Consider the following 288,358-nt stretch of genomic DNA (forward strand, 5'->3'; position numbering starts at 1 on the left):
CTGTTCTTCTCTTTCTTTCATCTCCATCTCTTTTTGTTTTATTTCCAGTTGTCGCCTGTGTTCAGCTTCTCTGAATTGTTCTTCGGCCTCAATTTTTGCCTTAGAAGTCATGGTTCCTGTTTTCTTGGGTTGGGGTGCCCTCCGGTGTTTATCTTCAGAACTGCAGGTTCTCTGTTGCCTCCTGAAGTCTGCCTAGCAACAGTGCCTTTAGCTAATTTTCAATGTTAAGTAAACCTGAAAAACCACTTTATTTGCATTCATATAGTGCTGGTAATGACTCTCAATGGGAGTGCTATTGCATGACAAAAGACCCTTAACAGTCTGGTAATGGCTTCTCGCTTAACATGCGAGCCACAAACTGCCAGAGAGAGCAGAAAAAAAAAAATTCTCTTTGGTTCCCTTTTAAAACCAAACTGTTTCTCTCTGCTAAAAAGCCCTTAGCAGAGAAAAGAAAAATATAATATTCCTACTGGCTTCTGGATTCTGTCTATATCCCACCGCTGCCAACATATCATAACCTTAGTCCCAGATTTGGACCTTAGCGTCCAAAATATGGGGGTTAGCATGAAAACCTCCAAGCTTAGTTACCAGCTTGGACCTGGTACCTGCTGCCACCACCCAAAAAATTAGAGTGTTTTGGGGCACTCTGGTCCCCCTGAAAAACCTTCCCTGCGGACCCCAAGACCCAAATCCCTTGAGTCTCACAACAAAGGGAAATAATCCTTTTTCCCTTCCCCCCTCCAGGTGCTCCTGGAGAGATACACAGACACAAGCTCTGTGAAACTACACAGAGTGACTCCCCCTCTCTGTTTCCAGTCCTGGAAACAAAAAGTACTTTCCTATTCCCCCAGAGGGAATGCAAAATCAGGCTAGCAAATCCAACACACAGATCTCCCCGATTTCTTCCTCCCACCAATTCCCTGGTGAGTACAGACTCAATTTCCCTGAAGTAAAGAAAAACTCCAACAGGTCTTAAAAGAAAGCTTTATATAAAAAGAAAGAAAAATACATACAAATGTTCTTTCTGTATTAAGATGATACAATACAGGGTCAATTGCTTAAAAGAATATTGAATAAACAGCCTTATTCAAAAAGAATACAAATCAAAGCACTCCAGCACTTATATTTATGCAAATACCAAAGAAAAGAAACCATAGAACTTACTATCTGATCTCTTTGTCCTTACACTTAGAAACAGAAGACTAGAAAGTAGAAACTGCGTCTCCAAAGCTCAGAGAAAGCAGGCAGACAGACAAAAGACTCAGACACTAACTTCCCTCCACCCAAAGTTGAAAAAATCCGGTTTCCTGATTGGTCCTCTGGTCAGGTGCTTTAGGTGAACGAGACATTAACCCTTAGCTATCTGTTTATGACAACCTTCCAGAGGCTGGTAGATGGTCTACTAGCTGGACTGGGAGAATTTGCAGTTGCCTACCTCAATAATGTGGCCATTTTTTCAGACTCCTGGCCCGAACACCTACTACACCTGGAAAAGGTCTTTGAGCGCATCAGGCAGGCAGGACTAACTGTTAAGGCCAAAAAGTGTCAAATAGGCCAAAACAGAGTGACTTACCTGGGGCACCAGGTGGGTCGAGGAACCATAAACCCCCTACAGGCCAAGGTGGATGCTATCCAAAAGTGGCCTGTCCTAAGGTCAAAGAAACAGGTCCAATCCTTCTTAGGCTTGGCCGAATACTACAGGCGATTTGTACCACACTACAGCCAAATCGCTGCCCCATTGACCGACCTGACCAAAAAGACCCAGCCAAATGCCGTTAAGTGGACTGATAAGTGTCAAAAGGCCTTTACCCAACTTAAGGCGATGCTCATGTCTGACCCTGTGCTCAGGGCCCCAGATTTTGACAAGCCATTCCTAGTAACCACAGATGCATCTGAGCGTGGTATAGGAGCAGTGCTCATGCAGGAAGCAACAGATCACAACTTCCATCCTGTCGTGTTTCTCAGCAAGAAACTGTCTGAGAGGGAAAGTCACTGGTCAGTTGCACAGCTTGGCGCTCTTCCCCTTCTTCCCTCCTGCCTGTCAAAACTGTCCCATCCAACACCAGCCTGACTACCTAGCTGGGACTATTTGATTCCTTGTCCCTCAGCCTCAGCTGCCCTCTAGCCCCACGATTCCCCCATTGCCCACTAGTGACCAATCTCAGAATTTCTCCCTTCTCTTCTCCCCAATCTTCAGCCCCAGCAATCCCTGTCCTCAGCTGCCCCTCCAGCACCACCCATCCCCCATCCATTGGCCTGGGGAGATCCCTCCCATCCCATGTCTCTCTCCTCCCTCCAGCTGCCCGGCGCTGTGTCTCGCTCACCACAATCCTCTCCACCACAGCTGCCTTGCAGCAGTGTGGTTCCAGCGTGTCCTGCCTTCTCTGCTGTGCAGCGAGACACGCGGGGTGGATGGCGTGCAGGAACATGAGCTGCTGGGCCTCATCCACCAGGAGTGGGGGAGAGAGCCAGTTAGCCAAGGACCTCCCTGCCCCACCCACACCAGCTGCAGGACTCAGGCCTGAATTGGGGAGAGTGGGGACCCAACCATTGTCCAAATCACCCACAACTCCTAAACAAGCAGGGTCAGGAACTGGGACAGTGCCTGTGGGGGGAGGAGACCCTAGCTGGTGTGTGACAAACACCCTCATCTTGGGGGGGGGGTCCCAGATCACGGAGGAGAAATGTCCCCATTAGGAGTGGTGGATCATTGGGGACAAGACTCTCTGCCGGGGGTTGGGATGCTGGGAAGGACCAGGACAATCTCGGTTCCAGCACAGCTGGAGAACGTTTGTACCTTTTCTCGGCCCTGGAGCTGCTCTCGGATGTTTTTGAGAGCAACTGCCTCTGTGGCCACATCCATCCTTTCCTCCTCCTCGTCCTCTGAGTCCCTGGGGGTCCCTGCACCAGGAAGAGAAGGGGACAGGGCGACTCCTGATGCCACTCGGGAGAAGGACAGGGGCATGGTGGGGAGAGCAGGGTTAATATTCCCCCCTTCCACCTCAGGGACCTAGGGCAGATCGGGCCCCACACTTCCCCCTCTCATGGATGCACCTTCAGCCCCCAACAGCTTCAGAAGCCCCTAGCAGAGAGCCCCCCGACACTGTCCTGGACTCCCTGGGAAGTATCTGCCTCCCAGAGCAACAGGGACCAAAGTGGCAGCAGTTCCCCTACCCCCATTCCCCAGTCCCCCTTGCTGCAGGGGCAGCTCTGTGACTGCTGCTGGTGTCAGTGGGCTTCCCGTGGCTCAGAGCAGACACCTAGGCTAGGGACCAGACACCTGGGCTAGGGACCTGCCCCTTTAGCACTGGTTGAGTGCCTGGGCCCAGGGTGTTCACAGTCCCCTCCTCAGCCTTCCCTGAGCCCAGCCTGGCCCCTCATCTGGAACAAAACAGCAGCGCCCATCGGCCTCGCTGCTGCCTGAGTCCCAGGCGCTGCTGCTGTCCCATGGGGAGCGGGCTGAGCTGCTGGCGCTAGGACAGGGATCCTCCACCTCCTGCTCTGGGGAGCCTGGAAGATCCTCAGTGACCAGGCAGGGCAATGCCTCCTGCTGGGAATCGGGGCTGGGCTCCTGGGGCTGGTGCTGTCCACACAACAAGCCCCAGAGACATCCTGCCCGGCTCCCCTCCTGGGATGGGTCCTGCCTGCCCAGCCGTATCCTGGGCCAGCTCTATTGGGGCCTGGCAGCTGCCTCAGCACCTGTGCCGGGAGCGGGTTTCCTCCACCAGAAGGCTGGGCACTTCCTCCTCCTGGCCTGCACGGGAGCTCCTTTTCCGCCAGTAGGGACAGAGGGGCTGCTCTGCTCCTGGGAAAGATGGCAGGTGCTTCCCTCAGGGTCTGGGGCCACCTACAGAGCCTTCTTCCTGAACATCCTCAGGAGCTTGGACATCCTGGAACCGAGCGGGGAGCAGGCATGAGTCTGGGGTCAAGGCAGCCGCTCACTAATGGGCCTTTTTGGTCCCTCCCCATCCCTGCTGCAGACACAGCAGCTCCTCTTACCCCCACAGGGGTGCAGGGAGTGCAAGCTACACACACAGGCAGGAGTTCACTGTATGATCTGCATCTCATCATCCCTTGTGCTGCAATACCCAGGGAGTCTCCTCTTTTTAGAGCAGTGAGGTCAATCACAAAGACTATTGGTTACTTTGGACAAGGAGCCCCCTTGTGCTGTCCCAGGCCACACTCCCACCCAGGCTAGAGAAGGAATAGAACCTGACTTCTGGGAAACCATTCACCACATCAAAGTCACAAAGCCCCTTGGCACAGGAAGCCAGGGCCCCCTCGTTTCTCACTGATTTCCATGCTCAGCAGCTCACAGGACTCTCAGCCTGGGGAACAGTTTCCCACAAGGGAAGAAGTGGGAGCCCCACTGTTGGGACATTTACAAACACACTGGACATGGCTCTGGAGAAGCCCCTGCTCAGTCTGAGAGTGAGGGGCTTTTTGCAAATCCAATCTCCTTTGGGAGAGATTCTCTCCCCCACTTTCTGCCTCTCCCCAGAGAGACAGGGGAAGCCGAGGAACCCTAATGCTACTCACTTGCTGTAGGTGATGGAGCGATGGATGGTGGATGTTCAGGGTTGCCAGCTGTCCCTCACCCTCCTCCTCCTCCCTCTCCAAGCCCAAGGTAGGCTGGAGAGGGTGGTGACCTGAGGAGTTACCCTGCCCAGCCAGCAGGCAGAGTGATGACACTGGGCGATCGACTGGCTATGAAAACAAAGAGTCTGTCTTATTGCCAAGGGATGGAGAAACTTGGCCAGCAGCAAGGGTTGCAGAACACTGCCCTAGTGTGGGGCTGACAGCGCCTCTCAGCTCCTGACATCTTGGCACTTTACACACCTTCCTGGAGCCTCCCAACCCCCCTGGGTTGTAGGGACAGGACCCCAACCCTGATGGGAAATGGGCCTGGGGAGGGGAAGCTACTGGCTCAGGGTCACACCAAGTGTCAGAGCCATGGACGGGACCCAGCAGTCATTATTATTCCTTCACCCTCCTACTTCTCTGGTCCTTCTCGCATGAACAGAGAGCAACAATACCCAAAGTCCAAAGGCACAAACAATTAGGATGTTTATTGGGGTGAACTTCCAGCAAGCATGATTCCAGTTTCCTTCCTTAGTGTCCCCCTTCCCAGCTCTGACACCACAGAGCCTTGTCTGTCCCTGTTTCTGTTCCTATCCCCTGTTCCCATTTCCCCCTTTAGCAAAACATGATCCCAATTCCCCCATCCCCAGTCCCTGTTCCCATTCCCCCCACCCTTACTTCCTGATTGACTGCAGACTATATAGTAAAACTTGAATTCTGTTTAGCTATACCTTAACCAATCATTTTACTGAAATTTAACAGGCGCGGCTCTAGACATTTCGCCACCCCAAGCATGGCGTCATGCCACAGGGGACGCTCTGCTGCTTGATGGTCCTGCGGCTCTAGTGGACCTCCCACAGGCGTGCCTGAGGAGGGTCTGCTGGTCCCGCGGCTTCGGTGGAGCAGCGTGACCAGCGGACCCTAAGCAGGCACACCTGCGGGAGGTCCACCAGAGCCGCGGGACCAGCGGACCCTCCGCAGGCATGCCACCGAAGGCACCCTGCCTGCCGCCCTCCCAGCAACCAGCAGAGCACCCCCCGTGACATGCAGCCCCAAGCACGCGCTTGGCGTGCTGGGGCCTGGAGCCACCCCTGAATTTAACTGACCAATCCCAACATATTGTAACATGGTTATTTAACCAATTATAGTCTACCACATTCATTGGTTTACAGCCAAAAATATTAATTATACAGCAGACAGAAACAATTACAGAACCAGACAGAAACCATGCATATAAACATACAAAACTATACAGAAGTGAGGATTTCACAACTACATGTAAGCGAGACTCGCCGGGGCTCGACCTTCCCGGACGAGGAGGGGAGCCACACCGGCCTCGACTTGTCGTCTGTGGGTCTCGGTCTCGGGACTGTCGCCCACCGCGCGGGTAGTCGGTCCCTATGGATAGGACCGGGCAGTGGTACAGTCAACGGGGGCCTGGCCCTGGATTCGGGCGGGCACCAACACACAGTTAATTAGGAGCTCAGGCCACCTGCTGCAAGGCTGAGCAACAATATAGTCAGTTCGGGGCTCAGACCCTCTGCTGCAGGGCTGAGTAACAATACACAGTTATCCCAGCTCCGGCCCTTTGGTTCAGGGCGGGCTGGCAGGAGTGCGGGTCGCTCGGGCCCTTTGGGACGGGGCCGAGCAGTGGCACGGGCAAAGGGGGCCCAGCCCTTGGTTCGGGTGGGGCACCAAACACAGTTAGAGGCTCAGATCCTCTTGCGTCAGGGTTAGGCAAACACACAGTAGGCCTAATGGCCTCCTCAGGCCAGGGGGAGGGGGATTCTGCCACATGGCTATGGATGGCAGGGGGAACGCAGGCCCACCCACTCCACTGCGTTCCAGCCCGGGGCCCTAGTAGCAGTGATCACCACTGCAGGTGGTCAGTGGGGATCCTGACCGCAACACACTGCCATGGGTATCGGGAGGTCTGCAGCCTGACTCGGGTCGGCTGCTCCCGGGCTACTTCCAGTATCCCCCTCTGAGCCTACCTGGTTCGTGGGATCAGCTTCAGGGACGTCCCACCACATCGGCTCCTCCCGGCCAGGGCTGGGCGGCAGGTCCGGCAGCTCTTCTGGGAAGTTTGGCCAGGCCTGTTCCCGGGGGTCCTCGGGGCCGCAACAAGGGCAGGGCGGCTCTGGCCACTCCTCGTCGTAGCGGGCGTGGGACAGCTCTGGCAGCTCCTCTTCGTAGCGGGTGCAGGGCAGCTCCGGCAGCTCCTCGTCGTAGCGGGTGCGGGGCAGCTCCGGCAGCTCCTCGTCGTAGCGGGTGCGGGGCAGCTCCGGCAGCTCCTCGTCGTAGCGGGTGCGGGGCAGCTCCGGCAGCTCCTCGTCGTAGCGGGTGCGGGGCAGCTCCGGCAGCTCCTCGTCGTAGCGGGTGCGGGGCAGCTCCGGCAGCTCCTCGTCGTAGCGGGTGCGGGGCAGCTCCGGCAGCTCCTCGTCGTAGCGGGTGCGGGGCAGCTCCTCGTCGTAGCGGGGAGGTTCTGGCCAGTCTGGACACTGGCCTACGGCCTCAGCAGCTTCCCAATCAGGAGCTCCCGCGGACAGGTCTGCTCCTGACGGTGGCTGGGCTCCAACTGAGGGCTGAGGGCCGGCTTTTATTCTTCCAGGTCGTCGCTTGACCCTCTGGGGGGCGGGACTTCCACTTAGAGGCCCCGCCCCTATGGATGATTGACGGGGCTCGACCCTCCCGGATGAGGAGGGGAGTCACACCGCCTCGTTACACCCCCCCCCCCAAATCCAGCCCCCACTCATTGGGGCTGGACGATTCCATCTCCTCGAGGCGGGATAGGAAGTCCGCGTTGGCATGGTCCTTGCCAGCCCGATGCTGGATGGTGAATGCATAGGCCTGCAAGGCCAAATACCAGCGCATAATGCGGGCGTTATTGTCCTTCATACGCATGAGCCATTGAAGCAGGGCGTGGTCTGTGATGAGAGTGAAAGGGGCCCCCAGGAGGAAGAACCAAAGGGCCTCGCAGGCCCACTTTACTGCAAGGGCCTCCTTTTCCACCACGGCGTAGTTCCGCTCTCGTGGGAACAGTTTTTGGCTCAGGTACAGTACAAGGTGGTCTCCTCCGTCCCCTTCCTGAGACAAGACCACTCCTAGGCCGACATCAGATGCATCTGTCTGGAGGATAAATGGTTTGTCAAAATCCGAACTATACAAGACGGGTTCCTGGCACAAGCAGCTTCGGAGCGTTTTAAAGGCTGCCTCACACTCGGGGGTCCATTGTACCTGTCGCGGGCTATTCTTAGTCAGCAGCCCGGTCAAGGGGGCGGCAATGGACACAAATGGCAGGATAAACCGCCGGTAATACCCCACGAGTCCCAGGAAGCGTCGTACCTGTCGTTTGGTTGTCGGGGGAGGCACTCTGCTAGGGCTTGGACTTTCCCCACGAGGGGTTTGACTTGCCCCTGCCCGAGGGTATAGCCGAGGTAGATGGTCTCCTGCCAGGCTATCCGGCCTTTCTTGGGGTTCGCCGTCAACCCCGCCTCCCGCAGGGTTCTGAGGACCGCCGCGACCTGGTTTAGATGGTCCTCCCCCGGCGGCTGTAGATCACAACATCATCTAGTACACGGCCGTGTACTCTTGATGCGGCTGCAAGAGGTGGTCCATGAGCCGCTGAAAGGTTGCGGGGGCCCCTTGGAGGCCGAAGGGCATCCGTGTGAACTGATAGAGCCCCCACGGGGTGGCAAAGGCAGTCTTCTCCTTGGAGGTCTCCTCGAGCGGGATTTGCCAGTAGCCCTTGCTAAGGTCCAGCGTGGTGATGAATCGGGCCTCCTCGAGGTGGCCCAGCAGCTCGTCGACCCGGGGCATAGGGTAGGCATCGAAGCATGATATGGCGTTGACCTTCCAGAAGTCTATGCAGAACCGACGGGAGCCATCTGGCTTGGGCACCAAGACCACCGGACTGCGCCACTCGCTCCGAGACGGCTCGACTACCCCTGGGCCAACATGGCCTGGACCTCCTCCTCGACTCCCTGCCGCATTCAATACGGCACCGGCCGGGCGGTTTCTCGGACAACCTTCCCGGGCTCGGTTTGGATCGTGTGGCAAGTTAACGTTGTATAGCCTGGTAGCGCCGTGAAGGTTTTCCGGAACACTCACAGGAGGCACTGCGCCTGTTTATGTTGCTCATCCGTCAGGGAACACCCCCAATGGGGGCTCCGTCAGGTCCCTCGTTTGGACCACCTCCGGGCCTAGCTCCAAGTCCGGTGGGCATGGGTCGATCAAGAGGCCCTCCCGGTCACGCCATGGCTTCAGCAGGTTGACGTGGTATATCTGTTTCTTCTTCCGGCGGCCCGGTTGGTAAATCTCATAATTAACGGGGCCCACCTTCCGAGTTACCTCGTAGGGGCCCTGCCAACGGGCCAATAATTTTGACTCCTTGGAGGGTAGGAGCAGCAGAACCCGGTCTCCAGGGGCAAACTCTCGTACCTGCGCTTCTTGATTGTAACTCCGCTACTGCCTCTCTTGGGCTACCTTTAGGTTTTCCCGCGCCAGGGTCCCCGCCTGAGTAAGCTGTTCCCATAGCCGGAGGACGTACTGGAGGAGGCCCTGGGTTGGGGAGGCCGACTGCTCCCACGTCTCCTTCATTAAATCCAGGAGGCCCCATGGCCTCTGCCCGTACAAGAGTTCGAAGGGGGAAAACTTGGTCGACGCCTGGGCAACTTCCCGGATGGCTAGTAGCAGGGGTGATAGAAGTTGGTCCCAGTGGCGTAGCTCGTCCGGTGGGAACTGTTTTAGCATGGTCTTAAGAGTCCGATTGAACCGTTCCACCAACCCATCCGTCTGGGGGTGATAGACGGAGGTGTGTAGTTGTTTCACCCCCAGGAGTTGGCAGACCTGTTCCAGTAACTGGGAGGTGAAGTTAGTGCCCTGGTCGGTCAGGATTTCTTTAGGCAATCCTACGCGGGAAAACACCTTCACCAGCTCGCCAGCAATGGTCCAGGCCATGATGCTCCTCAGGGGAATAGCCTCCGGGAACTGGGAGGCATAGTCGACCAGGACCAGGATATACTGGAAACCAGCCGCACTCCGGGGCAGTGGGCCTACCAGGTCCATGGCAAAGCGTTCGAACGGCGTTTCGACCAATGGCATGGGGACCAAGGGGGCCTTGGGCACTCGAGGCGGGGTGGCCAACTGACACCCCGGACAGGAATTACAGTACTGCTTTACGTCCCTATTGAGCCCTGGCCAGTAGAACCGCATCCGGATTCGGGCCAGGGTCTTCTCGTGCCCCAGGTGTCCCGCGGCCAGCACGTCGTGGGCCAGGCTCATCACGGTGCGTCGATGGCAGCAGGGCACGAGAAGTTGCATCTGGGGCTCCCGTGTGCGGGGGTCCTGCTCGACCTGATAAAGTCTGTCCCGCCGGAGCTCAAAGTGTGGCCACTGCGTGGCATGGTGAGGGTCGACAACGGATCCATCGACTGCCGCCAGTTGCTCGTAGGCCCGGCTGAGTGTGGGGTCGGCCCATTGGTCCTGACAGAAGTCCGTGTCAAAGCGAGGTCTGGTGTATGTGGGGGGGGGGTTCTTCCCCCTGGCCTTTGGCCTCCGTGTTTCCTGCCCCAACCTCCTCGGCGTCCCCTTCTGTCTCCACCGGGGGCTCCTGGGGCTCGGCCTCAAAGGCCGGTATGGACCGGAGGAGCACCTCAAAGGCGGGCCAGTCACGTCCCAGGATCACGGGGTAGGCTAGTCGGGGGGCCAAGCTGACTACCAACGACCGCATGAGGCCACTGACCGTCAAACGGGCCCGGGCACTCAGGTAGGGTCGGACATCCCCGTGGATGCACTGCAAACGGATGGGCCCCAAACCGAGGTCGACCAGTGGTCCCAGAGCCCGGTGGATCAGCGTTTGCCCACAGCCCGAGTCCACTAGGGCCGTTCTGGCACGGTCCCCTACGACCACCAGGACCGTGAGTTTAGGGGGTTGGGGCCGCCGGGCTCAGCCTTCCCCGGCACAGACCTGCCCAAAATAACACTCCATCTTGGGACAGTCCCGTTGTAAGTGACTGGCCTTCCCACATCCGAAGCAGGGTCCAATTCCTGGGCATCCGCTCCGGGGGCCGGCGGCTTGAGGGCTTCGGGGAGGGCTTCGGCAGGGCCCCGACAGACCCGTGGGAGAAGCCCGCGGGGCTGAGTGCAGGGCAGGATCCGGGCGTGGGGCCGGGAAGCTGTCGCGGGGTCCGGCCTGCAGTTCGGGCGCTCCCGCGGACAGGTCTGCTCCCGACGGTGGCTGGGCTCCAACTGAGGGCTGAGGGCCGGCTTTTATTCTTCCGGGTAGCCGCTTGACCCTCTGGGGGACGGGACTTCCACTTAGAGGCCTCACCCCAATGGATGATTGACAGGGCTCGACCCTCCCAGATGAGGAGGGGAGCCACACGGCCTCGTTACACACATCTATACAGACATAAGGGTTTTCCAGCTGTGTCTATTGATAAGTGAGTTCTTGCCAGACAGGATGCTATTTTCTAGTCTTTTCCCTTTCTCTGGAGTTGATAGAAATATCAGGGCAGGACTGTATTCCTAATAGCCCAATAGCACCTTATTTCAATGTGACTAGTTTGGAATGTGAGGATGTGACCATACACTTCCCAGCTTATGGCTGCCTAACTACATCTTAGCTGAAGGCCTTAGCCTGTCACAGTAAGAGAAGGCCATTACACAGACAGTGATCTTTGATTTTTTCTTTTATACCTCTATAACAAGCTAAGTGATAAGAATACACCTAAATTCTTAAAGTATAGGCCTTTGCAAACAGGCTTGAATATCTATATCCTAACACTTATTTCCAGGACCCTTCACTAACCACTGCTGCACACTCCCTCCCACAGCTGCAATTACAACCAGGCCCTCATGTCTGGTCCCCCAGCCTTTGAGAGGGAGTGTGCTCTGCAGCAGTGACTGCACCAGGGCATTGTGAGGCAGGACTCCTAGGTTCCATTGCTGGTTTTCCTACTGACCTGTGAGACTTTGGACAAGTTGCTCCCCCTCTCTATGGCTCTGTCCCCAGCAGTCAAATGAGGTTTTAATTTTTTTTTCCCACTATTGGAAAATGCTGGGAGAATCCCCCAGGAAAAGCTGCTCTGTCAGTGCTAAGCAGCATCTGCCCATTAAAGGTCAGAGCATATTGCCCAGGAGGAGAAGTGTTTGGCTCTGGGGTTTCACTTCAGCCCAATCTATAGAGAGGGGCCCAGCCTGGAGTTTAGCTCAAGAGACCAATTCTCCAATTTGTTAAGGGCGTTTTGAATTCTAATCCTGTGCTCCAAAGTGCTTGGTATCATCTGCAAATTTTATAAGCATATGCTCCACTCCAATTGCTGTCTGGCGGCCTCCTTTGGTAGTCATGATGATGAACAGATCTGACTACCAAAAGGAGGCCGCCAGACAACTCTCCAACACCAAATTCTAAGGGCCACTTCCCTCAGATCCCACTGAGGAATACACTAAGAAACTGCAACATCTACTCAGGACACTCCCTACACTAACACCGGAACAAATCAACATACCCTTAGAGCCCCGACCAGGGTTATTCTATCTACTACCCAAGATCCACAAACCGGAAATCCTGGACGCCCCATCATCTCGGGCATTGGTACTCTCATTGAAGGACTGTCTGGATATGTGGACTCTCTACTCAGACCATATGCCATCAGCACTCCCAGCTATCTCCGTGACACCACTGATTTCCTGAGGAAACTACAATGCATTGGTGACCTTCTAGAAAACACCATTCTAGCCACCACGGACGTAGAGGCTCTCTACACGAACATCTCACACACAGATGGAATACAAGCTGTCAGGAACAGTATCCCTGATCATGCCACAGCACAACTGGCTGCTGAGCTCTGTGCCTTTATCCTCACACACAACTATTTCAAATTTGATGACAATATATATCTCCAGATCAGTGGCACCGCTATGGGCACCCGCATGGCCCCACAATATGCCAATATTTTTATGGCCAACCTGGAACAACGCTTCCTCAGCTCTCGTCCACTCATGCCCCTTCTCTACCTACGCTATATTGATGACATCTTCATCATCTGGACCCAAGGGAAGGAGACTCTGGAAAAATTCCACAACGATTTCAACAGCTTTCACCCCACCATCAACCTCAGCCTGGACCAATCTACACGGGAGGTCCACTTCCTAGACACCATGGTGCAAATAAGTGATGGTCACATTAACACCACCCTATACCGAAAACCTACCGACCACTATGCCTACCTTCATGCCTCCAGCTTCCATCCCGGGCACATCACACGATCCATTGTCTACAGCCAAGCACTGAGGTACAATCGCATCTGCTCTAACCCCTCAGACAGAGACCAACACCTGCAAAATCTCCACCAAGCATTCTCAAAACTACAATACCCACACGAGGAAATAAGGAAACAGATCAACAGAGTCAGACGTGTACCCAGAAGCCTCCTACTGCAAGACAAACCCAAGAAAAAAACCAACAAGACTCCACTGGCCATCACATACAGTCCCCAGCTAAAACCCCTCCAACGCATCATCAGGGATCTACAACCCATCCTGGACAACGATCCCACACTTTCACAGGCCTTGGGTGGCAGGCCAGTCCTCGCCCACAGGCAACTTGCCAACCTGAAACATATTCTCACCAGTAACTGCACACCGCCCCATAGTAACTCTAGCTCAGGAACCAATCCATGCAACAAACCTTGATGCCAACTCTGCCCACATATCTACACCAGCGACACCATCACAGGACCTAACCAGATCAGCCATACCATCACCGGTTCATTCACCTGCACGTCCACCCATGTAATATATGCCATCACATGCCAGCAACGCCCTTCTGCTATGTACATCGGCCAAACTGGACAGTCGCTACGGAAAAGGATAAACAGACACAAATCAGATATTAGGAATGGCAATATACAAAAACCTGTAGGAGAACACTTCAACCTCCCTGGCCACACTATAGCAGACCTTAAGGTGGCCATCCTGCAGCAAAAAAACTTCAGGACCAGACTTCAAAGAGAAACTGCTGAGCTTCAGTTCATCTGCAAATTTGACACCATCAGCTCAGGATTAAACAAAGACTGAATGGCTTGCCAACTACAAAACCAGTTTCTCCTCCCTTGGTTTTCACACCTCAACTGCTAGAACAGGGCCTCATCCTCCCTGATTGAACTTACTCATTATCTCTAGCTTGCCTGCATATATATACCTGCCCCTGGACATTTCCACTACACGCATCTGACGAAGTGGGTATTCACCAATGAAAGCTCATGCTCCAAAACGTCTGTTAGACTATAAGGTGCCACAGGATTCTTCGCTGCTTCTGCTCACCCAGACTCTACACATGGGGATCAAATGACCACTTCAGTGAGGTAGATCAATACTCCTTCCTTCCTCCAAGAAAAGCTGAGGTAAGGTCACTGGAGTACCTGGGACCTCTTGGGAGGTGGGATAAAGGAATTTTGGCTGTAGGAGAGGCCTGAAAAACCTGCCTCGCCCAATCCCACTGTTATTAGAAGCAGTGCAAGATCAAATGTCATTTCATAGGGAGGAAGCTATTCCTTACTCCCTTTGGGCCAAAGAATTGCTACTTCTGGGACAGTAGGGCAGCTGACCTCTTGAGGGACAAAGGGACACCACACACACTCCCTAAAAGCTGCATGGGATATGGGAATCTGAGGATCAGGTCTCAAATTCACACCCAAAGATTTTGGGGGAACAAGGTTAAGAAGGGGGCATGTAAGACCTCAGAGATTCTAAGGAAAGAAATCATGCAGGATGTTTGTCAAACATCAAATGACTCTATAGATTTTTTTGAAGGATATATCCTGTCTTGCCAGCAGAATGTTTATCTGAATAGATGAAATGTGAAATTATAAAGGTCATGTCAGAAACACCATCCCAGGAAATAAATCTGTCCAGGAAATAAGTCAAGGTTTCCCCAGGATGCTGCTCAAGCACACTAGTTACACTCAAGTCTTTAAGGGGGGAAATGTGACAGATACGGCAATTTCCTGCAATATAAACGCAAATATTGTGTATTATTGTGCACTTGGATGATCAACAGACCGTATTAGATGTGGCAGACAAGAATGATAATTTGGGCATTACATGTGGAGTTCCTGAGAAGTAGCTATGGGAAGGTTAATACAAATACCTTTTGCCAGTTACGCACAAACCTGACTTTTGAAGCTACGCTCTGAGGAAGGGACCACTGTCTAATTACCTGTTCCCAGACTCTTAAGATCAAAAGCCCAAAAGCTTAATAAAGATGCAGGTTGAGCCCTGTCAGCATGCTTATTCTGAGCTGAGGCTGTTATGAACTTGTAAGCACAGAAAAACTCCAAGGTGGTTTGAAGGACTAACTCCTTCACCACAGCCTTTATTGGAAATGGGCAGATGATCTCTGCTAAGCTTATGAGCATGATGGTAGATTTGTGCTGTTTTCTCTGTAAGGCTTTCACTTCAAGAAAAATGTGCTTTCTTAGCAAAAATGTGTGGTAACTTCTAACGGCTAATAATTACGTTAATAGCTTTTGAAGAGAAAGCAAAGCACAGATTCTGACTTGTTCAGGCAGTCTGGCATGCCGGTGATATCATAGTGTAGGCAGGGCATTGTGCAGCCTGGGGAAAAAAATGTAGTCAAGTGGGAGAGAGATGACGGCTCTCTGCCCAGGTGAGGAGATGGTTGAGGGTCCAGGAGCCTAGACTGGGTGCCCTTGAAAGATCAGAGAGAATACAGGTGCAGGTGCCCTGAACTGTTACATTATTTATAAGCCATTTCTCAAAAACACTCACCCTATACACTCAAATATCTCCTCCCACCATCCCAAAAATATTAAAAGGAACCTTTCCTCAGCACAGACAACTTAAGAAAACACAATGAATGTGACTAGGTCAACCTGCGTTAGTTATAATCAGCTAACAATCAATATAAACTCTAGAAAATAAATTACAAACACGTTTTAAAAACAACATGACTAGGGCTCAGAGGGGAGAGGGAACTCTTCCAAGGCCACTTGAGATGCCCCACAGAGGCTATGCAGACATCACAATACTGAAGTCAGGCTTTGCTGGGTTGTCAGAGTTGGTTCTGCCTCAGGGAGGTGTGGATCTAAACTGGTGAAAGCACAACTTCAGCTTGAATTGAACTAGGGTGACCAGACAGCAAGTGTGTAAAATCAGGAAGGGGTTGGGGGGCCTAATAGGAGCCTATATATGAAAAAGCCCCAAATAGCGGGACAGTCCCTGTAAAATCAGGACATCTGGTTACCCAAAACTGAACACAGTCCAACCCTCGGGTTACAAAGGCAAATGTGGAACCGGTACTTGAGCGACACCGCAGCCCGCCTCCAGCGCAGGGACCAGCCCACCAGCAGAGCGGAGCTGCACCCCGGGGCTCTGGGGACGGCCAGGCCTGGACTGCGGTGCTGCCGAGGCGAGGCGAGGCGAGGCTTCCCCCCTCCGGTCTTTTGGCTGCTGGGAAGGTGAGATCAGCAGGCGCCGGCTACTCCCACGCACCGGCCGCGCCCACGGCACCGCGAGTCGCCCCGCGCCTTATAACGCCCCTGCCTCAGCGCCTCGCCTCCTCCCGCGCCCTGAGCAGCAGCCAGACACCCGCCAAAGGGTCCCCGCGCCCGGAGCCCCCCGCCCAGGCAAGTTTCTCCTCCGCGCCCGCCCGGACTCTGGGGCCAGGGGCCCCGCCGGAGCGCGGCACGTGACCGGGCAGCCCTTCAGGCCCAGCCCAGCCGGGGCCGTGCCGCCTTCCGCGGGGGTCTCCCGGGCAGTAACCGCCGCCCAGGGGGGGTCTCCGGCCCTGCCCCAGTCCATGGCTGCCGAGGCCGACGCGCAAACAGCCGAACCCCGCGCCATGGAACGGCCCGGACGCGGCGCGCGGCCACCCGGGGCAACCAGACAGGCCGGCGCGTGGCCTGGCCTGTGTTCGCCGCCAGGGGACGGGGCTCGCGGCTCCTGTGCCCATTGGCTCGGAGTCAACCTGTGACATTCCACTAGCTCCTGATTGGCTGCCCGGCCGGCCGGGTCTGGCCTCCGCCGGTCTCACTCCCGCTGGGACTGTGAGCGAAGCCGGAAGAGGAAGGGCGGCGGGGCCGCGCTGAGGAGCTGGGCCGCTGCCGGTCGAGGTGAATTGGCCCCGCCGGAGCGGTGTGAGGGGAGGCGGGGCCGGGCCGGGCCTGCGTGGCCGTGACTCCCCGGGGAGGCCACGAGGGCTGATGGGGCTGGCGCGCGCCTGTGCTGGGCTTTGGCTCCCGCGAGCCCCAGCCGCTCCCCGCAGGCGGGCAAGGGGCGATGGCTGAGCGGGGCGCATGGGCGCGGCGGAGCCCCCGGAGGCCGCTGCCTGCCTGAGGAAGTGCCCCAGCCCCCAGCCCGCCCGGCTGCCCGCGTGTGGGTCTCGACCCCGCACACTCCGCTGTTCGGAGAGCTGCACTGTTCTCCGAGCCGCCCCCGAGCTACTCGCCGGGGCCGGGTCACTCCGTGATAGGCCCCAAGCCCCGGCGCGCTGTTCTTTGTCATGCGTGCAATTAACGTGTCTTTCTCAAGCATCTTTCTAGGGCTGCCTTCATCTCTTTGCAATTTGTTTAATATTAGAAATGGCCCCAATGCAGTAGGGGATCGGTCCGGGGCATTGGAGATAATTGGAGGGAAGTTGCATTAGATTGATAAGAAGTGGATACTAATTTTGAAGTACAAATCTTAAGTGTTTGGAGGTACTGTTGCCCATATTCAGTGGGATACTTAACTGAGTAGTGTTCAGTATCCATGGAGCATATGGGGCAACTTCTCCACAATATGAAGTAAACACTTTGTCTACTTTTAAGCTAAGATTCTGATACTGCAAGTGCTCCTGCACAGGCTTCAAATAAAGCATCTGAGTAGTCCCATGATCTGTAAAATTAAGCACGAGCTTAAGTGTTTGCAGAATCAGAGTTCAAGGGCCTGAATCTGTAGTTCCTACCTTATGGCATTTCATTAGAGTTAGTGGGAATCAGCACAGGAGTAACTGTACATTTAGGTGTAGTTATTTGTAATAGCAGGCTTCAAAAATGTGTATAGTCTTTGCTGCAACATAATACTGATTTAAAATGTTAGGCATATATATATATATATATATATATATATATATATATATACACACACACACTTCATTTGACAATTAAAGGTTCCCTTTTGCATAAAACATTACAAATGTTATAGCAACTTCTTGGTCAAAGGACCAAAGAAAGGCACTTTCAAACTTACATTTGTATATAGTTTCTCTGTCATTTATCTCTGTCTGCACCTTTGGAATGAAATGTGGTAATGTTTAATAGCTCACAGCAATACTACAGAACTGTTTACAAAAAACAGAAATTATTGTATCAAAATGAAACTACAGGAATAAGTTAGGCCAAATGTGGGAATAAGTCTTAATTTATGTAGAAAATGAATTCACACTCTACTCTTACTAGGTATGTCATGACGTCTTAATGATGAGGAGTTCAGGATCTTGCTTTTTTACATTGCTCTAATGCAGTGGTTTTCAAACCGTGGGTTGTGACCCAGAACTAGGTTGTGAAATGGAAGGGACTGGGACATGGCAGCTCTGGTCAGCAGCGCCGACTGGGCTGTTAAAAGTCCTGTTGGTGGTGCTGCTTGCTAAGGCAGGCTAGTCCCTACCTATTCCGACACTACACTGTGCCCCAGAAGCAGCCAGCAGCAGGTCTGGCTCCTAGGCAGGGGGGGCCCCCGTGCACTGACTCAGCACCGGCTCTGTGCGAGCATTGCCCAGTTCCTGAGCCCAGGAGCTGGGTCTGCTGCTAGCTGCTTTTGGGGCACAGCGTGGTCTGTGGTGCCAGAACAGGCAGGAAGCATGCCTCTGCACCCCTGCTGTGCTGCTGACTGGGAGCCACCTGAGGTAAACCTGCACCCCAATCTCCAGCCCCTCCCACACCCTTCATTTCTGGCCCCATTCCACAGCCCTCACCCCCATCCCATAGCCCCTCCCATACCACAAATCCCTCATCCCCAGCTCCATTGGGCCACAGGCATCAACAATTTTCTTCAACTGAGTCGCCAGAAAAAACAGTTGCAAACCACTGATCTGAATTCTTCAGCAGCACAGTTCCTGCCTACTGCAATGCTGAGTTTGGTCAAACGCTATCTTGCAGGACTGTTCTAAACAAAAATTGCACCAATTTAACTTTAAACCAATGTTGTTAAACTAGTTGAACTTTTGTGTGATGATTCTCTCACTGGTTTATGTTGGTTTAGCTTGCCTCTTGTAAATTTACCAACAAGCTAAACCAATATAAGCCAGGTTTCAACTGATGGATCTGTGCAAGTACTAACTTAAAAATACTCCCCTGGCTATTGCACCTTTTCAGGTAATAATTCAGGTCAGCTAAATTAGCCAATGAGTTGCACTACAGCATATATGTGTTGTCTCAACTTTCTCTTGTCGTTTCTTTTTTACAGGAAGCTGCGATGGAGAATGAGCTGCTGATGGCCTTTCTTTTGTCATTTTCCATATTGTTCTGCAAAAGTCACCTTCATGAAGTAGAGCTGGCTACTATTGCACAGACCTCTGAGAAATTCATTCTAGATAAGGCAGCTGGTATCAACACTGAATTGGCAACACTTATGCAGAAGCATCACCTTCAGGAACTTTTCCATCGTTATGGGGAGAACAATACTTTGACTGTTGAAGGATTTAGAAAGTTGCTGCAAAACATAGGAATAGATAGAGTGAAAAGGATCACTACTGGCCACGATCGTAATCACCATCTTCATCATAACCATGTTATGCTAAGCAAAAACTTTGAGAGAACAGATTGCCCAAATCATGAAACTGGTGGTGTAAATAAAGATCCTAGTAATGGTCAGGCAAAGGAATTACAAAGAGTAGAAAATGCTGAGCACAAGCAGAACTTGATAAGCAACAAAAACACTCTTATGGGAATAACTGCATCTACCAACACTACTGCTACAGATGGTAATCCTCTATTACAGAATTCAGAAACCAGAGAAGTGAAGCCTGTTGTTCATACAAGTCTAACCAGCCCCAGTGACATGAATGTTACAGAAAGCAGCAGTGTGAGTTTACTTATTAATGGAAAAGCTAATGAATCACTTCTTTCCCTAAGGGAATCTGAAAGAGGAAGTTACATGTATTCTAAATTTAAAAACCACAATACACAAGAGGTGAGACTAGTGTTCTATACTCTTCTTGGGGGCATATTCCCATTAGAAGTGTGTTAGCATGGTTTGCTTCCATAGACATTCATCTAACTTCTAGGAATCTTGATGCAAACTTTTGGAGGAGGGGTGTGTAAAATCTGAAATATACACAGACATAATTTGCTATGTAATAATTATACACTCCAGTAGGAATGTTACATCCATGTTGTGCCCAGGTACAAGAGGATAGTTGGGCATTCTGGTTTGTACACTGGGTTGTAATATTTGATATTTTTATTTTTTTCCTCTTCTGGTTTCTCTCTTTAGGAGAACATTTTAAGACTAGTTAACTTCTGACACAAGTATGTGAAAGTTTTTGATGCTTGTTACAGGAAAACAAGTTTTCTTATGGTGTAGAAAAGAGTAGATAAGTTAATAAATAAATACTTTTTGAAAGTTTCATTTCTGTAACCATACATGTTGCTGAAGTTATTCCAAGTAGGCGTACATTTTTCTGCTGGAAGTAAAAGGCTAGGACAGAAAGTAATTCATCCTACATAGAAATCAATGAGAGGCCTTGGAACTTAAGTATGGATTTTATGCAAGTTTCATTATATATATTTACTAATCATCTTCGGGTAAATATAATTTAGTATTAACTTGTATTCTAGAAGTTGGGAGCCCTACTGCAAGTGGCTTACTGCTCTATGATCAGGCAAATAAGTCTTGCTGTGCCTAACTTTTCCCTTTTAAAATGGGGAAAATAATCACCTTTGTAAAATATCCTCATTCTCTGGTGAAAGCTGTCTAAGCATTCTTTATTTCTGTTATTAGAGCTGTCATAGATACTTGCATCTCTGTCCCTGAAAAATGATCCTCCTCCAAGTGATACAAGTTGTGCGTTGTCCACACTGGCACTATGTCTCCCACTGACGTAGCTTCTGCTTCTCGCTAAAGTGGAGTAATTATGCTGATGGGAGAGTGCTCTCCCATTGGCGTAGCGCGTCTTCACAAGACGCACTACAGTGGCACAGCTGCGCCAATGTAGCACTGTAGTGTAAACTTGCCCTTAGTAAGGACATGGTAGTTGTCATTCATTGTCCTCTTATTTAAAATGGAAGGCTTTTTTCACAAAAAGAAGACTTTTGTTTTTGATTATATGTCCAATTAATTTTGAAGTATCTGGCTTTTATTAAAGTAATATGTAAATATTCATCCCACTACTACCTTCCGCTGGAACTGTTGCACAGATTATTAAAACCCAATCACAAACATACTTCTTAATTTTTTTAGTGAGTGTTTGATCCTACCTCTTTTTTTAAGAGGTTGGGGAGGTTTTGTAGACACAAACTGAAATTAAAATAAAATGTCTGTCTTTTCTCTTGCTTTTTTAAAAGGGGAAAGGAATGCTTATGGACCTGCTGGCTGGTGTCACTAAATAAAACCACCGTAATGAGAGCTTTTCTTACAGCCAAATCCTTCACCTTTAAGGGCCTTAAAAATCAGCAGGACCTCTTTAAAGGCTATTTATCCTTCTCGAGGTAGCTAAGCTAAATAATTCAGGGTGTGTATGTGTGCTCATAATCACAGGTTCTGAATCTTGTATTCACGCATACAGGTGAGTCTCATCTTATGTGCATTTAACATGTACAAATTCTGCTTTGCGCAGTCGGCAAAAACAAAAAAAGAAAAATAATTTAAATACTATACCTGTAATGCGGTCGATTCCACCTGCCATTACACTCAATGTAATTTTGACTATACATGATTTCGCTTTATGCGCTGAGAGTGGAACGTAACCCCAGCATAAGATGAGACTTGCCTGATATTGCATTCTTCACCAGCAGAGGAGAAACAAGGCTGGCAGCCCTACTAAACAGGAATTACTAGACTTTTAAAGACAGCAAGTAGTGCAGTACAAAGATGGTTGCAGGAAGAAATGTGTTCAGAACATGGCTTTTGATAGAAATGGTGTGATTGAAAAGATTTATTGCGAGCCTCTCATACAAATGACTTCTTCCCCCAGCATGAATTCTGTCTTCCTTCAGTTAAGAATCAGACAGCTCATGCATCCAGCTGGCAGCGTTGTCCAATTACCCCTCCAGTCCAGAGGCTGGAGCTAGCCCATAGAACAAGAAACGTACTGCTGTGCATTGTCCACCTCCCTCAGGCTGTGTGCAACATGTATTGTAGACAGAAGAAAGGATAGAACCTTGAGGAAGATTGGATTTCAAAGTCTTCAGTGATGGCTGTCGTCTTGCTTAGAGTGTAGTGAATAGAGGCTGATTCCATCTATACACAAATTTGAATACAAACAACAAAAGGTGTGAACTGATAGGTTTAATTATTTTGGTGCATGTGCATTGACACTTATTTCAGAATGAAACTTGCAAAAGTTTATTTAGCTGAAGTCAGCTTTGTTACCAACCTTGGCTAAAATTGATTTCACTGTTTTTGGGAGGTGCTACTGTATTTTGAACTGGTATTGGACTGCTCTTGCAGTTTTTCTAGGATGTGATAGTACTTCTGTTCTTCTTAATCTTAAACATGTTTTTTTTTTCTGCAGTGCTTGAATGTATCAAAACTGATGACATCTCATGGAATAAGCACACAAGTATTGTTGACTGCTACAGAATTCAGCTATCTTTGTCCAGCAATTGTTAACCAGATTGATGGCGAATTCTGCATAATGCATGCAGCTAGTGAAAAGGCTGAAAGCCCTCCAAAAAGCAATTCTTTGCAAATAGGTAGGTTTTAATTTCTTTTTATATTTAGAATAAATCTTACTAACAATCATTGAAATTTGCTTTTTTTTATAGCTAATATAAATATTTAGATTCTAAACTATTGTTTTTTTTCTTAGATACGTAACTTTTCTATGTGCTGTACAAAGAGTTCTTTCTAGACACCCTTATCCTGGGGATTTTCTTAGTTATTAACATCTAAATCAGTGTTTTGAAGAAAGCAAGCATCATCTGACATATTTTGTATTTCTCTTACCAGCTTGGATTGGTGGCTTTATATCAATCTCCATCATCAGTTTTCTTTCTTTATTGGGTGTTATATTGATACCTCTGATGAATCGTGTATTTTTCAAGTTTCTTCTAAGTTTCCTTGTGTCACTGGCTGTTGGGACTCTGAGCGGAGATGCTTTTTTACATCTTCTTCCACATGTAAGTATTGTTACTCATATTAAATCATTCATCCTAACTTTGAAAAATGTTAGTGAAATATGGCTTTATTACTTTATTATTGATGTTAAGTGCTTGAGGAAGCCTACTAACACTAGCTTTGACTGTCTACCAAACCTAGTGGTTTATTGACATTGATGAAAACTTGTATTACTGTAATAAGAAAAGATTATCTACCTCAGGGGTCGGCAGCCTTTCAGAAGTGGTGTGCCAAATCTTCATTTATTCAATGTACTTTAAGGTTTCGTGTGCCAGTAATACATTTCAATGTTTTTAGAAGGTCTCTTTCTCTGTCTATATTATATAACTAAACTGTTATATGTAAAGTAAATAAGGATTTTAAAATGTTTAAGAAGCTTAATTTAAAATTAAATTAAAATGCAGATTTTATCAGTTTAGTGTGATTCTTGCCCTTGCTTTTCCTTGTTAAGTTTTCCAATGTCTGGCCCATATTTGGATACTTTAAGCTGCACACAGGCTTCTGAGTGATCAGTTGTTAACCGGCTCTGAGAGGGACAGAGGACAGATTTCATGTGTGAAAATACCTGTTTTCACAGGTATGTGGATCCAAATGCTGAAAGTATTGCAAACACAATTTTTTTTTTTCCAGACAGTTAAATTTCATTGGCAAGGACGTCCAGCAGGTCAGAATAGAGACCTCATGGTCTCTCTTGGTAGCTTCAGCTGCACTCCACAGATCTACGAACTTTGATGCCCACAGTTTTGAGCTTTTTAACTGAATGACCTGCATTTAGAAATCTTCAACACCCATCCACTGAAATACAGACAAATCCAAGTCGCTTTCATTGAACTTTTCAGGTTTAATTAGAAAAGAAAGCATTGGGCCAAATTGCTGGAAATCTTGAAATCTGTCAGAAAATTCTGATCCCAGTTCTTGCACGTACATTCCAATCTCATTGACACTGACAGTGCAACGTGTCGATAGCTCTTTTATGAGTTGGAAGTAGCAGAAAGTCGAAGTTTGAATATCCCGAGAAACTGTCAGTTTTACAACAAATACCTTCCAGACTTCAAAAAGATCCAGAACCATTTGCCCTGCACCCTGGAGACAGAGATTGAGTTTGTTTAGGTGAGCAGTGATGTCAGTTAGAAACATGAGCTTATGCGGCCATTTGTCATCATCCAGTTCGGGGTAGTTTTGTCCTTTTTCCAACAAAAAGACCTTGATTACAAAGCTCCAAACAGTTTACAAAGCTCACCGAAACCTTGCCAGGACTTAACCACCGAATGTTGCTGTGAAGTGGAATGTCGTTATAAGCATTGTCCATCTCTTCTAGCAGTGCTTGAAACTGTCTGTGAGTCAAAGCTGATCGAGCAGCAAGGAAGCTCACAATTCCCACCACTGTATTCATCACGTTATTAAGCTCTGAATGAAAAATTTTAGCGCACAGGTTTTCTTGATGGATGATATGGTGAAATTTGACTGGGCGGTCAATTTGATCTTCAAATAACTTAACAAATTCTTTCTGTTTTCTGACCATGGCAGGAGCATCATCAGTTGTCACACACAATATTTTTCTGATGTCAACTCTTGTTCTTCAAAATGGTTTACAAAACTTTCCACTATATCTTCCCCCTTTGTTGTGCCGTGCAGGGGTTTTAGGCAACAAAATTCCTCTTGGATTTCATCGGAAGCACAATATCTTGCAACAGCTGCCAAATGTGGAACGTTGTTTATATCCACGCTCTCATCAGCTGCAACGCTAAACACTGCTGTGTCTTTTAATGCAGTCGTCTGCTTTTCCTTAATATTTTCTGCCATTTTGCTTATGCATCTCTCAACTGTTCTGGCAGAGATAAGCAGTTCTTTTATTCTAGATATGATCGTATCTTTATTTGACAAATTATTGACCAAAATCTCTTAACTACGGAGAAAAACCTTTTTATATATTCCCCATCTGTAAACGGCCTTCCCGTTTTTTGCAATGCACTGTGCAGTCTTGTAACTTCTTTCTGTAGCTTGATTTTTACTCACACTTAAGCTTTTAAAAACACTTCTTTGCGTCTCATATCCTGCTACTGCCTTTTTGATTGACTCAGTCTTGTCTGCTTCATCGAGAGGCTTTTCTCATGCTTCGTTTCAAAATGTCGTCGAACCTTTGATGTGCGACCAAACAACATTTTCACAACAGAAAGCATAAACAGCACAGTCCTTTTGAATAAATCCAAATGTCTGTCCAAGAAGGCTGAAATGAACGGACATCTAACTTTGCTTTCTTAGGAGCTGCCATTTTGTCAAATGTTTCCCTCAACTCTCACTGGGGGGGAAAAAATGGCAACGGAGGGCACACACAAGGTCAGACACAGATGTGGTCTCATATAAGCAGCAAACCGGGACTTAAAAATATCCAAGCCTGGAACAATTTTTAAGATGGTGCTGAACTGCACCCCCTCTTGTCCCTGTCTGTACCCCTCACTGCTCCAGGCTTGCAGCAGGCTGAGCAGGGCTGGAGGCCTGGACCCCGGCTGGCAGGGGGCTGATGACTGGAACCCCAGACAGGCAGCAAGGTGAGCAGCATGGAGGGCTGGTAGCCCAGGCCGACAGCTGAGCAGGGCTGGTGGCAGGGACCCTGCTGGCAAGAGGCCAGCGGCCGGAGCCCCAGACCATCAGCGGGCTGAGCGGCTCAGCTTGCTGCCAGTCTTGGGTTCCCTCCACCAGCTCATGCCAACCGGGGCCTGGTCCCGTTCAGCCTGCTGCTGGTCTGGGGTTCCGTTCACCTAGGCAGGCAATGGGCTGAGCAGGGTCGGCAGCCAGGACCCTGGCAGGCAGCAGAGTGACACTAAAAATCAGCTTGCATGCCACCTTTGGCACGCATGCCACAGGTTGCCGACCCCGATCTGCCTTCAAATAATCTTTGTAAAACTGTAGCTGCTGTTTCTGGTCTAACCCAGGGTTCCCCACAATGCATGCAATTGCACCATCATGTGTTGGTTTGCAACATTCTGGTACATTACTCAGTCCCTCACACACAAGTTGCCTTTGTAGATCAGTAATTTAGAATCCTTTCTGATTTTTTTTTCTTTTCACTCTCTTCCCTCACCTCCTGATTTTCTTTGAGAAATAGAAATAGTTCCATTATCTCTTTCCAATGTCAGGAGGAGAGATAATTGCAAAGTCAAATGCTGACACTGCTTATCCTCTGAATGGAGCATCTGAGAAATACTGGGAACACAGCACTTGAAGAGGACTAGTACTAGGCCACTTACTCCATGTGATGGGGTTGAAGAGACTCAGCTTAGGTCAAGAATAAAACTGGACTAAGATCACTATAAAATTCTGCCTCTAGGGAAGTCTGAGCTGGACTTACAGTACAGGAACAAAGTGTTATGGAGTGAATTGAAAGCCTTACTTTCTGTGTGTGTAGGTTTTTCCTTCAGTTAATTATATTGTTGAACTGTTTCTCAAATTCTGGAGGCATTTGTCTCTTGGCCTCTGCACTGGGGGGAAGGTATCCTAAAAATCCAGCGTGCTTTATTGTATGTACTTTACTTACAAACCTTAGGGAAGGCTGGCTTTGTGAAAGCAGTATTCTCAATGCTTCAACCATACTTTTGCTAATATATCTTAACTTGAAAATTTCCAAAAGAAGCAACAAAAACAGCACTGCTGCTAATTCCTATACACTTCTTCATAAGAATCTCCAATAGCACTCTTCTCGTTTACAAAAGTGCTACTAAGTACTAGCCTTCGGGCCTAAATTCAGCAATGTCGTAACTGGGACAGGAACTTGGGTGCATATATTAAGGTAGTAAAACTTGCTCGAATTTGGCATTCAGTGGATGGGTGGGTGGATGGGTAAATTAAGGGTAATTCTCACACCAGGGATTGGAGCAGGAAAAGCAGCTCGCAATTAAAAACAGCTCTGACCCTTTTATCAGGCTGCTTTGCTTTATCTTGAATCTTCCTGAAAGTTGCTTTTTGTGCTCCTGTGTCCCTTGATGTTCAAGACATGTTTATTTTTCACACTTAATGTTAGTTTAGTACAAGCTATGCTACTTTAATGTTTACATTGGGGTTGTCAGTTGCGATTAACTCAGGTGATTAACTCAAAGTAATAAGGATTAAAAAAATCACAATCAGTTTTAATCACACCGATAAACAATAGAATACCAGTTGAAACTTATTTTTGGATGTTTTCCTACATTTTAAAATATATTGATTTCAGTTACAACACAGAATGAACAGTTGACAATGCTCGCTTTATATTACTTTTATTTCAGATATTTGCACTGTAAATATGGCAAACGAAAGTGTTTTTCAGTTCACTTCAGATAAGTACAGTAGAGCAATCTGTCATGAAAGTGCAACTTACGTAAAAAAAATCTACATTTGTAACTGCACTCAAAAACAAAACAATGTAAAACTTTAGAGCCTACAGGTCCACTCAGTCATGCTTCTTGTTCAGCCAATCATTAAGACAGACAAGTTTGTTTACATTTACGCTAGATAATGCTATCTGCTTCTTATTTACAATGTCACCTGAAAGTGAGAACAGATGTTCACGTGGCACTTTTGTAATCAGCCTTGCGAGGTATTTATGTGCCAGATATGCTAAACATTATTATGCCCCTTTGTGCTTCGGCCATCATTCCAGAAGACTTGCTTCCATGTTGTTGATGCTCGTTTAAAAATAATGCATTAATTAAATCTGTGAGTGAACTTCTTGGGGGAGAACTGTAAGTCTTTGGCTCTGTTTTGCCCGCATTCTGCCGTATGTTTCACGTTACAGCAGTCATGGATGATGACTCCGCACATGTTCTTCACTTTAAGAACACTTTTTTGCTGCAGATTTGATGAAACGCAAATAAGATACCAATGTGAGTGTCTAAAGATTGCTAAAGCAGTCGACCCAAGGTTTAAGAATGTGAAATGCCCTCCAAAATCTGAGAGGGACAAGATATAGAGCATACTTTCAGAAGCAACACTCCGATGCAGAAACCTAGAGAACCTGAACCACGAAAAAAGAAAATCAACCTTCTGCTTGTGGCATCTGACTCAGATGTTGAAAATGAACATGCGTCAGTCATCACTGCTTTGGATGGTTAATGAGCAGAACCAGTTATCAGCATGAACATATGATCTCTGGAATGGTGGTTGAAGCATGAAGGGACATACGAATCTTTAGTGCATCTGGCACATAAATATCTTGCAACGCTGGCTACAGCAGTGCTATGCCAATGACTGTTCTCACTTTCAGGTGATACTGTAAACAAGAAGTGGGCAGCATTATCTCCTGCAAATGCAAACAAACTTGTTTGGCTGAGTGATTGGCTGAGCGATTGGCTGAACAAGAAGTAGGACTGAATGGACTTGTAGGCTCTGAAGTTTTGCATTGTTTTATTCTTTTAATGCAGTTTTTTTTTTTACATAATTCTACATTTGTAAGTTCAGCTTTCATAATAAGGAGATTACACTACAGTACTTGTATTAGGTGAATTGAAATACTATTGTTTTTTACAGTGCAAATATTTCTAATAAAAAAAGAGTACTGTACATTTTCTATGCTGTGCTGTAATTGAAATCAATATATTTGAAAATGTAGAAAATATCCAAAACTATTTAATGAAATGGTATTCTATTATTTAACAGTTCAATTAATCCTGCTATTTTTTAAATTGCTTGACAGCCCTAGTTTACACCCATTTTCCAACCCACTTAAACTGTTTGTCACTATTTGATCCAGAGAGTTTTATGGGAGTTGTTCCATGCTTATATCAGGTATGAATCTGGTCCTCAGAGGATTTCTTCTTTCATACTGCACAAAACCTCTACTTTAGGAATGCATTGGTGCTTTTTAGGGGAATGCACCTCTGTCTCAAAATTTGACCTAAGGAATTAAATCTGGTCAGACACATAATCTAGAATTTTTATCTCCATCTTAAAAATGTACTACTATACTAATTTTCACTCTCAGTTGTAAACTTATCATTATCCATTTTTTCCCTAATGATTTTGTCCTGTTCAATAGGTGTAATTTTATTCTCTCTGGATGCCTGCCCACCCACCTCTGACCCCCCCCCCCCCCAAACCCAAACAAAATAATGCAAAATAACTTCCACACTCTATTCCCAAAGTAGTCTTGATATGAGTTGACTTGTTTAACTGCTGCCCTAGATCCAGCGTGCCTGCAACACAGTGGGAAAGGGAATATAGGCGAGTCTCATCTTATGCGGATTTAACATGCGCGAATTCAGCTTTGCGCGGTTGGCAAAAACAAAAAAGAGAAAAATAACAATTTAAATACTGTACCTGTAGTGCGGGCGATTCTGCCCGCCATTACACTCAATGTAATTTTGACTACACGCAATTTTCGCTTTACACGCTGACAGTGGAACGTAACTCCAGTGTAAGATGAGACTCGCCTGTAGTTCTGATTTTTTTTTTTTTTTTTTTTTTTTTTTAGTGCTAATCAGTAGTCTTTTTAGAGCACTTTTAATGTAATACCTAGTTTTTTGTTTCCCCGGTATTAAAATTCAATCTCCATAATGGTGCTTCTGTCCACTGGTTTATTCATTTTTCACCTTAACACTAATCTGCCTCAGTTGCAGGATCTCTTTTAGCTAGCAGATGGTTGTTTTGATCCTCCCTACTCTATTTAACCAGCCATTTATGTATTGTCATAGAAAATTAACATGGTTTTCTGTTTCAAAACATACATTTAATCAACATGTACATTAAACAAAATTACTTCCGCTGCCACCTCAAAAATATATTGGCAACAGAATTTTCAGAAATAAGACAAACTCCTGCAAAAGTTAAGCAGAAGTCTTTCTTTCCTGCTCTGAAAGCTTTCCAGCTCTGTTTTTAGTAGCCTTCCAATGAGGGAGAGTGCCAGAGATGGGGTCCTCTGTGGAGAGCAGGCAAAGGCTTGTCATTATTGCGTGGTCCATATTAGAAAGGAATTTTCCTAGCTTCTTTGTCAGCAAAAGATGAGGCAGTAAAAATGGTGGTTTGGGCCACCACTACTAGCTGAAGTTTTAGCAAGAGTATTCTAATATTGTAAACCATTGTAATGAAAGGTGCATATTCATACTTGGTAGAGGGTGAAGGCTGGGTCTGCATGTACTCTTTAAATATTTCCCTTTGTCCACAAACATTACAGCCATTTAATCCATTTTGAGTTGTTTTCATTTATATTTCTCACATTAAGAAAGTAATAAGATTCATCTCTGGAGTCACTAAAAATGAGCCGCAGAGCACATCTTTCATTTTTTTTCTTCTGTTGTATTGAAATTTATTCTGAATTAGTAGAACTTGAATGTTTTGTCTTTTGAATCCTTCTTAGTCTCATGGCAATCATCACCATCACCACGAGAAACCTTTACTTGAACAAAATAAAGATGCCCTGTTCAAGCATCTTGTCTTTCAAAGTGTAGAAGAAACTGCTTATTTGGATTCCACATGGAAGGGACTGACAGCCCTTGGAGGCCTGTATTTCATGTTTCTAGCTGAGCATTTGATTACTTTAATTAAGCAGTTTAAAGACAAGAAGAAAAAGGTAAGGAAATTACATTTTGAAGCCTCACTGTACTATGTAATATTAGTGTCTGTGGATATTAAAATTCTTTTGTAGAGAGTGGCTTGTTGATTAGATTTGGTAGCTAATGAGGAATGTGCTCAAACTCAATTTTTGCTTATGAGTATATAATAGTATACTTTGAGTGATCCTAACCATCTTTACTCCTTCAGAGTAGACGTGTATTTATATTCCTACAAAGAAGAATTCTGTTGTTCTTACATAAGCAGATAATTCAGTCTGCATCTTCTTTTAATTGTTTATCTTGAAGTTACAGTGAAAGACCTGATCTACAGTGAGTGCTATCTTAAAACAACACCCCCACCATTCTCCTCCTCCCTCCAAAAATCCCAAGCGGTTACTACTGGGATTGTTGTGGTAGTCCTTACACTTACATCATTGGTGTTATTCCTATTCTAACTACTGTGAGTGTAAATTGTTGATATTGAAATGGTGTCCACTATAGCAAGCTGCCTAGTGTAAAAATAGGTGAGAAATACTCATGAGGGTGGCAGGCTCAGTCTCCATAACTACAGCTAAACTTCTTTGCTCACTGTAAGGTAACTCTGGGCAAATAGTTCCCAGGCAGAGCAGATGCTTGGTTTTCATCATGTTTTAATGAGACATTTCTTCGAAATTTGAGTAGGAGTTAAACACTACAACAGGGGAAAAGAAATGGCATTTTGTTAGGCTTTAGAGGTGTTTCAAGTATAAAGTAGAACTATAGTTGCTGTGTAATTCTGTATAAATAATACTTATGTCTGCTCATTGTGACTTTTTTTTTTCCCTCTGTACCCTAGCTAATTCTTTGCCTTTTTACTCTGCTTCTGCTGACATTCTAGTACTCTTCCTGGTTATGCATTCTTTGGGTATCTCCATGCTGTCCTCTTGATTTTTCATACTGCATAATTTTATAAATATACCGTGTTGCTCATGTATATCATGAAAAATAAGTAAATATTTATAACTTTGATTTTTCTTTTGGAGTCAGAAAAAAAATGAAGATGCAGAAAGTAAGAAGTTTTCAACAAATGAAGAAAAATTAGATGCAGATTATCGTAAGTCTCAGTAACACTATTGCACAACTGTATCAATCAAAAGGGTAAAGAATCTTTTCTATGCTATTGAAGGCTCATTGATCCTTTCACTTACTGTTGGCTGGATTGCTATATAGCTAGGTTAATTACATCTTTCCTGAAACAAACTTGATACATATTAGTATGCAGAGGATTGACTTTAAGTTGATTTTTAACTTTTTTTTTGTTTTGTTTTTTGTTTTTTAATGGTGATAGGAGTTTGAAGTAGTCCATGTACTTTTTGAATTTTTAAGTGTCTACCCTTGTGATCCAGGATTGAGCACTGGAAATCAAAACTGTTCCGTTTAAGCCCTTCTGTCTACAGAAGTTTAGGATGCTTATGTATCTACCAGTTTCTAGACTAATAGCACCTGTAACTCTATGGAGAAAAGATTTTTTAAGAGTCTGTGTCTCAAGCTTACATATTTCAAATGCCTGACAACCTGATTTTAAGAATGGCTGAGCACCCACAATTCTAAATGAGGTTAATTGGGGAGAGGGAAGTTGCAGGTATTCAGCATTTCTCAAAATCAGACCGTTAATGAAAACACCTTAAAAATGTCATGGAACAAGAGTGCCACCAAACGTCCAGATCTTCTGGTACAAGTTTGCAATAAAACATTGAGCTTTTTGATTTTCATAGGCTGCTTTTCAGTACTATGTGCTCGGCTACTGAAATATCCACTATGATAAGCACTTGGATTGTAAGGTAGGAGTAAACAGGGCATGTGTGTGTTTAACATTAAGTAATCTTATTCTGGGTTTTAAATTATAGTGTGATCAAAATACCTCATCTCAGCAAGAGTGAGATTAAAGCAATTCTGAGGTGAAAATATCGTTACAAAATGTCTTGCATATTAGTGTGGTATTTGCTGGAGGAGAGTTGATGTCAAAAATTTGTCAAAGTACAGCAGTGTTCTGTCTGAGAACAAATATACGCATCCTTGTGAACGCCACTGAAGTTGATGGATTGAAATCATAGATGAAGTGGACTTATGCACCTGTGCCTTGCTCCTTTAAACCCTGGACTTCATGTTCTCAGTTACCCCATTAGAGATTTTAAGATGTGCCCTTGTATGCCTCTGTTACTTCCCCTGTGGACCTCCACTCTCTCCTCTACATCCTGTTGCAAGGCTGAGTCATATACCCAACTGCAGAAAACTGAAAAAAATAAATGGAGATTTGGGTTGATTTTATGTTTCTGTGTTTAGGGTTAAAAAGAGTTACTTTCACTTTTATTGCTTTACCTCATTTTTCAGATTCTTGAGCAAAACACCATCTCAGAAGCATTTCTTGGAGTCAAAATGCATGAACTGCTTCACAGAGTAGAACAGTACCAAAATAGTCATAGTTTAAAAAAGGAACTTTGTTCAGTTTGCAGAGACCCCAAGTCATATGGGTTTATCTCCTGCAATCATTATCTGTAACTAACAGGAGATAGTGTTTCTGGCATGATAAATTTATCTCTGGCTTCTTTTAGTTGCATTTTTTTCTCCGATTTTCTGTCTTTGTTTTTTAAGCACCTCAAGCATCTAACACTGACCATAACTACCAGAAAACTAATATTATCTGTTTGATTAGACAGTACCCCACACTTTCTCCTGAGAATACATAAAAGCTCATATGTTGGCTCAGTGTTGCATGTCCTGCATGATCATGTAGCCTCAACCAGAACTCTTCTGTATCTGAGATTATCTGCATATAGGTATCGCAGTGGAATTCATTCAGTTTTACTGATTCCCCATTTGTAGTTTTCATGTGGCTATATGGATCATACCTTCTTTTGCAGAGACCAGTTCCCATTGATGTTGAGGTCAATGGGCTTTTTGTTTCAGGATTATATGGCAATTACATTCCCCCCTCTCATCTCCCCTCCCCTCCCCCCGAAAAAAACAAAAATATAGAAAAGAATTGTGCACTTCTTTCAATGTCACTCACTGCAGGTAAAGAATTTAACTGAAGTGCCAGTTAGAGCCAATTCTTAATTTAACTGACCTAACTTGACAGCAAGTTGTATTAAACATTTAATATGTCCTTCTGTACTACATACTTTTCTTCTCTGCATATGTCTGACTATTTTTTGGAAGTTCAGACTTATGGATTTGCATGTAGTGGTTAATTAATTACATCTATATCATCACAAAAAAGTCAGAATTGATCCTTATAATATAACTTCTCTGATTTTGGTGGCTTATAATTCAGCCTAAATTCATGAAAAGTACACGCAATGTGATTTTCAGACTTCTTTTAATTTTCAAAACAATTGGTCTACAAGTCAAATTGTGCAAGCTGAAAAAGTAAGCTGTACACATTTGTGCTTAAGAAACCTAGTTAAACTAGCAAATGATTTAATATGTAATATGGTATAATCTGTTGTTAATATATATTATTTTTATAGCATCAGCTGAAAAAAGTTAGATTACCCGAGTAGAACTTGTGGGAATTTTGTCTTTTTGGAAATGAGTCTTTAGAGACGAGGTAGGAGTTAAGACTTTGTTTTTATAGTTTTGTAACATTTCTGTTGAATTTCATGGTGAGTTTAGGGAAATTTGAGATGATATTTAAAAGGAAAGTATTGTGGAAAGTCATTCAAAATATTGCCATACTTAGCCTCCATTCTGAATTTCCTTGCTTTTCTCTTATTGTAACATAAATTGTATGTGATTATTTTTATGTACAGTTTTGCAGTCTTATTTTCTTATTTACAAGGGCCTGAAGGTTACCTAGGGACAGAGTCACAAGATCCATCACACTTCATTTCTCAGCAACCTGTGGTACAAGAAGAAGAAGAAGTCATGATAGCTCATTCCCATCAAGAGGAAGCTGACAATGAATATGTATCCAGGGGGTGTAGAAATAAATGTCATTCACATTTACATGACACTCTTGGACAGTCAGATCATCTGAGTCACCATCATCATGACTATCATCATATTCTGCATCACCATCATACCCAGAACCATCATCCACACAGCCACAGTCAGCGCTACTCACGCGAAGAGCTGAAGGATGCTGGGATAGCTACTCTAGCCTGGATGGTGATTATGGGTGATGGACTACATAACTTCAGTGATGGCTTAGCCATTGGTAAGTGTTAATACAATTCTTTTGCCTTCTCATGTAATAACAGCAAGGTAAAATTGTTTCTCTGCTGCCAGTTAACTTCTAGTGAGAGGATATCAGATAAGAGTCTTGCCGTAATAAATTAGCCAATGATCTGCTAGTGGGTTTTGAATTGATCAGTCAAGGTTACAGATTGGAAACCTGGATAGCTAGTGCCAAACAGTAAACCATGACTTTGCTGCAGCTGAGAAAGGAATAAGGATAATGACCAGATAACTTCCCATCGTCTGTTTCTTTAAGAAATGGTATAAATATTGCTTTAATTATTTTACACTCAGAAGATCAGACCAAGATTTTCAAAATTAGAAGCCTAAAGATAGGCACCTAAATTCATGATTTAAGTACTTAAGTAGTTGGCCTCACATTTCAAAAGTGCTGAGCACCCAGCAGCACTCACTGATTTTAGGCTTGATGTTAATTCTCCCTATGCTTTGTTCATAAAGATAGGTGATCCCATGTCCTCAGTCCTATAGCCTGTCTATAGTAGTCTCCAGTTCTCATTTTAATCAGGTCATCGGCTTTCATATTTTTCCTCAAGCTTCATTGACATTCACCAAGATAAGAGTTCATACTTTAAATGTCCAGAGTCCCTAAGGCAGGGGTTCCTAAACTTTTTGACTCAATGTTTTAAAGTATATCCTGTGACTTTTTAAACCATAGCTTGTCTAAACGTATAACAATATCTCCTCTTCCTGCATAGTTTGTTCGTGTACCTATTCCTTCTCTCATGCATGTTCTATTGCTTCAGTTCTGTCATACTGGAATGCTGTAGTTTCCTTGGAAAGATTTAATGAGCTATTCACAAAAATCATATATGCAACACTGCATTTTGGACGTTAGACAAGTGAGGTCAGGTTGGCTGTCCCCTACCTCTCTCTAGCAAGATGGATAATGAGAATTTTTGACCTAAAGTAAGGTAGTGATGGGAGGGGGGGGGAATTTTTTAAATGAGTAATCAACACCAACAAGTCAAGATCATGGAAGATTAACAGTTTTCTAGATGCGCTCATTGCTCTACAGATGTTGGATTCATTTTTAATGTTGGGTTATTTGCAGCAATGCACTGTAGTCAGTTCAAGGGCAGTAGCTTTACTGTAAATCACATTGCAGAGCTGAATTCCTTTTTCTTGTTTGCATGAGGAAGGGTGACTAAGTGATAGTGTGTAAGTTATTTCTTTGGACTTCAGAGTAATTTTTCAATGATGTGGACAAACACACATTCTGTATCCAATTCATAATGTAATATTACAGGAGAGCTTCAGATCTAAAAATTTTTAGATAAAAATTTGACCACTGAATCTAAATTTTCCAGCTTATCAGTAGTGAAAACGTGGTTGGAAAAATAAGATTATTTGCATGTAATAAAAGCCAAGAAGTATCAATTATCCTAAGTATATTTGTGAGACATTTGGGAAAGGATGGTTTTGATGGATGTGAAGTAAAATACAAAGGTAGGCTAATGCAGTCTAACGAATGAGACCAGCCAATTTAGTAAGGCCTCATTAACGGATTCATGTCTAGACTACTAGAAAGATGGATTTTTTCATTTGATCTGTCTAAAATGTCATATGGGACAGCCCAACCTGCCAATCTTATGGGGAGGGAAAATCCAGGAATCTTTTTCCTAATGGTTCCAAGTATTTGAATGAAAAAAATATTAGTTTATTTTTGGTTGCAGGAAAATATTAGGCTGAAATAAACCTTCTCATTTGCAGTAAATGAGTTCTCAGATTCATAATGATTCCTTACTATATTCCAGCATGTATGTATTTGGTTTTATTGGACCTGTTTTTATTGGAATGGGATAGAACTCAAAGGTACTAAGGTATACTAGAATTCTGGTGGTATTATTGCTACAACATTAGACATAATAAAGGGACAAGTTCCTGCCACCATAAACAGAAGAGGTTTTTTTAATGGTGATGTGCTCTTAATAAATGGTTAAAATGTAGAACATTTTAACATTATAGGTAAACCTTTATTGTAACAAGCACCCTTATTTTTATTTAATTTTAGTCTTTTTTTTAAAGGAAAATCCCTTTTAGTCTATACTAAATGTTCTTGTTTTAGGGAGACTATTTTAGGTAGCAGCTCCTTGAGTTGAAGTCTAATCTTTTTTTGTTCAAGAAGCAAAAAGGCAAACATACATGAAGACAAAGGAGAAAACAGTGAAAAATAGGAAAATGCTGCTTCTGTCTCACTAAAGTTTGTAGTTTTAGTTGCTGGCTAATCACAGGCACATCATAGTATACAGTCTAATTAGCCAATTGGGAACCTGGCAAAGTCATTCTGGCTAGAGAAGGCAAAAAGAAAGAAGCCTACAATTGGAGGAATGAGATGATGAGAAGGGAGGGAAACTTTACCCTGTGGAGGCTGTAATAGTAGGACTCCTAAGCTTACGTTCCAGGAGTTGCTGAGGACACAACCATGGCAACAGTGATATCTTCTACCTCTCTCTTCTCATCTCCTAATCAGGACATCTTTCAGGATTAGGAATAGAGGCGTAATTTATCATCACTCTTTCCCATTGGGTGGTGATAACCATGATGGTGAAGCTTGTTAGCTCTCCTTGTTGCATGGACACTCAGTATCCAACATTCTCTCTGACTGCAAGTTTAAGCTAATTACAGAGTGATAACTTTAGCATGTCATAATCAACCAGTCAAGCAGGGTGGCTACTTATTAGGGCAGTGTTTCCCAAACTGTGTTCCACGGAATGTGAATAGGTGTTCTGTGAAAGAATCATAATTAGAGAAAAAAAAAAAAAAAAAGGTCTTTCTTTAAATTTTTTTAAATTTGGCATATTTGAAGCATAATTTACAACTCTTTTTGAATGACTATAATTTAACATAAAACTCTTTTTGGGTTATTGATGGATCTCATATTGAATATCATGGCGTAAAGAAAACGTGGCATGCAAGTATGTTGACGTCTATCCCTTTTGGGCATGTTTCAGCTAGTGACATCTCATAGACTCTAAGGTCAGAAGAGACCATTATGATCATCTAGTCTGACCTCCTGCACAATGCAGGCCACACAATCTCACCCATCCACTTTTATAACAAACCTCTAACCTATGTCTGAGTTTTTGAAGCCTTCAGATTGTGGTCTGAAGACCTCAAGCTGCAGAGAATCCTCCAGCAAGTGACTCGTGCCCCATGCTGCAGTGGAAGGCGAAAAACCTCCAGGGCCTCTGCCAGTCTGCCCTGGAGGAAAATTCCTTCCTGACCCCAAATATGGTGATCAGTTAAATCCTGAGCATGCAGGCAAGACTTACCAGGCAGACACCCAGGAAAGAATTCTCTGTAGTAACTCATACCCCTTCCGCTCGAGGCTGCGCGAACTGCAGTGGTATGCACACAACATTCTCTTTATGCCATGTTGAATATAACATATTCACTCAACACGTTCAAACCTGTGGGTCTTTACCATGTGTGCGATAAGCAGAACTAAACTAGCTTCACTCGAAATGATATAAATATTTGACAAAAATCATCAGTATTTCTAAATATTGTTACTAAACCTCATCACCATGGATTTGTGGCTAAAAGAAGGAACTTTGAAACGAAAAGCAAGTTCTTCTGGTACTCCAACTGTGGCTGAAATAAACGAGCAAAATAATGTAACACTTCAAAGTGAGGATGAACAATCGCAGTTTTGTGTTGCCAAAAAATCTGTTAGTACTAGTGAGTTATCCAAGGTGAAAGAATTTCCACATAAGTATATCGAAAAAGAAGCAGGTGTTAGAAGACCAAAACGAAAGTATGATGAAAATTTATTTTTCGGTTTTACGTGTGTTGGAAACAAAGATGTTCCTGATGCGCAGTGCGACGTGTGCAGTGAAATACTAGCAAACAGTTCATTGGCTCCTGCTAAACCTCGTAGGCATTTGGAAACCAAGCATTCTGAATACAAAGACAAAGGTACGTTTTTCAAGAGGAAGCATGACTCACTTGGAAATTGTAAGCTTTCGATGATTAAAAATGCTAAAACAGACAACAAAAGTGCAACAGAGGCATCTTTATCGAGTAAGTTACTGTATAGCGCTTGCTGGAGAAGCTCACACTATTGGAGAAACACTTATCAAGCCTTTTACGAAAGATATTGTAATGTGCATGTTGAGCGAGCAGTCTGGTTTAAAAAAAAATAAAATTGATCCTGTACGGTTGTCAAATAATACTGTTGTATGCCATATTAAAGATCTCGCTGATGACATAGAAAAAGAGCTAGTTTGCCAACTGAAAATTTGCCATGAGTATTCATTGCAGCTAGATGAGTCCACTGACGTTTCAGGACTTGCTGTGCTACTAGTATTTGTCAGATATAGATTTAATAATAATATTAAAGAGGGCTTGCTCTGTGAATCTCTGCAATGCAACACAACTGGAGAAGAAATATTCAACTACATCAACAATTTTATCAGAAAGCATGACATTAGTTGGGGAAAATGTATTGAGGGTGCTCGGACAATGATTGGGAGGATGAAGGAAGCTGTAACGCGAATCATAAGTGTAGCACCAGAAAGCACTAAGAGCCATTGTGTTCTACACAGACAAGCACTTGCAGTTTAAAAAAAAAATAAATAAAAAATACCAGCATATCTGAAAACTGTGCTCGATGAAGCAGTAAAGATTATCAATTTTGTCAAATCTTGACCACTTCAATTCAGGTTATTTAAAATTTTGTGTGAGGAAATGGGTAGTCAGCACAGAGCGCTTCTTTTACATATGGAAGTGAGGTGGCTATCCGAAGGAAAAGTGCTTTTGAGGCTTTTTGAGCTTCGTAGTGAACTACTGGTATTCTTCACTTCAGATAACTCAAGATGAAAATGTAATGACTGACAAATTCCTCATGGCTAATGAGACTTGCGTATCTTGCAGATATTTCTGCAAAATTAATCTGTCACTGCAGGGAAAGAATGTGACCATTTTTACTACAATGGATAAAATTTTGTCATTAAAGTAACTGGAATTCTGGGCATCTTCTGTAGAACAGAATAACTTTGACTGCATCCCTACAGTACCTTAGTTTCTTACTGGAATAATTTCTACAGTCCATGAAGAAGTTTACAGCACTTATGTGACTTGCAGGTCTCTCTATTAGAATATTTTCCTACAACTACTGATGATAGTGCTTGGGTTCGAAATCCGTTTAATTACAGCCAAACCAGTTGGCTTTACTGCGCATGATTATGAAAGCCTAATTGACTTAATTTCTGACTCAGATTTGAAACAAAAGTTTAAGGATCTTCCGCTGAATAATTTTTGGAGCAGCCTAATAGAAGAGTACCCTGATGTATGTAAACGTGCAGTTTGTGTGCTCCTTCCTTTTGCTACAACTTATTTGTGAGATGAGATTTTAGTATTATACTGCAACAAAAACCAAATATAGGAATAGACTTGATGCTGCGCCTGATATGAGGATTCAGCTTTCCAGTATTATTCCTAATATTCTGCATTTTTCTATCACAAATTTGCATAAACACCGATCCCATTAAATCCAAATTTGTATTTCTGTTTATAAAAATAGATTTTCCTAGTAAAAATCTAATTTGTTTCGTGTTTGTGTGTGTATATATAAAGTTTTTTTTAAATAGAACACTTTTTTTAATTTTGACTCTTGCACCTGATTTTTGTATGACTTTATACGCACTTTCCAGTTGGAAATTGTTAGTTCAAGTTATTTTAAATTTGTATTTTTACTTTATTTTATAAAACAAAACATATTTGAGCATAAATAACGCAATTTTTTATTTGAAAACCAAACGACAACAGTGTTCCATAATAGGCTAAAAAGTGTTCCATGGCCAAAAAAGTTTGGGAAAGGCTGCATTAGGAGTTTTTGTAGCTACGCCCCAGCAATAATGCCAGAGTTGTCAGCTGCTCTATAGATATTACATGACCAAGCCCTGACTGGGATGATTTAGTTCGGATTGGTCCTGCTTTGAGCAGGGGGTTGGACTAAATGACACTCTTCCAACCCTGTCTTCTATGATTCTTCTGTGTGACTGATGGACAGTATGGTGCAGTGCCTCCTGCTGCCAGTGGGATTTCTGGTTGAAAAATCTCCAGTCCCACCCTGCTGAATGCCATATGCTTCCATAGACTGCAGGCAGCAGGAGGGGAGATATAGCAGGAAATACAGGCTTCTGTGCAGCTAACTCAAGTTTATCTGACAGAGGAAGAGTGTAGCTCACAACTGTCAGCTTAATATTCCATCAGTTCACTTTGTAACAACTTAACAAGATGATAAATGAGCCAATAAAGTCTGGAAACTGCTCTCGCACTCCTATGCAGCTATTTCTGCTCATGTTTCTCCAGGGCCAGTAACAAGTGAGGGATGCTTCTGAGCTTGAGTTGCTTTTGAACCTCCTGGTAATGTGTGTCTGCTCAGAGGCAGAAGGGGCCTGTAGTGCTATGTGGGAGAGGGTTCAGACTTGAGGGGATGGTTTTGAGCTGTGAAGAGGTGAGGTGGCATGTGGGTATTCCTGAGTTGGTGGTTCAGGTGTGGGAACTGGTGAGGGTCTGGGGAGGTCCTCAGCTGAGTGTGGGGGGAGAGAAGAATTGGGCTGGGTTTGAAGGGTTGAGTGGGGGGGAATCAGTTGATGAATGAGGGTGTGGGTGAATGCAGTAAAGAGTTGGGGAAGAGTAGATTAAAAACTAGAATGCAGGGGAAGAGCCTATAGGTAAGGAGAATAGTAAAGTGATGACAGAGGGATCCCCTCCTTATTCTAGACAAGTGCCCTAATCTGAAAGGGGAATGGGTGCCCTCTTTTGTCCTGCTCACTTCTCCACTAGCCATCCCCTCTCCCCCATATCTCCCATCAGAATGCTTCCTTGAGATGACAACCTGAATTTTTCCAGTTTTCCACTTTGAAAAACATGATCACCCTGGCAGGAGAAGGTAGTGGGTATCTGGGCCACAGATAATTTGTTACCAGCAGCCCTCTGCCCCCACACACTTATTTTCAGCGTTAGTCACCACTGGAATAAAGACTAATATCCATCGGTTCCATTTATGAACATGTTCTCCCATCTTAACATCTTGGTTTGTTAGAGAGACAAGATAGGTGAGGTAATATATTTTATTGGATCAACTTCTGTTCGTGAGAGACAAGCTTTCGCGCTTACGCAGAGCTGCTCTTCAGGTCTGGGAAAGGTCTTCGTTTGTTGTTAATAGAATTATACACCTTACCAGAAGTCTTGAAAATCCTTAATCAGATTTTAGGACCTGGTATCTGCCTTTTCAGCTCCATTCATATGTACATTCATAAATTTTATATAACAGAGTTATGGGTCAATATTGCGTTCATGTTATCTTTCATCCACTTAAGACTTAAGTAAACCATGGTACAGGCCTTGACAAAAGACATTATGCAAATAGAGTTTTGAATACATCCCAGACTGCTTCTTCAAAAATTGGTAAAATACACTGCATATAAACTACTTCTTGAAAGTAGCAGTAGATAAGCCAAAGAATTTGAATTCTGAGACACATTTATTTGAGTCTTTGATCTGGAAAGAGCTTTCTTGTGATATTTCAATTGTTTCTTGATACTCAGCAGGGTTGACACAACCACAGAGAACAACCTCTCACCCGGTTTCAGTGCTAGATTTATTCAAGACAACATTTTGTGAAATTGAACAATATATACTCCTCGGGGAATTCTGCATCACTACACGTGTGCAGAATTCATGTCCCCCGCAGATTTCTTTGCCTCCCTGCAGAAGAATAGTAAATCACTGCAGGGCTGGGGACACCCCAGCCACTGGCTCCTACCCTGAGCCAGGATTAGCTGCTAGTCCCAGCTGAGCTGGAGGCAGGAGAGGATGGGACTTTCTCTTCCCCTGCAAGGAATGGCTGGGGCTGTTTCAGACCCACCTCCAGACTGAGGAAGCTCAGCATCCTTCCCTGCTTCCTGCCCCTATCACTCCTCAGCTGTGGGGGGAGAGGTCACTGTATGGGGAGCTGCTCCCATGTTTGCCCAACCCGTGTGCATCTGGATCTTCCATACCCAGACACCCCTGCCAAGCCTCACCCGCTACATCTACAACCCGCCTAGCCCTCCATACCCAAACCCCACCCCATTGAACCTCAACCAGTGCATCTGGAGCCTGCTGCACCCAGACCCCACCCACTCCTTGCACTCAACTCTCCACACCGACAAGCCCCACCTCCCAGAGCTCTCACATCCAGACTCCCATGTCACTGACTCCCAGTTAGCTGCACCCAGATCCCCACCCCACCAAGTCCCACTCCCCCAGCACTCAGACCCCCCTGCTGAGACCCTGACACCCAGACTCCTCTCCTGAGCCCCAATCACTTTCACCAGAGTCCCATTGCCCCTGCATCTGTAACCTCCCTCCTCCCCTCCCCAACAAGACTTTGTGCATCCAGATCCCCCCACACCAAGACGACCCCCCCCCCAAACTGTCTGCACCCAGATTGTCCAATGCAGAATCCTCTCACCCCACACCTAGATTCCCCCCACCCGCCCCCCCGGAGCTGCTGCACACTTGGATCCTGCTGGTTGAGTCTACCTGCCCCATACCTGGTGCAGAGGGGCGAGGCTCCAGGGTGTTTCTGGGGCAGGCTCAGGCCTTGTGTGGGGCGGGGAGGCTGCAGGGTGGTCTCCCATGTTCATGCAGCCAGTGGCCTGTGCTCCCCACTGCCATGCTGGAGCCTCTGCATTTACTGATTGACAAATAAAACTTGCAGCATTTTAAAATACTGTGTGTAGAATTTTTTTATTTTGTTGGTGCAGAATTTTTAATTATTTTGGCAGAGACTGCCCGCAGGAGTAAATATAGAACTGGCTAGTAAAAGTCATGCTTTTAATCTGCAGTGGCTTGAGTAAAGTTTAGGGTAAAGTTGGTTGATGAAGCATCAATCCTCTGCTTTTTTTGTTTTGGTATTTGAGACCAATGTTAGGTTTTTGCTTTTTAAGAAAAAGTGCTATAGGAGATGGGCTTGAAACAGAAATTACAAGGTTAAATTATTTTGTTATATAGGTTTGACTAGATGAAGATTGTCCCTTCTGACTTTAAAATCTATGACGAACGGACACGCACACAGTTTCACTTTTCTTTGGTGTTCAGCTATTTGGCCATTTCTGACCTAAGCTTGATTTCTTAAACTGTAACATTTTGGGTTTTTTTTTTGTCTTCTCACAGGTGCAGCCTTTACTGAAGGTTTATCTAGTGGATTAAGTACTTCTGTGGCTGTATTTTGTCATGAATTACCCCATGAGTTAGGTAAGACAGCACAATATTTTAGTAAATGATAGCTTGCTGTGAATTTGGGAGACATAAAAAGGATAATGCTTTATACCATAGCAAACATTTTTCTGAAGTCTTAAGAGGAAATAAAATTTCTAACCAGGATCAGAAGTGTTCACTCATTTTATAGCTGTTTGTAAACAGATTATAAAATTCATGAATGGGTTTACTATTTAGAATTATTTGCAAATCTCAGAAGTAAAGTTTTGTTGATCAAATCACTCAGTTTGCAAATATTCAACATGTGCTATATTTAATTACGTGGTATTATTTCTGTTCCTTAATTTGTGTGAGTTACGTGTAAATTGTGAAATTTGCTTCTGTCAAATATCTGCTTAACTTGATTTTTGTGTGTGTGCACAGAGGATAATATTGAACTGTTTGAATATTTGCTGAAAGGATGCTTAGGTCACAAATATTAAATCAAAATTCACTTTCAAAGTTTGAACAAATGTTGGTGGATTGCTTTTTCCACTACTCTTCAGCTCTAGCTCAGATCTTGACAAAGATTCCTGTCCAAAGTCTAATTTGGGGATATTGTTTGGAAATCTACGTCTTGAGTCTTTCTAGTCAGATTGGGTTAATCTGTGCATGTCTTACACATAAGAATTTACATATTACTAGGTTATAGGTTTGGGGCCTGGTTTCTGTCACAGAGAAGTCATTGGGAATTGGATTGGGCACTTAATCTTTTTTATCTCAATAGAACGAAGCTTGTCTTGTTTACTGAATTAACAGAGTCTGCCCATTGCTTAGCATGTTTCTGTGGATGATTTTAGAAAGGAATCTCATCAAGTCTGTCTTGGCTGGAAATTTGCTTTGACATAAGATTTTACCGGTTGTGGTATAAAATGGTGGGATTACATAGAGATTAGCCAGGGAGTCACATCCCCCAAAGAGAAGTGGTTTGCAAACATATACGTGTGTAATACGTAAACATTTTAAACCATGGCAATTTCCTTTACAATGAGTTTGGAGTGGCATTGGGATATTTCCCTACTCTTACCCATTTCAAATTAGCATTGCTATTAATCAGTGTAGTGAAACTGAGATACATAAGGTCACTTCTATAGAAATTAGTAAAGAAATTCTTAAGCAATGGCTGGGCTAGAGTATAAAGTATTTAGAAAAGTCACTGGATAAGTGGCAGAACTATGATGAGAACACATCACATGGCAATTTTTTTTCAAAATCCATTAAAGCCAGTTTGTGGAAAAGCTACTTTATGCAGTGTTCACTGATGTTGAATACTGCAGAATACTTTGGTTAAAATGATATACATTAAATCAGGTAAGTACGATAGTATGCATTTTCCAGAATACTAAAAATGTGATATTGTGCAAGACTAAATTTTCATACTATAGATTGTGGCTGTGAAGCAGTTTTTATGTGTTCACTGACTTATTTCCCCATAAATGAACAACTTATTTTGTGGACGAAAACTTTGAAGACAACCAATAATGGGCACTAAAATAGTTAAATATATTCATTCTAAGTGGTGAAAATAAATGTTACTGCACATGTTATAATAGTTACATGAGTGGGTGAAAGATGCTTTTTTTTTTTCTGCTATAGGAGATTTTGCTGTACTTCTAAAAGCTGGCATGACTGTCAAACAAGCTGTTCTTTATAATGCTCTGTCAGCTATGCTAGCATATCTTGGAATGGCAACTGGGATTCTTATTGGTCACTATGCTGACAATGTTTCAATGTGGATATTTGCCCTTACTGCTGGCTTGTTCATGTATGTGGCTCTTGTTGATATGGTAAGTATGTGACTAGAATTACTTGCTGTTTACATAACTGAGATTCAGAACCAATACCAAAATAGGTTTGTCATAACATAGGAAGTAGGTTTCTTTCCTCTAAGAGAATATTGGCCACATGTATTACACATTTCTTAACCTAAAGACTGACACCATTTAATTTGTTCTTAAGGAAACTTTTCAACACAATTATGGAACACAAACAAGTAAATAGACTGTTATTGTGAGTAGTGTAATGTGTTGGAAGTTGTGTGTCAAATAATTGAAATTTTATGCCAGATTGGAATATTACTAGAATTTTTTTCTGCTTAATCAAGCAAAATTCTCTGGGAATGCACATAACCACATTGTAAACAGTCTTTAGGCACCTGAATGTTATTGCTTTGAGTAAAATTGTTAAGGTTCTGGATTTGTTCTATATAGAAGATGTTGGAATGGAACATTAAAGGATAATGGTCTCTGATAATAAGTATTGAGGCAAAAACATTGTTAAAAAATTAACAGCGAGGGGCGGCAGAGATGTTTATTTTCAGTGAGACATTCCCCTGTGTCAGCCTGTTCTTTTAATTACTTTTTAATACCAGTTTTAGTGATGAAAATGCTGTGGCTGGTGTATTGGATAATGGTGCAATGGCCTGGTTGCACACTACTGGCATGATCCTGAGACATACTGCACACTTGCAATAAATCTTCAGCATTTCTCTGGATTAAACCAACACAGTACTACCACATAGGAAATTATTCTAATGGATGGAAATAACATACAAACTTGTTCTTGTTTCCAGTTTCTAGAACTATACTGCTTATGAAAATCAGATTATATTCTTATTTATAATTTTTGTAAATAAATCATCTATGCACCAATAATATAATTAGAAGACATGAATTTCATTTGGTATAATTCCTGAAAATAGATGGTTCTGATTAGACCTGTGCTACATCACCACTTTCCAAGTTATGATGAGCAGTTTGGAGGTAGATTCTGATATCCTTACTCATGTGAACTAGCAGTTTACTCCAAGTGGTGTCACTGAAGTCAGTGGGACTACTCAGAGTTTAAGATACTATTCCACATGTATGAGGCTGACAGGAGTAAGATACTACTCCACATGAGTGAAGGTTACAGAATCTGGCTCTTAATGAACAAGTCAGAATAGTATCAGTCATTTATTCTGAAGATGTTAATATATATATATATTTTCTTTTTAGGTCCCTGAAATGCTGCACAATGATGCTAGTGATCATGGATGTAGTCGTTGGGGATATTTCCTGTTGCAGAATGCTGGAATCCTGTTAGGTTTTGGGATTATGCTGATCATCTCTGTGTTTGAACATAAAATTGTGTTCAGCATAAACCTATAATTTTGGTTACCTGATGTTGAATTGAAGATTATAGTAGACTTGGTTCTGCTTTTTCTATTAGCTACTGTAAATGAGCTCTAGGCTTTATAGACTAGGCATTTTTTATTGATGGTTTTTTTCCAGAAGTAAAACTGAATGGTATAAACTGTTTACACATAGTGCTCAGCACTTTATGAGGTACTATCGAGAACTGCGCTAGTCAGAGTGCTGCACTGTTACACATGGTAAAAGTGCCAAATCCATAAAGGAGTATTACTTTTTTTTTTACAATTTTTATTTTAAATTATTGTTTTGTGAATTCATTTACTGCATGTAATAATTGTGAGATTTTAGCATCTTGTACTTTTTCCTAAATGGTGCTTGCTTGTGTAAACAAGTGAAATGGCCATGTTCTTGTTGTAGTATGAAATGCAAAAATTGTCTTTTTTATTTCAAGAAACAGTGAATACTCTTAACGTATGGGCATAGCGAGTATTGTAAAAGAAAATATTTGGAGAGAGAAATGTAATAAATGGGGTATAGCTATCAGCTGTTGTGGGAGTTACAAATCAGACACATAGCTTATCCAAAGTGTACCCAAGTTGAGTCAAAATATGGAAATTTCATAACAAAGCTTGCTGCAATAATGAAGCTGAAAGAAATTGTGTGTATAATCTATGTACAAGAAAAATGACCAGAACTACAAGCTGAGGCAAAGGGAACAAGAAACATGAACAGCTCTTTTTAGATAAATGGTGTATTTCATGTGGTGAGATGTGCTATCTTAATATTTGCATCTATATAAAACCAAACAGAAAATGGGTAAAATCTTGGTTCGTGTGGAAGTCAATGGCAAGGCCTCATTGGCTTCAGTGGGGCCAGGATTTCACCCATAGAACTTACCTGAAAAATGCTGCTTCTGCTGCCCACAGTGTTTGAGCTTGATTTGGTACATGTCAATGGGATGTCTCCCTTGTAATTTTGAAAATGGTAGTACCCAGGGGAGATTTGTAAATATTTTGGGGCATCTTGTATACTGCTTGGTAATTTTGTTTATCTTAAATATTCTGAACTCTCTGACATAGCACTAAGAATCTCTCTACATTTTTCTTAAATTATGTAGCTCAGCATTTAAGCCCATACACTCTCATATGCAAAGGCATCTAGAAAGAACAAAGCAATTCAAACCAGCCAAACCATGAAATCACGCAGTCTTCTCACCGGTGCGCAGGAAATATAGGAGGCGTGGGTACACGGAACAGGGGTGATAATTTGTGGATGCCAGCCCTGCAGAAGGACTTTGCCTGATTTCTCTTTTGCTTTTTTTCCTTTTGTATTACAAGACCAGTAGCTGTTCTTTTTCTGTGGGAGTTGGAGAACTTGAATCTGCTCTCCATGTCTCTGCGGGCAGCATTCCATAGTATATACTCTTTAGTGCAGCTCCTGCCCTGCCTGCTTTGTCTATGCTGCTCATTAGTGGTGGATTTTTTGAGTAGTTGGAAAGGGGGTCCTATGTGGAGCTGGAGGGCATCCTCTGTAGTAGCTTTACCCCTCTGCGGGATCCCAGTATGTATTTCTCCATGGTGATGAAGATTGCTCAGGGGCTTTCCATTTGAGCAGTGTGTTCCAGTTCCTTTTAGCTCATCATGTTTACACTTTAGACAAATTTTCTTACTAAACGGTTGTGTGATGAACATTAACCCTACCTTCAAATCTCACTACTGAACATGTTCACTAGCATGTGGTGTCAGAAAGGAAGGTTTGGTACAGTCTTAGATTCTATCATAATTACACCTGAATAATGGAGAAAGCTCATTGAGTGCAGTCTTTAGTAGAGATGATTGGTTTAGTCCAAATATGTTCACTTGACAAAACATTAGTATTCTCTGTTACCATTGTCTGTGCATGCATCTGGTATTTGTGTTATATACTTGAAATGGGAATTCTGAACCTCATCATCCTTGATCTCCAAGCCAGCTTTCAGAGGCTTATCAAAGTAATAAAGTAAATAAATGTTTAATTTGAAATTGTCTATTTAGTGTTGCTGGGTAGAATCTGGGTTTTAAATGCGGAACTAAAACTTGCCATACTCAGAGGTTTCAGTGTCTTCCCCACAGCCCTTTTGGACCTAAGCTATGTAATGCAACTTTACATGAATTAATGAAAATAAAAAGAGAAGATTCTAATCGCTGGTGGTTAGATTTCTTTTGCATGAATTATACACTCCAAAACAACCTAAAATAAGCACTGATCTAAAATTCAATTCATTCCTCACTCTGTTCTGTTCTGAAGTCTCAAAGAGCCATACATCAGTATTAGAGAGACAAGGTGGCTGAAATAACACCTTTTACTGAATAAAAGATATTACCTCACCCATCTAGTCCCTCTCATTTCCTGGGACCAACACTGCTACAGCAGCAATGCAACTATACATCAATATTGACATCTCAGTAGTAACAGGCTGTAAAAATGAGGACCACACCTTGTGAGCTCACCCTGGGTCAAAGTGCTGGTGAAATTAAGATTAACCAGTAAAGGGAATCTGAAGTGAAAGCAGCAGGAGGAACCAGTTCCTGGATTAGGAACTACTACATGGAAACATTTTTGTCCTCATTTTGCCACCTTGAGGCAGCCCATCACTACAAGCAATTTCTGCAACAGCACCTAATTGAGAGGAAAGAAGATTCCCAGCTGGAGAAGTTTCTCTATTTATTCTCCTTTCTTCTGAAGAAAAATCTCTCCTAGTTATTGGTCCCTTCCTTCTTCACTCCAACAGGCACAAGGAGATTACCACCTTCTTTCCCCTCCCCCCCCCCGTGTATTCCTTCCTTTACCAGGAGAGGAAAGGAGAGAGATGAACTCCAGCTCCATAGATGTCTGTTGATGAAATGTGTTTAAGTCTTTTAAAATCCAGGATGCTGTATTGGAAATTTCAAAAATTTCTGGGATAAGCTCCCATATTTTATTTTATTTATTTAACACCACTACACAGTTTCCATCCCAAAACAAATAGGTGGGGAGACGAGTAATGTGCCCCTAACCAACTAACCCACTCTGCATGTGCATGCACGTAGCATTTGGATGGATAGCTGGCTATGGCCCTCTATAGATTAAAGAACTTTTGGAAAACATTTTTCATCTCCATATTTTTCCCCTTGCTGCATTCCATCACTACAGGCTGATGCAATGCTGCACCTTCACCTTAATATTAAAGTGATGACAATCACCAAAATAGATCCTCCCTTGATCTATTTGAACTTCTTGCACAGAGCATTTTGAGGCAGCTCCACATGCTCGAACTAGGGAACTCCAGTGATTAAAGAAAATTAATTGCAATTAATCATGATTAATTGCACTGTTAAACAATAATAGAATACCATTTAAATATTTTTGTATGTTTTCTGCATTAAAATATACTGATTTAAAATACAACACAGAACACAGCATACAATGCTCACTTTATATTTACTTTTTATTACGACGATTTGCTGTAAAAAAAAAAAAAAAAAAAAAATAATTTTTTTTTCAGTTCACCTTATCCAAGTACTGTAGTGCAATTTTTAATCACAAAAGTTGAACTTAAAAATGTAGAATTATGTACAATAACGGCATTCAAAAGTAAAACAAGGTAAAACTTTAGAGCCTACAAGTCCACTCTATCCTACTTGTTCAGCCAATCGCTAAGACAATGTGTTTACATTTGCAGGAGATAATGCTGCCTGCTTATTTACAATGTCACCTCAAAGTGAGAACAGGTGTTCACATTGCACTTTTGTAGCTGGCATTGCAAGGTATTTATGTACCAGATATGCTAAATAGTCATATGCCCTTTAATGCTTTGGCCACCATTCCAGAAGACATGCTTCCATGCTGATGACACTCGGTAAAAAAAAATAATGCTTTAATTAAATTTTGATTGAACTCCTCAGGAGAGAATAGTATGTCTCCTGCATTGTTTTACCTGCATTCTACTATGTATTTCATATTATAGCAGTCTTGGATGATGACCTAGCGCATGTTCATTTTAACACTTTCAGTGCAGATTTGACAAAACTCAAAGAAGGTACCATTTGTCTTAGCAATTGGCTGAACAAGAAGTAGGACTGAGTGGACTTGTAGGCTCTAAAGTTTTACATGGTTTTGTTTTTTAGTGTAATTATGTAACAATCTACATTTGTAATTTGCACTTTCATGATAAAGAGATTGTATTATGGTACTTTGAGGTGAACTTAAAAATGATTTCTTTTGTTTATCATTTTTACAATGCAAATATTTGTAATATAAAGTGAGCACTGTATACTTTGTATTTTTTCCCCTATAGAACTAGAAGGGACCCTGAAAGGTCATTGAGTCCAGCCCCTTGTCTTCACTAGCAGGACCAAGTACTGATTTTGCCCCAGATCCCTAACTGGCCCCCTCAGGGATTGAACTCATAACACTGGGTTTAGGAGGTTAATGCTCAAACCACTGAGCTATCCCTCCTCCCCTCAAATTATTCTGTGTTGAAATTTAAATCACTATTAGAAAATGTAGCAAACATCCAAAAATATTTAATAAATTTCAATTGGTATTCTTTTTAACTGTGATTAAAACTGATTAACTCAAAAAATTAATCACAATCGCTGAGTTAACTGCAATTAATAGACATCTCTAATTTGAACCTCTTGGACTGAGCCTGATGTCCTTGATTCTTTTTGCATTTATGCAATTTCATTAAATCTTTGTACTTTTTAAGGGGGAAATCTTGTCCTACACCAAAACCAACTAGCTAGGTTTGCAAGAGAAGACCCTGAGAGGTTTTAGGTGGAGGGAGGAATTCTCCCCTTAGACTCCATGGCAGTAGCAAAACTGCTTCATAGTGCTACAGCCATCTGACCTCTCTCATATTTTACCAACTCTAGATCTTCCATCCAGCTGTTGCAGCAGTCCTTTTCTCTTAAAGTCCTCCTAACACCCCCACCTTGAATCTTATCCAAAAGGAATATGGTGAAGGTGCTGTCTATGCCTTTAATGTTCACTTTCCTCTGATTTTTTGACTCCTGGCTTGCTCTCTTCCTTTCCTGACAGTCTCCCATACGCATCCTTGATGACTTTAATTTTACATGAACACATGTGATCTCTTAATTGCCCATCTCTGTTCTCTCACCCTCCAGACTCAAACTGTGGCCTATCCCTGTTGCCGTCTTGTGAACGTCCAGCCATCAACTGAAACATTACATCTCTAGCACCAAGATTTTAAATCTCTGCAGAGCCGTCTCCTTTCTCAGAGTAGAAAATCAACCTAGTATCACCGTTACCCTCCCCTTTGCTTAAGCTCATTGTTACCCACGAAAATCTAGGACATGCTGCCTATACCCTACCAAGGGCTCAAAGCATAGCCTGGTTAATTTAGGCACCTCGACCCTTTCCCTACCAAGGGCTCGGGGTATAAAACACCCACCCTTTCTCATGGGGCTCTTTGGGTCTGCAGCATCTTTTCCCAGTGAAAGAGCCTTACATAGCTGTGCTCTAAACATCTATTTATTAGCAACACACACACAATACATATGCTAAACAAATCTCTTATGTTCACTTCTCCCAATATACAGACAAACTTCACTATGGTGAGTCAGGATCCACACATCTGGGGTTTCCAGTTATGCCCCTGCAAATCATGGTCATGCATGTCCTCTCTACCTCTGTCTTACATTTTAGTCTGTAAGCTCTTTGGGGAGGGACTGATATTTGTACAGCACCTAGCATAATAAGGACAAATCAGTTTATGGGTGTTAGGTGCAACCACAATAACAACGTTTAATAAAAACATCAGCCTGAGAGCTGAAGTATCCTCTACTAGGGTTGTGTGCTGCCTCTGCCTACCTTTGGTGTACAGCTGGTGAATCCCTCTAACCATCTTCAGCAGCCACAGGCAGGGAACATTTATAGAGCTGAGCTCTGCGCTCCACAGGATGTGTGGATCCCCTCTTGACTCCTCAAATATTGACCTGTTCCACCCATGTGGCAGATCATTTGCAGGCAGGGCCTTTGGTGAACTTGCCCCTAACTCAGTGTTAAATAATAAACAATATAGTATTTTCATTCTAAAAGTAGTCTGAAAATCGACCATTATTTTAATATAGTTTAGACCTGCTAAATAACTTAACTTGGAGTGCCTGAAGTAGATCAGGCTATTGTTGCCATTGAAATGATCAATATTCTACCAGAGGACCTTAAGAGGGAAAATAATATCTGCTATGTCTATTGGGCATCATCTTTGAAGGACAGACTACTGTAACCAATTACTTTTCTTTAACTTTAGGCTTAATATGCTGATGAGGAATACTCCTGGGGGAATTCTGCACCACTGCGCAATGCAGGATTTAGCAAAAATTAACGTACATGCAGAATTTATTTCCCCCACAGAAATGGGCTGCAGCGCTGTTAGCCAGCACTAGAAGCCATTGGACTCGGCAGAGCCCAGCTTGCACATAGAAGACGCTGCTGGGGAGAGGGGGAGCAGGAGGGAGCTAGAGAAGTTCTGGCAGCTGCAGTTCCCAGAATGCCTTGAAGGAAGGAGAGGGTGGTGTACAGGAAACTCCATGCAAGCCTGGGACCCAGCATCAGGCTGTTTCTCCCTCTGGATCCCTGTGCTCTGGGGGGGGGGGGAGGAGGATGGGTGTCTTGGGAATGGGAGCCCCCATGGTTGGGCTCTGCGGAGGACGGGTTTGCTGTATTGGCTGGGGGGGCCACAAGAGGGTTATGAGGCGGAGGGGTTGTGAGTGTCTGGCCCCCGGCTGGGCTCTGGGGTGGGGGGAAGGAGGTAGAGAAACAGGAACTAAGTTGTCATAGGGATTTCTTTAACTCTCTACTCCTGGGGGAATTTTTGTGCATGTCTGTATTTTTACAGACATACTTGCTGACAGGTATTTTGAATAAATTACCAAAATAATTGAAACTGGCATGATTAGTGTTATTTTGACAAAATTTGCAGAATTTTGAATTTTTTGGCACAGAATGCACCCAGGAGTATGAAGAAGATGCCTTTATTCCTGATGAGAGGGACTTTTCTTTTAACGTAAGTGTACTGAAGAGGTCCATCTGTTCTATAGGCCTGAGGTCTCAAAAAGTTATTTTGGTTATATGAAGGTGGAGGAGTACTAACCACATGAAAAAGAAAAAAAGCAAAATAGATTATTGTGCTGCTAAAGCTTGGATTGGGGACCACTCTAGTCCTTTCCAGTTGCTTCCAGACTCCAAGAAGCACAAAGATGTCACCCATATCTCTGGAGCTGAGTATCCCAAGAGGTACGGTTTAGATTCCATGCCCAATGATTGATTTCAGTCTACATGAGCGTTTCACAGGAAGATTTAGGCAACAATGTTATCCATTAAAGAGGTGATATTTTACTATAATTTCTATAAAATTTTGTAGCTACTTCAGAAATCCAAAAAGTGTTGCCTATGATCCTCTGAGAGTGCTTGGGAAACTAAACAGAAATGGCCTCATTAGACTAAACTACTGTAGTTGATGGGGTTGTTTTAGATTAATTAAATGCAGCAATATTTCTGTAACTTGTGTATTCTTTGTAACAATTGACTGAGTTATTTATAGCCCTCTGTTTAAAACAAAAATTGCATTCTGCCTAGAGTTGATGGAATCAATACGTTCCACTTTGTTGCAAAGTTTAATTCAGTGTTCCATTTAAAGTTCATGGGTGATTTTATTCTAATAAAATCAGGGAGTGCCATGTTTCTCAGGATTTGTCTAGATGAACAGTTTACTAAAAGTACACTAAAAGTTCCCTAGTGCATATTGACCAACTTCCTGTTTCATAGTAGATCAGAGTCAAGAGATTGGGGTTCTAATCCCCTCTGTGCCACAAACTTCCTGAATAAAGTTAGGGAGATCACATATTCTCGCTGTGCCTAGTTTTCTCATCTGTATAGGATGCTACATTTAATTCATTCATGGTGATGCTTTGAGATACTTGGATTGAAGATGCTACAAAAATACAAAGTTCTAAACCTACAATTTCTGTTGAATAATACAGTGTGAAACTATTTATGAGACTGCAGAAGATGGGTTCCTACTCTTATTCGGAAGTAAGGAGCTTTATGCTGGGAGGAGGGTGGAAGGGAGGAATCTGAGAGGAAAAAATAATTAAGGAGGGGTCCTGAGCAGAAAGGGATCAACAATACAAAGACAAGGGAAGGGGATAAAATTATAAAAAAACATAACTATCTATAAATAAATAAAAGAATCTATTAATTCCATATTTTGATCTGTAGCCAAAATGTAGTTCATGTGCTTGACCTCAGCAAAGAGGGCTGAGGAAGCGCCACCTACTTAGTAGACAATTTTCAGCACCCTCACCTGCAGAGGAGAAAAAGCCACCAGACGAATGATTACAACTTATTATTGAGCATGTCTTCACTGCAGAGTCAACCTGGGCTAACCAAGACAGGCAGCACATTCCCACTGCAAAGTGCTACCTGTGGCAAACCTGTGTAACTGGGTCCACAATGCTGCTGTACTAGCCTGTGTCCTGAGATAGTTTTCTGGTGGGCTATCCCATGATTCTAAGCAGTGCATTAAACTTACCTGCTCTGAATTCATTCTTAATGTGCTCTCACTTTCAGCTAGTATGGAGCTGCTGTCTAGGACAGTGACATAACAATACTTGATTTAAACTTCCAAGTGGTGTTGCTTATTAACGTAGACCGTTTGGAAGAAGAAAGCAAACAGCAAGAACTTTTACTGAGAATGTCATTAAGGAATTCAGTTTGCAAATCACATTGTGAGTCATAGTGCACCCAACTGACATCTCTGCCTCTCTCTTTCCTTCCTGCCCACTGCACATAAAAAATGTTATTTTGTGTACATTTCCTCAAATTATAGGTCATGCTGCTATCACACCATAGCTTCACCAGCTGGTGTCAGCTTCCAGCCAACTGAAGCATGGGAGAAGCATTTCTTGGCTGGAATCTGTCCAAATGCTGTGGAAGTGCAGCAGAAATGGAGCAGGCAAACATGGGGTTAAAATGCAATGCAGACCAAGGGAAGCTTTAGACAGAGTACATTTTAGGTGGGTAATTATGAGATAGGATTGGAGGACTAAGAGCACGGGTGCTTGATTAGCCTGCATTCTCACTGCAAAATTAGTGGGTTGCAAGCCTGGGCTGACCCAAAACCTAAGCGCTAGCCTATACCATCAGCCATGCCTGCCTGCTCTGGTTTAAAGCACCCTCAAGCCTGGGTTAGAGATTTTTTGGTGTGGACAGAAAGGAGGGTTAGGGGCAACACCAGGGTTACATATTGATGCTGAGATTGAACATGTCTAACTGTCCAAACAACGGAGCAGCCATGGCAGGTGCATTCTCATGGATGGGCCCTACGGCATGCTCCCTGGGGCCAAGGAATAATAGTCTCAGCCACCAAGAGGTTTTGCATGCTAGAAACAATGGAGCAATATGGTAATTGGGCCAAGACCCCCTCAGGAGAGAGGGAGGACCAGATTTGGGAGTCTGCTGGACACCGCAGGACAATTGAGACTGGCCAGGAGAATGAGGGTTGGTTCTGTTCCCTTTTCACATATGGAGACCCAGTCATCCAGAGCAGTTCCTTTGTCCAAGTCTTTCTGACTTACTCCTATGACTGATAAATGTAACTGGTTCACATTCAGCTTCTTTATGTGTTTGCATTATGATACAGTCTTTAATGACATGATCATATACTATTTATTCCACAGGACCCTTGCCTTATTCAGGGCCGAGGATGGACTTGCAAATAGGCAGAATTGAAGTTGGACGGGCAACCATAAGTCTGGCTTTTCCTACCTTTTGAGTGCTTGCTTTTGCAGCCTAAATTGTGTTTAGCTTTTTTGTATATCATTGTATATAATGAGGTGTTCCATGCTGCGATATTGTGTAGCATTGGACTGCAGTATAATATAAATATAATAAAAACACACTCAAAAATTACCATAAAAGCAACTTTATGCAGATGGCTGCAGTATTTTCCACTGTTCCTGGTTATGATCTGGAACAAAGCATTCCTGGCGCTGTCCTTAACTATATTTTTACCTATGTGGTGTGCGGTGGAGCTACTAAGTCAGAGGCATATACAAGCAGATTGCCCACTGATGATGAGTGGCTTGCACAAAAAGCAAGTATAATTACAATTTTAGTTCAAATTACTTCACATTCAGCCTCACTAAGTGGAAAATTAAGCAGGGTCATTTTAGGACTACTGCTAATTCTACCCTTTACTTATTTGATCCAAATTCATACCTATGGAATTACCTGATTTGAGTGCACCACTGCAGTAATTATGTATGCTAAATGAGATGTATTTTTCCATGAGCAACTACATGCTTTAGCTGACAATCTTACTTTGAAAGTATCAGAGTTGACATATAACTGCCACAAATGGGGAAATTTCGTATCTGTCATAAAGCTGCTGTTTCATTTTTTAGGACAGCTCTATATTCTGATGCACAGCGTCTCCCCTTACTCTTTATGAATGGCAGTGCCTCTCACCTATGGAATACAGTGGAGGTCCGGCATTATTACTGGGAGTTCCAAAACTAAGCACTGCCCCTCACATCAGGCTTCTAGAAATTCTGCCTCTGGCAGCAGGGTTCGTGGCTCATTTTTTTCTCATCATTTTGTCTTATAAATTTTAATTCTTATTCATTTTTGTGCAGTAGTGACTTCATTTCACTTTTAGCTCTGCTCTCTCTCCTCAGCTGAGAAATTACCACAGTATTGGGGCTTTAATCCTTTGGGTTACCCTCTTTAATTGGCTTCCTCTTTCCTCAGTCCAATGGCAGAGAAGCCCTGTAAGCATTGAGCCAAGTCCAAGTTGTGCTATATTTATAAGGCAGCTTTTCAGGAGCTTCAGAAGGCAAGCTGTGCTCTGCCTCTGTCAGAGCAGAGTCAGACTGGCCTGGCATTCCAGGTCTCATACATGTGTGAAGCTGTAATTCAACCAGAGGCTGCTGCAACCAGGACATGAGCAGTCAAGTGGTGGGGGTCAGGCTGGGTGCAATACCAGAAGGTCAGAGTCTGAGACAGGCCAGATGGCAAACTGAGAGTCAGATGTCAGGAGGCAGGCAGGGTCAGATTACCAGGAGATCTGCAGCAGACAGCAGAAGCAGGTATCACAGGGGAAATACTCCAAATCAGGGAGACCCTAGTTGCATGGACAACTTCCTGTTCCTGTGCTTGGGTTACACAAAAGTGGGGACCAATCAGAAGTTGCACTAATCAAATCCTAGCACTACAGTCCTCTTCTAGCATTCAACTGCTGTTCTGGTAGCTGTTAGAAGATCATTGGGTGGAAGGTTAGGGCTGCATAGCTCTTAAGGTTATTGGGGACCAAGATTCAAGACCTATGGTCCCTGACAGAGGCAGGTTTGTTCAGAAGCACGGATTCCTCCTGGGATTCTCCACAGCCGATTCAGTCATTTTCAATGTATTTATTTGTTTAACAAGAGGACAGAGTAGGAAAGTGTGGAGCATGTCACCATTAATTCCTTCTCCTTATGAGCCAGTTAATCTGGTCTTCCCTATTTTCAGCATCTCCACCCTCCACAAAGTGGGTAGTTCTTCTTTGAGTGCTTGCTCATATCGATTCTAATTAGGTGTGCGTGCGCTGCGTGCACGGCTGTTGGAAAGATTTTCCCCTAGCAGCATCCATTGGGTCAGCTGTGGAACCCCCTGCAGCGGCGCCTGCATGGCGCTCAATATAAGACCCTGCTGACCTGGCGCCCCCAGATCCTTCTTACCGCATGTGATGGTCGTTGGAACTGTGGCAGCTTGCTCTGTAAGTTCTCCACATTTTCCTTAGCTTTAGTAGACAGTTGTTTGTTTTTGTCTATAGTTTTTGTTTTAGTTAGTGGCAGTTGGGCTGGGAGTTACCCTCCACCCCAGCTGTTCTTCGGGGCTTCATGCCCAAGTCCCCAGGATTCAAGTCCTGCAGGTCTTGCTCCAAGCCCATGCCAAAGGGCAACTCCCATGACTCTTGTCTGAAGTGTTTGGGGGAGGCTCACCAAGCCAAGAAGTGCAGGATCTGCAAGGGATTTCATCCTCAGACTAAAAAGGAGCGGGACTTTTGCCTGAAGCAGCTACTTATGGAGGTGGCACTTAATCCCCAGCCTCTGCGGTGTGGCAGGACCCGGCACCGAGTTCTTTGGTGTGCAGCACCGCAGTGGCAGTAGTGGAGGTGGCACTGCAGTTGGACTCTGGACGAGACCCGCAGCACCGTTGCTCTCCGGCACCAAAGCTGGCCCCATTGACTCGGCACCGCTCCCACTCCCTGGCACCGAAGCAGCCCCGAAAGCCAGAGACTGGTGGCTCTCCTGCACAGAGATCCACTCCCCTAGAGCCAGCCACTGTGATGCATCCCGGAGGGGAGTGTCCGGGAGCGAAGGTCGGGGACATGGCACCATTGACTTCGGCCTCACTGGGGGAACTGTTGAGTCTGGTGCCACTGGACTCCCCAGCCTGCAGTATTGTGGATGTCCAGCTGCCTTTCATCCTGGACACCTTTGCAGCTGTGAGGGTCCTCATTGCCATGATGGCATCAGGGTCCCCTCTGCTCCACAGCAAGCCTCCGGTGCCCCAGCACTGGCGTCATGTCAAGGCAAGCCGGTGTTGATCCGACAGTTTGCACCGTTGGCTCTGGTGATCGAGCCACCTCAGCAGGTCCTTCCACTTGCACGAGTGGTTTCTCCAACCGTATGTCGTCCACCCCACCTTCCAAAGGTGGGGGTTTCCCCAGGTCAACCTGTTTGCCACCCGCAGCAACAGGAAGTGCCTAGCATTCTGCTCCTTCCAAGGTTGCAGTCCGGGCTCCTTCACGGATGCTTTCCTGCTTCCCTGGACAGGTCACCTGCTCTATGCCTTTCCTCCGTTCCCCCCCGTGCTCAAGATCCACAGGGACAGGGCGAGGGTGATTCTGGTAGCTTCAGCAGGGCCTCGCCAGCATTGGTACACCATGCTGCTAGAGCTGTCAGTGGACGTTCCAGTCCCATTGCCTCTCCTTCTCAACCTGCTCACTCAGGACCACGGTCACCTCTGTCATCCAATCCTGCAGTCCCTCCACCTGACGACATGGATGCTGCATGGCTGAACCCCATGGAGCTTCTGTGTTTGGACCCCGTAAGGCAGGTCCTGTTGGGCAGCAGGAAGCCCTCTACTAGAGCCATGTATCTGATGGTGGAAATGGTTTTCATGTTGTTGTGACCAGCGCCACACATGCCCCCTCCAGGCGCCGGTGCCCCTCATTTTGGAGTACCTCTTGCACCTGAGCAGCAAGGCGTGGTGGAGTCCTCTGTGAGGGTTCACCTTGCTGCCGCCCAGGCGTGTCTGGCCGTTCTGTCTTTGCCGACACCATGGTTGGTCACTTTCTCAAAGGCTTGGACCGTCTCTTTCTTCAAACCAGCAGCCTTCGTGGGACTTCAATCTAGTCCTTCTGCGACTCATGGGGCTCCATTCGAACCGCTGGGCACATGCTCCCTCCTGTATCTTTCCTGGAAGACAGCTTTTCTGGTTGCCATTACATCAGCGAGAGGCATCTCCGAGCTGAAGGCCCTCACCTCAGAACTGCCTTACACAGTCTTCCACAAGGATAAGGTACAACTCAGACCACTCCTGGACTCTCCCTGCAAAGTGGGGCCAGCCTTTCATACCAGCAAGGATATTTTCCTGTCCGTTTTTTACCTGAAACCTCATGCTGGTCCCTGGAAAAAGCGGCTGCATTCCCTTGATGTCCGCAGGGTCCTAGCTTTCTACATCGAGTGCACTAAGCCATTCAGGAAATTGACCCAGCTCTTTGTTGCAGTGGCGGACCAGATGATGGGACTCCCGGTTGGTCTTCTCTCAAAGAATTTCCTCCTGGATCATGTACAGCATCCATGCAGGTGAGTAACCGTTTTTTCTTCTTCAAGTGCTTGCTCATATCAGTTCCAATTAGGTGACTCCCAAGCCTTACCTAGGCGGTGGGGTCAGCGTGAAGGAATGTTGGAGTACCGCTCTACTGAAAGCCGTGTCATCTCTGGCGTGCCAGACGATGGCATAGTGCCAGGCGAAGGTATGCACTGAGGACCAACTCGCTGACTTGCAGATTTCCTGGCTTGGTACCTGGGCCAGGAACGCCGCTGATGAGGCCTGGACCCTAGTGGATGAGAGCTGGGGTCAGCACGTCAGCCTGGAGCTCCCCAGTTCCTCTTGCCTTTCCCCAGCACTGCTCTGTCCAAAGTACCGTTTGCTCCTTCAGGCAGCTAAGTCTATCCCTCTCCAAAGCTAGAGAGAGACTCTTTCAGCTCCTGGCCCCCAGCCCTCTTATCAGGGCCAGCTGGACTCTAATTGAGCTGGCCATACCTGTGGTCAGCTACCCCCTCAGCTGCTGTCACTCCTTTTATCCCCTTGAAGTGGGGCAGCCACCTCGCTGCACCTTCCCATATACAATATAGCTCCTTATCTACTGATTAAAACCCAACTAGTATAAATCTCTCCTAAAATACTTAAAACAGTGGTTCTCAGACTTTTGTATTGCTGACCCCTTTCACAAGCAAGCCTCTGAGGGCAACCCCCCCTTATGTATTAAAAACACCTTTTTATATATTTAACACTATTATAAATGCTGGAGGTGAAGCAGGGTTTGGGGTGGAGGCTGACAGCTCGCGACCCCTCATGTAATAACCTTGCGACCCCCTGAGGGGTCCCGACCCCCCCAGTTTGAGAACCTCTGACTTAGGAGGATGCTGGCCATCTTGGTGGAGCAGGCAGACACTGTTCTAGGTTTTGTCACACAATCAAGGCTTTTATAGCTTTCCCATTAGAGGTCAGTGCTGTATAAACTCCCAGGCTGTCACTCCCCACAGAAAGTGTTAAGCTGCTATGCAGTGACTACACCCAGAGAGTTGTCAAGGGCATGATGTGGATTAAAGCATTCTCCTGCATCTGGCAATTGAAGCTCTGAGATCCCTTTGCATTGCAGAGCAGCTGCATAGAACATAGCCCGAGCAATTGTTACACTTATAACAATGTGCATTAGAGTGCAGCATGCACTTGTCACAGATAACAGGTTCTTTTTCCTAGGCAGCTACATAGAGTTAATTGATAAGATGGAATTTGATGAAACACCCAGAAAAAATTAATTTTAATACAAACAACTATAATTGAAATAATAGGAAATAAATATAAGAATAGGATAAGTGAGGTAAAATGGTTTTCTGTATGGTTCATACTTACAATCTTACAACTTATGTGGACAATTGGAAGCAAAGATAGAAAGGAAAGTAAATAGAGCCCATCAGAAGGGAGGTCCTGAGTCAGTGTACACCATCTCAGGGACCTGACAAACCCCAAAGAAATGGGAACTGCATATGGCATTTTATACCCTTTTTTATGGTAACTGTACAGATATATACCATATTTGACCCTTTACTCTGATTATAATTAGGTCAATCTGTAACCCCCTCCATATGTGGTCTCTGGAGTATCCATAATTAAGTATTAAGTATAAATATTCATGATTTACAACACTTATTTCTTAATCCCTATATGTAAATATAGTCTCATGACTTAGATACTGCATAGCATCTTAATTGCTCAAGTCCCCCAAACTTCCCTTCTTGCAGAATTTTGTGGTGTACTATACCCATTTCTGGTTACCTGTTTGTCTCTCAGCATGAGTGTACAAAATATCTGCCCTGGGCTTATCTCCTTAGACCTACACTATTCAACTAAATCCCAGCCTTTAACTACTACTCCCACAAGGTCGCATACTAATCAACAGTCCTTTAATCACAGCAAGCCTAATAACCCAATTATTTGTTCTCCTACTTGCTATTACAACTTTCATAACTTCCATTAAACATGCTTAGCAATGGACTTTTATGTTACTCAAAACTATAAATCCTCCAAGACCAGGTCAGGGGTAGGGTTGCCAACTTTCTAACTGCACAAAACTGAACAACCCTGCCCGGCCCCTGCCCTGAGGCCCCACCTCTGCCCCTTCCCAAGGCCCTGCCTGCCCCTGCTCACTCCATCCCCCCCTCTGTTGCTCACTCTTCCCCACCCTCACTCACTTTCACCAGGCAGGGAGTTGGGGTGTGGAGGGGTGAGGTCTCCAGCTGGGGGTGTGGGCTCTGGGATGGGGTCAGGGATGATGGATTTGGGGTCTGGGAGAGGGCCAGGCTGGGGCCAAGGGGTTCAGAGTGCGGGAGGGGATGTGGGCTCTGGCTGGGGGTGTGGGCTCTTGGGTGGAGCCTGGGATGAGGGGTTTGGAGTATAGGAAGGGGCTCCAGGATGGGGCAGGGGATTGGGGTGGGCTTAGGCGTCCGGCTGGGAGTGCAGGCTCTGGGGTGAGGCCAGGGATGAGGGGTATGGGGTGCAGGAGGGGCTCAGAGCTGGGGCTTGGGGTTGGGATGTTGGAGGGGGTTAAATGTGTGTGATCCCGGCGGTGCTTACCACAGCGCCCAAGAAGTGGCCGCCAGGTCCCTGCAGCCCCATGGCACCTGGGTAGCTAAGGAGGTTCTGTGCACTGCCCTTGAGCCCACAAGTGCTTCCCCCGCATCTCCCATTGGTCACAGTTCCCAGCCAATAGGAGCTGCAGAGTCAGCACTCAGGGTGGGGGCTGCACACGGAGCTTCCCTGGCCACTCGCACCTCTGCCATGTGGAGCTAGGGCAGGCAGGAAACCTGCCTTAGCCCCAGCCCCTGCTGCGCTGCTGACAGGACTTTTAATGTTCTGGTCAGGGGTGCCAACCGGAGCTGCCAGGGTCCCTTTTCGACTAAGCGTTCTGGTCAAAAACTGGATGCCTGGCAACCCTAGTCAGGGGTCAACAGTCAACAGGATAGTAAATGCCCACCTGGCCAGTTTGTGCAGCCTCGGTTAGCAGCTGAACTAGGTGTTTCCCAGGCAAAATGTACAGTGGCTATGGGAAGAAAAGAGACAGAATTTGTTAAGCTATGATGCTTGGATGAAGGCCTGGAAAGAGACTAGACACAAGACAGCGGCTTCTGGGGATAGGGCAGAGGTGCTTCCCTGAGATTCCTGGCGGAAGGAGTTGCTTGTAAGATGTTTATTACCCCTGTTCAAGGAAACTTAGTTTGCGTATAAGCAAATTGCACTTTCACCTGCCTCTGCATCGCTGAGTTCTGCCTCAAACAGGAAACTGATGTGCAAGAGCCCAAATTCTGCTCTCACTCAAAGGCTCAGCAAAAAGATTTGTCCTCTCTCAGGGGGCAGCAGCTATTCCTGCCCCACACTTTAGGGGGAGGATCACCTCGGCCAGTCTGCACTGAGACTTCCCTCAGCTGGGGAAAACAGAGAGGCGCCAAAAATGTGCCGCTGATCTCTCAGCAGCGGTTTTCCTTCGCGCTCACTGGGTGCTAACCCGCCTCTCAGCTTCTCCGGGCGAGATGCCAGGTGCTCACACGTCACCGCCCATCGCACGTGTCTCAGAGGCGCCGGAGGGGGGACGCAAACCGGGAAGGGAATCGCGCGCTGATTGGCTCGCGGTAACCCCGTGACTGGAGGGGCGGAGCTTGCCGGCGGGGCGGGTCGGAGCGGGCATGGCTGCGGCGCCGGGGGTGACGGAGCGGTACTTCACGCGCTGGTACAAGCCAGGTACCCGCCCCTCCCCCCGCGCGGCAAACCCTGTCACGGGGGAGGGGCCGGGTCTCCTCTTCCGCCCGCGGGGGGAGGGGACTGGTGGTTCGCGTCCCTCAGGGAGCGCGCGGCCCGGGTCCGCCCCCCCCCGTAGAGTCCGTCGGGCGCGCGGCCCGGGCGCCACCAGCCCCTGGGCAGAGCCCCCGCCCCGCCCCCGCGCGCGCTGCGGCTCCCGGGGCGCGTCCCGCGGCTGCGCTCGCTCTGCGCCGGTCTGGCCGCCCTGGCCCCGGTGCGGGGGCGCGGCAGGTTTGTCAGCGCTTAGCCGGCGCCCGCCCTGCCCAGGGGCCGAGCTGGCGCGAAAGCCTCGCTCAGGATTTAGCCTGCAGCCGTGGGGGCGCCAGGGCGCGCAGCTGAAAGCCCCGCTGAGCGCGGGTGGGCGGGTTGTGTGATGGGGGCACGTGAGGGCTGCGCTGTGCGGTTGCTTTGGCGCATCCGTGTGAAACCAATATCGCTGAAGCCGTGAACTTCCTCGGGTAGCTGCAGATCTCCTGCTAGCGAGGTGCCTTATCCTAGCAAACTGAAGAGAATAAAGGTCAGCATTATACCAGTCTCCCTGAGCCCGCAGTAGGGATTGAATATTTAACTATTTGGGTAGGAAAACACTCCCTGCTGAGAAGCTGCCTATCCTGCTGACTAATGTTATGTGGACTGATATTGTCTTCTGGTTTGCTTGGACTCCTTTGCTAGTCTGCCTGTCTCCATCTGTTGTCTCTTGTTTTATACTTAGATTGTAAAGTCCTTGGGTCTGCTGGGCTGTCTTTGTTCTGTGTTGTACATCAGTTAGTGCCGTGAGGTGCTGTGAGAATACAAGCAGTACTCCTGGGGAAATTTTGTGCCAAAAATTAAAAATTCTGCTCACAATATTTTAAAACTCTGCAAGTTTTATTTGTCAATAAATAAATGCAGAGGCTCTGGCATGGCACTGGGAAGCACAGTCCACTGTTTGCTGAAGGTGGGAGATCACTCAGCAGCCCTTCCCCCCCTCCCCCCCTCCCTCAACTCCTGGGACACGGACTCAAAGGTGAGGCTGCACCTGATCCTGACAGTGCAAGCCCTGGATCTGCCCTAGAAAAGCCCTGGGGCCTTGCCCCTCTGCTCCAGGCCCACCAAGTGTGGGGAAAGCAGGCTGTACCAGGCAGGATCCAAGTGTGGAGGGGCTGAGGGGGAGGTTCTAGGTGTCTGTGGGGGACAGTGAGCACAGCTCAGTGGGGAGGTGTGGGTGTGGATGCACAGGGGGTGGGGGGAGGTTCCAGGTGCAGGGGCATTGGGACTCTGCAAGGGCTTCCAGGTGAAGCTGGCTGGGGCTCAGCGGAGGGGTCTGGGTGCTGAGAGAGTGGGGCTTGGTGGGGTAGGGGTCTGTGTACAGTTGGGGGTCAGTGATGTGAGGGCTCGGTGGTGCAGGGGGAGGGATGTCAGAGTTGGGGTTTGAATGCAAGGAGCTCAGTGGGGGTTGGTCTGGGTGCAGGGGGTCTGGATGCAGAGGGCTCCAGATACAGGGGTTGAGGTTCAATGCGGTGGGGTTTGGGTATGGAGGGCTAGTGAGGTTCTGGATGTACCTGCTGAAGCTTGGCAGGTGTGTCTGGGTATGGGAGGTCCAGATGCAAGGGGGCTGGGTGAATAGGGGAGCAACTCCCTGTACAGTGACTCCTCACCCCACAGTTGATGAGTGATGGGGGCAGGAAGCAGGGAAGGATGCTGAGCTTCCTGCATCTGGAGGAGGTTTCGGGGGGTGGTGTCTGGAGCTGTGTCAGACCTCCTTGCAGGGGAAGAGGAAGTCCTGTCCTCTCCAGCCCAGCCGGGATTAGCAGCTGATCCCGGGTCAGAGTAGGAGCCATTGGCTGGGGTGTCCCCAGCCCCACCATGATTTACCTCTCCGCTGGCTGCTCTGGGTGCCTGAAATGATGTACCTGCTCTGCTAGGGAGTGGTGCATGACTGCTCTTGCAGCTTCCCTGTCAGAAAGTAATTTTTCTGCTGGAAAGCAAAGAAATCTGTGGGGGACATGAATTACGTGGAGTGGTGCAGAATTCCCCCTGGTGTGAAGTAATAAAAACTAAAAGTTAAATGAGTACAAACCTGGCTGTAGATTTGATCTGAGACATTCTTTATTCCTGGAGGAATTCTGTGCCAAAGATTTAAAAATTCTGCACACAATATTTTGAGATTCTGCATATTTTGTTTGTCAAAATAACACAGTATAATCATGTCATTTTAAATTATTTTGGCAACTTATTTCAAAATACCTGTTAGCAAGCATGTCTGTAACAGTAAAGACAACAAAAAAGATTCAGGAAATTTTTTTTTGACAAATAGATTCCTTACTAGGCATATTAATACAGAACTTTGAGTAATAATTGATTTAAACTACAATATAGAAATCTATTTCTTGCACCCCTCAGAAGCAGTGTGAAGGCTTGGGGAAGTTGCGGGTAATGGAAGAGCTCAGGGAGAGGGATGTAATGGAGCGGGAAGGAGCCTGGGAGTGAACCTGGAGGCTTGTTTGGTATGGGTGGGAGAAGTATGGAACTGTATTTCATGTGTGTATGTGGGGAGTAGGGGGGATTGTTAGGGAGTTGGGGAGCCTCCCCCATGAAGACTTTGGCTGACCGCAGCCTCTCCTATTCAGCCAGGCACACCTGTCCCTATGTGTCCTGGCAGTCCCACTCAGCCACCCCTCGTCCACATGTGGCCCTACATCCCACTCCCATTCAACACCTGGCTCAGTGCTGTTACCCACTAGCTTCTGTGCCCCCCCACTAGCTCATCTGAACCCCAGTCTGTGAACCCCAGCAGCCCTCTGTTCCCTGCTCTGTCTGCCCCCCAGCTGGCCTTGCGGGTAAGGCACTGTGAGGAAGGCAGCTACTTCCCCCACCGCCATGGCTCTCTGCTCTGGCCCTGAACCCAATGCCCTCTGTTCTGGCACCACAGCAGCCCCTGGTCTGTGAAAGGTGTAATTGCAGCACCGCTGGACAGAATGTGTTTTCTGTGTGTGTGTGTGGGGGGGGGGGGAGTCTGCAGGGGACATGATTTCCCCCAGGAGTAACTCTTGTTACTGTGCAGACTTCACTGAGAATCTTGCTGATGAAAGCATTGTAGGACTAGTTCCTCAAAATCATGCTTTCTATTCGGTGCATGTGTAACTAACATTGACATTGTGTACATGATGGAGAAAGCTAGACTTTAGAGTGAAGTATGCACACACAATCTTTGCTTGTTTATGTGGTTATTTAGGAATAGCTATAAGTGCCCTTTTCCAAATGAGTTTTGGAAGTGGATTAAGCTAAACCAGAAAAGGAACCTTATTCCAGAATAAGTGTGTCCACACATGGAGTTATTCTGGAATAGCTCCTTTGCTTTAAATTGACACTTATTCTGGAATAACTTTCATGTGTAGACTATCCCTATGGAATGAAGATCTTGGGGTAGGGTACTTCAATCTGCTCCTGTTAGCATATCTTGCATTTTAAACTATTGAAAGTATTTCAGTCATCTTTGCCTTGCCAAACAATACCTGATGTGATCAGTTCAACTTGCATATGTTTAGCTATTTTTAGTTTCTTGATCTTTTAAATGCTCAATAGCTAAATGTTAGTCTTACACTCTACTGCATCAGTAACAACAGTGATAATGCCTAGCTCATAGACTTTTAAGTCAGAAGGAACTATTGTGATTATCTAATCTGACCTCCTGCACATTGCAGGCCATAGAACCTCACCCACCCACTCCTGAAATAGACCCCCTAACCTCTGGCTGAGTTACTGAAATCCTCAAATCGTAGTTTAAAGACTTCAAGTTACAGTGAATTCACTATTTATACTTATTTAAACCTGCAAGTGACCCATGCCCCATGCTGCAGAGGAAGGGGAAACCCCCCTGAGTCTCTGCCATTCTGATCCATGGGAAAATTCCTTCCCACCTCCAAATATGGTGATCAGTTAGACCCTTAGCATGTGGGCAAGATCCACTAGGCAGATACCTGAGAGATAATTCTCTATAGTAACTCAGAGCTCTCCCCATCTAGTGTCCCATCTCTGGCTGTTGGGGATTTTTGCTACTTTCAGTCACCAATGGGCCACTTGCCATTGTAGGCAGTCCCATCATACCATTCCTCCATATAGTGCTTTTCATCAGTGATCTCAAAGCAGTTTACAAAGGAGGACAATGTTACTCCTGTTCTACAGATGGGGGCACTGAGACAGATTGCTGTTCATCATCTGCAATCCTCCACTGAAGTGTGTAGGAACCTTCTTCATGAACTATAAGTCCATCTTAGTATGCAAAAATACATTTCAGGGTATTGGTTCTTGCATGTTTCTAGCTTAGTGTAGTGATTGTTTTTGGTTTTTTTACAGATGTTAAGGGTAATCTGTGTGAGGACCACTGTATATTGCAGCATTCTAATAGGTAAGTAAAATCTGGTTAAGTTCTTAGGGTATTTGTTTTGCACGACTAGTTTGAAAACACAAATTTTTAATAGCAAGCGAATGTTTTCAACACTGAAGGATAATATTTGGGTTTTCTCTCTTTCAGAGCAAGCACCACAGTTCTTTGATAGCCTCTTTATTAATGTTTTAGTTACCCTAAGTACATAGCTAAGTAAATTAGACACAATAGTTAGGTTTTAATATTAGAAAACCTAGTATGAATGAGTATTTTAAAATTTTTTTCAACAAGCCTTTTTGAAACATTTCCATTTGATAGTATAAATTTTGAGTATGTATTTTGCTAGTGTATGATAACCTAAAACTGAAATTCATCAGTCTAGTGAAATGCAAATTTCTAGATCAGTTGTTAATTTTAATTTCTGATGGTTGTAATATGTAAATGTAAAGTATCTTATTTTAAAAAAATCCAAAATATTTTAGTATCAGAAGATATGATGATTTTTATATTTGGTGGTCATAGTATACCTACTCTGACTCCAGTTGATAGCATTTGGGCCAAAAATGTTTAAGGAATTATTTTGTAACACAAGTCTCATTTTAAAATTTTTGAGTCATGTTGCTGAGTATGTCTCCTATAAGTTGCAAATATGAACAAATTACCTCCCATTTTTAAAATGCAGTTTTACCCAATGGTTTTCATGGTAAGAATGGTATCAGGGTACTCAACAGCTCTCTTTTTCTGTATTTGGAATTGCGTCTGCTTAAATTAGTTGCTAATTTTGTATTTTTGTTAGTCCTGTAGTCAGCAGAACTCAGAGTGTAAGCTAGATTCAATTTCTTCTACATTCTCAACAGAACTGAGTACAAAATTACAGTTGTTAACCCATAGGGCTACTCTTTGCCTGCAGAATCTCTACTACTAGTGATTTGTGCATGAGAAGGCAGAACATAACTTGACTTGCAGAGCCCAGGCAAGGTTTGCAGGATGGGTAGCTGTAAAATTATTGTAACTTGTAAAAGTTTTAATAAAATATGTATAAAAATCACTAAGATGACATTGGAAAGTGACATGGGGTTCAATATGGCCCTCTTTTTAAAGGAAACCTACTGACTTTATCTTAAATCAAAAAGAAAATTTTAAAGCAGATTTAAAAAGATTGGAATATATGTCAAAACTCTGATTAATGTGAATTGAGGAGCTGTGTAATCTCTTGAGGCTACAATTCTAGTAATTACAATAAGGAAGGCATCTGGACGGTGCCTATCAGGATATGAAGATCAGTACTATGGGAAGACACGCAGGGAACACTTAGTTTTTAGAAGCAGTCTGTGCTCTTCTATTATGATTTAATCTTTGGTTTGGACAAAAAGTGTAAGTATTAAGTAATTGTACTAAATGAGAAAAAAAATTAGGCCTTCCAAAGTGGGAGGATATTGGACTTGGGTCCTATTTTGTTTAAGTATAAAAAATGCCAGCTTTGTTCAAAAAGGCTGTTTGGGTTTTTTCTGCTTCCTTTCAAACATTAGTGCACCAGATCATGTCTACCCTGGAAAGTTTTATAGTTAGTTGAACTTGTGAAATTGACATTACAGAGGACATGTTTGGAAAGTACTAAGCACCTCGGGGGCACAGCCACAATCTAAATGGTTAATAAGTCACTGCAAGCTGAGTAATTGAGGGCAAGAGATTCAACTTTGTTTTGTTTAATACATGTTACATCAATAAACATTTGGAAGAAGATGTATCTTGTTGATTTCTCCCTCCAGTTAAGGTGTGGGAGCTGACAAAAGACATTTCCAAAGTCTTCCAGCAAAATGGAGAAGAATGGAGTTAATGTTCCTGAGCTTTCTTGGGTACAAATCAATAACTTTAGAAAATACACAGCAGAAAACCTCATTGCAGTCTTGTTTCTTACAACATAAAGAAGCAAAGAAGCATGCATCTCCTTTTAAAATCCTTCACCAGTCACACTGAACAGCTGTTGAAGACTCCTGCTGTTCCTTTGTCTGCTTGCAACTCTGATCTTCTGGTCCTGCTAGAAATAAGGCTGATAATAAAGTAGAGAACGGTCATATTAGTTCATACTCAGTTTTGTACAGAATACATTAACAATCTAGCGATTCAGCTAATCTTTTCAAATCAGATTAGGAGCTATTTATTCCTACTTCTAAAACTCTTTTGTACTTGGGCCTTCCTCCAAAGTGGAGAACCTCTTCCTCTGCCAGTCCCTGAACAAGGGGATGGGGAGCTCCATGCACTCCCCAGACCCTTCAGCGGGACTGAAACATTGGGTTTCACACAATCCCTTTCTTCAGTCACTATCCCCATGAATGGGGCTAGGGAGCAACAGAAGTCCTTGAAGGCTGGGGGAGCCCTCTTCTCTCTGAAGCAGGGCGTTCACAGAGAGAGGCCTCCAGATCCGTATAGGAAGCAGGGATTAGTGGGGTGGGGTCAGGGGGAGGAAAGGAGTGGGGAATTCTTTACTTGCAGGGTCTTCTTTGCAATTCCCAGAGAGGAGTTATGCTGCAGCTGAAGAGCAGGCAGACACATATGTGCATAGAGAGGGGAGCCCATTTTGCTGTTCTTGGGCCCACCTAGTCTCTCCTCCTGAAAATAACTTTCTTTAAAAAAACAAAACAAAACACTTCAGAGAGAGAATGCTAGGCATGCTATTACAGGGTCTTCTATCCAATTTGGCTACTTAGCTTAACATTCAGGATGAAAGTGTTGCTTTAATGACATTAAGTGGAAAAAATATTTTGGCTCTTTTTGCATTTGTTATAAACACTAAAAATAAACTGAAATGGGAAATTAGTCACTTGTAACATTTTAAATTGTCAGCATCTTTTGCGTTCAATGCCTTATTATTTTATACCCTTTTAGATGAGTATATTATGAATAAGGTTTGCTCTAATAAGGCTAGCCCTATGAAAATATCAGTGTCCTCCCCCTGCCCTGCTCCCAAAGCCAGGTCTAAATGCTATGGTCTGGTATGGAGGCCCAGGTGTCCCTGACCACTGCTAGCTGCTGAGAGGGGGTAGAACTTGTTCTCTTTCTCTTCTTCTGCAGAAGGGCCAATGCCATTCTGTGTTTTCCCCTCTTATCCCTTCCTGTTTTCTCCAGATGGGATGTAGACATTTTTCCTGTTCTTAATGGTATACACGCTGCATCTCAAGCAGGAGCAAAGTAGCAGTGGATAGTTAGAGCTGCTCCTCTTCTGAAGGGTTTCCAGCAACAGAGGATGACATCTAAGCCTCTAGTGTTCCTGAATGTAGCTAGTCTCAGCTTGAATGCCAATCTCTAATAGGAAAAGACCTGTGCCAGGGTTTAAACTCTGGGTCCTTTCATATAACCCCAGGTGATAATGGACCAATAAAAGAAGTGGGGGAAGGGACCCTTCTAAATAAAATAAATTGAAAAAGCTAAGACTAAAATGGTATACTAACAAAGGCAGGAAACTGAGAATCAACAGACATGCAATCGCTCAGTTTCAAGCCACAGGCAGATAGAACCCTTTCACCTTGCATAAAACACTCCTATATGCTGGGTGTAAATATCTGCCAAAGAACCTTTCCTATTGACTGAGGAGTATTTTTACTCCTGAGGGAATTCTGTGCCAAAAAATTAAATTCTGTGCACAATATTTTACATTTCTGGAAAATTCTGTATATTTTGTCAAAATAACACAATATAATGACACCATTTTCAATTATTTTGGTAATTTATTTCAAATACCTGTCAGCAAGTATGTAATAATAGAGACGACAAAACCCAATTCCCCCAGGAGTAGAGAGTTAAAGAAGCCCCTATGACAACCCAGTTCCTGTTTCTCTGTTATGCTTTGGTTGGGTGCCTCAGTTTGGCTGTTTTCACATGTGCCACCTGGGTCTATCTTAGGGGGAAAACTCTGCCCCTCCGGTCTCAGCGACACACACACCCTCCCCTCCCAGAGCCCAGCTGCAGGACACTCCCTGGCCCACACACCTGCATCCACTGCCCCCAGAACCCAGCTGCCGGGCGTGCCCCAGCCCAGACATCCACACCCTCTACCCCCCAGAGCCTAGCCATGGGATGCCCTCAGCCCAGACATCCACACCCCCTGAGCCCAGCCGCAGAGTACCCCCAAGACCAGACATCCACCCCCCCCAGAGCCCAGCTGTGGGGCAGGCCCAAGCCCAGACAGCCACAGCCCCTACCTCACAGAGCCTAAGTTTGCAAGGGATAACATCCTGATGCTGAGTCTCAGACTTGTATATACGAGTTTCCTGCATGGCAGTGTCTTCCTTCAGAATGGGCCAGGAACCACAGCCGCCTCCTCCCCCAGCAGTATCCTGTACTTGTTAACTGGAGAGCTGGGCTCTTCTGGGTTCAGTGGCCCCTAGTAGTAGCCAGCAGCTCTGCAGCACCAATTCTATGGGGAAAAACGAAATTATGTGCAGAACATTAATTCTGCGCAATGTATGTGGTGGCACAGAATTCCCCTGGGAGTGTACTTTAGCCTTGTTTATTGATCTACCTTGCCACGGTCAGACTTTTGGGAGAATGTTTATTTTCAGAGACTATTTGAGAAGCTGGATCTCCCTTAGGCCTCAAAGATTTTTGCCTCTTTGCAGTACTAGCAGGCTGGCCTCATTGTGAGACTAGCTGCAAGGGTTGGGTACCCAAGAACATTGTTTCACTTAATTTCTGGTGGCAGTCAGCTAAGGTGCTCCTCCTACTGGAACTGCAGCTGCTCAGGTTGGTTCCACACCCTGGGGCTTTGGCAGTATTTCTGTATTCTTTTCCTGGTTTCCCTAGTTCCTTGGCGCACTGAAGTAGCTCCCTGCACACTGCCTTTTTCAGACCCTTCTAGCTGTGTAGCTGAAGTTACTTTTGAGTTGTCAGAGCTTCTTTCTGATGAGGAGGGAGGGTGTTTTAAACACTAGGGCTCAATTGTCAGTGACCCTGGTGTGGGTTGTCTTTGACTTTAACATCTGAGGAAATTGACATTTATTCAGGCTGATGGCTTCATTGGCAACATTGCCTTCTCAGTGTGCTGTGCTTAATTATTTTCTCCATCTAAATCAGGGGTTCTCAAACTGGGGGTCATGACCCCTCAGGGGGTCAAGAGGTTATTACACAGGGAGTTTGCAAGCTGTCAGCCTCCATCCCCACCCCACTTCACCTCCAGCATTTATAATAGTGTTAAATATAAAAAGAAGAGTTTTTAAATGTATAAAGGAGGTCGGACTCAGAGGCTTGCTGTGTGAAAGGGGTTCCCAGTACAAACGTTTGAGAACCACTGAAAATTATTAGATATGATTCTGTTGTTATATAGATTGGTTTTCTTGTCTAAATTTGACACTCAAAGGGCTTGGGTATTAAGCTCAACCCCTTTAAGCCATGATGGTCATCTCTCCAGGATCCATACAAACATTAGATCAGTTCTGTTATAGTTGCATCACTGAACTTACATATCTGCATTACTGAGTGTCTTCAAGTACACTGCTCACCTCCCTGCAACGCTTGATGTGTGAAGGAACAGAATCAACTTTGTTTATAGCTGCTTAAGCAAAGATGCCTCTTCTGTAGACTCTAGTTCTCAGTTATTCAGTGGCATTGCTTAGGCCTGGTTTACACTACAGAGTTAGGTCAACGTAGGGCTAATTACGTGGACCTGACTCTTAAGCGTCTACATTACAATGGTGCTTCTGCTGATGTAAGTCGCCCACTATATCGACGTAATAACTCCACCTCCATGAGAGGCGTAGTGGTTAGGTCGATGTAGTTAGGGTGATGCAGTGTCCATTTATACACTGCATGACTTGCATCGCCTGTTGGCTGTCAGCCCAGCACAGGGCTCTCAGCAGGTGCCGCCCCCTCTCCTTGGACTCAATTTCACAGGAGGGAGCCTACCACCAGTGAAACTGACTTTCTTGTCAGTTTCATGGCTGCTATTATTTCGCATTTTGTCTCCAGCTCTGTCTCCCACAGGATGAGGAGCTGATGGGCAGGAGCCCAAGACAAAATGTGAAATAATAGCAACTGTGAAACTGACAAGAATGTCAATTTCCCTGGTAGTAGGCTCTCTGCTGTGAAATTCAGCTCTGTCCTGAGGGGATTGAGGGGCTCCAGCTGTGAGCCCCCTGTGGCTGTCAGTGCCCCACACTCCAGCTGTCAGTGCCTCACAATGCCCCACTTCAGTCGGTGCAAGCACTCGTGGTGAAGACATGCACCGCTGGCAGAAGGAGAGTAGTTGACTTAATTGCTGTGGAGGCTGTAGATCAACCTAACTTATGTTGATCAAGTTTTGTAGTGTAGGCATGCCCTTACGTATCTGAAGTTTCCTAATAGCAGGGCCCCATGTACTCTGTGGCACCTGCCATTTCTCTTGTTCGTCAATTCTGGTCCATCAGCTCAGAAGAAAGAATGGCATCAAATTCAGTCTTTCCACTATTTTTTTGCCTTGTACCCACTTCACAGGTTAATTCGTCTCTAAACCTTTTTCTTCTGTGTTCATCCAGTGTGACAGATTTTTGTTACCAATCTGCCTGGGCCACAGTTGATTAGGCTGGGCCACAGGATTTTTTGTTTTTGTTTTTTGGGAGGTGGGGGGGAGATGAAGCACACCAAGTGCCTAAATTTTAAAGCTTTATTGATAAAATAATAAAACAACAGCAGAGTGTGCTGGGAATGCTCCCACATCATGCAGGGGAAGAAAGAAAGTGTTATTGCCCCAAGTCCTAACCCACTTTCATAGTCACACACGCATGACTCAGACTGGCCAAATCTGCATGAAACGTCAGAAGAAGGGGGCGGGAGGATTAAAGGTGGATGGAAGTGCTGTCCTTGGCCCACGTCATCCAAGAATCTGCCGTGCTCTCCGAATTGCTCCAGCTCTCAGGAGGGTTTTAAGTCCTGGGCTCCTTTTGGGTGTTCCATTCTGCAACCTCTGGTCCTGGTGCTCTTTGTGCCAGTCCAAACCAGCTTTCTATGGTCTTTTAGACTTTCTCCAAAACACACCGGCTAGACTCTGTTGTCGTTGTTTTCCTCTTGCTGGTCTTTGCTTGCCTTGCTTGTTATGGGCTGGCTCTGCAGGTCTGTGTCTATTCAGTTGAATCTTCCTTTCTCACGGTTGGTCTGTGGATTCCGGGCCCCCCTCTTTCTTGGCCAGCAGTCAAGAGTCAGATGTGTGCTATGGCCTTGAGCTGGCTGGAGTTAGCGTCTTATCTTTGGACTGAGCTTGCTAGCTGTAGTGTTGGATTAACTCGTTCTCTGCTTTCTTCTCCCCCCCGCCCTTGGCCTCTCATAAACCTGCAAAAGAATCTTCCACTCTCCACTCACACCTTCAACCTTCTCAGCATGCTTTGCGATGCTAGCAACAGTGTTAGCCACATGCAGTGCTGATTTGCCCTCCTCCCCATGGGACCCCCATGGGTCCTTGGGGATGTGACACCAGCACATCCTCAATCTTCCTCTGTTTCTAATTCCTTGCACTCTGGGTGTGAATCACCAGGTATGGTATACTTTTCAGGTCTGTTCTTGACATATATCCAAAGCATTGTAGTTGTCTGTCTTGAATCTTTTGTAACAGTGTCATTTCTTTTCCTATCTGTTTTCTTATAACTTATTTTCTGCTGTATTGAAACTCTCAGCGAGTTCATTTCTGCAGTCGACATCTTTCGTTCATGAGCTTACCTCATACTCCAGACCAGGGGTAGGCAACCTATGGCACGTGTGCTGAAGGCGGCACGAGAGCTGATTTTCAGTGGTACTCACACTGCCCAGGTCCTGGCTACCGGTCTGGGGAGATCTGCATTTTAATTTAATTTTAAATGAAGCATCTTAAACATTTTAAAAACCTTATTTACTTTACATACAACAATAGTTTAGTTATATATTAGAGATTTATAGAAAGAGACCTTCTAAAAATGTTAATGTATTACTGGCACGCGAAACCTTAAATTAGAGTGACTAAATGAAGACTCGGCACACCACTTCTGAAAGGTTGCTAACCCCTGCACCAGACATTCCAACCCATACACTGGTATTGACATGGCACTGTCTCATGTACACTGATTTTTGTTTTTATTGAAATCTTATTAGCCTGCCAGATCTTGCAGCTTTTCCGAGTACAGTAGCAGCTAGTCTGATTCTTATGTCGTCTTCATAATTCCCATTCTTTCATAGTAGTTCTCCAAGGTACATATTTTTCCCCTTGTTCTAGTTCTTTGTTTCTGACTTTGATCTTTACCTTTTCCTCATGTCTTCCAATTGCCATAATTTTTGTAATATCTGTACTGATCTTCAATTTGGATTATCTGCTTTCCTTGTCTGCCTTCTACAAATTCTCTGTAAATCCTCCTTGATTAATGGTATGAGGTTAGTATCATCTGCCAATGTAAGGTTAGTTTCTGTTGTTCCAAATAACTCTTTCCGTTTAATCTCTCAGTGCTGCAGCCATTACTGCTTCCAGTATCATGCTGAACAAATCTGGTGACAGCATGCATCCTTGTCTCATTCCTACAGTCATCCTGAACTATTCCATCAACTACTTGTCTGTTCTCACCACACTTACTGACTTGCTGTAGATGTCTTCTATCAGTTTGATTTCGTAGGAATACATATGTTCTCAAAACTTGCCATAACGCCTTCTGCCAAATACTATGAACTTCAGACAAGCTTTTGATAAAGTTGTTGTAGCAGGTTTAGTTGTGTTTTCTGTACTTCTCTGATATCTGCCTCATCACAATTAGCTGATCTATTATAGTTCATCTTGTTTGAAGTCTGGTTTGTTCCTCTGCAAGCGCTGCTTCCACATAGGGTGACCAGACATCCTGATTTTATTGGGACTGTCCCAATATTTACATGTTTGTCCCATGTCCTGACTGAACATCGGTCGGCATGCAATTTGTCGTGATATTTTGCCCTCCGGCGCAGAGGCGGAGGGGGCTCATGCCCCCCCGCCCCAACTCTACCCTGGCGCTGCCCCTACTCCGCGCCTTCCTCCCCCATTGGATCCCTCCCCAAATCCCCGCCCTGGCCCCGTCTCTTCCCCAAGCATGTCACATTCCTCCTCCTCCTCCTCCCTCCCTCCCTCCCAGGCTTGCACTAATCAGCTGTATGGCGGCGCTAGTGTTGGAGGGATGGGGGAGAAGCAGGACGTGGCAGCCAGCTCAAGGGAGGTGGATGTGCAGCGGAGGCGAGTTGGTGCGGGGGGGTGGGGCATGGAGCTGCCAGTGGGTGCTCAGACCCCACCAACTTTTTCTATGCTCCGATGGCTCTTTTGTTTTTTGTTGTCTTTGCTTTTGTGTTGTTTTTTTCCTCTGCTGCCCGCTCCTGGTTGTGTGTGGTTTTTTTTTTGTTTTTTTTTTCTCCACTGGCACCCCTCCCCCCCACATCCCAATATTTCATGTCTCTCATCTGGTCACCCTACTTCCACATACCTTTTCATTGTCCTCTGCTGCATCTCAGTGAATGCTTTCCCTGGTATGCTCAATTAATTGATTCCTATAGTTCTTGCATGTCGTCTTACCTCTTTTTATAGATTGGGACTATTATCACTTTTCCTCCATTTTGCTTAGTATTTTCTCTTGTTTGTAACTCTTGGGGAATAGCTCTGTGGTTATGTTGCTGTTTCCCAGAGCCTTTTTCTTTTTCAAACTTTCTATCAAAATCTTTGCTATTTCTCTAAAAATTTCGGCAGCTGCTCTCCTTTGTGTGTATGGGGGAAGCTTCTCCAGGACCGTTTCATCCACATTCTGCAGGTTGCACAGTTCTTCAAAATATTCTTTACATTGTTTGTTCATCCTCAATTATTTGGCTGTGCTTGTCTTTCACTGCTGATATGTTCAACTCCTATGTCCGGCTCACTTCTCTTATTTTGTGATATAACACGTTTGTTCCTCTTCACGTATTCTTCTGCTTATTGTAGGTTTGTAGGGCTGTCAAGTGATTAAAAAATTAATTGCACAATTAAAGAATAATCGAATACCATTTAAATGTTTTTGGATGTTTTCTACATTCTCAAATATATTGATTTCAGTTACCACACAGAATATAAAGTGTACAGTGCTCACTTTATATTTTTTATTACAAATATTTGCACAGTAAAAAAAATAGTATTTTTCAATTCTCCTACTACAAATAATGTAGTGCAATCTCTTCAACATGAAAGCTGAACTTACAAATATAGAATTATGTACAAAAAAATTAACTACACTCAAAAATAAAACATTGTAAAACTTCAGAGCCTACAAGTTCACTCAGTCCTCCTCCTTGTTCAGCCAATTGTGCAGACAAACAAGTTTATTTACATTTGCAGGAGATAATGCTGCCCATTTCTTGTTTACGTCATCTAAAACTGACAACAGGTGTGTGCATGGCACTGTTATAGCCAGCATCGCAAGATATTTACGTGCCAGATGTGCTAAAGCAGGGGTGGGCAAACTTTTTGGCCCAAGGGCCACATTGGGGTTGCAAAACTATATGGAGGGCCAGGTAGGGAAGGCTGTGCCTCCCCGAACAGCCTGGCACCACACCTTATCTGCCCTCTCCCACTTCCTGCTCCCTCCCAGGACCCTGCCCCCGCTGCTCCCTGTCTCCTGACTGCCCTGACCCCTATTCACACCCCTGCCCCCTGCCAGACCCCTGGGACTCCCGTGCTTATCCAACCCCCTCTTCTCCTGATCCCTATCCAAACCCCTGCTCCCTGATAGGCCCCCTGGGACTCCCACGCTTATCCAACCCACCCTGTCCCCTGCGCCCCCCCCCGAACCTCTGCCAAATCCAATTGCTCCCTGTCCGCCCCCCTGGGATCTACTGCCCCCTACCCAACCCCCATCCCCGACCCCCTTACCATGCCCCTCAGAACAACATGTCTGGCAGATGCGCTGCCCTGATGGAGCTAGACATGCTGCTGCTCTGCTCCGCTCCATAAGAGCATGCCGTTCCGCCGCCCATAGTGCTGCCCGCGCGGTGGCATAGCTGTGGGAGAGAGGGGACGGCAGGGGACGGGGGCTAGCCTCACCAGCTGGGAGCTCAAGGGCCGGGCAGGATGGTCTTGCGGGCCGGATATGGGCCGTGGGTTGTAGTTTGCCCACCTCTGCGCTAAAGATTCATACGTCCCTTCATGCTTCAACCACTGTTCCAGAGGTCATGCGTCCATGCTGATAACTGGTTCTGCTCGATAACCATCCAAAGCAGTGCAGACTGACGTATGTTCATTTTCAACATCTGAGTCAGATGCCACAAGCAGAAGGTTGATTTTCTTTTTTGGTGGTTTGGGTTCTGCAGGTTTCCGCATCAGAGTGTTGCTTCTGAAAGCATGATCTACACCTCATCCCTCTCAGATTTTGGAAGGCACTTCAGATTCTTAAACCTTGGGTTGAGTAATGTAGCTAGCTTTAGAAATCTCACATTGGTACCTTCTCTGTGTTTTGTCAAATCTGCAGTGAAAATGTTCTTAAGATGAACAACATGTGCGGAGTCATCATCCAAGACTGCTATAACATGAAATATATGGCAGAATGCAGGCAAAACAGAGCCAAAGACACACAGTTCTCCCCCAAGGAGTTCACTCACAGGTTTAATTAACGCATGATTTTTTAATGAGTATCATTAGCATGGAAGCGTATCTTCTGGAATGATGGCCGAAGCACAAAGGGGCATAATAATGTTTAGCATATCTGGCATGTAAATACCTCGCAATGCTGATTACAAAAGTGCCATGCGAACGCCTGTTCTCACTTTCAGGTGACATTGTAAATAAGAAGCGGGTAGCGTTAACTCACGTAAATGTAAACAAACTTGTTTGTCTTAGCAATTGGCTGAACAAGAAGTAGAACTGAGTGGAGTTGTAGCCTCTGAAGATCTACATCGCAGTCAGAAAGACAAAAGTTATGTAAGCAAAAAAAAAAAAACTACATTTGTAAGTTGCGCTTTTATGATTGAGATTGCACTACAGTACTTGTATGAAGTGAATTGACAAGTACTACTGCTTTTGTTTATCACTTTTACAGTGCAGATATTTGTAATAAAAATAATATAAAGTGAGCAGCACAAATGTATTCTGTTATAATTGAAATCAGTATATTTGAAAATATAGAAAAACATGCAAAAATATAATTTCAATTTGTATTCTATTGTTTAACAGTGCGATGAAAAGTGTGATTAGTTGCGATAAATTTTTTTAGTTAATTGCATGAGTTAACTGTGATGAATCGACAGCCCTAATTGTTTGCTTATTCAGTTTTTTCTGTTTCTCTTCACTTTCTGTTTACAACCTATTGTACTCAGCTTTTAGATTTGCATCTTCCTTTTAATTTTCCTTCAGTTTCCTATGCTTGTCATTCAACTGAAGTACTTCCTCCATTTTCCACCTTGGGTTCTTAGTTTTGGCGCTGTAGCCTAACCCTTGTTCAGCCACTATTATCATCCCATTTTTAACACTTTCCATGCCTCTTCAACATTATTTTTTTTCCCACCAGAAACATGTTTTTCTGCACGGCTTCTTTGTTTTCTTTCCCTGGTAGCCGGCTCTTTCAATTTGCCAATGTCATAGATCTTCGTTCTTGGCACTTTTTTGGTTGCTCTCAACCTCTTTGATGCCAGCAATAACTTATTATCTGATCTGATATTGTCTTTAGGTGACCTGCATGACAACACTTGATTTTCATCTGGCTTCACAAATATGAAGTCTTCATTTGAAAATCAGGTAATATCCCAGTCCATTTTTTTCTGCAGCTTTCTTTGTTGAAATACATGGGTTTATGAGATTCTTGCTTAGGCCTGGTCTACACTACGGGATTAGTGAATTTAGACGCATTAGGTTATTTAAAAATGAATGCATCCACACAACCAACCCTGTTCTGTTGACCTAAAGGGCTCTTAAAATCAACTTCTGTACTCCTCCCTGGCAAGGAGAGTAGCGCTAAAATCGACTTTGCTGGGTTGGATTTGGGGTAGTGCGGATGTAAATCAACAGTATTGGCCTCCGGGAGCTATCCCAGAGTGCTCCATTGTGACCACTCTGGACAGCACTTTGAACTCCGATGCACTAGCCAGGTACACAGGAAAAGCTCCAGGAACTTTTGAATTTCGTTTCCTGTTTGGTCAGTGTGGTGAACTCAGCAGCAGAGGTGACCATGCAGTCCCCCTAGAATCATCGAGTGTAGAATGTTTCTGCGCTTCCTCATCATCTCCGTCCCTGAGGTTATCGCAGATTAGAAGGTGAAAAAAAACTTCACTCACGATGACATGTTTTCCGAGCTCATGCAGTCTTCCCGCACTGATATGGCACAGCTTAATTCAGTGGCAGAGGCTAGGAAAGAATTAAGTGACCACGAAGAGCGGAGGCAGGATGCGATGCTGAGGCTAATGGGAGAGCAAACTGACATGATGAAGCATCTGTTGGAGCTGCAGGAAAGCCAACAAGAGCACAGACCCCCGCTGCATCCACTGTATAACCGCCTACCCTCCGTCCCATGTTCCATAGCCTCCTCACCCAGATGCCCAAGAACGTGGGGGAGGCTCCAGGCACCCAGCCACTCCACTGCAGAGGATGGCCCAAGCAACTGCAGGCTGTCATTCAAACAGTTTGATTTTTAGTCTGGCTACAATAAGCAATGTGGCCTTGTCCTTCTCTCTTCCCCTACCCCACCCGGCTACTTTGTCCATTACCTCTTTTTTTCTTTTAAATTAATAAAGAAAGAATGCATGGTTTCAAAACAATAGTAACTTTATTTCGAAGGGGGGAGGGTGGTTGTCTTACAGGGAATTAAAATCAACAAAGGGGGTGGGTTTGCATCAAGGAGAAACACACACAACTGTTACACCGAAGCCTGGTCAGTCATGAAACTGGTTTTCAAAGCCTCTGTGCTGTAACAGCAGCAGTGACGATGAGCTGAGAGGGCTCCATGCTTGCTGAGGTATGGTGTCTGCATGGGTAACCCAGGAAAAAAGGCACGAAATGATTGTCTGCCGTTGCTTTCACAGAGGGAGGGGCAATGGATGACATGTACCCGTGACAATGCTTTTGCCCCAACAGTCATTGGGCACTTAACCCAGAAGTCCAATGGGCGGCGGAGACTGTGGGAGCTGTGGGATAGCTACCCACAGTGCACTGCTCCGTAAGTTGATGCTAGCCATGGTAGTGAGGATGCAGTCTGCCAACTTAATGCGGACATATGGAATCGACTGTATAAAATCGATTTCTAAAAATCGACTTCTATAAAATTGACCTAATTTTGTAGTGTAGATGTACCCTTAGGCTCTTAAACTTCTGCCTTGCTTTTCTTTTGTTTTCTTAAGAGTCAGAATCTGCTTATTGCTGCAGCCCGGGAATTCTAGTCTGATCCTATTTCTGCATTAAAATCTCCCATCACCAGTTAGATTTCTTGTCTTGAAACTTTCTGTATTGCTTTCATAGATTCAAAGGCCAGAAGGGACCACTGTGCTCATCTGGTCTGACCTTCTGTATAACACAGGCCATAGAACGGGTTGGCAACCTTTCAGAAGTGGAGTGCCGAGTCTTCATTTATTCACTAATTTAAGGTTTTGAGTGCCAGTAATACATTTTAACGTTTTTAGAAGGTCTCTTTCTAGAAGTCTGTATTATATAACTAAACTGTTGTATGTAAAGTAAATAAGGTTTTCAAAATGTTTAAGAAGCGTCATTTAAAATTAAATTAAAATGCTGATCTGACGCTGCCAGCCTGGGGTTCTGTTCACCCAGGCCAGCAGCAGGCTGAGCAGGGCCTGCAGCCGGGACCCCAGACCTGGGGGTGGAGTGGGGGTGTTTCAGGGGTCAAGGCAGAAGGCTGGGGGTATGTGTAGGGCTAAAGGCTGGGTGTGTGGTGGGGTCAAGGGTCAGGGCAGAGAGCTGGGGGTGTGGGTGGGGTGCAGGGCAGAAGGCTGGGTGTGTGTGGGGGCGTTCAAGGGTCAGGGCAAAGGGGCCGGGACTGTGGGGATGCAGGGCAGAAGGCTGGGTGTGTGTTGGGGTGGGGTGGGGGTTCAGGGCTGGGGGGTATGGGAGAGTGCAGGGCGGAATGCTGAGTGTGTGAGGGAGGGTCAGGGCAAAGGGCTGGGGTGCTCGGCTCATAGGGGTGCTCCCAGCCCGAGCGGCTCATGGCAGGGGGCTGGAAGAGATGTGCCCTGTTCCACCCCCTTCCCCAAGGCTCCGTCCCTACCTCTCTCTGTCTCCTCTACGGACTGATGACATATCTGCAGGCCAATTTCCAGCTAGTGATACAACTGTGCAATCCCCAAAGTTTTCAAGTGAGTCACACACATGAAAGTGAGGGTTGAATTTGGCCCTGCAGTTGTAATTTAAAAATATAGGAGGGGGCAATGGATATATAAAACTTGTCACGGAAGCAAGCAGGTATACGTGACATACAGGGTGTGTCTTTACTGCAAAGTTAACTTGAATGATTGGCACCCAGGTCAGCTGCACTCAGGGGTGAGCAGCCACACCTGAATTACTATCTCTGCATTGGTGCTGCATTTAACCATGTGGGTGCTAAGACTTCTGGAGGTTTACCTCCTTGTCCTTGGGTCTGTCAGAAGCTGAGCCTCTGATTCTTTCCCAGTGAATTGTGGAAAGGTATTGGAGGACTGTCAGTACTTGAGTGACTAAGTGCTCACTACAAAGGGGGCAGGTGAGCAACCCTAGTGAAAGGCTCAGCAGTTTTAGCCTGCAGTCCCAGATGAGCCAGGTAGTCTATGTTGAACACTAAAGTTGGGTTTTGTGGGTGACAAACACCCCATGAAGAGCCTGTGTGAACAATGTAGTGAAGACATATGCTCTCGGTAGCAGCTGAGTTGAATAAGAAAATATTGCCTTTCATAGAACTAACCCACTATACAAAGCAGTTATCATTTGCTTATTAGAAGACTAAACAATCCCAGGGATGAAGCCTAAGTACAGTCAGTAACTGTTAACTTTTCTTGCAGAATCTGTGTCATCACGCTGGCAGAAGCTCATCCTCTTCTTCAAAATGGGAAAACAATTAAGAGTATTAATTACCAAATCAGTGCCAACTGCAGTAGACTTCAAAATAAGGTCTCCGGAAAGTCAAAGCGGGTACAGTGGGTTTTTTTTTTTAAAACTACCTTGTCAGTTCATATTTTATTTAAGTCCCTGCAATGCTTACCTCTAAAGGATCCACTGTGTCAGAGGCTGGAGTTCCTTTCCCAGAAAGAAATGTCTTACATTGTCTACCATTGTTAACATTGGTTGAACGAAAGAGCTCCAGCCTAGACTGCTCTTCAAATACCTGCAGCAGTGTGTATACTAAGCACCCCATTCCTTAGATCTGTTCTGAGCAGGATTATGTAATACTGATACAATACCAGTGGTGGGGTTGTCTGAAGTAGATTGCCCATGCTGGTGCTAACAGTGGTGGAAAAGGTCAAGAAACTTTCCCTACTGTATATAGGGCTTAAAGGTGTCACATTTTTTATTTTTAAATAACTAGATATCAAATATTAAAAGCCTCTTCAGAGATGTCAAGGCCTTAATGGACATGAAAACTGCCCTTTTGTTGAAAATATATATATGGCAAGCTTATGGGTTGTCTAAGAAAAGTCACATTGGTTTAACTAAAGGTGTAATTTCAAACACATTTAGTTAAACCAGCACATAAGGCAGCATGGATACTCATTTCAATTTAGCTTATGTTGATTTAGAACCAAGTTTGAGCTAAACCAATTTTGATTTAAGTAAGCTGTTAGACGTGTGTAGGTAACTCCTGAGGGCTGGTGTACACCCAAAGTAGAACAAAATAAACATCTTTATTTTAGTACAAGACTGTCTTATTTTCATGTAAATGTCCACACACACTTACTTTGGGTTATTTACACTGGTAAAAAGAAATCCTTAGGAGGATATTTGGTTCCTGCATTGTGGATAATGACTTCAGACTGTCACTTTTATCTCTTTCTAAATTTTCAACCTGAGTAAAACTGTGTGACAAAGTCTTTTAAAACAATCTTGGAACATGTGACTACTTTGTACTGCTGATTGTAACAAGGTTCATAATTTTCTCTCAATATGATAGGAAGGCTACACTTAAAAGAAAAAACAAACTTCTTTTAAATTCATAGAAATTCTTTGTTTCACATGCAGGGTGCTCAGTTTCTAACAGAACTTGCCCCTCTGTGCAGGATATCTTGTTCAGATGGAGAAGAATATACTATATATAGGCAAGTAAAAAAAAATTTATTTTTTTTTTGGTAGTTTGATTACAACGCATGGTTTTACTAACACTGGAACTTCTTTGCAGTTGTATAAGAGGGCGGTTGATGGAAGTTAATGAAAACATTCTGGATAATCCAACTATTCTGCAAGAAAAGGTAAGAATTTTGCTTACATTTGAGTTTTTTCTCGTTTTTATTCCTGCGCTATATCATGGTCTTATTTTCCAGCCATCTACTGAGGGATACATTGCAGTCGTACTACCCAAATTTGAAGAAAGTAAGACCATAACTCAAGGACTTCTGACACAGAAGGAATATGAAGAAGTTTTGTTGAAACGTTTTAATTCCACTTCATGAAGCTCTATTTTTAACTGAAAACATAAATGTCTGAACCACACTGTGAATAGCTTCAGAATTAAGTATTGCATAGATAACACTTGTAATCATCTACTTCCAGTATATCCCATAGTGCAAGAGTTGTAACATGAAAGATTTTAAAATTGTACACACTTAACGTAGGGGACTGGAAATTAGTTCTTTAATTTTTTATGGGTTTGTTTAATGTTTTTTAAATGAGTGAACAGTCATTTAATTTCAGACAGAAATAAACAGTTTAAACATTTAATGTGTTCTGTATATTTTTGACAGGTGCAGTGTAGAAAAATAATTATCCTTCTGGTGCTTAATGTCATAAGCAAAAAACCTTAGTTTCACCTATTTTTAGAATCCCAGGTCATTTTATACAGGTACTTAAATGAAGACCATTTCTGGCTGATCAAGATTAATCCCCAAGTCCTAGTGTTGAGGATTTCAGCCATTACCTCTTTGGTGCTGCAAATCCAGCATCCCCATTGTGATGTCCATTACCAGCAAAGGACACACAAAGAGCTACTGGTGAGAGGATGATGCCCCACAAGAATTAAATACCCGTAAGACCTTAGAGTACTCTACTGTTCTCAGAGTAGTAAAACAAAAAAAATAACCTAAGCCAAAGAAACAATAAAACCAAGAATGATGATATACAGGACCAACAAAATAAGGTCTGGCATCTGTACGAAGAGCAAACAGGCATCTCCACCTTTAAATATGTATTTCGCTTGTGGTTATAGTATAGTGGCTTAGAATCAAATAATGCCCTTTGTACAATGATTGGTCATAATTGTTATCAAAATATATCTTTTCTAAGAGTTCTAAATCTTGCACTGTAAAAATCTACTTTATGAAACTTAAATATGCCATACATTCTAAATGAAGATTTCAGTAGTTTCACATGCATTTCAAATCCTACTCTAAGTTTTGATGATAAATCAAAAGCAGCAGTAAGATCAGCTATCTATCACTAAGGAGTTTATAAACAAAGAGAATTCTTAAGTATTCACTGGAAATATAAAATGTTTTTGGAGGATGAACATATCATTAGTTCAGATTGGCAAGAGTAAAATTAAATTATTTAAATCAAATTAGCCTTAAAAAAATTGGCAGGTGTGTTGCAAACCAGCAGGTGGTTTTCTGTAGATTTGTTCATTGCAGAAATACCTCATAGTTAAGACAGCAACATTCAGTGCTTGAGGCCAGAGCCTTCCAGATTATCTTCCTGATACTGGCCAACAATTAGACTGACAAACTTCCACAGTAATATTACATGCAGCCCATATCCTCAAAAATTATCCAGTTTCTCTGCATAAATGTCCATTAGCAGCATCTTTGGGTGAAAAAGATGTTCACAAGTGTTAGTTACAAAAATAACAGCATTAATGTTGAGCAAAGGGACACATTCACATTATAAAAATACAGAACAGTTAAAAACTGACTGACATTGCAACTGTTACTGTTAAGTACCATGACATCTATTAGATGTGAGAAGGTCACAACAGCTTTAATTCAAATAACCTGCTATATCTTTCACAAAAGAAAGCAGCTTTGAAACTTTAGCCAGTTTGTAATTTCCACATGAAATTCTTCCATTCCTAAATACTACAATTATTTGCTCTCTAAAAATGTCAGATTTGCTACATGATGTTCCAAGAATTTTATTCCAAAGGCATCAGTTTTCCCTTCCATGCTGTCTTCATTTTTATTTCTTTGTAATCTATTCTCTCTCCATGGATGAGATGATCTCAGCCAGCCATTTCCAGTTCCACACTTTAAAAACAAACAACAACAAAAAAGCTGAGAAGCAGGATTGGTTTTATTTTTCCTCATTGCTGCAAATGGATCATTAACTCACCTTTTTCAGTAGCTTGCAGCTGAGTGGGAGAACTTGGGATAATATGGTCATCACACCTTTTGTTTTCCGAATGCATGTGTCAACCTAAAACAGAATTCATGTAAAAATCATAATTAGATGAGAATATCACATGCTGACCCTTTAAAATATGAACTGATTCTTCTTTTTTAAAATTGACAGTCTCTTCACACTTATGAAGTGCATCTGTGTGACACACAGACTCAGCTTGAATTATTAATAGTATTTGTCCGTTGACATTTTCCCTGTTCTGTATTGGAAAATGAAGTGTTAGTTGTTCTTTCCGTAGGATGTAGAAGACAATTTACTTGTAAGAGGGATCTAAAAATCCAATCTATGGAGGTAGAGGTTTTACCTCCTTTCACAAAACAAGAAAGGGCCAATCAGAATTCAGAACTATCCAGGATATACCTAGCTCTCTTGAAGTCCTCAACACTTGAAGGATGCAATTTAAGGTGACAGCAGTTTTCAGTAATTCCACATTAGCCTACAGATAGCATCCGTCTTATAACAAGTGGTAAGGATATGCACTGAACACCAAGACTGCACTTCTGCGCCACTAATATGTTCTCTTTGAGAGAGCATGAAAGAACAGTTACATAGCTGTGGATACTTCTAAATGTGTTGTCCACACAACTTCCATTGTTGGCACACTTATGCCTGACATTGGATTCTTTTGAATAGTAGTGTCCATTTGGTCCATGCCTGTGCCTTCTTGGTTCCCACAGCCCACAACAAAGAGTGGGGAAAAGAGGACAGAACATGGAATTTGTGTGGGTAACACATCTCAAAGATGCACAGGAATCGTAAGTAACCATTCTTTCTTCAAATGATTTTCTCCGCAAATTCTATGCTTGGTAATCAACGGGCAGTTATTCAGCAGGTAGGTGAGCAGAAGTCTACTTGAAAAGTGTTTGTAGGACAACCCTGCCAAAACTAGTATCCAACATGAAAGCCTTCACCAGGAACAATGAGTGGTAAATGTATGGATTGAGCTCCATATTGCCGCTTTGCATATCAGATAAGAGGCTGCTTGAGCCCTGGTGGAATGAACTCCAATATGTCCAGGTACATCTTAGCCACATCACAGAAAGTCCTAACAGTCAGAGATCTACTTAGAAACTGTCTCTGGAATGATATGAATTGTGCCTTAACCTTTTCAGCAAATGCCAAAAGTGTCAGAGACAAGGTGCATATTATCTTTTATTGGACCAACTTCTGTTGGGGGGGGGGAGGGGAGAGGAGGAGACAAGCTTTTGAGCCACACACAGCTTTTCAGGTCAGACACCTGAACATTGTTTTGTTTAGATATAATGAAGCCAGTGCTCTTACAACTTCCAGTGTGTGAAGCTTCATTTCAGCCAGGGTAGAGTGTAGTTTAGGGAAGACAACTGGGAGATTAATTGACTAATGTGAAAGTTGGAAACCACCCTTAGGTAGAAACTTGGGTGACAGTGATTCTGTCCACATGAAAGACCATGTATGTTACATCAAACACACATCTTGCAGGTTATTTATCCATAAAAGAGATCATGTGAGATGTCTACAGAAAGCTAACTTGTCAAGACTCAGTCACTGTGAGATGTATACATTTAAGGAACAATGTATTGATACTGAAAGTATGCTTCAAGGACTTAGAGTGAAAAGGAAAGTTTAGTCACCAGGATGTCTCAATGGTAGCTCATTTGGGCAAGAGAGTTATTACCCCTCCCTGTATGCCCAGTGATGCAGTGCAGACTCAAGTGTTTAGCCTTGCCCAATAATAAAAGATTTGAATGGGAAACCAACAGACGCAATGACAGTCAAAATCACTTAAATTAAAGGTAAAAAAGAAACTTTACAACAAGACAGATGTTCACCCTCGCCATGAACAAAAGCAAAAGACTTTTCGGTATAGTGTGGGGAAAGATACTCTGCATCTCTTCACCGTTAAGGGGGTGAGGGCATTTATGAACACTTGGATCCTGGTTTGTCTCAAAAACTGTTACCTACCTGTACGATAACTGTTTGAGGGGTGGGTGCAGATGTGTATTCCACTCAGGTGTGCGCGCAGCAAAGCCAGAGAATTTTGCCAAGCAGTACCGATGGGGGTGGTGCTCATGCCCTCTTGCCCCTTGGTCCCTCCTCTGGCTATCTAAGAGCAGCACTGCCCCAACCCCCTTCGGTCCCTTTGTACTGAGCATCAGAATTGAGACTCCAATACAGAGGGGATGGAGGGTGAGTTGTGGAGTATGTGTCTGCACCCACATCTCCAACAGCAGCAGTTACCATACAGGTACGTAACAGTCTTTTCTTCAAGTAGTTGCAGATGTGTATTCCAGTCACATGCCTCACAATAGTATCAGAAGGAGGTGGGGGGCTTGGAGTCTACTTAAACAGCAAGTGCAGGGCTGCCTTCCCAAAATTTTCATCTGATTTAGATGCAGTTGTAATAGCATAATATTTGGTAAAAAGTATGTATGGAAGACAAGTAGCAGCCTGCAAACGTCCAATATTGAAATGTCACTCAAATGTGACTGAGGTTGCCTAAGCACTCATCAAATGAGCTCTTAACCTCTGTGGAGGCGAAGTCTGAGCTATCCCATAAGTTGTTGTAATACAGGCTGTTAGCCAGCTGGAAATCATGTGTGTAAAGAGTGCTTAACACTTCATCTGATCTGCAAAGGAAACAAAAAGACAAGGCCATAAAGGCACTGGCTTAGTTCTTTCTAGGTAAAATGCCAAGCATCGTGTCTCATTCCATGAATGAAGATGCAATCTGCATTTGAGAGCTGGAGAAAAACACAGAGAAGTAAACTTAAGATGGAATTGTGACACCACCGTGTTGTTGGACAAACTGAATATAAGAAGAACTGTTCATTCTGGGCAAGACAGCACAACTGAGGTATTAGTGGGACAGAACTGATATCCTTGTGTGGGGGATCACAAAGTTCTGCATTCTCATCAGCACTCAGGACTGTTTTGAGATAAAAGAAAAACCCTGCTAGAATGGACCAGATTTAAATCAGCCGTTCTGTTTTTTGTGCGAACAGCTGAAGTAGGCAAATAGATTTCAAAACAAGGCTTGGACGCTTCTCCTAGAACATTTGTATTTTTCTTTTAAAATCTTACCTTTGTAAAAGTAGCATTCTTCCCCTGAACAGTGGTTTTAGCTGTTATCTGAAGCTGCTGGCACACAGGGATCAGTTTGTCAATCTCCAACAAAAGCAAAGGTTTGTCGTCTTCTTCTAGCTGAAATACATTTTAAGAGGTTAAAACCATTCAGTGTTACAATCACAGAACATATATGTAAGTTACAAGGAAAACTAGCAACCCCAAGCTTCCAGGCAAACGTAAGTGTAAAAGTGGGGAAGTAAATAATCCCTTTTACCATTAATTAGTCATACATTACCTGATTAGAAAAGGCAGTGAGAACTGAAGCAAGCTTTATGCCCTCTGTAGCAAAAACCTGACACAGAAAAAAGTTATTTAGAGTTGTTTATTTTGCAAATACATTGGATAGTTTAAGAACAATAGACCAGTGGCTCTCAACCTTTCCAGGCCTGAAAGTACCCCTTTCAGAAGTCTGATTTGTCTTGCATGTCCCCAATACACCTCACTTAAAAACTACTTGCTGACAAAATCAGACACAAAAATACAAACGTATCACAGCACACTATTAATGGGAAAATGCTTATTTTCACTATATAATTATAAAATAAATCAATTGGAATATAAATACTGTACTGACATTTCAGTCTACAGTATAGAGTACTATACACAAATCATTGTCTGTGTGAAATTTTAGTTTGTACTGACTTTGCTAGTGTTTTTTATGTAGCCTGATGTAAAACTAGGCAAATATCTAGATGAGTTGATGTACCTACAGGGGTACACATACAGCTGGTTGAGAACCATTGCAACAGACTACTACTTAGTATTACAACAAAGCGATGTGCTAGAAAATTAAAGGCAGAGGGAAATATTTCTTTTCCATACTCTGGAAACATTTTAAAATTATATACATCTGCCTGCATTTTTCAGGCAATTTTGAAATTACACGATACAGGACAAAACGACATTTTCTCAGATTAAAAAAATTGCTTTCCCTGCAAAGATTCAGAATATGGATGCAGAGTGATGAGGTTTCATTTTAACACAGTGGTTCTCAAATTGTTGAAGTCCCATGCAAGGATTTGGTAAATGGATTTCTCCTGGTGCTCCTTTCTTCCCATGTGTTGCCACTACTACCCACTCATCCGCCAAAATTCATTTTCTATCCCATGTCCTTTCATGCTATATTCTCTTGCATTCCTTCTTGTCTTTTCTATTATTTAAATTCTTTTGCTTTTCCCCTTCCTCCTGTTCAAAAGAAAGCCACCCAGGGAAGGATGGAACATCAGTTACAACTGAGCTGAGTGTCACACAGCAGAGAAATCTGTGCCTGAGCCTGCAGAAAGTGAAGGGGCCTTTTAAAGATCTGTACAATCTTCTGTATGCCTCCTTGGGATTAATCTGATATCTCAGACGTCCTTTCACAAACTTATTTGTACAGAAACTTTACACTTCTCTCAAACTAATATCCAAATTATAGAACGTCAAAGCTTGATGAACACTGTCTTAATATTTTAATAGCAGCCCCTCAAACTAATTCCTTGAATGCAGGTATGCTGGCTATCAGGAAAAATTCTACCTTGGTTATGGAGTGTCTGGGAATTTTTAATGCTAAAGACCCCAACCGCAGAACTTTAAATTGCTCTGTAATTCAGATACAAGAATAAGACAAACTGACCATTAACAGCATCTTAGATAGTTTACTAGTCCCTGTTTTCTCAATATAAATTACCTCTGCTTGGTGAAATAAATCCTGGGTAGTCTTCAGCAGCCCTTCTCCTCTGAAAGAGACAATAAATACCATGTACAGCTGATGACTGCTTAGTCTGTTCCTTTGTTTTTTACATAATACAGTTTACATGCTTTTTCTCCTCCTAGAACTTGGCCAAATGTAGCCATTATATATAGCCAGTCTGCTTATCTGAAAAGAGGACTGGAAGGAACATCCCAGGTCCCTGAGTCCAGCCCCCTGCTATCAGAGGAAACCCCCCATAATGTAATCCATTTCACAAATGATCCAGTTCCATCTTAAAACCAATTAGATTGTTTGCCTCTGTTACTCCTATTGTGAAGCTGTTCCAGAACCTCACTTCTATAGTGGCCAGAAACATTCTAATTTCCAGCACAAATTTATTCACGAACAGTTTATATCTAGTTTATATCTATTTTTTCTTGTGCCAATACTGTCTGTTAGCTTTAAAAGTTCTTCACCCTTGCTGGTGTTTACCTCCCTGATATATATACCCCTCAGCATATAGCAGAAATTCTTGTTATAAATCCCTAAGTGCTTGACCTTGCACTTTGCACTATTAAATCTCATCTCATTTCTATTACTCCAGTTCTCAAGGTCATCCTCTTCTCCCTGTGTAATATTCCTATGCTCCTCTGTATTGATGCCTCCCAACTTTGTGTCATCAGATTTTATGAGCACCCTCCTTTCTGTGCCAGTGTCCCCAGAGCAAACCTTGAACTCCACTAGTAACCTCCTTTCCAGCCAGATAGATCTAACATTTCTCTGGTCTAAAAAAAATAAAAAACAACACAACAAAAATCAGTTCTTATTAAAACCCCCCCAAAAAACAGTTATATTAGTCTTGCACAATTTACCTTTGGTAAATCCATTTTCCATTTACCTCCGTGTCTTGTTCTGAGGTCTTATATACTATTGGGATCAGATTAATGAGTCTGTAGTTTTCCGGATAATGTTTTCTTAAATATAGGTACTATGTCTGCTATTCTCCAGTCATATGGTACCATCCCTGGTTGGACAGATTAAAAATCCTTGCTTCTGGACTTGCAATTTCATGTGTCAGTTCTTTTAGTATTCTGGGATAGAAGTTATGGCCCTCTACCCTGAATGCATTAAGCTCTTTGGGTTTTGCTTTCACCGTGGATGTAATCATTTCCATTTCTATACGCTCCTTCCCATTAGCCATCATGCTTTTGCCTTGCTATCGTGAGAGGCACTGGTGACTGCTCTAATCACAAACCTCTTTGAGACTGGAGGCTTGTCTACACTATGCAACTTTTAGCGACAAGGCTGTGTTGACACAGCCTTGTTGCTAAAAGTCAGCGAGTGTGAATGCTCTTTTGCAGTATTTTGTTGGCACTTTTGCTGACAAAATACTTCCAGCCCCGCGAGCGACATAAGCTGTGTCAGCAGGGGAGCGTTCTGCCAATGAAGCCGTGTTCACGCTGCCGCTTGCGTTGGCAAAACTTTTGTCTTTCGCCTTTTTTTTTTTTTTTTTTAAAGTACCCGTGAAAGACAAAAGTTTTGGCAACAACTGTGCAGTGTAGACATACCCTGGGTATGAACAAAGCTTTCAAGTAATGTAATTGTTAATCAGAAGTCCCCTCCCCCTAAAACAAAAGGGGGTTGTGAACCCACACAGGAGTTTGCACTAAGTGGCTTTTGCTGAGATATGTAGGTGTGGGCGTGTGTGTGAGCAGAACACAGACATTGAGAATGGGCAGAACACAGAGAGAAGCAGATGCAAAAAGTAAGAGAAGACAAACAGTTGCAGATTACAGTGTGACCAGAGAAAAAAAGCAAGAGCGCTTTTGGGTCTGGTGTTGGCTAAAGAGGCTTGGGGCTGTAAGCCAAGAAATGCCTCCTGCATTCAGAGAAGCAGGACTTTGTACATTCCTTGTAAATAAACAAGTTTTCATCAAAGAAAATACCAGACCATCAATTTCTAATGCCAAATGGAACATCTCGAAGATCCCTGAAATTTGATTAGACCCTAAGATAGAAAAGGAGCAACAGCCCCCAAGATCTGCAGTGTAATCCTTACTGAAAATCAAGGCAAAGTATATATTTAGTTTCATTATTCTTGATCTCTACCCCACCCTCACAGCATAGTGGCTCTACATCTATTCTTGTTCTCTATTTATTTATACAGTTAAAGAATCTTTTACTATTTGTTTTAATTTCCTTTGTTTCAATTTGATTTGCTTCAAGTAAATATTCTATTATATAGATAAAACCTCCAATAATTAACATTAAAGCTACACATTTAAACAAAGTCAGGGAAGGCAAATATTAAAAGGTTCTCAAAACGTTAACCTGCCCACACTGTACAAAACGTATATTTTCAATATCCTAACTAGTTGTCATTTTCAGTTAGTTATGACCTTTCCGATTTTCCAGTCTAACTCCAATCTTTTTCTGCCCAAGTGGGAGAGATGATTACATATTAAGTGATATTTAAATATAAAGCCTGAAGGGATTTTTCTGTCATTTGTGTTTATTGGTGAGCAAAATGTCATAAGGTGCTGAAGTAGCAGTTTTTTTCATTCTTCAATAATTTCAGTGGCTGCAAGGGTTTTTTCCTCATACTAAAAATCAAAATGAAAAAAATCACATCTAGACTGAGGCATCTCAGTGCAAAAGGAATTTTTTTCAGTAAGGTACAAAACATTGGAATACAAGGTTCTTATGAAAGCCCTGCTGCAACCTTAATTGCAGCTTTCACAATTTTGAAAAAGAGAACGTAGCTACTTTTTTAAAATAAGTTAAAGAAGGATTAACCTTAATATGTGACTTTCTTGCTTTTTAAAAATTGTTACAAAAATTACATTTGAAAGTCAGGTTTTTTGGTTTTTTTTTTTTTTTTTTTTTTTTTAACATAAGCAGTGAAGTTTTCAAAGCTGACGAAGGGAGTTAGTCCCACAATTACTGTTTGGCTTTCAAATGGGAGTTGTGTGACTAACTCTCTTCGTCAGCTTTGAAAATTTCAGTGTATGTTTCTTAAAAAAAAAAAAAAACTTTCACAGAAAGTCCTAAAAACAGCTGCTTGTCAACAAAATCATGTCCAGCACTTAGAAAAGCTTACCAAGCTGTTTAGTGATGAAGTATTATACACTAGAATATAAAATCAGGAGGCATATGGATGAAACTCAATTATAGGTCCCTATAATGTTCTGCTTTCTTGATAAAGCCAAAAACTGTCTCTGGTTTCTAAGGTCTACAAATACATTTTTCCTTTTTAAACTGTATTCAGAGTAATTACCTGGTAAATAAGTACATGGAGTGGGCCATGCTGGAAATACTTTGTCCATGGCGCACAATCTCATTCTCCTGGTCCTCCCATTTCTCAGTCTCAGAGTCTACATCAGACGTGAGCAAATGCAGTTCTAATCCAAGTTTTCCAAGTTTTGCTTGTTCCTGTACATGATAAACTTACTGCATTTTTTCCACTCACTACATTCTTTATACAAATTAACAAATATTTAAAAGGTTCAATACTAAACAGAGGGAAGCATCTTACCTCAGTATCAAGTTTGACTGGCTTTAATGCTTTCAGATTTGCATTATGCTTCTGTTTAAACAAAAAATAATTTAAAGAAAAAGATTTATAAAAGGTATAGGCACTCAATTTAGTAACAAGCCACAGAGTAAACTATAAGGTCATCTTTGTAAGTACTTTGCAGAATGGGATTTTAGTAATTAAGACAGAGGCCTATATGCTCCATATGATAGATTTTTCTGTGCACGGAATAGGAAACTGCTTCCTACTTGGGGTTTCTTCTGAATTGTTCCTTGTGGGAGTGGGATTTGTGTCCAAGGAAAAGTGAGGGGGTTCTGCCCCTTAGACTTCCAAAGATTCACCCAGACCCCAAAGCCCCGCTCCTGCATGGCAGCATGACCTGCTCAGAAGCTAAGTAGTCCTTGCGGATAGCTGCATCCTTTTTATATCACCCTCTCAGGGGTGATTTTGAAGCTATAAAGAGGAGCTACCTACTGGTTGACTCATCAGCTCTTTGGCAGGTTTCCAAACTGAAATCCACACAAACCCAGGAGGGGCATGCTGCTCCTCCTCCTGTGCCACTCAGATCCTTATTGACTGTAATGGCTAGAGGCCAACACAGGAGCATTCAGTGGAACTGATGCTTTTCTCATTCCCTGGATTTGCTCTCTTTTATAAATGTCTTACTATGGGCCAGATAAGGATACCCTTGCTCAGGCTTAGTAACACCTGACTCCATGGCTGGTCCTACCGATTTCAAGGCAATCATGAATTACGCTGCTCTTCAATGTAGTATCAGAATGTGGCTGTGTGTGTTTTGTAAAGCATTGGTTCTGAACCTTTCCAGACTATGGTGCCTCCTTCAGGAGCCTCAAGTCCGAACCCCACCACCTGGGGCCGAGGCATGTAACTTAGCTTCAGGGGGCCTCTTGTGGCATGTGGACCCCGGCAATTGCCCTGTTTGCCACCCTCTGAGACGGACCCTGCACTTGCGACCCCCCTAAACCCTTCCCGCGTCCATCAGGTTGAGAAACACTGATCTAGATGAGTTGACGTACCCCCCGGCAGAGCGCTGCACGCCCCCAGGGGTAGGTGCACCCCTAGTTGGGAACCACTGCTGTAAAGCATCTTGGCACAATGCAGCCTCAATCGTGCTTGAGGTTTCTAGGCACTAGTGCAATACTATTACTGCTCGCCTGCCACAACTGGCCACTCGCTGTTATTTCACTTTCATGGATGTTCCTGCCAAAGTTCCCAAAGGCTTATTATAAACTATGAATGTCTATCCAAAATACAGTATAAGGAACGGATCTAATTCTGCATATGTACTAGAAATTGGGGGCGAGGGGGGAATTGCACTGGCACCAAATGATCCACCAAAGAATTTACACATTCATAGTACTGAATGTCATTTAAGTTTATTTCGTGTAATATATTTTATAAGTACAGTAGATTCTGTTTCTTATCGACCTCTTGGTTCGCAGCAAAAAGTTGCCATTATCTGGAAGTTGCCAATAAGCAGCAGGCAGGCTTATGGGGCTGGAGCCAAGGAATACATTTTAACTGTGCCCTTTAACCAAGTATCAGGGGGTAGCCATGTTAGCCTGTATCCACAAAAAAAACAAGGAGTCTGGTGGCACCTTAAACACTAACAGATTTATTTGGGCATAAGCTTTTGTGGGTAAAAACCTCACTTCTTCAGATGCATGGAGTCTTTAACCATGTTACTGCTTTGCTGTGTGGGAGGTTGTACCACAGTTCAAAAACAGATCACACACAGTTAAGCATTACCTATATTAAAGACAGAACCATGTTTTAACTCTAAAAGGGACCACAGTTCTGCAACTGAATTCTTTCTTGAAATGGTTATGGTAGCATAGAGATCCCTTACTGCAGGAAGTATGTATGGCATGACATAACAGAATAGGCTGTCTTCTCCCAATAAATATATGTTATCTTAAAGACAGTTGACTCAAATATGCAAATAGGAGAATATTACATTGAATGGCAATGCTAACAATTCAGAATGACTTTTATTTTCTGTTACTGTTCCTCACTGGGGATTTTGCTGGCCTCAGTAACCTTGCTGAAGTACCAGCTTTGGGGACCCAGCCCATCGCCCAAGGTTGAGCATATAGAGATATCTGCATATCTATGTCAAGTGCACACAAAAGCGTTCATGCATTTTTGTAGATTTGGGTCCCAATGCCATCCATAAGTGCATAAAAGAAAAAGTATCTTCATCAGAGAATAGCAGAGTTGTGTGGCTTTGGTGTCGGGAAAGTTGCTCAACACTGATTTCTCCCTTTACAGCAGTGGTGGGCAACCTGTGGCCTGCGAGCCGCACGCGACCCATCAGAGTAATCCTCTGGCAAGCTGTGAGACAGTTTGTTTACATTGACTGTCCGCAAGCATGGCTGCCCACAACTCCCAGTGGCCGCAGTTCACCTTCCCAGCCAATGGGAGCTGTGGGAAGTGGCAGACAGCACGTCCCTGCAGCCCACACCACTTTCTGTGGCTCCCATTGGCCAGGAATGGCAAACTGTGGCCACTAGAAGCTGCAGGCATCCATACCTGTGGACGGTCAATGTAAACAAAGTATCAGAGGGATAGCTGTGTTAGTCTGGATCTGTAAAAGCAGCAAAGAATCCTGTGGCACCTTATAGACTAACAGACGTTTTGAAGCATGAGCTTTCGTGGATGAATACCCACTTCATCAGATGACATGCATCTGACGAAGTGGGTATTCACCCACGAAAGCTCATGCTCCAAAACGTCTGTTAGTCTATAATGTAAACAAACTGTCTCACGGCTCGCCAGCAGATTACCCTGATGGGCCATGTGCGGCCCACAGTCTGCAAGTTGCCTACCACTGCTCTACAGACACTGTCTGATCTATAAGGACTTATCTACTCATTGAGATTCAGGAAAGTTAGTACAATTTAAAGGTATGAAGTTAATTTACATTGCTTCATAGAGTTTAAGGCCAGAGGAAACATTAGATCTTCTTGTCTGACCTCCTGTACATCACAGCCCATTCATTTTCAACCAGATACCCCTTTATTAAGCCCAAAGAATTCAGTCTAACTAAAGAATTCCGTCCTCAGGAGGCTAACCTATGTGCCTTTGAAAGAACAGGAGAGATCAATGTGCCACCAAAGCTTGAGACCCCTGTAAAGGCAGGGAATTCATTAGGTGAGAAATGTCCACATGATCCCAGCAAGCAAACCATGCTCTATGCTGCAAAGGGAGGCAAAAACCCAAACCAAAACCCAGCATCCCTGGCAATCTGACCTTGGCTAAAAATTCTTTCCTGACCCCAACTCTGGCAAATAAGTATGATCCTGAGCATGTGAGCTAGACACACCAGTCAAGCATCTAGAAAGAGGATTCTCTGTACCACTGCTCCAACCCATCTGGTGTCCCATTTCCAGCCATGGGCAATCTCTAATGCTTCTAAGAAAGGTGAAAAAAACCCACAGAATATACCCAACCAATTGTGCATCAGGAAAAAAAACAACATTTCTAGGGCTGTCAAGCAATTAAAAAAATGAACTCATGCATCAGATGAAGTGGGTATTCACCCATGAAAGCTCATGCTCCAATACGTCTGTTAGTCTATAAGGTGCCACAGGACTCTTCGCTGCTTTTACAGATCCAGACTAACACGGCTACCCCTCTGATACTTGTCACATTGGTATGTTCTTTGCGTTTTGTTAAATCTGCTGTGAAAGTGTTCTTAAAATGAATATGTGATTGGTCATAATCCGAGACTGCTTTAACATGAAATATATGGCAGAATGTGGGTAAAACGGAACTGAAAACATACAGTTCTCCCCCAAGGAGTTCAGTCACAATTTTTTTAATGAGCATCATCAGCATGGAAGCATGTCCCTCTGGAATGGTGGCCGAAGCACGAAGGGGCATACAAATGTTTAGCGTATCTGGCACTTAAATACCTCACAACGCCGGCTACAGAAGTGCCATGTGAATGCCTGTTCTCTCTTTCTTATGACATTTTAAAGTAAGAAGTGGGCAGCATTATCTCCCATAAATGTAAACAAACTTGTTTATCTTAGCGATTGGCTGAACAAGAAGTAGGAAAGAGTGGACTTGTAGGCTCTAAAGTTTTACATTGTTTTTGAGAGCAGTTGTGTGACAACAAAAAATCTGCATTTGTAAGTTACGCTTTCAGGATAAAGAAATTGAACTACATTACTTGTATGAGGTTAATTGAAAAATAGTATTCCTTTTGTTGATTATTTTTAACTGTGCAAATATTTGTAATAAAAAATAATATAAAGTGAGCACTGTACACTTTGTATTCTATGTTGTAATAGAAATCAATATATTTGAAAATGTAGAAAAACATCCAAAATATTTAATATATTTCAATTGGTAGTGTATTGTTTAACAGTGTGATTAATCATGATTAATTTTTTTTGAGTTAATCGAGTGAGTTAACTGCAATGAATTGACAGCCCTACTTATTTCCTGACGGATGACTGGTTGAAGCACTACAGCATGAGATTTGATTATCTTATCTTAACACAGAACTGAAAGTGTTATGAGTATGCAGAGTGCAATGCAGGCAATCCTGTTCTGCCTATGGTTCCTGAAGGAAGGGGAAGAGCAGGGGGATTCAGATTCACAGATTTCAAGGCCAGAAGGAACCTCCACAACCATCCAGCTTGACCCTCTGCACATTAAGGTCATAGAATATCTCCCAGACACTGTATTAAAGCATATATATTTTTAAAAGAGCTCTAATCCTCTCTTAAAAGCACTGAGCAACAGTGGATCTACCACCTCCCTAGTAAACTGTTCCAATGTTTAATTACCTTCATAACCAGGAAACTATGTCTTATTTCAAAGTCAACTTTATTTAACCTGCAGCCGCTGGATCTTGTTAAGCCTTTGTAAGCGAGGCTGAAAAGCCCTCCTGGTATCAGATAACCTTTGCACGTGTACGTAGCTAGACACAACAATCAAGTCACCACTCAACTTTCTCTTTGATAAGTTGACCTCCTTGACTTGCATCATAAGGCGCATTTTCCAGCTCCTAGATCAATTTTGTGGCCCTCCTTTGAACTCTCTCTATATTTTCATATCCTCCCTGAAGCATGGACACCAGAACTGAACACAGTGTTCTAGTAGTGGTCTTGCTGTATACAGTGGAAATATCCCTTCCCTGCTTCTACTGGATATTCCCCACTTTTTATACATCCAAGGATTGCATTAGCCCCTTTGCCACAGCATTGCTTTGACAGCTAATGTGGAGGTGATTATTTGCGATGACTGTAAGGCCTTCTGTGAGTCACTGCTTTCCCAGACAGCCTCCAATCCTTGGGCACAACTTGTGTTACAACCTATTTCTCATTCAGAAGTAAAGTGAACATAGTTGGCTTAAGCTTAAGTGAACTAAGGCCTCTTTACTTTTGAACGAGAACATCCACACAGCAGTTTAATGCACTTTCATTTCGCACCTTTGTTTAATTAGTGTTAACTTTTCTGAGTGTCCTGTGTAGACAAGCCACAAGTAATATGCTCTACATGCAGGTCAAGCATGCTACTTAAAGGAGGATGCAGTCTTCTCAGATGTGGGTCTCCCATGCAGGATTTCCATTGCCTGTAAATAAATACCACTTCCCATATGTTTTAGCTATGCAGGAGTCTTAACGTTTCACAAAGATCTGCCTAGCTGTTATTGACCATAATTTCCTCCTATTAGCACAGATACAATCAGTTGCAAAGGGAAAGGTGGTGGCAGGTTTCTGAAGCATGTGTATAGTGGTAATACTATTCTAGTACAGGTTACAGCTGCTTGAAAAAACTATTTGTCATATGGGAATTGTGAGATTTTGAAATTTGGTTTCATCCTTAATCGGGCAAAAACATCAAAATCTCAGAATTCTTCATTAAATGAAATATTCCAGAAGTATTTTTTCAACTTCATCATTCTGATTTATTGTAATTTGTCATGTGTCTAAAAGTTTAAATGTTTTGACTTTTATATTGCAATTAAGAAGAACAAAAGTAAAAAATTTAAAAATAGAGGTTACTTACCTGTAACTGGAAGTTCTTCAAGATGTGTGGTCCCTAACGGTATTCCACATGTGAGTGCGCATGCGTGCCATACAACCCAGTCCAGAAAGTCTAACAAGTAGTGTCCATTGGCCCGCACATACTCAGTAGTCCTCCTCATGCTTCAGACCAAGCATGTAAGAGGAAGCGCAGCCTGAAGTCTCTCCAGTTCCTCTGCCTATTGTGAATTGAGGAGGATCTGAAGCAGAGGGAACAGAGGGCGGGTAGTGGAGTACACATAGGGACCACACATCTCAACAAACTTCCAGTTGCAGGTAAACAACTTCATAAACTCAGACTCAGACTTTAAGGTCAGAAGGGACCATTATGATCATCTAGTCTGACCTCCTGCACAACGCAGGCCACAGAATCTCACCCACCCACTCCTGTAACAAACCCCTAACCTATGTCTGAGTTGAGGGAGAGGGCGAATTTTTATGAGCTCGCGCTGTGCAGATTTTTCTATACAGTGCAAGACAATATTATTTTGGGTTTATTCCTCAAAAAGGGATGTGAACGTGAGTGCTGGGGTGAATCCTTTCACACAGAATTGACTTCAGTCTGTCTGCAACTGGGTGTGGCCTTACCTGTGTGCGTGCATTGCAAGAGGCCAGAGAGAGGGAATCCAATCCAGGCTAGTGGAGCAGAAGGGGCATCTCAAAAGGGGGGTCCAACCCATCACAACCACATTTATTAGTACTGTAAAGTGTAGAGTATCTTCATTCCAAGAATCAGTATTACCAACCATCTGATCGTGCCAAGGTATCCTTCACTTGTTTGTTGATGGCCTCGAGTTCTGATGTTGTGGCAGTGAGAACAGTGCTGCCTTCTGTCTCTCGTAGCTCATTCAACTCTTGTTCCACTTGGTCTATTTCTTCTTCAAGTGCCGGCACCTATGTGGATTCCACATGCGCGTGATTGACAAGGAGTGTTGAGACTGGAGTGGTGGGGGGTGAGAGGATGCCTGAACTAGCGCATAATGTTTTGTAAATGGAGCTTCGGGTAGCCACTCTGCATATGTCCAGTATGGGTACTTCCTGCCGGGATGCTGTAAAGGCAGCTTATGCTCTTGTGGAATGTGCTCTTACCTCAGGCAGAGGGAAATGTGCTAATTCATTGCACATGATCATGTAACCAGAACTCCATTAGGAGATTCTCAGAGGATAAAGCTTGTTCTCGAGTCCATTCCACTATAGCAAGAAATAGCCTAAATGATTTTCTGACAGATGTGGTCCTCTGCAGGTAGAACGCTAAGGTGCATCTGAGGTCGAGGGAATGAAGTCGCCTCTCCTCATCAGAAGCACGGGGTTTCAGGAATAAAATAGGTAAGTGGATAGTCTGGTTGATGTGGATTTCAGAAATACCCTGAAGAAAAATTTAGGATGTAGGTGAAGGGAGAAAAACAGCATACAGTAGGTCTGCCAGGAGGGCTCCCATCTCACTCACCCTTCTGGTTGAGGAAACAGCAACTAGAAACATGACTTTCATGGACAGGTGCAACATGGAGCATGTTACCATATGTTCAAATGGTGGCCTGGTGAGTGCTAATAGGATGAGGTTGAGGTCACATTCAGGTGTAAGTTTTACAACTGACAGAGAAAGGTCCTGACTAGGCTTTTAATAAACCTCACTGTCAGGAAGGCACTGACGGCTGCAAGATGGGCCAATGGAAGGACTTGAGTTTTTTAAAAACAGGAAATAATCTTAAACAACTAAGATATTTGCAGAAGTTGGAGGCGGTGGTTTATTCTGAGCCTAGGTAGAGAAGCGTCTCCTTTTAGCTAAGTAGCAGGTTCTAAGTCTTTCCTACTTTAAGTAAAAATAGCTTGGCCTGGTGCTGAGCAAGAGTGTTCTCATTCTGATGCCCATCCAAAACACTAAGCCATGAGGTTGAGAGGGTATGGATTGGGGTGGCTGATTCTGCCCCCTTCCAGAATAAGGAAGAGGCAAATCCCAAAAGGATGGTGGCTTGACATTCTCAGGAGCTACCGGAACCAAAAGTATCTGGGCCAGCTGGGCATGAGAAGAATGACTCTGGCCCTGTCCTAGAATCATAGAATATCAGGGTTGGAAGGGACCTCAGGAGGTCATCTAGTCCAACCCCCTGCTCAAAGCAGGACCAATCCCCAGATAGATTTTTGCCCCTAAGCCCTAAATGACCCTCTCAAGGATTGAACTCACAACTCTGGGTTTAGCAGGCCAATGCTCAAACCACTGAGCTATCCCTCTGAGAGATGTTTCTCAAGACCTGTGGTAACAGGGGAATGGGAGGAAAGGCATATCTGAGATTGTCTGTCCATGACAACAGGAAAGCATGGTCCTGGAAGCTGTGATCTATAGCTCCTCTAGAGAAATACAAGTGAAGCTTCCTGTTCATTTGGGACATGAAGTGATCCCATTGAGGTGTTTCCCATTGAGTGGATATCTAGCTCAGGATAGAGCTGAGTATCTCCCATGCATGGTTTGCAGAGAAGTGTCTGCTCAGGTTCTCTGTTGGGGAGTTTTGGGCCTTTGGAAGGTATGTGGCTGGGACTGATGTGGTTTGTGATGTACCAGTTCCAAAGCCTGACTCCTACAAACAGGGGAAGACATCTTGCTCTACCCTTTTTTTTTTTTATGTAAGACCATGGTGATGTTGTCTGACATTACTTGGACATGAAGAGAATGAATGAGCGGGAGAAAAGCCCTGCATGCCAGGTGGACTGCTCTCAGTTCCAGTAGATGGATGTGCAGTCTGGCCTCCCAGGTGATCCAGGTACTGGGTTCAATCTCCTGGTAAGAGAGATGCTGACCATGGTGGGAAAAGTCACTGTGGTGTTGATGTGATCCTGGTCTGATGAATAGACTGACTAGAGCCAGGCCACTGGGCAGCGTAGATGAAGGAAAGCACATCCTGAGCATAGTCCTTGGTCTGCGAGTCATCAGTGCTATCAGATTGCTCATTAACTAAAATATTTCTATGAGGAGGAAAGCTCTTGTTGCAATGGAGTCCAGTGTCACTCTGATAAAGTTTATCATCTGTGTGGGTGTTAAAACAAACTTTTCTTTGTTTAAACAGACACCCAGTGCTTCTAGAAGATGTAGAAAGAACAAAGATGCTGATCTGAACTCATGGCTGCAATGACCTACTACGAGCCAATTGCTGAGATATTGGAAAACTGTGTAACCCTGACATCTCATTTGGGCTGCCACCACAAAGACGACCTCTGTAAATACTTTGGGTGCTGTTGCTAGTCCAAAGGGAAGGACTCTGAACTGCAAATGTTCCTGATCCATTCGAAACCAAAAGGAACTTTCTGTGGGACAGATGAACATCTACATGGAAATAGGCATCCTTCATGTTGCTTGCCACAAACCACATTCCCTCCTGTAGAGAGGGGATTATTGATGCTAGTCTAATCATCTAAAATTTGGCTTTTGAATAAAGATGCTCAGTTGTTGAAGGTCCAGAATGCTTCTCCACCCTCTGTCTTTTGGGGGGACTAAAAAATAAGGGGTATAGGACCCTCTTCCTTGATACTGAGGTAGCACTTGTTCGAAGATGGGCTCCCTCCTGTACCTCATGAGAATGGTCCCTGAAAGGGGACCAGGAAGGGTTTTGTGAGGAGGGAGAGAGGGAAACTCTACAGAGTATGCTTGATGGATAATTTCTAATACCCAGCTATCAAGAGAGAGTCCCAATTTTGGGTGCAAAGTGAGAGGGAGCCCTGAAAGTTAAGGAGGGGAGAGATTGATGTGGGTGGCATCAGTAGTGGTGGGCGGATCTTGACTGAGGTTTCAAAAGTATCCCTTAGTGGGTAGCTGGGAATGGATAGAGGTTTTGGTAGTAGAGGGAGGCTGAAAAAAAAGAGACCTCTGAAGCCTCTGTTTACACAGGGGTTTGGCTGGATGCTGATGGCAGAACATCTGTGGAGGGAGCAGCCTTGGCTTTTACACCTGCCTCTAGTGTTTTCTCCTCTGGACCAGGGTGTAACTTCCCAAGAATAGGAGTTGATGCTGAGTCTTTCATCTGATTTCCTGCTAAACAAATCTGACTCGTTGAAAGGCAACTCCTGCATGGTGTACTGGACCTTTCTGAGGAGTGAAGCCAAGACACATGCGTCATGACTATGCCAGTGGCCAAGCCTTTGGATGCAGTGTCCACAGCAGTTTGAAGGCCACTAACTTGCCCTCTTCTATGAAAGACTGAAATTGGGCTCCATCCTCAGCTGGCATGGTCTTGGGATGCTGCAATCTTTCTTTCTCTGTGGCTGCATGTACAACCACAGAATTGTTGCCAGGTGGAAGAAAAGAAATTCAGCCCCTTTGGCAGAGACAAAACATAATTTCTCAGCCCTCTTAGGCATGGGGGCACATGAGGCTGCAGTGTGCCAGACCAACCTGTCTGGCTCCTGGATATCCTCATTAACGCCACCTTGCATAGACCTAGAGCTTCAGAATATCTAGGAGTTGATGTTGGGAGTCCCTGGACCTCCACCAGTGGTACCTGGAGGTCACTGGCTATCCTCTGCAGGAGCCCCTGGTACTGCGCATGGTTGTCCAGTAGAGATGGTGAAGGTGGAGTGATAGCTTCATCCAGAAATAAGGACAAGACTCCTGTTGGTACTATTGGTTCCTGCAGACCCAGGTCAATGTCCGCCTCCTTGTATTCTTATGAATCCGGTGGGCGCCAAGTAGAAGAAGTGTGGTTGGATTCATGGACAGCTCCAGGACATCTACCACAGGGGTTCCAGGGGCCCCAATAAGGCCAAATGGAAGGATCAACCATGCATATGTGGCGGAGGGAGAGGGACTCCATGGCATCGGGTAGCAATGGTCCCTGGGAAGTCATATTTGGGAGGATGGCATTCAGAGCTCTGTTTATCAGGACTCAGCTCTCTATGAGGAGATGAACCAGCTAGGGTGTCCAACTCATCCGAGTCCAAGAACTCCGTCTGCACTGCTCGGGCCAATGGTTACGGAGGGTGGATGCTCTTGCCCAGGGGCTGGAGAGGGGATTGTTCTTTGCTACACCAGAAGACTTAACTGCATCCGTGACGTGTGTCTCAGGATGACCAGACATAGCGTAGGTGTCCACATGACCAGGTGTTCAGGGCATTCTAATGGTCAGGATAAACAGTTCCGATACATTCCAGGAAGTTAGACGGTCCTTCAAGGGCAGGCTGGTACCAAGGAACAACCAGGTCCAGCACTTCTGGATGGAGTCAACAGATGTCAGTTCTTGTGTTTTGGAGCTGGTACCACCAAGGTATTGACAGATCCTTTTCCTTGTGCGCTTTACCCTCCAGCCTGGGGATCTTCTGTGGTCCTGGACCAACAAAATCCATATGCAAAGACTCAACCATCCTGAAGGGGCTCGAGGAGGAATCCCTTCTTTTATGGGCAGATTTGGATGAGGATCTGTCCTTCCGACCATGTGAGTGCTCCCTCTGCTCATGGGAAGCCCAGACAGAATAGATCTTAGCCTTCGCTGCTTCAGGCTCCACTCCTAAGTATGTGCTTGAAGGAGTGCTGCTTGTCTAATGGGGCAGATGTACAAGGTGGCCTCCCTGGCTCAGATCAGAATAAGGCCTCACAGACTTCTCCTTAAGGTGTTTCCTTAATCAAAGCTCATGAACTTTGCAGGTTTGTTGTGGAAACGAGTGACAAATGCCGCAATTCGCAGCAATATGCATCTCACCCAAGCTGTAGAGGCAGCTTTGGTGATCATTGCTCAGAGAAGGAGCAAGGACAGGAGACACTGTACTTGAATGTGGGGACTCTCGGCATAGTCCCACACCAGGACGAGGAAGTCCCTGTACAGGGAAATAACTATTTACACTAACTCTATTAATATAAAAATTATTTATAAATTTATTTGCAGACTACTAAGGATAAAAGCAGGAAAAATCTGTGGACACAGGGATTCCAACTCAGGCCATGCAGTGGTCAGATGGTACTAGAGAGGCGTTGGCCCACATTGCCTCTTATGCCCTCAGTCTGAAACATGAGCAGAACTACTGCATACTGGTTAGAATTTCCAGACTCAGGCAGAGGATGTGAATATGCCCATGTGTGGGACCAGCACTTGAAGAAGAACAAAATGTCTGACTACTTCCCATGACAGTTTCAGTGTGTTCCCGTGAAACATTTTGTTTTTGTCAAATCAGCATTTTCCAACAGGAAAGTGTTCTGTTGGAAAATGTTTGACCAGGTCTACTTGAGCTATGAATCTGTCCCAATCTTTTGTGTCTTTGTATCTCTCTCCTTTTCTATAGCATTTCTATACTCCACCTCCCCGTATCCCCCTTTTTAAGTGCTTTTTCCCCTCCCCTAACCACACACACTTTTTTCTTCCCTACACTTTATACTACTTTTGCCTGTTTGGTGTTTGTTCTCAAGCAGTGTGGGTGCAGAGCTGGCAATGGGGAACCAACCAGGATTATTCAATTTCTTTCTATATCAAGCTTTTTACACAAAGCTGCCTCAGAGGGAACTAGGATTCTGACTAGTGAACAGGGCCATCCTTAAGCATAGGCAGCCGCATAGGGCACCCGGAAATTTGCTGCACCCCTGGGTCTTAGTGTCCACCCTCCTTCCTCTTCCTATCCCTGTTCTGACCCTTCCTGCAGGCTCCCACAGCTAGCTGCTCTAGCCTGGTGACTAACTCCTGAGCGGATCTAGTAACTTAAAAGTGAAAAAACCCTCCAGCCTGCCAGCCCTATTAGCACAGCACTGAAACTGTTAAAGGGCCATTCAAGTAGTACTGAAGCCATTTAACAGGCATTTGCCAACCCCCAGGTATATACTGTCAGTTTCTGAATTTATTAACAAACCGTTGTTCATTACTGTAGTGCTTGTATCTTCAGACATAAGTTTTTAAATAAATCCTTCAAAAGACCACTCATCTACAATACACATTTTAATTTTAAATTTAAACTTCCTTCCAAAGGTCTTCCTGTCCTTTCTGTCCATCCCTTTCTCCCTCCCCCCGCCACCCTGTTGAAGAGACGCTAGCTCTTAAAGGGACAACACCCCTTTCCTGCCAGATAGCTGGACGAATGAGTTTCCCTTTCTTCTCTTCTATTTGATGAACTAGTTTTAAGAGAACCATCCAGCAAAACTGGTGCCTTAGTAAGACATAAAATCCTTTGTTATGCCTAAAATCTTTGCAAACATATTTTTTAAAGTTGGTGAAATTTCATACACTTGTCTATTGTTATGGAGATCACACGAAGTAAATTAGTGTTCCCTTTTTCTAAAAGCAATGAACATTGTTATGAACACACTAAACCTCTGTGACTGATTAATTTAAAATAATGTCTTTGTTTCAGTGAGTTAAATATGTAGTAATCTGGAATGATTACTTTATGAAGGCTTATGAGTACATTTAAAATACAAAATTAGCTTAGAAATACTGATTAAGAAAATGTAAAACAGAAGAGCTGCGTCACGTATTCCATAATATTTAATGTTGTATTCAGCAGGACAGCTGACCTGCCCTTACTACAAAGTTTTTGCAAATAGATCTCTGACAAACTTCAGGGTATATCAAAATACCCGTAACTGACATTTTTATTCCTAAATTTAGTGCTTTTAATTAGATACCTTCTGCATGTCCAGTCTTCATCTTCTGGTATGCAGTGGAAAACATGCTCCATTTTCTTTTGAAAAAAAAAAAACACAACACTCTTCTGCAACTTCCTTCTAATGTCATTTGATTCATTTGAATTCAGGGATTTGGCTGGAAGGGAGTGAGCAGGGAGGGGGAGGGAAGAGAGGAGGGAGACAGTGGGGAGGGGCGGAGCCGGGCAGAGTGGGGACAGGACCTGGGGCAGAGCAACGGTGGAATATGGGTGGGGCCACAGGCAGAAGGGGTGGGCTGGGGAGCTAGCCTCCCCAGGCAACAGCTTTACCCACCACCCATAACAGCAGTTAAGAGCGGGTTGGCTCCCGCACACCCAGCGTGTTCTGCAGTGTCCTTAGGCAGGGCTCATATTTAGAGAACTTAATGCACTGGTGCTGCGCATTCTGTGTGAGGGAGAGGGTACGGGGGTCTCTGTGGGGAACTGTGACTCTCCGCCACTGTGAGGTGGGCCAGGCAGCTCGGAATCCTTTCCTGCCTCGTGCCTCCCCCACATTGGGCTGCAAGCCCAGGCTGCCATCGGTTATGGGGCACCAGTTTAATAATACTGCGTAGGGCCCCATAAATCCTAAGGACAGCCCTGCTAGTAAATCAACAGAAAAAAGAGTCAATTTATCTTCACAACACTCAACAATGCAACCTCCTTACTCTTTCTTGACCTCTCAACTCTTTTCCCTGCTGCAATTCTCTGCTCTATAACGCCAGCTGAGAATCAAAGGGAAATGAACAAGAGCTTTCAAAGACAGCAGAGAAGTATGATTTATATCCCAAAACGAAAGGCTACATAGATAGTTCTTCTGGGGACAAACTATACATCAGTACTCACTGAAGCAGTTAACGAAAAAAATTCTAGTCTTCTCCCCTCAAACAACTTATCTACTTCCAGAAGGTGACAGTCACCCCTTTGCAAAAGGCCCAGTATAGCACCACTTAAATCCCAAGTAAGACCTTAAGTAGGCTCAAGAATGAACCAATTTTATCTTTAAGGTATTATACCTTTTCATTAAGGGTAAAGTAACAGTTAAAGTATTGCTTCTGAAACTGCTGCAGAACTGTTCAAAGAAGGCTGAAGAAGAACAGGTGATTATGCCATACCACCAACTCCTCAATGCTACAGGTTTAGAAAGGGGATCAGGAAAAGAGAAAATAAAGTTGGAGATAATATTATCATTTCCCTTCCCCCGTGAGAGGACTAATATGTAATGTTATTTTGTTATTTTTATGACTATATCACAGTAATATGAACAGGACTTACTAGATGGTTTACCAGCAGATGGATATTTTCACAAACTAGTGTATTACATACTCTACCTTGATCTGTTGACCTATTGTGCAGCATAGTAATAAACTGATTTATCACATAAAAAATGACATCATAAACTCTGAATGAAAAAAACAATTTTATTTACAGACAGTAGAGCCTTGCTAGTGTGGACACCTCCTAGTATGCACAAACAAGTCAATTTCTCCTTCAATAAAAGAGTTACTAGCTCAGACAATAGTGTAGGGAGGTGTCAGGTTACAAAACTTATTTTTACAATATATTACAGTGCAGTCATGATACTGTAATAATAAATGTACTGTGGTACATCTTGTAAAAATAAAGTCAGACATTCTGTACATTGCAAACTATAATTAATTAAAATGAAGCTAGAATTGTAAAGTAAATAACAAAAGCATATTTTATGATGAATTACCGTGGCTTTTTAAAATGTTTACTCATTTACTAACCAATTCACAAAATCCAGTAATTCACAAAGGGCCATACAATCAAGGTGTGCATAACAAGGTTTTATTGTCTGTATCTTTACAAAGTTGTTAATACACAAGCAATATGCAAGTTGTAGGGGTCAATTAGTTATCAACAGATGCACAACAACAAAAAAGTAACAACCCACAAAACTTACCCCTGGCCTGGGAAGTGATAGGTAGGCACGCTTCTCTCCTACGAACAACATAAGAATATTTGTATGCAGATTTTAATGAATACCATAATACTTCTAGTTTCACCCTCCCTTCACTTTAAAGTATAACAGAAATGTACTTATCTGTAATCCTCTCTGAAGTTCACTCAGAATTTCCACTCTTTATCTTGTGCTTCCAGAGACAGACAAGCCAGGAATTCCCCTATTGTTAAGATTTTTAACCCTCAGTCACTGATAGCTGAGCATAAGCCCCTCCCCTTTCACGCCACATTCTGACTTCTAGTGCCTCTAGACCCTTCCAGTCAATTCTAAAATACACAGGAATCAGAACTACTTCAAACAAACAAACAAAACAAACAGCATCCACACCTCACCCAAGGAGAAGGCAGGCAAAATTAATGGAAAAAAATAAATAAAAACACCTCCCCGGCTCAAAAACAGGACTCCAAACTGAGGTGGGTGCATGGGTGGGAATCCTGAGAGATGACATCTACAAAGAAGAATTATGAGTAATTAATTCCTTTCTTTAAAAGGTACCATCATCACAGGTTATCCACTCCTGGAAATAATAAAAAGAAAATCAAGAAACTGAAATCTTAATATAAAAATAAGTAATGAACACGGGTGCACAGGCACACTTAAATATGGCATATGCATAACATACGGTATTGTGATATATGTTTTACTGGCATGAGTCTGGAATGGCTGCACCTCTCAGTAGCAGTTAAGCCCCCTGTGAGTTATGCAGGGTAGGCCCAAGTAAGTGCCAATAAAACCTTTATGATACACTGCACTAATGTGTATCTGTATATTCCACATATTCGTAGAAAAAACTATTTTAGACGTGTGTTTAAGAGAATTTTAGAATTTTTTCATTGGAACTATTTATTTTATTTCCTGAGAAGTCAGGTGCCTTAGTCATTCTGAATACAACTGAACAAGAGAGTCAGAGGGAGAGAAAAAAAATGAAAATACATTTAAACTACATCGAAGTGAGCTAAAAAGCTTTCCCACAGATAAACATGTCACAAAAGGGGGACTGTGCCATATGCTGACAACCTTGCATAGCAACTTCAGCCACTGCGGACCTATATTTTTCAAAATTCCACTAAACTTGGATTTTTACTCTGATCCTAAGATAGAAGAGCTGTGATATATTTCTCGTTTAACTAGAAACAGTGACGAATAAGCTACTCCCTGACAGCACAGACGTCTTCAGTTCTATGGGTACGTGGCTACAATAATATACATCCATGTCGTCCTGGCTCACAGAAAGTACAATGGGAGAAGAGGAATATTCACAGGACACCTCAAGTACTGATCCTCAGCATGACACGTGGCCTTAGGTGTCCTGCAAAGGTCTGTGTCTTCAGGGGAAGATAAAAATGTGAATCTATTTCAAGAAAGTAAAGAGCTCTGCTCACTTGAGGTGCAAGTACTAAGAGGTGGCCCAAAAACATGGAGACTGAGATGAAAAGAACAAAGACAACAACAGGAGAAGTGTCAAAACTTGCCATAGTTCTGGTTAAAAATAATTTTGTGAACGTTAGAAGGTGGGAAACACTAGAAGACCTTGTGGGAGGGTTCCCAAACCCCAATCACTCCAAGAGGTCACTGTACATTTCATCTATTAGGAGATGTGTCCATGGTTCAGCAGACTGATGGAACCTTCTAGAAACAGTGTCACTTGGGGAAGCCCACACATCTTTTGAATGTTTGAAGCCATAAGGGTCGCAAAGCATAAAAATAGGGAAATGGCAACACAACTCTCTCAATTCCTTCCAACTGCAGTACAGTGCACATCTGGAAAGCATGCCTGGTCTTCCACTAGACAGAGCTAAAAAAATATCTTTTTGCATTTGTAAATAGTTAGTGTTTGTTTTATTATAGTTTGAGTAATTTTAGGAAGTTTTAGCGAGAAAACACTTAGATAGTATTTGAGGCCCTTAAGATGCTTTTTTGTGTACCTGCCAGTAAAAGAGATCAGGCTCTACAGGTTATACCTCTTGCCCAGCAGTTTTTCGAGTCTCAGATGCAACTCTCTGGAAAAGGCATGGTCCTCCTCATGTTATTTCATACGTAAGACCTACATGTGCAGGGCAAGGAAAGAGGCAGAAAATGCCGCCAGGGTAGTCTTATTGCCTTGGCAGCAAAGCTCAAGTTCAGAGGCTCTCAGCACCACAGGTTCTGTGCAGAATCAACAAGAGCCTCTCTGGCTCCCAGCACATCTCCAGGGGTTAAGACAAGGCATCTAAAATTGGCACTGGCATCTGAAACGGGAAGCAAGACAGATTCAACAAGTAAGGATCTGACCAGTGGCTCCAAAGGCCAGCTGGAACATAGGATAAGTATGTTCACACTATCATTGTTTTACTCCCCACTTCCATTTCCATCAGTTATGAAGGGCCCACAAACATCAGAGGGTTTTCCTTCTAAATCTCCTTCTCAGAGCAACAAGCAGGCTCATGTTCCCCAGGTTCGATGTCACACTCTTCAAAAGCTTCTGGTGGGCCCTTGCATCACCCTGGGTGAAGGTCCTGCTATCACCTCATTAGGCGAAGATGAGGAGGAGGCAGGTACAGGTGGGCCTGCCAACTCCACCGCTTCTGTCAGGGGAGCATTGGCCACGGCTGGCTGTCCCTGGGGAGCTTGCTCCAACTCTGCGCCCATGTCAGGGGGCGGGTGGGAGACCATTGCTGACTGTCTTTCGGATGCCCCTAAAATCAACCAATGCCCTTGCGATGGATGGGGAAACCAGGGGGCTGGCCACTGGCCCTGGGGTTATGCGGCTACTGGGAAGGGAATGCCGACGTCCTCGGTGGGTGACCTTGGTCTGCAGGCAGGTCTTCTTCCTCGCTGTCAGAGCCTGAGGAGGGAGAGACTTGTCTGAGGGCCCAGGACGGTACCAAGGCATCCTGTCTATCCTATTCCCATCAGCTCTCTCCGCGGACCTCCACTGGGGACCTGTATAGACATGAAGACTCTTGGTGCCATGACTCCATTGACTGGTGCTGGCATTCAGCAGATTGGCGACGGTACCCTGGTGATCGACGCCTCACGCTTTGATAATGGTGCCGCTCCACAGGGAACGGGAGCAAGAGGAAAGACGTCTCGGAAACTGTTGATGTGCTCGCAGTGATCTGTACTGGCAATCAGGAGACCAGTGACAGGGCTCCAGGGACTGGCACCTCAACCCTCTGGAGTGGTGACGAGGACTGGGAGACCGACTCGGGCGCTCCTGACACTGGGGCTCTGGGGACCGGTGATATGCCTCTGCAGGTCTGTTCCAGACTGCCGGCAATCAATACTGGGACCCCGAGGAACGCTGCCTGAAGTCCAGGGACCAACACTAGGAACTCTGTCAAGTAAACTGACCTGCATCTGGGGGCTGGTGGCACTGTTCAGGTGAGCACTAGTGTGGCACCCCCTGCATCGGGGAGTGGTGCCACGCTGATGGGAGACCGCTGAAAGGGTTCCAGGGCATGTTTACCTTTCAAACAGGGTACCTGACTAGCCAGCATGAGCAGTATTGAAAGAAGTATGACCTTAGTGGCATGAAAGGCCTCCAGTATGGATGGCACTGCCAGGTGCTGAGTGCCTCTGCCAGTTCCGGGGTGGTGGTGGGGTCTGAAAGTGGGTTTGACAGCTCAGTGGGAGCTGGAGCCTGGCTAACATCTGGAAGGGAAGAGCTGCCCTGCGCAGGTCTTTGCTCTCTTTCCACTCTCTCCTTCCCTTTCCGGGATGTAGGAGAATGCCTTCTCCCAGCCTCTCTTTACTTTTTAACCTGTACCGGGGATGGGGATCAGCACCGGTTGGAGGTTGGTGCTGGTGGTGCACTCTGCACTGAGGCCACAGTGCTTGGAGCAGAGTCTGATCTCGTTGGCTTCGAGGCCGGTGCAAGGGCCAACTTCATAAGGAGGCCAATGGCCCACTCATTTTTGGTCTGCAGCCTGAAGCTCTTGCAATGTGACACTTGTCGCTCATGTGGGTTTTCCCTAAACACTTCAGGCAGCTTTTATGGGAGATCACTGACTGGCACAGGTTTTTTGCAGCAGTCACAAGGCTTGAAGCGCGGGGACCACGGCTTGCCCTGTCTCTAGGCTAAGTTCCATACGGGACTAACTAATTCTAACTTAACACTAAGGGAACTATACAACTTTAACAACTATATATAATGAATTCGCTACTAAGCACAGTTGAAATAGGAAAGCTTGCTAGGGCAAGCAGATGTTCCAGCACCGTCACTGGCGGTAAGAAGGAAGTGAGGGAGGGGGAACTGGCATCGTCCCTTATACTGTGCATATGCGTGCCACTCCAGAGGGCACCAGAGCCAAACCCGTACAGATACCACTAAGGGAAAAACTTCCAGCACTGGGGCATGTGGTGAGCACACACACCTACAATGGAATGGACATGAGCAAGCACTCAAAGAAGAACTTAAGAGAAGTGCAAGAGACAAAGCTAATGTTTTAAGTTATGTTTTCCTTGTGACACATGGTTAATAAAACAGAATGCTTACATCATATGTGGTTATCAAGACATAGCTCTAGCTATGGGGTATAAAGTAACAAAAAGGACATTGATGCCATGATAAGGCCACCTCAGAAGGCAAGGCATATATGTATACCCACAGCTAGATGACTGGCTGGTCAGAGCCCAATCTCAAGAAGTTCTAACATTCCGTGAGAACAACTTGCTATTTATTTTAAAAGTTGGGCCAAGAGATTAACTGAGGAAAAAAAATCCTGCATTACCCTAACTCAGAGAATCATCTTCACTAGGATAGTTTTGGATTTGATACAAGGCAGGCACTCCTACCAGAGGACAGAGGTACTCCAAAATATGTAAGGCTAGAAACACTGACAGGTAACATGTCAACCAGTGGTGTTTTTCCATAGACTGATAGGCCTCAAGACTTAAAGCACGTATGCAAGTCCTTATGCTTGACTAAGAATGAGGCCCTGAAGCATAAGTTAGTGCGATAATATATCCCCAATGTAGATAACATATCTCTTCTGCTGCTGATACCCCAAAAGGTGTCAACTCTTTCCACTGGGAGAATCAATGGAGCAACATCCTGAAGAATGCGACCTGCACTAACAATGATCGATTGTCTCAGATGCTCAAGTCTGGGCTGCTCACTGAAAAACTCACTTCAGGAATCACAGATACTGGAATACCCAGGAGCATAAAATATAAAATCTGAAAGCTGCAGGCAGTCAGATGGTCCCTCAAGTCCAGGCAGCTCTGCAAAAGGACATTACATTGTGTAGAAGTGGTGCCTAAACCATCAGATACATCCCATAGTTCATCTGGCATGGAAACACATCCTCATGGAGCAGCTCAGCCAAAATCTTCAAGACAAACGGTCTTTGTTGGTCTCTAACTGCTTCAAAACTTATTTGCTCAGGTCAAATTCAAGCGATCTTGCTAAATCACAGAACACTATCTACTTCTGTCGGTTAAAAACATTTCTATTTACGTGAGTAACCGTGGACAAAAATCTCTCCCCAACCACAGCCCCAATCTCAATCTCGTAGTATTTATTATACCTCTCATTCACGAGACTGTCCGTATCTTCTATAAAAGGTGCACCTTACAGCCATCTGAGCTCAATCCAGAAGTAGAAAACAAGAGCATGCTTGGTCATCTTGTAGAGAAATGCTTTATTAATGGACTATAAGTGAACAGAGTTGCTCTGTTGAAAGACAAATACCCACCTGGGACTTAAACTTAGTGCTTACTGGGGTAATGAAACCCCTTCTTGGATCCACAGCTTATTGCCTTAACAAATGTGAAAAAAGGTGAGCAAGCTCCAGGGTCTTATGGCTGACACTCCTTTTACAATCTTCACTACATGACAAAGTGGTCCTTCACCTACAACCAAAATTCCTTCCAAAAGTGGTGGCTGATTAACATGGTAATCGCACTACAAGTTGGCCAGCTTTCTTTCCAGGACCATACTTCCATCAAGGAGAAGCCAAGTTACCCACACTAGAGATGAAGCGGGCATCAGGGCACTAACTGTCTTCCTAAACAGATCAAAAGAACACAGAAAATCATTCAGGTGTTTCATTGCCCCAACATCTGTCCAAGTGGACTAATCTCTGCACTGAAGAATGTTATAAATTAGCAAATGTTCTGTATGATCTCTCAGGTATGCCAAGCTGTCTGATTAAAGGGGCCACAGTACTATGGGGAAAGGAGGTACAAAGCTACAAGAAAGAAAACCATCAAAGAAGCTATTAAAGTAGTACCAAGAATCCCAGTTCAAAAGTCTCAAATATTGAGGTCTCCTCGGTGCTATGCACAAAATCTCAAAGCGACAAGCTGAAACCCTTGATGTCAGAGGAAAATGGAACTTGTGCACATTGAGACTGTCTCAGCATAGCCACTAGTGTACCGAGACCCAAACTAAAATGGAAGCTTTTGCATGCGTGCGCACATACATACACACAACCATCAAAAAAGGAACGGAGTGGGAGAAGAATGTAAACAAAAATAAGGGAAACAGCAGCAAACATCAGAAGAGAAGAGAACAAAACCAACATACAGCTCAAGTGAGGAGCGTCTTTGCTGACTACTCAAAAAACCAGCATGAAGACTCTAGAAGGGCACTGACAGTTGAAAAAGGCACAAAAGTGAGGCACTCAACTATCAGTGCCTGAGAGGGGGAAAAATGCTAAGAGCTAGGAGTTCCCAGCCTGTCTTGTGGTGGAAGCTAAAAAATTATGAGTGAGAATTCTGTGTGCATTTTGTTGCCAAGGTACGTGCAAGTGAGATTATTCTCAGAAAAAAAAAAATTTAAGCCACTAGATACAAGATCATGTCTTCCAAAGTCAAAATTATTCAAGCCCAAGAGAAGTCATCTTTGACAAGGAGATCACCCATATCAATTTATTCATGGATTTTATATCTATAATATGAGTTATGTGTATACACAGAATATTTCATATTTACATTTATATAATCATTTTGGGATCCAGCTGTCAGTAAAATTATCAAAATGAATACGTGCCATACCTCGGTCCTTCTTTCTCTTTACCTTCCTTTATTCCATTCTCTCTCTCTCTCTCTCGATATATTTTTTCCTCTTTTTCAATTTTTTATCATTTCACCTCGCCTTTCTTCTTCCATCTTCCTTGTTACTGTTCTGCCTTCTAATAGTTCTATCATTATGTTCCCCTCAGTTTCTTCTAGTCTCTTTCTTTTCACCTTGTCCTTGTGTCATCCTCCTTTCCCATCACATGCCATCTCAATAGTGCCCCTCAGTTTTCTCCCTGCTCCTTCAGTCTCTGTCCCTTCCAAAATTACTACCTTTGCTTGCCTTCACCACTCTCCTCCTCCACAAATCCTAACATCTAATCAACTCTCTCAAATCACATGGAGAAAGGAGGACAGAGGGGGGACGACTAAAGGGGAAGATATTCTTTTACCACTTCTCAAGGCATGGGGAGCTGTCAAAGGATTCTTCTTTGCACACCACAAAGCAGAGGGAGATTGAAGAAGGGGAAAATGCTTTGCTCACTTGCTCCCTTTCCCTCAACGAAAAGACATCTACTGACCGAATGGTTGGATCAGGCACTCTGTTCTAGGGCAAACTGAGCTCAACTCTCCCTTATTCAGAAAACTACTGTTTGGTAGGGACAGTCCTGCAGACCAATGCAGTAATTCTCTCAAGAGGTCTATGCAGCCCTGCAAAAGACTGTTTATCATAAAAACAATGAGCCAAATTTAACCTAGGTGTAAACTGGAATAACTCCACTGAAATAAATGGAGTTGCATCTTCCTACCTCCAGGGTGAATTTGGCCCCTTTTATTGATGGTCTTCCATTTAATCTATGTCAATCATCAAATCTTAGTTTGCAAAGTGCATAGCTTGCTAATATTTTTAATAAACACTGATGTAAAATCAATTGCATACCTGCTTATCCAAACAACAGATGAGACAAACACACTTTGAATCAACAACATAGAAAATGCTTACTTTATTAGATGTGCCAAGAAAATTCAGTTGCCCTTCAGTGTTTGTCAACAGCAAAGGTTCCTTTCTCTCAGGCTTTTAAATACTAGTTCTACCATACTGTCCATATCAAATCCAAATGTTTTAGAGGGACAATACAAAATTACAGTATTTTAAAAAAAGACGGTTACTCACCTTTGTAACTGTTGTTCTTCGAGATGTGTTGCTCATATCCATTCCAGTTAGGTGTGTGCGCCGCGCGCGCACATTCGTCGGAAAACTTTTACCCCAGCAACTCAGTGGGCCGGCAGGTCGCCCCCTAGAGTGGCGCCATCATGGCGCTTGATATATACCCCTGCCGGCCCACCCGCTCCTCAGTTCCTTCTTGCCGGCTACTCCGACAGTGGGGAAGGAGGGCGGGTGTGGAATGGATATGAGCAACACATCTCGAAGAACAACAGTTACAAAGGTGAGTAACCGTCTTTTCTTCTTCGAGTGATTGCTCATATCCATTCCAGTTAGGTGAATCCCAAGCCTTACGTAGGCGGTGGGGTCGGAGTGAAATGTGGCAGCATGAAAACTGCTGAGCCAGAGGCTACAGCATCTCTTGACTGTCGAACCAGGGCATACTGCGAAGCAAAGGTATGGACCGAGGACCAATGGAGCTGCGCGACAGATCTCGTGGGTAGGAACACGAGCCAGCAAGGCGGCAGATGAAGCCTGAGCCCTGGAAGACTGTACGATGATGTGGCTTGGGGAAGTATGAGCCAAATCATAACAAGTGCGGAAGTCCGCCATCACCCAAGATGAGATCCTCCGAGAGGAAAACAAGCAAGCCCTCCCTTTGGCCCGCTACCGTGACAGAGCTGGGGCACCTTACGAAATGGTTCTGGCAGCGCAATATAAATGCGAGCACTCCACAGATGTCCAAGGAGTGCAATGGTTGTGCCCATTGCGTTGAGCTGTGGGTAACATGAAAGGCCGAAACCACCTTAGGGAGGAAAGCTGGGTGCGGTCATAACTGCACCTTGTCTTTGTGAAACCTAGTGTACGGCGGAACCACCGTAAGAGCTCTGAGCTCGGAGACCCGTCTGGCCGATGTAACAGCTACGAGGAAAGTTGTCGTCCAAGACAGGTATAGCAGAGGGCCAGTCGTGAACGGCTCGACTGGGGGAGACATAAGTCTGGTTAAAACTAGGTTGAGGTCCCAGGTTGGGGCTGGGCGGCGCACCCGAGGGTGCAAGCTCTCCAAGCCCTTGAGGGATCTCGAACCCATAGAGCGTGAGAACACGGAACGTCCACCTTAGCCTGGCTGGAAGGTAGAGATGGCTGCTGAGTGTATCCTCAGCGATGATACCGCCAGGTCCTGCCGCTGAAGGCCAGAGGCAGGCCAAATAGAGGGGATCGAGGCCTCAGCCGGAGCAAGATTGAGCGTATTGCAGCTGTAGACGAAACGCTTCCACCTGGCCCGGTACGTTGACCAGGTGGAAGGCTTCCTGTCACCCCGGCTCAGTTACGCAGCAGCCACAGTGTGAGGCGAAGAGGCTGCAGGTCCGAGTGACGAAGCCTGTCGTTGCCCTGAGTGATGAGGTCTGGGTGGGGTGGCAGGGTAATTGGGTCTGTTATTGACAGGCCGAGCAACGTGGTATATCAGTGCTGCCTGGACCACTCTGGAGTGATCATGATGATGCGCGCTCTGCCCCTGCGGAGTTTGAGCAGGACCTAATGAACCAGTGGGAACAGTGGGAAGGCATAATGGAGTTGGCCTTTCCACGGCATCAGGAATGCGTCCAAGATCGATCCCGAGGAGGGACCTTGGAAGGAGCAGAACATCTGGCATTTTCTGCTCTCGCGGTGAGCGAACAGGTCTATGTGAGGAAACATCTCCACTTCTGGAAAGCAGAACGCCTCACATGGGGCAGCGTGATCACTCGTAAGACAGGAAAGACCTGCTGAGTCAAAGCACCAAGACGTTCCGAACGCCTGGGAGAAAGGACGTCACCAGCTCCATCGAGTGGGCCATGCAAAAGTCCCGGAAATGGATGGCCTCCTGACAAAAGGGGGGAGGACCATGTCCCTCCCTGGATATTTATGAAGCACATGGCCGCTGTGTTGGCTGTAAACACCGAGATACAATGGCCTCGCAGCTGCCGCTGGAACCCCTGGCACGCCAGGCGGACTACTCTCATTTTTGGGGCATTGATGTGGAATGCCAGCTCCCGAGAAGACCAAAGGCCTTAAGCTCGGAGGTGACCATGAGCACTTGAGCAGAGAGATGACGCGTCCGTCGTCAGGGGCAGTGAGGGCTGGGGCGGATGAAACCGCATCCCTGCCCACACCAGGGAGGGAGTTAGCCACCACTCTAGGGAGCCTAAGGTGCTCGAGGGAACGGTGACTACCATGACCATTGGCTCCCTGTCCGGGTGGTACGCCGAGGTGAGCCGGACTTGGAGAGGACGGAGGCGGAGCTTGGCGTGTTTGGTTACAAACTTGCGGGCAACCATGGACCCCGGAGACTGAGACAAGTACGAGCCGAGGTCGTTGGGAAATCCTGCAGACCTCAGATGATTGTTGCCATCGCCTAAAACCGCAGTTGTGATAAGCAGGCTCCGGCTAGGTAGGAGACCAGGATAGCCCCTAGGAAGTCCAACCTCTGCGTGGGAACCAGAGTGGATTGCTCTATAGTAAGCATCAGGCCTTGACCTGTGAATAAGACCGTGACGATGCCCACGCGCTGAGTGGTTTGTGTCTCAGAGTCTCCTCCGATAAGCGAATCGTCCAGATACGGAAAAAACGCATATCCGACATCAGCGAAGGTAGGCGGCGACTATGGCCGTAAACCAGAAGTACTGACAGTTGGCTAGAAAGCGGAGGTATCTCCTGTGCGGAGGGAAGATGGCGTTGCGAAAGTACGCGTCCTTCATATCCAGGGCGGCATAGTAGCCCCCAGGAGGCAAGGATGGACTAATGGTTCCCAGGGATACCGTGCGGAACTTCAACCTTATCCTAAACCGGTTGAGTCCGTGCAGGACTAGGAAGGTCTGAGACCTGCGTTCGAGTGGGGGACTAGGGCATAACGGGAGCAAAACCCCTTGCCCCTTTCGTCCATTGGCGTCTGCACCTCTTGTACGAGGAATTGCTCGTGAGAGGGGTCCCTGAAGGGGGACAGGGCTGGAACAAATTAGAGGTGGTACCTATGCTCCACCGTGCGCAGGATCCAGCGATCTGAAATTAACTGGGGCAACGCCAGGAGAAAGCGGGATTGGGATCCCGGCCTGTGACTGGTACACCGCCCTCAGGCGCACCTTGGAAGGTTCGTCTTTGGTCCCAGTGGTAATTGCGAGGGACCTTGACCTTGGCTCTTTAGGGGTCCTGACGTTCGTCTGCGACCACCTTGGCCTCGCCGTTTGCCAAAGTCCTGTCTCTGGCTAGGCACAGAGTATGGCGGCTGGGGACAGAAAGGCCTGCGTTTGGTCGCTGGCATATGCATGCTGAGAGAGCGCATTAGGACCCTATTGTCCATCAGGCTTGGCAGCCTGGGGCTGTCTTTGCCGCGAAAGGCCTTTACCAACAAAGGGTAAATCCTGAATGGCATACTGCAGCTCCGGCCGGAGGTTTGAAACCTGAAGCCATGAGATGCACCTCATGGCGACACCAAAGGCCAGAGTCTTGGCTGCAGAGTCTGCTGCGTCCAACGAGGCCTGGAGGGACGCTCTGGGTACCCTTTTTCCCCCGTCCTCCAAGACGGCAGCGAACTCTTGGCGGGAGTTCTGAGGGAGAAACTCCATAAACTAAACTACCTTCACCCAGGTGCTATAATTATCGCAGCTAAACAAGGCTTGTTGCTTTGCTACCCAGAGCTGCAGGGCTTCTGCAGAGTACACCTGGCGGCCAAACAGGTTCATTCGCCAAGCCTCTTTCGGTTTCGGGGCTGGCGCCCGCTGGCCATCGTACCAGAATCGTGATCCTGAGCATAAGATCTGCGCATGTGGGATGACACGGATGCGTGTCCGGATGGCCATGGAGGTACTAAAAGAAGGCACAGGCAGAGTCTCTGACTCTATCGGACCTTGCCCAACTCGGCACCGGGAACCGGCACCGGGAGGCGTACCGGTACCTGAAACGAGGTCCAGACCCGCAACCAGAATGGTGCCTGGAGGTCGACCGAGATCTCGAGGCTCGGGGAGAGGCTACAGGAGTCAAGGTACCTGTCGCGGTGCCGGGAGTCGGAACGGTGCCGATAGCGGGTCGGCGAACGGGATACCGACCGGTGCAGCGAGTGCGACCAGTACCGATGAGGAAAACAGCACCGGGACTGCAAGTGGTGTCGGGCGTGCCGACAGGATCTGGAGTGTCTGCGGGACCGTGATCATGAACGGTGCCGCTCTGCTGTGCTGACAGAGGACGGTCACATGAAGAGACTGTATTACCCGCACCGGCGGTGCCGGGGTCAGGCAGCATCGACTCTGTCATGGCAATGAGATCCCTCGCCGTTGGTAATGTCTCCGGCGTGGAGGGAACAGCAGGCTCAACCACAGTGCATACTGGGGAGCTGTCAGGCACCGGATTCGACGGCCCTCGTGGGACCGGGATCGACGGTACCGAGGTCGTCAGAGCTTCGGTAGGTGTCGGTGCCGGGCGATCCGAGTTAGATGAGCTGTCTGGCTGCGGTGCCGTTGGCACGGAAGCAGCAGGAGCAATAAGCTCAACCACGGCGCGCGCCGGGGAGCCGTCAGGCACCGGATTCTACGGACCTTGTGGGACTGGAATCGACGGTGCCGACGTTGTCGGTGCCTCAGAGGTGTCGGTGCTGGGCAATCCGACTTAGACGAGCTCTCTGGCTGCGGTGCCGTTGGCACGGAAGCAGCAGGAGCAGTAGCTCAACCACGGCGCGTGCCGGGGAGCCATCAGGCACCGGATTCTACGGCCCTTGTGGGACCGGGATCGACGGTGCCGACGTCGTCAGTGCCGCAGCAGGTGTCGGTGCCGGGCGATCCGACTTAGACGAGCTCTCTGGCTGCGGTGCCATTGGCACAGAAGCAGCAGGAGCAGTAGCTCAACCACGGCGCGTGCCGGGGAGCCGTCAGGCACCGGATTCTACGGCCCTTGTGGGACCGGGATCGACGGTGCCGACGTCGTCGGTGCCGCAGCAGGTGTCGGTGCCAGGCGATCCGACTTAGACGAGCTCTCTGGCTGCAGTGCCGTTGGCACAGAAGCAGCAGGAGCAGTAGCTCAACCACGGCGCGTGCCGGGGAGCCGTCAGGCACCGGATTCTACGGCCCTTGTGGGACCGGGATCGACGGTGCCGATGTCATCGGTGCCTCTGCAGGTGTCGGTGTCGGGCAATCCGACTTAGACGAGCTCTCTGGCTGCGATGCAGGTGGCACGGAAGCAGCAGGAGCAGGGGGCTCAACCACGGCGCGTGCCGGGGAGCCGTCAGGCACCAGCAGGAATTGTAGGGTCTCTCGACCTCGGAGGAAGGGAGCGGTGCTGAGTCGACTTCGGTGCCGGCGACGGCCAGTGCCGAAAGGCCTTGGCAGTACCGGCGGGGTCCGGTGCCGAGGAGGCGCTTCTGCCAGCCGCTTGATCATCGCTCGGCGCCAAAGGTGGAGGGGTAAGTGAAAGTCCCGCTCCTTTTTGTTCTCGGCTTAAAAGCCTTGCAAATGGGGCACTTAGCTGTCAAGTGCGATTCCCTCAGGCACTTCAAACAGGAGTCGTGTGGATCTCCCTTCGGCATCGGCTTCTGGCAGGCCGAGCCCATTTTAAAACCCGGTGAGCCGTGCATGGGCTCCGGCACCGGGTTCATGGAAGGGGCTACTTCCTGAACCCCGCTAACAATTACTAAACTAACTATGTTAGCAAAGAAAAAACGTATAACTATACAAATATATATATAAAAGGATTATAACTGCATAACTATATACGAGAACTACGAGTAGCTAGGGAAGTGGAGGTCAGCTAAGCCGCGCTCCACTGTTCCAACGACCGACACGGGCGGTAAGAAGGAACTGAGGAGCGGGTGGGCCGGCAGGGGTATATATCAAGCGCCATGATGGCGCCACTCTAGGGGGCGACCTGCCGGCCCACTGAGTTGCTGGGGTAAAAGTTTTCCGACGAATGTGCACGCGCGGCGCACACACCTAACTGGAATGGATATGAGCAATCACTCGAAGAAGAACTCTGAATTTCAGAATTAAGGAGAAAAGGCACTATCTTCCTACATTTTTATCTTCTATTATACAGACTCAATCATACTCCTCATAAGAGCAAAGTATTTCTCACATTTGTACTAAGTAAAATAAAGATGACTCTACCAATCTCAGTTTTAGAATAAGTAGTATAATTTACAATGGGAAACAAGATCATATGCTAATATGCTATCAAGCCCTACACTGTGACAGGATGTGATGAGATTATTACTTGATGAAAACATCCACAAATTCTGTCATCTCATGATGACATCATGATTAAATATTGAGCCCCATCTTTCACGTATTATCAACTTGTTCCTGGAAAACAATGTAATGCTGAAACTGGTAAAGTGATTTTTAGGGTTATTGCTGGTAAGGCAAGCCACATTTGGAAGTCCATGGAGGTACTATCGTAAGTACTTAAGTATTATCATAACCCACAAATCAAATTAAGTGAAACATAATGGAGAATACAAAGAGGGGTTCACCCCCATTTTATTTTTCTATAAGGGTCCTTTTAAAAAAGTTATTCCCCCCCCTTTATAATAGCCAGTTAGAGTCAAAGGCTCAGTTATGTCCCTCAGCAGGCTGAGCCATGGCAGGAAGGAGGAGCAGTGCCTGAAGACATGCCTAACATAATGCTTTTTGGGTGCTATAAACATGTAGAAATATGTCCCTTGCTGCCCCTGTAAAACAGGAATAGCCAATATCTACTGCAGCCCTGCTGACGCATGGTATGAGGTTTCTATCATTGCTGGCAAGTGCTATCCACCTTCTACCCCCAACTTCCAAGTCTGGCATTCATAGAATGGCTACCTTATGCACAGGTAGGCTAAGAAACAGGGAGACAGCGCAGTCTCCTTTTCAGAACGTCCAGGGCAGCAACCACAATTTGGCCCCAAATGCCATGGTGCATATTAACTGTACAGATGTACAGAACCCATATGGCTTGTAGTCACTGCCTATGGAACTCTATAGGAAAAGTAACTGTCACTAACAGGATATGCTAGGAATGTCCTATAACTTCAAAACCAATATTCAATTTTTGTGGGTGATGAGTAAATACTTTGCTGCAAAACAGCACTGTTCTGCTCTAACATTTAAAATATAACAAAACAAACACCCAGAAAGTTTTTTCCCCCATCCCAATAAGGTAACATGAAACTATTTCCTAAATACATAAGAACTCAATAGATTTCAAATTGCATAGTCAGTCTTAAAACCTCCTATTTTTACATAACTTGTAGTAAATATAGTTAGCATTTGATACAATATAATTTAAAACACAGCATCATTTTGCTACTAAAGAAAGGAAGTTGGATTATTCGGACATAACTAACCCCAAACTATTTTGATTTCCTTGATAAATGGTCTCAAAAGCATTGGAACTTGTTCAAGACATGCAAAGATGTCTTCGGTTATAACCCTAACCATAAATCTGAACATGTCTTCTTCATGATGTCACATTATAACAAAGATAATTTTTCTACTTGATTTTTCAAGAGCACAATTGATCTGCATTTGCCAATTGGAGTTAACCTACCTACATATAGTTCTTGCTGAAATTCCAAAAACATAAATTCCCTTAACTCAGAGAAAGTTAATAATCCCAGTTAAGCGACTGATCCTGTGAGGTAATGAATACCCTCTGAGGGCTCTCATCTTCTTGCAAGATCAGGCCCATAAACAGGATCTCATATCCAGTAGTTCCAGAATAAGATGAGGAACAGGTAGAACATGAACACATAAGTTTCCCATTGTTTTCATATTCCTAACTATGCTATAGCACATGCTGCTTATTTATCCCTGTTCACAGTTTGAGTATATTTTAATTCATACTTAATAAAACATTACAGATAATATATGACTTCGCACCAAGACAGACAACAATTTTCAGGTGAATTCCTTGTAGCAGAAGTTCATCAAAATACAAAAATGAAGGTTTACTAGTTTGACACTTTAACAATAGGATTCTTTCAAAGATTGTCAGTTAGTGAAGTACTGTATGTAATGACAATCTGTCTACCCTGATTCAGAATATATAGTGACAGCTTAGATATGAAAAATGTGTGTTAAATCCCTTTGTCTAATTTTTTTTACCAAATCATTGCATTTTCCTGAGTAATTTTTCTTAAAACACAAAACAGATTCAATATATTTAGGCTTGGAAGAATTACAATTTTATCAGTAAATGTACATTTACACACACACACACCCCCACCCACCCACCCGTATTTCCATGGACGATGACTGAAATTTACAGCTAGGCGAAGTTAGAAAAATACAAGATAATGGTGCTAGAGAACTTGCTAGAATTTGACTTATGGATATTTACTTTGTATATTCTGACATGATGTGACAATTTGTGTTTTAACACTTCTGAAGCTTTAACTTTTTGAATCTCAACGTCTCCTGTCATTAAATAATTATTGTCTGACCCCCCCACCCACACACAATAATTTCCTGCAACTGTGAAAATTTAAATTTATAACTTTTTTTTTAAAAAGTGCTTAAAATAAACAGCAACGTTATCCATTAAAATTATTTTAAAAAAATAAACTAATTCTGCCAAGCCTAAACATATGGTATGTTACACTGTACCTCTATATTAACCTGAAAAATGATACAAACATTTAACTGCACAAAAGTGATATGCCAAGCTGCCCTGAAGACAAACTTTTTGAAGAAAATTTAAATTACATGAAAAAAAACACCAGGATATTTTCTTAAATTTTCAAAAAAGAATACCATATAGAGGTGACACTAAAATGAGAGTAAACACAGATTTGTTCTTCAAAGTTCCATGGTTGTATTCTACATGTTGTACAAATACCAGTTAACTTACCAACCAGAGAAAACATCCCAAGATTGTGTGGAGTCGTCAGAGATTCCATCCAGGAGAAAGGACAGCAGTTCAAAAATCAAATAGCTACATTCACTACATTATGAAGTGAATAAAATTCAAGCTGATAGTACAGAATTAAAACATATTCATTTTCCAGGAATACTGGACAACGAAAAGCCTAGCAGAATGGAAAAATTTGGAAAACTCAAAAGACTACACTTCAAAAATAAAACCGAAATGCTAATACTAATCATACTAAATCCCTATGATGAAACTATACTTGTCATACAATTCAATTTACTTTCTGTTTACAATTCATGAGAATTTTGATTGGTATCACTCAGTGACATATTAGGTCATGACAATAGATGGATATGAAAACCATACAACTCCTTCAGCTTTAGGTTCCATTACTGCAAAGGTTTACAACATGTGTTTACCTTTATGTACTGTGAGCAGTTCCATTTGATTTCAGTGAGACTATACACAGTGAATGAAGTTAACCACATGTATATGTTTTTACAGGATCTAGGTCAGGAGTAGGCAACCTATGGCACTCATGCCAAAGGCGGCACGAGAGCTGATTTTCAGTGGCACTCACACTGCCTGGGTCCTGGCCACCGGTTCGCGGGGCTCCTCATTTTAATTTAATTTTTATTTAAACTTCTTAAATATTTTAAAAACCTTATTTACTTTACATACAACAATAGTTTAGTTATATATCATAGACTTATAGAAAGAGACCTTCTAAAAATGTTAAAATGTATTATTGGCATGCGAAACCTTAAATTAGAGTGAATAAATGAAGACTCGGCACACCACTTCTGAAAGGTTGCCGACTCCTGATCTAGGTCTTAACCGTAGGTTTTTAAAATTAAGTGTTCTGTATTTTATGTACCAGATCTAGTAATTATACTCCAATCCATTGTTTCTATAAAACCGATATACTGAATTGATGTAATATTACCTAGACACCAAGTTGTCAAATTAAAAAAAGGAGTGTTTATTTTGTATCTATCTGCAGAAAACAGCATATTTGCTACACTGCAGCTTAGCAGACCAGGTAAAATACTCGGAATGCTGCACTTGTGTTATGATGAACAGCATCCTTACCTCGTCTTCCCTCGAACACATCACTAATTTCTCTTAACAACATGGACATGTCACTCAGCTGGGACTCCCAAGCCTCACAGAACACATCAAGATTTTCTTTTGCTATCTTACTAGATGGATGTAATGTCAGTGTTTCTGCAGCAGAAATTATCTGAAAAAAAAATGCAATAATAGAGCAAGAAATGTTAAAAAACCCATCTTCTCATGTAATGTTACAGGCTAATTTGCAAATGCCTCCACACACAAAACAAGAAACAAAGTCAGTATTAAGAAAGGGTTAATACTACATCTGTTGAGCAAAACCAGTTATATTTCTAAGGCCTTTTGCTGAAACATTCTGGTATTAAATATATTTGTGAATACGCAGTTTTTTTAAAATCATCATGGACAAAGAGTTCTAGCATATTAGACAACAGGAAAGAGAAGTAAAAGAATACAAGTATTTCATGACATGCTAATCTTAGTTTTATATCCTGCAAACTATTACAAATTTGAATAATCTATACATGTGCAAATAATCCCACTGAAGTCAGAAGACCCATGTTCATAAGTAAGGATTATTCATGTATAAAGGTCTGCAGAATTATACCTGTGGAACATGTTGCTTGTTAAAACTAAGTGCATGACATTTTCAACCTTCTACACTAGTTTGTTATATTCTATCAAAATTAGTTAAGTTTATTGAGATTATGTAACATTTTTATAGTGTTATTGTAGCCATCTTGGTCCCAGGATATTAGAGAGACAACATAGGTGAGGTAATATATCTTTTATTGGACCAATTTCTGTTGTTGAAAGAGACAAGCTTTCAAGCTTACACAGAGCTCTTCTTCAGGTCCGGGAAAAGTGACAACTAAATACAAGGTGGAAGAAATGGTTACTTCCTTTAACTATGTTTCTTCAAGATGTGATGCAGACTTGTATTCCACTTACATGTGTGTGCGCCCAGCATGCCGGAGCCAGAGAATTTTGCATAGTAGTACCTGTAGAGGGGCAGCACTTGGGCCTCATGGCCTTAGCCCCTCCCGTGGCTATATGAGGCAGCATCACCCCAACCCTCAGTTACTTCGCACTGAATGCCCAGAGACTAAAATTCAAATGCAGAGGGGATGGAGGATGAGTCATGGAATACACGCCTGCATCACGTCTTGAAGAACCACAATTACTGTCAGCAGCCACTTCTTCAAATACAGGCAGCCGTGTATTCCACTTAGGTGACTCACAAGCAGTACCCATCCCTGGAGGCAGGGGTCAAAGTCTACTTAAACAAAGATTGCAGGACCACCCTACCAAAACTTTCATCCACTCTGGAAGATGCAATAATGGCATAATGGTGTGTAAATGTTTGTATGCATGACCACATAGCAGCCCTGCAAATGTCCAATACTGAGATGTCACTGAGGAATGCTATTGAGATCCATTGTGCTTTCATAGAACAAGCTCACAACTACTGAGGAGGCACAGACAAAGCTATTTCATCTGCAATCTTGATATAAGACATTATCCATCTAGAGAGAGCCCGTGAAGAGACTGCTTTCCCTTTCATACCATCTGCATATGACACAAAGAGGCAAGGCAAAGCATGAAATGGTTTAGTCCTGTCCTGTCCAGGTAGGAGGCTAGACATTGCCTGACATCTAACATATAGAGATGCTGCTCTTCTGGAGATGAATGTGGCTTAGGAAAGAACACAGGTAAATATACCTCCTGCTTCAAATGCAACTGAGAAACCATTTCAGACAAAAATTTTGGATGTGGCCGTAAAGTCACTTTGTCCTTGGAGAATTGTGTATAAGGAGGCTCTGCCATCAGAGTCTGCAACTCATAGACTCTCTTTCTGGACGATATTGCAACCAGCAGGGCTGTCTCTAGGGGGCTGCGGGGCCCAAGATAAAGGTTTCTCTCTGCCAGGGGTGCTCCCCCTGCCTCCGCCCCCACTCCATCCCTTTCCCCCAAGGCCCCACCCTACCTCTTCCCACACCCACTCCTCCCCGCCCCCATCCTGCCTCTTCTCCACTCAATTCCACCCACCCCCCCGAACGTGCTGCGCCTTTGCTCCTCTCCCCTACCCCCTCCAGCGCCTCCTGACACTGCTGAAACAGCTGATTGGCAGTAGGTGCTGGGAGGGAGGAGGAGGCGCTGATTGGCAGGGCTGCTGGCTGGCAGGAGGCGCTGGGGGTAGGGAGAGGTTGGTAGGGGGCTCCTCCTCGCCTACTCACCTCATCTCCCCATCCACCACCTCACTAAAGCGCAGGGCCTGGGGCAGTCACCCCGATTCACTGTAACCCAGGAGAGCTCGGGCTACCAGGAACGCAGTTTTCTGACACAAAAGTGGAAAGGGACAAGATGCCAGGGGCTTGAATGGAGGTCCCATTAAAGTCACTTGGACCATGTTAAGGTCGCACAGAGGAAATGGCTCCCAGATCGGAGGATGGAGATGAAGAAGCTCTTTTAAAAATCCTACTACTATGGCATTGGAGAAGACTGATCTTCCCAGAATGCGGGGATGAAATACTGCTATTGCTGCCAGATGTACTCTCAATGAGCTAACTGCAAGGCCCAGCAACTGAAGGTACAGAAGTACTCCAAGATGTACTCAACAGAAACCAATGTCAGTTGAACTCCCTGGGCCAACAACCACATTGAAAACTGCATCCATTTAGTTGAACAGGCCATTCTGGCAGAGGGCTTTGTACTGTTGAATAGGACCTGTTGAACAGTCTCCGAACACTGCATTTTCTCCTCATTTAGCCACGAAGCCAGCCATGCCAGGAGATACAGGGAGCTGAGCACAGGATATATGGTGCAACCATGATCCTGGGTGAGTAGCTCAGGATGGAGAGGAAGGGGTATGGGAGACTGAATTAACAGCACAAGAAGGTCGTACAACAAACACTACCTTGGCCATGCCACCTTCAGCTTGAGGATTACCTGTGGAATGATCAGGAGAAAAGCATACAGGAGAACGGACAGCAAGCTGAGGTAGAAAGCGTCAGATGGAGTTTGGACCGAGGCCCGCATCAAGAGCAGAACAGATGACATTTCCCGTTGTCCCTTGCGGCAACCAGGCTGATCAACGGAATTCCCCAAGCTGCAAAGATGACCCAGAGAATGTTTGTCTTCAGAGACCACATGTGAGTCAGGAAAATTTTTTTCCTGAGATGGTCTTATCAGAGTGATGCTCTCTTTGATGGAGAACTAACTACCACAGTCTGATTGCCTACTGGCAGAGCATCCTGGAGTGTGCTCCCCCTTTCCTGCTCACATGATACTTCGTGGTGGCATTGTGGGTAAGTATGTGAACCATGAGTCTGAGATACAGTACAGAAAAGCAGGTGATGCATTGTAGATGGCCCAAAGCTCCAGCATATTGATATGCAGTGAGAACTCCTGCTCTGACTAGACTCTGAAATTTCAACGACCCCAGATGTGCTCCCTAGCCCATTAGGGAAGTGTTAGTGACAACAGACCTGGTTGAAAAGGGCCAGACGAAGGGAACACCCTAATAAACATTCTCTGGAAGCTTCCACCACTGCAAGGAGTCCAGGATCAGTGGATGGACACAGACCAATCTGTCCAAGGAGTGAAGAGTCGGATGGTAAACTGTCCTTTTCCACAATTTAAAGAGGTGAAGAGGCAACGCTGCAAACTGTTGGCTTGCATGCAGATGGTTCATGTGCAAAGAGAATCAGGCACATCTGAACTGTGATGGAAGGTTGAGACTGCAGGCTGAGGCAAAGGTAGTGAATTGCCTGAAAACAGACAGTTGGTAAAAATGTTCTTGAATTTGGAGAGTCTTTTAAGGCACCAGTGAACTCAATTTTCTTAGCAGGAACCAAAGTTGACTTCCCAGTGTTTAGGATGAGACATGGATGGTCAAGCAAGCACAGTGTAGTGCTGACGTGAGAAAGGACTTCTTTGGACCTGCCCCTCAGTAACCAGTCATCCAGATATGGGAAGATGTAGATTCCTTTCTTCCTGAGGTATGTTATCACCACCACCATGTAGTTGGTAAAAACCCCAGGGGCAAAAGAGAAGCTGAAGGGAAGCACCTAATACTGAAAATGGTGCTCCACTATGACGAACTGAAGGAATTTTCTGTGTCTCAGCAAAACTGACACATGAAAGTAGGCTTATGGAGGTCCAGAGCAGCAAACCAGTCATTCAGAGACAACGCAGGGAGGATAGTCGATAGAGTGACCATTTGGAACCTCGCATATCTGATATATTTGTTGAGGCCATGAAGGTTGAGGACAGATCTTACCTTTAGAGTCAAAATGGGTGTTTGTGGATGAGAGGATGGTGCCAGAGGAAGGAATGTTGACTGGCCAAACTGTGGATCTGAATGCCACCTCCTCTGAGACCTATGCCCCTTTCTGAGGTAGTCCATCCATCTCAGAGAGAGACTACGGACCATACTGCTGCTGCTGACAACTACCATAGTGGCACCCCTGCACTGCTCATGTATACCCCTAAGGACCATAAGGTAGCCTGAGAGTCCTTGAAGGAGTGCAGAGAGTCTCATCTGTCTTTTCTGAAAAAATCACTCTGCTGTTGAAGGGCAAATCCTCTTTGGCCTGTTGCATATCGAGAACAATATCTGAATTCTGCAGACCGGATACCTTTCTCATGGTCACTGTCGAGGCCATAACTCTGGCTGAAGTATCCATGACGTCCCGTGCGGACTGCAGCAAAGTCTTAGCCACCAACAGCCTTCGGTGATAAATGCCTGAAATTCCGTGCTCAAGTCTTTTGGCAGCTGGTCCACAAACTTAAGACATAACCGTCCAGTTCACAAAGTCACATTTGGACAGGAATGACAGTTGGTTAGCAATGTGCATCTGCAAAGAAGCGATGTAAATCTTCCTATCCATCGGTCCATCCATTTAGATTCTTTATCCTTGCGAGTGGACTTAAATCTGCCCTGCTCGGTTCTATCATTCACCATGGTTATGACCAGGGAATTTGGGGCTACATATAGTTAAAACCTTCAAGTCCCTGCACCTGTATGAAGTAGCTTTTCCCCATGTGCTTTGCAGTAGGTGGTACTGAAGCCGGCGTGCTCCAGAGAACCGTAGCATACTCTAACAGCACAAGGTTAATAAGGAGGGAGATTCTCTCGGGGCAGATGGCTGCATGATATCAAACAGCTTATGGGTATTCTGCAGCAACTCTGCTTGAATACCCAGGGAAGCAGCCACATGCTGCAAAAGGCCCTGATATGCCTTGAAATCTTCCAGCACCAAAGGAGAAGAGGAGCCAGACACCTTGGAATTGTGCTGGGACAAAGCTGAAACAGTAAACTGTGCCAGAGCTGGATCCTGCTCCAGGACTGATAGACCTGGACAGAATGACTTTGGAGGCTCCACAATGGGAAGGTTCACTGGTGCCTGGGCCATGACAGAGCAATAGTCACCACCACAAACCTGCTCAGTAATCTCACCTCAGTGCAAGATGAGGAGAGGGACCTCCGTGACCAAGAATCACCACATGGATTACATGGAGTTCATTGGTATGGGTAGGGCATCAGTTGGCCACTGGCCCCCATCACAACCGTAAGATGAACGCCAATCCTGGTACCATAGTGCTCCATGAATGGCCTGCGATGCAGGTCAGATGATAAAAAGTGAAAGGAGGAAGACCCCAACCTGGATGCCGAAGAGTCCTCGGCTTCAGGGGAAAAAGGTGGAGCCAGCTCTGAGGTTGTGAGCAATTGGTCTGACTTATCTGTAGCCCAGAATGAACAGGGAACTGACAGCGATGGCACAAACGGTACTGGTGGTATTAAATATGCCTTTGTCATTTCCAGCGCTGGCAGTGGCGTCGACCCTGAAGTTGACAGTGATACCGAGGTGACTGACGGGGCTGAAGTGCAGGGCGGTGAGTGTCACCTCAGTAATATCAGTAGCACCCACAGCAGGGACACTGAAGAAGTTCCCAGCACCAAGCAGGTCCCTTGTGCAGAGCCTGGCACCAGCCCCACTTCCACTGACCATGGAAGGGAAACATCAAGATGCCATGCCGATAGACCCATAGGTTCAGCAGCCTGCCCAGCCAACAGGGCTATAAACAATGCGGCTCTGCCAAAGTCCAGGACGAAATGAGAGATGAGACAGAAAGGAAGAGGAGGGCCACTGCCGTCTGATATGCCACCAGTGTGTAAACAGCCAGCGCTGGCATTGCACTCGTTGGTACTGGACTTGACGGATGCTTTGGGGCCAGAACTGGAGTCGATAGTGTGGGGTCACAGACCTCCTTGTGTGGTACCAGGAAGCAGCTGACAGGACCTGTTCTTCTCTTACATCAGTATTCACATGGTGCCAGTTCATGCTCCTTCTGGAGGAGGCAGACAAGTCCCCATGCAACCTGGAGCGACCTGGATCCGTCGTATGCAACCTTTTCATCAGCACACTCAATGGGGAATAACTCCTCTCTTTCTTCAGAGCACAAAACAGCAGCAGCATCAGAACCCAAGAACGACCTCTGATCCAATTTAAGCATCAGTGCTGAAGCAGGCTGAACGGCCTGTTCAAGCAGGTGCTGCTTTTGACAAAAGATCCCTCACCTAGTATTGCGAATGATTTGCAAATTGAACACGATGTGGGCTTTTCCTAGGTACAGAAAACACCATGTGTTGTTGAAGGTCACTACCCCACACAGCAGACACTGTTTAAACCCTGGTGAGGATGTCACCAGGGAAATAATTAAACTAAACCTAACTAACACTATACTAAGAGTACGAATTAGCCATATACAACTAGAAAAGTCACTAAAAAATAGCGAGGTTGTGAGGTTAGGAACTACACAGAGCGCCAACTCCAGCCAGGGCGAGGGGGGTCAGGGAAACGCAGCCTCATGTAGCCGGGTGATGAGGCAAGGGGGTGGGGGGGCAATGGCCACAAGGTGCGAGTGCTGCCCCTCTAGGGGTACTACTAGGCAAAATTCTCTGGCTTTAGTGCGCTACGTGTGCACATACCTAAGTGGAATACGCAGCTGCATCTACTCAAAGAACAGACTGTTTAGCATAAGTAGTTAACACACAAGCTTGAAAGCTTGTCTCTCTCTCACTGACAGAAGTTGGCCCAATAAGAGATAATACCTCACCCACACTGTGTGTCTAATATAATTAATGACTAATAATAAATACTTAGCACTTTAAAAGAAGCTATTTGTGTTTTACATGGGTATCCACAGGCAGGCACATAGATAAACATACAGTGAATGAAATATTAGGTACAGTATTTCTGTACATAGGTAAGGATGCAATATTTGATGCAGTATTGTTCTACATAAAAATATACAGTTACCTGTGCATATACTCGTGTGACAACTGCAAAGAAAATGTATCCACAGGTACTTACAAATGATGAGTCAGTGTTTGTAAATTCCATTTTATATATAAAGCACAATGTAAATAATAATTACTATTATTAGGCACAATATTGTTAAGCCCCTGAAGTAGCTGGTGGGCTGTGTTTACATGTGTAGTAGTGGCATAATTTTATACTTGGGTAAGCATGGAGGTGTAAGCTTTTAGTGGGTGAAATTCATCCCTGTACAAAGGGCCAGTGAAGGCCTATGTACCAATGAGCCCTATTTAAACTCTCAAAACAGGAATTAAATGATTCATAAGCTTTATACTGGTCCCCTGCACAGAGGTGAAAATTGCCCTACAAAAATAAGAGACTGACTGGTCAGATCTTTGGGTGGGTTGTGGCCACTTTGCAATGCACTGCTACCATACTTTGGCCGCAACACTCAAGCGAACGGCCCATGAAGGATAACCAAAGTGATCCTGCAGTGGCACAGGGGCTCTGATCACACAATCTCCTTGCTGCTGGCATGGTGGGAAGAGGGATCCATAGTCACTGAAAAGGAGGCCATGCTGAGGATACCACTACTCTACATCTGTCTTGGGCTAATATTCAGCCCAAAGTGGCTGGTATAAGCCAGCTTAACTTAAAGCAGACTCAAAGCTACAGCACATGCTGGGAAAGCACACAGGGTATGTAGGAGCTTTATTCCAGCTTTCCACAGTCTTCCAAAATGTCTAGAACACAAATCAAGATGTACCAGAAAATCTAGTTTGGACATCTGTCTAGAAATATTTACACTGCCTCCTACTTGTAATACTTTCAGTATGCTTCTTTGTGAACTGAACTGGCATGCATCCAAGAACATATGTTGAATGTTTATCTTAGTGTATATCCATTTTACAAAATTCTACTTAAAATGTGATCAAATGAAAGGTAGGCATACCTGTGGGCCAATGACCTGAAAGGTGTCTTCTGCATGTATGCAAGTAATTTCAAGTGGCTCTGTTCCAGAAACATGCCTCAACAAGCGACATGTCTAAGAAAAAAGTTAAGATATTTTGAAGAGTAAATAATATTATAAATAAGATATATTAAAGAAGGGTATACAGCAGTAAAGTTTATTCTCTTAACCTTAACCTGATCACGCTTACATACATTTGTGTTTCTGGTAGCAACTCCAACATTTAGGTTGCTTAGCACTTTCCACATTAAAAATTCTTGCAACCTTTTTTTGAGAAGGTCTAAAAACTTCTATCATTTGATTCAGGCTTATGGATTTTGACAGGAAGAAAGCCCACAGGCCAGAGAAGTGTCTTTTCTATGTCCAGGGAAATTCTGGCTGTGATTGGAAATAGTGATTTTCAAAAGTTTCTTTCAGCAACTTACCTTGTCAGTAAAATGTTGCTAGAAAGTTAAGTAATAATGAATATAAATATTTTAATGTAAGGTCAGACCTGTACCACCACTAAACACCACTACTGCATTGTGATCCGTAAGTCCAGGCAGCCTTTCAAAGGGTATGTCTACACCACAATAAAACACCCCAACTGTCCTGGGTCAGCTGACTCGGGCTCATGTGGCTACACAATTGTAGTGTAGATGTACAAATTTTGGCTGGAGCCTGGGCTCTGGGACCCCATGAGAGGGGAAGGTCCGGGAGCCCAGGCTCCAGCCTGAGCTTGAAAGTCCGCACTGCAGTTTTATATCGCAACAGATTGAACCCAAGTCAGCTGACCTGGACCAGCTAAGAGTGTTTTATTGCAGTCCAGGCATACTCTAAGAGGGGAGGGGAAAGAGAAAGCTAGATCAGGCTCCACACAGTAACTGCCCCCAGAGCCAGCACATGCTGCCGTTGCCTCTTCCTCATCCTCCAAGGGCATCACATGGGGAAGGAACTCCCTCACACCCCAGAAGGAGAGCAAACAGAGCTGGGGGAGGGGTGTGTGATTCCTCCAGCAACAGCCCAAATTTAGCACATGGCTCCAGCAGCCCATTTCTCCCTCCCTCCCCCATGCTGGGACAGCCTTCTTCTGCTTCCAGCTAAGTCTACTGACGGTGCATGATGGGAGGGGGCTGTTACAGTTGTGTATATAATTTTTTTTACATTTTTCCATATTAAACCCACTCATACTACATTAAAAACATTACACCTCTACTTCGATCTAACGCTGTCCTTGGGAGCCAAAAAATCTTATAGGTTATAGGTGAAACTATGTTATATTGAACTTGCTTTGATCCACCGGAGTGCGCAGCCCCTCCTCCCTGGAGCACTGCTTTACCGCGTTATATCCAAATTTGTGTTATATCGGGTGATGTTATATCGAGGTAGCAGTGTATTTAGTTACAAAGTCTAATATTGGAAAGTTAAAAAATTCCAGAATTTATGTTGGCTGTGAAACCTTAATTCTGCATCCTTGTGGGTATGCATTATGACACAGTCTTTAATTACTTGAGTAAATTCCCCCTTCCTCCCCTGCCCCCAGACCCCACCTCATTCATCACACAGGATGGAGAGCATTCAGAGAATGAACTAGGGTTGTACAGTGAATAAGGCTGTTCTCTGTAGAAGCTGTCAAGTGTACAGAGAAAAAAGACAGGGAACTGCAGAAAGAGAAAAAATGGTCTTGCAATTAAGGCAGGTGAATGTCATATGTGAGAACTTAACTCTATCCCTGTCTATGCCAAAGACTTTCTGTATGATCAGGAGCAAGTCACAAACCAAAATGTTGGCAGGTGGCCCCTAGTGTGCATTCCCCATTTTCTGTGTGCCCAACTTGAGATTCCTGGGGCCAGATTTGCTCAAGCGGAGAGCACTAAGCTGCAACTGAAGTTAAATTGAAGCTGTGGTGGCCACTCTGCATCTCTGCCAGCAGGAACAGTGGTCTATAGGAATGAGAGAAGAATGTGAATTAGGGGGCTCACAAGTTCTAATCCTATCTCTGCCCGATTCAGTGTGACCTCTGGCAAATCTCCATATCAGTTTTCCCCATCTGTAATATGGTGTTAATAATGCTCTCCTACTTCAGAGGAACTGCGTAAATAAATTCATTAATATTTATGAGACACTCAAAAACTACAATGATTAGCACCCTGAAAAAGACTATGAGGAATTAATACTTATGTATTCACTGCAGGCTTTGGATAGTGTGCAGTAATTATGGCAGATGCCATACACTGAACGACAAGGATAAAAATACTGAACAGCTGTCTCGCTTCCAGAACGCTGTTCAGCCTATAACCTGACTGAGGCAGGAGATTGGTGGAAAATACATAGCCTTTAAGTACATGATCATATACTATCAGTGCAAATACACAAGGGGAAAGAATTAAGATTGTAAGTGTAACCTTAACTCTGGCATTTCCTAACTTTCAAATGTTTGACTATGTAACAGACATTCTTTCAATATGCGTTTTTTTCGAATGTAATAATGCTATTTGTGTTAATTTTTTAAAAAACAACATTTACAGGATATGCAATATCAAGGTGAAATATGGTCCTCATAGTAATATTTCCTGATGGTTGTTTAAATTTCAAATGCAACAGTTTAAATGCAAAAGCGCATGTAATACAGCATAAATTTATCTGAGCCAACATTCCCACTGAAGTCAATGGGAGCATAGAGTGCATCCCAGGACAGCATTTGTTCTTACATTCTTAAAAGAAAACCACAAGAAAGGAAAAACTCTACAATACTCATTTCTACACTGATACCATAGTGTACATTCACAGTTGAATAAACATGAAAGATTCAGAAACTTGGCAACTAAGAAATTCTGTAGGAAAAATTGTTGCACAAGAGTATTGCACGTTACTTATCCAAGTAGTAGTCAAAGTATATAGTCCCCTGTAGCCATGGAAATAACATAACTCTATACTCAGAAAACAAATGTCTTTCAGCAAGAAACTTGATCAGTGATTACTAGTCACATGGAAAACTTCAATTTCAAAGTTCATCTCCTTTTGACATATCTTTGAGCAAAACAGTGTCAAATTGATTTTAAAGCAGAAAAGAATTTTTCTGCCATATTCTGAGCAAAATGTATTAGTTTTTGAGCAAACATTAAAAAGCAACACCTCACTGAGAAGGAACAGAGAAAATGTCAGCTCAAAAGGAGAACTTCTGAGAAAGTTACAAACCCGTTTCACTTGCTTTATGATTGAAGTCCATATGTAATCCTAACTACAGTGTTCCCCATTTGCCAGTGCAATTACTCTTATGCACTCTCACATGCACAGAGCTCTCTACCTTTTAGTCTAGTATGTTTATTAGAAGCAGGATTAATCTAAATGCCACATTTGGAAGTTATCCCCAGTGCTTCAGACATAGATACAGCAAAAACAGATGTTAAAGTGGAAATAAAAATAGAGTACGTACTTACTTACTGCGTGTGTGTGCGTGCGTGCTTAAATTTAAGCTCCTGAATTTGTATTTAGGCATTTGCCTGATTTTAAGAATGATGAGCACCTAAAATCTTCCACTGAAATCAATGGAAGCTTTTGGTTGGTTAGTATTCTTGAGAAAGTAGGCAAGTGTTTAAATCTGGATTTAAGAGCCTAACGTTAAGCTCCTATTTATGAAAATCTTGGCCCCGATATGCAGTCACAGAGGCCCCCCAAAATCAGGCAATGAGGTTCCTGTGCCCACAGCAAGCAGCAACAGGGACTGTGCAGGTGGGGCAGTGGGTCCAATTCTATAACAGTGAACCCAAATGTTTGGTGCAGTGAGGAAGCTCATGCTGCACTCAGATACTAGCTTCTAGGAGAATGTAGAGCCCAAGGGGCCAGAGGTACATTCTACAGGTTAAAACATGAAAGACACCCTGATGAACAGTTCATTTAGATAGATTTTGGCACTTTTTATATTAAATCTATTTGAAAATAAAATTGTTAACTCACCTCAACAAGCTGCTCTTTCTGCTCAGATAGCTTACAAGTACATTCTGCTACAGCTTCTAGATTTCCTTCTACTCCTGTGATTTTTAATGCCTTCAAAACCATGTGATCTGCATGGTATCTTAGCAGGTCTGCTGCCAGTGATGTGGCTGCATGGTGAAGCTTCAGTAGCAGTAAGGAAAATAAAAAATAAGCATTGAAAGATAAACAACATGTGAAGCTAATATACAGTAAAAATACTTTAGCGATAGTGGATTCAGCAGATCACCAAGAGGCAGGAATTTAAAAAAGAAAAACCTTACTGGTACTCAGTTCAGAGGAAGTCTGCAAAGAATGTTTGCACCTCAGGGGATTTATTCTGAAACTTCTACTCAGATACGTAAACTAAAATCCACTCTACGCTCAAAAAAAGCTGCGTATTCAAGCCTTTTGGGGGAAGACAGAAAAGCAGTTGGGGCAGGCCAGGGTGTAAGTATTGCATTGCATCCCCCTGGCAATTACTGCAACTGGAATCAGCCCTCCTCTATACCAGCTGCATAAGGTACTGAGGCCACCAGCTCTGTGTGAACAAGGATCAGTGATCCCTCTTCCTCCCCAAACCCAACATGACCTACTGATGGGGGAAGGCCTTTTCCACTGTATACTGTAGATACATAGGCAGAGCCAGATTAAGGTACAGACACTGGAGACAGTTCCTAGTATCCCAGCACCTGGACTCACAGGACATCAGAATCTCACCCTTAATGTTGCAAAGAAAAGCTTGAAAATGTGACCAGGTTGTGATCTAACTTAAGACAAGACACAAATGAGTAAAACAATAGCCCACATCACCCTCTTCCACAGTGGGGGAAAAAAGCCACAGGAGTGGGGCTCAGGGGAGGAAATCCCATGAAAATTCCTCCATATAATCCCAGAAGCAGGGACAGGTCTCCCCACTATGTTATTGGGCCCACCTGGTAGATCCCTGGGAAGTCAAGGCCATCTACTTAGAAGACCTGCAGCTCCACATTAGCTGTGGCCCTATAACCCTCTTTCTCCAGCTGCCTGGCAACAGGAATCCACTGGCATCATAATACTAGGGACACCCCTGGCCATAGCTACAGTGTTGTCATTCTCATACTGTGAGTCTTGCAACAGTCCTAAAGCTCTGGTTGTGGACCCAGCGAAGTTCATTAAACTCTCAATTAAAAAAAAAAAAAAAAGTTTCCAGTCCTCATGATTAGAGAGAGGAGATTGGCACAAGAGCACCCTCGAGCCTCAGGAATCAATGGTCAAAGACAAAACAATTACTTATAGGGCTATTAATTAATTACAGTTAAGTCATGCGATTAACTCAAAACAATTAATCGTGATTAATCAGTTTTAATCACATTGCTAAATAATAGAACAGCAATTGAAATTTATTAAATATTTTGGATGTTTTTCTACATTTTCATATATATTGTATTCTGCGTTGTAACTGAAATCGAAATGTATATTTTTATTACAAATATTTGCACTGTAAAAATGATAAAAGAAATATTATTTTTCAATTCAACTCATACGATACTGTAGTGCAATCTCTGTCATGAAAGTGCAACGTACAAATGTAGATTTTTTTTGTTTGTTTTTTACACAGATGCACTCAAAAACAAAACAATGTAAAATTTCAGTCTACAAGTCCACTCAGTCCTACTTATCATTCAGCCAATTGCTAAGACAAACACAGCTTATGAATGCGTATAGAGAGGGAGAGGTGGGACACAGCCCCTCCTCCCAACAGAGGGAGCTGGAACATGCTGCAGCCATGTTGCCTGGTCTGGCCCGGCCCACCGGAGCAGGCTGCAGCCGTGCTGCCCAGCCTGCCAGAGCAGCTCCAGTCAGGCCAGAGACTTCCTCCCTGGCCCTCCCCAGATAAGGTGGGAAGGGATGGGATGGGATAAAAGTCTGGTCTTCATTTTTGCCTTGTTATTAGTGCCTTCACAAACTTACTACAATACTTCTGCCTACCTAAATTCCTGCTATGTTTTCAATCACCTGTAGTAGTCTTCATTTTGCATTGTAAACTCTTAGGTAATGTTGCCCAATGCTATTAAATATTGCCATGTTTTAACCCAGAGCTGGGTTCATTGCAATGATTCATCAAATGATTCTTGCAAATATATTGCATGTATCACAGGAGGGACTGGCAACATAATTTTGGCAGCGTGCCATAATCTCTAAACATTCTAAGGGTAGGCCTCCACTACTACTGTAGTGATCAGCTAACTTTAAATAAAAGGCATGTCCTTTGCCCCAAAGCAATCTCCCTACTGAGTTTATAAAGTGGTATTTAAACAACGGAGGTATTATAGCGTCTTAAAATTGAATCTTTCATAATGAAAATTGTAAAGCAACCTAAATATAGGGGCTGCTGCAAGATTTTGGAACCCTCAGAAGCAGAATTAGCTTGGCTCCTGATGGATCAATTTAGAGAGGCAGGAGATGTGGGAGAGTGAGGCAGGTTAGACTTCTCAGCCACACCCAGAACCTGGCCCCAGAGGACCAACCCCCTTCACCACTTCACAGGTGCAGGATAAGAAGCCCTGGAGCCCAAACAGCTGGGAACCAAGACTGCATGAGTTAGGCTCACCTCTACTGAGAGGTGTTAATAGTTCTTTAACCTTCACGAACCCTTCATTAAGGAAGGCTTCATTCCCCACAGAGAGCCACAAAAGCTGGGAATGTAGAATGCAGATTTTTAATATGTCAAACCCAATGGCACCCAGTTAGCTCCACTGCCTCTCAAATACTCTGCCATATCTTTGACCTTGGCTACACTGTCAATAAAGCAGGGCTTCTCATGCACCCACTGGGTAAGTGTATTGTATATCCTCTTCTAGTGTTTGGTTTACAGAGTATAACTATTCTGCTGCTGCCAGTTAATTTAGTAAGTCTTCAAACTTAAGCGGTAGAAGTCTGTGTTGCAGTGTTGAGAGGTTCAGGGTTCAAACTGTTGACATTACATTTGTACAAAACAGAAGTTGTTTTTAATGTTCTTTTTTTTTTTAAGACTAACAATGGAAATGATATTAAAAACGACATTATAAGAAAGTTATTTAAGGTTGCAAAGTCAATCACTTCCTATGCAAATTAAATCTGGCCCCTTTATGCATATGTATTATGAGCTGGTGTTAACTGATGATCACATACTATTTTCAGTGCACAGGATGGATGGTGGCCAGGGAATAAGTCAGAATTGTGTGCAGAACAAGTCCCTACCCCGTTTACTCTAGAAGTAGGCAGGTATGTACAGAATGAGACAGGTGTCCTGTGGTTAAAACAGGTGAATGTCGCAGAAGAGAACTATTCTATTGTTGTCTCTGCCATAGACTTTCTTATGATAAGCAAGTCACATCAAAACGTTGGCAGGTGGCTAACTGCGTGTTCCTCATTTTCTGGATGCCCAGCTTAACACGCCTGAGGTGTGTTAAGCAGTCTGTTGCAAATGAAGTCAAACTGAAGCTGTGTATGCTGAACAGCTCTGGATGGAGGGATGAGGAAAGGAATGAGAGTCCGTCCGTCCAGAGTTCAAATTAGAGTTCTGCTAATGACTTGCAGTACAACCTCTACTCCTGGGGGGAATTACGTGCCAAAAACTCAAAAATTCTGTGCACAATATTTTAAAATGCAGCAAAATTCTGCATATTTTATTTGTCAAAACAAAACAAAACAATCATGCCAGTTTCAATTATTTTGGTAATTTATTTTAAAATATCTGTCCGCAAATATGTCTAACAATACAAACACACAACAAAATTCAGAAAATGTTTTTCGACAAATAAGATTCTTTACTAAACTTTGAGTAATTAATTTAAACTGCAATATAGAAACTTATTTCTTGCACCCCTCAGAAGCAGTGCAAACGCTTGGAGGGAGTTAGGGGTAACAGAAGAGCTGAGGGAAAGGGAAGGAGCCTGGGAATGAACCTGGAGGGTTCTGGGTGTGGGAGAAGCATGGAACAGGTTTTTTTTGGGGGGAAGGGATTGTTGGGGACCTGGGGACCCTCCCCTACACAGACTCCTAGCCTCTGCCATTCAGTTAGGAATATCTGCCCCTGTTCTCGTGTGGCCCCACAGCCCCCGTCCTCATGTGGCCATATTCTGCGGAGAAAAAAAAATCTGCAGAAGACATGAATTCTGCATGTGCAAAGTGGTGCAGAATTCCCCCAGGAGAAAACTTCAGGCAAGACACTTTGACTGTTATTCCAACTGTAAAATAGGAACAATAATTCTCGTATCACCCAGGGAGTTGAGAAGATAAGTTCCCTAATATGTTTGTGAGGCACTCGGAACTAGAGTGATGAACACCATAAAAAAGACCATTAGGAAATCACTAATTCTATATTCAGTGCAGAATTTGAGTTGTGTGCAGTAAACAAGGCATAAGGCCATCCACTGAACAAGGATAAACCAGAATACCAAATAGCTGCCTCATTCACTGAGCAACATCCACCCTGTGCACTGAATGAGGCACAGTTCCCATGGAGGAAAATAAAACAGCACATGATCATTAATTAAAGACTGAATCATCATACATATGCATATGAAGATCAAATTGAGATTTCAAAATCAACCTAAATTCTGACACTTCTAACGTTCAAGATCTTGACTTAGCACCTAAAAAGCTATTTTAAGCAGTTTTTGTATGTAATATTTAGAGTGCTTTTGAATTCTTCAGGATAAAAATGTGCAAGATGTCAGATACTACTATGAATAATTGCAGTTCCTACAATAATCTTGGTAAATAATTAACTTCTAGTTTTTTTAGGCTACATTTTAACAATATCTATTCATAGATTCATAGACTCTAGGACTGGAAGGGACCTCGAGAGGTCGAGTCCAGTCTCCTGCCCTCATGGCAGGACCAAATACTGTCTAGACCATCCCTGATTGTAGCAAGATACCTGAAAAAATGTTTTTGTAAGACACATATTTAATATATTTCATAGTGAAAATAAGTAAGTTTTCTTTTCAATTGCAATAAGTAAAATGCAAAGAAATTGCAAAAGCCATTTATTCAGTTTATCACAACTACATGTGGATATGGCAACAATTACTGGTTAACATAACTCCTGGTTTCTTAAAAATCCTGTGAAGTACTACCTTTGTATTCAGTAAACTTGGATGCATGCATAGCTCTGATTAAAGAGCAAAATTTCGCACTAAACTGGCGGATTATATAGTGTTGTTATAGCTGTGTTGGACCCAGGATATGAGAGACACAAGGTAGATGAGGCAATATCTTTTACTGGGCCAACCTCGGCTGGTGGAAGGTACAAGCTTCCGAGCTACACAGAGCTCCTCTTCGGGTATGGGGAAGTAAGCAGAGTGTCTGAGATAAATGTAAATTGGGACAGAAGCCAGTCCACTAAAAGATATTACCTCACCTCTCTGTGGATTATATATATGCATTCGAAAACGTACTACTTGTTCCCGGTCCCTATGAAGAAGTTTTTAATTGACTTCTGCAGCAGCACTGACTCCATTGGGAAATTCACTAAAGATCAGATCCTGTAACATTTACTTACACAAACAGTCCTTACTTCTAGAAGTGTCCCACTATTTTCTGCTCACTTGAGTAAGTGTTGCAGGATAAGATTCTATGATACTACCTACAAGTATAAAGTTAAGCCTATCAAAGTGTTCAGCTGAGTCAACAGAACAATGTATAGCATGTAATATGATGTTTATGCCTTTGCAGAGTCAGGGCCTTATTTTGCATTACACGTGAAAATAAAGGAGATTCAAAATCTCCTTCAGACTGTGTTTATATAAGCTGTACTCACTTCTCTTCTGAGTTCATTCATACACTGGCATGTTTTTAGTATGGCTACTTCCAAGTCTTCGGTGATATCCTTTGTTTTCTGGCTTTGCTGCAAGGAAAAGACAATCAAACAAAATACCCCAACTGATGTACAAATTATGCCAGGCAGTGTTAATGCAGTAATTCAGTTTTAAGTACATTTTCTTGCAAGTGCAAGACACTGGAGCTGGCAGCCAGCGGGGCACTGGCAGGGTTCCAGTGACAGATAACAGCAGAGAAAGGTGGTCCCCTGCAAGGTTCCAGCAACAGGTCATAGACTCCTGAGGGGGCCCTCCTCAGGGTTTCAGCAACGGGTGACAGCCTTGTGGAGGGTGCGAGGGAGGAGCAGGATTCCTCGGGCGAGAGGCTGAGTGTGTTCCATTTTCTCTTTGGGAAACATCGTCATAGAATATCAGGGTTGGAAGGGACCTCAGGAGATCATCTAGTCCAACCCCCTGCTCAAAGCAGGACCAATCCCCAGACAGATTTTTACCCCAGTTCCCTAAATGGCACCCTCAAGGATTGAACTCACAATCCTGGGTTTAGCAGGCCAATGCTCAAACCACTGAGCTATCCCTCCTCCCGAGGTCATCCTCCATAACTGGTCATCCTCCAGCTTCCAGCCGCCACGGGCAGAAGGGGAACCCCACATTTCCCAACCACCAAGATAGTGGGAGGAAACCAAGGACCTGCAAAAGCAGAAGTCACAGACAGGGCACGGCTTCCACAAATTTTTGTTTAGTGTCCGTGACACGTCCATAACTTTTACTAAAAATAACCATGACAAAATCTTAGCCTTAATCATAAGGATCTCACACTTTTGCCCAGCTCTACTCTTAAAGTCTGAGCAAATATTGCCCTTCTGTGGGACGTGCATGTCCCCCAAACAACTAATGCATTGGGAATGTCTATTACTGAGAGTCTCGGCAGGTGAGTCAATGCTTAAATCCTAGAGATCCTGGCATATTCCCGCAATGTATACAACATTGAGGGAAACCTCTCCATATGGGGAACCAGGAGAAGGAATAAACAAAAATGAGAAATTATGAAAGAAAATGTAACACCAATAACTACATTAAAACTACTACTAAGAATTGCAAAGTTAAGCTTGAACAATAATAAGTCGGCATGCTAGATCTCAAACAAGGTAGTTGAGAAGGAACCCAGGATGCCCTGTATACCCTTAGTAGAGGGCATGAAGGTGAGAAGGGTACATGCATGGGCTGAGCAGGTGCTGCTACCAAAAATCTCTGATCCAAGGTGTATGCATGCCTCAGGTGGAGCACCCACAGGGACACTACTCAAACAAGAATCTTCCTTTCTTCTTCAAGTACTGGTCCCTATGGAGGTTCACCGTAGGTGACTCCCAAGCAGTGTTTATTGAGGAGGCAGTTGCAAGGAAGTGCTCTGTACCACAGTTCATAGGATCACTGAACCAAAGGAGGCATCCTCAGCTAAGGCTTGCATCAGGGCATTGTGCCTGGTAAACATGTGAAAGGAGCCTTAGGTTGCTGCTCTATGGGTCTCAGGGAGTGGGATTCCTTGCAGGGAAGCTCATTCCATGAAGGGAGCTTAAGTTCTGGTGGAATGAGTCCTGACAGACTGAGACAGAGGGGTTTCTGCAAGCTCATGGCAGAGGAAGATGCAGTGGAAATCCATTCATGAGTCTTTGGGAAGATATTGCCTCTTTTTTCATCCTCTCAGCAATGGAAATTGTGATAGACCCAGGCCAGTTGGGAACAGCAGAGTAGTAGAAGGGAGATACACTGGCCACGGGATAAGCAGTTTTCTGTTCCCTGAGCTACCAGAGCAGGAGCTGCTCCAGGCTAATGAGAACACCTGTCTCCAATTAACCTGTTAAGAGTCAAGTGAGACTGTTAAGCAGCTGACTCTAATTAAGGCCCCTCTGGTGCTATAAAAGGGCTCACTCCAGTCAGGCCAGAGGGAGCCAGAGGAGAGGAAGTGCGTGCAAGGAACTGGGAGCAAGAGGCATGCAAGAAGCTGAGAGTGAGAAGACATATTGCTGGAAGATTGAGGAGTACAAGCATTATCAGACATCAGGAGGAAGGTCCGGTGGTGAGAACAAAGAAGAGGTTGGGAGGAGGCCATGGGGAAGTAGCCCAGGGAGTTGTAGCTGTCACGTAACTGTACCAGAAGGCACTCTAGACAGCTGCAGTCCGCAGGGCCCTGGGCTGGGATCTGGAGTAGAGGGCAGGCCCGGGTTCCCCCCAAACCTCCCAACTCCTGATCAAACACAGGAGGAATTGACCTGGACTGTGGTTTCTACCAGAGGGGAAGGTCTCTGGGCTGTTTCCCGACCCACAGGGTGAAACTGTGAGGCGAGCAAATCTGCCAATAAGCACAGGACCCACCAAGGTAGAGGAGGAACTTTGCCACAAAATGGATAACCACAAAGATCTTCTAAAGGGCCTTGCCCTGTCCAGGTAGAAGGCCAGAGCTCTACATTATTGTTTTCCCCTCTCTCCTGGCAGGGGTGATAGCTGTTAGGAAGGCCATTTACATCGATAAAAGTAACAGAGTATAGGAAGCCAAGGGATCTAGTGGCAGGGTCCTATGCTGCAAAAGCATCAGGTTCAAATCTTGATACTGATATGAATGTTCTGACAATGTCTGTTAAGAACATTGCTGGTATAGGATGGGTGAAAATTAAGCAGTTCACCACCACAGGATGAAAGGCTAAATGTATCCATAGCAAACTAATGGACAGGCCTGATGACTTGAAGTAGAGGAGAGGAGATTGTCCAGGACAAGAGGAAATCCAGACTCCTCCAGAGGTAAAGCATGCATTTGGCTCTACAGGAAGAACTGCTTGCATTTGGTAACGTAACACTTTATTGTAGAAGGTTTCTTACTATTGGGAAGGATAGATTGAACCTACTCTGAGAAGAATCTCTAAACTTGTTGCACAACCAAAAACCAGGCTGCCAGATGGAGGAATGGTTTGTCTTCCCTTTGCTCTGTGACAGCAGGTCCGGAAATGACTGCAGGTGAACACATGGGTGGGAGGCTATCTGCACAGCCATCATGAACCAGAACTGCCATGGCCACCATGGTGCTATTAAAGTCACTGTCGCCTTGTCCCACTTGATCTTTCAGAGGGTACCACCACAGCCATGACTTTTGTAAAAACCACTGTCCAAGACAAGAGGACACAGCAGTGTATAATACCAGGCAAATGGGTCTTAGACATCATTGCAGCTGGTGCATGATTGAATTCCTGCCCTCGCCCCCAAACAAACAAAAACAAACAAAAAAACCCTTCCCCATCCCTATTCAGGGACACTTCTCATGAGAGGATTCTTAGCAAGGAGCTGGACTCTTTAGTCCAGTTAGGGGCAATAGAGCCTGTACCTCCTTGTCACAGGAGTGGGCGGAAGAGCTTTTACTCCAAATACTTTCTAATTGGCTGAAGACCCATCCTAGACCCCAGGCAGCTGAACATTTTCATCTGCCACTCAGGATTCAGGATGATTTTAGCCAGGCTGCTATAATCCCCTCCCTGAATGCAGGTGACTGGTATGCAGCTCTCAATTTGAAGTATGTCTATTTCCATATAGCTACCATCCAGCACTGAGGAAATTCCTGCATTTCACTGTGGACTTAAAGCATTTCCAGTATGAGGATTTACTCTGGCCATTTGAAGAATGTCTTTGTCATTATGAATAACAGGAAACCCTCTACAATAAAGTGTTGTGCTGCCAAATGAAAGCAGTTCTCCCTATGGCGCGAGATGCATAATTTGCCTCTGGAGGAGTTTGGATTTCCTCTTGTCTTGGACAATGGTGGCCTTAGTGCTGTGTGGTATGGCCGGTGCAAATGGCAAGTGATCCTTTCTAACTATAACTAAATTAACTAATACAAAAACTAATTTACATGTCAAAGTTTGGGCTAATGTTTGAGGGCTACGGATATAGGAGGGCTCTGTCTCAGATCATAGGCAATAGGAAAGGCTCTGGAAATCAGAGGAACTCAATAGGAGCAGAAATTTGTCAGGAACTTCCCAGGAGAGGGATGTGTGTCACTTAGCCCAGGGAAAGTAAGCCCTGCAGGAGGAGATAATTTGAGCGATATGAGCTGGGGAGAGGAAAGATGCTCCAGACACATTAAAGTCATTACAAGAGCCTGGTCAGCATGGATCTCGTTGGGAAAGTAGGCCTTCTGGTGGGTGAGCTGAGGCGGGGATCGAGGTCTCGGCGAAGGAGACCTGCGACTGCGATCCAATGCCTGAGGGTGTTCTGCAAGTCTTTGCTGCTGCACTCCAGTGGACTTGCTTTTCGATGCTGGGGGTGGGGCTGCCTCAATCACCTAGCGTGGCACCTGCAGAGTCAGTCAGCTTTGCTCTTTAGCAGCCGGAACCGCTTCAGGCCCTGAAGGCCCCAATGTGGGCTGGGAGCACTTGCCACTGCCCGGTAGGGGGGGCGGGTCCCTGACCAGGCTTGAGGATCTGACCACTGCAATATCCCCTTGAAGCCCCAAAGCGGGCACATGGCCTTACATAGGTCCTTTGCCCATAGGCCCTTGGTCCTTCAGCACTGAAGGGCTCCACTTCTTCAGCTGCTTTCTGGGCACCAGTGAAGGGGAGAGGTGCTGGCCGAGTCCAGTGCTAGTGGTGTGCTCCACACCAAAGCTGATTCACTCAGCACACGGTCAGTGGTGGTGGACTCCGGTACAGGACAAAAAGCCAATTCCATTAGGAGATCCCTCAAGTGGATAGCCCGCTCCTTCTGGGTATGAGGGCGAAAGTTTTTACAAATACGACACTTGTCCTTCCTCAGGCTTTCTCCCAGACACTTGAGACAACTGTCGTGTGGATCACTGATGGGCATTGGTCTGCTGCATGTCAAACACAACTTAAAGCTGGGTGAGTGGGGCATGCCGTGCCTAGGGTGAAGTCCCAGACAGGACTCTAACTGCTAATAACGACTATACTCAACAGCTACCTAGGCAACACTATCAACAAACTATTTACAAAACGCTCTAAGGCATGAAGTCCATTGTGGACAAGGAGAAACCTCTAGCCTTTGCTATGCAAGGAAAGGCACTCGGACTAACCACCATGGACAGTAAGAAGGAACTGAGAGGGCAGAGGGCCAGTGGCGCCTGATATAGCCCTGCATGGGAACACTACTCCAGAGGCTGCCACAGCTGGCCCTAAGAATACCGCTAAGGCAGAAGTCTCCGGCAACTGTGCACATACACACCTAAAATAGAATTGACATGAGCAAGTACTCAAAGAACTTTAAAACAAAACCAAGAGGAGAGATTCTGATCTGGAGTAAGGGCCTAGAAAGCACATGCCTTAATCCAGCCCTGAAAGGGGCAAATACAGGATGGAATGTACTTCATCGCCCATATTTTATGGGAAATCAGTACTGTCAGACACAGGACCCAAGTCCCTTCTGCCTAGATATAAAATGGATTCTAAATGCAAAATCCATTAAACTGAACCCCATAAAGCCATTCCTTACTGGAGTCAAGAGGAAGAATGAAGACTGAGGGAGGAAGTCTAAGAAATATCCCTTCCGTAGGGTATACAAAGCATCTTTGTCCTGTACAAATAAAGTCTTAGGAACTGATGCTTTCCAAACTGCTGTCAGGCTTTAGTGATTACTAGTAGAGTGCTAGTAAAGCTTTATCTTGCTTAGGATTCCCCAGAAGCACCTGCAAGAGAACTTTAAACATGAAGCAACAGAGGAAAGAAGAAAGATCTTTTATGTTGTTGCCCCAGGACAGAGGCATTTAAACCTGCATTTTCCTGAGGCTCAGAGAGCTTACCCAAATCTGTGGCTCAACTGACTACTGCCAGCAAAAGAACTGCCACCTCTCAGCTGTTGCCTGGAACAAGATAAGTACTAGAGGTACAGCATAAACCCTCAAACAACCCAATTAACTGAATTATAAATCTGTATACGTAATCTACACCATGGCCCAAGCTCCAGTGCCTGGGCTCCTGAATCAGGTGGGTTCTAGAAATGGACAGTAGCCTAATACGTCTCCTAGCTACCACAGTGCAGAAGAAACAAGATGACAACTTTGCTGAATCACAAGTAATATCAAAGATTACGGTTTTGGGATTTTTTTAATCTAATGCAGAGTTTAAGGAAGGAAGGAACAGTTGAAGATTCCTGAAAGGTCTGTGACTCTCTTAAGAACCTCTGGTATCAAGGGCTTTGTTGAACATGTAGTTACTATTAAACAGTACCTGGGACTGCTGGTTTTAAGGGACAGTGTGGTATGCTGGACAGCAGCCAGATCTGTCTCTTAGCTATGACAAAGGAGGGAGTTAAATGAAAATCTTTTAATGTCACAAGCAGTTCTGCAGAGTACTGTTAGTAAACACAGACCCTCTTCATGTGTCCTAGTGTTCTCTCTACAGTACTGTACAGGGCAGTAACTCTTCAGGAGAGAAACTGGAGGAGAAATAAAGCAGGAAATGGCTACTCACAGAGCTGCACATACTGTGCCTTAAAAGGGAAAGAGCCAACAGTGGCATCCATTTCAGGCATTAAGCATGGCCTGTGGAGGATATTGCTAACATATCATTTTAGCAGGGATCTACCATTCAGAATTAATGTTTCCTAATAACACTGACAGAAGATGGTAAAATCCCTTTTCATATTTTTCGTTTTAAAAGCATCCTTACTAGGCAAGTCTTCTCATGAGCAGGCTGTCTCTTCAACACCTAATTGATTCACATGAGACAATTAAACTCCTTGACTATCAGCAAGTGATTATGTAACTTATAAGCTCATGAAACTCCACTACTATTGAACTAAGAACAGGAACAACTAAGAACTCCTGGCTGCAGACTCTGAATCACCCACACAGGAGACAAAGGTATGAGACCTCTGCTTCCTCAGCATATGAGACCTTTAAGATTCCCCTTCAGAGGCTCATATATCTTTCAACACCCTTTTTCTGGGAGGACATCCTGAAGAGGACAGAGTGCATTCAGATGGGTTACACCCATTTGAGGAGGCAGGGACCTATTGTCTGAAACCTATGGAGTCACAAGGGCGGCAGCAGGCAGGGAATAACCATCATCAGCGAGGGCTCTTCCCAATCACAGTTCCCACAGAAACAATAATGAGAGAGTCAATGATTGCAACATAGCCATGGGAGGAGCATCTCATTAAGAAAAATGAAAATCTCTGGGCAGACAAGCACCCACAGAGGACCATACTGGGAGCTGTGGTTTCCAGTGTAGAATGAAGAACTACCAGACTCGGGACCAGAGTGGAGGTTATGAGTGTTGGGTTTGATGGCTTAGCAAGATCACAAATACAGAGAGGATGCCCTTTGGCCAGAGTCAGTCTATATTCCCTACAGCAAGCACCTTTGTCCATCTTTGCAATGGACAGTGCTCCACTTGCTGCAGGGACCCAAATGGTCACTCATCTCCAAAAATGGATGGTCACACACAGCCATCTTTGGACAATATATTATGCTTGCATTCAAGATGCATTGTTTTGGCCATACTATTAAACTCCACAGCTAATACACACTGCTACTGGGGAGGAGATGAGAAAGGAACAGTAAGGAATACAGGTTTGTCATCAAAACCCAAGTCTACAAATTATATCCTCAAGCTCAGACCAAAGCTGCTGTGAAGAGCTGGTCCACATGGCACAGAAGCAGCAACTCTGGGGCTGTGTTTCAGTTACCAGATTATATAGGAAGAGTTTAGGGGGAACCAATATGTTTAGCCAGTTAGCTACTTTTGTAGCATTTGTGGGCATGATAATCATCAGTTCCAGACTCAAGAATTCTGTGTATAAGACAAAGTACTTGATAGACAGTTACGTTACAAGTGACTCTCTTTCTGTATGTTGCTTGTGTATTCTTCGACATGAGTCACATATGATCCTTGTTCAAAAGCTTTAAATATCAGTCCATAATTTTTTTTAAAAAAGTAAACAGTAAGTAAGGTTTTTAACTGGACTACAGATTAACCCAATATTTTCCAAAGTGTGGGACACTCTGCCTGGGAAAGCACAGAGGAGCCAACCGGGGAGAACCCAGGCTCTCAATTATTCTCTAGAGACTCAGCTTCTGTTAAAAACATCAGTTTCTACCTGTTAAAATTAGGAAGAAAATCTTGAAAACGTGAGCCAAATATGAGTGCGATGTCTGCCCATTTGAGTGCACACTCATTCTGAGTAGACTTTCAACATTACATCGGGGGGCTGACAGGGCTGCACAATTGTTTTCATATTCCTGAAAGGGAATTTAGCTTTCAAAAGTTTTGAATGTTCTGAATTAGCCTGTACACTGAGTTTCAGTGAAACAAATAAAACTGACCGCCTATACCAATTTAAAACCTCCACAAGGAGCAAATTATTTTTGAACACTAAAAATATTGGAAAACTAGGACACATGATTAAGTGTCCCATTAGTATATTTTAATTTAAAATATTCCACTGGCTACTACTTTTCTTTTTAATTAAAAAGCTGATAATTATTTTCTCTCTTCCCAAAAGAGAGAGTAAATAATTATCTCATTACTCAACAGTAATTCTTTTAATCAAATAAAGAGCAACTGACTCTGAAAAGAATGCCATGAAATTGTTCACCACAAGGATGGTGGCCAGAATTCAGAGCATTAGGGGGGCAGAGAAGCAGACAGACTAAAACAATGGAAAACTAAAATATCCTCAAGTCTGCAAGAGTGATGTAGAGGACTGGGGTAGAGGTCGTTATAATGAACTCCTTTTTGACATATTATATACATTCTGTTTTCTTAAGCCAAAAAAGAGTCTAAAAAACATATTTTTCTTTCCAAAGTATAGATGAAAAGATTTACTTTGCTAAAAAGCTCTTACAGCTTGCATCCACACTGAAACCAGCTGCTCTAGTTCCATTTTAGCCTGCTTGGACTGCTCCAAGATGCGTTCTCTGTGCTCATGGCTGGTGTAGGCAGAATCAGTAAAATCTTCTGTGTGTTCCAGAATGAGTTCCAGCATTGTTGAAAGATTCTCCTTAGAGAAAAAATAAAGATTCTCCCGTAGACCTTCCACCTTATTCTGTAAAGGATAAAATTCAGGTCTCTATGAATCATTCACGTAAATACAGATAGCGGATGTATTGTGCGTTTTTCCCCACCCTTCAGCTTTTCTTTAGCCTATTGTTAGCACTTTCTAACAATGAGAAATTATTTTACCCACCCGCAGCCATCCATTTTCTTTCTTCACCTACTAGCACCATTAGCAACATAATTTATGTCTCACCACTGAAACAAACTGCAAAGTTAAGCATATTTCAATATTTCTGTACTATAATAGTTCTGCTGTGAATACTAAGATAAACCCAATCTAATGACTGTTGCTAAACAATGTGGTATTCAAGTTTTGTTTGCGGTCTTTTACACATCCGTCTGCATTCAAAATGTTTATAAAAATTTACATATAGTAAAGTGGATATTCTTGGGCAGCTGCATCATGGGAATTTTGACCAAATTTTAGGTGCAGAGATATGGAAAAAAGAGTAGCACAATCTCCAGGGAATGGATATATCAGATAAGATCAAAGTCAGGATGCAAAGGGCCAGCCTCTCCCCTGATTGCCATCCTCAGGAATAAATCTTGGGCAGGACAGACTGTCAAATATTCAGCTAAGACATCCCTTTAATCAGAAACATGTTCTCAGTGGGATGTGATATCCAATGGAATTTTAGAAGAGCAAGATTAAATGAGCAGAAGAGATGATTTTGCATTAGAACAGTTTCTTCAAAATGACAGTTTGCTGTTTTACACTCTTTCCACAGAAGGGTGATGTTTTTAGTGTGTAGATTTTAAAATGTTAAAAGTTTAATTACCAGTTATCAACTAGGAGCTTCCTTAGTTCACCTCCTAATGACTTATTTTAGGAAAATGCTGGCTGAGACATTATGGGTACATCTACACAGCACACTAAGCCCAGACCTGTGTGACCCATGCCTGCAGATTTGGCATTTCCACGTCTGCCCTTGAACATCCACAATGCATTGGAAATGCAGGCCCCACAGCCATGCTGGCGCATCCATACTACAATAAGCAGACCCAAGTCACAACTTCAGCTTTTGTGGGTTTGTGGGCTATTGCACTCTTGCCAGCTGTAGTTGCTCTAGGGCTTGGTTCACAGAGGGTTGTGGGAGAACTTGTCTGTCTGTCCCATGGGAGTTAATTGAGTGTTTTGGGTGGTTTTACCCCAAGAACACATCCTGCCAACCCATTTTGTGTCCGTATACTCCCAGCAGCCAGAGCAGATATAAGGGTATTGTCATTCCAGCTGCAACCCAGCTGATGCTGCTCATACCTTTTGCCTTAGTCGCAGATTTCCCCTATGTATACCAGTGCTTCTGGAGCAGGGATTGGATGAGAATGACCAGCAGTAAGTCCTGAACTTTCGCATGAAGAAGCAGTTATTCCTGGAGGTCTGTGATCAGCCTTCCCTACCTTCCAGCACCAGGACACCCATATAATGGAGGTCATGCTAGTCCAAACAGAGATCGCTATACCATAGGTATGGAATAGCCACCAGACTACTATAGTTTGGAATTGGCAAATCAACTGTGAGGGTTGTTGTGGCAGAGGTTTCTGGGCAGAGGATGTACCCAAAGGTGATGGGCATTACAAATGTTCCTGAAATAATTGCTGGCTTTCAGTGAATGAGTTTTCCAATCTGCACCAGAACCACAGAGGGACTCATGCCTATAAATTATACGCTGAAAGCATGAGTACATAAACCACAAAGGTACTACTGCATCGTTATGCAGGCCCTTGTCAACCACGGGGGCCGATTCATGGACACCAATGTCCGACACACTGGCAGGGTGAATGATGCCAGGGTGTTCTAGAGATCAAGACTTTACCTTCATGGAGAAGCTGGGACATTATTCCCATTGAATGACATTCTGATAAATGGAGTCACTGTCCCTACTGTTATTCTAGGAGATCCCACTTACCTGTTGCCATGGCTTATGAAACCATATCCCCATTTCAAAGGGCCTAGCAAAAGAAGGTTCAGCTATACACTCAGTAGCTGTAGGAAGGTCCTGGAATGGGACGTTAACATCGTTGACTTGCTGCTTTATTCATTCTCTACACTGTTCTGCTGTCCAACTGATCTCCAACACTGCCATCCACTTGGGTACAGTTTCACAGACATGATCATTTCTTGCGCTCTTGATGAAGCTGAATGTTTTGCTCACTTTGCACCAGAGTTTAACTAGAATCCAGCTGTGTTTCTCTGGCCAGCTAGCAATGTGCTTGATGCAGGACTTGATCTTACTGCTGGCCATTCAAATACATGCTGGCACTGACTGTGTTTCCAGTGGAGCAGTCCATGTGGAAGTGAAGGGTTAAACGCCAAACAGCTGCATTTGAACTGGGAAGTTGCTTTCAGTTCCTGGGAAGTGAGTTGAAAGCTTTGGGATTGAAGGGCTAGGAAACACAGCTACAGGGAACTGGGGAATATCGTTGTTGGACTCTCCAAACCTGAATGCAGCAACCTGGACTTGACCTAGCAGCCACATAGCAATGCCTGAGGCTTTGAATCATTTCAAGGGGGACTGAGGCTCTGACATACACCTCCCCCATGCCAGCAGGGTCTGTGGGTCTGAGTGAACGATTTCAATGTGGACAGAAGCAGGGCTTGGCCTTAAACCTGTGTCAGAGCCAGGGGTTAGTGAGTGTAGACATACCCTCCTAAGCGGCCTAGATAGTGGGGTGAGTTGAGAGCAGCACTTCAACATAGCATATAGATCTGAATACATTTTGATCTACTCCCCTGCGTGTTGGAAGTGGTTGCAATATTAGCAGATGTACAGTGGCAGCATCAGACAAACCATAACCATCTTTTTTCAAGCTATAATGAGTTTCTGGGAGCTCTGTGCAAGGCCTGATATTGGAAACTGCCACTCATTCAAGGTGCAGAGAAATTAGCTTCCCATTGTACATATGTATTTTTTAAATTTATGTTGCAATCACATTATTTTAAGTCATAGAATAATAATACTGTCTTTATCCTTACCTTGAATTCTTTGATGCTCGTATATATACTTATGGCGGCCATTTCATTCTCTCCACTGGGTCTAGAGTCAGTTACGATCTCTATTACCTGCTCCAAAGCTAATCTCATTCGGTGAAACACTCCTTCTTTGTTTAAACGAGCAGATTCACAGTCAGGATGCCTCAGACATGTCTTTAAAAATAAATTTAATATATTACCCAAAAGTCCATGTGTAGTATAATGAAATAAATACTCATTTCCATACCCAGCCTAAAGCAAAAATGTGTAATGTTATTACAAATTCAATTAACTTACTATTGCATATGGCAACATTTTTAGCACTACTCATGGAAAAGCCTCTCCCCAACATCATTTTACATTCAAATTTCTTTTGTTGCAATCTTTATAAACATAGCTGTGGAAACAGCATTACCTTATTCTGCCAGCTACTATAATCTGTGGTTCACCAACATTGAGTACAGTACGTGAAGTCTTACCTTTGAAGCAGTGAGAAGCATCATGGTGCATTTCTCAAGAACAGCCCTAGCTGCTGCCATTCTAGCTTTTTTCTTTTCATCCTTTAAATCCTATGTAAATAAAATGAAAACATTAAGTATTCTTGGATGATAGCTGAAGAAATTAGCTACCTATAAAGAAAGAAAAGGACCAACCAAAAGGAAAAAGTTGTCTTTTTTTTAAGCTGCTTTATGATGTCTGAGTCTTGAAATATCAGTCTATTCCCAACAGACACCTTCTTGGAAATCTAGAGTACATGCAGAATTATTACATCACAAAACACAAAAGAATGAAACCTGAGCAACTGAAGGGTAAGACATTTTATTTTGGACTATTTGAAAACTATATTTTATTTCTGTTAACATTCATTTGAGTCAAACTCCTGAAAGAAAAGGTCTCTGATATATTCAATATCCCAGATCCTCCAGCTATGTCCTAAGAAAGCTCCCACTCCTTTAATTTGCTAATCCAAAGGAGTCCTCTTGAATAAAACAGGAAGGCAAGACATGACATTTCTAATGTAAAAACCAAGCAAAAAAATCCATCCCAAAATAAAACGACGTGCAGAGAAGTGAGAGGGAAAGGCAGAGGGAGAAATCAGATCCTCAACACATCATAAAGCAAACAAAAAGCATAAACCCAGTGCTTTTTTGTTAGGTCACCTTTGAAAAGCTTGCCAAACTAAAAAATGTGAAATCTTCATAAAGAAAGATGCTATAAAATTATTCTTCTTTTAAAAAGAATAATAGTATAGTGTAATTACAACCTTGGGGGTTAAAATATTAAGTGCATAAAATTTTACTTGATGAAACACTTAACTGGCTTTGCTAGAAACCAATCTGTTTGTACAGAGAGGAACTCAGTAGTAACAGAAATTTGTCAGGAACTTCCCCAGAGAGAGATGTGTGTCACTTAGCCCATGGAAAGTAAGCCCTGCAAGAGGAGAGAATTTGAGGGCTATGAGCTGAAGAGAGGAAAGATGCTCAAGACACATTAAAGTCATTACAAAAGCAAAGAGTTAAAGATGAAAAAAGTCTTTCACACACCAGCAGAACACAGTTGCACAGTGTCTTAATCTTTAAAAAACAGAGAGCCCTTTCATCACTCCAGCTCAAATACTCTTAAATTCTTCTTTGAGCAGATAATCATGTGGGTACACAACCGCAGGCTGTACACTTGTCTGTGAACTCTCCAATGGAAATTGTAAATAGCAGCGTCCACAAGCCTATGCCTGCACAGTGCAGTACCTAGTGCTCCCAGGCGAGGGCATATAGCTAGGTGCAGACTCACCACTGCTCCAACTCCTTCTCAACCACCTGAGGCTCAAAATAGAGCAACTGCTGCAGAATGCTGCTTTCTACATACTTTTTCACCTTTCTTACTTATTTGCTTCAAATATTATTTAATTTATTATTTTTTCTAGTTTTGTTAATTTTTCTTAGTTGTAGCACAATTTTATGCTGGGGGTGTGTGATGGTCTCATGGGGTGCCATCCGGAACTGGGGTACCACTGAGCCCCTCAACCCACCAGACTGGGCTCCCACTAACCCTATAATGCTGCGACAAGCTGCAGACATGCTCCCAGTCTCATACTTTCACCAGACACACCCAGCTGTAGTAACATGCAGACAGGCTTTCTGACCAGCCCCTGCATGGGAAGGCTATACAGCTAGGGCACTTACCAGCTTCTCAGGTGCACACCCCCTCTGGAAGGTGAACCACAAGTTATACTGTCTTGTGCTGCACAGGGAACTGTACAGCGTAAGTTCATGAAATTTACCCTCTCCCTCAGTGTTGAGAGGAATATTCATAGCTTTCTGCCCCAAGTTATGAATTCCACACACTGGTTTTAGACAAAAAACAAATTTATTAACTACAAAAGTTAGATTTTAAGTGATTATAAGAGACAGCAAACAGATCAAAGCAGATTACCTAGCAAACAAACAAAAACATAATCTAAGCTTAATATACTAAAGGGATTGAATATGAAAGTATCAAATTCTCACTCTAAATGATGATTTAAGCCAGTTGCTGACATTCTTAAAGGGCAAGCTGCACTTGCTTGCAGCTTAAAGCACCATTCCCTTCATAAATCCCTCTAGCCTCAGTTCAGCCCTTCCCCCCCCAGTTCAGTCCTCTTTCCTCGGGTGTTTTCAGGAGTCTCTTTGGGCAGGGAGTCAGTGAAGAACTACGATGATGTCACTCCCCTGCCTTAAAATAGCTTTTGCATATGGTGGAAACCCTTTGTCTCCAAGCTTAGTTCCCACACCTTTCAGTGGAAAAACATTGGTATTCCAAGATGGAGACCAGTGTCATGTGACTTGGTCACATGTCCCTGTAAGGTCACAGCAGCCATAACTTAGAGGCTGTTTGTAGCGTCCTCAGGAAGGCTCCCCAGTGAGAGATTAGCTTCTTCTAAAACCTACTGTTCTCCCTAATGGCCCTTCCAAGCCAGCTATCTAGACTGATTGCATTCTGCCTAGTGGGCATTCCCCAGGAGTAAACACATTTGTAATCGATGCATAGACAATATTCCTGACTTCAGACACCAAAATGATAAATGTATACAAATAGGACAATCATATTGAGTGAATCATAATCTTTTCAATGATATCTTACATACCTCATAGTTATGCCATAATCATATCATAATAATATCTCTATGAAGATCACCGCTGCTCCAACTCCTTCTCAACAACCTGAGAGCAACTGAAGAATGCTGCTTCCTAGCTGATTTTTCACTTTTCTTACTTATTTGCTTCAATAACTCTATTTATTTTATTATTTTTTCTAGTTCTGTTAATTTTTCTTAGTTGTAACACAATTTTATGCTTGCGGGGCTCCCCCTTCCTAAATTTCTTGACCTTGCAGGCTTTGTGGTCTATGGCACTTCCCTGGACTATGCCTAAAGGTACAAGCTCTATCAAACCTGCCCACAAATCTTTTCCTCATAGCAACAAGTACTCCAGCTGTCTACACTGCCTTGAAGAATCTCATATCCCATCCAAATGCAAAGTCTACACGGAGTTTAAGGGCAGGTCCCACAAGGACAGAGGCACTAGACTCAAGCTCTTCCCAATAGAATGCTCCTTATCTCCCACAGGGTCCGATTCCCTCCCCCTGCCCAGTACATAGGGCTCAACCTCTCAGGCCATACCAGTGACTTCCAGTGCTCTGGGGCAGTTTCAGAGATGAAGGCCACTTAGAGAAGAAAACTCCTTTTTCCCCACCAAAGACTCTTGAAAGAGGAGTAAGTCACCTCTTAGAGCAGACTAATGGGTACAGCCTAGGCTCCAGCTGACTCTAGTACCCAGATGTCGTCACAATTGGAGAAATCATCAATGAAGCAGCACCAAGAGGCATCTTCCTCTGTACCATGTGACACCTCTAGGCAGTGAGATTCATCTAAGACCAGAGACTCTTAAGAAGACCACTTCAAGGGCACTGGTACAGACATCCTCTTGGAGCCAGAGAGACCATTCAGACCAACTGCTGGATCTCTCGGTATCATCTTCCTCTTTACATAACCACTCTAAGCACCTTATCCACTGCTCCACTACCACATGCACCTCTAGCTCTGCAACCATCCCCATTTCAGGTCCTGGTACCACCTTAGGCTCCTACTGCTCATTATCATAGCCCTCCAATGCCCTCCAGATTTCTTTCTCCCAAGGATCCCATCTCAGATAAACTGCAGTACCCTCTCCTAAGGGGCACTGTAATAGACTCTTCTCCACTGCCACTTCAACAGTTGGTTACTGAACGCTTATTCGCAAAAACAAGACCTGATTCACTGCCTCCAGTACCAGTATCGATGCTCAAAGACTCATCACTCAACTCGGAAGATGACATCCTCAGAATCTGAGGTTTTCATACAGGGCTCTATCTCAACAGTTACCACACCATGCCTCTAGAGACATACCCTGAGGAAGACTTTCTAGAGCCCAGCAGATGCCCTAGGTTCTCTGAGCACAAATACCTGTGGGGATCCTTCACCTACCCACCTCTACAGTGAGACTACTGGAATGCCTAGATAGGTTATGGCACCCAAGGGTACCAGCCTACAAGAAACAACAACAGGAACACCTGCCAGTACTGCAACAGCCACTGGCACTGCAAAATAGCCCACCAGTACTGAATGTTTCCCTGATACCCAAGGAGACTCATGAGGAGCGAGAGCCACCAAACAAAGGGTTACCCCCTTCACCCATGTTTTCCTTATCCTTGACAAGTCAACAATGCTGCCGCTGCCATCGCCTTCTTATGCAGATGACTTTAGGGCCTTCCAGGACTTAATGAAGTGGTTAGCAGAACCCCTCCAGATTCCACTGGAGGACATACAGGAGCCTCAACATTCCCAGGTGGACATTTTACATATCATCCCCCTAGAGTAAGATATTCCTACCCATCAATGAGGCACTGTCATCACCAGCATGTAATCTATGACACTATCCCATCTACTTAAAAGAGTCGGATAAAAATATCACATTCCAGTCAAGGGAATGGAGTATTTCTTCTCTCATTGTCCCCCAGCTCTTTGGTTGTAGACATGGTCAATGACTGTCAAGCCCGCTACAGATTCTCTCCTTCTGAGGTGGTGTCTAGAGACACACATTTCCTGAGTAGGAAAAGCTGTTTGTCAGCTGCTCATCAGTTTCAAGTCGTGAACTACCAGACCTTGATGGTAAAATATGATTTTTAACAACTATTCAAAGTTTGCTCATTTTTTAGAACAACTGTGTCATAAACAGATAAGTAAGAGTTAATAGAACAGAAGTGCTTCATATCACTTTTGCCTGTAAAGGGTTAACAAGATCTGTGAGCCTGGCTGTCACCTGATCAGAGGACCAATAAGGGGACAGGATACTTTCAAATCTTGAGGGAGGGAAGTTTGTGTGTGCTGTTAGAATTTGGTTGTTGTTCACTCTGGAGGCTCAGAGAGACCAGACGTACAACCAGTTTTCTCTCCAATCTCTCCGATACAGGCTCTTATAAGTTCAGAATAGTGACTACAAGGTAGATAAAGCGAGTTAGGCTTATGGTTGTTTTCTTTATTTGCAAATGTGTATTTGGTTGGAAGGAGTTCAAATGTGTATTTGGCTGACAGGATTTTAATTTGTACTTGTATACTTAGGCTGGGAGGGTATTCCCAGTGTCTATAGCTGAAAGACCCTGTACCTATTCCATTTTAAATTTACAAAGATAATTTTTACTGTTTTTCCTTTCTTTAATTAAAAGCTTGTCTTGTTTAAGAACCTGATTGTTTTTTTATTCTGGTGAGACCCCAAGGGACTGGGTCTGGATCCACCAGGGAATTAGTGTGGAGAAAGGAGGGAAGGGGGAGTGAAAGGTTAATTTTCTCTCTCTGTTAGGATTACTCTCTTTCTCAGGGAGAATCTGGGAGGGGGAGAGAGAAGGAGGTGGGAAGGTGAATTTTCCTCTCTGTTTTAAGATTCAAGGAGTTTGAATCACAGTGATCTTCCAGGGTAACCCAGGGAGGGGACGCCTGGGAGAGGGAAAGGTGAGGGAAAGGGTTTACTTTCCTTGTGTTAAGATCCAGAGGGTCTGGGTCTTGGGGGTCCCTGGGCAAGGTTTTGGAGGGACCAGAGTGTATCAGGCACTGGAATTCCTGGTTGGTGGCAGCACTACAAGTACTAAGCTGGTAATTAAGCTTAGAGGAATTCATGCTGGTACCCCATCTTTTGGACGCTAAGGTTCAGAGTGGGGAATTATACCATGACAAACTGCCACAAGAGCAAAATGAACAATTTCCAGCCCTCATTTCAGAGGCTCAGTTGACTGCTAAAGCTTCCCTGTAGGCTACGCTCAGTGACACTGACATGGCTTCACAGTCCTTAGCCACCATTCTAGTACAATCTGCAACAAGTCTACAAAGCCCCCAGAAAAGGATTACCCTCCTCTACAACCACCCAGCCTGCACCTTTCTCTAAGTGATTATTTTAACAATATGGTCAAAGGACTCAAACAACCTTTTCCTACAGACCTACTAACTGCACCATTCTGCCATCTATCCTCCTCCTAGAGATTGCCCATTCCATTCCCTACATATCTGGGAGTTTATCACCACAGACAAGTGGATTCTAGGATACTCCATTCATTGCCATTCTATCCCGCCCATCCTTCCTTTCTTCCTCTTCAGGGATCTCTCTCACAAAGATCTTCTAATGCAAGAAGTCCAATCTCTCCCACACTTAGGGGCAATCAAGCTATTTCCTTCTCAATTTGTTGGAAAGCGTTTCTATTCCAAATATTTCCTAGTTCTCAAAAGAGGTGACGGTTGGAAGCTGATATTAGAGCTCAGGAATCTGAACACGTACATCCTATTATAGTACTTCAGGATGGTGATGCTACCTACCATAAACCCACCCAAAGAACCAGGGGGCTGGTTTGTTGCCCTCCACCTCCAAGATGCCGATTTTCATGTGTCTGTTCATCCCTCACTCAAGCATTCTTTGCTTTTTGCAATGGACTCAGAACATTACCAAAACCGTGTCCTTCCCTTGGGATATCCCTGGTCCTAAGGGTCTTTATGAAGGTCCTCTCAGCAATAGCGTCTCACCTGTGCTAGTGGGGCATCACATTTTTTCCATATCTGGACGACTGGCTCCTTAGAAGCCGCTCCACCCAAGAAGCCCAGTCAGCAACGACCAAGGCCATAGCCCTATTTCAGTTTCTGGGTCTCTGCATCAATCTAAAAGAAGTCTACGTTAATAGTGTCCAGCAGACAGGGAGTCTAGTGCAGCCCTGATGAAGTCTAACCACCAGGGTTTACCAGCCTGAGGACAGATTTTTCCACTATATCCAGCCTGAACTCTGCTCTACAGCACAACCCCCAAACAACTACAAGGGCCTGTCTACAATCCTAGATCACATGTCAGCTTCCATGTTCATTATACCACATGCAAGACTGCATCTCAGATGCCTTCAGGCCTGGCTAAGGCCTACATACACCTCAGAGAGACACAATCTTTCCAAATCAATCACTGTGCCTCTATAGGTACTAGACTCTCTCAGGCACTGGAAACAACCCCTGAATACCACTTTTGAAAATCTACCACTTTCGAAAATTCTCATCACAAACACTTCTTTCTTGGGTTGGGGTGGGGGAGCGCATGAACGAAGTGCCAGAGCACAGGGCAAATGATCCCCATACGAGATATCATTCCACATCCACATCCTGAACCTAAGAGCAGTCTGCTATGCATATCAGCACCTCCTTCATGACACAGCAGGCACCACTATCGGGGTAATGTTGAGGACAACGGGACAACTATGTACTACGTAACGAAGAAGAGAAAGATCATAGAATATCAGAGTTGGAAGGGACCTCAGGAGGTCATCTAGTCCAACCCCCTGCTCAAAGCAGGACCAATCCCCAACTAAATCATCCCAGCCAGGGTGTCGTCAAGCCGGACCTTAAAAACCAGTAAGGAAGGAGATTCCACCATCTCCCTAAGTAAACCATTCCAGCGCTTCCCCACCCTCCTAGTGAAGAATTTTTTCCTAATATCCAACCTAAACCTCCCCCACGGCAACTTGAAACCATTACTCCTTGTTCTGTCATCTGCCACCACTGAGAACAGTCTAGATACATCATCTTTGGAACCCCCTTTCAGGTAGCTGAAAGCAGATATCCAATCCCCCCTCATTCTTCTCTTCTGCAGACTAAATAATCCCAGTGCTCTCAGCTTCTCCTCATAAACCATGTGCTCCAGCACCCTAATCATTTTTGTTGCCCTCCGCTGGACACTCTCCAATTTTTCCACATCTTTCTTGTAGTGTGGGGCCCAAAACCGGACACAGTACTCCAGATGAGGCCTCACCAACGTCGAATAGAGGGGAATGATCACGTCTCTTAATCTGCTGGCAATGCTCCTACTTATACAGCCCAAAATGCTGTTAGCCTTCTTGGCAACAAGGGCAAACTGTTGACTCATATCCAGCTTCTCACCCACAGTAACCCATAGGTCCTTTTCTGCAGAACTGCTGCCTAGCCACTCGGTCCCTAGTCTGTACCAGTGCATGGGATTCTTCCATCCTAAATGCAGGACTCTGCACTTGTCCTTGTTGAATCTCATCATATTTCTTTTGGCCCAATTCTCTAATTTGTCTAGGTCCCTTTGCATCCTCTCTAACCTTCAGCATATCTACCACTACTCCTAGTTTAGTGTCATCTGCAGACTTGCTGAGAATGCAATCCATGCCATCCTCAAGATCATTAATGAAGATATTGAAAAATCGGCCCCACGGCCGACTCTTGGTGCACTCTACTTGATACGGGCTGCCAAGTAGACATGGAGCCACTGATCACTACCCGTTGAGCCCGACGATCTATCCACCTTTCTATCCACCTTATAGTTGATTCATCCAGCCCATACTTCTTTAACTTGCCGGCAAAAATACTATGGGAGACTGTATCAAAAGCTTTGCTAAAATCAAGGAATAACTCGTCCACTGCTTTCCCCTCAACCACAGACCCACTTATCTCATCATAGAAGGCAATTAGGTTAGTCAGGCATGACATGCCATTGGTGAATCCATGCTGACTGTTCCTGATCACTTTCTTCTCCTTGAAGTGCTTCAAAATTGATTCCTTGAGGACCTGCTCCATGATTTTTCCAGGGACTGAGGTGAGGCTGACTGGCCCTTGGTTCCCTGGATCCTCCTCCTTCCCTTTTCTAAAGATGGATGCTACATTAGCCTATTTCCAGTCATCTGGGACCTCCCCCGATTGCCATGAGTTTTCAAAGTTTCCCAATTCTTACTTGCAAAACCACCAAGGCTGTGGAACTGGTGTCTCTTCCACCACTTAGAAAGCTCTACAGTTCATTTACTGGGCCTTTAGAACACAGCTGCAGACTCAATGAGCAGGAGCTCCCATCAGGACCAAAAGCGGGAGCTCAACAGCTCCTACTTCCACAGAATCTGTCACATCTGAGGCCTCCCGAATGTAAACCTCTTTGCAACCTCAAATGTGAAATGTTGCCTTTTCTGGTCCAAGGAAGGATGCAGCCAGAGCTCCATGGGAGATGTCCTGCTGGTACCTTGGTCCTGCATTCTGCTCTATGCTCATACACCTATACCTCTAATCCTGAGGACCTCAATCAAACTGAAGCAAGAAAGGGCAATGGCTATTTTGATTGCACCTTCTTGGCTGAAACAAGTGTGGAACTCAGACCTGCTTCATCTCTCTGTGGTGATGCCTCTCTGCCTTTCCTTTGGAGGGACTGGTGGGGGAGAGAATCTCTTGTCACAGAGTTCCAGCACCCAGAACCATCCCAACCTCTCATCTCTGAACCTAATAGTGTGGCTCCTCAGCAGTTCTTGGGCATAGAGTTGAACTGCTCAGCTAATGTTATGTCAGTCCTCTTGTGTAGCAGGAAACCTACTACTCATAAGACTTATCTGCAAAAGTGAAAATACTTTCATTCCTGGTGCTGTCACCACTCTTTGAAAGCCTCAGAAGTGCTACTCTCAGTGATCCTATATTACCTATTGGACCTAAAGGCACAATGTCTGTCAGTGAATTCAGTTAGAGGACACCTGGCAGCCATTACAGCCTTCCACTCACCTATCAAAGGGGTTTCAGTCTTTGCCAGTCTAACCATGGCAACTTCCTTACAGGTTTATACACTTTATTCCCTCTTACCCAGAATTCTGCACCTCTATGGGATCTCAAACCTGGTCCTCAACGCCTTGAGGAATGGCCCCCTTTTGTGCCAATTGCTACCTGCTCACTCTCCTATCTCTCCCTCAAGACTTCATTCCTGATAGCCATCAGCTTGGCCAAAACAATGGGCGATTTAAGAGTACTCATAGAAGACCTACCATACATCATCTTCTACTGTGACCAGGGCATGCTGCGCCCCCATCCTCAATTCCTTCCTAAAGTCTAGGTGAAATTTCATATCAACCAAGAGATCCATTTATCAGTATTTTATCCTAAGCCCCATACCTCAAGGCAGGAAGATATTCTCCACAAATTAGATGGTGAGAGCCCTCCACAAATGTCAAGATGAATGGATGGCAAATTTCCACTCAAACTGACAATACACAGGGTATAGTCTGGACTGATGAATAGCTGTGTCCTCTCAGTTCTCCAACTTGGGATGCCTTTTACACTGTTTTGCTGTGATAACTACCATTCCTGGTCCGTGTGCGCACAGCCTTCAGCATGCAAGTTACTCCCAGTTATATTGTGCGAGTGCTATTGCCACCCACTAATGAATTACAGTGCAGAGCGACACAAGCAAATTCCCAGTCCTAGACTTTTCCCAGAAATGTGCATCCTGTACTGCCCAGCGCTCTCCTGGACAATACAAGCTCATATAAAATCTGTCATTTTATTAATAGAAAATAATATGCACAAATCCTGTAATACCAGATGAAGTTTCCCGAACACTTCAGTCCAGACATACTGCTTTAGATAAAACAATAAAACAAGTTTATTAATAAAAAAGACAGATTTTAAGTGTTACAAGTAATGAGGCATAAAAGTCAGAATTGGTTACAAGAAAATAAAAGTAAAACACAACTAATGCCCAACTTGACAAGCTAAGTGAATTAAAAGCAAAGTCTCTCTCATCATATGTTCCAATAGTCTTACTGGCTGAATTTCTTTCAGATAGGACCCCTCCCAGTCCAAAGCTGTTTCCTTTGTTCTTCAGCTACTGTGGATGCCACGGACAGAGAGAAAGGGAGGAATAATTTGGGGTATCTCCTTTTATAGTTCTTTATCTTCTTCGAGAATCATCACCAGCAGAGGTTCAGGAGAGAGCATGTCTCTGTGGATGGGAACCTCAAGCTGTTTCTTTGTCAAGATGTAGATTTCCATTCACATCTTTCCTGCCAAAGAACAGCCACTTAACCAACTGATGGTCCGTTTGATTTTGTTGACACTTGGCTGAGGTGCTGGTCAGCCTTTTTTCCTTTGGGGAACTGGTTTGTAACTGCTCCCCACAGACTTGGAACACGTATTAGTAATACCATACAGAGGAATCGTATAGCTTTATGTGCAATGTTGTTACACAATTAACCAGGACAATAATGATCAGCAAATTATGAGTTTTTCAAATGATTTCTCATAAGGCAATTTATCTCATAAGGCATAAAATTTATCATAGTCCTGCAGTATAGGTGAATATAGGTGTATAGACTGTCACAGAGGGTATCACATCGTATCTGAATTTACTAAGAAACTGATGGAATACATCACCCTCAAATTGACAGTCCACTCCACTAGGGCTCAGTCCTTCTCTATAGCCCTCCTTTAGGATGCTGCCACAGCAGAAATCTGCAGGGCTGCATCCTGGTCCTTAGTTCACACGTTTGCCAAACACTACACGATCATACCTGCATCCAGAGGTGATTCTATCTTTGGTGATGCAGTCCTCTGAACTGTCTTGAATTCGCCTCCTTAGCACCCGCCTCCACATTCACATGCCACATGGGAGGCTCCTTTGGTGAAGCACCCATAGGGATATACAGTCCAAGGAGAAGTTACTTACCTGTACAGTAACTTGAGTTCCTCAGGATGTTTTGTCCCTCTGGGTGCTCCACCTTTCTGCCCTCCTTCCCATCTGCTGTGGAGTCTTCCAGCCACCATAGCTTAGAAGGAAAGGGACAGGGCATGGGTCCAAGCCTCCCCATATGACCTCCCCTGGGAGCATGAGGCAATCCACTGTGGACACTGCTATTTACAATCTCCAGTGGAAGATGCACAGGCCCACACACATCCTATGGTGGAGCACTACCGGGATAAAACACCTTGAACTCAAGTTACGGTACAGGTAAGTAACCTCTCCTCCTTTTCTCCAGCTGCTGAGTTGCATTAAAGAAGAGAAGGAAGTCTTAAGAATTCTGCAGGACAGCAACAAAGACTTCTTCCCTTTAGAACTCAGGCACCTGATTCTGTAGCAAATGACATTATGTACTCGGCATTTTTTAGGCAATTCCTACAAGCTTAACCCTACTGAAAAACATATCCACATAGAATATAAAGGAAAGTCACTATCTTTATAATTCTGCCTCTCTGATGTTATCTTGCAGGATTCTCACATTTAGTCTTAATCCCCTAGTGTGAGGCAAGCAGACCTCTACCAACTCTGAAAGAGTTTTGTGAGCATAAAAGGGCCGCCATCCCCTCTTTATAAGGGCAATCATTCTCTGCTTATGGTAATGCAACACAAAGCTTAAACATCACACTTGAAACTTTCCAGATAATTCCTGATTTAGCAGGAAAAGAAGGCTCTTGTGATATACTAAGGATTGAATTAGAAGGAAATCCAGAAATAAGAAAGAGGTAGCAAGCTACAGAAGGAACCCTTTCACTGACCAGGTAACAGAATTGACTGGCAGGCTTCAGGAATTGCTAGAGTCAAGTTCTGTGGTCCCTACCACAGCTCTTCAAAGTTTTATTGCTCTGAGTGTAGAGTTCTGCCTGTCTCACAGCAGCGAGCTGAGACAAAGCAGTCAGAATCCTGCAATAATGGTATCTTTAGGGATTTTAACCCCACTCTGTTTTTAGCTTTCAGGGCTCATTTATTTATGCAAATTATAAACTTTCATTTTTTTAAAATGTGTCTACAACTTTTCCAGTTACCAATATTTAGTAAGCATTATGTAAAAACTGTCCTGTCAACATGAAAAATATGAAAGCAATTTCTTCAAAAAACAAAATGTAAGTTTTCCCACATTACTTAGAAAACACTTAAAAAGTCAGGAAACAAATTTAAAAAAGAGAAATGTAGTGATGCTAACCAAAAGGTACTTATATCTGTGAAATCACTTTACGTTTATGTTGCATTCCTTTACCTCAACGCTTATTGGTATTGAAGGGCATTTAGACTATAAGCTCTTTAGAGCAAGGGCAGTCTCTACTAGGAAAATGACTCATTTCTGATAATGGCCATCAATAACTGGTTCTCCTCAAAAGGAGTTAAGATTATTTGGCCTCTAGTAAAGTTGAAACAAAATCATTTTCAGCATCCTTACAGAAAGAACGAGATGCAGTGTTCCATCAGTACTCTAACACGCTCATAATTGTTACGTAGACAGTTCTGACCTGTCTTTAGTAGCAGCTGAGTAGAGCACAGCTTTAAAAAAATGTGAATTACTTTTGAAGTTCTGCATCCACACCCCTGCACACAGTGCATGTGTTAAATTTGTATGTCTAATGTCAAGCTACTGACTAAGGCCCCAACCCTTTAACTGCACCCACATCCATAGACTTCTGACTTCAACAGGGCTCATTGTGGGCATAAGGGTTTGCCAGAGTGGATCCCTTTGCAAGATCTAGCTGTAAAAAAGCAAAGTACTACTATGCTTAGCATAATTCTACAATAATTTTCACAAATCAAGTAATGTTCAATAGCCCAATCACTGTATAGTTTTCTGAATAGCAAAAGTATAAATACCCTCAAACTAGTTTTCATTAAGCTTCTGGAAAAGTGTTCACATTTAATCATAATAAGCCTTGATCATGGTAATAGTTAAGCAAGTGTTGAGGAGACAGACAGACAGACACAGGCAGAAAGAAAAAGAAAAGAAAAGAAAAAGAAAAAAGTGCTTTATGACAAGATTGTATGTCATCAGCCAGAAGTAATGGGCTTGATGCAAGAATTAGTGAGTGAAATTAACTGGTCTGAGTTAAGCAGATAGTCAGATAAATCATCATAATGGTCCTTTCCAATCTTAAAAACTATAAAACAAATGCAGGACACAAGGTCACGCTTCTAGAGTACATTAAAGGAAACAATGCTTTGTGTCTCTGAGATGTTGACATTTCACCTTGAGAACAATGAACATACTTAAAGTTTTGCTCACACGCCTAGTGTTATTAAACATAATGAAAACACCGACAGTGATGTTTCCCCCTGATAAAACTACTAGACAGCAGCATATTGAAGCCCAAACTACAAAATGACCATTTCAGGAAAAAGGCCTGGCTTCCTTATATTCCTTCAAAACAGTTGCTGATGGATTCAAGCAGAATTAAACATCAGTGATCAGGCCACATTCTCCAAAGAAACTCAAAATTTTGCAATAACTTCAGCAAGAAATACACAAACAGATCACAGTCTTCATTTGACTGCTGAGAAGGTGCTCTTTTGTGTTACATACAAGGTATTAAGTAACAAGAACATGGAGTTAAGCACCTGTTTTGGCAGCTTTCAAATGATAACATACTGGCAATTTGGTTATCAGATGCCAGAGCAGGCTATTTACATAACTCCTCCCCTTGCTTTTGGAAAGTGATTCGCTAAGAATGGTGCGCCTCAGTGAGAGCAGGGGAGAGAAAACTGGGTTGTGGAAACATCTGCAGGATAAGGATTCATTGTTTTTTGTAGTCACACCACAATCATTTTTCTTTAAAAAAAGAATCCAGACTCCACTGTTGAATAGAGCCAAAAGTCACAGTTACTTGGAATAAACCTTGAAGCTTTTCATCAGTACTTACATTTTGTCGGTCTCCAGTTAAATGGGCGAACTCCACCATTTCATTTCCAAACTGACTGAATATTTGCACAAACTCTTGAAAACTACTCACTTTCTCTAGCTGTTCCATTGTTGCAAGAACCTGTAATAATATGTTGAAGAAAATAGTTATGATGGCTATTGGTAACCTGTAAAACTGCAGTAGAGTAAGATAAAATTCCTAAAAGTATAGAAAGTGTTATGCAGAAGCTTCTAAAGCAGATTTTCGTACATTTACATATTAAGCTACATTTTATCTATTAATGAATAGTAATTATTTACTTTCTTAATTTCATCTTTAACAAAGCTTTTCAATAAAACTGCTCTTTTGATAAACAGAGAAGAAGGAAATTTGACTAACAAATGCTATTAGTCGAGAGACAGAGTGCTTGGATTATACAGATAAATTGGGTTATGTAGGACCATTATTTCAAGTGTTAAAAATGAAGAAAGAAGTTGTAAAAAGCTTTTTTCTTGTAGATGGAAAAATATTTTAATCATTCTGTTTCACTCAAAATGAGACCCATTTGTTCTGAAAGCCAACAAGGATAAACATTTTATAATCCCTTCCTCTCAGAACAAAACCATTTCTCTTTTCTCCCAGTATCTGAAGAAATAAGTTTTAGAAGATCCAGTTTATCTATTTTTAAAAACGATTTTCAAAGTCCAAGCATCCTATTTCAGCCCCGTGGCTGCAGGCTTCAGCCCTATGGGAGCTTTAGCCCTGCAGCTCCTGGCTTTAGCCCCATGGTGGGGGTGCCTGGGCATGGGGCTCCAGGATTCAGCCAACAGCTCCAGGCTTTAGCCTCACAGGAAGCACTGGGGCTTGGGGCACCAGTCACGGTGCCCTGTGAGCCGCCTAAAGCAGCTCACAGCCTCCACCCTTGTTGAGAACCAATGGTCTACACCTTCAGGGCAGATTTTTAAAAGAATCGTAGAAATGTAGGGCTGGAAGGAACCTTGAGAGATCAAAGTCCAGCCCCCTGCACTGAGGAAGGACCAAGTAACCCTAGCCCAGACTTTTTCTGCCACCCCCCAGAACCTGATGGGAACCACGGTCAGGGCTGGGTGACACTCCTCCCTTCCCCTCCACACTCCCTGAAAGTTCCTCTGCGCCATCCTGGGGCGGGCGGGCGGCCCTGCGCCCTACAATTTGAGGACCACTGCCTTAGACCATCCCTTACAGGTAGTTTTCCAACCTAGCCTTAAAAATCTCCAATGATGGGGATTCCATAACCTCTCTAAGCTTATTACAGAGCTTAGGTACTTTCATTCAGAAGAACTTTCTACATACATCAAACCTATATCTCCCATGCTGCCGATTAAGCCCTACCTTCTTGTCCTACCTTTAGTGGACATGGAGAACAACTGACCACAGTCCTTTTTAAAACAGCAGTTAACATATTTAAAGACTTATCAGGTCCCTCCTCAGTCTTCTTTTCTTAAGACTATACATGCCCAGTTTTTTTTTTTTAACCTTTCCTCATAGGTCAGGGTTTCTGAACACCTTTTATCATTTTTGTTGATCCCCTCTGGACTCAATGTTCCCTTTAATTTTTTCCATCCATTACCAGAATGATTTTTGCAGCATCAATATTGAGGTAACGTGCAGATGTGCACCACCAATAGACACAAAAAACCTATATATTTTTTAAAAAGGTACCAATGGTATATGTGAAGAGGATCATACAGATTTCCTGGAATCTGACATTTAGGGCCAAATCCTCTGCTGGTGTGCAGCACCAGGATGTCACTGAAACTACTTCGATTTACAATAGCTAAGGATTTGGAATCCTATTAGAATAGCTTCTTATCACTATTGCAAATGCATAGACTGAAGTCTTATGCACATAACAGGCTTTTCGGAAGGGCAGAAAACAATGAAATCCTATAATGTGCAACCCGTATTTCAGGTTGCAGTTCCCTTTGTTCAGAATTTAATTTTAGTGGCTGGCCATGCACAGCTGAATCTAAACTGAGATTCCTCACCCAAAGGAAATGAAAACTATGATGTCTTGAAGGTATTTTTGATTTGGTTAAAGGTAGTAATTTGTGGTCTTTCACAGTTTTATATAAATCTTGGTTTAGGATGTGGCTCAGACTCAATAAGGTATATATTTTTGGCAGATAAAATACTGCTTATCCCCATAAATCACGTGTAAACAGAGGCATCGCAGAACAAAGAACAGAAACATTTAATTGCTGTAATTCAGGATCTCCCTTAGAAAAAAAGAGATTTCATGTACATTATCCAATTCCTATCTTCATGGCTCTTGTCTGACCTATAAAACGGGTTATTAGATTACTGCAGGCACCGCTCAGATGAATGAAAGCAAGGAGGTGAGTGTGTGTGTTTAACTTAACTGAAGAAATATACATATATTCTGTAATCCACAACTGAACACCCAAAGTCTGTCAGTCGCAAAATTGCATGGTAGAAATATTTAACAAACAACACATGTGCAATGCACATATTGATATATTCTTATGTCGGTGCTGCCAGATCTGATGTGTAACGTCTGGAAGCTTGGCTGCCTATACAAAGGAACAGCGCTACTCAGGATCATTTATTGGGGAACTATAGAAAAGTGAAAGTGAGAAAAACGCCTGCCTGAGCTGGCTGTGGTTTATGTGGTGACAGGATGGTGTGTGTGTGTTTAGAAGGAAAGTTGGACATCTCTCAGATGTGAAGCACTCTCCATCTGGAGAAAGTGCCTGGGAGATTTAACAGCGCAAATGACCAGGAGGGGACCATTTGTCTGTAATAAGGGAACCCAGCAGGGTCCTGGACACAGGATTAGGGGAGCCCAGCAGAGGGGTTCCTGTATGATTTATTTTACATCTGTTATTGTGATATCCGGCGAGATCGGGTGCCAAGGAGGACGCTGCAGGGCAGAGGCAAAGCAGATATTTTGCACATGCGTCTCTGCTGCAGATGTGAGCACTTTCTGAGGGCAAGCTTGGTGGAGCTGTGTGAGAGAGAGCTCCTGTATGGGTGCAGTCAGGAGCCTTAGAGGGCAGAAGGGACTCTGCGGGGGAAAGGCCTCTCTCCCGTCCCCACCGCAGCCCTGGAGCTGGGGGACAGGTGTTTCTCCTCACTACAGCCCCAAGGCTGGGGCAAGGTGTCCCCCCACCATAGACCTGCATGCCTCATGCTCCCCATCACCACCCCCCACCTCACTCACTGCCCCCCACCTACCCCCTATTCCCCACCTCATTCTACGCTCCACTGTGGCTACACCCGTGTGCACACGCCTGTAGGGCTGTAGTAATCAGATGCATGGACCTTGATGGTCTCCTGGGCGGCTACGCAAGCACACACCTTAGAGGGAACAGTTTGGACTTTCTTGGACTTGTCCACATGCTAAGCAGCAGTTCTGCAGAAAAGGACCTGGGGGTTATAGTGGATAAGAAGCTGGATATGAGTCAGCAGTGTGCCCTTGTTGCCAAGAAGGCCAACGGCACATTGGGCTGTATTAGCAGAATTGTCAGCAAATCGAGGGAAGTGATTATTCCCCTCTATTTGGCACTAGTGAGGCCACACCTGGAGTATTGCGTCCAGTTTTGGTCCCCCCACTACAGAAGGGATGTGGACAAATTGTAGAGTCCAGTGGAGGTCAATGAAAATGATTAGGGGGCTGGGGCACATGACTTACGAGGAGAGGGTGAGGGAACTGGGGTTATTTAATCTGCAGAAGAGAAGAGTGAGGGGGATTTGACAGCAGCCTTCAACTACCTGAAGGGGGGGTTCCATTGAGGATGGAGTTAGGCTGTTCTCAGTGATGGCAGATGACAGAGCAAGGAGCAACGGCCTCAAGCTGCAGTGGGGAAGAGGTCTAGGTTAGATATTACGAAACACTATTTCACTAGGAAGATGGTGGAATCTCTATCCTTAGAGGTTTTTAAGGCCCAGCTTGACAAAGCCCTGGCTAGGATGATTTAGTTGGTGTTGATCCTGCTTTGAGCAGGGAATTGAACTAGATGACCTCCTGGGTCTCTTCCAACCCTAATCTTCTATGATCTTTCCTAAAGTGTGGTACCGAGAACTAGATACGGTACTCCAGCTGAATCTTCACCAATGCCGAGTAGAGCAGGACAATTATCTCCCACATCTCACATACAAAACTCCTGTTAATACATTCCAGAGTGACATTAGCATTTTTGCAGCTGCACCACACTGATGACTCATACTCATGATTCACTATAAGCCCTTGATTTTTTTCAGCTGTACTATTGTCTAGCCAGTTATTCTCTATTTTGTAGTTGAGCATTTGAAGTACTTTGCTTTTGTCTTTACTGAATTTAATCTTGTTGAATTCAGACCAATTCTCCAATTTGTCCCGATCATTTGGAATTTTAATCCTGCCCTCCAAAGTGCTTATAACTCCCTTCCCATCTTAGTGTCATCTGCCAATTTAATACTTCATTCCATTAATGAAAATATTGACCAGTACCAAACCCAAGACTGGCCCCAATGGGACTTCACTAGATATGCCCTCCCAGTTTGAAAGCAAACCATTGGTAACTAGTTTTTATGGCCTTTCAAGCAGTTGTGCATCTACCTTACAATAATTTCACATAGACCATATTTCACCAGTTTGCTTATGACAACGTCATGTGAGATTGTGTCAAAAGCTTTACTGAAAATCAAGTTATATCCAGTGTATTTACTTCCCTCCTATCCACTAGGTCAGAAACCCTGCCCAAGAAGGAAAATTAGGTTGTTTTGGCATGATTTGTTCTTGAAAAATCCGAGTTGAATAGTCTTTATAACCCTATTATCCTCTAGATGCTTACAAATTGTTTTTTTAATAATGTGTTCCAGTATCTCTCCAGGTATCAAACTTAGACTGACTAATCTATAATGTCTCACGTCCTCTTTGTTCCCCTTTTTAAAGACTGGTACTGGTCTGAGTCATTGGCTGATCAAAAAACAGGACTGAGTGAAATTGTAGGCTCTAAAGTTTTACATGGTTTTATTTTCGAATGCAGTTTTTTTTGTGCCTAATTCTACATTTGTAAGTTCGACTTTCATGATGAAGAGATTGAACTGCAGTACTTGTATGATGAGGTGAACTGGAAAATATTTTTTGTTTTTGTTTTTTTATAGTGCAAATATTTGTAATCAAATATAAATATAAAGTGAGCACTGTATACTTCGTATTCTGTGTTGTAAGTGAAATTAATATTTGAAATGTAGTAAACATCCAAAAACAATAGAATACCATCTATTTAAAACATTTAAATCATGCGATTAATTAATTTTTTTAATCACTTGACAGTCCTAGTATTACCATTTGGCTTTATTTCTTGCACTTCAGTTTGATTAATCGTATACATGAAATAATCAACATTAAAATAAAGGTATATTTCCAAAAAAAATTACACCAATTGATGAAATTTAAGACTTAAAGTGTTAAATCATATAACATTTGTGTTTGCAGTGTTGTTGTAGCCATATTGGGCCCAGGATATGAGACACACAGGGTAGATGAGGTAATACTTTTTATTGCACCAACTTCTGTTGATTGAAGGGACACGCTTTCGGGCTTCACAGAGCTCTTTCTGAAGTCTGAAAAAAAAGTAACCAGAGTGTCACAGTGAAATACAAGATGGGACAGATTGTTAAGCATAAGTGGTAAACACATGTAGAAAATGACCACGTCAAATAAAATGGGCAATTAAGAATTAGCAGGCAGTAGGGTGTGTTACAAATTGTTATGAGCCTTAAAAATCAGTGTTTCTATTCAGTCCATTAATTTTAGTTTCCAGCAGAGTTATGAATTTAAGTTCCCAGGCTCATCTTTTGAAGGTGTTGTGCAGGTTTCTTTTGAGGATGAGGACTGAGAGGTCATATATGGAGTGATCAGTTTGTGAAAAATGTTCGTTCATTGTTGATAGGATTTGGGGTTATTATTTTTCCTGAGAGTGTTCATTCAAGAGCATAGTGATTATCTGATTTCATCCACATAGTTGTTGTTGGGGCATCTGATGCACTGGATAAGTTACACCACATGTTGTGACACAGCTATCAAAAAAATGCCATTCAACACAATCAAAAAGTAGAACCAACTACAACTCAACTGCCAACAGACCACCACCTCCAAGAGAAACCATGACACCAGGACCAACCACATGGATATGTTACCCCAACATCATCATCAACCTAAAGTGATTACCCCTAACCGGACTGAAATACAGAGTTCAGGCTCCTCAAGAGACTGAACTTCTGCTCGAGCAAAAAACCTGATACCATGCTACCATGTGGAAAGCTAGAACAATTCTTATGCTGACTCCACCACAAGGAATTCTTTCATAACAAGACACCACCACCTACAACTACCACATACCCAAACATAGTCATAAGAAAAAACAAATCGTTGACTGGACACATGCCAGCAGACAAGCACATTGCTTTAGGGGGAAAAAATCAACTGCAAAACCCTCAACAAAGATTACATCCACCACAATCTCTCCAACACCAAGAGGACAGCTGCACAAGTCCCTGAAATCCAGTCACCATATAGTGATAAGAACAGATGACAAACAGGATACCATCACAGTCCTTAATTGTAAAGTCTACATTAATGAGGCTAACAGACAACTCTCCAACACCACCAACTACAAAGAACTCAGATATGACCCCACACCACTATTCACACAGGACTTTAGAGATACATCAAATCTTCCCCAAACAACTTCAAGAAAAACTTTACACCTCATCCCCCGTGAACTTTCTACATCATTCCCAAGGTATATGAACAAGGAAAGACCCAGGGAGACCCATCATATCTGGCCACAGCACTCTTACAAAGGAATATCAGGACTCAGAAGCCGGCCTCAAATCACCCACCACACAAAGGGTCAGTTTCCACCAAGACACTAGCAACTTCCTTCTGAAACTCTACAATGCTAACAGCCTCCCCCAGAACACCATCCTTGCCAAAATGGAGGTTACTTCCCTATACACCAAACATCCCAAACCATGAAAACAGCCATGGGTACTAGCATAGCTCCCCAATATGCCAGCCTCTTCATGGACCACCTCAAGGGAGAATTTCCAGAAAAATGCACTCCAAAGCCAAAGATATACCTGAGATCAACTGTTGATATTTTCATCCTCTGGAAAGATAACCTAATCTTCCTCACATTTTCACCACAACTTTTACAACCTCCACCCACATCCACCAAACTCTTTCAAGAACACTCCCATCAGAATCAACTTCCTGGACACCACAATCAGCTTCAACAATGGAACCCTACAGACAACCATATACAAAAACCCCATGAATAACCACAGTTACCTCCACAGGTCCAACAACCACCCCAGACACACCAAGAAATCTGTTGTTTATAGCCAGGCACTCACATACCACAGAACTTTGCTCTGAAGAGAAAGTCTGAGATACACACTTAAACTCGCCTTCACCAAACAAGGACACTCAATGAGGGAAGTAGATCACATTGTGGAATAGGCCACCCAAATACCCCAGAAGAGCCAGCCTCAATATGGCAGGGAACAGGGGGAACCACTGACCACGTATCTCTACTTGTGACCTACCACTCCACACTAAAACACAAATGAGGTATTATTAGGGCCCTTCATTTTCAGTTTTTATTTTATTTAATTTTTCCTGGAAATTTATCAGTTTATTACCACAACAGTAAAAACAAGTGAAAATCAGTGCAAAAAAAACTATTAATTTTTCTGGGTAAATATTGAGGTTTATTTTGGTGGATGGAAAGACAAGGAAAGAGTATTCAGTAGATTAATGCTTTGAATTCCATTCATCAATGTGGTTTCTTGCAAAACTAAAATAATGCCATCTCTTATCCCCAAATAAAACTTTTCATTTGAATAACCAGTTTACTGTTGTAAATTGAGAACTATTAGCCTATAAATATTTACATTTAATAATTGGGCCACATATTTGCAGCGCATAAATTCAACTTCATACTTTTCTCCTGTTTTTGTATTTTTAAAACTTTCAAATACTTCCTTGTGTTCTGAAACTTATTCTCATACAGATTTTCATTTTCTTCCCATTTTAGTGTGTTAAATCTTTAAACCATTATCTGCTAACAGTTCAAAATGTTTATGTGGTGGGCATGAGATTCATCAGTACATTCAAATGTGTACACATTTCAGAGCTTGCATGCGTGCCTGTTTGTCTATTGTGTGTATTTTCTAAACTAATACATAGCCTTACTTTTAACAGGCAGCTTTGCATATACACACACAGACTAATGTATTATCACAATACATATCTCATGCAACATACTGTATTTTCCTAGTAAAACAAGTTATTTTTTAACATAGTTGAAAGCTCTAAAAGTAGAGTGAAAAAAAAATCAGAAAAAAAATGAATAAATACTTTTTGTAAAACGTGGGAGGTTTTTTTTTGATAAAAAAGTTTAAAATTAAACTAAGGGGCTTAGGTATCAAACAATTACAACCCACAAGGACGACAACCTGCAAAAAAAGTTTCCCAAACTCCCTCTTCTGACTGCCAAACAGCCCCCCAGCCTCATGACCCTCAACCAAAACAAGTTCCCCATCTACTAAGGTATCACAACTCAAAGCAGTTTCAGACTCTGGCACAAAAAAGGATGCAAAACCTGCATCTGGAGTCATATCTCCACTGCTACAATGATCAATACTCCCTACTCCCAACACACCCTCAAGAGCCATTGGTCATAGAATCAAAGAATATCAGAGTTGGAAGAGACCTCAGGAGGTCATCCAGTCCAACCCCCTGCTGAAAGCAGGACCAATTCCCAACTAAATGGTCCTACACATGCCTGTAACATGTGGCATACTTCATCCAGTGCACCAAAGGCCCAAACAACAACTATGTGGTTGAAGCCACACAATCACTACATACTTAGACCACAGAAGAATAAGACAAGAACACCCTATCATCCATGGGCAAACACTTTTCACACTTGATCACTCCATAGCTGACCTTTCAATCCTTGTCCTCAAAGGAAACCTGCACAACACCTTCAAAAGACAAGCCTGGGAGCTTAACTGCCCACTGTATTTGAAGTGGTGGTCTACAACATGTGTGAACCCCTTATGCTTAACAATCCCACCCACCTTGTATTAAGCTGAGACATTCTGGTTACATTTTTTCAGACCTGAGGAAGAGTTCTGTGAAACTTGAAAGCTTTTATTGGACCAATTTCTGTTGCTCCAATAAAAGATATCACCTCACCTAGCTTGTGTCTCATAAAATATTTATTTCAATCTAAAAAACAGATATGGACTCTCTTATTAGCATTCCTCTCCATTCATCCAGCCAGCCGCAGCTTATGGATCCTCCTTAGCTCTTTACTTCTGACATGTTGGGAATGTGCTTTTTTGTTGCTGCTCACAGTTGGTGGAAACATGTTTAAAAATGTCCTGCTGCATCTAACAGAAGAGAGATTTTCATTGGCCATTTTACCAACAGCCATCCTTTGCACCCAACAGAAAATATAAAAGCCAATTTTTTTCTGTGCCAAAGTAAATGAACACTAACACACCACCTCATCTTTCTCCTCACAAAATAGCACCTCAAGTCTTTTGGCACAATGCTCAATGTCACCAAAATAACTTTAGACACTTGCCCAACAATAACCACTCTTCACACACTGGATAGGATATCTTGTGGCAGTATTTAACTATTTTGTTTTACTTCTCTCCAACCCAAGAAGTGCCACTAATAGATTAAACAAATGTAGCCATATTGACAGACAAGAGAATATAAAGCAAAGTATGTAAGACAAGTTAACGGCAAATGTGACCTAAAGTCTCTTGATTCAGTATTTCCTGAAATAAAGAATCTAAATAGACTTTGTTGTTTTTTTTTTAACAAGTTTCACAGTTTCTTCTCTTAAAATATATATAGTTAAACTAACGAGGGAAAAAACATAGTTCTTTAATATTAAGTGTAACGCAAAGTATTACTTCATTTGGTACCAAATTCTCTCACATCTCCAGCACATATAGTTTCAGAAACAACAAGAGACACTTAAATACCTTGTTTCTGGAAGCTAAAATTTGTTTAATAACTATTCTGTCTGCCAGTACCAGCACCTTTGTCACTGAAGAAAGCAGCAATCTTGCAGCTTTTACTACTCCTGTTTTGTCTGTAAAAATTGTTATCCGGCCATCAGATTCTGGATGATCCAAGTTAGCTACATCTGTAAGCTGTGCAATTGTTTCACCTAAAAAAACCAAAAGATAAATACGTAACTTTTGTGCTTTTAAAACAGAAAAAAGCTGAGAACATAAAAAATGCCTAAATTAAAAGGGATAAGTGGCACCTGCCTTGCTGATATTGCATGCTCCCTTTTGTCTTGTATCTTATTACTAACTATAAATGATTCTGCCTACTCACTTCAGCTTTCAACTGCTTCATATTTGCTCCTTCTCTCCCTCAAATATGACCAAAATTTTGGTTTTGTCCTTAAGAGCTTGTAGATTTAATTTTGCTTCAGAAAAAAATGGAAGTTAGTATTGCTCTCCTACTTTTTTTCTTTTTAATAGTAAAAATTAAGTTCATGCAAGCACTGGAACAAAACAGAAGAACCCATAGTCCAACCAGCATTTATTCTGTCAAGTCCTGGCTAGTATTCTCACAAGCTAACTGATTTGTAGATTTCATTTTGTTTTAAAAATTCTCAAGTGTAAGAATAAGCAGCCCCCAACAGGAATTTTAAATATCCAATAAAATAGGTTTGTATTTGTTAGGCTACTGGGGAAGCATTGTAATGACACTACTGTGTATAGGTTTTAGAAAGATACAGAGTCATAGACAGAAAGGAAGAATAGAGAAAAGAAATGATGAAAATTATTTTTTTAAAATTGAATAATGTAAAATTTCACAATTACAACACTGTATTTATTTACAGCAACTTTCTCCAAGAGCTAAGAGAATAAGGTTTGTTTTTATCACTGTAACAACGCAACACCAGTGCTCCAATAATGTACTATAAAAAGACGGTTACTCACCTTTGTAACTGTTGTTCTTCGAGATGTGTTGCTCACATCCATTCCAGTTAGGTGTGCGCGCCGCGCGTGCACGTTCGTCGGAAACTTTTTACCCTAGCAACTCCAGTGGGCCGGCAGGTCGCCCCCTGGAGTGGCGCCGCCATGGCGCTCGATATATACCCTTGCCGGCCCACCCGCTCCTCAGTTCCTTCTTGCCGGCTACTCCGACAGTGGGGAAGGAGGGCGGGTGTGGAATGGATGTGAGCAACACATCTCGAAGAACAACAGTTACAAAGGTGAGTAACCGTCTTTTCTTCTTCGAGTGATTGCTCACATCCATTCCAGTTAGGTGAATCCCAAGCCATACCTAGGTGGTGGGGTCGGAGCGAGAAGTCGCGGCATGGAGCACTGCAGATCCGAAGGCCGCATCCTTTCTAGACTGCTGGACCAGGGCATAGTGGGAAGCAAAGGTGTGGACCGATGACCAGGTCGCTGCCCGACAGATTTCCTGGATGGGCACACGGGCGAGGAAAGCCAGCGACGACGCCTGCGCCCTGGTAGAATGCGCAGTCACACGGCCCGTAGGAACATGGGCCAGCTCATAGCAGGTCCTGATACAGGAAGTAACCCATGAGGATAACCTCTGCGAGGAGATAGGAAGCCCCTTCATGCGGTCCGCTACTGCCACGAAAAGTTGGGGGGATTTGCGGAACGGTTTGGTCCTCTCCACATAGAATGCGAGAGCCCTACGGACATCAAGCGAGTGGAGCTGCTGCTCCCTGCCTGAAGAGTGAGGTTTCGGGAAAAAAACCGGGAGGAATATCTCTTGTTTGATGTGGAAGGTCGAGACTACCTTGGGGAGAAAGGCAGGGTGTGGCCTCAGCTACACCTTATCTTTGTGGAAGACTGTATACGGGGGGTCTACCACAAGAGCCCGGAGTTCCGACACCCGTCTAGCTGAGGTGATAGCTACTAAAAAGGCAGTCTTCCAAGAGAGATAGAGTAGGGAGCAAGTAGCTAACGGCTCAAAGGGGGGCCCCATGAGCCGAGACAACACCAGGTTAAGATCCCAGTTTGGAGCAGGGAGTCGGACGTTAGGGTATAAACGTTCCAGCCCCTTAAGGAATCTAGACACCGTCGGGTGAGAAAAAACGGAGCGGCCATCCCCACCCGGGTGAAAGGTGGAGATAGCTGCCAGGTGGACCCGCAACGACGATATCGCCAGACCCTGTTGTTTGAGGGACCAAACATAGTCTAAGATATTGGCCACCGAAACTTCCATAGGGCGGAGACCTTTCTCCACGCACCAACAGGAGAAACGCGTCCACTTGGCCGAGTATGTCGCTCTCGTGGAAGGCTTCCTGCTGCCCAAAAGCACTTCCCGTACCGGTGTGGAGCAGCGCAGTTCAGAACCGGTCAGCCACGCAGGAACCACGCCGCTAGGTGCAGCGACTGCAGGTCCAGGTGACAGAGAGTCCCGTGCTCCTGGGTAATCAGGTCCGGGTGAAGGGGCAGGGGAACTGGGTCGGCTATGGCCAGGTCCAGCAGCATGGGGTACCAATGTTGCCTGGGCCACGCCGGGGCTACCATGATCACACGAGCCCTGTCCCTGCGCACCTTCAGAAGGACCCTGTGGACCAGAGGGAACGGGGGAAACGCGTAGTACAAGTGGGTCGTCCACGGAATAAGGAAGGCATCCGCTATCGACCCAGGCTCCCTGCCCTGAAAGGAGCAGAACGCCTGGCACTTCTTGTTCCCCCCGGACGCGAAGAGGTCCACACGGGGATAACCCCACCTCTGGAAGATGGAGAGGGCGACGTCCGGGCGAAGGGACTACTCGTGTGATAGGAAGGATCTGCTCAGGCGATCCGCCAGCGTGTTCCGTACTCCGGGGAGGAAGGAAGCCGTGAGGTGAATGGAGTGGGCTACACAAAAGTCCCAGAGTTGCATCGCCTCGTGACATAGGGGAGAGGATCTGGTGCCGCCCTGCTTGTTGATACAGTACATGGTCGTCGTGTTGTCGGTAAACACCGCGACACAACGACCTTGAAGCTGGTGACAGAACGTTTGACAAGCAAGGCGGACCGCTCTCAACTCCCGCATGTTGATGTGCAACCTCACCTCCTGCGGGGACCACAGGTCCTGCGTTCTCAGGGTTCCCAGGTGGGCCCCCCAGCCGAGATCTGAGGCATCCGTTGTCAGGGACACCGAGGGCTGAGGTGGGTGGAAAGGGAGCCCCGCACACACTACGGACTGGTCTAGCCACCAGCCGAGAGAATCTAACACCCCCTGGGGGATTGTGATCAGCATGTCTAGCGGCTGCCTTGCCGGCCGGTAATGCTCGATGAGCCACAACTGGAGGGGCCTCATGCGGAGCCGAGCATAACCGGTCACAAACGTGCATGCTGCCATGTGGCCTAACAGGGTTAGACATGTCCTTACTGATGTCAAGGGGGCTGCCCGCAATCGCTGAACGATCGCCGACAATGCCTGGAACCTCGGCAACGGCAGAAGAGCCCTGGCCACGGTGGCGTCCAGGACGGCCCCGATGAACTCCACCCTCCGCGTGGGGATCAGGGTGGACTTGTCCATGTTGATCATGAGGCCCAAGGTAGCAAACAGGCCGGTGATCACGCGGACGTGGCTGCAAACTTGCAGTTCCGACGTGCCCCGAATTAACCAATCGTCTAGGTAAGGGAACACGTGGATACGACTGCGCCGAAGATGTGCCACAACGACTGCCATGCATTTTGTAAATACTCTCGGGGCCGTAGAAAGGCCAAATGGGAGGACTGCAAATTGGTAGTCAAGGGGGCCCACCACGAAACGAAGGAAACGTCTGTGGTGTGGCCAAAGGGCGATGTGAAAATAAGCGTCCTGCATGTCGAGGGCGGCGTACCAGTCTCCCGGATCCAGGGATGGGATAATGGTCCCCAGGGATACCATGCGGAACTTCAGCTTCACCAGGTATTTGTTGAGCTCTCGCAGGTCGAGGATAGGCCTGAGGCCTCCCTTGGCCTTGGGGATCAGAAAGTAGCGGGAATAAAACCCCTTGCCTTTCTCGTTTTCCGGAACCGCCTCTATAGCTCCTTTGTTGAGGAGCGTCTGTACCTCCTGTCGAAGGAATTGCTCCTGAGAGGGGTCCCTGAAGAGGGACGAGGAAGGGGGGCGGGAAGGAGGAAACGATGTAAACTGCAGGCGGTATCCCGTCTGCATCGTACGCAAGACCCAGCGGTCCGATGTTATTTGGGTCCACGCCGGAAGGAAAAACGAAAGGCGGTTGTAAAACGGGGGGGAAGGATCCGTGGGGGAAAATGTTACTGCGCCCTCGGGCGCACCTTCAAAATGAAGGCTTGGGTCCAGGCGGGGGCTTAGAGGAGCTTTGATTCTGCCCCCCTTGGTTCCCCGAATGCCTACACCTTCCATTCCTGCCACGGCGCCTATTGAGGTCCTGCCGTTGGCGGAACTGGGGGTATGGCCTGCGCTGCTGTTGCTGCTGTGGCCGGAAGGGTCTGCGCTGCGTTCCCGGCGTGTGCATCCCTAGGGAGCGCATAATGACCCGATTGTCCTTGAGACTCTTAAGTCTGGGGTCTGTCTTTTCCGAAAACAGGCCCTGGCCTTCGAACGGGAGGTCCTGGATGGTATGTTGGAGCTCCGGTGGAAGGCCAGAGACCTGCAACCAGGAGATATGGCGCATCGTTACCCCCGAGGCGAGGGTGCGGGCAGCCGAGTCTGCAGCGTCTAAAGAAGCTTGCAACGATGTTCGTGCAACCTTCTTGCCCTCGTCTAGGATGGCCGCAAATTCCTGGCGGGCGTCTTGTGGCAGCAGCTCTTTAAATTTGTCCGCTGCCACCCACGAGTTAAACGCGTATCTACTGAGCAGGGCTTGTTGGTTCGAAACCCTGAGCTGCAGGGCCCCAGCCGAGTAGACTTTGCGTCCAAGGAGGTCCATACGTCTGGCCTCCCTGGATTTGGGGGCTGGAGCTTCCTGTCCATGACGCTCCCTGTCATTCACCGACTGCACCACCAGGGAACACGGTGTCGGGTGGACATGGAGGTACTCGTAGCCTTTGGAGGGGGCCATGTACTTCTTCTCGATGCCCCTCGCCGTAGGGGGGATGGAGGCCGGTGACTGCCAGATTGTATTGGCGTTGGCCTGGATCGTCCTAATGAAGGGTAGGGCGACCCTGGTGGGAGCATCCGACGAGAGAATGGTGACAATCGGATCCTCGATCTCAGAGACCTCCTCGGCTTGTAGGCTCAGATTCTGAGCTACTCGCCTAAGGAGGTCTTGGTGCGCCCTGAGATCCAGCGGGGGGGGGGCTACTGGAGGAGGTGCCAGCCACCGCTTCATCAGGGGAGGAGGATGAGGAGACCCCCGGCAAGAAAGTGTCCAATGGGGGGTCTCCCTCGGCCCTCGCCTCTGTCTCAGGAGCCAGAGCGGAGTCTTGCTGCTTGGACCCTTCCTCTCCATCCGGGGAGGGAGGGGGGCGAGACAACGAGGCTTCCGGCACCCTGTGCTCCGTCGTCGCAGGCCTAGCAGGAAGCTGTTGGGGGCCCTGGGCTTGATGGTATGCCCAGGGGGTCCAAAACCCCCACTGCTGCGGGCCTTGGTCCTGTTGCGGCGGGTCTTGGAAAAGCGCCGCCTCCCGGTCGGTGCCCAGCGCATACCCGCTTGTCTGTCTGTGAAGACACCGACGGCTGCCTAGAAGGCCATGGCGGGGCCGACCCTGGCTGGTAAGGGTCTGCGCGGGTCGGCAGCGAAGATCTTCTCGGTGCCGGGGATCGGTACCGGGAGTCATAGCGGTGCCGGGATCGGGACCGGGACCGGGTTCTGTCTCGGTGCCGGGATCTGGACCGGTACCGACCGCCGCTTCGGTGCCGGGATCGGGACCGGGACCTGCCACCGACGCGGTGCCGGGAGGTCGACCGGGACCTGCCACCAGCTCGGTGCCGGGAGGTCGACCGGTGCGGCGAGTGACGGCGGGACTGGCTCCTGGAGTCACGGTGCCGGTATCGGCGGCTGGAGTCAGACCGCGACCGTCTGGAGGTCGATCGGTGCCGCGAGTGCGACCGGTACCGCCGAGGGGAGCGGTGCCGGGACTGCGAGCGGCGGTGGGATCTTGATCGGCCGTGGCGTCGGGACCTGGATCGCGAGCGCGAGTCCCGAGACGGTGCCGACATCATGGGCTTGCCTCTAGATGCGACCCGCACCGGAGGTACCGGGGGTGGCAGCTGAGTAGACTCCGTTAAGGCGATAAGGTCCCGTGCCGAGGCGAAGGTCTCCGGCGTGGATGGGACCAATAGCTCAACCCCAGATCTTATGGGGGAGCTTGGCGGCACCGGACTCGACGGACCCGCCGGGCCCGGAGTCGACGGTGCCGGCGGCGCCGCGGCCGATGTCGATGCCGGGCGCTCCAGTCGGGTCTGCCTGGCTGGAGTAGCAGACGCTGACGGTCTCGGCTCTGCACCCGGTGCCGGAGAAGGTCGGTGCCGGGGAGTCTTCCCGGTGCCGGTGCGATCCGGTGCCGGCGCCGAGATCACGGCCTGCGAAGCCGCCGGGTCAAGTGCCGCCTCCATGAGGAGAGTCCGGAGTCTTTGGTCTCTCTCCTTTTTTGTCCTGGGCTTAAAAGCCTTGCAGATGCGGCACTTGTCCGATCTGTGCGATTCCCCCAGGCACTTCAGGCATGCGTCGTGGGGGTCGCTGGTAGGCATAGGCTTCTTACAGGCCCGCACACTGCTTAAAGCCCGGCGAACCAGGCATGAGCCCGGTGCCGGGTGCCGGGAAGGGCTACAGCCCCTGGCGAACAACTATCTACAACACTATTTACACCTAATTACTTGACTAACTACACTTAACGATCTAACTAACAACTATAACAATAACGAGAGTTAACAAGGAGAGCTAGGGACGTGGAGGACAGCAATGCCGCGCTCCACAGTTCCAACGACCGACACGGCGGTAAGAAGGAACTGAGGAGCGGGTGGGCCGGCAAGGGTATATATCGAGCGCCATGGCGGCGCCACTCCAGGGGGCGACCTGCCGGCCCACTGGAGTTGCTAGGGTAAAAAGTTTCCGACGAACGTGCATGCGCGGCGCGCACACCTAACTGGAATGGATGTGAGCAATCACTCGAAGAAGAACATGCTATTATGAAATCTAAAGTGTCCATATCAGAGGTGGGCAAACTACGGCCCGCAGGCTGCTCCTGAGCTCCTGGCCTGAGAGGCTAGACCCCAGCCCCAGCCCTGCTGTTCTCTCTCCCCTGCAGCCTCAGCTCACTCCGATGATAGCACAATGCTCCGGGTGGCGGGGCTGCGAGCTTCTGGGGCAGCACAGCTGCAGAGCCCGACAGTGTAGTAACAGGCAGTGCTCCAGGCAGTGTGGTAACAGGGCAGGTAGCGGAGGGGTTGGATAGAGGGCAGAGGAGTTCGGGCGGGTGGGCAGGGGTTGGAGCGGTCAGAGGGTGGGGAATAGGGGGATTGAATGGGGGCAGGGATCTGGGGGGAGGGAGGGGACAGCTGAGAATGAGAGGAGAGTTTGGATGGGACAGCAAGGAGCAGGGATTCCGGAGGCAGCCAGAGGACAGGGAGAAGGGGTGGTTGGATGGGGCAAATCAGGAAAGAGGGGGGGTTGGATGGGCTGGCAGGGGGCAGGAGTTCCAGAGGCAGTCAGGGGACAGGGAGGAGGGATGGTTGGATGGGGCAGAGGTCCTGGGGGAGGTCAGTCAAGAATGGGTGCGGGGAAGTTCGATGGGCCAGCGGGGGGCACTCAGGGGCAGGGGTTCCCGGGACAGTCAGGGGACAGAGAGAAGGGGTGGTTGGATGGGGCAGGGGTCCTGGGGGGAGCCATAAGGAATGAGAGGAGGGGATGGATGGGGCGGCAGGGGGCAGTCAGGGCGGGGGTTCTGGGGGTGATCAGAGGACAGGGCGTTAGATGGGGCAGGAGTCCTGCGGGGAACGGGGAGCAGATAGGGTGTGGGGACCGAGCCACAACCCCTGCCCCTAACCGGCCCTGCATACAATTTCCAAAACCTGATGCGGCCCTCAGGCCAAAAAGTTTGCCCACTCCTGGTCTATATCAGTAAAACAGAAGTTTCCTAGAACATGTTTGAAAAAAATTGGATCAAGTTTTTACTAACCTTGAGAAAACAGCTTTAAATACTAATCATTTACTATATTACTCACATGCCTTAAATGCTTTAAGAGCAAACGTAACAGCCCAATACCAAGCACAAAACAAAAAGATGAAACATCTAATGCTCTCACACCCAATCTCAAAATCCACCATCTCTAGGTGACCATGTGTCCCATTTTGGCGAAGACGGTCCCCTTTTTAAGCCCTGTCCCAGAGGTCCCAACTTTTTTGGCAAAACTAGGCATTTGTTCCGTTTGTTCTTGCCAACTGATCATCAAGAGCAAACAGGATGCCCAGTTTTCAAACTGTTGGGCACAAAGGAACATTCAGGGCTGCGAGCGGCAATGTTCCGGGGGGAGGGGAAGGGAGATGGGGGAGAGAGTGTCTCCACACACCCTGGAAGCTGCACAGGCGCTGTGCTGGGAGTCCTGCAGAAGCCTGGCTGATGTGTCTCCTCTGCACCCTGCCTCTCCAATCAGGAAGCAATGGGGTGACACATGCTCACTCTGCAGCCTAATCAGAGGGCAGTGCTGTTGGGGTCCTAATTCAAACTCTTCACCTTGTCTTGTGTATCACCCAGTTTTCGTGGAGACAGGGGCCATAGAGCCACAACTCATGGGTTCTGCCCTATCAAGTAACCCAGCTGGTAAGTGCCCTACCAGTTCCAACAGAACCTGGTTGTGTCAGGGCACCAAGCACAGCACAGATCCTCCAGAACCCGCCACCCCAGCCTTGTGCTCCTGCCCCCAAGCGGTCCAAGGAGCCTCCCAGCCTCATGTCCTCCCCAGCCCCTGTCCTTCGGGGCCAACTCCCTCCTCCCCCCAATGCCCCAACTAGCCTCTTTCCCTCCCCAGCCTGCCTCCAGTTGCCTGCTTCTGCCACATCATGGCCTCCCTGCATCTTCCCAGGGTTGCTATCTGCAGTCTCCTTGGTCCCTTCTACTACCTGGAGCCTCCTTCCTGCCCTTCTACTATCCCAGCTCCAAAGGGGCATTGCATGGCTAGCTGGATCATAGTCCAGTAGCTTCACCTCCTGGCTCCAAGCTCAAAAGTACTCTCACAGTCACTGCTTTGTTGCCAGATCCCTGCCCACACCCATCCCTCTACCCTCCGCTTCCCTCCTGCCCCCATCTCTACTGCTTGGCTTAAATAACCTGACATCTTACCTTAAGTAAGAGAGAATTGTATATACATGTGTAAATAATGCTTTAGTACTTTATGGGAGAAGGTATGGGTAGCCTTTTAAACTGAACATCAAAGCAAGTAGTTGTAAAACAACAATTACCTTTCATATTCAATTTTCACTCAGAGGCAAAACAAGCTCTGCTTTGACTCAGAAGAACCTCAATAATTGATATTTTAACAACAATGACATAATATAGTAACAGCAATTGTCATTGTGGATCATACACAAGTGGCCCATTTAGTCCTACACCTTGTATCTCAGTGGCCAATATCAGATGCTTGAGAAAGAAGTTGCAAGAACCCTACAGTAAGCAGTTACAGAATAACCTGTAGAGTAAGTTTTTTCCTAATGTGATCTGTTAGGCCTGCTTATGTCTTGAAGCATGAGGGTTTATATCTCTTCTAAAACTCTTGGGTTTTTCATTTTAATCCTTACTGACAACTGTTATTCTTGTTATTCATATAGACATCCAAACTTCTCTGAATCTTGTTAATTTTTTTTACCTCAATGGTATTTTCAGGCAACAAGTCTCACAGAATAACTATGCATTGTGTGAAAGTATTTCTCAGTTTCAAGTTATTCCTTTTTAAATTTCATTATCTCCTTGTATTATTTGTGGGGGTGGGGGGAAGAGAAGAGGCAAAAAAAGAGGACATCTCCATCTACCGTCTCTATATCATTCATCATGTCCCATTCGATTCATTTGCTCTTCAAACCTAAACAGCTCCAGTGTCTCCATGCCACTGATCATTCTCTATCTCCCTCTGAACCACTTTCCGCTTTTTCTGCTACATATTTTTGGTGAGGCTGTGCTTCATTCTTTTTACCCTCTGACTGATAGAAAATACTGAAAACATTGTGTATCAAGAATGAAATAGAATGGAACAACTTTGGTGAGGTTTTCATTGACCTCTCTTAGTACCACCAAGTACTCATTCCTGAGTGAACCAAGTATGCATGAGTAGTTAAAATTACTTTTTCCAACCTGCATTACTGTACATTTGTCAACATTGGATTTAATCTGCCATGATGCTGCCTATTTACGTAGCTTTGTAAGGTTGTTCTTAAGGCTTGTCAGTTTTTCCTAGTCTTGACTAATCAGACTTGTGTGTTACCTACAAATTTACCACTTCACTGTGTACCAACTTTTTCACGTGTTTATTGACAAAAAATTCTAACAGAGTGCAAAAGCCATGCTGGTTAGACCTAACCTATCATGATTCAAAAGTGTTTTCACTCTCCCTCCTCCCTTTTTGATTTTATGTACACTAGAAGTTGAAGTATTTTTTTACTTGTTGTACATAGAAATCAAGTCACTGGCTACAAAATCCTGTAGTCAAATTAGTGTTAATGTTGGAGCAATAAACAATAAAACCACACACACCAAAAAATGCAAGTAGAATAAAAAAAACAACATCCAAAACGTTATCCAGGTCTTCAAACCCCCTCATACCAACTCTACAGCCATGCTTTTACCTAACAAAAATGCAACTTCATATCAATTTATTCAAACAATCAAGAATAACTCACTCCCAATTTTTTTATTTATATAGTTTAGCCTTAATATCTTACTAAAAGCACCTTAAGCACAGTGCAAGAGAACAAAAATAAATAGTAAGATCAGATGGATAAAAACTTTTAAATTGTATTTAAATAAGGTTTTGTATTTGTATTGTCTTAGTTCTTTACTTTATTCCAATTTACAGTCAAATTGCTGCAGCAGGTACTTGTACCTTTTTTTAAAAAAAACTAGTTTAATTGTTACAAGAACTTCAGATTTGTCAGGTGTTTTTTTTTTTACACTAACAAGTTTCACACTTAAAATGTTCATTTATGCAAAAAGAGAGAAGCCCCAAGACCTCGTTGACATCCTGGTGGTGTTCTCAAAACAAAACTCAAACACAAAATTGATAAGCAAATAGCTAGAGCCCTGTGTGGCTACACAATTTATATCTGCAGATATAAAGTGGATATCCACAGAGCTGCAGGGCTCTGGTGACAATGAGCAAGGCCAGCAGGGCCATGGCCAGCAACCAGGACAGCAAATGTAGCTGTTTTCACCACTGCATCTCAGGCTGCCACTCACAGAAGCCAGTGCCCAGCCCCGGCAGCTCCTCCAGTATTGCTGTGCCACCCCCAGCCTTGGCCTGTGGAGCTGGCACCAGGTTCACTAGCAGCTGTCCCTTGCACATACCAGTGTCATACTTGTGTATCCAGGAAGGGCTCTACAAATAGCCTATATTTTATTTGCAACCAGCTCCACCTTCTGATATACTGAAATCCATTATTCAAGCAAACTGAAATGCTTCAATCAGGCTATACTTCACCATATGGATTTACAGTGGCTGGGCACTTTATGGATGAAGTGTTTCAAGCCAAGAAGACTTCAGCCCAATCCTGTAGAAATTTACACAATTAACTTTACGAATGTGAGTAGTCCCATTGAACTCAGAACCATTTAGGTGCTGAAGCCTTTTTGAAGGATCTGGACAGAAGCATTTTCACAAACTACCCAGTTACTGCATATACACGAGTACAGATATATGGAGTAACACAAACTATTGTGTATGATACAGTAACTGCTATAGGAAGAGCAATTTACATGTCTATTTGATTACAATCACTCAGGATACTGTCAAAAGTGGCAAGGAATATAGGTGCCATCTTTGTAAAAGGTAGTGGAGCTAATAGCTACATACAGTTCTATACACATTCTAAATTTACAATCAAAAGGCTTGAAAGGAAAGAATACCAAAGACCTTGCTTCCAATTAAAATATTTTGCATCAACTACTTTGTAGTTTGCCAAATATTAACAGGAAAATGTCTGTATATGTGTCATGCCTCAAGTAGACTGAAACAAACATGTGAGTTCACAAAGTCTGTGAGGAGTGCAGCAGAAAACTGACTTTGCCAGAAAGTAACAAATATTAAAGCGACAAGTTGTGCTAGGGAATTGCTCTGAATATTAATGCCAATTGCAGTGGTACTTGATTTTGTACAGAAGAATTCATGTTCAATCGCTAAAGCCACTGAAGACTGGAAGAAGCCTGAAAAATCTTTTTACTGAATTGCAATTATGTAATGTAAAAAAATGAGTTAATAAAAAGCAGTGTGATCAGGCTGCAACACCACGTAATTTTCTAACAGATGATTAGTCTCCACAATCACCAGCATCCACACAGAAAAAGCATTATACAAGTTTCTGCTGGAAGTGTGTTTCTGCCAACAATATTTCTCCATTCCAGAAAGTCATGCTCTCTAATTAAATACTGAAAAACGTGATAACTGTTCATTAGTTAATGTCTCAGGTAAATATCCCAAGAGAAAACAGATGCAATCATGAAAGCAGTATGTCAACTGTAAACTGCAATGGCTTCTTCTGCTGTGTTTAATTACTATTTTCATCATTTGGCCCGGTGAAAGAATGGTTACTTACTTTACAGTAACTGTGGTTCTTTGAGATGTATTGTCCACACAGATTCCACTCTTGGTGTGCATGTACCCCATAGGCATGAGTAAGGATTCTTTGTGCTCAGATGCCCCAATAGAAAATCATTTCCATTAAGCTTAGTAAGTCAGTCTAGATGAAGATATCCTGCTTTGGAGAGCAGAATATTCTGGAAACTCAGGTGAACAGCTTCTTTTGGTGGATGACATCCAGCCAGCATCCAGTCTGCCAGATGCAACAAAGCTGTATCTAGGTGTAGGATCTGACTGCTGTTCTGCAAGACTGTCAGTCAGGACTGGTAGAATACTGCACTGAAAGTTTCATCAGAACTTAATACTAGAACTGCTTGGCTCAGCTAGGGGTTATCAATCATCCACCCTGCATCTTGCTCAGTTTCCTCATGGGGCTTGGTAGGAAAGCATACGTTAGTCCCAGTGTCCAGGGAATACGAAAAGCATCTGTCAAGTAGCCACTCTGGAGCAATATGTGAGAGACAAGGCGGCCCCAGAAGCACACAATCACCCTGGAGTCTTTTAAGGAGTGACGGCTTCACCCATAACTAAATTTAAAAGTTTGTTGCCTTCGAACGGTAGGTCCTCGATTGTTCCCTAAACCTCACTGGGTTACCAAGGACAGCCGCCATGATAACTAATGCTGTGGCCATAGTATGTCTCTGTATCACAGCTCATTCCATCCTGCTGTCAATTGCAGGAAAGCAGTGAGCCCTCATCCATGACAGACTTTATCTCTTCTTGGTGTTCCTTAGGGAATTAGCCTACAGGGAGTTTGTGTATAATATGTTAAATACTCATATTTGGAGAGGAGAGCCTGATAGCTCCAGATGAGGGTGGCCAACTGATGTGCATAACTTGTGACTGAAGATGTCCAATTTCTTTAGGTCCTTCTCTCCTGGTGTAGAATTAGGACATCCCTGTTTTGGCTTCTCCTGAACCTGGTGGTATATGTAACCAAAATATTTAGACCACTTTCAGATACCTGGTACCACCTGTCAGTTAATTGCATTTTTTTTTTTTGCAAGTTCCATTAGCCCCAACATGTAGGATGTCCTAGAGTTTGTCTCATTTCTCTTGAATTACCTCCAAAGGTACATCCAAGGTCTCTGCCATGTGCTTCATGAAGTCCTGGAATACCTTGAAATTCATCTAATGAGGCAGGCAAAGGTAGTTTCACATCCTCATCTGGGGAAGATGAGGAGAAAGCAGCAGTTCTTCACTTTCCAGCTGATGCTCTTCCTTCACTATCCTCCTCTTGATACTCCATTATCCGAAATGCACTCGCGGCAGACTTGTTTGAGATGATCTGATTTGCCTATTTGGAGTGGCTGATCTAGCCCTAGAGAAAGTGGATGATGCAGGCTTTCTGAAATATGGCTGCAAACCACAGGTTGTTCAATAGGACCATGGATGGTAAGGGTAGAAATACTGAAGCGGGAGACACACGAGGGCACCCAAGGAAGATGATTCGTATGTGCCCGAGGTCTCTTTCTTCTACCTTTCATGGACTCCTCTTTAGCATCCCTCCCTGACTTCCAACGTGCTACCCAGGAAAGGGAAAATGGACAGGTTGGAGATGAGTCCATGCTATGCCCACCAGAAGGGTATACTTCCCCCAAGGGGGTCTGTCTCAGTATGGGGGAAGTGGGTGCCAAGGATACCTCCTTAATCTGATGTACCAGTAACTCTGAAGCTGATGGTTTGGATATCACCACCCTCAATCTCTCAAAGAGAGAAAGGACTCTGGTACTCAGATCACTGATAAGTCATGTGGCATGACGTACAGTTTAGGTGCTAAGATTGTTGCTTCCACGGTAACAGGTATAGCAGACATTATCTGCATGAAGGTGGAAGGTACTGGGAATACCAAGTACTAAGGCACTCTTTCACAGGGTCAATGCTGAGGCGTTGGAACCAAGGGCAGCACAGTCCACTGATCTAACAAGTACCGCATATGCTGTCTTTGAGGTTGGTACTGGGTAACTGGAAGGAGCCTTCTGAGGGTTCAGGCGCTCAGAAGAATGCTCTCAAGACAAATCATGAGTCTGATGATCTGCTGTCTCAACTTGCTGGGCACGGATGACCCAAGCCTTGGCTCCTCTCTGGAGAAGTGCTCCTGTCTGTCTGAAGATACCAGTGCTGATGTAATAGCAAATGAATGGGGCCCTTGATAAAACATGGCTTGGGATATCAGGGAAGAATCCAGCCTCCCAAGGACATTAAACAGAGAAGGAATGAGTGGATGGCTGAGGCATGGCTATAGCCTTCCTCTCGGTAGTCTGAGGCAGCTTGCATCAATCTTTTGGGAAATAGTTTCAGGCAGGCTTTCCTTGCTCTGAGTGAACTTGGACAAAGAGCAACAAATAGAACATTGCAACAGAATGTGTACTTCTCCAAGGCAGAGCAGACATCAGAGTGCCCGTTGTTAACAGGCATCAAAGCTCTCTCTGAGAGACAGGCCTCAAATCTATTGTTTTTGCTTGTGCCATGATGCTAGCCACCTAATATAAGGCATAGGTGCTCTATCCTATACATTTATCTAAGAAAAAAATTCTACTTTTTTTTGCGCCAGTGGGTGACTAACCTAATTAACCAAACTAATTAACAGGAACCGATGGCCTGCTGGGCCTGCTCTGTCCTTCATAGCCCCAATGGACACTGGATTCTTTTGGCCAGTAATTATGTGCACATCAGGAAGCAAGAGCACAAGGAGTGAAATCCATATGGACAATTACTCAAAGACTATATGGCATAGAAATAAACAGTGCTTTCAGGTTTAGCTTGCCTTCAAGTATTTTAATTCTGAAGGTCTTGAAAGTGAATGTCAATGACGACAAAGCAGTGTTAACTGACTGCATTTTTTTTTTAACATCACTGACTGGAGTAATGCTTCATGTTGCATTCAATGGTTTTCACATATTTGGATTTTCTTAAGGTTTTGAAGCTCTACACAACATTTCACTGTTAACACTGAAGTAATTTACAGTGACAAATTTTGCTCCTTTGGTTGGATGAAAAAAGTTATAAAAAAGGACAAGTTTAATATTTTCTGGTGGTTTTGTTCTTTGCTTACAGTGGCTTTGTAAAACTAAAATAAAAAATACCCTACAAATGGAGCCTTTAAAATAAGAATTTAAAAACAGTATTTACAGTGTGATTTTATATTAAAACTGCAATAGCACACGTTTTCAAGTTAGTTTTGTGAAGATTCAACCAGATATCAATCAATTAGGTTTCTCAAAAATAAACAGTAATTTAATTCACTGATTTATATTTCTTTAATTTAAAGATTCCTTCATCAAAAACTACAAATACAGGTGCTCCAATTTTGAAATAGGGAAAATTACTGCAAGGAATGGGAAAAATACGTAGATTCAGCATTGGTCATCCTGAAAGTACTTTTAAAAACAACTTTGTTTGCTGGGGGGGGGGGGGGGGGGAGATTGCTGTTTTTGTTTTGTTTTTTTTATTACAAAAGGAAAAAGGGAGACTTCTTGTGGCAAAGTGATCCACATAATAAAGCACGACACAAGAATGTCATCATCCGCCAAATTTAGACATAATGGTGGAAGACTGAACAGGAGATGGAGTGAGAGCGCACTGGTACCCATCAGGTATTGAATGCAGGCAAGGGTCATCACTAAAAAGGTCTTTAACAACTCCAGAAATCATGTTTAATGGCTGCAATAGATGAAAGCAGTAGATTCTGTTTGTTTTCAAAGTCAGGTATAGCACAGCAACATAAATGGCAGGCTTCTTAAACAATCACATACCTGCTCGCTTTGCCTCAATGCAAGCAATACTCATTTCCTCTTTCAATTCTCGGTTTTCATTGGCTATGGCTTCTCCTACGGTAACAAATCTTCCAACTGCTAGGTTAACTGCTTGGCCCACCCGCTGAATTGCTTGCAGCGTCTTGTCTGACCGCTTCGGTTTATCCTTATGGTTAATAAGAGTAGTTATCTATAATAAAAAAAAAATATTTGTTAGGATGGCAGGTTAGTCAACATTTTAACTTGAAAATTACAAGCAAATTTTGAAATACACCTGGGGCTAGACCTTCAATTTTATTAGCTAACACACTACTGAGAGTCACATGGAGTCATTTGTTAACTACTTCTGGAAACAAATTCAAAACTGAATATTAAAAAAGTAGTTTGGTGTTCCCTCTTCACTTCTGAGCTCACACCCTATTCTCATAAAAGATTAAAGATTGACTTATTTTTAAACTTTACATGTAGTAATGGGAGCTGGTGTGCTAAAAATAAACCAATTCTAAGTCACTTGACAGGCCAATAATACTTACAGCGTCCCTGTTAAAGTTGTTGTATAATTCTAGACCGACCAGCATTGTTTTGGTTTGCCAACACATTCACAAGTCCTGCCATTTTTCCATTCTGACTGTCTATTCAGAACTTGTGTATTTTAATCAACGACTATATATCTCACAAACAGAAAAAGGCCATTTGCAGAGATGTGCATGTACTCAATCAAAATCTTGATATTGGCAATTTGCCCTGAAAAATTATTTATGTAATCAATACTGGAGCTAAATTACATTTTAGGAACTTTCCCCACCTCTCACAAGACCTGATACACATTTTTTAAAAACTACTCTTAGATCAGGCTCAATTTTGGACCCATTACCCTTGCATCAAAATAGGTCTTATTTCACCACAGCAGTGAAAAGAAAACGAGAGAGAGGGATTAAGAAACCTATGAACCACCTCTACTTACTGTAAAAAAAACAAAAAAACCCACCCAAACTGCAGGACATTGCCCAGCTATAAGAAAATACTTTTGGGTGTGTGGGGTCTGTGCAAGGGGATGCTCCCATCCTACTCCAATCTAGCAAAAACAAATCCTTCTGGCTGCCAAACCTTCTCTCCAGTAACAGAAGGACTTATGCTCTCTCACCTTCTCCCCACTATCACACCCTTCTTTCCCTCTCCATTTCCCCAGACAACAGAACTAACTGCATTGCAGCAAACTAACTTTTGCAGGAGCATAAAGTAAGTGAACACATGCTTGTATTAAATATTTATTAACAACTTAAATATTCCAGTCAAAGTTCTACACAGCTCCATTCATTTCACAGTTCCACAGAAATTTCAGTCAGAATACTACATTGAAACTGAACAGAAGAATCTTAATGGAAAATTTTCTTTGTCTGAATAATATTCTTTCAAGATCTTCTGCCAGTTCAGATACTTGCAGCAAATGGAGACAGTACATAAAACCTTTTTGGTGAGGCCATCCCTCAATAAGCTCAACTAACACCTCTATGAACAGTTCTATGACAAACTGCTAACTTTTAAAGTTAAAAAAATTAATCTTAGACAAACTATATGAAGTGATGTTAGCCTGAAAAGAGCAGAGTATGAACTGACACGAATGTCCTGAAGAAAGTAATCAAACAAGGAAAATTTCCCATTTTCTTTTTGATCACCGATGCTAATCCTGACACTTGAGACCTTCCAAAGCACATTCCAGACCCCTAATGGAGGCACTAGCAACCCACAGTGGTCTGCAGTATTATCCCTCTGAATGCTGCATCTACTGAAGCTATACATTGACTCTAATACAGTATTTGAAAAATACGTGACATGATGCAGTGGTTGCTTTACAAATTGCCAGCAGAGCTAGGTATGCACTCTTCCCATGATAAATCCAATAATTCCATAAAGACAGACTTGAATGCTTCTGACACTTCTTACTGAAATACACCTCCATGAGAGGATGTGTTATCCAATTATACAAGGTAGACTTGGGTGCTGTTTGTCCTTTCTTAGAGCCTTGATGCAGAATGAAAAGCATCTGAGCTTCTGAGACAGAGATGATTCTTAAGAATGATCACATTCAAACATTCCTTACTGTTTCTTGGGATTAGGACAAAGAGGGACAGTTATATTTTGGTTCAAATGGAACAAAACAGGAAGCCTTTTGCAAAAAACACAGCAATATCTTGAGCACAAGCATGGATAAAAATAGATTTGATTACAGAAAAATCAAATTAAGATTTTTTTAAACTTTAAATATGTTTCTTTTCAAAACTAAATCAATATAAAATTAAATTTGAAATTATAACAACCAATGTTAAAGCCTTTTTTAAAAAAGTCAAAAAACTGAGCTGGTACAAGTCACTGGCTAAGCACTTGGAATCAGACTAAGGGTATGTCTACACTACGGGATTATTCAGATTTTACATCAACAGGTTTTGTAAAACAGATTGTATAAAGTCGAGTGCACGTGGCCACATTAAGCCCATTAATTCGGCGGTGTGCGTCCATGTACCGAGGCTAGCGTCGATTTCCAGAGCGTTGCACTGTGGGTAGCTATCCCTTAGCTATCCCGTAGTTCCAGCAATCTCCCCGGCCCCTTGGAATTCTGGGTTGAGATCCCAGTGCCTGATGGGGCAAAAAATATTGTCGCTGGTGGTTCTGGGTACAGCCTCACCCCTCCCTCCGTGAAAGCAGCAGACAACCATTTCGTGCCTTTTTTCCTGGCTGAACTGTGCAAACGCCATAGCACAGCAAGAATGGACCCTGCTCAGCTCAAGACCGCAATCATGGACGCTGTAAACACCTCGCGCATTCTCGTGCAATCTATGCTGAACCAGGACCTGCAAAGCCAGGCGAGGAGGCGGCAGCTATGGAAGAGCGGCGACGAGAGTGATGAGGACATGGACACAGAATTCTCTCAAACCACAGGCCCCTGCGCTTTGGAGATCCTGTTGGTAATGGGGCAGGTTCTAGCCGTGGAATGTCAATTTTGAGCCCGGGAAATAAGCACAGACTGGTGGGACCGCATAGTTTTGCAGGTTTGGGACGATTCACAGTGGCTGCGAAACTTTCGCATGCGTAAGGACACTTTCATGGAACTTTGTGACTTACTTTCCCCTGCCCTGAAACGCCAGAATACCAAGATGAGAGCAGCCCTCATAGCTGAGAAGCAAGTGGCAATAGCCCTCTGGAAGCTTGCAATGCCAGACAGCTACCAGTCAGTCAGGAATCAATTTGGAGTGGGCAAATCTACTGTGGGGGCTGCTGTGATGCAAGTAGCCAAAGCAATCATTAAGCTGCTGCTACGAAAGGTTGTGACTCTGTGAAATGTGCAGGCCATAGTGAATGGCTTTGCTGCAATGGGATTCCCTAACTGTGGTGGGGCGATAGATGGAACACTACTCTGTTTAAACGGCTGCAGCAAGGGAATTACTTCCCAGACCAGAAAATAACAGTTGGGGATGTTGAAATGCCTGTAGTTATCCTGGGTGACCCAGCCTATCCCTTGATGCCATGGCTCATGAAGCCATACACAGGCAGCCTGGACAGTAGTCAGGAGCTGTTCAACTACAGGCTGAGCAAGTGCAGAATGGTGGTAGAATGTGCATTTGGACGTTTAAAGGCGCGCTGGCGCACATTACTGACTTGCTCAGACCTCAGCCAAACCAACATCCCCATTGTTATTGCTGCTTGCTGTGTGCTCCACAATCTCTGTGAGAGTAAGGGGGAGACCTTTATGGCGGGGTGGGAGGCTGAGGCAAATCACCTGGCCGCTGATTACGCGCAGCCAGACACCAGGGCGATTAGAAGAGCACACCACGAAGCGGTGCACATCAGAGAAGCTTTGAAAACAAGTTTCATCACAGGCCAGGGTATGGTGTGACTTTTGTGTTTGTTTCCCCTTGATAACCCCCCCTCCCGCCCCGCCTTGATTGACTCATTCCCTGTAAGCAACCCACCCTCCCCCTTCAATTACAGCTTGCTTAAGGAAATAAAGTCACTATCGCTTAAAAATCATGTATTCTTTATTAAAAAGTCTTTATAAAAAGAGGGAGAGAACTGACAAGGTATCCCGGATGTGGTTTGGGAAGAGGCTAGGAGAGAAGGAAAAGGCCACTAAAAATATTTCAAAGTAATGACAGCCTTTTGGTTGGGCTCTCCAAGGAGGTGGAGTGGGCGGGTGCACGAAGCCTTCTCCCACGCGTACTTATACATCTGGGCGAGGAAGATATGGAACGTGGTGAGGGTGGTTACACAGGGGCTGCAGCGGCACTCTGTGACCCTGCTGCTGTTCCTGAAGCTCCACCAGACGTAGGAGGATGTCAGTTTGATCACGCAGCAACCCCAGCGTTGCATCCCGCCACCGCTGATCTTCCTGCCACCACCTCTCATCTCGAGCGTCTCTCCTCTCCTCACATTCGTCCCTCCTATCCTCAAGTTCGTCCCTCCTATGCTCACATTCACTGGCATCTTTCCTGTAATTTGATACCACGTTCTTCCACTCTTTCAGATGAGCTCTTTCATTGCGGGTTACTTCCATGATTTCTGAGAACATTTCGTCTCGCGTCTTTTTTTTCCTCCGCCTTATCTGAGAGCCTTCGGGATGGAGTAGGGAGGCTTGAAAAATTTGCAGCTGCATGAGGGAGGTAAAAAAGGGAGAAAAGTATTTAAAAAGATACATTTTACAGAACAATGCTTATACTCTTTCACAGTGAACACCACTATTCACCTTACATAGCACATGTGATTTCACTACAAGGTCGCATTTTGCATCTTAATATTGAGTGTCTGCGGCTCTGGTGTTAGAGATCTCACAGACGCAGGTCTGGGCAGCAGAATTCAGCTTACATGCGGCCATGGTAAGCCATTGTCTTTCGGCTTCTGCAGCCTTCATATACACAGGGCCCTCCTTTCCCAAATACCAAGCAAAGCCCGTTCAGTGCTGCTTCTTTCCTGTTAACATGCAGCAGCAGAAACCACCCCCTATCCAATTCTCTGGGATGATTGCTTTACCCCTCCACCCACTGCATGGCTGGTATCATGGAAGCTCACTGCTAATCACCCCCCTTTCCCGTCCCCCCCCCCCCCGCACCGCATGGCTGGTAGCAGGGAAAATCCCTGCTAGCCAAACACGAAAAAGCTCAGCGCCATTCCCCCGCTTCCCCTTCCCCTGCTTGGCTACCTGCAAGGAAGGATTTCTTTTAAGCAACAGGCAAACAGGTCAGCAGGAATGGCCATCTGTGTCCCCTTAATTAAATTCCTTTATTTCAACCAGGTTACCATGAACAATATCACTCTCCTGAGGATAACACAGCGAGATAAAGAACAGATATTGTTTGAATGCCAGCAATCACCGGGAACATACGCAGCTAGGCTTTCTTATGCAATGATACCAGACTACATGCTACATGCATGGCATGGTCAAGTGTCCTACCATGGTGGACGGAATAAGGCTGCCTTGCCCAGAAACCTTCTGCAAAAGCTTTTGGAGTCCCTCCAGGAGAGCTTCATGGAGATGTCCCTGGAGGATTTCCTCTCCATCCCCAGATATGTTAAACTTTTCCAATAACTGTACTGGCCGCGAATGCATCCCAAGACCTCAGGGCAAATCAATCATTTAAAAACACTTGCTTTTAAACCATGTTTTATATTTACAAAGGTACACTCACCAGAGGTCGCTTCCATGGCTTCATTGTCTGGGCTAGTGGCTTGGGAGGGTAATTCTGTCAGGGTGAGAAAAAGCTCCTGGCTGTTGGGGAGAACGGAGTGCTGTGTGCTCTCTGCAAGCTCATCATCCTCTTCCTCCTCCTCCTCATCTTCCCCATCCGCAGAATCCTCAGTCATGGCTGAGATTACCACCCCAACCTCTGAATCCACAGACAGAGGTGGGGTAGTGGTGGCGGACCCCCTAGAATTGCATTCACCTCAACGGAGAAGCGGCATGGTTTCGGCCCTGCCCCGGACCTTCCATTTGCTTCTTTGGTTTTCTGGTAGGTTTGTCTGAGCTCCTTAACTTTCACTCTGCACTGCACTGAGTCCCTGGTGTGGCCTTTCTCCATCATAGCCTTGGAAATTTGTTCAAATGTTTTTTCATTTCGTCTTTTGGAACAGAGTTCTGTTAGCACAGAACCCTTTCCCCATATAGCGATCAGATCCAGTACCTCCCGTGCGGTCCATGCTGGAGCTCTTTTTCGATTCTCAGGAGACTGCATTGTTACCTGTGCTGATGAGCTCTGCGTGGTCACCTGTGCTGGTGAGCTCTCCAAGCTGGCCAAACAGGAAATGAAATTCTAAAGTTCGCGGGCCTTTTCCTGTCTACCTGGCCAGTGCATCCGAGTTCAGATTGCTTTCCAGAGCAGTCACAATGGTGCACTGTGGGATACCTCCCGGAGGCCAATACCGTCGATTTGTGGCCATACTAACCCTAATCCGATATGGTAATACCAATTTCAGCGCTACTCCTCTCGTCGGGGAGGAGTACAGAAACCGGTTTAAAGAGCCCTTTATATCGATATAAAGGGCCTCGTTGTGTGGACAGGTGCAGGCTTAAATCAGTTTAATGCTGATAAAATCGGTATAAACTTGTAGTGCAGACCAGGCCTAAGTGCTAAACTAACTTTTGACAGCAGTATCCCTCTCTGCACCTGCAGATGAGGATATCTTCATTTCAGCTTATTTAACTAGTTCAACCTTAAGAAACCAATTAGACAAAAAAATCAGGAGAGCTTCGTTTCCTCTTTCTATGAATAAACACTAGGTGTGAGCTCTATCTGCTGTAAAATCTTGAAGGACATGACCAGAAACAATAAGTTCAATTCACTAAGATAATATTTCCTTTGTTTAATAAATGAGTTTTAAATAAAAACATTTGATACACTTTATGTATCCAGCATCTTTAGTTTTAACTAATGAACAATATTAGAATTATGTTTTGTGCATTTTTAATTCTAATTTCCATCCAAATGAATCATTTCCATCCCTTCAAGAAAATGACTTTAAGCTTACCAGTTCACTTAGATGAACTTGCTGCAAGTAATACCAGGACCTTAAGTAATAAAATCCAGAGAGTTCTTCATAATGGCTTGAATGGTGATTTGGTGGCAGCATTCAGAGCTGAGTTCAGTTCTCATGAGGGTGGGGGCAGGTGAACTGAAAACCAGCCTAAGATTCCCCACAGAACCTTCATATAAAACCAGAACATGCTCCCAATGCCACATTATCTAAGTGGGCCTTTGAGGTCACAGTTATTGGTAACTGGACAAATCAGTGAGCTGGCATTCATCCCAATGAGGCAGACTACTCTGAAAAAGTTCCAGAATATCAGGAAGGGTATAAACTACATAGTGAACATCACACCAAGAACTGACACGTTCCCAAACCCTTGAATGCTGCACCAAAGTAGACTGACTCCAAGAGAACAACCTTGAAATGACCTTATTCAAAGGCCTTTATTTCTGAAGTTTGTGCTTCAAATAGCCATGCCCTATACCTGAAATTAGATACACCTCTACCTCAATATAACACTGTCCTAGGGAGCCAAAAAAATCTTACCATGTTACAGGTGAAACCGCGTTATATCGAATTTGCTTTGATCCACCGGAGTGTGCTGCCCCGTCCTCCTGGAGCACTGCTTTACCGCATTATATCCGAATTCGTGTTATATCGGGTCGCGTTATATTAAGGTAGAGGTGTATATTGTCACAGGTGATAGGGATCTGTGTCAGGAGATCTTTTGTCACAAGAAGCCAGAACTGAAGTTCCACAACCAGATTAGGGTGACCACATGTTAAGGGGAAAATATCAGGACAGCCACAGCGGGGGGCCTGGTTTTTTTTGTTTGTTTGTTTTTACACTCACCGTCCGGGAGTTTGGCAGCAATTCGGCGGAGAGTCTGTCAGTCGCGGACTGTCTTCAGTGGTATTTCAGCAGCGGGTAATAAACCTTGCCACCAAAGACAGAAGCACCCCCTGCTGAAATACCACTGAAGGCTGTCCGCGACAGAAGGACGTCCCGTCGAATTACCGCCGAAGACCAGGAAACAAAGTATCGGGACAAATGGCATCCAAACCGTACTCTGGTCGTGACATGGGACAAACTCTTCGAAATTGGGACAGTCCTGATTTTATCAGGACGTCTGGTCACCCTAAACCAGAATCACCAGGCTTGAATATTATGGCTAGCTCAGTGTGATCTGAATCAAGTTCCCTGTGGACCTAGTTCTCTTTTGGAGCACATAGGGAGTGCCACAATGGAAACAGGTATGCAGGCTGAAATCCCACTTGAAAGACACAACAACTATATCCTGGGAGTCGTGCTCCTTGTATCTACAGAAACAACTGGATTTTGTATCATCACTGATAAAAGCATACAGATTCTAAAATCTAAAACCAACTTTTTTTTTTAAGCAGATGACAAAATTGGTTAATTCAAAACAGAGCCACAAACTAAAATGCAAGTTAGATACTAGAAGTAAACTGATTTTTGGTGAGGTTCACATTTTGGGAACAACAATCAACTTGATATACATGACAATGGTTAACAGGGAGGAGAGAGAAGGTATTCAGTCTCAGATAAACTGGACAGATACAAATTACAACGTATTCTAGAAACTTTCCATTTTTATTATCTATGTGTTGTCACCCTATTTTATTGGCAAATAATAAAACAAATACACACACACACACACACACACACCATTCACTGCTGCATTCCTATTATATCCCTATATACCCCTATGGCTCCCACATCCTCATGCACCTGTAGCCTTCTGCCTCCCCATCCACCACACACACACACACACACACACACACACACACCCTTCTCCCCTCTCCTTCACTGCCCCCTTCTCACCTCCACCCTGCTCTTGTCCTTGGCCTCTTTCCCTCCCCATACTCTCTCCTCCCCCACCCTCATTTTTCCCCTCTAGCCCACCCTCCTCCCTTCCTGGCTGGGTGATTTAGGCAGCCCCTGGAAATATGTCTGAAAAATTGTCTCTGTGTAGGCAAGCGTGTGCATGCATGCATTCTGTGTGTGTAAGAGACTGTAAGGAGGTGCATGTATTCCCACATGTGGGGTATACCTGTGTGAATAAAATTTGCAGCCTAACTCTGACTTTTATTTCTTTTGCTGGCTTGCACACAAAAAACCAATGACATAAAACGTGTGTGTATTCATTTCATAACAAGTTTTTAAAAAAGAAGGGAATCCTAAAAATGCATTATTTCTTAAAAAGTGAATGTTGTTGACCGGTGATTGCAGAAGAATCAATGTATTATACATTTCTCTCCACTTCTGTCTCGCTACATTATAAACTCTTTGTGGAAGACTCTCTCTTTCTATGTGTATGTCCAGCACCTACCACCCTGGAGCTCTGATCTTAGTTGAGGTCTCTAGGCACTAACCAACAATTGTAATAATAAATAATGTGTAAGTATATGTATCAGTGCATGCTAGATGAATGTGTCTGCATGTAGGTGTTGGAGTCAGTTTCTACAGATTTATTTATATAGGTATCTGGACAGGTGTGCATTTCTGGGGTTGTGCTCTATGGATTCATATTTGGGCTTCGGGAGTGGGCCTTTAATGGACCCATCGCAACTGTGACAATGTGTGGTCCTAATTCCACACATAAAATTACAATAACTTTAGTGAACAAAACACATGGAGCTGGTTACGAAAAATGGGAAGAGGGAAGGGAAAGAATCATGAAAACCTTTGTAAAATTCATTTTTTAAAAAATTATCCTTTTTTACTATTTTGCTGCCAGCTGTAGGGTCCTGTAACAAATAAAACCTGAACTCAGCATAATACATCTGTCAAAACAATAAATATGCCTGTTTGGGCCTTGCAGTGAAAACAAGTATGTGAGCGAGGGTGGGCGAGAGCAGGGATGAGTGAGCAGAGGTGGAGCAAGGCTATTCAGTTTTCTGGAATTAGAAAGTTGGCAACCCTATATTGGAAGCTAGAGAGACCTGGTGCTTCAGGGGCTAGAAGAACTAGCAACAGCCCATCAGAGTCCAACAGGTTCAGATAAAAGGCGATGCAGGGTCTTAGCAGGTCAGTTCCTGGCTGGGACCAGAGAAGAGAAGAAGGATACGCCATCCTGTCCAAATGAGCCAAACAAGTAGCTAGAGTTTAAGGCTGGCTGAACTTACACTGGGATTGCAGAGGGAGAAGAACCAGAGGACACTGGCCCTGGGATGGGGCTAGTGATAAAAGAGCCTGGTAGGAAGAGGCCCAGGGAAACAGCACCAGAGGACTGAAGCTAGCAGTACGTGGCTGCTATGTATAGGGTCCCTGGGTGGGATCAGGTTCCCGCACTGGTCCCAGGTAAAGTGGCATAAATCCCAAGAGGGGCACTGCTTGTTTGGGAGCCTGAAAAAAAAGGGCTGAATTTATAGGGCCCAGAGAGCCAAGGCAGAAGACCCTAGTGAAGGCAAAGAATTTTATTTGCTAGACTCTTTCCTACCCCAGAAGGCGTTCATTTGGACTTTAAGACTTGGCCAGAGGGCTGTCACTGAACACCTGCCAATTTCAGCTGGCAGTCTACAGGGGGCACCAGGGAAAAGAAATGGACTGCAGTACCACACCCAGCTACTAGGAGGGGCTCAAGAGATGAGTGGCACATTACAGTGGGATATGGCAGATGATCCTAGCAGGCAAGCCACACCCTAGGCTGCAAAGGAAGTCTAAAAACACAAGGTCCCTGCCAATCTGACCTGAGGGGAAATTCTTTCACAACCCCAAATCTGGTAATCAGTATGTAAGCAAGACATGCCACCCACCTATCTGAGAAAGAGGATTCACTACACCACCCCAGAGTAGTGGTCCACTCTGTCCAGCGTTCCAGTTACAGCAGTGGTCAATCTCTGATGCTTCAGAGAAAGGGGAAAAGATTCCTCAGTATCTGGCCAACTGTGTGTCCGGGGGAGAAGAATCCTAACTGACCCTTCAGCCTACAAGTGACCAGCTGAAGCCCTGGGGCATGAGATTTGATTATATTCAATGTCTTAATACAGAGCTGAAAGTGTCTGAAATAAACTGAACTCAAAACCATGCTGAAAACTTTTTTCTATTAAATTGCCGGACTTATGAGGCACCTGAATACCCTAAAGCACAGTCCAGCATATATTTACTTAGATAACTAAATATGTTTTGGCACTATTGTCCAACATGTCTATTTTGAGATGCAAGTAGTCGTAAATAAAGATGTGAGAGATAACATTACTGACTTCTCGTAGATACAGTACAAATTGGATTTATACACTTGGCTTTAACTTTGTACCCCAAGGCATTTTACATAGGAACACAAACATAACTATATTCAGGATAATCCTGAAAAGGATACAGAATTAATTACAAGTCTCAGAATGAAAGGAATCCCACATTTCACTCCAAATAATTATATATTCACCTTATTCTAATTCCACTAATAACTTAAATGCTACTACAAATGCATGCCGATCGGGGGGAATGGGGGGGGCGAGAAGTCACAAGTGTGTTTTTCAAACTATTTGAAAAATACTTTTATTGGGGTTGGCAGCAATGTTGTTCACAATAGTATGGGATACAATTTCAATTTTGTTACCACTATTGAGTTTCTTATTCAGTGCTGATGAGTTTCTAATTCAGTACACTGTGAAGAGAACAAAAGTCTATAAAGACTGGTTTCCTAGTTGTGGAAGTGCGTCCTCAGTCTAGAAGTTAGCCATGGAATATGAGTCAGGGGGAAATGTTCATCTGCAATTGTGTGTGGAAGGTAAGTGAAGCATTTTAAATACAAAAATTTGTAATATGGGATTACAATAAGTAGTTTATTACTTGTAAGAGATGTTCTGTCATGAGGACAGGCTCTCTGGTATGAGGGAAAATAGAAGGAAGGAATGTCTCTAAAACAGAGTTAAATCCCTCCTAGCTCATTCCAACTGTAAAATGCTTAAACAGCAGTCAAGGTGGGAAGGAGATAATTTTTTTCTACAATGCAGAGGAGTAATATCTCCCCAACTGTTGGAGATTAAAGTAGTGGGATAGGAAAATACAATCCTCATTTGTTTGGGGCCAGCCTGGGGTAGTTACTATGATGGGTCTAATTTACTGAAGTTGGAAGGATGTTTGGTGAAGTTTGTTTGGTTTTTTGAGGGAGAGGGGGCTGTGTGTGTTGAAGGGAAATAACAAAAAACACAGCAGTTGTCAATGTTAAGACATCTCAATGTCAGCTAAATTGAACCACAAATCAAAATACAGAATAAACAAAAAAATACTAAAGTTGAAAATATTTTATGTTGGTTTAGTGTGTATAATTAAATACATCTTGGCATCAGATACAGTGAATTCTGTTGTGGTGTAAAAACTAAAAGGGCTATTTGCGATAATACTGGGTACCACCGAATCCTGGATTGGTTATGAAAATCATGACAGAAAAAGAACAGAGCTGGAGAAGGCTGACATTGAAATATTACTAAGCAGTAAACAAAATATAATTTCCAGAGTAAATAATGAATAGAATCACAATTATACCAAATGTAGAATAGCATCATTAGAAAAAGACCAGTTCTGCAGGAACAGATTAAGTCTGCTCCCAATATCCTGTTACTTCAGAAAGCACAGCTGTGTGAAGGACAAGAACAAATGATCGAGGGAAGTATTTTAGTCAAGCATCTTTTTCCCTTCTTGAAACCTCAGGAAGGAGAAAGTGATTATACTGATAGTCAGACATATCCCCTTTTGTTTTAGAGAAACATAAAATTGAAGGTAGAATCCATTTAGGAGAAAGTAACCCTAAGATAAGTGCCATATCCCAAATCAAAGGCAAATAAAATTTTAAGTTTTCAAGAACTGGAGACTTTTAATTAAAGAAATTCTAATTAAGTAGGGTAAGGGATTTTTATTGTGTACTAAACTCAAGATTTATAGACACATCAAATAGAGGTGCTAACAAAAAGTGAAATGGTTATAATTTAGTTGTGTGCGTTCATTACAAGTGACAGAGGATACGCAGATAGCTAATAGATAATGTTTTCATCTCTTAGGGTATGTCTACACTACGGGATTATTCTGATTTTACATAAACCGGTTTTGTAAAACAGATTGTATAAAGTCAAGTGCACGCGGCCACACTAAGCACATTAATTCGGCAGTGTGCGTCGATTTACGGAGCGATGCACTGTGGGTAGCTATCCTGTAGCTATCCCATAGTTCCCGCAGTCTCCCCCGCCCATTGGAATTCTGGGTTGAGATCCCAATGCAAAAACAGTGTCGCGGGTGATTCTGAGTAAATGTCGTCACTCAATCCTTCCTCCATGAAAGCAACGGCAAACAATCATTTCGCGCCCTGGTTCCCTGGATTGCCCTGGCAGATGCCATAGCATGGCAACCATGGAGCCCATTTTGCCTTTTGTATACCCTGAAACACCTGGGAAAATGTTTTTGACCCTTCAGGCATTGGGAGCTCAGCCAAGAATGCAAATGCTTTTCGGAGACTGCAGGGACTGTGGGATAGCTGGACTCCTCAGTACCCCCTCCCTCCCTCCCTCCATGAGCATCCGTTTGATTCTTTGGCTTTCTGTTACACTTGTCACACAACACTGTGCTGTGGCCTCTGTCTATCATAGCCTAGAGATTTTTTCAAATGTTTTGTCATTTAGTCTTCTGTAACGGAGCTCTGATAGAACAGATTTGTCTCCCCATACAGCGATCAGATCCAGTATCTCCCATACGGTCCATGCTGGAGCTCTTTTTGGATTTGGGACTGCATCGCCACTCGTGCTGATTGGAGCTCCATGCTGGGCAAACAGGAAATTAAATTCAAAAGTTCACGGGGCTTTTCCTGTCTACCTGGCCAGTGCATTCGAGTTCAGATTGCTTTCCGGAGCGGTTACAATGGTGCACTGTGGGATACCGCCCGGAGGCCAATACCGTTGATTTGCAGCCACACTAACCCTAATCCGACATGGCAATACCTATTTCAGAGCGAATCCTCTCGGGGAGGAGTACAGAAATTGGTTTAAAGAGCCCTTTATATCGATATAAAGCGCCTCGTTGTGTGGACGGGTGCAGGCTTAAATCGGTTTAACGCTGCTAAATTCGGTTTAAACGTGTAGTGTAGAGCAGGCCTTAGCTCCTTACATAGCAAGCCTCTCAATAGAAACCCACCTGAGACACTGGATATCTCATCCAGTATATAAAAAACTCGGTAGGGTCTTCTCTGCTCAACGACAAGTCTTACCTTTTTCTATGGCTCTGATAAGCATGGATCCTCCCTTTCTAGGACAACTGAGTGGTTATGGAAGCCCAGTTTCCTCACTTTCAATAAAGTGGTCACCCTCCTTAGAAATGCCAATAAAAGCACATCCATGCACAACATGAGTAATCTCTGCTGATCACTCACCTGCAGAACTAACTGCTTCAAACTTCTCTTCCACTGAGATCTATAGGTCTGCACTGCTTGGGGAGGAGGGGAGAGAAGCAAGGAAGGAAGGGAAGTGAAATACATTTGCCAAAGCTCCCCCAAAGTTTGTGGGCTTCACTAGAAGGCCAAAGCAGGGCTACCTAGGTAAGCTCCTACTATGACCACAGAAGTAACTGACTGATCAAAGTTAATATGCCTGAACAATAGAAATGAGCTTCCTCTGTGGTTCTACCTAGTCAAACTCAATTCAATTCAACAATTGTTTCCAGGGGATTTGTTGTGACTTTTCTGATACATAGCACAGATCTGAGGGACACAATCTTATTGATATTAATCTCGGAGAAGAATACTTTGTATAACTCACAAATGTTCATGGAGAAGCAGTATTCTTGGAGGAAAGTGATCACTGTATATTAAGTATCTTTGTTCACCTTCATTAGTGGGGTCACTTTGATGAAGATGTTGTTCAGAAAAAGTATGAATACTGTTTCTCTCAAGGCAACAAGTGACAGTTGTGAACAAGTGTGCAATACCCTTCCATTTGGCCTTTTGTGTATGATCCATAAAGGAAACCCTCAGCTATCTGTACAAGAATATGAATGTGCTCTGATTTGTCAAGATAAGAAATCCCTGGGGATTAAAAGAAACTATCTAGTCTCAATTTTGAATTTGACATACCTAGAGTACATGCCTTAAAGCTAAGTATTGCCTTAGTACTAGCAGATGTATTTATTTTTTGCTGACGAAAGAAAAAAGGCTTGAATATTCACCTGAAAAAAATCTCACTGAGATAAGTAATCAATTCTTCCACAACCCTCTATTTAAGGGAGCTTATCCCCAGGAGGTGTTTGAGTTCTGTTGAGAAGCCCTCTTGCACTATTCCCACGCGACACCTGTCTGAGGCTCTGGAGAGCCAACAGTGAGAATAAGGGGAGTCTGCCTCCTTTCAGTGGATTTTGCGAGGAACTAGAAGTCACATGACTTGTTGCTTATGAGCAGCCGTGGAAGATGATCTTTTCTGACTTTCTTTGGTCAAGTTGTCTAATAGTATCTTGATGCTTTATAGCCACAAAAAGATGTTCAGTCTGTGATATGGTCCATAATCTTATTAGTCACATGAGAGTCTTAGCACTTATATTTTAATTCATGGTTTCTTTGTAAGAAGTGCGAGAGACCCCATTGAGCATGGACAGCATTAAGTGATCATTACATGACTTGGTTTGAGAAAATATTTATAGCTATCACATATTATGACATACATATAGCTTATTGTGTCAAATTTTTATTCAGTGAATTCTCTACTTTTTTTATTCCTGCTACAGCAAAATGTTCAAGATATTTTCTACAGGGAATAAGGAGTCATTTTAGTTTTGCAGTACATCTTGAGCACTAGTTCTTATACTGGTTTGCATTTTTCCCCCCTCTACAGCAAGTTGTTTACAAAGGGCATTTTCATTAAAAATTTCAAGGAACTTCACTAAAAGGTGAAAATTGAGGCAACTCATATAGGACAGAAGACATACAAAGCCTGCAATAAGTTTGCACTATGAAATCAACTATTCTGTCACATTAGATGATGTTTGCAGAGAACTTGGGCCTGGTCTACACTACGAGTTTATCTCGAATTTAGCAGTGTTAAACCGAATTAACCCTGCACCCATCCACACAACGAAGCCCTTTATTTCAATATAAAGGGCTCTTAATATTGGTATCTGTACTCCTCCCCGACTAGGGGAGCAGTGCTGAAATCAGTACTGCCATTTCAAATTAGGGCTAGTGTGGCCGCAATTCGAAGGTATTGGCCTCCAGGAGCTACCCCACAGTGCACCATTGTGACCACTGTGGACAGCAATCTGAACTCGGATGCACTGGTCAGGTAGACAAGAAAAGCCCCACGAACTTTTGAATTTAATTTCCTGTTTGCCCAGAGTGGAGAGCTGATCAGCACAGGTTACCATGCAGAGCTCATTAGCACAGGTAACCATGCAGTCTGAGAATCGAAAAAGGGCTCCAGCATGGACCATACGGGAGGTACTGGATCTGATCGCTACATGAGGGAGAGGATTCTGGAATAGCAGAACTACGTTCAAAAAGATGAAATGCCAAAACATTTGAAAAAAAGTCTCCACGGGCATGATGGAGAGAGGTCATAACAGGGACTCACTACAGTGCCGCGTGAAAGTTAAGGAGCTCAGATAAGCCTACCAGAAAAACAAAGAAGTAAAAAGAAGGTCCGGGGCAGAGCCGCAGACATGCCACTTCTACGCTGAGCTGCATGCAATTCTAGGAGGGGCTGCCACCACTACCCCACTCCTGACCATAGATTCCAAGGAGGGAGTAATCTCAGCCATGCCTGAGGATTCTGCGGACGGGGAAGATGAGGACGACGATGAGCTTGCGGAGAGCACACAGCACACTGTTCTCCCCAACAGCCAGGATCTTTTTCTCAGCCTGACTGAAGTACCCTCCCAACGCATTATCCAAGACCATGAAGGCATGGAAGGGACCTCTAGTAAGTGTACCTTCGTAAATATAAAACATGGTTTAAAAGCAAGCTTTTTTTAAATTATTAATTTTCCCGGAGGACTTGGGATGCATTCGCGGCCAGTGCAGCTACTGGAAAAGTCTGTTAATGTGTCTGGGGACGGAGTGGAAATCCTCCAGGGATATCTCCATGACGCTTTCCTGGAGGTACTCCAAAAGCCTTTGCAGAAGATTTCTGGGCAGTGCAGCCTTATTCCGTCCTCCATGGTAGGACACTTGACCACGCCATTCTAGTAGCAAGTAATCTAGTATCACTGCATGACAAAGCCTAGTAGTGTATGGTCCCAGTGTTTGCTGGCATTCAAGCAACATCTGTTCTTTAACTCACTGTGTTAATCCTCAGGAGAGTGATATCGTTCATGGTAACCTGGTTGAAATACAGGAATTTAATTAAGGGGACAGAGGTGGCCATTCCTACTGGGATGTTTGCCTGTGGCCGAAAAGAAATCCTTCCCTGCAGTTAGCCAGGCGGGGGGGAATTGGCGCTGAGCTTTTTCGTGTTTGGCTAGCAGGGATCTTCCCTGATACCAGCCACATGGTGGGAGAAGGGGTAAAGCGATCATCCCAGAGAATTGGATGGGGGATGGGAGGCTAGTTTGGTTTCTGCTGCTGCATGTTAACAGGAAAGCCACAGCACTCAATGGGCTTTGCTTGGTATGTGGGAAAGGAGGGCGCTGCTTTTATGAAGGCTGCAGAAGCCGAAAGACAATGGCTTACCATGGCCGCATGCAAGCTGAATTCTGTTGCCCAAACCTGTGTCTGTGATCTCTAACACCAAAGCCGCAGGCACTCAACATTAAGATGCAAAATGCAACCTTGTACTGAAATCACGTGCTATGTAATGTGAATAGTGTTGTTCACCATGAAAGAGTATAAGCATTGTTCTGTAAAATGTATCTTTTTAAATACTTCTCTCCTTTTTTTTCCTCCCTCCCACAGATGCACATTTTTCAAGCTCTCTCTCCTCCATCCCGAAGGCTCTCTCAGATAAGGTGGCGGAAAAAAAGGACGCGAGACAAAATGTTCTCTGAAATCATGGAATCGACCCGGAATGAAAGAGCTAATCTGAATGAGTGGAAGGATGCGGTATCAATGTACAGGAAAGATGCCAGTGAACGTGAAGAGAGGAGGGACAAACGTGAAGAGAGGTGTCGGCAGGAAGATCAGAGGTGTCGGCAGGAAGATCAGTGGTGGCGAGATGCAACACTGGGGCTGCTGCATGATCAAACTGACATGCTCCAGCATCTAGTGGAGCTTCAGGAACAGCAGCAGGATCACAGAGTGCCGCTGCAGCCCCTCTGTAACCACCCTCCCACCTCCTCAAGTTCCATAGCCTCCTCACCCAGACGTGTAAGAATGCAGGGAGGGAGGCTCTGTGCACCTGCCCACTCCACACCAGTGGACAGCCCAACCAAAAGGCTGTCATCATTTTGAAATTTTGAAGTGGCCTTTTCCTTCCCTCCTATCGTTCTCCCAAATCCCACCCAGGCTACCTTGTCAGCTCGCTCCCATTTTTTATAATCAATTAATAAAGAACATGGGGTTTATATGATAGTGACTTTATTTCCTTAAAAAGCAAGCTGTGATCAAACGGGGAGGATAGGTTGCTTACAGGGAATGAGTCAATCAAGGGAGCGGGTTTTCACCAAGGAAGAACAAACAGAACTTTCATACCGTAGCCTGGCCAGTCATGAAACTGGTTTTCAAAGCTTCTCTGATGCGCAGTGCTTCCTGGTGTGCTCTTCTAATCACCCTGGTGTCTGGCTGCACGTAATCAGCGGCCAGGTGATTTGCCTCAGCCTCCCACCCCGTCATAAATGTCTCCCCTTTACTCTCTCAGAAATTGTGGAGCACACAGCAAGCAGGAACAACAATGGGTATACTGGTTTGCCTGAGGTCTGAGCGAGTCAGTAACATGCACCTGCGTCCCTTTAAACATCCAAATGCACATTCTACCACCATTCTGCACTTGCTCAGCCTGTGGTTGAACAGCTCCTGACTACTGTCCAGGCTGCCTGTGTATGGGTTCATGAGCCATGGCATTAAGGGGTAAGCTGGGTCCCCAAGAATAACTATAGGCATTTCAACATCCCCATCTGTTATTTTCTGGTCTGGAAAGCAAATCCCTTGCTGCAGCTATTTAAACAGATTAGTGTTCCTGAAGATGCGAGCGTAATGAACCCTTCCTGGCCATCCCATGTTGATGTTGGTGAAACGTCCCTTGTGATCCACCAGAGCTTGCAGCACCACTGAAAAGTACCCCTTGCGGTTTACGTACTGGGTGCTTTGGTGTCAAGATACAGATATGGGTTCCATCTATCGCCCCACCACAGTTAGGGAATCCCATTGCAGCAAAGCCATTCACTATGGCCTGCACATTTCACAGAGTTACCTTTCGTAGCAGCATCTTAGTGATTGCTTTGGCTGCTTACATCACAGCAGCCCCCACAGTAGATTTGCCCACTCCAAATTGATTCCCGACTGACCGCCAGCTGTCTGGCGTTGCAAGCTTCCAGAGGGCTATCGCCACTTGCTTCTCAACTGTGAGGGCTGCTTTCATTTTGGTATTCTGGCGCTTCAGGGCAGGGGAAAGCAAGTCACAAAGTTCCATGGAAGTGCCCTTACGCATGCGAAAGTTTAGCAGCCGCTGGGAATCTTCCGACACCTGCAACACTATGCAGTCCCACCAGTCTGCGCTTGTTTCCCAGGCCCGAAATCGGCGTTCCACGGCTAGAACCTGCCCCATTAACAGCATGATCTCCAAAGAGCCAGGGCCCGCGGTTTGAGACATTTCTGTGTCCATGTCCTCATTGTTCTCATCGCCGCGCTGCCGTAGCCACCTCCTCCGCGACTGGTTTTTCAGGTCCTGGTTCAGCATAAACTGCATGAGAATGCGCGAGGTGTTTACAATGTTCATGACTGCTGTCTTGAGCTGAGCGGGCTCCATGCTTGCTGTGGTATGGCGTCTGCACAGTTCACCCAGGAAAAAAAGTATGTAACAGTTGTCTGCCATTGCTTTCACAGAGGGAGGGGTGAAGCTGTACAAAGAACCACCTGCAACAATGTTTTTTTGCCCCATCAGGCGTTGGGAACTCAACCGAGAATTCCAATGGACGGGGGAGACTGCGGGAACTATGGTATAGCTACCCACAGTGCAATGCTCCAGAAGTCGATGCTAGCCTTGGTACATGGATGCACACCGTTGAATTAATGTGCTTAGTGTGGCCGCGTGCACTCGACTTTATACAATCTGTTTCCAAAAATCAGTTTCTGTAAAATCAGAATAATCCTGTAGTGTAGACATACCCTTAGTATGTGGGCTTTTGAGACAAGTTTCTCAGTAACTAAAGAGAGACTAGTTCATTCATTTAGAAACAAAACATATCAATTTCAAATACTGCACTCTTTAAATAACATCTCTCTAAGTCTCAGGTAGTACCTAGGATCAACATTTACTCATCTTTCCTAATGAAGACTCCTTTAGCCAGAATGCACACAATGTTTAACATTCAAGTCTATAAAACCTTTTACTGCATACACTGTAGCAAGAATATGACAGCCAATATCATTTATCTGAAGGGCCATAAAAATAACACTACTTAGCTGTACATTTAACACAAGCAATGATCTGAAGTTTACATAATACACTAGGCTAGATTACAGCATGACATCATAAATATTATTTGCTTAACTGCATTTTCACACCCTGAAGCTAAATTAGTCCTGTAAAAAACAAAAAACACATCATGCCCTCTTTTGTGGCCCTAGCCTCTGAACAGTCAGATCTGTGGATGCCAGGGCAGAGGATACGAGAGTGCTACAATAGAAAATGCTACTTGCAAGAGCCACTGGTCCAAATTTCACCATCAGCACATTCCAAGAATGGGAATGTGCAGAGGTCAATCAAGAATAATTCCCTATTGCAAATATCCAGATAATTAAATATGTTTGTGGCTAAATAACTCATTCTTTGCAACCTATGGTGCATAAAGATTGTAGGTCAAACAAGTGATCACACACTAGTAATCTAGTTGTCCCAGAGAGCAGCTATCTGTAAGAAAACATCCTAAATTCCCCTTGACTTCATCCATCCTGATCCTGACAAACAAGTGACAATACAAATACACCTAACCCTCAGGCTAGGGCTATGACCAACCACCTGTTAACCACCTCTCCAAATCCAAAGACCATCTCTCTCTAGCCCAACCCAATGACCATTTTCATAGACTCATGCTGATGAAAGATTGGTAGTTAAAAATAAAATTGTATGGGATCTGATCTCAAGCAAAGAATGTATTTTTAAAATTCTTCAATGTGACACTATTCAATACTGAAGTATTATGCAAAACTTTGCTTACAAAGAGAAACCATGCACTGTGTTGCATTTACTCTATTTCAAACATTTGCAAACTTTGGGCAATACTTACCTTTGTGAAGCAGCTGCAGATCCACAGAAGAGTACTAATATATATGATAAACTTACATCCCCCCTTCTTTAACCAGTATCTTTCAATAGCAGCAAAGAATCCTGTGGCACCTTATAGACTAACAGGAGGATTAACAGTTTCACTTACTACGTGCATTCAGTTTTCACACTGCTACAAAACATTCATTCTGCACTATTGTCAAGGCTGAATCCCCGCTCTGACACTTTCAGTGAAGAAGGTGGGGGCCCGCAAGGATTCTAAAAATTAATACTGGCCACTCCAGGCTTGTATTAAACTCCCAAGGTTACAGATTTTCTCTGATCTTGGCTTGGGAAAGGCTGCCACCACACAAATGCAAAAACAAAAAACAAAAAAACAACAACAAAAACACCACCACTCCTTGGACTCAGGAAGGAACACTTGCGAATTCCTCCCTGTGAGGTACCCTCTCTGTGGGGCAGCCCTTTCACACACACACCCTCTCCGGGAAAGAGCTGAGAAAGAAAACAAAGGAAATTAACTGTTGCCACCAGCTAATAAAAACAGCATAGGCACAAACCTGTTAGGACACCAAAAATCCAATCCTGTTCTTAAAAATGGTAAATTTTATTAAAAACAAAAAGGAAGAAAATACATCTGGAACATAGGCTTTTGCTAGATTTCAAAGGAGCAATTCCAAAACATTAAGCACCCAAAATAGCTTCATTGGGAGTTCAGCTTAAAGGTTACAAGCAAACAAAAGCATCTGGGGTTAGCAGAGAGGAGATCCACAAGGCAAAATAAAGAAATAAACCTGATTGCGTCTATTTAAACATTTCCTGTCCAATAATTTATTCTTGGTATGGAAGATAAATTTTTATACCTGGTTCAAGCCTTACACAGCATTCCTGCTTATAGCATTGCTGCTCAGCCTCTCCTCCTCCAGAGAACAACAGACAAAGTGGAAGTTCCTGCCCCACGCCCCCATTTTAAAAAAGTTCTAGCTTCCCATTGGCTCTTTTGGTCAGGTGCCCACTCCTTTTCGTTTACCTGGGGAACTTTGTGAACCCTTTACAGGTAAAACAAACAGAGAACAGCCACCAAGAGGGACTTTATAGCTAACTGGCTGGGTGGCCTTAAAAGGGATCTACCCCCCTTCATTTATCACAGCTATACGAAGAAAAGTCTAATGATCCTTTGAGAGAAAACTGACCACAAAATAATTTTGATCACCAAATACAGCTTGGTTTTTGGCATGAAAACAAAAACAAACCAAAATTTGCTCCCTATAACCAGCTGCTGAAATCCTCAAAGAATTTATATTAACAAATGTTAATTAGCTGTGTATTTGATCATTTATTCTACATTCAAAAACAATAAAGTGCTGTTTATTCTCATTATAGTTTATAGAGATGGAACAGATCTACAGCTAAACATCTGAGGTCAGATTCTGCCATCGTTTTTTATCACTGAGTACTACCTTAATCTGAAAGTAGCCCCACTAAATCAACAGGACTATTTGGAGAGTAAAGTATTTCTCAGACAACGAATAAGGCTGTAGGTTTGTCAGCGAGAGATGTCACTGAAATTGTCATTTTCCTGTTTGTTCATGATTTGTGTGAAAGTAGAATGAATTATATTGTAAAAATAAGAATGGATTAAAGAAATATGTATGTACCTTTAAGCAGAAATAAGAAATGTTGAAATACAGGTGCCAGGAAAAGAAACATTAGGCATAAACAAAGGTGCTAATGGTGAAACATTAACAGAAGATCGGTAATAGTTAGTAAGGAAATAAGATATGCATGCTTAGCCCAGGTAAACTTATTAGATTCTGCTTCCTTTGTTATCTTGTTAAGTGTTCGCCCTTTTATTTGTATAAATAAGATAGTTTGTGTCTTGCATGGTGCTCATATTATCTGGGTGTTTTTAGTAGAGCGCTGTGCTAATAAAACAGAGTGGTCTGACAAACTGTGAGTCCTGAGTCTAACTTTGACACTTGTCTGTGATATCTTTGTGTCCATGATTTTAATAAACTCACCCCAGCAACGGCACCTGTCCTAGGAGGCTGGGCCCAGCTACTGGCTCTGAGCATTGCAATGTGGGGCATGGGGTTGCAGTGCTGCTCAGGTTTGGCCTGGCCAGCGCTTACTGGGGCAGCCAACCCAAACCTGGGCAACACTGCAACCACATGTACCAAGTTGCAATGTCTAGAACAAGGAGCTACATCCACCCCCGTGGGGCAGAAACTATAGGCGTAACAGCTGCGGGGTGGAGTGCAAGACAGACTCACTCTCCAGCATTTCTTTGGCGCCCCCTCCTCCTCCTCATTTATCTCAGCATATTTGTTTAAAACCAAAAATCACAGAACTTCTGTGACTGCTCCATTACTGATCAAAATAATGCCAAGACAAATCCACAGCCCTAATAATGAGTAAGAGTGACAAAATGTAGCCCTTACTGAATAAGAAAATAAACCATCAGTGTATTTGTGATAAAGGGGAGGGGGTGAAGGGAGGAAGGAGAGCTTCCTTTTATGGACAGCCAGCCAGCCAGCAGCTATAAAGTCCCTGTTAGTAGCTGTTCTCTAACTGCTCTACCTGTAAATGGTTAAGAAGTCTCAATGCTATGCATAGGTAGTGCAAAGGAAGTGAGTGGGCACCTAGCTAAGAAAGCCAATGGGAAGGCTAGAATTTTGTAAAATGGAAAGACTCCCCTTTTGTCTGTCTGTTGTTGTTCTCCCGGGAGAGGTGAACAGGACAGCAGTTATGCTGTAAGAAGCTTAGGCCATGTATGAAAAAAATCAGCAGTATCATACCTAGAAACTACTCATTTAAAACCCCAGATATGTAAGTAGATCAGGAAACGTTTAGGAAGATGTGATTAGGTTTATTCCTTTTATTTCATTATGACTTGTGGATTCTGCTGTGCTAACCCCAAGTGCTTTTGTTTTGCTTCTAAACTTTAAGCTGGACCTCAAGAAAGCTATTCTTGGTGCTTAACTCTTTAATTGCTCTTTTAAAAATCTAGCAATAGCCTGAGTTCCCAGATGTATTTTCTTTTTTATTAATAAAATTTACCTTTTTTAAGAACAGAATTGGATTTTTAAAAGCAGCAAAGAATTCTGTGGCACCTTATAGTCTAACAGACGTTTTGGAGCATGAGCTTTTGTGGATGAATACCCACTTCGTCAGATGCATCCACGAAAGCTCATGCTCCAAAACGTCTGTTAGTCTATAAGGTTCCACAGGATTCTTTGCTGCTTTTACAGATCCAGACTAACACGGTTACCCCTCTGATAATTGGATTTTTGTGTTTTAAAAGGTTTGTGCACGTGTTGTTTAATTAGCTGGTGGCAACAGCTGATTTCCATTTCCCCCCCTCCTTCTTCACTCCCTTCTCTCAGCTCTTCCCTGGGGGAGGAGGGGGGTGAAAGGGCTTGAAGGTACCCCATAGGAAGGAATTCCAAACTGTACCTTCCTGGGCTCTCAAAGGGGTTCTGCTTTTGGGTGGTAGCAGCATCTACCAATCCAAAGTCATAGAAAAGCTGTAACCTTGGGAGTTTAATACAAGCCTGGAGTGGCCAGTATTAATCTTTAGAATCCTTGCGGGCCCCCATCTTCTGCACTTGAAATGCCAGAGTGGGGAATTAGCCTTGACAGTATTAATAGTAACAAAACAAACCTATGCAAAAAGCAAAGGCTCATTTTTTCCTAAAGAAGTTTTGTTTTAATGAACTAATTAATGCTGTCTGTAATAACACGTTCATATAATTCCATCTTTTGAGATCTCAGTGCCTAGGCTGCCTAAAACCATCTGTTAATACCGCGAAACATAGTGAGAAAACATGAACTAGTCGAATGTATTTTTCAGATACTCAATAGAAAGACAGTGCCCATTTTCCCTGGGCATGCAATCAAAAGACCCTCATCCTGCTACATGATGTTTCTACAGGAAATATTAAATTTAACAAGCTCTACTGAGCCATTAGTCAGATCACAGGAATGAATTTAATCTGAAATATTTATAACTAGATTCTGCTGGCAGAGGGCAACTGGTTTCACCTAAAATCAATATAAATTTAATTTGTCTTCTTCCAGTGACTTATAATATTGTTTGTTGCAATGTATTATTAGAAAATAAATTTTAGCAGTATGGTATGAAAAGCACAGACACTATTTAGTAAAGTCAAGCACAACACTCAAAATCAAATCTATTATCACCAAAAACTTTACTGAAATAAAGTCTCCAAAAATTATAACTGTTCCATTGTTCTGTGTTTTGGATCTAATGGAATAATTTTATTAATTATCTGATTCCCATTTCATGCTGCTATATCACTACTGATATTGCTTACTGATAAGGCACAAAAAACTTGCACTTAAACTTTCTAAATTGAAATTAGAGGTCCTGGAGCACAATGTGTTTTCATTTACTGAAATTCCTTATTCATTTTCCCCTCAATGTTTTAATGTAATTGTTCAATCATTGAGGGCTACATTGTAAATTACTTTCTGGCCTGAGTAACAGGTGAGACACATATGCACCACCCAGGAAACACAATGGAGAACAAGTCACAATTCTTCCCCTAGTCTCCCTTGTTGTGCTGGACAAAAACCAATTTATTTTTTAAAAATCACTTAAAATTAAACTTTTCAGTTTAAAAATAAATCATTTTGAAATTATAACAGCTTAGGGTAAGGCCTAAACTTTTAACTGTTTAAATTAAATAAGTATTCAAACAGTTCATGTTTACAGCTGAAGTTTTAAAGAAAGTCAAACCACTGACCTGGTTAAAAACTTGTAACGAGTTTGCTGAAGTAATATACCAGTGCTTGACAACAATAGTTTCTTCTGCAGGTAAGGACACAGTATTTTCTTCATTTCAGTTTATTCAACTAGTTCAGTTAAATGACTACTTCACTGAAAGCTGAGACTGATGGGGAGCTGAACAAGCAGAAAAGTGTATGTTCCCACTTCGAATCCACAAATAAAAATGAGGTGCAAGAGCATAACATACAGTCGTTTTAAAATCTTCAAGGACATGGACCAAAAATTAGTTCAATTCACTACAGATACTATTTCCTTGTTTAATAAGAACATGTTTTGCATTTCAAACTGACTGATCAACGTGCTGGATACTCATAAGTTTAAGATATGTCTATTTCACTAAAACATTTTACAATGCTGCTTGTGCATTTTAACTAGCCTGTATCAAACTGGATGGAAATCAAACAAGTAAAAAAAAATTAAGAAATAAATATTCACCATTTTTAACATAATAAAAAAGCACGTTAAGAACCTCAGTAAATATATGTTAAGCAGTACAACTGCTTAAATAAATGTATATAGCTATTGTGTGCCCTCCCAGAGAGTCAAAAGTAATACCAAATGATACCTATCAATGAGATTCAACCTCTCTTTAGGAAAATAACTGAAAAGTACAAATGCAAAACAAGATTAAAATTGATTATTTAAATCAAGGTTTCTTGCTTGCTGATTTAAATCATGATAAAAATTGGTTATTTAAATGAATCCCTCCTGGCTGGGTGGATTAAGCAACTTCACCCCTTTTCATGGAGCAGTTTATTCTCCCAAGTGCATCTAGCCAGCTACTGTGGACAACAAATAGTTATGGCTAGAGTCAAGACTCCTCCATAATCCTAGACTGCTTGATTGTATAAAGTCTCAGGAGCTAATCTGAGCCTTTACTTGGCTGAACTTATTTCAACTGTGTAGCTGAATAAGAGGCATGGCAATTCAGCCCTATATGCTTCATTTCTAACTTGGTTCACTCATTTTAAATCTGAGAAGTTATACTTCTAAAATAGCAAACATTTTACTGTGGACACCTTTTGTTAATCTACTGTGACTAGTTACATTAACAGCTCAAAGCCACCAAAGGGAACATTTTCTACTGCATTAAAAAAACTGCACATCAAGACAAAAATTGATACTATCATGTTTTTAAACGGTGGATCACAAATACACATGCGAAATACAAGCCTGCTGACTGCCTTTTTGTGGGTTTATAAAATTAATGACATACTCTGACCAAGGAGTTTACAATCTTATTATAGTCTGAAAGGACAAGTAAATGCAACAACAGAGAGGGGAAGGTAGTAAAATAAGGGGGTGGGGGGAGATAAGTTAACTCAGCTACTTACAATTATATACACTTTGTGGTCCTATTATAGTCACCTTTCAAAAAAAACTACTCCTTTTCCTATCATTGCTTATTGCCACAATAACAAACTAAATGAGGACAGAGGAGGCTTGGTGGACTAAGATTGAGTGCCACTTGAAAGGCAGCAACATGAAAGGTTACCAAAAAAAAAAACCCGCACACACCACACAAAAACGTAAGATCAGACCTGCAAGTCCACTTTGTCCAGTATCTTGACTCCAATTGTGGCCATTTCCAGATGTTTAAGAGAAAAGTGCAAGAAGCCTTGCAAGACAGTGTAGTCTTGTGGTTAGAGTACTGAACTGGGACTCAGGAGATCTGTGCCTTCTTCCTGGATCTGGCACTGGCCTGAAGTCTCAACTTCAGCTCTGCACCCTAGCTTCCCCATCTATAAAACAGGACTTACCTCCTTTTCAAAGCACTTCTGAGATCTACTGATGAAAAGTACCCTACAAGAGTTAGATGTTATTAGGTGGATGTGGGATAATATGCCTTCCACATTAGATCTCATCCAGATCTCTAACAGAGATCAGCTTAAGCCCTAAAGCAATACGCTTTCCAAAGTCAGTTCTCCATATAAAGTAACAATTAAAAAAACTTGCTAAATTCTTAGTCTCAAAAATGTCTTGTGGCAAAGAGTTCCACTGTCTAAAGACATGTTCTGTGTCGAAGTATTTAATCTTATCAATTTCAAATTTGCCACCTTTTAAATTTCACCAAATGTCCTCTTTCCATGTACATTATGAAATCAGAAAAACCGAAGCTCCTAATCTAGTTACTCTATACATTTCTTATTTTAAATACTTTTATTGTGTGCCCCCTTATTCATCTTTCTAAGATAAACAAACCTACTTTTTATAGGAACTTTTACATGCCTCTAGTTATTCTTGTCAATCCTTCTCTTAACTCACTCTAGTTCTGCAATATTTTTTGTGATAGAGTGACTAGCGCCGCACAAAATATTCCAGATGAGACCACCACTGATTTATGTAATGGCGTATTTTCTGTAATATTCTACATCCTGTACCTTATGCACAGTGGAAGGACACAGAAGGGTCATCAAGGCTTTCTTTGTTATTGGAGCAAGTGTGGCTGGGGAAAATACAATATGAAGCAAGGTCCAAGATGTAGGGAGGGGTGGAACCAAGCATGGCACTGATCACAAGAATGAGAAATTTAAACAATGTTAGGGAGACAAGGGAGCCAATGGAGATACTCAAGAAGTGAATAACGCTTTTTGGTAAATGCAAGAGGAAGATTTTAGCAGCTACACTTTGAAAAGACTTGAAGGGAGTGAAATAGCTATCAACAAGCCTGAGGAAGAAGGAATAGTATGGCTACCAAGATGGAAGATGACCAGAATGTGGACAAGGTTTTAGCTACAGGGACAGGATGTGAGAATCCAGATTTTCTAAATCCTTCAGAGTAAAGAGTTTTAGCAAGCTTTGATAAACATCTTGATCTGTAGGAGGAGCAGCATATTCAAAACATAAGTCCACAGGCCAACACAACACAATCACCAGCAAACCTATCTCATTTGAGATTTCAGCCCTGATATGTGAGCCAGTTCTAAAACCAGCAATCCACAATTTGCAATTAGTTAAAATTCAAGCTGCTCAGGAATTCCTCAAACCATGAAATTGCTCTTCCAAATGTTGCTACAGCAAGCTATGCATATTTAATTTCTATTTATGCAATGTTACTTAAAATGTCTTAAATTTTACCTTCAGATGTACAAACATCAGCAGGTTGTTTTTTTCTGTAATCTGTTGAGTCACAAAGATGCTTATGAATTCTGACTTGCTTCATCCAAAATGTCTTCACTGATCATTTGAACAATGAAATGTGTGATATGACAGTACAAGCAGATCAAATTCTCTGTATCTGTGGTCATCAACCTATTTATCATTGTGGGCCACAGGTTGAGAACCACCTGCTAAAACTCCATACACACTTCTATGCCCGGTGCCCCCTGCTCAGAGACTCCTCCACAGAGTGGGGCAAGGAGCAGAGCTCCAGGCTGGGCCGCCTCAGGCCAGGACCTCTGCTACAAGGCCAGGAGCAGAGCCCTGGGCACAGGGCCAGCAGCTATGACCCCAGGCACGAGGCCAGGAGCAGAGCCCCACATAAAAACTGGAGGTGCTTCAGTACCCCAGCAAATCCCTAGTTCATGTGCCTATTCTGCCCAGACCTCCTTCCCTCACAAACCTCCCCAAAGACTTACTTTCCCGCACCCTGCAGCACTCACTGGCCTGCTGCTGGAAGGAGTGCTCCAGCAAGGCTGCCTGATGCTGTCTCCCCCTCAGGCAGCCCCAGCCCCAGCCCCCTACCAGACCAGAGAGCAAATTTTGATTTGTTTTTAGCACATGGCTGGGTCGTAGCTGTGTGTTATTTGGGGCACATGCAGCCCACGGGTCAAGAACCACTGCTCTATATAATGGGCAACCTCAACCCCACCAACTAACTTCAGTGTGGGCCTGACCCAAAGGCTGATTAACTGAAAGATTCCATCTTAGGTCATGTCTACACCAACACTTATGTCACTTGGGGTGGTTGTTTTTCACACCCCTGAGTGACAACAACCCCTAAGCAACATAAGTGGCAGTGTGCATAGCGCCATGTCAGCAGGAGAGCTCTTCTCTGCTGACATAGCTACTGCTGCTCATGGAGGTGGTTTTATTGTTTATTTATTAGGTTGACGGAAGAGCTCTCTTCTGTTGGCATGGAACAGCTACAGAAGCAGTCTAACAGTGGCACAGCTGTGCCACTGTAAGCTTGCTAATGCAGATATGGTCTTACTTGAGCAAGCTTTGGATTAGGCCTCATATCTGAAAAATCCACTAGAAGTTTTCACTGACTGCTACATGAACAGGAGGGTCACATGCTGAAACATGACAAAACATTTTTTTCACATGCAAAATTTAAAAAGAAGTTGAAGGCAAAAAACACATCTGTGAAGGTCCATGCCCTTAGGGTCAGGGCAGCATGGCCTAGTGGCCAGAGTCCATAGCACTGCCCTTCGGCACAGGGCAGCATGGCCTAGTGGCCAGAGTCTGTAGCATTGGGGCACCCCTTCTGGGGTGTGGCAGCCCCAGTAGGCTGGCCCGGGCCCACCTGACTCCACCGAGCCCCGACCAAGGGCCCTAACAATGGCGTAGCAGCTTGCCACTGACTCAGCAGGGGGGATGGAGGAGTGTCCTACCGAAACACGCTGAGTTTCCTCGGGTACCACCGTCATCCTGCCTGGGTCCCTTCCTACCAGAGTCTGTGTTGGGGTTTCCTCACGAGATGTCAGGTCCTCTGTGCTCACAGGGCAAGTCATGTCCAGGGTTTCCTCCAGTCGCCAGGGTGCAGGCGGGCCGTGGACAGCTTCACTTCCTGGTGTAGTCAGAGGCTGTGGCTGGCCCGCCGCAGGAGCTTCCCAGGCAGGTCCTTCCCCTGTGGCTTCCAGCCCAGAATGAGCTGCTCTCCCTCCCTTTATACTACTAGAGCACTTGGCACATGCCCAGTCTTGCCAGGGAGGCAGGACTTCCACTGTCAATACCATGGGCTTAACCCTGTCTGGGCTAGTGCAGGGTAAGCAGACCCTGTCACAACATCTTTCAAAAACATTAAAGATGTTGCTGTGTTCCAGGGTAGATTAACGTAAATCATCATGTGACATGATACAACTCACCACTGCAGTGCCTCCTGCTGGCTATCCCAGGAATTAGCTCTGCTAGCCAGTGCACTGTTTTCTGGTGGTGTTTTGCTGTCATCACTTCTGTGCCATGACCCATGTCACTTCCAGGACCCTTCGGCTGTGTCACACTGTTCTCCCCCCTTCTGGGGGAACAGCAGTCCATTGACCCACCATTTCCCTCAGTGGCAACTGCAGCCAATATTTTGGCCACTTCATCAGTGGCTGGGAGGAACCGAGCCCGCCCACTACTCTAGGTCTTGGCCCAGGGACCCTGTATACGGCCACTACGTGCTACATCCCCTCAGACTCTTCAGTTCATTTCCCTGGGCCACGTCCCCCAGGCTACCCAGCATTCTCTTTACTCTTGCCTCAGAGTCTCAGCCTGCGAATTCCTGCAGCCACCCAAGAGCAGTCTTTAGCTTCCCCCCAATCGCTACTAGCAGCCCTGTTCTCTAAAGGGTGCTGGCAATCCTTCCTCCTGCTAGGAGCCTGACATTCCCTCCTCAAGCTCCAGGCAGCTACTGAAGCTGCTCTGTCCTGCAGCTCTTCTTAAATGGGTCTGCTGGGTCCTGATTGGCTGCCTCTACACAGCCTCCCTAGTGCTCTATTAACCCCTTAGAGCTTAGCATGGGAAGAGCGCCCCCATCACACATCAATTTAATCATTATATAAATCAGCAAGCAGGAAACTTTGATTTAAATAATTGCTTTTATTCTTGTTTTGCATTTGTACTTTTCAGTTATAGTCCTAAAAAAAGGTTGATATTTATTGTATAATAATCATTATGTTATGTTGATTTGCAACTAAACATAGCCTTTACACTAAATTTGGTACTTTTTGTCATAACCAGAAGAATACGCTGTATCAATATGCATTTATTTAAGCAACTAAACAGCTTACCATGTATTTAGACTACTAATTTTTATTTTTTAATATTAGAAAATGAACAAATTAGTATTTCTCCTTTGTGTCAAGCTCTGTAGATGGGCACTGGAGTTAAAGATGCATAAATAAAAAAATAAAGACTGCTTTTAAGTTGAACCTACTTTGTGAGCTGAATACGTAAAAAGTATATCAAAACATTTTCCATTTAAAACTGATTATACAAAGGAACTATTAGCTGTAGCTAACAAATTAAAACTAATGATTGTTTTTAGTCAGCATGTCTTAGAAGATTTTAGAACTAGTGGGTCTCATCCTCTCATACCTGGTTTTTATTCATACATTGGAAAAGGAAAAAAAGCTTTCCTGCTTCAACTCTTAATTGGTTTCTTAACCTTGAATGAATTAGTCATTAAACTGAACTAGTTGAATAAACTGAAAAGAAGAAAATATTCTCTCCGCATCTGCGGAAGAGACTACTTCAGTCAAAAACTGGTTTAGTACTTCAAAAAGCTCTGGCTTCAGGTGGTTAGCTAGTAACTTCCACCAGTTCAGTGGTTCAACTTTCAAACTTCAGCAGCAAACATGTACTGTTTAATATTTTTATTTAAATAATCGTAATAGAATACAGTAAATCTAGTCCTTAACATAGGTTGTCCATTTCAAATAGTTTTTTTAAGAATAAGAAAAATTCAAAAAACCTTATTTTTTTAAAAAACTGATTTTTATCCACCCAGCTATATTCCTCTGGCTCTCTTCCTGCCAGAAAATGAATAAAGAACCTAAGAATGGAAATACTGGGTCAGACCAAAGGTCCATCTAGCCCAGTATCCTGTCTTCCAACAGTGGCCAGGGCCAGGTGCCCCAGAGGAAATGAAAAAACAGGTAATCATCAAGTGATCCACACCCTATCATCCATTCCCAGCTTCTGGCAAACAGGTTAGGGGCACCATCCCTGCGCCCATCCTCGTTAATAGTCATTGATAGACCCATCCTCCATGAACTTTGTATTGCAAATTGTTAAGTACTTCTTGTGGGTGTACAGTATGTGGAAGTACACATCCCGTAAGTCAAGAGCCACAAACCAGTCTTGAGCATGCAGAAACAGAACAATGGAGGTTAAATTACTATCCTTAATCTGAAGTGACATGCATTTACTCAGTATTCCATCTAGGACAGTGTTTCCCAAACTTGGGACACTGCTTGTTTAGGGAAAGCCCCTGGCGGGCCGGGTTGTTTACCTATTGCGTCCGCAGGTTCGGCCGATCGTGGCTCCCACTGGCTGCGGTTTGCTGCTCCAGGCCAATGGGAGCTGCTGGAAGCGGTGCGGGCCGAGGGACGTGCTGGCTGCCACTTCCAGTAGCTCCCACTGGCCCAGAGCAGCGAACCACGGCCAGTGGGAGCCGCGATCGGCCGGACCTGTGGACGCGGCAGGTAAACAAACCAGCCCAGCCCGCCAGGGGCTTTCCCTACACAAGCGGCGTCCCAAGTTTGGGAAACACTGATCTAGGATAAGACAATAAACCCTCATTCTTCAGATAAGGGGGATTAGAAGCCTCTTCACTTATTCTCCGGGGATAACATTTTTACAGGTCTCAAACTGAAACAAACAGAAGTGGCATCATTGCAAGAGGGTCCTGTTGAGAGGGATCCTGAAAAGGGACAGGCAAGGGCTATACGGTAGGCGTAGTGAACAGAACTGTACAGGACAGGCTTGAAGAACAATGTCTAATGCCTATTAATTGGCTGTGACAGTCACCCAGACCCTGTGGAACAGGGCAAGGCAGCTCCCAGCTTCTGGCTGACACTGTTGTGGATCCCAAAACACCCATCAAATCTGCTGCCACAGAAAGTGCCATGTTGGTCAAGGAGTGGAAGATGGGCATCCCGCAGAGTAACTAGGCTTAGTTTGTTGCTGTTAACCATGGGAATAAGGTGTCCTCTGCCTTTGTTGGGGTCAATTCTTGTAAAGCTTCCTGTAGACAGCCGGTATGTAAATCCTCAGGGACCTTAAGGTAGCCCTTGTGGCAATGGAGTGCTTTATCTTTCCTCTGGTTAAGAGTTCCAGTCCCCAAAAAAGGCAAGTCCTCTACAGTGGCCTGTACTTTGTGTGGTATGCCTGATGCCTGGAGACTCATCTCTTAGCGATGGCTATGGCCATCCACCCTGTAGCTGTATCAGATGATAGCCCTGGTCACCTGTAGCAATATACTCATGACTGTCTGCTCCTTCCTGGTGATCTTTCATTTCATCCCTGCAATCCTGCAGGATTTCTGAAAGGCAGTAACACTCTCCCTCAAGGGTAATTGTAGTTGACAATTTGCAATCCGAAGCCACAGTGAGACTGACGAACATGCCTTTTGCCCAAATAGATTTAACTTCTTGGGGTCCTTCTCCATAGGTGTGCCTTTAGTGGATTTCAGTGTCTCTTGCGCTGCAGATACAACAAAGGAATCTGGGTTAAGATGGGTGTATAAGTGTTCAAAATCTTTTGTAGTGCCTGATAACTTCGCCGCATGCTAGGAGGTGGAAGGCAGGGTTTCCAATCCTTTGTTAATAAAGAGAGCGATTCTGGCCAAAGGGATCTTTGATATCCACCTGATGACAATGGTTAATTCTAAGAGCTAATGAAACTTCTCCTGCATGAATGTAGTTCAAAGCCCAGATTCCCTACATTGTGAGAGAGGGGGTCCTGGAAGGCTTTAAAATCATCTGTCACCAGGGCAGGTGCTAGTGTTACTGCTTTGTCTTGCAAAGAAGAGGATTTTTGGGGAGGAGACAAAGGTTGCTGCTGTCTCTACTTTCTCCTCTTCCTTTGGGCTCATTTGCAGCTCCAGTATGAGTGGCTTGGCCAGGGAGCAAGATTTTTTGTTTTTAAAAAAAGACATGCAGTAGGGTGATCTGCTCCTCCACACATGAGAGGAGGGTACCCAGTAAGGTCAAGGGGGCAAACCAAATGAGTAATGGCCTGGCTGAGAAGGAACAGCCCAATGTCACTCCCACACCAGTTGGGACAGCACTGTGATCTCAAGGAGGGTATTGGGGAGCCTCTGTTCATTCCTCAATGGCGGGGGACAGGGATTTCTACCTGATGTTAATAAGGAGGAACAGGGCAGTGCTGATGAATGTATGAGACCAGTATCAGATCTGATACCAGCTGCCTCCAGCACTGGGAACATTTCTAGAAGAAATGTGAAAGCCTCTACAACGTTTCTGAAGTTCTTGCTTGGCTCCATTACAGGCACTCCATTACTGGGTGCTGGGTCTTTCATTCTGCCCAACTGCTTAGGGGCTTAGCCCTTGGAGGAGAGATTTGCCATGTCCTCTCTCCAGAGTTCTCTTTCTATACTTGATTTAACTACACAAGTCAGTGTCCTGTTTATGAGCAGATGCAGTTGCTGGCTTTGCTACCTGCAGCACTGGTACAATTAGTGGAGAAGGCGTCATCAGCACTGGGACTACAAGTGCTGGGACTGTCAATGTCAAGGCTATTGGCACAGAGGTCTCATGAACCAGGGACTTTGACAACACTGAAGTGGTTGGCATTAATATCGCTGATTCTGCCAGAGCCTTCTTCATTGTCTTTCCCCTGCCAGATCCCAGTGAAGAGTGCTCGGAGGGAGCGCTGGCAGACACTGCTTAATCCAGCCTCACTTTAGTCAGATCCAAAGGTGATTGTTATGAAGTAACCCACATGGATTGCTCAAGTAAATGCACCTTGCGCCACATGTCCCTGGATCTGCAGAAGGGCTTGCACCACAGAGGACTTATAAAGGATGCGGCTGTCTCATTGGCAGAAGAGGCATCGTCTGTGTGCATCCTTGATGGGAATCAGTCCATCACAGGATGAGCAGGGTTTGAACCCTGAAGAACTGCACTCTGCCATGAGGTGTGGCAGTTAGGATGAACTGCCACACTTCATTCCACTGTTGTACAGAGGGGGCATACAGTGGGGAGAGACAATTTTTGTAAATGTCTTATGAGAAAAAAGTGAGGATTTCACACTAAATAAGTTGTAAAAGCCTGGTTTAGGGTCTCTGAAGAAAGTAGTGGGTCAGATATAAGCTGAATTCAGTCTTGCTGCCACGGGTGGTAAAAGGGAACTGAGGAAGGAGCAGAGCTGTGCTCCACGCTTTAGGCCTTTGCAAGAGACCACAATAAGGCACTGGGTGAACACATGCCTCCAACAGACACTACTAGTGAAAAAAAATCTAATCTCATGCATGAGGTGCACACGCACCTACAGTGGGATCCATGCTGACACATACTTGAAGAAGTACCTCTGTTTCTGCAGAAGTTAACATTTGCCCAGGAAAAATTTCAACTTGCCCTGAGGTAGTAAATTTTTCAATCTCCTTTTAAAAGCATCATTCCTAAATTGTCTGCTCTAAGATGTACACCATACCATCATGTGAAATTTACTCCCTAGGGCATGGAGGTCTGAATAGCAGGGAGGAAAGTCTGAGGACTGGTCTACACTGGGTGGGGACCGATCTAAGATACGCAACTTCAGCTACGAGAATAGCGTAGCTGAAGTCGACATATCTTAGATCGACTTAGAATCACTTACTTCGCAGCCTCACAGAGCAGGATTGACGGCTGCCGCTCTCCCGTCGACTTTGCTTCCGCCTCTTGCTGAGCTGGAGTTCAGCAGTCAATGGGAAGAGTGATCAGGGATCGATTTATCGCGTCTACACTACACACAATAAATCAATCCCCGATAAATCGATCACTACCCGCCAATCCGGTGGGTAGTGTAGACATACCCTGAGGGATATACTTAAAACGATACTCACAGTGAAAACTGAAGATTTATTGTGTCAGGTTTTGATTAGCAAACAAATAAAAAAGTAAAATATAAAAACCAGTTGCTACACTTTAAAAGGCCACTGTCAAGCAAGATATTAAGTGTGTAAGTTTTGTAAAAGCTTACTATTTACGACATTAAGAAATATTTTTTAATTCTAATGGCAACTGGTTTAATCTGAACAAATAAGAATTCCTCTGCACTCTTGGCAACATTTCAATGCTTAGGGTTCTTTTCATGCAAAATTCCACCAATTACATAAAGGTATGAATAAAAATCACTTTAGTCTAAGAGGTTCAAAAGGTCACGTGGACTCTTAAAATACTAAATTAATATTGGCCCGATTTTACAGCGCAAGTCAATTAGGAACAGGTTTAACACAAAAGAAGAGATTGTCTACACAACCTTTTGCACTGGTTTAAAAACTGATTCAGTTAAACCAGTATAACCTGTGTTTAAATAAGGCTTTAATGAAGGAAAATCTGAAAGTTAAACTGATCGGACAATAGCCTGTTTCCTTTTTGTTTCTCTCTGCTGCAGTAATACATAAAGCAATTCTGAAAAATGGTACTTACAGGATGCTTGTGCCGCTCGTAAGGATTTTTTTTTCTAAACTATAATTTGACCTGACCAAAGTCTTTTAAAAACTAATAAAGAAGTGACAAAACTCCCATGGTATATGAATCTTAAGTTCTTTAGCACATTCACTGGTGCAAAATTAACCAAAAAAAAATGCTATCAAAAAAGATTTTCTTTTCCTTACAGAGACAGAAATATGAGGAAAAAAAATTAATGGCCAATATTGTATGCCAACTGGGTACCACAAAGTGAACACCTTAAAAAGAAAATGCACTTTGTTTCTACAAGTGTATTCTGCATATAGAAAAACTTCTGTAGAAAAACAAACTTCAAAGTGTTGATGCTTCTACTGAACATTTAATGTACTAATGAGAGAAGTATAAAACTAATCATACATTTGCTGTTAATATTAATTGTTCTAAACTAGCATAGGTCACAATCCTTGAGTAAAAACCTAATACTTAACATGGAAAACTTACACATGGTGAATTGGTGAGACCTGTACCTGACACTTTCTTTTAATATATGTAGACTGAGTACCCTCTTTAACACTGATTTTTAATTCTACTAGGCAAGTTTAATAAGCAAATCTGGTCTCAAGTGAGCTATCTGAGACTGAACCTGAATAGAATTCTCATTCATGGCAACAATCTAATTTAGAGTTAAAAAAGGCTTTACATCAGGCAAACATTAACGGCTATATTTCCATGAGTGCCCATCACTCAGCAACTCACACTGAATTATTTTTGGGGAGAGGGGAGCAGAGAGGATGCACTGAACACTTCTGAAAATCTGGCCACAAAAGTTTCCAAGTGTAGTTTAACTATAAGGCACAAATGCAATGCTATTTATACAGAAGTTAATGCCACTCACACTTGCCAAGAAAAAAATCTCTACTTGCCTTGAGGTAGTGGCACCTTCATGGTATTGAGTGCTCTGAGAGTAAGCCAAATTCTTCTAATTTAAAGTGTATTAGAGAAGAAAAAATTTCTGCGTGTACTCATACACATCAGCTCCAAATTTAAAAGTCAATTTTTAATGCAGAATCAAATTTGTAGGCAAACTGGTGATTTTATTAGCTATCCACCCGCTCCTTCCCCCCCCCCCCACCTGAATAGTCAACATACCCCACACTTCCGAAAAAGCGCTCAAAAGTAGAAACTCCACTGAACTTTACTTTCTATCCCACTTCGGTATTTAAGGATATTAGACTAAACTAACAGGTCACAGTTAACATAGACAGGGCCTTTGCACTGATGCAAATATTTCTCTGTAGGTACCCCAGTGCAAACTCCGTGTAAGCTGGCTACAGGAATGCAAAATGGGGACTTACACTAGTTTACTTCAGTATGTTACCATATTAAGCTAAACTTGTTTAAACACCACTTTATGCTAGTGTAGCCCATCCAAACTGGGAATTAACAGGTGCCAAGCTTCATGGCTTTAGTAAGTTGTTTAGTAAGCAAGCTGTTTCAAGGGATTTCTTCTCTCCCTACCCTCAGATCTTTCCTAAAACTAACTTTAAATCAAGCATTTAATATTTTTTATTACAGCGGCATTATCTGATTAGAAAGTTATAACTTGCAATCACTGTATTTCTCTCATTGACATTTTCTCTTTCAAGCATTAGATATTTCATCAAAATACTACTACTTCCAAACTAGAGTTAAGCAAATGTTGTTCTGGCTAAAAAGTTCCATTTTAAAAGCAAGTACATTGAATACAGTAGTAAAGTTTAGTATGAAGACTGAACAACTACAGCATTCCCAGTTCTTACTCATGTCCATTATTCCATACAACTTTTCAAAATAATTTTGATGTACACAATAAATCTATTCTAAATTTTCTAAGTTATCAAAGCTCTTAAGACCCATACTTGGCAGAAGTTACTGATTTTCCTGAAAGTTATTTTCACATACTGTGGACCTATAAACAGTGCATAAAAAGCCCCTCAAACTCACTCCATATCCACCAATCATCAAGTCTACAAAGCCAAGATTTATTTTCGACACATAGATAGCACTGTACACAGTGAGCATGTTGACTTCACCTACCTTTTAAAAACATAGTTGCTAAGTGCTATCTTGGATGTGATGAGAACACACATTTAGGCAACATTAAAGGTCACAGCACGCAAGCACTTACTACTGAGCCTGGTGCTTACTACCATGAATAATTTCGCTGAAGTTAATCCAACTCTCAGCAGCATTACAAACAGCGTGTTTGTTCAGCATGTTCAGGTGCCACGGTTGGACGTTTGAACACAAAGACACCAGCTAACTGAAACAGTACCGCTTCCAAAGCCACACTAATTGCTCCGCTATATGCGCAGTTGCATGAGGTTACATCTTTCACAGTCTAGCTGGTTATGCACGTTGCACATGCAGCCTAAATGGATGCTCCCCGCGCATCCTGACTTTGACAACTTCACGGTTCCAGCCTGACAGAACTGAACCTCTATGTGCAACGCTGCGGCTTCGCGCAGCCCTTATGTAACCCGCCACACCGCACGCACGCAGGGCACAAGCTCAGGTTCACAACTGCACGTGAGCCTCGGCAACCCCTCGCCAGCCCTGCCGCCCCCCTGGAGCCCGCCCGTTCCGCTCTGTGGCGGGGGGCAGGTGGAGCCCAGCCCGGGCACGCAGTGGGGGCCCGGGCGCCGCCAAGGGCGAGCGGGGAAGTTACGGACCCCGGGGGCCGGGGAGAGTGGCCCGGCCGCAGCCTGCGCCCCATGCCCAGGGCGCGGCGGGAAAGCAGCGCGGGGATGTGCCCGAGCAGCCGCGGGCCGGCCCCGCTTCCCTGGAGCCCGAGCCGGGGGCACCGCAGTCCCCTCCCGCCCGGGCACACGAGCCGCGGAGCCGCTCGCACAAACTTCTCTGGGCCGCGGGGGAACCCGCCCGACCCCGGAGCCGGGATTTCTACCTGCGACACCAGCGGGACCAGGGTCTGCTCCACCGAGCGCGTGCGGATCTCCAGCGCCGCCTCCGCGCCCAGCCCCGCCGACCACGCGGAGGAGACGCCGCTGCTGCTGCACGGCGATGTGGCCATGGCGGGAGCCGCAGCCGGACCGGCCCCGCGGCGCCTCCCCCGCCGCGCAGCGCGCTAGTCTCCCGCCGACACCGCCACGGCCCCGGAGCACGCCCCGAGCCCCGCCCCCCCGGCCCGCGTCGGGGGCCGGGCAGGAGCCGCGCCGAGTGCGCACATCGCCCCCTAGCGGGACTGGCCCGGAGCCGGACCGCGAACACCTGCCCTCGCCCCGGGCCGCAGCCCCGCGAGTGGCAAGTCCCCGCGGCCTGGCGGGCTCTCCCGCGCCGGCTAGAGCTGCCCACACACAGGCGCGCCGCGGCTGCCAGCCAGCGCCTCCGCACATTTGCCTACATTAGCCCCTGGAAAACCAAGCCAGTCATAGCTATCGGCCCGTCCCCCCCAGACCCCGCACTCCTGCTCCTAGCGCTGGAATAATTTGGGAACAGGACACTGCCACCGTCCCCTCCACGTGCTGCACGCATGCAGGAGCGGCGCCAAGGTTTTTGGCGCCCTAGGCGGGGGTCCTTCCACACTCCCGGACTGCGGCAATTCTGCGGCAGAGTGGGGGTCCTTCCGCACTCCCAGTCTTCAGGACACTGCAGCGGCGGGTCCTGGAGCGAGTGAAGGACCCACTGCAGAATTGCAGCCAAAGACCTGGAGCACGGAAGGACCCCCCGCCGCCAAATTTCCACCGACGGTGGCAAAATGCCACCCCCCCAAATCCTGGTGCCCTAGTCGGCTGCCTAGGTCACCTAAATGGAAGCGCCGGCCCTGCACACATGCCATCCTGGCTCTTCTCCACTCGACCTGCCCCCAATCAGCTCCCCCCCCTTGTACGCGCCTGTCTCCCACACCCCAGTTTTCCACTGTGCCTTGAACGTCTCTTGGTGGGGCCGCTGCTCCAGTTCAGCGCCATGTGCCAGTTCTCCTCCTTCTCAGCCAGCCAGGCCCATCTCCACACAGCTACAAAGCTGGCTGCCCAGAAAGCAGGGAGGTTGGGGGAGGTCAAGCTTTGCTGTCCCCTCAACCGCTTAAGAGATACTCTCTGCCTCCTCATTTTAGACACAGGGGCAACTGAACAACTGGAGCTCTGGAAGCTCCTACCAGAATTGATGGTTTCTAATCGTTGACAGGCCTTATAGCTGCAGCTGGCAAAGTTTGTTTTTGGAAGGGAATTCTGGCAGTCAACCAAAAACCCAGAGGTGCTGGTGAGGTGTGAGCTAGAGAGCTAGCCCCAAAGCTAGTTCCCCACTGAAGGCAAGTGGGTCTGGGATTCACATGTTTTATCCTGCTTCACAACCCCCCTGGAAAAAACACGGACCAGTTGGAGCAGGTTTAATGCCTTGAAGGAAGAAACATCCCACAGTCTCTGTCCTTACAGCAGCACTGCCTTGAAGTGATAAGCCCTCCACCTGCCATTCCAGGGATTCCTTCCTCTACCTCAGTGGTTCTCAACCTGCAACCCAATCAGCACAGAGCTGTGGCCCATGTGATAACCTCCAGGCCATACAGGTAGTATTGGATGCAGCCCATATGATACATTTTGGGCTGCACATATGGCACACAGTGGAAAATCGGTTGAGAACCACTGCTCTACCTAGAACATATGTTGTTCATTTGCAAATCAACAATTCGAGGAAATGTCCTATACACTCCCTATTTTGGTGGCAGAGTAGATAAGCTTCATGCTTAATTTGACTCACCTCATCACATTGCATTATGATCTACTGAAATTATCCTAGAAACAATATTTGAACCAAAAAACCGCACTTGCTCACCCAATACGGTTGTTTGTTTTCCAGGATTTCTTAACGTTCTATAATCTCTACTTTAATATGTAAAGGTTTTCCGTTGTCATTGGCCTTTAAAAACATTTGTAAGTTGTTCAATTTCAGTGTCATTTACACAATACTGAAAGTTATTTTACTGCTAAGATAAAGGGAGTCAAGATTATTTGGCCTACTTCCATTTTTAATAAAAAGAGAAAATTGCTAGAGCTGCAGTATAACCCTAGATATAGCCATGACCCTATTCTTATTAACTCAGGAAATTGGATTCCATCCCCATCCAATATTGTATCTGCTAAAGTGACATCCATTGTACAACATCAAGTGTTACAAGCAAGATATTTGCTTGTCCAGAAGATGAAACTTGTGCTATACCTTTTTAAATGAAAAGTCAATCATGTTTTATGCAACTAGCTCTAAATACCGCTGAGACATATTTTTCTGTTAATCCTAGACTGTAAGCTTTTTGGGGCAGAGCCAGTCTTCTTTGTTACTTGTCAGTACAATCCCTAAAATAGTGATGTCCTGGTGCTTGAATGTATTTCCTAGGCACTACCATAATATAAACCACATAAAATCTACATTTTACATCTAACATGGCACAATGCACCCACACCCAATTTAGACTTGTCTAGTCATACCAAAATGTATGTTAGTTTTAGCTGCTGCTGCACCATTTGTTCAGTGTTGAAAAAGACTGAAGCTCAGCCTTTTCTAAGTTGGATGTAGTTTCCAGATCAGACACAGGATCAGTAAAACGTTCAGCTCGGAGACGAGACAAGAGCAATAGTATAGCATAATGTCCATTTTAAATAAAAACGTCTCCTGAAAAAAATTCTCTATGACTCATTTTTAGATATGCCACACACACAGCTAAATACATATTGACAATTACTATTGTACATACACTTAAAGTAGCCTCCCTTCTTCAACAAATTATATATACTAGACCAGTGATTCTCAAACTTTTATACTGGTGACCCCTTTCACATAGCAAGCTTCCGAGTGCAACCCCCAATAAATTAAAAATTATTTTTTATATATTCAACACCTTTATAAATGCTGGAGGCAAAGCGGGATTTGGGGTGGAGGCTGACAGCTCGCAACCCCCCGCATAATCTCACGATTCCATGAAGGGTCCCGACACCCAGTTTAAGAACCCCTGTGCTAGACGGAGGCATTGCTTTGAGGCAGCAAAGTTTAAATCTAACTAATCTGCAGAAAAGGCAAGATACTTGGGGAAAGGAGCTTTGGAGGGTGTTCAAATATAATTTGGTAAGAAAGTTCCCAAGGAGTTGGGGATGGATGTGTTTCAACTAAGCAGCAACAAAAAAAAAGCATGCATCCCTACTGAAGATTAAAACCCCTGAAGTGTAGATTAGATACATGTAAGCACTTTTATCCCCAAACATATAAACATCTAGAATGCTCTGCCTCAGGAGATATTGGCAGAATTCTCCTTGCAGATTTTCAGGAAGCAAAAATTACTATTCTTCAGGCTGGGAATACATAAATACTAGAACACACACACAGTATGCTATGCCTCACAGCTATCCAGACACCACCCACATCTCTGTGGAAACAATGAGAGTTAAAACATGCATGAAAGAGAAGAAACAGATGGTCAGAAAGGAAGAGGTGCTAGGGAGCAGCAGCTTTACATGACATCCTCCTCCAGTACTTGCTCTTAAGGTACACAGCAAATTGTTAAGAGTTAATGATGCTCATTATAACATTAGCTCCTGATCTACAAGAAAGAGCATGTTAGCTATAGACTAGGAGAACTGCCACAGAGCTAGGAGAGATGGCAGTCGCTTTATGGGGCTTTCCTGAGATCCATTAAGTCAGGTCTGGGTTTCATTCAGATCCACTAATGTTATAAAATGTGTTCCTGACGCTTCCTTGCCACAAGCACCAGTCCAGCGTTGCAAGGGGAAAGAATGAGAGATGAAGGCACAGAAACAAAAGCAAATATACAAGTAATTTTTCCATTAATCAAAAGAGATTATTTGAGGCTTTTGATACCAAGGATTGGTCTGGCTGGTTACAAGGTATTCGATGCTTACTCACTGTGATGGGGTCCCTGGGGTATAACTTGGTCTGGGACCACTGACCCTTCCAAACCTACCAACATGGGCTGCCTCTCACACTGTGAAACTGATGTCACGCTACAAGCGTCTGACAGGCACTGCCATCTGCAAGTCTCTGCCACTTACACAGCCATCCACAGGCAGACACATACTCAACTGAGTTACATGAATGATCTCCTAGTCACTTATGAACCAGCAATAGAGAGGCTCCAGCCAATTCCCTCCAACTCCCCACTCTTGCACCCCAGATCTTAATGGATCTTGTGGTCATTGGGCAGTTCGCTTGAGGTCAGCCATCCCAGCTATCTGCACAGGGCTGGGGCAGCACACAGACGGAACACACACACAGCCAAACATCTATTAACATATAACCAATCTAAGCAGGATTTGAATCAAGCAGTCTTTCACGCTGATAGATGGTACAAGCAGGTTACAGTTCCTCACTACACAGGCTGGACTACCTTCCAGCCTGGTACCAAACTTCCACAGTTCAAAGTCTTTGTCTTTGATGTGCTTCGAGATGGGGAGGAGAGGCCCTGTGATGATGTTATTCTCCCTCTTTTATACTTTCTTCCAGCTGCTAGAAAGATTCTTGATGTGAGGCAGGGGCAGGGGTCAGACAGTTCCCATTGGTCAAACAGTTTTCATTGCTTATGTGCTTTCTATAAGGAGCCTTGGGGATAGTGGATTCTTTCCTTGACGGGCCATCAACGCTGTCTGGCCCTCCTTTATTGTAACTGAAAGTGAGCATTCCCAACCCCATAACATATTTAAATAAAACATAGCAATGATTCATAACTTCACATACAATTCAACAGGATATTAATGTTCAACAGATAAAGACTTTTAAAATGATACCTCACAAGGCATACTTTGTACAAACCATATCCTAATTATGTGACAGTGGCAAATATGGGAATTCCAGGCTGCTACTTTGAGGTACAGAGTGTCACACTCACATACACAGGTTTGAATTGATCAGTCTTGAGATTAGAACGGATTACATTCTCCCCAAAAGCATATTGGGAAGGACTGTGAGGTAAGGGATATACAAATTCACTTTTCTGTGGAGTATTAAAGAGGAATAATTTGTTAGGATTAGGTGGCCATATCCCTCAGGATCTGTCTCTGCAATTGCAAGAGAGGGCTGATGTTAGTGGATTTTGGTCCTTCCTATTTCTGTTGTGTTCAATTTTAGAGATGGAAAAGGAAAACAAGTTAAATTGTTGGCGTGAAAGTTTAGTAGAAAGCGCACTTTTTAAAGTCATTTTGGACCAAAGTTGGGAAGCGTACGACCTACTGAGTTGTTCCCCACCCTCAGATGTTCCACAAGATTATGTCTTCCCACACAAAATCTACCCTTGTGGCTAGACACCTGCAGCTGTCCTCATCTGGGACTATACTCTCACCCCAGTTCTCTCATACGAGAGAGAACCAACTTCAGAAGTGAAGAAGCTGATGCTAAGCACAGGTCTCAGCCAACTCTTCTCTAGAGCTGATTAAGCATCCCATCTGCATGCCTCAGTCTCCCTGCTCTGCACTCAGAGCCTGTTGTGGGGCCAGGCAGGGAAAGAGCTAAGATGGCACCACAGAGCACCCTCTTGTCTGCACAACAGAGGAACAGAGTGGCCCTTTATGCCAGGAGGCAGCAACTGCCTCCTCCCTGCTCAGCTGATCAGTGTGGAAAGCAAAGAGAGTGCTGAGTGCTACTGCACTAAGCAATGTGAGACTGCACTCTCACTCTGCTACCTCTCTTTCTTCCAGATGAGGATAGATGACAGGTTGGAGGAGCGAAGGGCAGGAAGGAGAAGCACACTGATGATCTTCCTCATGTGAAAGCTGGGGGAATCTCCCCACACCCCCCTAAAATTACACTTGTGGCTGACTGCCACCAATTTACTATAAGATCTTTTTCCTCCAGGATAACTTGATATTTTAATAACAGAAAGCCAGTTATCAAAATCTAACAACTGTTCCCTCATGATCCACACTTTCTTACCTACACTCATAGATTCAGAGAACAGTCCTCTTTCCCAATTTCTTCTCCTGCAAGCCTCCATGATAATCAAGTACTCATTTGCCTAGAGCTAAATGGGATACTGCATCCTGTACGACTGCTTTATTATGATAGGGTGAGGATTTATTATTAGAAGAAGAGCTGGCAGCAATGACTATAGCTAAGGTTGTCTAATACTTTTTAAGACCAAGTTTTCAATTGTTTGTAACTTTGATTAACTGTAATCATTTGGGCTGAAGTTTCCCTGGCCAGGTCTCTGACTCAGGCTGATTTTTTTTTTGGGGGGGGGGGGGGTCAGGAAAGGGGAGAAGTTTCAGCAAAATGGTTCCAAAACCAAGGCTATGGGAAAATACAGTTCTTTGCGAATGTTAAATAATTTTTTCCAAATGTTTTGTTCTGAAGTTCTAGTGCTTCCATGCTTTGGATCAAGAACTTGACATTTTGTGGTGGTGGTGGGAGTGTTCTGCGAAACACTTTCCTTGTGAAAATCCACTCAAATTGGCTGAGTTATAGACTTCTGAAAATTGCTATTTACTCATGCTGAGTAGAGTCTTCTTAGAAGCTAGTGTCCAAAATCTCAAAACATCCCATCAAGCTGTGCCTTGGGGCTGAGCAAGACTTTTTACGCAATTGCCCTTTCCCTCATCTGGAGGCCACAGAACTGAGAGCAGGAAGTCTGCCCAGTCCTCTCTGAGCTCCTCAGCAGGCAGTATGCTCTGGTGGCATGGAGAAAAAGGAGGAAGCAGATGTATTTGAATTCAGAGGGATCCAAACAGATAACCTATTGTGGGTACTTGAATGGGCAGGCCTAGGGCTATCCAGAACTAAAGGTCCACCCTTCAATCAAGGGGGAGGAACCACTGAACCTAGGGCACAACTGAAGTCTTGCAGCAATAAATGAAAAACAGGTTAAAAATCAGGGAACCCTAAGGAGACGCTTGTCAGAGTACCCCTGACAACAGCCACTGCTCCTCAAAGGTGTCTAAGGAGTCAGTGGACAATACCCAGAGGAACTCTGCTTGGAGGCATGACTTAACAAGGGACTAGAAATAGGCCCCATAGTTGCGGAGTACTCCCTCTAGCTTCCTCCTCCTGGTGTGATGGATGGCCATCTTGGCCAGCTCCAGGAGGAGGTTGACAAAGAGGTCTCATATCTTTGTCAGGCCACGGATGGAGTGTGCAGAAATGAGGAGGTGTGGGGAAAGTGCAGCCAGAACCTCAGTAGGAGATTGTGGAGGAGCTGAAAGTGGCTGAAGCCTGATACTGGTGTACATCTATATAGAGTGTGTCTCTCTCTCACTTCAGAGAGGATAGCTATTAGAAGAGTCTGTGAAATGTGCCACATAAAGGCCCATGATCACAGCTCCATGGAGGAGCCACCAACTAATATCTCTGGTGCGCCATGGAACCAGAGTCCAGTACAGACTGGCCCACCAAAACTCCCTGCCTTTCACAGATTGGCAGCAGGTCCTACCTCTTGGAGCCAGGGTGGAATACAAGGACAAGGTATGAAGCATAAGTGTGTACAGACGTTTTGGGGGTGTGGTTTTTGGGGTGTGACAGACTGGCTGGATGTCATTCAGCCAGCTCAGGAAGCATGTCAGAGGTGACTAGGGAGACATATGGGGCAGGGGCCCAATGACAAATTCCAGAGGACCAGGGATAAGAGGTGGGCAGGAAGCATCCTCCTGCAGGACCCACTTGAGAAAAGAAAGAGAAGTGGCGGGCAAGGCTGCTCTCAACTACTGGAGCACATGATGGGGAACACGGAGAGTGGACAGCCTCATGCTTTGACAAAGCACTGTGGGGTCCACCCAGTCCCTCTGACCATAGTCCAGGACATCTCCAATTCTGGTGGCACCAGGACCATTCTCTGGTGCACTAAGGGGGACTCCAACACCTGATCACTAATGGATGAGTTATGTAGAAGGAGTTCTGTTAAGAGATTGTCCCTCTTGGTAGCTACTGCAGATATGGTCCTTGAGACTAGCTTCTATCTCCTGAGGATGTCCTGGTAAAAGACTGTCAGCTCAGAGAGGTCTCAGGATTGACCTCAGGTGGACATAAAAGAGCTGCCAGTCATAGTGGAACTCATGGTGGAGGAAGTTGTGTGCCAGCATGCCCCATGCTGGACTATCTGCAGTGTAAAGTAGTCTCTGTAGGGCCTGGAGGAAGATGTGGACCTGGCTGGGGATGCAGACCAGGATCAGTCTGCTCCCCTCACCCACAAGGGGAAGGCTAAGGACACCTGCCGAGACCTTATACAGCCCCATTCAGAAAAACTACAGGATCTTCTTCCGGAGGCTGGCCAGGATTCCTGGGGGTGGGCTCAGGGTGCTGAAATGGTGCCAGAGCATGGACAGGACCAACTGGTTGAACACAAGTGCCCTCCCCTGAAGGGAAAGGCACTGGAGCAACCCTGTTCACCTCTGTAGAGTTTGTAGAGAGTTGGAAGCCGACTCAGCCCCTGAAGCCGTACAGGGTGCACCCCTGGAGCTTCAGGGCATACAGCACATCCATAACCATCATCGTCTTCCGCTTAGCGTGCTCGGTGTAGGTCACCGCATCACGGATCACGTTCTCCAGGAAAACCTTCAGCACGCCACTGGTCAGTTCGTAGATCAGCCCCGAGACGCACTTCACCCCACTGCAGCGAGCCAAGTGGCGGATCGCAGGCTTCGTAATACCCTGGATGTTATCTCGTAAGACCTTGCGGTGCCTCTTAGCACCTCCCTTACCCAGCCCCTTTCCGCCCTTACCACGACCAGACATGTTGCACCCTCTGTAGCTGGTCAGATATCCTGGCCTCTAGCTTGATCCAGCTCTCCATTAAAGCCCAGCTCTCCAAAAGAGCTCAGTGGCCAGAGTTAGTCAGGCTGTCCCAGGGTTCAAGGCAGCATGGCCCAACAGCCAGAGTCTAAGCAGCTGCCCCTGGGTTCAAGGCAGTAAATCCCACTTCTTCAGGTGGTGACCACACCCAGTGGTGGGTACAGTGCAGGATAGGAGGACCCAGGACCACCCTACTCTACTGGGTTCTGACCAGGGTCCCAAGGAACTGATTCTTTTGGGTTCAGGCTCAGTCTCTCTCTACAACCATTGCATTCCCTGAGACACTTCCTGCCCTCACTTCCAACATCAGTAATGTCCTGGCAGTCAGCAAACTCTTCTCTGACATCCTCGGCAGTTGCCTGCATGTCTGCAGGGGCCTTAGCACAGTCAGCCTCTGCAGCCTGGGGCTTCAGAAATTTCCTGGCAGGAGCCTGCAGTACCCAACTGCTCTCCTCCTCAGTCAGCCCAGACTGAGTTGCTCTCTCTTATATTGTGGTTCCAGTCGGAGGATGCCCAGCAGGTGAGAGGGAGCGTGGCTTCCTAGGTCCGTAGCATGGAGTTAATCCCATCCAGTCCAGTGAGGGGCTGTCACAGTGGGCATCAGACAGAAAGCTTCTGAGACCTCAGCCAGAATGAGAGGTTGCCCACACTGACCATACACTTTGTCCCACAGGAACCTACAAACATCAGAGTTGTTCAGATCTAGAGAGAAGAGGCTGGCATAGAAGGCTTTGGTCCTTCCCTGCATGTCCACTGGATCTGTGAGAGGGGTGCTATCCTCTGCCAGCAGGCATGTGATATGCTTTTTGGCACCTCTCTCTCTCTCCAGAGTGTAGTAAAAGCGGGAGCTGCAATCCATCTCCCAAAGGAACTGGATGCAGGATCTAATGAAAGTGCCCTGGGCCAAGAGTCATCAAGGGCCCAGAGCTCATCCTGCTTCTCCTGACAGGAGATCCCTGATGGATCCCTAGGGCGAGAGGCCAAATGCCTTTCCAGTTCCAAAACTTCTCCCTCCAACTGCTCTTTTGCTGTATCCCTTCTCTGATTGGCCTCTTGGGTGTAGTCACAACAGAAGAGCCAAGCACTTATCTTCCACATTTCCCACACCCTCTGTGCCAAGGAAAAGGCATGCCTCTGCCTCTGTTATTGGCACAAAATTCTCTGTTACTCACGCACTCTAGGGGCACCCACCCTTACCCAGTTACTCAGGCTCAAGGCGTAAGCCTCTTAATTTAAAAAAGAACAGGAGTACTTGTGGCACTTTAGAAACTAACAAATGTATTTGAGCATAAGCTTTCATGGGCTACAGCCCACATCATCGGATGCATGTAGTGGAAAATACAGTGGGAAGATATATATATATACTGTGACAAAGTTCCTCCTCTACCTTGGTGGGTCCTGCGCTTATTGGCAGATTTGCTCACCTCAGTGATCTTCCCCACAGTCTGGGTCAACTCCTGTGTCTGATCAGGAGTTGGGAGGTCTGGGGGGAACCTGGGCCCACCCTCTACCCAGGGTTCCAGCCCAGGGCCCTGTGGATTGCAGCTGTCTATAGTGCCTCCTGTAACAGCTGCATGACAGCTACACCTCCCTGGGCTACTTCCCCATGGCCTCCTCCAAACACCTTCTTTATCCTCACCACAGGATCTTCCTCCTGGTGTCTGATAATGTTTGTACTCCTTAATCCTTCAGCAGCATACCCTCTCACTTCCAGCTCCTTATGCCTCTTGCTCCCAGCTCCTCTCACACACACACTTCCTCTCCTCTGGCTCTCCCTTCCCTGACTGGAGTGAGCTCCTTTTTAAACCCAGGTGCCCTGATTAGCCTGCCTTGAATGGCTACAGATGTTCTAATCAGCTTATCTGCCTGAATTGGTTCTAGCAGGTTCCTGATTACTCTACTGCAGCCCCTGCTCTGGTCCCTCAGGGAGCAGAAGCCTGCTTCTCCTGGGGCCAGTAGTGGCTCTTCCTTCAACTGCTCTACTGTAGAGGAAGGAGGGAGAGGGCTGCTGCTGCTGCTGCTGCTGTTCCTGCTGGGCACTGGGCCTTCGCTGCTGCTGCTGCTGTTGCTGCTGCTGATCCTGATCCTGCTGCTCCTCTGGCTGGGCTAGACACCACTACCCGCCGCTTTCTCTGCTGTCTGTTGGCTGGCTGGCTAGTGGTTCCCCCCGACCTCAGTTACTGCTGCTCCTCCACCTACAGCCCCTTGGGCAGGGGTGCTGCTGACCTGCTTCCCAGAGAGGAGGGGAGTGAGGGACCCCAGCTCTTGTTGCTGGGGACACCACCATCTGAGCGGGGTCCCTCCTGCCTGGATGCCAGACCACCACCAGCTGGAGCTGCTGGGACTACTGTGGCTGTTGCTGGGGAGCTGTTGGTGCCCGGAGGAGGAGAGGAAGGAGAAGAGGACCGCTTGATGCTGGGAGACCACAAGAAGACCACTGTGGAGGGGGCTTTTCTGGACTGAGTATTTTTTTGAACTGTGCTCTTGTGGTGGGGGTTTGGACTATGTTTGCTGGGACACCGGGGGTGTGGCGTGGAGTCTGCCCCCGGTCCATCCGTGTCCCCCTTCGCCCCCACCACCATCGTTGCCCACTCCGCCACCCCAGCTGGCTGTTTTCCTTCTGCTTCGGACTGGGACTGAGCTGCTCGCCTGGCTCACCATGCCCACTTCCATCATTTGGGCCTGCAGCAGCAGCAGCCAACCATTGACTTTTTGGCACAAGTGCCTGTGAGCGCACCCCCCCCGCCCCCTGGGCTGACCCCCTCCCCTTTGCCACATTTGTCTGCCCCATCCATTTCCCTCTGCAGCCCTGATAGTCCTGCCCCAGCCCTGCAGCTGTCCCCGTGGTCCCTCTACCGCATTCCCAGCTCGCCCTTTCCCCCTCCACCCTGTGCTCTGCCAGCCCTGATTAGTCCCTCCCCTTGTGTGCCCACGCCCCCTCCCATGCGCTTGTGCCCTTCCCCATTTGGTTTCCCCTTGTTCACTGCACCCCCCCTCTGCCGTTGTCCCCCCGATCCTCTAGTGCAACTAGAGGAGCCGGAACTCCCCTCTGCATTGGTGCCCTGAAACCCTCCCACTCCTAGGCCCTTGGTTGCTCCCCCCACCCCTTTAGCCTTTCCTTCCTGGCGCCCTCCTCCCCTGCCTGCAGCCTAGCGGGGAGGGGTGGTTGCCTCCTCTCCTTCCCCTCCCCTTGCTGTTTGTCCCCCTTCCTGCTCTCGTTATGGCGGGGGACGCGGCGGGGGAGACCTCTCACAATGCTTCCACTGCCCCTCCTCCACCTGCCCCCGTGTCCCCTGCCCTAGCCTCTACCTCATCCACCGCGGCCGATCCACCTACCACCGCCCCTGCTGGGGCACCGGCGGCAGCGAGTACCGGGGAGACCTCCGTTGCTGCCACGTCTCTCGCCCCTTCTGATTCGGGGGGAGCCCCCCCAGCCGGTGGAAAGGGTCAGGGTGGGAAGAAGGGTAAGGCCCCCGCTAAAAAGGCCAGGCCCTCCATGGTGGAGACTGCCCCCGCTGCCGCAGCCCCGCTACCGGCTGCGGCATCCCTCCCCACTGTTCCCTCCACTAGCTCTGCAGGTGTCCCTCCCCCGGCCCCCAGGGCGTACGCCCAGGTGGTGGCGGCCCCCCCGCCTGCTGCTGCTCCTCCGACTGCCGCTTCCGCCAACATCTACAGCGGTCGGGGCCCCTTTCCCACTTTGACTAGGAAGCACAGCGTCCGTTGCCTCCTGGTGCCCGCCTCGCCCCACGTGGAGACCTACGTGTGGGCGTTGGCAAGGGTGGTGGGGCCCACGGCCATCGTGGTGGCCTCCAAAATGTACGGGAAGGTGGTCTTCTTCCTGGCATTGGAGGCCGCCGCCCAGGAGGCGGTAGAGACAGGCCTGGCGGTGGGGCGCATGTTCGTCCCCCTGGAGCCATTGGAAGACCTGGGGGTCCGCTTGATCTTGACCTCCGTCCCTCCCTTCCTGCCCAATGCTGCCCTGCTGCCCGCCCTTTCTGCCCTGGACGCCCCATATCCGTCATCAGCCCTCTCCCCTTGGGCTGCAAGGACCCCGCCCTCCGTCACGTCCTCTCGTTCCACCGGCAAGTGCAGCTTCAACTGCCACCGGCGGCGCGTGGCGGAGAGGCGCTCGAGGGGTCCTTTCTGGTCCCCTACCAGGGAGCCCACTACCAGGTGCATTACTCAATGGGGGAGGCCCGGTGCTACCTCTGCCGGGCGATGGGGCACGTCCGGAGGGACTGCCCCTTGGCCCAGCACGGAGGAGCGTCCGGGACCCCCGAGCCCCAGCAAGGCACCGGCCCTGTCATCGCCGGTAACCCTGGCTGCCCGGCACCCGAAGCTGCCCCTCCTCCTCCTTCTCGGTCCACCTCTGTGGAGGAGGGTGTGGCGGAGATACCGCGGGACGTGGGAGAGGGCTCGTTCCACGGGGAATCCTCCCCGGTTTCTGCTGTTCCACCACTGCCTCCCCGAGTCCCTGAGCCATTGCCCTTGCCCCCCGACCCGACCCCTGTTAGCCAGCCCCCGGATGATGCCATGGAGGGCTGGTCCTTAGTGCAGCGGAAGCGGGGCAAGTGGTAGGCTTGAGTTTCCTTACTTCCTTCGGATTCGGAGGCCCCCCGGAAGAGCAGGAAGGGGGGCACTGATGACGAGTCTTCTGCCTTGCCCCCTGATGACTCCCGTTTTGTGGTGCCAGCTGGGGACACCGTGGCAGCACCGGAAGGTGACACCGCCCCTCCTCTGGGGTCCCTTCCCGTGGAAGCCCCGAGGGAGCCTCTCTCGCCCCCTTCCCACTCGACGCCTCTGCAAGCGCCACGGTGGGTATCGCCTCGGGTGCTGGTGGGGAGGGCCCTGGGGTGGTGGATGGTGATCTCCCTCCCATCTACGAGGAGATCAAGGCCCTGGGTTTGACCCTGGTCACGCAGGGGGAGGACGACCCTCTGCAGGTGGGCCTCGATATGGGCGACCTCACCACGGCCCCCCTGTCCCTGAGTTCCCTTCCCCTAACCACTGCTTCTGCTCCCACCTCTGAGGGTCCCCTGGAATCTTCCATCGACCCTGCTGCAGGTGGCACTCTGTTGACGGCCGCCGAGCCCCTTGGGGCGACGGCCAGTGCCCCGCTGCCAAGACCCAGTTCCCAGGGGGTGTCCCTCTTGGGTATGGAGGACCTGCCCTCCTTCCTCAGCAGGGACCCCATTGACCAACATCTATCTCTGGATGCCGAGGCTGCCGCACGTGCCACAGTGGCTGAGCCCGGCATTGTTAGGGGTCCCCTTCCTACTTTCCAGATCCCTGAGCCTGGCCAGGAGGAGCCACCGTCCGGCGCCTCAACTATAGAGGCTCCGGATCCTGCCTCTACATCTTTCCCGACTTCTCTCCCTGATCCCTGCCCTACTCCTGTTAGCCCTGTCCTTGACCCCCCCACCTCCTGTGATGCCAGTGCCGCCCCTGGGAATACCCCCCAGGGAGTGGCTTCACTAGTTTTTTCTTCTCCTGACCCCCCAGGGGCTGCTGTTCTCCTTCCGCTGCCCCTTCTTGAATCTGGGAACGGGGCGGGTCACGTGGCGTCGGCCCATCTGCTGCCACGTCGGGGGTCTGCCCCCTGCCTGCCCGCCTCGGTGGGCCATGGGGCTGTGACGGGGGCCCCACTGGGGGACAGTTATCGATCAGTGACCCTGCCCCCCCATGCGCTGAGGGAGGAGCTGCGGGAGTTCCTTGAGGACGTCCGTGGCTCCCGTAACAAAGTCCATCTTGCGCTCCAGTGGTGGGGGGATTTCCATGGGTCGTCCGGGCCGCGAGGGCCCTCATGGGGGAGGGTAAGAGGACCGAGAAGCAGGCCACCGCGGCCTACCGGCGGGTCCGTGTCTTCCGTGACTCTTTACTCACCTACGGGGTAGGTCACGGATTGCTGCGCGGCCTGCCGGAGGCCGTGGGCGTGTCTGCCGGTGAGGATCCCCCCCAGCCCTCCTCATGGCGCCGATCATCCTTGCCACTTTAAACACCCGGGGCTGTAGGATGGGTCTCCGCAGGAGCCAGGTGCTCTCCTTCCTCTGGGAGGGAGGGTACGCTGTGGTTTTCCTGCAGGAGACCCATACGGATCCGGCCGCTGAAGCTAGCTGGTGGCTGGAGTGGGGGGACGGGGCCTACTTTAGCCACTTCTCGGTCTGCACAGCTGGAGTGGCGACCCTGTTCTCCCCCGACCTATGGCCCGAGGTGCTGGGGGTCGCTGAGGCTGTGCCGGGTCGCTTGCTGCACCTCCGGGTCTGCATGGAGGGGCTTGTGGTTAATCTCGTCAACGTTTACACCCCGACATTGGGCCCGGAGAGGCTGCATTTTTATCAGCAGGCGTCCGCCTTCCTCGGCTCCCTGGATCCTCATGAGTGCCTGGTCCTAGGAGGGGACTTTAACACCACCCTCGAGGAGCAGGACCGCTCGGGGACTGAGCAGTGCCCAGCTGCCACGGACATCCTATCGGAGATCGTCGAACGCCACTCCCTGGTGGACGTCTGGCGTGACCACCATCCGGATGACGTCTCGACGTTCACCTTCGTCCGAGTGGAGGCCCATCGGTCGCGCCACTCCCGGCTGGACTCTATTTACCTGTCACGTTTCCACCTTTCACAGGCCCACTCCTCCAGCGTTTGGCCGGCCCCCTTTTCGGATCACCACCTTGCCACCGGGACGGCCTCTCTCTGCGCGGAGAGGCCGGGGCCGGCCTATTGGCACTTTAATAATAGTTTGCTGGAGGATGCGGGCTTCGTGGCATCCTTCCGGGAGTTCTGGCTGGCCTGGTGAGGGCAGAGGTGCGCCTTTTCCTCGGCGCGGCGGTGGTGGGATCTGGGGAAGGTGCACGCCCGGCTCTTCTGCCGTGACTACACCCGGGGCGCCAGCCGACGGAGGGATGCGGCGATAGGGCAGTTGGAGCGGGAGGTCTTGGAGCTGGAGAGGCATCTGGCCACCAGCCCTGAGGATCCATCCCTCTGCGGAGTGTGCCGGGAGAAGCGGGAGGAGCTCCGGGCCCTCGAAGACCATCGGGCCCAGGGTGCTTTTGTTCGATCCCGCATCCACCTCCTTCGGGAGATGGATCGTGGCTCCCGCTTCTTCTATGCCCTGGAGAAAAGGAGCAGGGCCAAGAAGCACGTCACTTGCCTCTTGGTGGAGGACGGCACCCCCCTCACGGATCCAGCGGAGATGTGAGAGAGGGCCAGGGCCTTCTACGCGACTCTTTTCTCCCCGGATCTGACCGATCCTAACGCTTGCAGAGTGCTCTGGGACGGACTCCCGACGGTCAGCATGGGCGACCGGGACCGGCTAGAGCTGCCTCTCACTCTGGCCGTGTTCTTGGAAGCCCTCCGTCGCATGCCCACCAATAAATCTCCGGGTTGGACGGGCTGACCGTGGAGTTCTACTGCGTGTTCTGGGACGTCCTCAGCCCAGACCTGGTCACCGTCTGGGCCGAGTCTTTGTAGAGCGGGGTCCTCCCTCTCTCGTGCAGGCGAGCCATGCTGGCCTTATTGCTGAAGAGGGTGGACCTCCGCGATTTATGGAATTGGCGTTCCGTCTCGCTCCTCAGCACGGACTACAAAATTGTTGCGAAGGCCATCTCGATGCGGCTAGGGTCCATGCTGGCGGACGTGGTCCATTCAGACCAGACCTACACCGTCCCAGGCCGCACCATCTTTGATAACTTGTATCTGGTCCAGGACCTTCTGGAATTGGGGTGTAGGGATGGTCTGTCGTTCGCCCTCTTGTCCCTGGATCAGGAGAAGGCGTTCAACAGGATGGATCACGGGTATCTCCTGGGCACTCTGCGAGCGTTCGGCTTCGGACCCCTGTTTGTGGGTTTTCTCCAGGTGCTGTACGCTTCTGCGGAGTGTCTGGTCAGGCTCAAATGGACCCTGACCGAGCCGGTCAGCTTTGGGCGGGGAGTGCGACAGGGGGTGCCCCCTCTCGGGCCAGCTGTACGCTCTGGCGATCGAGCCCTTCCTCTGTCTCCTCCGTCGGAGGCTGATGGGGTTGGTGCTTCGGGAGCTGGGGCTGCGGCTGGTCCTGTCAGCGTACGCTGACGATGTGCTCCTCGTGATCCAGGACCCGGGCGACTTGGCACGGGTGGAGGCTTGCCAGGCTGTGTACTCGGCGGCCTCCTCCGCCCGGGTCAACTGGGTCAAGAGCTCTGGCCTGGTGGTCGAGGACGGGTGGCAGGCGAACTCCCTCCCACCCACGGTTCAGGCCATCCGGTGGAGCACGGGTCCGCTGCTCTATCTCGACGTTTACCTTTCTGCCACGCATCCGTCTCCGCCAGAGAACTGGCAAGATTTGCAAGGCAGGGTGACGGAGCGGCTCCGGAAATGGACAGGACTACTCCGGTGCCTCTCCCTTCGGGGGAGGGCACTGGTGCTTAATCAACTGGTCCTGCCCATGCTCTGGTACCGGCTCAACACCCTGGTCCCGGCCCGGGATTTCCTGGCCAACCTCCGGACGGCGATTCTGGAGTTCTTTTGGCCAGGGACGCACTGGGTCTCTGCAGGGGTCCTCCACCTGCCCCTGGAGGAGCGGGGGCAGGGCCTGAAGTGCTTACGCACTCAGGTCCATGTCTTCCGCCTCCAGGCCCTGCAGAGGCTCCTGTTTGGGGCGGGTAGTCCGGCGTGGAGCGTATTGGCGCACGCCTTCCTCCGCCGCTTCCGAGGGCTCCGATACGACCGGCAGCTCTTCTACCTCCATCCGAGAGGTCTTCCGCAAGACCTCTCCGGGCTGCTGGTCTTCTACCAAGACCTCCTCCGGACCTGGAAGCTGTTTTCAATGACCAGGTCCGTGGCGGCCACTGTGGGAGCCGACCTCCTTGCGGAGCCCCTGCTACATAATCCCCAGCTCTGTGTGCAGGTGGCGGAGTCCCCCACAGTGCGCTAGAGGCCGATCTTGGCGGGAGTCACCAGGGTCGGAGACCTCCTGGACTACCACCGGGGAGACTGGCTGGATCCCCTGATGCTCTCTCAGCGCATGGGGCTCTCCAGACCTCGTACTCCTTGGCACGTACTTCAGGAGGTGAAGGCTGCTTTACTGCCTGCTGCTCAGGCTTACCTCGACTGGGTCCTGCAAGAGGGCACGCCCCGCCCACCCTCAACCCCAGGCCCCGTGGACCTTTTTATCAGGCGCCTGCCCCGTGGACCCAATCAGCCCCCTCACCCTTTCCCTGCAAGCCGGCTGCACAATCTGCAGCCAGTTCTGTTCCAGGTCGTGCCACAGAAACATCTGTACATGCTCATGCTCCACACTCTCCACTACCTCACCCTCGCGTCCCGCCCCGATACCAAATGGTGGGACCTCCTGCCACCTCTCAAGGGTGAGAAGCCTCGGTGGGCCAGCTTATACTCTGCCCTGGTCCCGAGGCCCGCCGGGGATGTCAGCTGGCGGCTCCTTCACGGGGCCGTGAGCACAGGTGTGTACTTGGCGCGGTTTACCCCTGTCCCCAACACCTGCCCTTTTTGTGGCATGAAAGAGACCCTGACACATATTTATTTAGAGTGCACTAGGTTGCAGCCCCTGTTCTGGCTCCTCTTGGACCTCCTATTGTGGTTTTGGTTGCACTTTTCCCCTCACCTGTTTATCTATGCACTCCCCATCCATGGCCCCACAAAGTCGCAGGATCTCCTTATCAACCTCCTCTTAATCCTGGCCAAACTAGCCATCTACAACACCAGGGAGAGGAGGTTGGCCGACAGGATTTCCTGCAACTGTAGGGCCTATTTCCGTTCCTCCATCTGTTCACGCATCCGGGCGGAGTTCCTCTGGGCGGCGTCCACTGGCTCCCTTGACGCCTTCGAGGAGCTGTGGGCGTTGTCTGGGGTTCTCTGCTTGGTGTCCCCATTAGGTTCTCTTCGTTTAGCCCTATGACCTCACTCCTGATCCTGTTTTTTCATTAGTTGTCCCACGGAATTAGTTGGTGTCACAGACCTGTGGATCCTCCCCTTAGGCTGGGGGGAGGTCCTTTAGAAGTCCACCTCCTGGATGCCAATAGGACCAGACTCCTGTACCCCACTGGTCTGGGTCTGTCACAATACACAGAGAACATGAAACAATAGGTGTTGCCATACACACTTTAAGGAGAGGGATCAGTTAAGGTGAGCTATTATCAGCAGGAGAGGAAAAAAACTGTCCCACCCTTACCCAATTCCTAGGGCTCAGGGCATACTCTTTGTGGGTTTGCAGGATCTTTTACCAGTGAAAGAGCCTTACACAGTTATATCCTTATCCTCTATTTATTAACAATTACCAAGCAGAATACACATGCTAAGCATGCTATGCTATGCTCACCAATCCTGATCAGGCAGGTGGACTTTCCCTGTTTGCCAGGCAAGGTCAGTTTCGTCTGGATTCTGGTTGCTGCATGTCACAGTTATGCAGAGGATTCTTAGCAGCTTTGATCTTAGGCTGAGTCTTAGAGGTGATTTCTTCTGCTTCTTCCAGGTCTTTCTGTTTTTTTCTGCTGGTCTCCTTCTTGACTCAAGTTTATGTAATAAGGTAATAAATTACCTTAACCGATCATTTTACTAACATTTTACTAACCAATCCGAACATATTGTAACAAAATTCTCTAACCAATCACACTGCACCACCTTGATTAATTTACACCTAGCAAAATTAATTATGTAACAGACAGAAACAATCAAAGAACCAGACAGAGATCATACAGAGAAACAGTAGAGAATTGGGGACTATAAAGACAAAACAATAAAGAAATGAGGATTTCACAACCACAACTATTGATAAGTGATTTCTTGCCAGACAGAATGAAATCAAACTAAGTTTTCTTTAACCGTCTTCAGATCTGTTTCTTTATCTGGTGATAGTGCTATTAGGACAGGATCGCCTTCTTAACAGCCGGATATTACATTGCTTTCATTATAATTTAGATGGAATGTGAGCATGTGACACCTGCCGATACCCCTGCACTCACTCCAGGCCCAGTATAGGGGCATAGATGTAAAACAAGTTGAGAATCAGCCCCTCCACACAGACCTGGAGGTACAGCAGGCATCCCAGTGTGACCTTGGGAACATCCAGCACCTCAGACTATAGGTTTGAGGGGAACAAGGTGGCCTCACCTTGTTCGTGTCTGAGTGCATGGTGAAATGGCAGAAGTACAACCTGTCCCCCCACTTCAGCCACCAGCTGACTCTAGTAGCTGGATCTGTTTGAATCTCCTGCAGGAACATCACAGAGAACCCTCTGCCTGAAGGAAGGAGAGTACCTGGCACCTGTGGAGACATACCCTATAGCCTCTGGAAGTGATAGGTCTCATTGTGGGGTTGAGGATCCACAGGGCCAGGAGTGCTACCCGCCCCCACAGAGCCACACAGCAACTCATGATTGATCCCAAAGGCAACCAGGGAATCACAGAAGCTGATGGTGCATTGGTAGACTGGCATTTTTTAAGACATCGTTAGTGATTTTGGGTGCCTAACTTGAGGAACCCTTAAAGGGGCCTGACTGCAGAGGGCAGGTGCACAGCACTTTCTGAAAATCAAGTTTCTAAGGAACCTCAAATTGAGCACCTTAAATCACTAGTTAGTCTGAAAATTTTAGCCTCTGAGACTAAAAGCTGCTTTAGATAGAAATCTGATCAGTGGTATGTAAACTGTTAGAGAGAACGTGCTGGCCAAAAAAAAATGTTCGTAGTCATCAAGGTCTTTTCCTTCCATTTTTATGTTTGAGGGAGCTAGAACAGTGTCTGAAAACAAGAAAACAAAATTGTCTAACATTTCCATTTTGGGCTACAGCCCCTTTGGGTGTGGGTGGAGCTCTACCTTCTGAAAAGCATCCTTCCTTCTTTTGAGTAGTGTTAATAGTTGTTTCTGTGGAAACATTTATATTCCTTCTGAAAGCCTGATTGAGCAGTCAGTCATCTACCCTCCTTCATTAGTCTCCCTATACACCTATATGAAGTGTAATCAGGGAGTTAATTCCCTGCTTGCTAGATAAACTGCAGGACAGTGCTCTGGGCACTGTTGTATCTGTCTGCTGCTGAGACTCCCATGTTTGAGGCTGAGGAGAACTTGTGGTTGATCTGCTTCCAGTTCCATGTGCAGGAACTAGAAATCTATCCAATTTTTTGTTCATTCAGAATAGAGAAGCAAAGCAACTGAACATAGTAACCCTGAGAAGGAGGGAAAACAGAGGCTGTAGAAGATATTCTGTTAATGGTATTGTGAGGGGGTGTACCAAGCCCGCACTGGGCCAATGGGGCCTGACCAATCACTGTGGGCCCAGTAGATCATGCCCCTTTGCCCCTGCTGTGCATGCTCCAGGTGGATGGGACAGATAAAAGGAGGCAACCCACATCAATCTGGGATGGCTAAGGAGGAGGAAGGATGTGTGCTGTAGACTCCTGCAAGGGTGCCTGTGACTCTCCAAGTGGTGAGAACTGCAGATCTGGACTATGCTGTGGATGACCTTTTGCTCACAGAGACTGACTGGGATGCTGAACTGCTGCCAGCCAAGGAGATGCCTGAGATGAGCCTTGTGGTAGGAAGTGACCCAGGGAATGTATTGGAAGCTAATGCTTGAACCCTTAACTGGGAATTTTTCAGCCTTAGAGGCCCTGAGTTGGAACCCAGTGGAGTAGGGTGGGCCCAGGTTCCCCTACTCCCTCCCCCTGCACTTGTGACTAGATGTAGCTATTGGGTGTTACAGCCATAAGCTGACTGACTGCTCTGTCCTGCCTAAAGGGTCAGAGCCCCCTAATTGCTATTGCCAGCCCCAGCCAGGAGGCTCAGGAGCCAAAGACTATTTGTTTTGCTTTGCCCTGCCCAGGGGCTACAGACTGACTGTTTGCCCTGTCCTGCCTAGAGAGTCGTAGTCCCCTAACTGCTATTGTTTGTCCCAGCCAGGAGGCTTAGGAGACTAGAGAGTGAGCATTGACTCTGCCCCACTTGTGGCTGCTATTTGTTGGCTTTACCCTGCCCGGAGAGTCAAAGCCCAGCTGTGATTACTTGCCCCAGTCAGGAGCCTCGAGAGGCACAGACTGAGTCCCCCTAACCGCAATTGCTTAATCCTAGAAGGAGTCCTGCCAGTCGTGTGATGAGGTGTACCAACCCTGCATTTGGGCCAATGAGGGCAGTCCCAATTGACATGCAGGGTCCCCTGAGATAGGTATATTTTCTATTTTGGAATATGAGATTGTTCCAATAATAATAATATATGTGCCTTAACAGACCATGCTAGGACTACTGATTTCTAGGAAGGAATATTTGTGCTATGATAAACAGTACAGTATTTCAAAATCATGTTTAAGTGTATTGAAGACGTCCTGTTTTTAGACTTTCTCATGGGTTACTTAGAATAGTTATAAAGAAGGTAACACATGATTGGAAAGGGGTAAGCATCCTACAGGCTAATTAACCCAGAGTCAGTCTATAGAAACATGTTAGAAATCTCTCAGTATGGTAACCGTGTTAGTCTGTATAAGCAAAAACAACAAGGAGTCCTTGTGGCACCTGAGAGACTAACACATTTATTTGGGCATAAGCTTTTGTGGGCTAGAACCCTGCTCCCTTGGTATCCTCTCTTGGTATCCTGCCATTAAATGAATTGTCTCATTAGACTGACCTCACACTTGGTAAGGCAACTCCCATCCTTTCATGTATTTATACCTGCTCATGTATTTTTCCACTCCATGCATCTGATGAAGTGGGTTCTAGCCCATGAAAGCTTATGCCCAAATAAATATGTTAGTCTCTAAGGTGTCACAAGGACTCCTCGATGTTAGAATGGTAATTAAGGCCATTTGAGGCTAGAACTTTGAAATGCAAATTTGTATTATTAAAGAATTAGAAGTGATACACACAATTAGTGTTGCGGCACCTTATAGACCAGTGTTTCCCAAACCTGGGATGCCTCTTGTGTAGGGAAAGCCTCTGGTGGGCCGGGCCAGTTTGTTTACCTGCTGTGTCCACAGGTTAGGCTGATCATGGCTCCCACTGGCCGCGATTCGCTGCTCCAGGCCAATGGGAGCTGCTGGAAGTGGCAGCCAGCACATCCCTCAGCCCGTGCCACTTCCAGCAGCTCCCATTGGCCTGGAGCAGCAGACCATGGCCAGTGGGAGCTGCAATCAGCCGAACCTGCGGACGCGGCAGGTAAACAAATTGGCCTGGCCTGCCAGGGGCTTTCCCTACACAAGAGGCATCCCAAGTTTGGGAAACACTGTTATAGACTAACGGACGTATTGGAGTATAAGCTTTCGTGGGTGAATACCCACTTCATTAGACGCATGTAGTGGAAATTTCCAGAGGCAGGTATAAATATGCAGGCAAGAATCAGTCTAGAGATAACAAGGTTAGTTCAATCGGGAAGGATGAAGCCCTCTTCTCGCAGTTGAGGTGTGAACACCAAGGGAAGAGAATCTGTTTGTTTAATCCTGAGCTGATGGTGTCAAATTTGAAAATGACCTGAAGTTCAGCAGTTTGTCTTTGAAGTCTGGTCCTGAAGTTTTTTTGCTGCAGGACAGCTACCTTTAAATCTGCTATTGAAGCCTCCTGCTGCAAGACAAGCCCAAGAAAAAAACCAGCAGAACTCCACTAGCCATCATCTACAGTACTCAGCTAAAATCTCTCCAACGCATCATCTGTGATCTACAACCCATCCTGGACAACGATTCCTCGCTTTCACAGACCTTGGGAGGCAGGTCAATCCTCACCCACAGACAACCTACCAACCTTAAGCATATTCTTACCAGCAACCACACACTGCACCATAATAACTCTAACTCAGGAACCAATCCATGCAACAAACCTTGATGCCAACTCTGCCCACATATTTACACGAGCAACACCATCACAGGACCTAACCAGATCAGCCACAACATCACTGGTTCATTCACCTGCATGTCCACCAATCTAATATATGCCATCATGTGCCAGCAATGCCCCTCTGCTATGTACATCGACCAAACTGGACAATCCCTACGTAAAAGGATATTAGGAATGGCAATATACAAAAACCTGTAGGAGAAACACTTCAACCTCCCTGGACACAAAATAGAAGATTTAAAGGTAGCCAAAAAAATTTCAGAACCAGACTTCAAAGAGAAACTGCTGAACTTCAGTTCATTTGCAAATTTGACACCATCAGCTCAGGACTCAACAAAGACTGTGAATAGCTATGGAGGAGTTTTTTTTGTTTTTGTTTTTTGTTTTTGTTTCGGCTGGGTGGCGCTTGGGGATGGGGGCATGTTTCAGCAGCGCAGCCCTCGGGGGGGCGGGGGCTTCAGGCTGCGCTCAGGGGAGCGGGTGTTTACGCGGCGCCATGCTGGTCGGGCTCAATGGATTTGGCAGCATGGCACTTGGGGGGGGTTCAGTGGTGTGGTGTTCACGGGGGGGCATGTTATGGTAGGGCAGGGTTCTTTTTTTTTTTTTTTGCTTCGGGAGGCAAAAAAGTTAATGCCGGCCCTGCTTTTAATCATACTCTCTCTTTTCTATTTTAATAAATTTTAGTTTAGTTAACAAGAATTGGCTGTAGCGTGAGTTTGGGTAAGATCTGGAATATTCATTAACCTTGGAGGCAATGTGTCTGATCCTTTGGGATTGTTAGAACCTTTTCTTTTATATGATGAAATAAGATTTTCAGAAATCTTCATCATATTTGACTTGGATATCTGGATGGAGGCATGAGGCTGGGTTACTTCAAGGGAACTGTGGTGTTGGCTTCTGGACAACCAGTGTATTAATAAAGAAGCTGTTTTATGCTGGCTTGGTAAATCTAAGTATTGAAAAATCCCCCAAACTGGTGGACATATCTGCCCCATTCTTTGCAGTTCACTTTAATTAAGCCTCAGCTGGCCCCCATTGGGACCCCGGTCACAGCTTGACTTTGCAACCCTAATACCATTCTTTTAAGGTAGTGTTTTTTTGTTGCATTGGAATGACCATAGGATCCAGAGGCCCTGGTCAGGACTGGATCCCCATTTTACAAGGTGCTATACAAATATGTATAAAGACATGGTCCTTGTCTTGTATAACTAAATGGTATTCTACTAATTACACTCCCTTAGGCATATGTACACTCCCCTACTGATGGATACAGGAATCTCAATTCTTGTTAGTATGCCAAAGAAACTGAAGAATGTTACCAGATTTGCTGGTTACCTTGGGGTATGCTCATTTATTAGGGTTACTCTTCAGAGGGATTCTGTAATTCTGTCAATGTACTGCTTGTGTCACTTGTGTTCTCATATGGAGCTCTACTTCTCCTTGCTGCAAGTTCCCTCCCAGTGGAGCTATTCTGCAGGACCCAGGTTCCCCAGAGCTGGGTTCTTCCAGCCCCAGAATCAATCACACACACACACACTCTCTCTCTCTCTCTCTCTCTCAGCACATCTGAGAGGACTGGGTTAATAAGTGCTCCCAAGTTGACCCTTTATATGTCCCTGGACTCAGTAAGCTGGGTGGAGCAGCATTGCCATGGGCACTGCACCAGAACAGAGTACGCCTGAGCAGGCTGGGTCAAGCAGCACTTCCAAGCTGCCACCCCCATATGTCCCAGGTTCAGCATGTCTCTATCCCCACTTTCACATTACAATTGTTCTGGTAGTAACCCTCTCGATGAGCAAACCCCACAGGAGTTCTGGGTGCTGCAGGGATCTTTTAGCTTAGGTATGAGGAGCGTTGCTGCAGAGCAAATGAGGAAACCAAAAAAAAAAAACACAGGGGGGAGGGGGAGAGAGAGAGAAGTAACCATCTTAACCATGGAAGTTATTTATTGCCAGGAAATAACCATAGAGGAGCCAAGCAAACAAAACAGATATAATATTAAATCTAATTTAAATATGATTATAAAAGTCAGGTTTAGAAAACTATAACTGATTGCACAAGTCAGGGTCAGAAGGCTGTACCGAGAGAGAGCTGGGTTCTCACCACGCTGTGAAGCTTGAATCAATCTGGGGTCCCAGGTGGTGGTGGTAGCTGAAGTTCTGGATTGCTGGAGTCAAGCAGAGCCCCCAGCATGATCAGTCAGGAGAAGATGAAGTCTTAATGGAACTGATGCAGATTTTGAATCCAGGTATCAGAACACTTACTTGAGCATGGGTAGGGGTTTTTGTAGAGAAACAGCAATGGTTCAAGGTGTTTGTAAGTACTGTTTAAAGATGTTTAATTAGCTATTTTAATAGTGTGTGTATAAGGTAAAGGTTATGTAAATCACTGGCTTTAATGAAATCCGGTATGGAGTATATCATCTGACTCTTGGACACCATCTCTGTAAGCAGACTTGTTTACCATTAAAGACACTGGATTTCCCTGGCTCAAACCAGACTGAACCAGTTTTTCCCACCAAAACCAGCCCCCACCATTCTATTCCCTCAAAACTTTTCCCTCCAAAAAGTCTATGTAAGAGCCTGCCCAGTGCCTGCGTGGGGCTGTCTGTTCCAGCGGCAGCGGGTGCACCGTTGGGTCTTCCTACAGCTCCAGAGCTACAGAGAAGATAGATACCATCTATCCTGCAGCAAGGTTGAGGAAGGAGAGGCCTGTCATCACTCTCCCTGCCACAGCGAACTGACTCCATTTTACCTGTGGAGGGTCCTGCTTTCCTGATGTCCATCATCCCAGAGGGTCTCCCTGCCTGCAACAAAGTCCAACTGTCTTTGGGACTTTGCAGTAGTCCTCCTCAAAGGCTCTAAATCAGCTCGAGCGTAGAAGGTCTTGGGCTTCACACCTGCGCACTGTGTCCACTGCGCCTATATCCTAGGAAAAGTTTCTGTACTGGGGGTTTCTTTTATTGTTTTTCTAAATGCCAAGGGAGGTTTTGTGGGTCTGAGCTTCAAGCTCCTAAAGCCAGTCACTGAATCACTGTATGGTTAAGTTTGTGTTTCTTCCCCCGCCATTTTTCCTAGTTTTTTGTACCTTTACCCTTAATATACTTACCTTTGTTTGCACCATATTACCTTGTCTCTCTTTATTTTTATTATATCACACAGGAGGGAGGGACACCCTTATTGTAAGCTAAATCCTCCAGCGACAGACATGGAAGGGAATGGAGTCTGCTCTTCTGAGAAAAGGGGTTTTCCTTTCCTATCTTTCCTCCTACCATTTTTCTAGTATTTTCTCTCTCATTACCTTACTCCCCTTGGGATAACAAAGAGAGAACGCTAGATTTGTTTATGTGTAAACTGGTGGCTCAAGGGAATATACCAATGCTGTTTTGTTCAGGCTAGACAATGGCAGCTGATCATTCCTGGCTTTGGGCGGTGTTCCTTGGAGGGAGCTCACAATGCAATTAGAGAGCTTCACTATTTTGGATACCAATAAAGGATTTATTACTATAATGGGTCTGATAACTGCTGAGCTGGGTGTGGGCAGGTATGGGTTCATTAATATCTGGAGCAGAGATCCCCCATCATGCACTGCTTCCCTGCTTTTCTGGTCCCAGATTTCCATGCGGTTCTTGCCTTGGAATCTCTGTTCTCCATGCTGCATGCTAATGGAGATGCCACCTTGTCCCATCTTTGATGCAAATGAGGCTAGGGGAGTTTCCTTAATCCTGTCACCCTTATCCCAGGGGTTTAAGTGTGTCTCCCACTGCCTTTTCATTGCTTTTGTAAGTCTTTCTTCTGATCGGTTTTGGTTCAAGCAGATGCTGGTGGGGTTTGTGTGTGTGTGTAACGTCTTTCACGAGTCAGACAGGCTGGTTACTGCACCCTGGTTCCCCAAGAACACAGCCGCGAGGTAATAAGTTGGTATAAGTTAAAGCAGGCCACCTATTACTTAACTTACACGTTTTTACATATTCCTGTAAGTTGTATTTCTTGGCCTTTTGGCATGTGGGTTGCACCAATTTAGGTTTAGATGCTGTTTCCAAGAGTGATCAGCACTGAATGCCTCAGAGGAAGATGCAAGAAACCTAGGCAGCTCTGGGATAATCTTCACCTCATGAAAGTCTCATGCTAACCCTTAGTTTGAGATTGCCTTAAGCCTTGAAGCATGAGGTTTTATATCCCTTAAACTTTTTATTTAGCATTAATTATCATAGCTCTGGATATTCTTTTTATGCATATAAACATAATGAAGGATTAAAGTTTTTTGCAGGAATCTGTAGCCTGCAAAACCTTTAAGAGTATTTGCCACCTAGCAACAGCTAGGAACATTTGTTTCTTCAATACAATCCATAATTGTGTGATTCAGAGAACCTCCTACAACAACGTGTATAACTGCAATAGTCATTTATGTGGGAAGAAAAATGCAGCAACAGTCTCAGGTTTGCATTGCTAACAAAAAGGATTTTATTACTATTATATGTCTCTAACATAGTGGTAAATGTTCAAGACAAAAAAGAATTTATGAAAACAGCAGAAAGGGAAACAATGAAGTTACTATAATAGCAAAGGCCTTTACAATAAAGGGAATGTCAGCTTTTTCAGATGGCTTTTGGGTGTCGCCCACATGCTCAGGGTTTAAATGATTGCTGTATTTGGGATAGGGAAGGAATTTTCCCCCAGGTCAGATTGGCAAAGAGCTGGGGGGAGGAAGGGAGAAGGAGAGGGGAGAGTCACCTTCCTCTGTTGTGTGGGGCACGGGTGACTTGCAGGTTTGAACTAGAGTAAATGATGGATTTTCTGTAACTTGAAATCTTTAAATCAAGATCTGAGGACTTCAGTACTCAGCCAGAGGCTTTGGGCCTATTAGAGGAGTGGGTGGGTGAAGTTCTGTAGCCTGTGATGTGGAGGAGGCCAGACTGAAAACAGTAACTCCTCACTTAACGTTGTAGTTATGTTCCTGAAAAATGCGACTTTAAGCAAAACGATGTTAAGCAAATCCAATTTCCACATAAGAATTAAATGAGAGGGTTAGGTTTCAGGGAATTTTTTTTCATCAGACAAAAGACACGCATATATATATATATATATATATATATATATATATATATATATATATATATATATATATATATATATAATATGCGCACACACACATAAGTTTTAAACAAACAATTTAATACTGGTACACAGTGATGATGATTGTGAAGCTTGGTTGAGGTGGAGGAGTCAGAGGGTGGGATATTTCCCAGGGAATGTCTCACTGCAAAATGGTGAACTAGCAATTGGTGAGCCCTCAAGGGTTAACTCTCACACTCTACAAGGCAGCAGGAATTGGGGGAGGGGAGGGGAGACCACAACGCAGACAGAGACACACACACACACACACACACACACACACACACACACACACACACATCGGGTGTGTGAGAGAGAGTACACTGCCTAGTTAATTAGATCAGCTTGCTGAGACTGCAGCTGCTGCCAGCAAGTTTCCTCCGTCCTGAGCCCTGTTGTGTGTCCCCTCAATCTATGGAAGATGTGGAAGCAAGGTGCAGGAACAGGGGAGAGGGGAACACCCTGACAACCCCCCTCTTCCTCTCCTCCCTACCCCCGGCACAGCAAGAAGGAGTCTCAGAGAGCAGCTCCAAGGCAGAGGGCAGGAGCAGCACATGGCAGTGGAGGGAGGGATAGCTGTAATTGCTAGCCTGCTGGGCAGCTGCTGCACAGGGAACTTAGGGGAGCAGGGAGCTGATAGACGGCTGCCAGTCCACCCGGGATCCAAGCCCCCACCAGCTAGCTGCAACGGGTTGCTCTTCCTGCAAGCAGAGGACAAAGCAGGCAGCTGCCAAATGATGTTAGAAGGGAGCATTGCACAACTTTAAACGAGCATATTCCCTAACTGATCAGCAACGAAACAACATTAGCCAGGATGACTTTAAGTGAGGAGTTATTGTAATCATGATGCTCCCTTCTGGCCTTAAAATCTGAGAGACAAGGTCGGTGTAGTAATATCTTTTATTGGACCAACATCAGTTGGTGAGAGAGACAAGCTTTTGAGCTACCTTGCCTTTTTCACCAACAGAAGTTGGTTCATTAAAAAATATTACCTCACCCACCTTGTCTCTCAATTAACTTATGTTAAACTTATTTCCCATTAGATGTTCCTGGAGTTTACTATGGTGTATGAGTGAGGTCGGGGAATGAAATGAGAGGGAAAGTGATTTGAGTGCATGTGGACTGAACTCATTGACAACAGAAGAGTCCATCAAGTTCGGGTTCTGAAGTGCTAGAGGGAGTCTAGAAAAGCTACAATAAGATGTTTATGCACTTGAGTAGACCCACTGCATCCAGTAAGACTACTTTGAGGCATAAAACTTTTCAGGATCAGGGCCTTTATTTATCACTGGATTTGAAGTGTGCCTGAACCGAAATGTGTCAAGCTCCTTCCGCTATGTTTCTCTCTTACCCTTTATTTCTCCATGGAGTAAAGAAACTAGTACTACATGGGGACTGTGATGGGTCACTTGGCTGTGCTTCTCAACACTGAACAACTGTTACTTCTTAGGGAATTTTAGTCCTGTGACTTCATTAAATTAAGATTCCATAAACTGCATCTATTCTGACAAATGGACAGTTTCTATCCCATATGGGCCACAAAACTTATTTCAAGTCTCAGTTCAGCAAGGTATTTAATTACATGCATAACTGTCTATAGGCTACTGATGCTTAAAGTTACAAATGTTCTCGAGTACCTGTCTCAGTCAGGACCTCAGTGATTCTCTTTATTTCTTACTTGCAAGGAAAGTTACTTATTTTCGCTTCTTAAAAATTATTACTTTTAAAAAGCACAGATCACTGTTTCTCTGTGAACTACTTTTAAACTAGCAATGACTTTTTAAGATGCTTTAAAAATCATATTTTTATATGCCACAGGATTGGCAAAGTATTGTAACTAAATTAGACAACTGCACAATTTATTAAAACTGTATTTACTTACAGGCCATATGTAGGATTCAGTTCTGGTTGTGACAGCAGCGGCAGAATACACACTAGTGTCAGAATAGGAGCAGGTAATTGTACATGAAACAGAAATTGAAAGGGAAGTAGCATGCTGTCTCTAGTGGAAGCCAACCTTTTTGTAATAAATACATGTAGTGAATTTATACTCGAGAGACACATTTAGAAAAAGATTTTTCAGTTCACTGTACACTTAACTTTAAGTTAAGTACAATTAACTTAAAGTTAAGAATCCTCATCTTTTGAACTACTTGCTTTACATGTCAACAAATTGTTCGGAAAAAAATTGACGTTTCTATAGAAGTGCTTATGCAGAATTAGCCAATTTAAAATATTGGAAGGCAGAGAATGTCTGCTTGACAAAGGTTTCTCAAAGTAGCATTACTGGTGCGTAATTAAATTGGTGCCTAATTAAATGTTGGAGGCATGTTGCCATAGTTTTTGAGTTGTGTAGGCTAATGGCACAATCTGGTAGTCCTTGCTTGGCAATTCTTAAGTCAAGACGGCAGGATCAAACATCATCTCACTGTATTGTAGAAATTCCGTCTACTAAAAACAAGCCGTAATACATTTTGACTTTGCAGTGAGTTCTATCAACTCTTTTCTATTCTATCCTAACACCACATTACTTAGAAAAGAAAATTTTGAAGAATTGTAATAATAAAAAAATCACATATCAGGATGTAACATTTACAGATTTTCTTTTATATATCACTAATTTTTAAGGAAAACATCACAACTGTAATTGCATTAAATGTGTACTTCCTACAAAGTCATATGGTAATGGTACAGTCTATAAATTTAATACCCTTACCATTTGTAAGCATGTAATCACTCATAATGAAGAAAACCACAGAGTTTAGGACAGGGGTAGGCAACCTATGGCACTTGTGCCAAAGGCGGCAGGCGAGCTGATTTTCAGTGGCACTCACACTGCCCAGGTCCTGGCCACCGGTCTGGGGGAGCTCTGCATTTTAATTTAATATTGAATGAAGCTTCTTAAACATTTTAAAATCCTTATTTACTTTACATACAACAATAGTTCAGTTATATATTATAGACTTATAGAAAGAACTTCTAAAAACATTAAAATGTATTACTGGCATGCAAAACCTTAAATTAGAGTGAATAAATGGAGACTCGGCACACCACGTCTGAAAGGTTGCCGACCCCTGGTTTAGGACCTGTAACCTTTATGCCCAACTAGTTCCCAGTACTTACAGTCTAAGACATATTGTGCAATTTCTTTCTTGGTATAATTTCATTAAAGTCAGTGATGGTACACCAGTGATAAATTTGGCCAGGTAGGGCTAATGTTTGTTTTCTGAAATGCTTATCCAACTTTATTAGAAGCAAACCAGATACAATTTAATCTACCCAACTTTGGTGCACTGCTAGTCTTTTAAAAAATTATTTTATATTTTCCTGTTTCATCTTTCCCCCCTGTGTAGTGGATCTAGATAGCGTTTGTTTACTAACATTGCACTAATCTACTCTTTTTGCTTTTAATGGGGGGGAGGGGAGGAGAGAGAGAGAAAGAGAGAGAGCACGCAAGCAAACCAAACCAAAAAACCCCAACCAAACAACAAGTTGGCGAGGTCTAGGGCTGCTCAAGTTCTTTTCCCAGTGTTGTGCAAAAGCCCAGGAAGCAGTGGAATTCTTTCTTTAGGTCTGCAGAGGACTGAGAATGGCCTGTGAACATGGAGAGTTGGAAAAGTTGATGCTTAGATATTTTTTAAAATTTTCATACAGTGTCACAGGCCATTAAAAATTATAAGTCCCTGTCTCAACAAGATACACTCTAAATTAGACATAGCAGAAAGCATGACGATTAAAAAGGGGAGGCTTATGGATGGACAAGGAAAATGAATGCCTGATCCTGCCCCATTGAAGTCTAAGACCAACTTTACCATTGATTTCAATGACACAGGAATGAAAGATTGAGCTGCTGTGTGACTATTATATGCATGTGTCATTTTAGCTCCTTTTAAGGAAGATGTTAGAATTTTGGGAATTTATCTGGAATGAAGGCTGCAGTGGAAATCCTCAGTGGAAGACTGTACGAAAGTTAATGTTATCTACTTTACCAAAGCAGATATCTGGAGAAATTTACTTTTCAATAATTTTTTCATCTGGATGATAATCCCCCGGTATTTTCTGGTTTGCTAAAGACATTTCAGAAACCATGAATTAATAGTATCATTCATGTCACATAATGAACATAACTGTGTGATATCTCTATCAACCAGAAAATGCTAGAGTTTTTTTTAATTTCCTGTGTGAAAAGGTAAGTTAAAACAAATTTCTCTGTGTCCCTGACCCCCAGTCATATCTTGAATATCTCCATTCAAAATAATCTTTCACTGTTTTCCTGTTGGCTTTGCGAGTCACCTACAACAATTGCTGCTGGGCAATTAGGGTTCAAATGTAAGCCATTCCTTCCCCTCTCATTTTATTATCCTTTTTTAATGTAGAGATAGCATGATTCCCCCTTAAATCCTTTCAATATGATATATAAAGTAAAGTAATTTGGCCTTTAAGTACCTGTATCATTTTGGTTGTTCCTCTTTATAACTTTTTAATGTTTCTGAAGTTTCATTTCTGAAGTATGAACACCAGAATTATGCATAGCATTCTAGGAATGCTTTAAAGTGGCACTGAAACCTTTTGTCTTGGAAGAGATCTCTGTAGACATCTACATCAGATAATAGAATTGACCTTTGCAACGACATCACAGAGTGAATTCATATTCAATTTGTAATACACCGCTACCCTTAAATCTCTCATCATTACTGCTTTTTAGATAATATTCTCATAATTTATATCTATATTGAGTTGTTTTCCCTGTGGCTTTTATCATGCGGGGGTTTTTTTACATAAAGTCTCCTTTGATTTTAATATGTTCAGACTCCTTAATTCTCCATACCCCTCCTTTTAAATGAAATTGAACACACTTACAGTTAATTCAGTTACACTTTGTTATACTTGGTTGAAACACTGTTTCTAGCAAAGCAAAATGAAAACCATGGACTGCACTTGTCCAATTAGAATTCCATTTATAGTTAACTTCTGTTTCTTAGATGTCCTGTGGGACAAGATCACTATCGGTGGGATTTTCAAAACCTCTCAGAGCCTAACTCTGCTCTCATTGAAGTTAGAGAATTTTAATACTGACTTAGGCCAACAGTGAACACTTTTGAAAACCCCACTTTATGGGTCCAGTTCTGCAACCCATAATTGGATGAGTAGTTACTGACTTCATTGATTCTACTTATTACAGTGAGGGTTTCAGAATCAGGTTGTACATTAGAAGGTTCAACTATAGATCTTTTATATTTAGTGTATATCTTTGTATTATCATACAAATCAGATCGGGGGCAAATTCTGCTCCCTTGGACTGTGGTTACTCGAGACTTATAGTGGGAAACTGAACAGAATTTGGTCTCTGAGTAGTCCCACATTAATCTGCAGTGACTGACAACGTCCCAGATCTATCAAAGGTCTTTTATATCCTCAGTGTCATTGATCATCTTAGTCTTTGGCAGAATAATGTGTGGTGGCTGCTAGGAAAAAATCATCCAAGGAACTCTGCCTGTGCTTCTTTCTATGCCTCTCACTCCTTCCTTCTTAAGACAGTTGAGGTATTTATTGTGACTACTTTTATCATGTATTGATAGGGCTAATACTGAGAACATTTAGTTCCTGCTTGCTCTCTTATCTCTTAGCTATTTGTACTTTTCACATTTTTCTTCATTGACTTGGATATGATTTAAAAAAAGAATAACCCCCTCCTTGCTGCCACATCCCAGTGGTCACATATAGTTACATGGCCTTACAGAAACCCTGCTAGGCATCCTTCCAAAGCCCAACTGTAACCTCCAGCAGGAAGGAGACAAGGAATTTTTCCTAGATGATTAATAGCATTTATTCCTGCTCTCCACAGAACGAGGTACAGTTATGCCCCTTGCCCTCTGAAAACTGCAGGAATCCTCTGTAGGTCTGGATGTTCTGGCAGTGCTGCTCCAACAGAGGGGCAGACTGTGGTTGTCATGGGGAACCCTTTGTAAAGGATTTTCTCTGCTCAAAGGAATGCTTAGAATGTTAGTGCAGCTACAGGTTGTATTATCTTTTCTGGATATTCTTCCTGGGAATGATGTGGTCTTAGATTGCCAAGTCCTTATCCCTTTTCTCTGTTTCTCAGCCCCACTGAAATAATTCCATGTAGTCAGAGCAGTGGTTCTCAACTTATTTATCATTGTGGGTGACATACGTGGCCCACAGTATGTTACCTGGGCCACAGGTTGAGAAAAGATAGTTACCTTTTCCTTAACTGGTGTTCTTCGAGATGTGTGCATGTTCGCCACATGCACCAGTGTCAAAAGTGTTTCCCCTACCAGTACCGATAGGAGAGCACCCCTAGAGACCTCTGGAGTGGCACCTCCGTAGCGTGGTATAAGGGGTGCTGTGCACTCCCCCAACCCTCAGTTCCTTCTTGCCAGACAACTCTGAGAGAGGGGAAGGAGAAGGGAATGTGGAATAGACATGAGCAACACATCTCGAAGAACACCAGTTATGGAAAAGGTAACTGTTTTTTCTTCTTCGAGTGATTGCTCATGTGTATTCCACAATAGGTGATTTCAATATATATCTGTTGGAGGTGGGTAGGAGTTCACAAATTCTTGGGATGGAGCACAGCCCTGCCGAACCCATGAGACAATCGCATAATGCGAGATGAATGTGTGAACAGAAGACCATGTGGCAGCCCTGAAAACATCCTGAATGGGGACATGGGCTAAAAAGGCAGCCATCGAGTGTGCCCTCACAACTGACGGCAGCGGGAGTCCCACCAGGTCACAACAGGTACGGATACACAAGGTGATCCAGTGGGAAAGCCACTGAGTGGAGATCGGCTGACCCCTCATGCATTCAGCCGAGGCATTGAACAGTTGCGAAGACTGAATGGCTTAGTCTGCTCCAGGTACAAAGCCAGAGCCTGTCTCACATCCAGCAAGTCAAGGTGGCGCTTCTTGCTGGACGCTTGGGGCAGAGGACCTGCAGGAAAATTTCCTAACCCATGTGGTAGGTTGCGACCACCTTCAGGAGGAACGAAGGATGTGGACGGAGCTGGACCTTGTCCTTATGGAACACTGTGTACGGGTGCTCGGAGGTCAGAGCCCTGAGTTCCAAGATCCACCTGGCCAACATGCTCACCACCAGGAAAGCTACCTTCCACGAGAGGTGTGACCAGGAGCACATAGGTAGCGGCTCAAACGAGGGGCCCATCAGTCGGGCCAGCACCAAGTTTAGGTCCCACTGCGGGACTGGGGCCTAACGTATGGGAAGAGATGATCCAATCCCTTAAGGAATTGGCTAGTCATAGCATGGGAGAATACTGTGTGTCCCTGCACCGGTGGGTGGAAGGCTGATATGGACGCCAAGTGCACCTTGATGGACAAGGGCACCAGGACCTGGGCTCTTAGATGAAGGAGGTAGTCCAAGATGAGCTGGATCAGGGCAGCCATGGGGGAAACACCCTGCTCAGCTGCCCATTGGGAAAACTGAGACCACTTTGCCAAGTAGGCTCGGCGCATGGAGGGTAGCTTGCTTTCCAAGAGAACATGCTGAACCCCTTCTGAGCACATCCTTTCCTCCCAGCCTAACCACTGAGCAGCCATGCCGTGAGGTGGAGTGCCACTAGGCTGGGGTGGAGGAGGCATCCTTGGTCCTGGGAGAGCAGGTCTGGGCAGGACAGTAATGGTCATGACGAGGTGACTGCCAGGCTGGTGAGGGTCCCATACCAATGCTGCCTGGGCCATGCCAGGGCAATCAGGAGGATCTGGGCACTGTCAGTTTTTTAATCTTTTCCAGGACCTGCCAATCAGCAGGAACGGGGGGAAGGCATAGAGAAACTGGCCTGACCAGGACAGGAGGAAGGCATCAGAGATAGCGCCCTGTCCCAGCCCCCTTCCGGAGCAGATCCGGGGACAGTGACAGTTCTGCCGAGTCGTGAACAGGTCCACCTGGGAGTTCCCCACTCTTGGAAAATCCTGTGTACCACCTCTGGGTGAAGAGACAACTCGTGCTAAGAGGAAAAGTCCCCGCTCAAGCGATCCACCTGTAAGTTCCGGGCACCAGGCAGGTGGTAGGCCTGTAGGCAAATGTCATGGGCTATACATGGGAAAAACAACTGAGGAGAGTTGGCAGTTTTTCAAAGGGACGCTATTAAGGGCCCAAAAGCAAGCTATTCCGATGGTTAGGAAAGATAGAAAATGTGGCAAAAGACCACCTTGGCTTAACCACGAGATCTTGCGTGACTTACAAAATAAAAAGGCGTCATATAAAAAATGGAAACTAGGTCAGATTACAAAGGATGAATATAGGCAAATAACACAGGAATGCAGAGGCAAGATTAGAAAGGCAAAGGCACAAAATGAGCTCAAACTAGCTATGGGAATAAAGGGAAACAAGAAGACTTTTTATCAATACATTAGAAGCAAGAGGAAGACCAAGGACAGGGTAGGCCCACTGCTCAGTGAGGAGGGGGAAACAGTAAAGGGAGACTTGGAAATGGCAGAGATGCTTAATGACTTCTTTGTTTCAGTCTTCACTGAGAAGTCTGAAGGAATGTCTAATATAGTGAATGCTTACGGGAAGAGGGTAGGTTTAGAAGATAAAATAAAAAAAGAGCAAGTAAAAATCACTTAGAAAAGTTAGATGCCTGCAAGTCACCAGGGCCTGATGAAATGCATCCTAGAATACTCAAGGAGTTAATAGAGGAGGTATCTGAGCCTCTAGCTATTATCTTTGGGAAATCATGGGAGATGGGGGAGATTCCAGAGGACTGGAAGGGGGCAAATATAGTGCCCATCTATAAAAAGGGAAATAAAAACAACCCAGGAAACTACAGACCAGTTAGTTTAACTTCTGTGCCAGGGAAGATAATGGAGCAGGTAATTAAAGAAATCATCTGCAAACACTTGGAAGGTGGTAAGGTGATAGGGAATAGCCAGCATGGATTTGTAAAGAACAAATCGTGTCAAACTAATCTGATAGCATTCTTTGATAGGATAACGAGCCTTGTGGATAAGGGAGAAGCGGTGGATGTGATATACCTAGACTTTTTAGTAAGGCATTTGATACGGTCTCGCATGATATTCTTATAGATAAACTAGGAAAGTACAATTTAGATGGGGCTACTATAAGGTGGGTGCATAACTGGCTGGATAACCATACTCAGAGAGGAGTTATTAATGGCTCCCAATCCTGCTGGAAAGGTATAACAAGTGGGGTTCCGCAGGGGTCTGTTTTGGGACCGGCTCTGTTCAATATCTTCATCAACGATTTAGAGGTAGGCATAGAAAGTACGCTTATTAAGTTTGCGGATGATACCAAACTGGGAGGGATTGCAACTGCTTTGGAGGACAGGGTCAAAATTCAAAATGATCTGGACAAATTGGAGAAATAGTCTGAGGTAAACAGGATGAAGTTCAATAAAGATAAATGCAAAGTGCTCCACTTAGGAAGGAACAATCAGTTTCACACATACAGAATGGGAAGAGACTGTCTAGGAAGGAGTATGGCAGAAAGAGATCTAGGGGTCATACTAGACCACAAGCTTAATATGAGTCAACAGTGTGATACTGTTGCAAAAAAAGCAAACGTGATTCTGGGATGCATTAACAGGTGTGTTGTAAACAAGACATGAGAAGTCATTCTTCCGCTTTACTCTGCGCTGGTTAGGCCTCAACTGGAGTATTGTGTCCAGTTCTGGGCACCGCATTTCAAGAAAGATGTGGAGAAATTGGAGAGGGTCCAGAGAAGAGCAACGAGAATGATTAAAGGTCTTGAGAACATGACCTATGAAGGAAGGCTGAAGGAATTGGGTTTGTTTAGTTTGGAAAAGAGAAGACTGAGAGGGGACATGATAGCAGTTTTCAGGTATCTAAAAGGGTGTCATCAGGAGGAGGGAGAAAACTTGTTCACCTTAGCCTCCAATGATAGAACAAGAAGCAATGGGCTTAAACTGCAGCAAGGGAGATTTAGGTTGGACATTAGGAAAAAGTTCCTAACTGTCAGGGTAGTTAAACACTGGAATAGATTGCCTAGGGAGGTTGTGGAATCTCCATCTCTGGAGATATTTAAGAGTAGGTTAGATAAATGTCTATTAGGGATGGTCTAGACAGTATTTGGTCCTGCCATGAGGGCAGGGGACTGGACTCGATGACCTCTCGAGGTCCCTTCCAGTCCTTGAGTCTATGAGAAGTCCCACAGCTTGAGGGCTTCCATGCAGAGGGCAGAGAATTGGGCCCTGCCTTGCCTGTTGATGTAAAACATCAAGGCCGTGTTGTCCATGAGAACCCTGACTATCCTGCCTCCAGGTGCGAGCGGAAGGCCAAGCATGCCAGCCAGACCACCCTGAGCTCCCTGACATTTATGTGGAGGGCCAGGTCCTGTGCAGACCACAGACCATGGGTCTGAACATTCCCCACTTGGGCTCACACCAGACCTGGGGTGTGATCGGACATCAGTTCCATCGACAGGGTCCTGCCTCTGAACGGGATCCCTCGGAGCATGTTCCCTGGGGAGGACCACCATCGTAGGGAGGCGATCACTGGTTCGGGCACAGTGAGGACCTTGTTCATCCTGTCTCTGGCCTGGGAGAACACCAAGGCCAGCCAGACTTGGAGGGGCCTCATCCTGAGTCTGGCGTGACGGACCACATATGTGCACGCCGACATGTGACCCAAGAGCTGGAGACATGCTCTCGCTGTTGTCACTGGAAACCTTGTGACTGTGTTGATGAGCCCTTTCAGGGTCTCAAATCTGTCAAGTGGGAGGCAGACTCTGACTGATATGGCTTCCAGGACCTCCCTAATAAACTCTGTGTTGTACTGGGACTAATGTGGACTTGGTGTCATTTACCAACAGGCCCAGAGTGGCACACGTGGACAGAAGGAGCGCCATGTGGTCACACACCTGCGACCGGGAGCTGCCCTTGACCAGCAAGTCATCCAGATAGGGGAAGATCTGGACCTCATGGTGCCTGAGGTAGGCTGCCACCACAGACCTACACTTTGTAAATACCCTGGGGACAGTGGACAGGCCAAACGGGAAGACCGTAAATTGGAATTGTTCCTGGCCAAAATGAAACAGAGGAAGCACCTGTTCCCCTTGGATATATGGATGTGGAAGTATGCGTCGCGCAGATCGAGGGCAGCACACTAGTCCCTGAGATCCAGGAGGGGGATGATGGAGGCCAGGGATACCATGCCAAACTTGAGCTTCATCATGTACTGGTTCAGGGCTTGCAGATCCAGGAGGGGCTTGAGCCCCCCTTTGGCCTTTGGGATCAGGAAATAGCAGGACTATTGTACCTCTTGCATTTGAACTCCGCTGACACCACTTCCACCCTCCTAGGCCAAGGAGCCCCCTCACCTCCTGCTCAAGCAGAGCCTCATGAGAGGGGTCCCCTAGGAGGGACGGGGGTGGAGGGTGGTTGGGCGAGGTAGAGGTAAAATGGAGGGTGTAGACCTGAGAGATGGTGCTGAGGACTCATCAGTCTGAGGTCAGCCGAGACCGCTACGGGAAGAAAGCACACAACCAGTTGGAGAAGGGAAGCTTTATTGTGGGTGAATCCCTGACGAGAACTGGTACGTCTCCCCCGGGTACCCCAACAAAACTGCCGTTTCCCTGCCTGTTTGACCTTGGAGGACCTAGGCTAGGGGGCAGACTGAGACTGTCTCTGCAGGAGTATTTTATAGTCCTGTGACTTTTCATAATGGGGCTTCTATTTAGAGTGAGTGGCCTGAGTGGGAGCCTGCTGCGGCTTAAACTTAGGTCTAACTGGAGCCAGAACATAGAGGCTGAGCCTTAAGCATAGTGTGGGAGTCTTTCAGGCCATGCAGTTTTATGTCTCTCTGTTCTGAAAACAGAGCCTTTCCATCAAACGGGAGGTTCTGGAAGGAGTTCTGCGCCTCACTGGACAGCCCAGACCACAGGAGCCATGACACCCTTCTCATGGACACTGCGGAGGCCATGGACCGTGCGGCTGTGTCTGCTGCATCCGATGCCACCTGCAAGGTTGCCCTGGCAGCCGCTATACCCTCTTCCACCATAGCTTTGAACTTCTTCCTGTCACACTCCTTGAGGGAGTCCTCAAACTTGGGCGGAGAGCCCCATAGGTTGAACTCATACTGTCCCAGGAGAGCCTGATGGTTCGTCACCCGTAGCGGGAAACTTTAGGATGAATACATTTTTCTCCCAAATGAATCCAGCCTCCTCAAATCTTTATTTTTCAGAGTAGGGGCTGGTTGGCCTTGCCGTTCCTTGTGGTTGACCAACTCAACCACCAGGGAGTTAGGAGCAGGGTGGGTGTATTGGTTTTCATGTCCTTTGGTGGGCACAAAATACTTGCGTTCTGCTCTCTTAGAGCTGGGGACCAACGAGGCCGGAATTTGCCACAAGGCATTTGAAATTTTCGCTATCCCTTTGTGGAGTGGAAGGTCACCCTGCCCGGTACCGAGCCAGACAGGACGTTAAAAAGGGAGTCTGAGGGCTCCTCCACCTCCTCTGCTTGAAGGTTGAGGTTTGATGCCACCCTTTTCAGTAGCTGCTGGTGGGCTTTAAAGTCCTCCTGCGGAATGGAGGGAGGAGGGGCCGTAATCCCCTCATCCGGGGAGGTTAAGGAGGCAAGGACAGCAGTTTGCGTGTCCACTGGCACTGGAGGATCCACCACCTGGTTGCTTGGTACCGAAGATGCACATCTCACCGACTATTTCCTCAGAGGCCAGGAGGGGGAGGCCAATGGCTCTTCTGAGGCTCCTGCCACCGAGTGAGGCCCCACTGGGGGCTGCATCGGGGGCCACAGTGCCCACTGGTATCACTGTGCCAGCCATGGGGCCTGGTGCCTCTGCACTTGCTGTGGCTCTGGTGAAGGAGGCTGTTCAACCTGGCTGGCCTGACCCATCGATGGACGACTATGAAGGGACATGGGTGGCAGGTTTGTAGAAATTTTGGTGGTGCCCGGAACCTGCCCCCGCCAAACTCTGCCCCCCCCACCTGCCTAAGGCTCTGGGAGGGAGCTTGGGTGGGGGGAGGAGGTCTGGGGTGCAGGAGGGGTGCTGGGTGCAGGCTCCGGGCAGGGGGTGGGGGTATAGGAGGGGGTGCAGGGTGCAGGCTCTGGGATTGAGTTTGGGGATAGAAGGGGGTGAGGACTGAGGGGTTGAGGATGAGGATGAGGGGTTTGGGGTGTGGGAGGGCTCAGGGCTAGGGCAGAGAGTTGGGATGAGGGATGTGGGGCTGAGGATGAGGGGTTCATGATGCAGGAGGGGGCTCAAGGCTGGGTCAGAGGATTAGGGTGCGGGGGGGATGAGGGCTGGGGATGAGGGGTTTGGGGCATTGGAGAGGCTAAGGGCTAGGGCGGAAGGCAGTGTAAGGGCAGCCTGCCCTGCCATTAGTGGAAGGGGGGCACTAGGACCTTGCAGCAGCAATTTATGCTGGGAGCTGACAGAGCAGAGTCAGTGTGAGCTGCAGGCTCCTGGGATCCGGGAAGGTGAGTGGGAGCAGCAAGTGGGGGCTGGGGGACACTTGGAGGAGGTGTGTGGGGGTGGCAGGCAGGGCTGGGGGAGAGACCTAGTTGGAGACATTGTTGGAGCCAGGCCCCCGGGCCCTGAATCTTGCTGGAGCCCAGGCACCACAAGTGTATATAATAGGGTGAGCAGACTGCAAATGTGAAACACTGGGATGGGGTGGGGGTAATAGGAGCCTATATAAGAAAAAGACCCAAAAATCGGGGACTGTCCCTATAAAATTGGGACATCTGGTCACCCTAGTATATAACTCGCTGCCCCTGTGAAGGGAGGCTGGGCTTACATATGATCTTCCACTGTCCCTGGACCAGGAGAAGCAGCGGCACCAGGAGCGGTGCCAATCATGAGACCACAACCCTGATGTGAAGGGACGGTACTGCTGGTAGCAGCTGCTCCGTGATCGGCTCTAGTGGGTGGATTCTTGCCGGTGAGGCGCTGGTGATCAATGCCCAGGGATGCAGGAGCAGTGCTGTGGCGGGATCTGAGAGCAAGACGACAAACGGGAACAGCGTCGACGTTCGTGTCATGACGGGCTACTAGGGGTAGCCCATCACTAGGGCCTACAGGTACTGCTAGGGGAAACTTCCAACACCGGTGCACATGGCACACCTATTGTGCAATACACATGAGCAATCACTCAAAGAACCACAGGGCGCCTCGCCCAAGCTCTCCCGCCACAGACACCTATGCCCAGCACCTACTTCCCAGAGACTCCTCCACAGAGTGGGCCAGGAGTGGAGCCTTGGGTGGGGGCCAGGCAGCAGCCCCAACCCTGGACCCTGCTCTGTGCTGCTGGGTGGCAGCCCTAACCCTGGACCCAGCAGCGCGGGGCCAGGTGGCAGGTCATCCAGGTTCTAGCCCAGACCCTGACTCCACGGAGCTGGCTGACAGTCCTGATGCCAACCCTGGATCCAGACCCTGTGGGGCAGATCCCGGACCCTATGGATCTAGTAGGCAGCCCCACACTCTGAAGTCCCAGACCCTGCAGGGCTGGTCGGCAACTCTGGACCCTGGACCTCCACCATGTGGGGCCAACCGGCAACCCCGAGCCCACCACGATGGGTGGCCAGGTAGTCAGGAACCCAGACTCCATGCAGCTTGGCCACCTTTAGCACACAGCTGAGCCACAGCTGTGTGCTAATTGGGCTGCAGGTGGGCCATGGGTTGAGAACCGCTGAGTCAGAGGAAGTGTGGGGATAGTGCTTCTGTCAGAGTTTACATCACTGCTTCTGTGACAGAGCGCAGGGCATGAACACCTATTGAGTTCCAGGAGCTGTAGCTGAAGGCTGCTCCCCCAGCCTAAGTGAAGGAGCTACTGAACTCAAGGCTCAAATAATTATGTGGGACAACAAATTAAAAACAGGGTCAGGAGTGGGGAGTCACAGGTTCAAAATCAGAGATTGAGAAGGGCACACCTAGCAGAGAATCCCAGACAGCTCCTCAAAGGTGTCTAAGGAGCCAGTGAATGCAGCCCAGAGGAACCCTGCCCAGATACATGAACCATGGGAGGAGTAGAAATAGGCCCCACAGTCGCAGAGCACCTCCCTGTCCAGTATCCTCCTTCTGGTGGAATAAATGGCCACCTTGGCCAGGGCCAGGGAGAGGTTGATGAGAAGGTCTCATAACTTTGTGGGACCATGGATGGGGTGTACGTAAATCGGGAGGTGTGGGGAGAAGTGCAGCCAGAAGTAGAAGGTTCTGGAGGAGCCAGAAAAGGGGCTGCACTCTGGCACACTCGAGGTAGATGTTCACTGGGTCTCCCTCACACTGCAGCAGGGTGCAAACATGTACTGAATCCTGGGAAGGTGGGCAGGCGCAAGCCTGCCTGCAGCTGAAGGCCCCTCCCCCAGTTTAGAGAGAGGAGCCATTGAACCTGGGGTTCAACTGATTATGGGCGATAGTAAGTGAATAAACAGGGATGAGTGTGGGGGTCATAGGGTCATAATAAGGGATCCAGAGGGGGACACCAAGCAGAGAACCCTGGACAGCACCCACTGCTCCTCAAAGGTGTCTAGGGAGCCAGCAGATGCCACCCAGAGGAATTCTGCCCAGATACATGATGGAAGGGAGGAATGGAAGTATGACCCACAGTCACAGACCACCTCCCCATCCAGCATCCTCCTCATGGTTTTGTAAATGGCCACTTTTGCCAGTGCCAGGAGGAGGTTGATGAGGAAGTCTTGTGACTTTGTGAGGCCGTGGGTGGAATGTGCAAAGATCAAGAGGTGCCAGGGGGTGGAAGTGCAGCCAGAACCTGAGGAGAACATTCTCGAGGAGCTGAAAAGGGGCTGCAATCTGGTGCACTGTAGGTAAACATGCTCCAGGGTCTCCCTCATGCTGCAGCAGGGTGTGTACAGGTGAGCCTGCACTCTGATCTCTCAGATCTTAATTAGTTCCCATTAAGAAAGCTGATGAGCATAATGAGACAATCAGGCTGGCTGGTTGAGTGGGATAAGGAGCCAATTAGCCCAAGGCTGATAAAGAGGCAGGAAGGAAGCCCTAAGGAGGAGGAAAAGAGAAAACTAGGGTTATGTGGAAGCCTGAAGGGAGGCTGTTGATTCCAGCAGGTCCTGGGGAGAGGGCCAAAAAGCATAGTGGGGCTGTAAAACTGTTTTATGGGGATTGTTGTGGAAATGATGGAAGGAACTTAAAATAAAAGGGTATGGTGAAGGCACAGCCACTAGAATCCATGTAGTTTCTGCAGGGAAGAAGGTAGGAGAGAAGCTGTGCCCTGTGACAACTTCCCATGAAGGAAAGAGAGGACCTACATGCATTTATACTTAATTGGGTGTTTTAATGATCTCCTGTTTAGATGAGCAAGAGAGTTGAAAAAGCTTTTGCATTTTGACACTGGATGGTCAAGTCAGGAGGGTTTTTGAAACTAGGAGTGGCTTGCTAAGGAGGAGAGGAGAAGGCAGCCAGGATTTGACAGTGAGAAGATGATCTAGTCCTTGTCATTGGGAGGCAGGATGGAAGGAGATTTTCAGTTGTAGATTGGCAGAGTTCATTAATTGACCATGCCTGAATATATCTGTATTTTTGAGAACTACTGTTTGTTGTAAAGCAAGAATTCCCTCTTTCTGCACACTGTAAGACAATGGGCCAAATTCAGGCCTGCTGTAAGCAAACTCAGGGAGCTGCATCCAGTTATAACAGGGCTGAATTTAGCCTACCCTCTTTAAAATTTTGCCTAGGACCATAACCTTTATTGTTAATAGCTACCTCAATTTCTGAGCTGCAGTCATGCATTTTAGATTCTCCACTATAGCGTCCAAGAAATCAAGATGATCCAACAAGGCTATTAAAACTCTTTATGCTTTTCCAGCCCATGCAGCTGTTAAATACTAATTCATCATGAAGAGGCATTCTTCAGCCTGTTTTAGTTTTTCTCTTTTATTTCATGGAAATCTGTAGTGTTCTTGCTGGCCCATTTAAATATAACTCCAGAGGCAAATAAAAATCATTTCATAGTTCTTCTGCAGCAGCAAC

At 45.1% G+C, this 288,358-nt stretch overlaps 4 protein-coding genes across 15 annotated transcripts; 2 read left to right on the plus strand and 2 right to left on the minus strand.

The window, feature by feature from the left end:
* Positions 1-15,548: 15,548 nt before the first annotated feature.
* Positions 15,549-49,092, plus strand: SLC39A6 (solute carrier family 39 member 6). Of its 4 annotated transcripts, none has more exons than XM_050938187.1 (10): positions 15,549-16,064; positions 19,051-19,776; positions 22,319-22,499; positions 22,756-22,925; positions 30,251-30,463; positions 31,473-31,539; positions 34,267-34,644; positions 43,854-43,934; positions 45,534-45,724; positions 46,934-49,092. In XM_050938187.1, exons 2-10 carry the CDS (start codon positions 19,060-19,062, stop codon positions 47,084-47,086), a joined length of 2,151 nt encoding a protein of 716 aa, XP_050794144.1. In that variant the 5' UTR covers positions 15,549-16,064; positions 19,051-19,059; the 3' UTR covers positions 47,087-49,092. The 4 variants fall into 4 exon arrangements, with proteins under 4 accessions (XP_050794144.1, XP_050794145.1, XP_050794143.1 ...); XM_050938188.1 differs by lacking the exon at positions 15,549-16,064 and adding an exon at positions 16,149-16,236 and having other exon boundaries at positions 19,055-19,776; XM_050938186.1 differs by lacking the exon at positions 15,549-16,064 and adding an exon at positions 16,595-16,718.
* Positions 49,093-64,600: 15,508 nt separating this feature from the next.
* On the plus strand, positions 64,601-106,490 carry ABITRAM (actin binding transcription modulator). Of its 5 annotated transcripts, XR_007772357.1 has the most exons (7): positions 65,324-65,747; positions 69,077-69,128; positions 85,044-85,173; positions 86,218-86,294; positions 86,375-86,444; positions 104,202-104,284; positions 106,018-106,490. XR_007772357.1 is itself a non-coding variant. In XM_050938270.1 (6 exons), the coding sequence occupies exons 1-6, from the start codon at positions 64,630-64,632 to the stop codon at positions 86,643-86,645; spliced, it is 513 nt and encodes a 170-aa protein (XP_050794227.1). In that variant the 5' UTR covers positions 64,601-64,629; the 3' UTR covers positions 86,646-86,913. The 5 variants fall into 5 exon arrangements, 4 of the variants coding, with proteins under 4 accessions (XP_050794227.1, XP_050794229.1, XP_050794228.1 ...); XM_050938270.1 differs by lacking the exons at positions 65,324-65,747; positions 104,202-104,284; positions 106,018-106,490 and adding exons at positions 64,601-64,684; positions 86,517-86,913; XM_050938272.1 differs by lacking the exons at positions 65,324-65,747; positions 104,202-104,284; positions 106,018-106,490 and adding exons at positions 64,931-65,225; positions 86,517-86,913 and having other exon boundaries at positions 86,256-86,294.
* Positions 86,614-242,819, minus strand: CTNNAL1 (catenin alpha like 1). Of its 5 annotated transcripts, none has more exons than XM_050938179.1 (19): positions 242,637-242,818; positions 202,212-202,401; positions 185,755-185,885; positions 175,657-175,776; positions 161,159-161,248; positions 160,683-160,853; positions 157,497-157,697; positions 148,637-148,723; positions 142,834-142,992; positions 138,880-138,972; positions 130,621-130,771; positions 112,491-112,528; positions 96,897-96,947; positions 96,639-96,793; positions 93,359-93,407; positions 91,925-91,981; positions 91,645-91,764; positions 88,516-88,599; positions 86,614-88,457 (listed from the first exon to the last, which is right to left on the minus strand). In XM_050938179.1, exons 1-19 carry the CDS (start codon positions 242,760-242,762, stop codon positions 88,269-88,271), a joined length of 2,262 nt encoding a protein of 753 aa, XP_050794136.1. In that variant the 5' UTR covers positions 242,763-242,818; the 3' UTR covers positions 86,614-88,268. The 5 variants fall into 5 exon arrangements, with proteins under 5 accessions (XP_050794136.1, XP_050794134.1, XP_050794135.1 ...); XM_050938177.1 differs by having other exon boundaries at positions 185,698-185,885; positions 242,637-242,817; XM_050938178.1 differs by having other exon boundaries at positions 86,614-88,430; positions 185,698-185,885; positions 242,637-242,815.
* An 8,276-nt stretch (positions 242,820-251,095) lies between these two features.
* On the minus strand, positions 251,096-251,407 carry LOC127043973 (histone H4-like). The gene has a single exon (XM_050938286.1). It carries the CDS (start codon positions 251,405-251,407, stop codon positions 251,096-251,098), a length of 312 nt encoding a protein of 103 aa, XP_050794243.1.
* Between the last annotated feature and the right edge of the window lie 36,951 nt (positions 251,408-288,358).

Source organism: Gopherus flavomarginatus, chromosome 2 (assembly GCF_025201925.1).
Source record: "Gopherus flavomarginatus isolate rGopFla2 chromosome 2, rGopFla2.mat.asm, whole genome shotgun sequence".
NCBI lineage: Eukaryota > Metazoa > Chordata > Testudines > Testudinidae > Gopherus > Gopherus flavomarginatus.

Excerpts from the sequence above, each read along its gene's own strand:
- SLC39A6 (XM_050938187.1), top strand. The coding sequence starts at position 19,060 with ATGGAGAATGAGCTGCTGATGGCCTTTCTTTTGTCATTTTCCATATTG. Across the intron at positions 43,935-45,533 it reads TGAATTACCCCATGAGTTAG|GAGATTTTGCTGTACTTCTA; the intron begins GTAAGACAGCAC and ends TTTCTGCTATAG. Across the intron at positions 45,725-46,933 it reads ATGTGGCTCTTGTTGATATG|GTCCCTGAAATGCTGCACAA; the intron begins GTAAGTATGTGA and ends TTTTCTTTTTAG.
- CTNNAL1 (XM_050938177.1), bottom strand. The coding sequence starts at position 242,762 with ATGGCCACATCGCCGTGCAGCAGCAGCGGCGTCTCCTCCGCGTGGTCG. Across the intron at positions 96,948-112,490 it reads TATCACTTCCCAGGCCAGGG|AAGCATAATGCAAATCTGAA; the intron begins GTAAGTTTTGTG and ends TTGTTTAAACAG. Across the intron at positions 91,982-93,358 it reads ATTTATTTCACCAAGCAGAG|GTTTTTGCTACAGAGGGCAT; the intron begins GTAATTTATATT and ends TTTCTGTGTCAG.
- ABITRAM (XM_050938269.1), top strand. The coding sequence starts at position 65,627 with ATGCAGAGGCTCTGGCATGGCACTGGGAAGCACAGTCCACTGTTTGCT. Across the intron at positions 69,129-85,043 it reads ATATTGCAGCATTCTAATAG|AATCTGTGTCATCACGCTGG; the intron begins GTAAGTAAAATC and ends CTTTTCTTGCAG. Across the intron at positions 86,445-86,516 it reads CAACTATTCTGCAAGAAAAG|CCATCTACTGAGGGATACAT; the intron begins GTAAGAATTTTG and ends CTTATTTTCCAG.
- LOC127043973 (XM_050938286.1), bottom strand. The coding sequence starts at position 251,407 with ATGTCTGGTCGTGGTAAGGGCGGAAAGGGGCTGGGTAAGGGAGGTGCT.